Genomic DNA, 288,358 nt, shown 5'->3' on the forward strand with positions numbered 1-288,358 from the left:
TAAATTGAGTCTTAAATACTGTTCTAACTCTTGATTCACTCTCTCTGTTTGCCCATCGGTTTCAGGATGGTAACTGGTAGTGTAACGAGAATCAATTCCTAATCTTTTACTAAAGGCCTTCCAAAAGCGCTAAACAAATTGGGACCCCCTGTCTGAAACTAGAATTTTTGGGATACCATGGGCACGTACTATGTGTTGTGTAAACAACTGTGCAACCTGTGGGGCTCGAGGGATTTCTTTCAAAGGAATGAAATGCGCCATTTTAGTGAAAGTGTCTACAAAAACTAGGATAGTGTTAAAACGTTGGCTACTAGGGAGGTCCACTATAAGATCCATAGTAACAGTATGCCAGGCATGGGGTGCAGTGGGCAAAGGTCTTAACAGACCTTGTGAAGCTGTTCTATTTGATTTCCCTCTTTGACATTTGTCACAAGTTGACACATATTCTCTTATCTGAGTTTTCATTTTTGGCCACCAAAATTCTCGTTGTATTAGATTTTGAGTCTTTTGAATTCCTTTGTGTCCAGCCAATTGATCGTCATGATAAGCCTGAAGAATTTTTTCTTGCAGCTCCACAGTCGGAACATACAGTGCACCTTTAAAGTATGGCAAACCTTTTTTGATTTCTCTTCCTTGGCCTTCTTTGGACCACTTCAGCATTCCTTCGAATGTTAAGTTTTCTTGAATTTCTTTGGTTACATTTTCATACAATATGGCAGATATGAACTTCTCTTGTGGAATAATCACTTCTTTTTCTGGAGGCTCTTTAACTGCACCAGTATCAATTCGAGATAGAGCATCTGCCTTCCCATTTACTTTTCCTGGTCTGAAAGTGATAACAAAATCAAAGTCTGCAAAATATAGGGACCAACCCAGTTGTCTAGCTGTTAGAGTTCGAGCTGATTTTAAAAACTGTAAATTTCGGTGGTCCGTGTAAACGGTCACTTTATGCTTAGCTCCCAAAATGTAATGCCTCCACTCACGAAAAGTTTCTTTGACTGCCAATAGCTCCTTATCCGCAATTGAATAATTTATCTCTGGTGGTGTTAATTTTCGAGAGAAATAGACCACTGGATGTAATTGACCTGTATCTTTATGACGCTGGGAAAGGATACCTCCTATGGCAACATCTGAAGCATCTGCCTCCACATAATATGGCTCATCTGGATTGGGGTGCAGCAAGATTGGAGCTGAGACGAAGGAATTCTTCAAAAAATTTAAATCATTTTCAGCTTCTTTTGTCCACTCAAACTTCACTCCTTTCTTCAACAATTGAGTAATGGGTGTAACTGTTTGAGAAAAATTGGATATGAATCTTCGATAAAAATTAGCGAACCCCAAGAAACTCTGGATCTCTTTGACATTGCAAGGAGAAGGCCAATGTTGCACTGTCTTTATCTTGGCAGGATCCATACTAACTCCTTCTGGTGACAAAATGAATCCTAAGAACTCAACTCGTTCCACATGAAATGCACACTTCTCCAATTTTACATAGAGATGGTTTTCTTGCAACCTTGAGAGGATGGATCGAACATGGGAAATGTGCTCCTGTAGATTATCGGAAAAGATTAAAATGTCATCTATATAAACCACGGCAATCCGGTCGAGGAATTCTCGTAATATATTATTAACGAAATGCTGGAAGGCAGCGGGAGCATTGCATAACCCATAAGGCATCACTTGATATTCAAATAATCCGTATCGAGTCCGAGAAGCGGTTTTCCATTCATCCCCTGAAGCCACTCGAATCAAATGATATGCTCCTCGCAGGTCCAATTTGGTGTAGATTCTAGCATTCTTTACTTGATCTAATAAAACTGACACTAAAGGCAGTGGGTATCGATTCTTGATGGTAACCTGATTGAGGGCTCGATAATCAATGCAAGTTCGAAGACTCCCATCCTTCTTTGGTATGAAAAATAGTGGGGATGACACTGGAGATTCAGAAGGACGAATAAAACCATTAGCAAGATATTGATCCAAATACTCCTTTAAATGTTGATTCTCTGCTTCGGTCAATGCGTATATTCTGCTACATGGCAATATCGCACCTGGCTCCAGTTCAATTTTGCAGTCGTAGGGTCGATGTGGTGGCAATTTCTCAGCCTCCTTTTCATCAAAAACGGTGACTAAATCCTCATATTCTTTTGGGATTTCTGCTGTCTTTAGTGCACAGATCACTGAAGAGTGTGATGATAAACAGGCCGCTTGGGACTTGGTGGACACTTCCACTCCATCATGAAAGCAATTCTCTTTGCAGTAAGAGGAATTCATCTTGATCGTTCTTTTGCTCCAATCAATTTGTGGATTATGTTCTGTAAGCCAGGGCAGACCCAAAATGAGTTGAAATTGTGGAGCATCTATCAAATTAAAGATTATCTGCTCCTGATGTCCACCAAAACCTTGCATCTGAATTGGTTCGGTCTCATGGGAAATGGGTCCTGAAGAAAGATTTGTTCCATCCACAGCTCTTACTACTTCCAAAGTAGATTTCTTGATAAATCAAATACCCATTTTACGAGCGTATTTGATATCACAGAAGTTGCCCGTAGCTCCAGAGTCTATCATAACTGAGATCCCTTAAATTTCCTTCTCAAGGGTCTTAACTGATACTGTTTGTACCAAATGTGGCGCTGCGGTTTGTAAGGTATTCGCCACTCGTTGATCTAAAGGAGTTGTCTTGGGTTCTGCTTTCATCAGGGCAACTCCATCTACTGATGAAGCTGGCCTTTTCCCGACTGAAGAGCTTTGGGTTTCTTGGGACAGTTTTTAACAAAATGCCCAGATGCACCGCAATATAAACATAGTTGATTCACTCTTCTTTCTTTTTCTTCCTTAGATAAAGGACCTCGAATGGAACCAATTTGCATTGGTTCTTCTATCGTTATCCCTTCTCCGGCTCTCGTATGATCATTTCTTACACGATCAATTCTCAGGGGAAATGGTCGATACTCTCTTCTCTTTTCTGCTCTTCGTTCAGTTAACCGGTTGTCAATCTGTAACACAAGATCAATTAACTCCGAAATTTCGGTGGGTCTATTTGGAACTTGTGCTAAGGCATCTTTCAATTCATCTCTCAGTCCACGATAAAATATGGCGGCTCTTTTTGACTCCGGCCAGGCAGTCTCTACAATGAGTTTATTGAAATGAGCCAGATAGGCTACTAGATCTTTATTACCTTGCCTGATTTCCAGTAGTTCATTGTCAGTGGCTTGAGCTGCAGTTCGCCGATCAAATATTCTTAAGAACTCTTCCTTGAAATTTTGGAAATTATATAAAACAGGATCATTTCTGGAAATTATTGGCATGGACCATGCGGCCGCATCTCCTGTCAGATAAGACAATATAAATGCCACTTTGGACTGGTCTTCGGAAAAAATGACTGGTCTACATAAAAAATGCAATGAGCATTGGGTCAGAAAAATCTGCGCCTTATTTGGATCCCCACCGAAGCGCTCGGGTTGAGCCAAAGGAATAATAGGGGAAACTGCATGAATTACTTGAGTGGATATACCTGCAGACTGTGAAGGGCTAGGGATTTGTGAAAACACAGATTCATTTGATTTAGCGGTGTTCCCTAACTCATTTATTCGCTGTTTTATTTGGAGTGTTTCTTCTATAGTGTTATTTAATTGTTTCTGTAACCCTTCCAAAACGGTGGTTAATGCTTTTATATCAATTCCTTCTGCCATTCTGCTCAGGAGGAAATCTGTTTTTTCCCTAAAATTAGGGTGATGGCACTTCAAACTGTCAGGATACTTCAATTCGATTTCCTCAGAAGCAGAAGATAACTCCTCAGTCCCGACCCGAGCTACTCACAACGAATATTAATCCTTCGTGCTGAGTACCCCGGAGGGGGAAAGGGGAATGGGATGGTAGAGAGACTGCCACAGAGATGATGAACGCCAGTACTCAGTCTGCCTCTTCATATCTAAGATTGGATACAGCACCTGCAAGAGTCACAGTCACAATTACTAGGGACATACAACATCAGTTTTTCACTTTCTACTCTCAACACTTAATTCTCTTTAATTCTATTATTTCTTCACTCACCCTGAGTTCTCTGTAGCCTTGCTTCTCTCTATAAATGATAGCTCTTCTTAACAAAATGCTTATTACTGATTCTGGAAGAACTTCTCAACCTTTGTTAGAGATTGGTTTTATGTTGCTATATATATATATAGTTGGTGATAATACGTTCTTCAAATCAGCTGATGTTATTTAATTTCTCCTGTCTTATTGTGACTTCTGTCAATACTTGTATTTGTAAATGCTTGTTTATTAAAGTTTGTTTCTCCTTTCTTACTTCGACATTTGTTGATAACTTGTATTTGTAAATGCTTGTTTATTACAGTTAGTTTCTCCTTCCTTACTTCGACATCTGTCGATAACTTGTAATTGTAAATGCTTGTTTATTTAAGTTCGTTTCTCTTTTAAACTCTATTTTGGTTTATTACCATTGAATTTGTAAATGCTTATTTGTTAACAGTTCGTTTCTCCTTTAAACTTGGCCTTCGTTTATAACCTTGACATTTGTAGATACTTGCTTTTTTAAAGTTCGTTTTTTCTTTGACTTTAATATCTTAAACAAGAACCTTGTAAACATAAGGTTAATTCATACATTAACTCTGTAGCCTTGCTGACTTCCACGGGAACGGTCTACTATCAAACTCTTCGAATAAACCTTGACAATATTTATCAGTTTTCTGTAATATAATCTTCAAATGTAATTTTACCTCACAGGAGTTTCTGTTCTGAAGCGCGCTCTCTCTCCACACAGCTGATTCCTGTCAGACCTCAGTTGAAGTGCAAGGCTTCCAGCTGGAGAGCTCGTAACCTAGCAACCAACCGATTGCAAGACTAGAACTGTAACTAACCTTCAGGACTCACAGCAGCCATCTTGGATCTTCTCTTCTTGATTCTTCCTTTGAAATAAGCGCAAGATTACTCTGCAAACCTTCTTCCAGTTTGGGCTTTGCTGTCTCCACTGAGGATATCTCTTTGCTTTTCTCATGCACTTCTTTGATTTGACTTGGCAAGTTTGTGTGGTCATGACAATACCTTTCTCCTCTGGTTCTGGAGGGGGCTTGGTGCCCAGTGATGCAGCACATGGGGTGTGGCAGTTCACATTCCCTCACCTGGGTGTCTGAGGCATGAGATTTGCAGGGGACAGGTAGCAGGAAAGTCCATGGAGGCAGGGCCAGACTCTATCCTGCGGCGACTAAGGCTGCAAACTGGTGGTTGTTGCGGTGCTGGTGGGAGTGCTGCCAGTGGTGGTGGGAGGCTCCAGCCTGTCTCCTGCAGCCCGGACATACGCACACTGGGGCTGCTGCTGTTAGTGGTCCTACTGTCAGCGGTGCAGGTGGCGGGGATGCTGGCGGTGCTGGCCGTGGAGCAGGTGCCGGTGCTGCCAGTGGTGGAGGGAGGCACCAGCCCTTCTCCTGCAGCCTCGGACGGCTGGCCACTGGGGATGCTGCTGCTGACAGTAGTGATGGCAGCGGCGGTGCAGGTGGTGGTGCTTGCGGCGGGGATGCTGGCGGTGCTGCCCGCGGTGCAGGTGGCAGGGCTGTTGGTTCTGATGGTGGCCACCAGACCCCCACCTGCAGGCTCTGATGCCTGAGGTGCCTTGCCTTGGCTTTTCTGCCCCTTCTTCACCTTGACAGCTGCTGTTGGGACCTTGGCTTTGGCAGCTGCAGTTTTGGAGGAGGCCTTGCTGGGTGGGTCGTGCTCCTTGCCCTTGGTGCATGCTGGCCCCTTCTTCACCTTGGCAGGTGGAGGAATGGTATGGTCCTTTGCAGGGGTCGGTGGCACACTGGCTGGCCTGACGGGTGCCCCCTTGAAGCCTCTGGGAGTTGCAGGTACCACAGCGGACGCCGACTTGGTGGCTGAGGTGCTGGCCTGGGTTCTGGACATCCTTGCCCGAGAGGAAGGATGGCGGGGGAGGGGGAGGGAACAGGTCAATGTTTGCCAGGAAAAGTTTTTTAGACACACTGGAGCAGAAAGATGGAGAGGGTTTGGGAGTGGAGGAAGAGGGAGTGGTTGTAGGAGGTGTCTTTCTGCTGAGTTTGGGTGAAGGTGCATGGGCTGGATGTTGTTGTGAGGTGGATGGCTGTTGGGTGGGTGGGTGCTTGCGTTTGTGTACTTTGGGAGGAGAGGTCACAGACACACTGGGAGAGGACACAGGGGACGTGTGCATGGTTGTGGGTGTGGTGACTGCCAGTGAGGGGTGTGTTGTGATGGGTGTGCTGGCGATGGAGGTAGTGGATGAGGATGTAGTGCATGCAGGTGTGAGTGGAGACAATACTGGGAGGGAGGTGGATGACGAGGAGGAGGGGGACACAGTGGAGGCAGTGGATGTTGGTGTGTCTGCATGGGTATGGTGTTGGTGTGAGTGCCTGTGAGATGAAGTGTGGTTCTTATGTTTGCCTGAGCCACTTTTGTGTGTTGGTTTGGGTGAATGCTGGTCTGAAGGTGTGCCTGGGATAGGCTGGGGTTGAGGGGATTGGGTCTGGGTAGAGGAAGTTGGAGGGGGAGGCTAGACACAGGGACAAGGGCTGCCATCAGTGCTGAGGCCAGAGCCTGAAATGCTCTCTGTTGGGTTCCCACACCAGAGTGAATGCCCTCCATGTATGCATTTGTTTGTTGCAAATGCCCTGCTACACCCTGGATGGCATTCAGTATGGTTGACTGCCCAACAGAGAGGGATATCAGGAGGTCAATAGCCTCCTCACTGAGGGTAGCAGGGCTGACTGGGGCAGGGCCTGAGGTGCCTGGGGCAAAGGAGATGCCCACCCTCCTGGGTGAGCGGGCACGGGAAACACGCTGAGAGGATGCTGGGAGGGCGGTGCTGGTAGGAGGGGTGGTGGCTGTACCTGTTGTTGGGGTGGGCACAGAGGTCTCTGCCACCGCCAGGGAGCTTCCATCGGAGGAGGAGTTGCTGTCTGTGGTCTCCCCTCCTGTCCCCGTCGTGGTGCTCCCCTCGTCCTCCCTCCCACTGGTGCCCTCCAGGCCCATGTGGGATGCAGCTCCTTCCGTCGCTGGTGCCTCTGCTCCTCCGCCAGATGATGCTAATGCACACAAGGACAGGGTGACAAAACAAAAAGGGGGTGGGGACAGAGGAAACACTTGGTCAATGCCAACAACAACACTACCGTTGGTGTACACAATACACAGGGAGCAGCCCTATGCACTAGGCCATGCCCAACCATTTACTAAGACAGTCATTAGCCCATGGGGTTCAATGCCTAACGCCATTAGCTGCACACCTGAAACCCACAGGACCCTGCCCAGGAGTAGATGGCCGCCAACACTATTGGAGTGGGAGTGATTCTGAGCCTGCCCAACAAGGGACCTACCCTGTCATGTTCGCCCTGGCCTAGGGGCACCCACAGCCCACATCCCCCACCCACGTACCTCCTAACGTGAGCAAAGTCAGGTTTCAGATTCTGTACTCACCCCCTCATGGCTGCTGTGATGCCTTCAAGTGGCCATTCACCTCCGGATAGGCTACCGCCAGGATGCGGAACATCAGGGGGGTCATGGTGTGACGGGCACCCCTTCCTCGTTGGGAGGCAAGCCCCAGCTGGGCCTCCGCCGTCTTCTTTGCCCAGCGGCGTAGGTCCTCCCACCTCTTGTGGCAGTGGGTGCTCCGCCTGTCAAAGACCCCCCGGGTCCACACAAAGGCAAATTGCAGCAAGCTCATAGACAACGCACCTATCCCTGTAAGTACCTGATAATTCACAAAGACAGAGTATATATGTATTAGTTGGTCATCAGCATGGGCGTACAACTCAACCAAGGCTCCTGCTGCAAAAGAAGCCTCAAAGGCTAAACTAGCCCTTCTCAGAAAACACAAAAAGGCGGTGCACCGCCACACAAATGCACATGTAGTGTAAATTGAAAGAAAAGTCCAGTGCTCCAATGATGCAGGAGAATATTTCTTTCTTTTTAATACTTCTTTACAAGTTCAGTGCTTTATATTTTCAAATTCCGTAAATGAAGTGCGTAAGACAATGGATGGACAGCCAACGCGTTTCGCCCACTGTCAGGGCTTCTTTAGGGCGTAATGGAATCCAGTCAATCGCAAAGGCAAAGGTTAACAGTACGTTTAGTGCCAATGAGGCTATTAGCCACGGTGAACGCGTCTGAAATGTAGGATAACACGGTCCGAGCGACCGTTGTAGTGTGAGCGGGCCCAGCATGAGTATTGTGCTGGTCTTGAAAAGTAAAACCCCACGGGTCCACACTATCTTGGCGATGGCACGTCAAATACCCTTTTTCTGGTGGGCGCTGACCTGCAGGGAAAAGACAGCAGAAAAGGGAATTATTTACCCGTCCGGACCATCATACTCATTGCCGACCAGATCCCAAACATCCCCTGACGCACATACATTGACCACCTTACATGCTGCACTTTGGCCAGGGCCCCTCTGCCCCCACTACATGTGGCTTACACACACAGCAGTCCATACATTCATGGCCCGCACATCATGCTCACAGTGCACTCACCTGTTTGTCTGGAGGACCGTAGAGTAATGTGTACTGGGGTAGGACCCCATCCACCAGTTTCTCCAATGAAGTCTGGGGGCCTTTCCCCAGAAACATGAGCCATTGTCGCTTCCAGACACAGGTCACAGCAGCACTTGCAGTGTAGTTCCTCTCCTGTTGAAGGCCAGGTAGAAAGTGAGTGATTAGATAGAAAATGGCGGTGATGTCCACGGCGGGCGTACATCGCCATTGGCTCCTGGAACCCATAGGGCCCAATGATAACCAATGAGAATTTGCGAGGCGGTCATCGACCGCCTACCGCGACAGCGCACAACACCAGCGCAATTACCTCATTTCCACTTGTCCCTCCTTACAGGTCAGGCAGTCGCCCTTTCAGGGGGACACAGGGCATGGCATCTAACTGCATCACAGCAGACATTGTCACATCAATGGACTCTCGAGTTCACATACTGTTTCTGTAAAGTCAACAATTCATCATTAGTGCAATATAAGTGTGAATATGACCCTCTGCTCACCGTTCTCTTCCATAGGCTTCAACCGCTGAGGCAGATTATGCGATGGCGGCATCCTCTGGTGTACAGACCCCTGGTGGACTTAGCGACGATGGAGGACAGACACATTATCATTACCTACGGACTTGATTGTGCCACAATCCAAGAACTGTGTGCCCAATTGGAGCCAGACCTGATGTCAGCTATCCACCAGCCCACAGGTATCCTCCCTCTAGTGCAGGTCCTGTCAGTGCTCCATATACTGACAAGTGGTTCCTTCCAAACAACAGTGGCCATGGCATGAGGGATGTCTCAGCCAATGTTCTCGTGTTGACCAGAGTGTTGTCTGCCCTGCTGAAACACATGCGCAGCTACATCGTGTTCCCCCAGGTGGACATATCCGAACATCATTGGTGCCATTGATGGTACACATGTGGCATTTGTCCCCCCCCCGGAGAAATGAACAAGTTTACAGGAATAGAAAAAGCTATCACTCAATGAATGTCCAGATGGTGTGTTTGGCGGACCAGTACATCTCCCATGTGAATGCCAAATTTCCTGGCTCTGTGCATGACGCCTATATCTTGAGGAATAGCAGCATCCCATATGTGATGGGCCAACTCCAGAGGCACCGGGTGTGGCTAATAGGTGAGCCAAAGGTCCCCACACAGTATGAGTAGGTGTCTGGGTATGGGGTTGTCCCTAATGGTTAGTGTGTGTCTAACAGTTGTCCATCGATATTTGCAGGTGACTCTGGTTACCCCAACGTCTCATGGCTATTGACCCCAGTGAGGAATGCCAGGACAAGGGCAGAGGAACGTTACAGTGAGGCACATGGGCGTACAAGGAGGATTATAGAAAGAACCTTTGGCCTCCTGACGGGCCAGGTTCCGGTGCCTCCATCTGACAGGTAGATCCCTGTACTACTCACCCAAGAAAGTGTGCCAGATCATTGTTGCATGTTGCACAACCTGGCCTTGAGACGCCAGGTGCCTTTTATGCAGGAGGATGTGCCTGGAGATGGTCTTGTGGCAGCAGTGGAGCCTGTGGACAGTGAGGAAGAGGAGGCAGAGGAAGAAGATGTTGACAACAGAACCAATATTATTCGGCAGTACTTCCAGTGACACACAGGTAAGACACTATAACTTCACTTAACATTTCAGTTATCTGTTGGACATTGTACAAGGCAGCCTGTTTCCCTATGTCTATGGCCACTGACTGTACCCTTTGGCATCTCCATTTTCAGATCTCTGTGTCCCACTCTGGCTCCTGCTATGTGTACTGCTGCCCACCAGAGGTCATCCTAAAGTATATTTACCTGTACTTTTGAGTTGCAATGCTTTGATAATGTTGTACTAATACATATTTGAATCATTTGACAGACTCCTGATTGGTATTTGTTCCAAGGGTGTTTATTTAGGTGCTCATAAGTAGAGGGGGTGGTGCAAGGGGCTGGGCTGATGGTGGAAGGAAGTTCAGGGTATCACAGGTGCATTGTCCAATGGGGCATAGGAAGGGGAGTAATAGCAGTTCAAGGTGGACAGGGTGACAGTGTGGGACACAAAGGTGACAATCAGGCGAGTCTTATTTCCTGGTGGGGGTCTTGGCAATGTTCTCTGTCTTCTGCCCAGATCGCAGGGACCGTTTGCGGGGTGGTTCTCCTTCTGCAGGGGGTGGGGTGCTGGTGGCCTGTTGGTCCTGTGGCGGGGTCTCCTGTCCACTAGTGCCGGCGGAGGTGAAAGGCTGTTCCTCAGTTTGGCTAGTGTCAGGCGCCTGTTGTTGTGCCACTGCCTCCCTCATGGTCTTGCCTATGTTTCGGGCAGTGAAATGCGCGATGGGTGCTACTGCACCCGTTGCACATCAACATTGCCGCCGGCTCTATTACGAGCCGGCTGCAATGCTGATGTGACTTTTCCGCTGGGCCAGCGGGCGGAAACACTGTTACCGTCTGCTGGCCCAGCGGAAAAGTCATAATAGGGAGCCAGATATACCACCAGCACTGGCGGTATACTGGCACCCGCAGCTTCGGCGGTCTTTGTGAAAGACCGCCGAAGTTGTAATGAGGGCCATAGGTCTCATAAAAGGGGTTGGGCCACTCAAAATCACAGTGTAGCCAAATGCAACATATCTGAGGATACCATCTTTCAACATGAAACCTCAAATAGTTGCAAAAATAACACCCTTGATTGAGAGTCTGATTGTGCAAGCTGCTCTGAAGGAAATTTGGGGAAGCCCTTGTCATTCCCCTATTTTAGGATTGCGGAAGCCCAATGGAAAATACCACATAGTTCTGGATTTGATAAAAGTGAACAAGATTGTTGTTCCATGTTGTCCTGTAGTATCGACTCCAGCAGTGATTTTATTTCAGGTCCCGTGTGAAGCAGAGTGGTTTACAGTCATGGATTTGTGGCAAGCTTTCTTTTCAATTTGCATGCATGAGGGAAGCCAATTCCTCTTTGCCTTTAAATTTGGCAGTCGTATTTTAACATGGTGTCATACTCCTCAGGGGTATATAGAATCACCATCAAACTTTAATCAGAGTTTAAAGAAGATCTTGGAGTCCCTTAACTGCCCTATTATTCAGCCTTAGTGCAGTTTACTGACAACCTTTTGGTTGTGTAAAATACTCGAGAAGCCTGCGGAAGAGATCCCATAGCTTTCTTGAATTATTTAGGAGAAAATGGACATAAAGTTTCTCCAGCAACGTTGCAGTACTGTAAAAAGGAAGTCTGATACTTAGGTCACCACACCAAAAAAAGATGCAAGGAAGATGTCCAAAAAGAGAATTTCAACAATCATGCAGATGAATCCTTCGGTTACTCAGAGGGAAATCAGAATGGTCCTGGGAATGGTTGGCTATTGCCGCCAACAGATTCTGAATTTTTCCCTGTTGTCCAAGCCTTTACAGAGGTGACACACAAGAATGTGCATGATCCAGTACCATTTGATGACGAATGCATGAAAGCCTTCACTGAGCTGAAAGGAAACTTGTGCCGAGTCCTAGCTCTGTAAATGCCAGAATACAACAAATCTTTTTCTTTGTTTTGCTATGAGATGAATGGATGTGCTCTCTACTTTTACATACAGTTAAATGGAAATGCAAACAAGCCTGTGGCATATTTTTCAGCCACTATTGTTCCTGTAGCTGCAGCGTTGTGAGGTTGTCTAAGAGGAGTCGGAACGGTAAGAGTCAGCATCGAAGAGTACGAACAGTACGAAAGCGCTGTTATGGGCCACCTACTGAATGTTTTTATGCTCCATCTAGTAGAAATATTACTCACCCGTAAAAAGACATAGACCCTCATAATGAACATGGCGACAAAATCACCCCCGACCGCCGTGGCGACGGTGAACAGAAGACCGCCAGTGGCGCTGAACAGCAAACCGCCGTATAATGATTCCAAAAAGTCAAATCTTCAAAAATCCTGCAACCTCCACCCACTGCCAGGGCCTATGATGGTGGAAAGATTGTACACCTCACCCCGCCATGGCCATGCAGACAAATCCTCCGCCTACCAAATAATGATGCACAAATCAGCGTGGTGTATAGTGGACTTCCAACAACCATTGGCGGTACGGACTGCCACGGCCAGCAATGGGACCCAACAACAACAAATGCACACACTGGAAAGTTTGTAACCCACACACCTGACACACATCCACAACACTACAAAAGACTCACATACACACCCCAACAATCCTTTGCATCACCAATAGCACAAATGAGACTGACAACACAACACGCATACACTGGACACAACATAACAAAAGACACACACACAAATACATCACCAAAACCCATACATTCCCCAAACACCATCACAAGCCACAGACCCAACCACACAACAGCATCCTCACCAATGCATCCATAACACCACACCCACAACACACACCATGGCACCCCCTAAGCACCCCGCTTCACAGATAGGAGCTAAGGACCGTGGTGGACGAAATACTCAGCCACAACTATTTGGGGCACAGGTGCAGCAGACAACCATCACTAGGAAGATGGAGTTATGGCAGACAATTGTCAACAAGGTCAACGCAGTGGGAAACCATCCACGCACAATGGACGACATCACCAAGAGATGGACCGACCTGCGTGGAAAGGTGAGATCAATGGCATCCAGGCACAACATTGCGGTACAGAAGACTGGTGGAGGACCCCCACCTACACCCCGACTACACCGACTGAGAGGAGAAGGTACTGGCTATCCTGCACCCGGAGGGCCTCACTGGAGGACTAGTCTCGGGTAAGTCAACTAAAATTTCATCATATCCACCACACCTGTAATGCATGTACCACCCCACTCCTCCCACTACCACCAGGACCACATCCCCACCCATGCCACAACACCCACATCCAGTTACCATGTATGTCTACAATCCCACTAACAGGCCCCCATCCTGTCCCCTGTGCATAGTCACCTACCCCTGCCAGGATTCACATTGGCACTACAACACCCACAATGTACCTCCACCCCCCACACAAAATGAAAGGATAATTCCACGAAAGGACCCTGCATGGCATGACAGGGCAATAAAAGCACAAAATAGGGCAGAGCTGTGCATCCATTTCTGAATTAGTATATGAAACATACATGTCCATTCCCCCCCACAGGCACCACCACCCATGCCACCCGGACGGAAAGGCCAAGGAGTGCCAGCGCCTCACAAGGTGACAGAGGCCCCACTCAGGAGACTGGAGAGGGAAGTATGGAAAGTGATGAATATCCTGGCCCGTCACACAGTCCTGGACTGTCACCCTCCAGATGCGCCACCCAGGATACCACTGACAGCCCTACCGCCCAGCCACCACCATCAGCTCTGGACAAACGACCCCACACCAGTGTCTCCCGGTCACAGACTGGCGGCCCACATGTACAGAGGCCAAAGTCTCCACCCACCAACAGACAGAATGATGATGGCCCCAGGGCAAGTTGGACTGCCAGACCTATGCAGGGGACACAGGCACAGGGAGCAAGGGCCAGTGGGAGGGCATCAGTGGTCCGGGGGGAAGCCAAAGGATGGATGCTGCAGCCCAGGAGGTGATCTCTGAGGTCCTGGGAGCAGACCACCATACCCTGGACAGGATGGGCCAGATCTTGGCCACCCTTCAGCAGAATCAAAGGCTCAGATAGCACACCACCAAGAGGCCATGGAGCAATGGAAACAACTCAGTGCCACAGTGGCCACCATTGCAGAGGTGCTGCAGCATCACTACCCCAGTCAGCCTGAGACCTCTACCCACCTGCAAGCTCCTACCACTAGCCAGGACACTGCCCTACCATCTACATCTGCAGCAGCTACTGGACTGGTGGCACTGCCAGAGGACACTCAGGAGACCAGCACCCCTAGCCCTGCAGCCCAGCTCCAGTCACGCAAACGTGCCCTCAGTCCCAGACATGGCACTGGAACACCTGCCAAGACCAAGGCCCCCGCTAAGAAGTGACTCTGCCCTGAACTGAATGTGTGCCACTGTGCTACCTTGTTGGCCTGCCACTACCAAAACACCATCTACAAAGGGACAAATGGACCAATACCCACTGCCACAAACAGCTGAGCCCATGCACCTGAGTATAGATATGCACTATGAGCCCACTCCATATCACTGTACAGCGATATTCCAAATTTGTGACACTTAATAAAAACACATATGCACCAAATAGTGTGTCCCCCATCATTATGAGTTTAAAATTGTGAGTGTGTATGCATTAGCCAGTCAATTTCATATTCATACCTTTATTGCAGGAGGGGGTCCCACACACTGTAGTGTCTGAAGCAAGTCACAATGTACACAATATTGGGTTCCCTGGCACATGCCACTTCAGTACTCAGTTAACAGTGTCAATGACTACAGACACCACATCCCCAATCACATGAGCCAGACTGACACTATGCAGTGAAGACAACAGCATCATTGAGCAGTACCTCATAGTCACTGGAAGTATAGGCGGATCAGCTAGTTCCTGGACTTGATATCTTCCCCCTCATCTTCTTCACCACTACTCTCAACCCCTCTCTGAGGTTGCTGGTCTGGTTGGACAGCACCCTCCTCTTCTAGAAGGGGGATAGCTTTCCTCACAGCCAAGTTGTGCAGCATACAGCGGATCACCACTATCCTACACACCTTCTCACGGCCATAGCACAGGGATTCCCCAGAGAGATGGAGGCAACAAAATCTAGTCTTCAGGAAACCTATAGTGCTATCAATCACCCTCCTAGTACGTCCATGGGCCTCATTATAACTCCTCTCTGTATCTGTCCTGGGATTCCTCACAGGTGTAAGGAGCCATTGCAAGTTGGGGTAGCCAGAATCACCTGCAAACGTGGACGTAAACAGGACCATAATGAACTGTCTGCACGTACATATTGGCTGGCTGTCACCTATGTACAGAACCATTGTCATACACACTCACCTATGAGCCATCCTCTGTCCCCTTGTAGTTGTCCAATCAAGTGTGGTACACTGCTGTTTCTCAGGACAAAGGAATCATGGACTGATCCTGAGAACCTGGCATTGACATGTGATATGTACTGGTCAGCAGTACACACCAATTGTATAATCATGAAGTGGAAGTTCTTTCGATTCCTGTACACCTATTCATTCACTCTTGGGGGTCTGAGAAAAATGTGGGTTCCATCAATGACACCTATCACAACAGGATGTTAGCAAAGGCATAAAATCCAGACTTGATGGCAGGAAGTTCAGCCCTTTGGGGGAACTGGACATATGTCTGCAGGTGTTGGATTAATGCATCCAGGAATTTGGACAGGATGAGGCTAAACGCTGGCTGTGAGAACCCTGCACCCATGCCCACTGTCACCTGAAATGAGCCCGTAGCCAAAAAATGGAGTACAGATAGCACTTGCACTTCAGTAGGGATGGCATGCTGATTCAGATTAGCCGGTCTCAGTACAGGATCCAGTAAAGCACATAGGTAACGGATCGTTGCATGATTGAGTCTGTAGGTGACAATGATGTGATGTTCATCCATGGTTTCCAAATCAACAAGAGGTCTGTACACAGATGGGGCCCTCCCTCGCCATATGGGTCTGTACCTATGGGGAAGGAAAGAACACAAATGAGGGGCACACATACACCTGCAACACATGATGTTACTATATCAATGGATGTGCAACACGTAGGTTACACACACAGGCGCTATGTATTAAGTACAACATTAGGCACATGTGTGCAGAGTCAACTCTGATGTAATGGCATCACAGTGTGGACACATTTCCTAAGATGGGTGCATATGAGGATCAGACACTCATGTCAGCAAGCGACTAAGGTCGGAGACTTGGAAGGCCCTGAATGGGACACCTGGCCAGTATATGTTTACGTGGTGGTAGCAAGCTGGCAGCCTCCTGCCATCCAGGTCTGCGGGAGTGGAAGTGACATCATTCCGCTGGCGGTAGTCGTCATGGCGAAGGCACTGTTCACCGCCGTGCACCCAATCATTGGAGTACATGGTTGTCAATAGGGAACCTGGGCCTATCATGATCGCCGCCGGTGGTGACGGTGCATGCCGCTGTGGAACCTACACCATGTCGTCAGACACTTGCCACTTGACTCCTCATTTCCATGCAGGGCAGTGCTCCACTGCGTGTGCTGCTGTGTCCTGACTCTGGTCCCTGAGATGGAGTGAGTCACAAGGGAACGGGCCCTGGCCTTCACCACGGAGGAGCTCGAAAAGCTGGTGGACGGGGTCCTACCCTTGTATGCCAAGTTGTATGGGTGACCAGAGGAGCAGGTGAGTTGGCAGCTGTCTTCCTTGGATGTGTGTGATAGTGGCGGATACCTGTATGCATGTGTGTTTGATTTGTAACTGCACCGCCGTAGACTGTGTGGCATGTACTGTTTGTGAGTTGGTAACATGACTTTTTAATTGTCTGTTCCATAGGGGACGACATGTCATCTGTATTAGGAGCACACATACTGACATCTGTTTTTATGCTCTGTGTGTCCCATGCAGGTCAGCGCCCATCAGAAGAGAGGACTGTGGCAACCCATCGCCAAGGAAGTGCAGACCCTGGGGGTCTACAACTGGCAGAGCACTCACTGCATGAAGCGGTGGGAAGACGTGAGGCGCTGGGCCAGGAAGACAGGCGAGGCCTAGCTGGGGAAGGCCTCACAATGAGGAAGGGGTCCCCGTCGGACCCTAACTCCTTTAATGGCCTGCATTCTGGCAGTGGCCTATCCGGATTTGGATGGGCGCTTGAAGGCAGCACAGCAGCCACAAGAGGGGAGTACCAACACTGTTGTAATACTACTTTGATGGATGTGTTTGGGTGCTGTGGCATGTATGCTTTCTAGTGCCAAGCACTCAGACAGGTGTGTTCCTGCCATCCTGCCCCCTCATAGACCCGGGGATGGTGTGAGGGCATGTGTGGCCGGTCCCAATAGGCCCATGGGGGTTCACCTTTCTGTAATCCTGGATGCTTTGTGGGCTCCTTGACTAGTGGGTGCATTGGCAGGGCATGGTCCCCCATGTGTGTACTCCACACAGTTTATCAGGTCCGTGTTTCCTGTGGATAATGTGGTGTATTCTGGGGTAGTGGCCACTAGTCAGGGGCACATTCATAACTATTGTTGTAGGTGCTGCGTGTAGGTGTGTGACCTGGATGGGAGTGTGTATGAGCAAGGAATGTACATTCATTCAAGTATTTACAGATTTCTCCTATGTTGTGGGTTTTGTCTCTCCACCCCTGTGCTCTTGTGTCCTTTGTGTACATCAGCATCATCTGGCACAGGAGCAGTGGCACCGGCGAGTGGGGATGCAGAGGCCCATGGTTCCAAGGAGGCAGAGTCGGCGGACGCCAAGGGGACCAGTAGGATGGAGGGCGAGGGGAGTACCACGGGGAGGCAACTACCACTGTCGGTAGTGACTCTGATACCTCCTCCGATGGGAGCTCCCTGGTGGTGGCGGACTCTACTAGGCACACTCATTCTATGTCATCTTCTGCCACCCCCCATGCCATCTCCGACCTCCCAGTTGCTCGTGCCCGCTCACCCAGGGGGTTGCGCGTCTCCTTCACCCCAGGCACCTCATCTCCTGCCCCAGTCAGCCCTGCTGCCCTCACGGAGGAGGCTATTGACCTCCTGAGGACCATCTCTGTAGGACAGACAACCATTGTAAATGCCATCCAGGGGCTAGCATCCCAGAAGCAGCAATGCATTGCATACCTGGAAGGCATTCACAGTGCCGTGTCTGGCCTACAGAGACCTTTTTAGGCTCTGGCCTCCTCTTTCACGGCAGCCAGTGTCCCTGGTCTTTCTGTCCCCCCGCCCACCACCTCTACCCCTTCCAGCACCCCACTCCCTTCACTCATCCCAAGCACACGTACAGACAGCCATGTACACACATCAACACACAAGAAGCACTCAGACAAACACAAGCACCACACTTCCCACCACAGGCACACACACACCCAACATACAAAGGCACACACAACATCCACTGTGTCCACCTCTCCCGCCTCCCTGTCTGTCACCTCACCATGCACACCCACAAGCACTGCACCCTCAGTCACTGCTGCTGCCCCCATTCTTTCAGTCACCACAACATATGACATCCAGTCATCCGCCCCATACACCACACCTGCACTCACCACAACTACACTGACAGACACTTGCAGCACACTCACCAGAGCTGCAGACACCCAGACAACATCCATGTACACTGGCAGCCTGTCTTGTCCCACTGTGCCAACCCCCCTCCTCCCAAAACACTCAAACATTCGTAGACACCTACACTACACACATCCACCACACATCAGCATACTTTACAGGCACATGCATCCATGTCCGGCACACCTGGTACAAGCACTCCCTCAACCTCCAATCCCAGACCTTTCTCCAAATCTACCCCAACTGCCCCTTAGAAGCTTTTCCTGTCCCGTGTCGACCTGTTTGAACCCACTGGCCCACCCTGTCTCCTCCCTAAACGTGCCCATCTCCTTGCCCAGTCCACTCCTTCCACGTCCAAGTCCACCCCAGTCCGCCCTTCCCATTCCAGTGCCCCTTCCCCAGGGAGGAAGAAGCCCCGTGTTGCCCCAGGTCTCTATGCCACCCCCTGGCCCAAGCCAACTCCCCCACCTTCCAAGGGCAAGCCCAAGCCCCCTCCACCTCCTAAACCTAATCCCACGCACCTCCTTCGAGATGTAAGTCCCCACCCCGCCACCCTCTGCCTTGTTCCCTGAAGTGCCTGGCTGCCCCACTGATGTCTCTTTAGAGTGGAGTACCCTGTGCACATGTGGGAGTCAAGTCTGGCCTATTTAGGCCCTTCAGGGTATTTATCATAGACTGGCCAACGGCCTGATTTGGACAATACATTTTTCTCTTTTTATTAAACTTTGAGTGCCCAGAGGTGCTGTTGGCACAATATAGTGACGTGGTTCATCGTTTCATTGTGGGGGGGTGGTGTGCACGTGTGTACTTTGGTGGAGGTCTTTGTTGCCTTGTGTCGGGTAAGTACATCTTATTCTGGTGTGTATGGTGTGGGATGGTATGAGGGATTGGGAGTGTGTTGCAGGGTGGGTAGGGGTTGCATGTGTGAATGGACCGCTACTTGTTTCTCATGTGCTTCATTATTTGGCGGTCCGGACCGCCAGCTTGTTGGCGGTAGTTACCGCCACCGCCGGCGGGGCGGCATTTGCCGCCATGTTCATAATGACCACCATAGTATCTGACCAATGCCCGTTTGACCTGCTATGAGCAAATAATTTTAGGCTCTTCTAATACAAAGAGATAGCAGTTCTGGAATGTGGCTACTCTTTTGTCAGATCTTGTTAAAAATGATGGTAACTGCGGAGATGAGGATGAGCAAGCCTGTCTTGATGTGACTGAACGGTGCACCAAACCAAGACCCGATAGTCAAGATGTATCCCTGGATGAAAATGACTATGGTGGTCATTACAACCCTGGCGGACGGTGTTAAAGCGGCGGTATGACCGCCAATAGGCTGGCGGTCTTTTTTTCCGTATTATGACCATGGCGGTTACCGCCATGGTCATCCGCCGGTTTTCTGTTCCGCCTGCCAGGGCGGAGACGACCGCCGGGCTGGAGACCTGGGTCTCCAGCCCGGCGTCCGTCACTATACCGCCGGCGGTATTTGGACCCGGCTTACTGCCGCGGTTTACCAGCGGTCTGAACCGCCATGAAAACCATGGCGGTAAGCACTATCAGTGCCAGGGAATTCCTTCCCTGGCACTGATAGGGGTCTCCGCCACCCCCACCCGACTCCCTCCCCTACACCTCCCGCCACCCCCCAAAGGTGGCAGGGCCCCCCTCCCCACCCCGACCCCCAACATCACGGCACCCATACCCACACGACACGCACGCAGGCACCACCTACATACTTACACGCACACACGCGGACATACATGCCTACATCCACACACACAGTCATACATGCACACCCACATTCACACATACACGCATACATCCATACAGACATACCCGCAGGCATACACGCACTCACACACCCCCTCTACATACACAGACGCACACCTCCATGCACCCACACAACATACAACATCCCCCCACCCCCCTCCCCTCACGGACGATCGTCTTACCTGGTCCGACGATCCTCCGGGTGGGGACGGGAGCCATGGGGGCAGCTCCGCCGACACCCCACCGCCAACAGAACACCGCCACAGTGACTCACAGGTCGTGATTCGCTGGGCGGTGTTCTGTTGACGTGGCAGTGGAGGTGGAGCAACCTCCACTTCCCCACCTCCCGCCAGTATGGCTGTTGGCGGCTCTCCGTCGGAACAAGGACGGAGAGCAGCTAACGGTCATAATACGCCGAGCGGAAGACCGTCACCACTGGCGGTCTTCAGCACGGCGGTACCTCAGCGGTCTTGCAAAAAGACCGCCGAGGTCGTAATGACCCCCTATGTCATTTTTGTTGATGGCTCCTGTTTAAGAGATCTGGATGGTGCCCTAAGAGCTGGTCCAAAGTTTCAGGTGTGATAGAAACTTCTTGGCTTCGAGAAGTCTCTTCCACCTATGTAGCCACACTGATTGCTCATACTAGAGCTTCCTGTGTTTCTGAAGAGCTCAAAATGACCATATTCATTGACAGCCAATATGGGTTTGATGTCATTCACGAATTTAGACAGTTGTGATCCCAGAGAGGCTTCATGACCTCTTCTGGATCACCTATCAGAAACGGTGACAACATTTATCAATTGCTGATAGCATTACAGTTACTTGTGAAAATTGCAGTTATAAAATGTGCAGCTCACTAGAAATCAAATGATTACATATCCTGGGGCAATACTTATGCTGACGAAGTTGTGAGGTATTGTGCTTTGCATTGCACTTCCTTTAATGAAGAATTGAGTTATGGAAGTGACGATGAGACATGTCAAAATGTCTTTATGACAGCTATTGATACTTGGGAAGAAGTCAAAAGCTTGCAGGATGAAATGACAGAAGAAGGGAAACAGGGTTGGATTAGAGCAGGGTTTGTCCAGCAGAATGAAGATGATGTCTGGCTGTCGAGTGAGGGTAAACAATATTGCCAAATAGCTTATTGCCCCTGATGACGAGGTACTACCATGGACAAGCTCATATTGGTAGAGATACAATGATTAGACCATTCAGACAAACATGGCACAACCCCAGATTTAGATTGGTTATGTCACGGATGTGTAAAGTGTCAGCAGAGATCATAGGGAAATGCACAGTTGTTACACTGAGGCATATAGGCAGATCAGGGGGACCATTTCACAGAATGCAACTTGATTTCATTGAACTGCCAGTGTGCAATGGGCTGAGATATATTTTGGTGGTGGTGTGTGTGTTCTCCCATTGGGTAAAGGCTTACCCTACTTGAAGAAATGATAGCCTCACAGTTGCAAAACTGCTATCGATGGAGTTGATTCCTCCGTTTGGTTTTCCAACTTCTCTGGAATCGACCAAGGAACACATTTCCACTCCACGCACAAGTGGAATTCACTATGTGTGATTTGGTGATAGAGTGGTCTGATTTCAGACACATAAAAACCGCTGCCATCAGTACTATTATGGTGAGCTAGTGTGTGTGCAGGCAAGAGGTATATGCAATACAGTGAAATTACGTGTGCAATATCATAAGCAGGCCTTTTAATAAGCACCTGAATTCAGAGGGTGATAACCGTGCCACAAATGTACATCAGTTGTGGCAGTAACCTTTCAGGCCATGTTTTTATCTTTTCAGGTACTTCCAAGTAGGCAAATACCCCACAGTCACTGCATACAAATAAGGATGTATTCATGTTGAGCATGATCTGTATTAGACACAGCAGTGTGACATTGGGGGAACAGCAGTATATTCCCTCCCTGATGAATGCCCAGGACCTTTTTAGACAAGAAGTATAGGGCAGAAACATGTTGGCGTTTAATAGGGTCATAGGACCACAATATTCTGAATGCCCCTTATATAGTTTTTAATCTTTCCCATCCTTCCATTAATAAAGGGACACCTTGGGGTTGGAAGATGAATTTTAACCAGTAGTTTAAACCCCCCAGATTAATATTATTCAAAGATCTCCCTGAAATATGGTTGAGCCTACCATGACCTTTAGGAGTCAGGGTGAACCCAATGATAAAGCATGCCACTACCAGAGTGGGTGAGGGTTATTATTTAAAGAAAAGGGTGTTTCCTAGTTCTCATCACTAAGTGAGGTGGTGTCTAGATGTAGCTTATGTAGGAAAGAACCCTCTTTTTGGCAGGGTTACCCCAATTTTTTGCCTGCTGTCAGTGTGTTCTGACTGTGTTCAATGGGATCCTGCTAACCAGGTCCCCAGTGACGGTGCTCTCTCCCTCTAAATTTGGTTGTTCCTGACTTTACACACCCCACAATTGGCATACTGGTGCCCCCAAATGAGTCCCTAGTATATGGTACATAGGTACCCAGGGCATTGGGACAACAGTGGTTCCTCATGCAGCATGTATTATGTGACCCGTGGTAGCCCAGGCAAAATGTGTCTGCATGCCTGCCATTGCAGCCTGCGTGAAAAGGTACATGCACCCTTTCACTACAGGTCAGAGCACAAGGTCACTGTATGTCTACTCTATGGCAGGCCTTCCTAGCCCATAGGTCAGGGTGCAAGTGCCCATGTGTGAGGACACCCTTGCATGAGCAGAGGTGCCCCCATGAACTCCAGCTCCATTTTCCTAACCTTGGTGAGTGCGGGGAAGCCATTTTACCCGTGTACTGGACATAGGTCACTACCTATGTCCAGCTACATAATGGAAACTCAGAACCAAGGCATGTTTGGTATCAAACATGTCGGAATCATACCTCAATATTGTTGCCAGTATTGGTTGTATGATTCCATGTACTGTGGAGGCTCCTTCGAGGACCCCCCAGCTTTGCTCCTACCAGTTTGCAAGGTTTTCCCAGGCAGCCCGCGCTACTGCCATCCTACAGACTGTTTTCTGCCCTCCTGCTGCTTGAACAGCTCAAGCCCAGGAAAGCAGAACAAAGGATTTCCTTTGGGAGAGGGAGGCAATACCCTCTCCCTTTAGAAATAGGTGTTACATGGATTGGAGGGGTAGCCTCCCCAAGCCACTGGTATGCTTTGAAGGGCACATTTGGTGCCCTCCTCGCATAAACTGGTTTACACCAGTGCAGGGACCGCCGGCTCTGGCACGAAACTGGACAATGGAAAGGGGAGTTACCACTATCCTGTCCATCACCACCTCAGGGGTGGTTCCCAGAGCTCCTCCAGGTGGCCACTTGATTCTGCCATCTTGAATCCAAGATGGGCAGAGGCCTCTGGGAGCATCTGAGTGGCCAAGTTAGGCAGGTGACTTCACATCGCCCTATTGATATTTGGTCACCCTGCTAGGTGACCAATTCCTCTTTTTAGGGCTATATAGGGTCTTCCTCTTGGGTGGGTCCTCAGATTCGACATGCTAGATTTCAGCGTTACTCCTTTGCAATGTTTATTCGAGTTCTGGCCACTGGAACCGCAACTGGATGTCACAGGAACCTACAATCTGCAGCTCCAGCGATGACTTCACTTTGCAACATTGTTTCTCCAGCTCCTTCCAGCAACTGCAACTGCGACATTTCCTCGGCTGTGCATTCTCTGAGGGTGGCAAGTCTTCAGTTTGCGCCAAGAAGCAAGAAGGAATCTCCCTTGGATTGAAGGAGTCATTCCCCTGCATTCGCAGGCACCAACAGCATTGATGGCCGGCTGCGTGGATTCTCTCTCCTGCAACTCTGCGTGGATCCGGCAACACAGGTGGTGGTTTTGAGCGGTCCACTCAGTCCCCTCTACCAGCAATCCAACTTGGGAGGTGGTGAGTCTTTCCCTCTCCTTGCAGGACAGTAACCCTGTGCCCTGTGAATCTTGCAGCTACCACAGCTTGTTGGCTCTTCTTCCAAGGGATCTTCAGGCTTCGTGTAGCCCTGGCATCCAGCACTCTTCTCTGCAATGAGTAGTTTCCTGCCTGCTGCTCTAGCGATGCAGGACTCCTTTCCAGGTGTGCTGAGTGGGCCTCACTGCAACTCCTGTGCCTCCTGCCAGTGAGTTGCCTGTGGGGGCTGCATCCTCAACTTCTGGCTCTCCTCACTTCTGAGGGTCATCTGGGGCTCTCTCTGTCGGTTGAGTCCCGTTGGACCTTCCTGTCCCAAGCAGCTCTGCAACTCCTCTTCTGCAACTGTTGCCTTTGCCAAGGCTTGTTGGTGTTTTTTCTACACCAGCGACAGACTGCAACTCTTCTTCCAACATGGGACATCGACTGCATCATTTCTGGAACTCTTCCTCTGCTCCTGTGCTGCATAGCCGACTCCTGGTGTTCACCGTCGACCTGGTCCTGCATCTCCAGAAGGGTGGGTAGTGGCTCTTGCCCCAATAGGACACTCCAACTGGAACTGGACTTGATCCCCTTCATTTGCAGGTCCTCTTCTGTCAGGAGCCATCTTCTGTTTCTTCCAGTCTTGTTTGGGTCTTGCACAGTCCTTTTACAAAGTTTACCCGTGGGTTTGGGAAAAACCAGGTACTTACCTCTTCTCACCTTGTCGCTGGGGGGCATCCTGGTACTTACCTTTTGGGGTTCCTAGCTCCTCCAGCTCCCCTACACAAATTCCTCTTACCTGGGTGGGGGTCTATCTTTCGCATTCCATTTTTTTAGTATATGGTTTGGTCTCTCCTTAGGGCCTCTATTGTTAACTGTTATTTCACTGTTTTCTATTGCTTTCTATGCCCATTCGTGATCATTAAAGTGTATATTACAGTGTGTTTACTCACCTGCTAGTAGAGTATTATCTATACAGTACTGTAGTATTTGTGTTACTATAATAAAGTACCTTTATTTTTGTAACACTGTGTGGTTCTTTCATGTGTTTAAGTGCTGTATGACTATAAGTGGTATTGCAGAATGTTTGCATGTCTCCTAGATTAGTCTTGGCTGCTCATCCACAGCTACTTCTAGAGAGCCTGACTTCCTAGACACTGACTACACCTCACTAATAGGGGATACCTGGACCTGGTATAGGATGATAACACCAGAGGTGCTCACCACACACCAGGACAGCTTATTTCCCCTCTTCACGAAAGCTGCCACGTTTAGGAGAGGGATACTTTATAGGGTTCTGTTGCATTTGTTATTATAGGGAGTATGTATCTCCTCACCTGTCAGACACAAAAGGATCTCTCTACTCTTCCGGGTCCAGGCTTTTTTTTTTTATCTCCAGCACTATAATTTTCGAAACTGAATCAAGACAAGCCATGAATTCTGATCAAAGTAAGAGTACATATAAGTATGCGTATGTAGGTTTAGCAGTAGTGTGTGTGTTATTGCGATCCTTTTGATAATTATTAGATTGGGTTTGCCTGTTAAGAATGAGGTGAGAAAACTTCAGTCACTTGTGCTCCAAATTTAGAAGGTTCACTCACAGATCAAAGTCCCCTCTATGAAGATGGGAGAGTTTTACACACAGACAGTTCCTATGGGAGATTTGACATCAAATGTATATTACAAATTATTATATGAGTACATTGAAACCATGGAAGTAAAAAATTGCTACATTTGCATGAAAATCCCTTCATCAGTACAGGAAGGAATCACTTATCACAGTTTGCCACTAACATATGGAATTTCTTGTAGTCTCTAACATGGTTGTATAAGCATGAGTATTACCAATACTTCTATTTAAACTCAGATCTATTGTTTTCTTTCTTGCCTATTATGAAGCACTTGAGTAGTATTGCTAAAGCAAAAAACATTGACATTGTGGGAGGATTCTTTGAGCCTACTAGGTCAGTAGAAAAATAGTTTATTGGACAAGTTGATGAAAGAAGGAGCGCAATGAAAGTCAAAACAGAAAAGGGAGTAGTTTTGCAAAACTGGGAAAAGGATGCAACACATTCAGTCTATGGGAGTCTAGGATTCTTAGCTTTAGATTGGCAATATGTAGGAAAATTATGTGTATTTAGACCAAAGTCAAAGACAGACACACATTTTGTATGAACTAGTGAATGTAGACATGTTTTTGTTTTCAAAAGCACATGGACATTTATGTTAGATGGACAGGATCCTGCCATACCAGGTATTTATTTTATATGTGGAAAACAAAATATTACAAGCTTCTGAAAGGCAGATATGGAACTTGTTCACTGGGAGCATTTTTCTGAAAAGTTCCAGTTGTCCTGCTGGGAGGACTTCAACGCCCAGCATTGCACAGGGCCCTGGGAGGCAGTCCTGCAACGCTGCCCAGGTGCAGCTTGTTGGCGCTATGTAGCACATTACTTTCTCCCTCAGCGTGGGTTCCAGTTGTCCTGCTGGGGAGGACTTCACACCCAGCATTCCACAGGGCCCCAGGAGGCGGTCCTGGCACGTTGCCCTGTGTAGCCTGATGGTGCTATAAAGTAAGTGCCTTTCTCCTGCAGGCCGGGTTCCAGTTGTCCTGCTGGGGTGGACTTCAACGCTTAGCATTCCACAGAGCTCCAGGTGGTGGTCCTGCGATGTTGCCCAGCTGCAGCTTGTAGGCGCTACATAGAGCATGCGTTTCTCCTGTAGCCTGGGTTCCAGCTGTCCTGCTGGGGAGGACTTCAATGTCCAGCACTCCACAGGGTGACAGGCGGCGGTCCTGCGGCACTGCCCAGCTGCAGCTTGTTGGCACTATATAGCGTGCGCCTTTCTCCCCCAGCAAGGGTTCCAGTTGTCCTGCTGAGGAGGACTTCATTGCCCAGCATTCCACAGGGCCCCAGGAGGCAGTCCTGTGACGTTGCCCAGCTGCAGCTTGTCTCCTGCAGTGCGGGACGCATGCGAGCTGTGTCGGGCGAAGCCTGGGCCAAGGGCGTGGTGATTGCATTATCATTAATTTTAGATTCCCTGAGGTTGTACAGAGTTTACTCTTTGGCCCTTTCCCACGATCTACAAGAAAATCTAAGATTGGCCTATTCCCATTGGGGTATTTCTACAAATCACTCTCCCCTAGGGAAACAGTTACCTTTGTACACAAATCTCATGCTTGTACCTGTGCATTAAGGGATCCTACTGATTATGCAATGGGCTATGCTAGTTTTAAGATACCAGTCTCAAATCGTTTTGATGCCATGGACGGAGATGAGTGACTAGACCCAATGGGGAAAGACCCACCTAGAATGTGTTTCTTACTAGGGAAAGATATGGGAGCTATTGAAAATGACCGGGTGTATACAAATGAAAAGGGGAGAGGTAAGGGGCCCACCTTGGTGCAGGGCAGCAAATGTAAGATTGATGCCAATTAGGTCTATAGCATGTGACAAAAGCGAAGTCCCAGAAGTTCGAGTTAGTGGGGGGATTGTCCCCATAGACCATCAGGATTCCCAATGGATGGATAAATACTGTCACTTCAAACTTTTAGTCGGGCCCAAGGATATTTGTGCACAGCCGAATCTCCTGGCTCAGTTAGTTCCCATGGCTGGTTGTAGCAACAGCAACTATGTGGAATTGCCTAACCCTGTGGGTTCTTGTTTGAAACACCCAGATAATTTGTCAAAAATGTTATCTTGGAATGTTCCAGGGTTAAGCTCTAAGTTTAATATCCCTGAATGGGCTGAATTTATTGAACAACATATCATCTGCCTTTTCCAGGAAACATGGGTCCTCAGACCTTTGTATCAGGCTGGTTATATTAATTTTAGTAAAGAGGCTATTCCCAATGGCAGAGGTAGACCATCTGGACGGTTGACAACCTGGTTCAACGCTGGATTAACCAGTAAGGTTAAAGAGGTTTTGATACCCTCCCGGATATCTTATGACGTGTTTCTATACATAACATGCCTAGAACTGTTTATCTATATAATAATGTATATTTAAGGCCAGGTGGTTTATAACGAGTCGCCCACTGTTGGACTGTTAATTTCTCACATGATAGCTGTTCCTGGGGATGTAATGAAGGTGGTGGGCAACAATTTTAACTGACAGGAGAAAGAACACAGGGAAGTCTTAATTATAGGAGCAAGAGTCCTCACACACCCAAATGGGTGTCATGCTTCATCATCGGAGTTGCTCCTCGTCAGACCGGCGCTGCAATGTCTGACGGGCACCCCCCGTAGGGGGGCTCTTTGACGGAGATCTTTTCTTGATGACGCCAAGACCCCAAGAGTGAGTTTGGAAGGAAAAAGGGAGAAAAAAAAGAGAGTTACACAAAAGGCTAAAATTGGCTCAAGATCCGAACCTAAGGGTAACAATTTTATTAATCCATGGAGGGTGAAGGCTAAGGTTAAAAACGATTAGGAAAGTGAAATAGAGACAATGATCAATCACTCTCTATCACAATTATTGGGAGAAGGGAGGTAAGGGACTTCCAGACCATCCCTGGAAAAGGGTCAACATGTTTCGCATCTCTGTGGTCCAGCCGGATCCCGTGACGCTTCTTCAGGACCAAATGGATTACTTTTCCTCTTACAAACTGAAAAGACTCCTATAACCTGAAATGATCAGTTATAATGTCTCCAGTCACTTACATTAGTCCGGTATAACTCGAACGTGCTATTCCTAAATGTCGCCCTGTAATCAAATGAACACAGGTCACTTGGAGGTAATGAAGTCTACATGTACTTGTACTGGGATGATTTCATTAGTCATAATAAAAGGAAAAACGGTGTCAAACAGTGAAAAACACGGTGAAGGTGCAAGTAGTGGCACACTAATGCATGCAAGGGGAGTATCAGCTTACCCTCCCTGTTGAGGAACATGCTTCATGGGACAGCGTAGGCCTAAGGCCGGGCGCAAAATTTCTAAGAGTCAGGTGAACAGAAAACAACAAACAACAACAATGTCCATTATTGTAAAGAAGCACTATTCAAAACATGAAAGCTGTAGTAAAATAAAACAGCAATAACCGATCATAAGGCACATGTCATGGTGAGAGACAATGATGCAATGATCGGACAATGAAGAGATACTGAGCATACACCAGACTAGGCTGTAGAGTTCTCACAATACTTTGCAAGCAGTGTAATCAGGTCAAATGGAAAAGTTACTAAATACATTCCCTTGGTAGGGGCGGGACGATAAGTCAACACAATGTTAAACATCCTCAGACAGTGCTGCCCTAAAAGTGCAAATAATTAAGTTGAATGCAACTTTTTTATCAATCTGCGAGTATCATAATTACTCCTCTTTGCTAGGTTGGTTACAGGCACACAAACATTTGAACCCGATTCAGGAGAAAAGCTGCCACATGTGTTAATAAAAAACTAAGCGACCAAATAAGCGCAGCTGTCCTAAAACGGTTGCCAAAATAGTACACCCATAGGCAAGATCGGAGGCAGTCAATCACAGAAACTAGGTGTAAAACAAAACGGTCCAGTGTAACTTACTTCTGACGCTCCAGAACCGTAACGGGTAACCTACCTGGGGCAGCGCTCCCGAATCAATGGGGACGCCGCGGCTTACTCGGCAGAAGAACCCGCTACCCGGAAGTGAGCGAGTCACGCTGATGCTTGCGTTACCTAGTAACGGAGCCCAGAGTGTGTGAAGAGCTCCGATCGTGCTGGCAGGTAGTAGACATAAACAGAGGACTGTCGTTCAGCACCCACTGGAAAAAGAACCAGCAGTATCCAAAAAGATATCTGAGCCGGCCAGGATACGGAGTGAAGAGCTCATTGTAAAATATCCAAACAGTTATGCCAATTCAACAATGAAAGGTTAGGACTAAATACTAAATTGTATAAAAATGTCAGAGACATGAAGGGAGTATAGCGAGCCACAATACAACTCTGGGAAGAAACTGATCAGAATGTTCTGATCAAGAGATGTAGAAGAAGGGTATGATGTGATCCCAAAACAAGCATATAGTTATCTAATGCGACAGGCTGATCCAATGGATGTCAACATTCAACACCTTGACATGTGTGTTTAACTTAAACACCCAACGTTGTTCAAGTTCAAAAAGAGATCTCATGCCCTTTTGTGAGCTAGTCTGTAAAACAATCCACCACATGTCATCTGGGCTATGATTAACTTCCATATAGTGAATACTAAGTTTTGTCATGGTTCGACCGCATCTGATATTACTACGATGCTCGTTTATTCTCAGTTTCACTGCTCTAGTGGTCATGCCCACATAGCGTAAATTGCATGGGCATGTGATCAAATAAATGCAGTTGCGGGTATTGCAGATGGTATATTTTAATAGGCACCATGTACCTATTGGTTCAAGTTCAAGAGTGTCCAAACGTTTTGTTAATGTGCAGACATTGCAATTCCCACAAGGGAAATGACCTACGACTGGCGGAATGTCCCAAAGCGCCCTTTGTCTAGGAGGTAAAGAACCAGGTCGTGGTCGGGTATGAACGAACATGTCCTTAATGTTGGTAGTCCTTTTAAAGGCAAAGAGGGGTTTGGGAATCTTCTCTCCTCCACTGCAAAGGATGACCCATCTCTTATTAACCACTTTCTTTATGGTGTTTGACAAGGGGGTCAATGTGGACACCCAAGTTAATTTAGTGTCTGAGGGTCGGGGGCTGTCATTAATAGTACGTTCCTGTCACAATGTTTAGCTTGCTTGTAGGCTGTACTCACCACATGGTATGGGTAGTGGCGATCACTAAGTTTGTTAGAAAGGTCTTTGGCTTGAGAATCAAATGTCTGAATATTACTACAATTCCGGTGCAACCGAAGAAACTGACCGTAAGGTAAATTGTCTCGCAGTGCTCTCGGGTGGTGACTCTCATATAGCAACAAGCTGTTACGATCAGTGGTTTTATGATAAGTGCAAGTCTTAAGTTTACCACCATCTATGCTAATCAACAGATCCAAGAATGGGATCTGGGTACTTGATACCGAGGAGGTTTAATCTCAAAAAGGGGTCTAAGCTGTTAACCCATGTTGTAAATACATCACCTCAGAGAGCGCACCTTGCCACACAATCAAAATATCGTCTATGTACTGTCGCCACAGTTTTATATTGTCATAAAAAGGGTTGGTATTCAGCAATATGAATTGTTTTTCAAAGTCTTACATATAGAGGCAAGCCAGACTAGGGGCAAAGGTGCTACCCATCGAAGTGCCACGTATCTAATGAAAAAGGAGATCTTCAAATTGGAAAATAATCTCTGTCATGGCTAGAGTGGCACAGTGCATTATAAAATGAACAGGAGTCGCCGACTCCCATTTAGCGGACAGGAGAGCAGTCTCAACTGCCTTCAATGTAGCTTCTTGTGGTATGTTCGTGTACAATGCTTCTACATCTAAAGTAATGAGAGCATGGACATAGACAGTGGAATTGATAGTTTCTTAATCTGATAGTTTCTAACAGATTAAGGACATCTTTGGTGTACTTCAGGTAGGTGGCTGTCTCCTGTACAATGGGTTGTAAAAAGTGGTCACAGAAAGTGGATAAAGGTTCAAGAACCAAACCTATCCCTGCAACTATAGGGCGACCAGGGAGAGGAATCCTGCCTTTGTGAATCTTGGGGAGGCAATAGAAATAAGGAATGCGAGGATTCATGGTATCCAAGAATTCAGCTGGCCCCTGTAAATACAGACCTATCAGTTTTATTGATGGCTCTTAAAAATTATTTTGTACCATACTCCTTGACTGGCTTCATGCCTGGACGAATGAGTACAAACACCACTTCAAGCTGACCAGTGGACCAAGATTTTCGTTTCCAACTAATTTTCTGGAAAACAGTGGTCCTGTATGGTGGTGGCAGCCTTTACATCACATTAGTTGATTTATGTTTGGTGTTTGATATGGTTCCCCAATCAAAACTGTGGCAGGTCTTGGCTGATACGGGTGTCCCTGCCAATCGTCTGGCTATCCTTATCAGATTACACCCTGGTAACATTGCGCAAGTACGATGTGGATTGTGTGGGGGAATTGACGGATCCCTTTCCTTGAGGATCGTGGGGTCAGGCAAGGGTGTGTCCTCGCCCCTCCTCTTTTTACATTGTAAGTCAACGATTTGATCTCTTTTTTGGAGGACTGTGATGGAGATGTACCTAGGCTGGCAAACTTCAAGGTTTTGTCTTTGATGTTTGCAGATGACACACTCTTAATATCCAAATCCCCTATAGGCTTACAGAAAATCCTATGTCTCTTTGAGAGGTTCTGTGGCCAGAGGGGTCTCGAAATAAATGTTGAGAAAACAAAATTAATGATCTTAAATCCTGGTCACTTTATGTGACCTAACCCTAAGCTCTCTGGTGTCCCTCTAGAGCGGGTCAAGGTTTTTGATTACCTAGGGATGATCCTCATTGAGAATTGGTTTGGAGCTTTCATATAGAGAAACGGAGACTCAAACTTATGCAACATAGTGGGGGAGTTATTAGGAGCTCAGCAAAGTTTGTCTTATCACCCAATTTCACCTGCAATCCTAATATATAAAATACATGCTTTGGGGGCATCCATGTATGAGTCTGAACTCAGGGAACACAAAAACATGCCCAAATTACAAGTTGCAGAGAACAGCTTCCTACGCCAGCTATTAGGTATTCCCAGCAGTACACCGCTAATTCCACTTAGATTTGATCTGGGTTTGAGGCCTATCACTGAGGGAGTGGGGTTCAGGTCCATACTTTACTGAAGATGGATCTGGGCCACCTCGGAGTTATCTATCTACAAGCCGGTCTCTGAGAAGTGTAACTTTTGCTGGGATTGAGAAGTATCCCCTGGTTTAGTTATGTGAAACAAACTCTAACAACCAAGATAGGGTGCAAAGAACTGTGGAGGTTGCCCAGACAATCAGTAAAACTGTGGTTAAAAAATATATCTCCAGTTTAAATTAGATAAAATGCTGACAGGTTCTTCTCATGGTATGCTGACCAATTGTTTTTTCTAACTAAGGTAGCTTATAATTTTGAATAATTCCTTGATGAAATAGAGCCCCTGTTGGCTCAGAAATTGTATCTGCAGTTTAAACATTGAACATTGCCAATTGCCTTTTTCACCGATAAAAGGGCTTGAAATATGGGCACCAATGGGTGTATCTGTCCTTCCTGTGGATCAGAAAGGGAAATGGTAGAACATGTGTTTTTTCGTCCAGCTTATTTTTTGAGCAGGAAAAAGTAGATCATTCCAGTCTGTTGGCTTTTAGACATTAGAGAACATAAAAACGCCCTCTGTATTTTAAGGTTTCATGCTGGTCTAGTTTTTGCTGTATCCTACTTTTAGTAACTATGTGGAGGATAAGGCAAGCGGCATATTCACAACCTGCTACTTGTGATTTCTAGCATTTTTTACACGTTTTAGTAAAAAATCTGTATTTTTTTGGTATACCTGGCCTATATTGTGTCTGTATTTGGAATACGTTGCACTATGAACATTTTATATGTACATTCTCTTTTAATCTTTTTTGACATAGGTAATAATAATATAGTATCCAATTAAGATTTAGCTTTATTAATCAGACTGCCGTGGGACATCTAAAATGCTGTATTTGATCGTTAAGCTTATTTTTTCTTGGAGGGTTACTATATCGCTTTTATAGTTTTTATTACTCATTCCGTTTTATTGATTGTTATACATGACTCAATTGTATTAATTACGTATTAGATTTTTTATACAATTCTGTGACTATGTTATTGTTTTTATAAATTGAATGAATATTGTAATGTTTTTATTTGCTACTTTTATGGTCTTTTGACCAAAATAAAGTATTCATGTGGACAACATCAATGTACCAGCCTGGGATGAGAAATCAAACCCCAGAGTTAAGAGACAAGTGAATGCCTCAGAGATAGTGGGAGATATTTCTGGTGCCATAATTCCCTCAGTGGGAGTATCTACTGACCCTGCAGGCACTACGTTATTAATGGACACAGAGATGGCTGCTGTGATATCAATGGTTTTGCAGAATAGTCTGCAAAAAGTCTGTAAAAAGTTACATGTGCAACATTGTTACACTTACATACCTGAGAATAAGGAGATAAGAAAGTACATTGCAAACATGACTGGCTTGAAAGGAGACCTGAAAAGTCTGACAGCCACTGGTGCATGGGAAACTATTGGAACTGTTTTTTCAGCCATTGAAAAATGGTTTGAGAAAATGGGAAAGGAGATAGTAGGAACCATCTTGAGATCCCTGCTAATTGTGGCTTTGTGTGATATAGGTGCACTTGGATTCATACAAGATATTGAAGGAGAATAGAGCAAAGACTAGGCAGATGAAAGAGGAGATAGAAAAAAGACAAAAGGAGAAGCATTTATTATTGTAAACTCAAGAAAATAGAGGATTACAGCAGACCTTATCAAAACAAGACATCAAAATTCTGAACTGACTCATTGAAATGAGAATTTGGCCTTTTTGTGATGTGTATTTCACTATCAAAGGAAGGCCTGATAGAGCGTAAATTTAAGCTCTGTCCCTTGTGTCACTGAAGTCACCAGACTGTGACAAGCTTTACTTTATAAACGTGAAAAGTGGAAAAACTACCGTAGAAAGCTGCACTGACACGCATTTTAAATGTGCAATTTGCTTGTATTTCAAAGTGGAATATAGGTGCCCTTTTAATTAAATCACATGCTAGAAGATTAACGTTGATGTTAAATTGTAATTTAGACTCTAAACTAATAGCACATGTAGAAACAATATTAGCTCTCGTGATTTATGAAAGATTAATGACTTTGAAAATATGTGCAAGTAAGAGAAATGCAGTTCTCTGTTACAATCAGCGCCACTGGAATTATGCCGCATGAGAGGGTCAATTTATATGGCAAGGTTTAGTAAATTATGCAGCAGGAAAAGCCAAACTATGTGGCATAATGCAACACACTTTGTAATAATATTACTTCATTATTTCAACATTTTTAAACTTGATAACACTGTCTGGGCACTATTTGCACCTGTTAGTACCATTTTAATACCCAGACATAGCAAGAAGCAACAAAAAGGTGTCTAGTCCAGTTTTGCACAGGGCCTTTCACTGCGCAGTAACACATGTCACTGCACTTTTAGTACATTTTGAACCTAGAAAAAAATTGCTAAAAGAGTAACTAATGTAAAGTAATAACAAAGCTTTTTCAATTTAAATGACATGTTTTACTTATACTGATGAAATACTATTAATGATAAATGTATACGTTTTTATGTTATCTGTGTTTTACTAAAAAGTAATAAATTATAGGCATTTTATATATTTTTTGTGTTAGCATACTGTGGCCTACAGAGTTTACATTTTGCAGGCATGAAAAAGTGTTGAATTATTTTTTCATAATGTGAAGTCTTCTTTCAGATTTCTTTTCCATGAGGAGCAAAGTCCATTTGAAAAAAAATCTATTGTTTTGCTGCCTTAAAACCATACCCATTTGTCCTTAAGAACACTGTAGTACAGGAACATAGACTGAAATTCTATACATCTGTTTTGATCTTTTTGGAGTCACACAGAAAGAAGATGTTCCCATGACAGACTTGGGGAAATTGTCGAACTGATGCAACCTAGAGCCTGGTGATCAATTTTAATTGGATGATGCCCCTTCAACGTAACATGAACTGACACCTTTGAAAAAACTGAACACATTTTGTGCACCAATATACCATTGGATATTCAAACATTGCTCACAGCAGTCCAGTCTGAGAGTAAAAGCTGTCCCAGTCTTGTCTTGGTGAGAGAAAGATGCTCTCCTGATGCTTGCAGATGCCTTGCTGACCAGATGCTTTACTGATGAAGATTCTCTGAATGCTGTATCCCTTGGAGAGGTATCATCCTCTCTGCCATTCACCATTACTCCTTGAAATGCCCTTTTAGGTTAGAAACTGCACTATGCTGAAGCTTATTTTCTTTTCCTTTTATTTCAGTTAGTGATCTGTAGCCCGAGTTAATCCTTTTCCCAATTTTTTGGTCCTTTTAGTAGTTTTGTATTTTGCTGGCATGTGTTCCTCCTCACACATGTATTTCCCTAATTTGATTAGCTGTAGGGTTGATCTATGCCCAGCCAAAGACTATTGACAATGCTAAATTTGAATTGACTAATGACTGTGCAATCTGAGCACAGTGTGATTTCTGTGTCATGGACATTTCTATTGACTTTATGCATTATTCTTCTTGAATGCTTAGTTTTATTGATGTTAGTATGCCTGAGTTTATTTCAGCGCCTTGGGCAACCCTTGGTGATTATGTATCTCTATAATTTGGCTTTGAGCATTGTATGCATGACTTTGAGCTTGTGTTTGAAATAAATCTGTAAAGTTTATGTCTGATTGGAGTTTTCATTCCGTAACCACATTGGTCATGGTGTCTAAATTGTTGAGGTGGTGTTTATTACTGTTGATCGTGAACATTGCAATAGAGCTTTCCTGCCAGTCAGACCAGAAGGTTAACACTGCTACGAGATAGCATTCGGCTCCCTTAAAGGAGCCGATTGTTATCTTGCAGCACAAAGGGAGCCGACCAGCACCCTCGGAATGCACACTGTCTACAAAGCAGACAGTGTGCATTCTGACAGTACTGGGCAGGGGGACCCCTGTGGCCCCCAGCACACTCTCACTGCCAGACTTTCCATGGCGGTGAAACCGCCATGGAAAGGCTAGCAGTGAGGGGATTTGTAATCAGCCAGGCGGCGCTGAGTTCAGTGTGTCGCCCTGGCTGAGTACAACTCTCACTGGCGTTATGCGGTCCGGAACCACGTTTCCGGTGGGGACGGCAGTCCCGTGGCGGGTCCGCCTGCCAGGGTTGTAATTGGTCAGTCGGACCACCCAGAGTGTGGCGGACTGACCGTCAACATGAGTGTGGCAGTACTCGGACCACCACACTCATAATGAGGCCCTTTGTGTAGCTTTCTGTTTTGGTGAGTGAAATTAAAATGTATTCGCCCTGTTAGTCGGGCCTGTGATCAGTAACTCGTTGCATTTTCTGAATCAATTTATAGGCGAATGTAAAATTGTGAAAATCGATCCACTTCAATGCATGTTATTTAGTAGTATGTTTGTGGTCTAATGCTTATTGTTCTATGAAGCATCGTCTGATTTGACTTGGGATATGTAAAGTGAAAACATGTTATATATAGAGCTGCATCTTCTTTTCCCAACTGTGTACTGTTTATCACAGTGAAGGATACAACTTAGGTACTATCTGATTTGGGGTAAATACATTTCCAAAGCTTTAGATATTGAGTTCAATTTCTTCAGTTGCTTTCCCTAAGGACTGTTTAGTGCAGTGCAAAGTTCTTGAGAAGTACTGTACCTCCAGATGCTGTATGAGGTTAAGTGAACAATGCCCTAGTTATTACACAGTATTTTTTGTAATTGCAATTTGATTACCTTAAACAGAAATAATGCACTTTGGGGATTAGTCAGTCTCTAGCACTCTTGTAAATTTTATTCTGATCAGTATTTGGAGCAGACAAATATGTTTTTCGGGGGCAACTTAGAATCCATTTAAGGCTTAAACTGTTTTGTACTTGTGCATTCTTGTCAAGTGTTTTGAACAAGCGGAGAATACACTTTAGGGATTAACAAGTTTGTTTTAGGTTTGAAATAACTATTAGGAACCAGTCAGCCAGTATTTACGCTATTGTGCATTTATAATTTGTTCAGTGCCTTGACCTGTATAGTACGTATTTTGGATCAGATATATTGCCCCTAAAGCCCTTGTCTCAATGTTTTATTTTCCGGTAGAGTGGTTAGAATACCTAAGTAAGCTGTTGGGGAGAAGTTCTCTTATTGTTTGTTGAACATTACAATTTAGTAACACACACTATTATTGTGTAACATGAATGTTGTGTTGTATCGAATATGTTTTGAGGAATTAGATATTACAGTGTATTTTCACATTTGAGTGATGTAATGTAATTTAGGATTTCATTTTTTAATGATTTTTATTAAATGATCCCTGAAAGATATCTAGAACAGTGGATGATCTATGACGTAGAGGGTTAGCCCATCACCCTGGTTCACACAACCGCAAACTAGCCTCCCCAATTTGTCTGCATCCTAAATACCAATAATGATAGGTGATGTGCGTTGGTAGGTCAACATGCTCACTTTCTAAGCAAGAAATTAAATAATGGTGAGAGAAAGGGCAATTAGTGTCACCGATGCCTCATATCCCATGTGATAGTTTATGAGAAGCGGCATATATCTGACATGGCAGTAAAGATAAATGTACCGCAATGACCTGGTATATAGAGCAGCTGTGCTAATAAACACACATTCACACACGTATTACTAGAGGGCAAAGGCGAAATTTGAGTTTATTACCGCAGTAGAGCAAACAAGACATGAGAAAATCACTGTTTATTACCTAACAGATTACATATTACAATTGCTTTACACACAGAAGCAACTCTAGTAAAAATACCACAGGTGAAATGTCAGTTCTGGTTCTGACTCAAACGCATAAAATTTGCCAACTGTGGTTATCAACACCATAACTTGAGCTGCATGCCATGTTGTTCTCTTGATTGATAACTGTTCTTCTTTTTCTGTGCTGTTGAAAAAACTGGTGTTTTTAGCATGACCGATGTTGCAAGTTGTGGCATGTGGCGTGTGTATTGATATTCAGACTGGTGTTTTTTAACTTGTTTTAGGCAGAACTATAATTTACTTTCTGCCTGTGTTTTTTCAGTGAATTTAATTATTTGTTTATGATCTACATAGTTCCCAAACTCTGTTGTGCACTGCCTTTGCCCATGCACAACAGGGTTGGGAGCACAGCCTGCACCCAAACCCCCTCCCATCGACTATTTCCCGCTGTGCACAGCCTTTGGCTGCGTTCATCAGCGGTTTGGCACAGGGCCTTGTCAGACCTTGAGCCCAAATAACTGCTGGAAGCCAACCACTGCAACTCACGGCTAATCGCAAGACCCTGTACCCAACCTCCTGCCATCAGCCATAAACTGCTGCGCTCGGCCGGTGTTGGACTAGAGTACAGCCTGAGGACAGGCATTGCATCCAACCCCCTCAGACACTAATTACAGTGTTTGGTTATGCGTCACCCTTTTTATGGGCGAGTGCAAAGCGCTCCGTCCATAAAGTAATCTCTCTTTGGGCTTCAAACCACGCCCAGGTCACGTCAGTCTCTTTCATTGGTTCCTGGGCTTGCTCTTTAAAATCTGCTTGCTTTCATTTGTGAAAGGCATGCATATGTCTTGCCTTTTCCGGTGTTTAGCCCGCCTACACAGCACCGGTAAACTACTAGAAACATACTAGGCTCGATGTTTGGAGCCTGGTTTCTGGACTACTTTATCTGTTAATTTTCCCTGCAGCGCGATCGCGCTCCGTTTTTTCGTTTTCAATTTCAGCGCGATCGCACTGTGGTTTTTTTCCTTTAATTTGTGTGGCAAGAAAAGTTAGGTTAGGAGTTTACAATGCAAATAGCTCCAACTTGAGCAAATGCAAGCCCCGTTGCATTGAAAATGCTTGTTTTACAGTACTTGAAACTCTCATGTCATAATGATTTATAAGTCACTCACAAAATGGCAGTCAGTTCCAGCATCTAAAAAGGCCAGTTGTAATCTCCTTTCGACTCACATTTTGAGCATTGCCTTTGCCATTTTTTTCTCCTCTAGGCCTGGAGTTTTTCACACCTCTTGGTACTGCTGAACACTCACTGCCATTGGGTGGCCACCATGGTTGTGGAAACTTTTTTCCACAATGCGAAATTCAGTGCTGACACATGTTAGTAGAAAAAAAACATTTTTCAGAACCGTTATCGAGCTAATCACCTTGTTTAAAAAAATAAAAAATGCGATTGCCAGGATCCACTAGTGATGGCTCGCGAGTTAAAACAGTAGACATTTACTAAAGTGTTAACCCTTTAAAACCCACTTGGCAACTTTTAAAATGCTAACATCACAAAACTTGCTGAACAGATTTACACTAAGCCAACAACAGCACGCTTTCTGACTAAAGTTCTACTTTCATGCCTAATTTACTGAAAATCTGTTCCATGGTTAGAAATGTAGGCATGAGTACAATTTCCTACTGCAGCTAAAATGGGAAATTACTTCTTCTCTGACCGACCCTCCACTTTTTGACCTGCCCTTTCACTTTTTTTTTTTATCTCTGCACGGATTTTCACAAACTTGGTATGCCAAAGGTTAGCTGGCTAAAATAGTAGAACTCCAAATTCATCCAAGGGCTCAAAGGCTATAGTCAGTCAGTCAGAGTACTTTATTCGGCAATTGCCATAAAAGTGCATACAAAAGACACATATTACGAATCTATAAATATTATAAAACTTAATAAGGCTATAGGAAAATCAAAAAATACATTTTCAATGGAAAGTGCTTCTGAACCAGGACTACAGTGGCAACCACTGAGCGATATATATTATTTACACAGTGGTGGTCACCACTGTGTAGTTATAGTTAGGTCAATATTTTCATATGAAGAGCATTTTTTATCTTGCTAATAGCTTTGGCACCATTTGAGAAATCTGCCCGAAACATTCCCCCAAAAAACGTCATTCATCTCAGCTCTTTCCTACAACGTTTTGTGCATTTCGTGTCAAGCAGCAGCTAAGAAAAAGGAGGGGAAGGACCAAAATATTGCTTTCCAAGTTAATTTTCATAGGAATCTTTGCTGATACAGATACAGAAAAACAGTTACACCTCATTAGACGAAACAGTTAGAAATTTACTCGGAAAGCATGCTTTTATGTGATTTTGTGTGAAGCAGTTTTCAAGAAATTTGCATTTAAAGAGGTGCTTGGATTGGGCTTGAAGGGGGTTAAAAAATTAGGGATGGCTGAACGGTTGGTCCCACATTGCCACAGTGCCCTATATTAAAAAATACAGCCCACTGATCGGTCAAAAGAGATTTTTTTCCTGTCTAACATTTCGGTATGACGGGACTAAGACCATGCTAGGTACCATGGTACTGGTTGGCTGGGGCAACCCTACCCTGGGCACTTATGAAGGGGTTCCACAGGGACTACCTAGCTCTCAGGCTTAAATTAAAAAAAAAAAAAACTTTTTTGTGCCTTGAATACAGCGGTTCTACCGTGAAGCCCAGCGCGACCCTCTGTGAGGTTCTGCAGTAATCCCACAAGAGCAGCCACTCAAACTTCACCCTGATGGTAGCACTGTGCTGTGCAAGCTTCATCGAGGAAGCTTGCACTGGTCTGAGGTACCTCAGGGGTAAAGCTTATATATATATATATGTATATATATATATATATAATAAATCCAAAAAAGCACTGCACTCCTGGGAACTCCCTAAATCAACTTCATTTATTCGGGCAGACTCTTATCAGACCGACAACGCGTTTCGACATCTTGTCTTTTTCAAGTGGTATTGTCTGTTAATTTCTGCCATCACAATATTTATACTGAATTCTGATATTGGTAGTTGCATTTCCCACACCTGTAAAGCATTATAACATAATTGGTGTCAGCACGATTCCTTAATTCTGTTGTAAATCATCCATAATTTCAATTCAATATTAATCACACATATTGCTTGGAATACGTGCATAGATATTATACTCAGCATTTTTTAAACAGGGTTTCCATTATTGCCAATTTTCAATTCATTTCCTTTGTGGCATTATATCTGTCTAAATTTTGAAATTGTTCATCGCATTACCCAGACCCCAATTGTCCTTGAAGCAATCCTCAGCAGCAGGGCCGCATCGGCATCCTTGTCATCTTAAAGGCACACTCATCGTTATTTGCCAGTGAGACTGTCAAAAAAGTTTAGAGTTGCGTCAGGCGTGGTTTGAAGTTAATTTTAGTATATCCGTCTTCAAGTGCATCATGCACACACCGGAGATTAGTAGCTCCTCGCCCACTCCAAAATTTATCCAAACTGCACTGTGGATGCTGGCTCAGATCAGCTGGTTTGGAGATATATATACATATATATATACATATTAGCTAATAGTGGTCACCACTAGGTAGTTATAGTTAGGACCTGGTTTCTATAGAAAAAGTGATTTTTGTTTGCTAATAACTTTGGTGATGTTTGATAAATCCTCATGAAATTTTCCAAAAAAACAATGGTCACAGCTGTTGTTTTCAAAGTTTTGGGGTGATCCGTCAAGCAGGAGCCGAGAAATAAGTGGGGGTCCCCATTCATTTTTCTAGAGCAATTTTGAACAGCAATAGTGCCCAAACGACTGGACGGAATTACACCAAATTTGGCAGAGAGGTAGCTCTTGGTCTAGGAAGAGGACTTTTTGTTATTTGGTGTAAATCGGTTCAGTACTTTTAGAGAAATTAAAGAAAATCCAAATGTGTTCATTTAGGGACGTAAAGGCTCAGTGAACCCTCCAGCTCTCGTGCTGAGATCTGATTGGCTGTCAACACTTCAACAAGGTAGTGTTGGCAGCTATGTTGGGACTTGGCTTCAGCCAAGTCCCCGCAAAAAGTTTTAAAAAAAACAAAAGGGGCAGGGTATAGTCACCATGACCCCTTAGCTCTGGTACTAGGGTCCCAAAGGGACCCCCCTCCTGCTCCCCCGAGCTATAAAACATTTTTTTTTATTTTCACTATGGATCCGGCGAAAGTAAGGCTCCTGCGCTTGTTTTATATACAGCCCCTGGGCAGCCCAGATCCCGAGGGCATTGCCTTTTTAATGCAGGGGATGACCGTCCGCTGCTGTCCCGGGGACTGCCACCTCCCTCGGGCTACAAAAATCAGGTTTGCAGGGGCCAGGTTGACCAGTACCTCCCCTGAGCTTTCAAATAATATAATGTAGGGGTGTGTGCCCCTCTTGGTAGCCCCAGGGACTGCCACCTCTCTGGGGCTTTACGGTAATATGATGCTGCAGGGGGGCTGGGCCTCCCCCCCTCCGCTGCCCTGGGGACCACCACCCCCCCAGGGTTTTACAGAAACATAATGCGCGGGGGATGGATTAAAGAGAGAGTGAGATTGCATAGAGAAACCATTGCAATGACAATGACTTCAAAGTGTCATACTGGGACGATGTTTGGTATGAACGTTACAGTTACATTTGGATGCCAAGTAACTATAACTCGTGCCCTTGCCATGCACTGCTATTTACTGCACAAATTACCGCACTCATGACATCTTTGATAACATCATTGATAATAACAATGTCATATTTGCAGTAACATTTTTGACTAAAAAACTATGCATGATTGGCGGGGCGCAAGTTATTGTGGCCTTAAGGCACGAGTTATAGTTACTTCAGATATCCCTAACTATAACAGCTGAATTTCTATGGTTTGGTATGTTTAAAATATGAGCCTAACTATCACGTCCCTGTAACCTTTGTTTTTTTAACTGAATAAATATATATATGTATATAAAACATAAACTGGGTGGGTTTCCACGGATATGGGGAGGGTGTTGGCTGCGGAGCCTGGCCTAATGCCAGAATATGTGGCCAACTCACCAGTGTACATGGTCATAAGCTGTACAGGGAGAGGGGTTGGCCACTTGCAGTGGGATCAGGTGCAGGACATGACTGGAGGCCAGGCCCAATGGCCATCCTCCAGCTGCGCACAGGCGAAAGGGCTGGTGAGGGTTGGGTGCACAGACAGACCAGAGGCCAGGTCTTACAGCCAATCCCCAAACAAGTAGAAAGCAGGGGCCCCAAATCGAATAACGAGAGAGATGAGGAGTGACTTACCAGAGGTATAAAGACATCCCTCTCTATTAAGTTAACAAACACACAGACAGATAATCTAAGGATGAATTTTATCAAAAAAAGTCTAATTTATTTATGCTCTACAGAATGATATAACACTTTTAATGCAATAAGGAAATTCACAATAAATGCAAACTAGACGAACCAAACCCCTAATGAATCAATCACACAAATAAAACGAACATGAAGGAGAACACACAGTGCTAAAAGATAGAAAATAGAATAGATAACACACATAGACTCAGACACATCAAGAAAATCAGAAGACAAAACGTAAAAGACCAAGAAACAAATAAGCAATTTCACAAGAAAATGGAGCTTACAAAAACCTAAATATTTACGGATACTATCAAGACATACAATTGAAAACTATATAACCACAGTTTTTTTTGATAACTCAAAAGTCAGGAACCAAACTCCTAATAAGCTAAAATGTCCATATATTTCACAATATTGTTCCTCTTTTCTGTAAAATCCAGTCTGTACTACAGGAACAAATTCACCAAATTGGTTGCATCCAGTCTGGTATGTAGGAAAAGAATTCGCCGACGCGGGTTTCGGTTGATATACACCGCTAATATATTTGATTAAATAGAATCCACCTTCATCAGGGCTTTTAAGATTCCAAATCACATGGAGTCTCCTTCATACCAAGGAAATCAATGATGCAAATGTAAGCCAAATCTTCACTTAATGAATATCACTCCGCAATGGCCAGGATGGCTTCTTATTCATCTGTCATGCCATAGGAATCAAAGCTCGGAAATCTAGATATACGAATTCTCACAGGATGCTGCCGGGCTTGCAAAAATGTAGTCACATTACATCCAATCCCTCCACTGCACAATCCCTCCACTGCATTAGGCTGAAGATCTTTACCGAACCAGAGGCACTTGTGTAACAGCTCAGGCCTTATTATAAATCATATCATTCATTCACTGAATATATGTTTTCTTTTTCACTGAAAGAAAACCAAGGCTGAGGTGCTTGTATAGTGAGGTATGGTAATAAGATAATAAGTAACATTTATAAACGAAAAACAAATAACTGAAATTTACCAGTAATACTTTAGTGAGCTAACTATAACTTGTGGTCCCTCATGCACTGCTACTGATCTAATATATTACATCAAATAACTATAACCTCACTTTAAGCTTGTGTTTTTTACAGTGAAAAACATATATATAGTGAATTAATTATATGACTTATGCTGGTACCCCGCTAAATCATAGCAGCACCCGTGGTTTGAAAATGATAAAGATCAGAGTTCCTGGAGTGACATCTGCATAGGATATTATATGGTTAGCAATGAGTACAAGGGCCTAATTCCCAGTGTAATAAATGCACTGAAGAAGGGCATGCCCTGTAGATGGATGACAGAAATATCGAAGGTAGTTACTTTATTTATGTTTGTAGCATTTTGTTTGTAATTTTCCAAGTGGTTGGCGCCACTCAAGGAAAGATCTTGTGCCGCTCCTGCACTGCGAGGAAATCCTTCCACAAGATGCAGAGGAAATGACGCACAAGGATGAGGAGTGGGCAATGTCTGAGCTGCTCCGAAAATTGGCCTCATACACAAGTATAGCTCCAGTCTGCTTTGTGTCTGCCATTGGCTCTGTGAAGTCCTGCAGATCAGCCAGTCGGACAAACCCCAGGGCTATCCACTGAAGACACACAAAACACACTGTGGGAGCGATAAGGGTGTAGAGCTTGAGTTGATGTTCATAGCACGCTTAAGAAAGCACCGGGCAGTGGTATCAGTGGTCATGAAGTATGTGCAGTAGGCTTCTGTGCATCCACCCCGTACCTACAACAAAGGTGGTTGTGAAGATAAACTTCTCCTACAAGCCAAACAAATATGAGTTTTGTTGCTCAAAAGCATTCAGCTTGAGATATATCCTGTTACTCTCTGCTAGTAACATCCCACACTTATTGAAAATGTAACGCCTGCTGTATCAAACACCTAAATGCATTAAGTAAACTAAATGTCCTTAACAGTACAGTGCATGGCCTCACACGGAAAAACGGAAGCACTTTTGAGCTATCGGGTCCCCCCCCACCCCCTCACACCATATTGGATTCTTGAAGGAAAAAAACATGCAGAGATCAGTTAGTTTATGTTTTCTCCCCACACCCAGGTGGGGAATATGCAAAATATACAGCAGATTGAAGCCTTTACCTTGGCATCTGTTCTATTCAGGAAAACATGAGTTTCCCTCGACCACCACATAACTTCGGATGTGAAAGTGTCTGAAAAAACTTGCACTAACTCCTGCTTTATATGATTCTGACATTAATTCACAAGAATGAAAGAAGCAAAACAATGACAATGGAGAGACATCAGCAAGAGTACATACTGCTCAGATGTTCCAGTATCCAGCCTGTACCCTAATAGTATGATATCTAAAGCAAAGGAAACATAACTCATGGGTTCCACCAAAATATCACGGTTTTTATGTTGACCTGCACTTATATCGACTACCAACTTATTGCCAAGGTAAGCGTTTGTGGAGCTGGAAGAGCAAATCTGTAACTCCCCAATCTAAGTGTACCTTGACAATATGTTGGACTTAGATACTTTGCTGTGAATATAAGTACAAGTAAAGATTACAGACCTCGATGTTTTGACGCACAAATGCTAATCATACCTTGTAAGCAGAACAACATGTTTTTAAACGGCAGCCCCTTATTCATCATTTCTAATCCTAAATATACTGCCATTTCAACTATGTAATTAGGACTGGTACAGCCCTTAAAGCAAATATTGTTCTTACAAGATGCCATTCAGACAAGAGAGCAAAAATAGATGTGAACAGTAAAATGTCTGTGGAATGGAATGTAGATTTGGAATAGAAAGCTAACCCAATTTATGTGCAGGGAGCTTGACTTAGAATGCGTAGTGTACTTGAACCCGTGAATAGAGTAATATGGGTAAAGATGAAGAGCCTCCCATCGTGGAAGGTAGAATTTATATGTAGTTGAATTTGTTGTCTTTTAGTAGCAAGTTCCTCTTGATGCAAGAAGAGATGCAGAACCTCCGCAACAGAATGTTTTAGGAAGCAATGCAGGCCATCTGCTCAGAGGTGGAGCGAGAACTTTTGCACAAAGCTTGGAGTGATACTGTATTTCTTCAGAAAACACAGACTGTGGGTCTAGAAGTTATGTACTGGACTGTATGGCTAAAAGTTCATGGGAGAGCTGGGAGTGATGTGTCTCCTCTTCAGACTTGATTTAGAGTGGGCATGTTAACTCTCTTCAGAAAGGGCACAGAGTTCGGAAGCTCTTGAAAGAGAGGTAGAGCTAAAACTCTAGGAGATGTGGCGCTTACTTAAATGGGAGGCAGAGCTGCAAGACATATCTACCTCTTCATGTGAGCAGCAGAGTTTGAATTAGAAGTGCTGAAGTGCCCTGATTCATCGTTTTCCACCACATAGCAGTATGATGACCTCCTAATAAAGCTTGTTGAAGTTCAGACTGTCAGTCGTATCTTTGGAAACAAGGTCTGCGCAATGTCCATGGACAGAAAAGTCCAATGCACAGATTTGCTGTCCACAAATGGTTAGAAACTTCAAAGCGTTTGAGAGCTACTGCTCAGAACTGAAGTGCCTGATATTGTAGATGTGTCTCATACGTCCAGACTGAAGATGGTCTGAGGCCTAACAAGATGAGACTGTTTCCAGGGACTTCCTAATATATGTACAAATATTTAGGATACAGTCAGTGTACGGAACCAGGCACCTTCATGGGAATCAGTGTCGATGGTTACATTTGCAGTGGTGGGTCCCCTCATTCCACAGTTTGAGCAAGCTACAGGATCTGCTGCTTAACTCACTGGCCTTTGTGCCACTTGGCTATGTGCTCTGGGGCTGAAAGAAAAACAGGTTAAAGTTAGAAAATTAAACAGTAAGTTAAACAATAAGTCACAGGTGAAAATTAAAAGGAAAGAACATGTGACCTTACAGAGATTATGCCTTTTTAAGACCATTTAGATCAGTGGTTCCCAACCTGTGGTCCGGGGACCCCTGGGGGTCCGTGAAGCCTCCTCAGGGGGTCCGCGACTGCTTGGAAAATAAAATAATATTAACAGATTAGGTCCCCAGCTTTCAATAATGACTCAGTGGGGGGGGGGGGGCAGAATCCAATACAAATTCAGTGGGGGTCCCCAGGCTCAGGTAATGATAAAGTGGGGGTCCACAGAAGTCAAAAGGTTGGGAACCACTGATTTAGATGTTAGATGCTAGTCTCCAAGACAGTGTAAGTCTCTCCGCAAGCTGTTGTAATACAATTGCATTTTCGTTAAGAGCAATCCAATTAAATTTTGTAGTGTGTGAAAAGTAAACAGGCATTTTCTAAAAGCAAGGAATGTAGAAATATTTTATTTCTATTTGACGCTATGAGAGAAAGCGAATTGTATATCTATTTTAAATAGGAAAAGTTAATAACTACTAGCTGTATTCATTCGAATTACACTTTGCTTTATCTGAAAGTAACTGCACGTTTGGTGAGAAGAGAAACAACTAACATATTACTCAGTATTCCATTCAACTCCAGTCTTCCATTCAACTGTCCTTATAAGAAGGTACCCAGAAAACAACATAGTAGTACAAACACCTTCAAAGAAAATAATCAAGTTCTCCTTGAAAGGAAACGGCCATCTTAACTGTGAAGAATTCAGAATCTTGAAAAAAAAAACAGTTTTATGGTATTTATTCACTTCGTGGGCGGTCTGGGAATTTCATTGTTTCTGTGTGTTCCCTGCGGACTGTTGTGGAGATGGAAGGATTGTAGGGATAAAGGCATGTTGGGAAGTTAGGCATGAAACACTTGTTCCTGTTTAACTAATTTGAAACTTCTCCAGTTTTCACGTGTTCTTCTGTTTTGTGCATTTTGGAGTTCCAATTAAGGGCTGACATACTCATTATGTGGGTGCTCTCTCCTGGGATGGAAAACGTTTCTCCAATGGGTTTCTCTTTTTTCCTGTGATTAATGCTCTAAATTCATATTCACAGTTTGTCTAACAAGCAGAACAGCAATTTGTGTTTTTCCATGTTTAATACGTTTAATAATGTAAAACAAAACGGAAGTCGTGAGCTTTCAGGTGTCTAATCCAAGCTGAGGTGATTGGCACAATTCTTGACTTCTACCCACGTTAACTACTTCATTACATGTATGTACGAGGAGCAACTTAATTTTCAGATAAAGGATTCTAGATATGAAGATGTTACTTGCCTAGCAGTTTGCAAGACGATGCTTATTTCACGTGCAATGTGGCTGTGAAAATGAAGAAAGTTAGAAACAGAGTATTGGGCCCAAGCAGCAATCTGACCCCTGGGCTTCAATACTGATTCCATGGATTCCATCCAGGAACAATCCCAATCCAAGCACAAAACAGGCCTACGAATATATATTTCATAGGGTGTGCGAAATTTGCATATTTTGCTTTCGTGTAGTTACATGAAATTGCAGAAACGTTACGCATAATTACATGTAAATATATAAAAAGCAAAACCCGAATTTGGTGAAATATTTTAGTACAAAATGTGTCCTTGCACCCACTTTGGACATAAGGGCACATTTTTTTCAACACAAATAGTGCACAAACACGAGTGCCGCAAACAGCAGCTACAACACTGAGTAACCGTGTAATTTGGGGAATTCCGTGTAACTTTCGTAACACAACATTTTCGAAAATACAGCCAAATACTGCAATTTTTGCCTGGGCCAAATTTCAAGACTACTGAGCTCCAAAATAACCGTCTACTATTGTTCTATCACCCTAAGCTGATATTCGTTTCCAGTTCTTCCATTAAAGATTCTGTAGTATCCATGTGAGTTAAAGTGACGTTTGCAACCTTCATATTTATGTCGGGGATATTTGAAGTTGTTATCGGCATCAACGAGACTCTAGATCAGGCTGTCCCCCTGCGTGCTAAGGAGCAACAGAGGCCGGGTGAGAACTAACCAGTGACGTAACAAAGACCCCCGCAGCCGCCGTGGTGGTGGTGGTGGGGTGGCTTGGGGGAGAGGGCCCGGGCTCCAGGGGGCTCCCTGGCGGGGCCCTGACTGAGTCCAGGGGGATTTTGATACTGTGCTTAAATCACCATAATAGTGCTGTTATGTCCTGGTTCGCAGCGCTACACAATATGATGGAGGAGGATCGATGAGAATGCGCTCAGGTTACATTAGTGGGCTGTTATGTGTTATTCTGCAGGATCCATGTTGGGGTTATGGTGATTAACATAAACTGTTAATCCTGTGCTGGGTACATCAATTAGGACAACCACTTTGTGGTTCTTATGGGTCTAGAGAGGATACAGAGTGCAGAGATCTGCCTGGATGGCGTGTATTGAAGCCAACTCTTTAACTAGTTGTTCTTGTGCTCTAAGAACTGTAATACTTTCAGTGTCTATTTGGAAACTGCTGAGGGAAGGGAGGGTGACATGAAGGAGTGGACTGTATTAAAGTCCTACAAGATGCCCTGTGTGGTAGGACTCTTCGGGTATTGGTACCAGTTAATTTCAGAACGGAGAGGTTTAGATTGACGCTTGCAGCGTTACGATTGTAGATTAAGGCCCATATTTATACTTTTTGACGCTAAACTGCGCTAACGCAGTTTAGCGTAAAAAATTTTAGCGCCGTCTAACGCCATTCTGAAGCGCCATGCGGGCGCCGTATTTATGGAATGGCGTTAGCCGGCGCTAGCAGACCGGCGCTGCCTGGTGTGCGTGGAAAAAAACTACGTAGACCAGGCAGCGCCGGCGTAGGGGGAAAATGGCGTTAGGGCGTCTTAAAATGGGGCAAGTCAGGTTGAGGCAAAAAAATCGCCTCAACCCAATTTGCGCCATTATTTTCGACGCCCAGACGCCATTTAAATGACTCCTGTCTTAGTAAAGACAGGAGTCATGCCCCCTTGCCCAATGGCCATGCCCAGGGGACTTATGTCCCCTGGGCATGGTCATTGGGCATAGTGGCATGTAGGGGGGCACAAATAAGGCCGCCCTATGCCACCCAAAAAAAATTAAAAAATATAAAAAATTATACTTACCTGAACTTACCTGAATGTCCCTGGGGTGGGTCCCTCCATCCTTGGGTGTCCTCCTGGGTGGGCAGGGGTGGCAGGGGGGGTCCCTGGGGGCAGGGGAGGGCACCTGTGGGCTCATTTTGAGCCCACAGGCCCCTTAACGCCTACCCTGACCCAGGCGTTAAATAGTGGCGCAAATGCGGGTTTTTTTGACCCGCCACCTCCCGGGCGTGATTTTTGCCCGGGAGTATAAATACGACGCATTTGCGTCGCCGTCATTTTTTTAGACGGGAACGCCTTCCTTGCATCTCATTAACGCAAGGAAGGCGTTCACGCAAAAAAATGACGCTATTTGCCCATACTTTGGCGCTAGACGCGTCTAACGCCAAAGTATAAATATGGCGTTAGTTTTGCGCCGAATTTGCGTCGAAAAAAACGACGCTAATTCGGCGCAAACGGAGTATAAATACGGGCCTAAGTGTGTTGTGATGAAGTAGATGTCTTGTAAAAATTTGGAATGTCCAATGCGTGTTACCCAAAAGAAACACTGATATTCCTTGAGTTTCCTCCCACAAACATGGGCACTTTACCTCACATATTACAGCGATGCTATTGTAGGTCCAACATCTTCATGTTTAATGGCAATCCTAAATGGGGATTAGTTGCCATGTTCCCTTTTATAGGCTTGCCATAAACAAGCAGGTGAGACATGGAAAGTACTTTTCTAGGTAGTAAATTAAACCACGTTGTCTCACTGTACAAATCATAGTCTCACATCTCATAACTAGAAGTAACACATTTAATTAGCAATTATACTATATGCAAAAGTAAAGGTAAAATAAAATGTGTCTAGCTCCTTATTCTTAAAAGATGTACTTTCCTTTGATTAATAAAATAATCACATCAAATCAATCCTCAAAAATCCATCACTAGATCCAACCAATGTGGCCAATTACAAGTTCATCGGCGACACCCAGCAGCCAGCAAAACTTTTCCTCTTCTCATTAGCACACTCACAGTCCACTTTGAGACACACACATTCTTCTTGGGTCCAGCCCAACTAAGATCCAGTCAATGAGGGGAACCGGATCCTTACTGCTCCCCAGTCTACATTGCCCCCTACACTATATAACACATGCTTGGTACCATTAAATCCTTTCCTTGTTTCTGTACCACATCCAACCAGCTTGTCTGCCTCCACGAGGTCAATATCCGGATATCTAGAAGCCATAGAAACTCAACCAAGTCAAAACCGAACTCCTCATATGCAACAAACTAGAAGAAGCAACACTGACTCCAATCTCTACTCTGGCCAAATAGCACGTGACCTGCTCACTCCATGAAGTTAGTTAGGAGTGCAGGTGTAACCATGGGCCCTTATGTCACCAAAGAGCCACACGCCAACAAAGTGGCCCCAACATTCAACTTTCATTGTTGCACTCTCTGCTACATACTACCCTACTTTGCATAACCCTGGAGGTAAGAGGCAAAGATTAAGCTAATTTTCTCAAATCCCTATATCATGGTACACTACTACTTGATTTACTACCAAACCTTACAAATCACGAGAAGAATCCAAAGTGGCCAGAATGCTCATACCAGGGAGTACCAGTCAAGAACAGGAAACCAACACTGATACAAAAACTCAGGTTGACAGGCACCCGGCCAGTCAAGTTGAAAACCCTTTGGGGCAGATTTAAGGAAAGTGGGACTGCACCCAGTACCCAAATACCCGCTGACGACATATTCTCAAATTTAAAAAAAACAGTGCCCTAGGGAACAATGTCATCTCCAAAATGACAGGCTTCACAACATGCTGTGATTGCAGAAAATAGATGTTGGTCACAGACCCGCATAAGAATTTTCTCTGGTATCTGGGTTTGTCCCTTGTGTAAGTCCCACTCTTGCCCCAGGTCGAATGACCATTTGGAACCTGGCCTGGGTCCAATACAGAACAGACTCTGTCACAGATGCCTACTTCGATGCCTGGACATGCACCAAGTTATCAATCATTGATGTCGGTGCTGACATCATCGGAATAGGACCCGATTCTGATCCCAATGTCTGGCTCCAAACTGACTTCAGCCCGATCTTGACCAATGTTGCACTACAAAATCAATAAAGCTCAAATGGTCATAATACAGCCTGATTCTGCACTGATGCTTCCGCCACAGCAGTTGTGCCAAAGGAGGCTCCATTATCTTTTCAGCCCTAACTCTGAAGAGACCAGAGCGACATGATGATGGATGATGGTGGTGTAGGGGATGGTGATCGTCCCTATTATCATGATGTTGACAGTTTTTATATGGATTTACAAGATCCCAGTGGCCTTGATACTTCCCCCGATATGTGGCTGGACTCGTCCCTTTTTTTGGTGAATGAGAGAGTGTATCATTTTTGGTTGTGATCCTAAAGGCAGCTGAGGCCCAGGATTCGCAGTTGCTTTCTGCTGAGACCAAGACTAAAGTCCTGACAGAAATTCTACAGCCTGGGACGCGAGTGTGTGAGCCCTTGCTACCTTTCAAGGAGGTCCTCACTGATACACTAATGGGCACTTGTTCAAAGTTCTGTTCCTGCCTGCCAGTGAATAGGCAGGTGGTCCAGCATCACAGAGCGGCACCTGATTTGCTCACCCACATCCTATGTCAGAGAATCTGGCAGTGCAGGCTTCAATCAGTAAAGTTAAGCCTAATTCTTTCCCCAAAACTCGACAGGCTTTTCCTCCAAAATACTGTATTTATGTGACCCATAGAGCAATATAAATGGCCTTGCATGTTCCTTGTAAACACAAGTCAATTGTCTGTTTTCAATTTCCTATATGTAGCCAAGGTCACTGGAATCCTGTGATTCTGTAGTTACCGCATTTTCTACATAATTTCTGATTTATTACCCACGCCATTCAATTCATCATCTATTGCATTATTTTCAGGTTTAAAAAAAAAAATGTGCTTCTGGCTCAAATTGCTCAAAGTTTACTTGAGAAGCACGACAGTTGGTGTAGCACAGTGGCAGACCCTATCAAAGTTAAACTGGTTACCTTTCCACTTGCTGATTTATATATTCAGGTGTTAAACTCGTACTAATGGCATGAAACCATTGCCCAGCCAGTGTTAGCGTTTGTTAAAATTACAAAATAGAAAAATAATGCAGTCACAAAATGTGCTGCATAAGTCTATATAATTCCAGTGCACCTACATATAGTGCTTCCTCCAAAGTAATAAGTATAATGTCAGTACCTCAGATATCTATTTTCAGATGTGCATGCTGTTATCATTCAAAACACTATTATCTAATCACTTATTATATAGCCGTCCATGCTCATCCATTAAAGCTCACATCGCTGGATAACCATAAATGGCATACAGTGTCTGCCAACTGACATTCATGATCTACCACGCTCATCAGAGGCCATAGTGACAATATAATACATGGAATTCTGCAATCCTTTTATAAAAACACCTGTCTCTAATTTCTTTATATCTGGCCACTTGTGAAGCATCCAGTCACTGATTATAAAGAAACGACGTCAGAACTCAACTGTAATAAGTGATTACACTCCAGTTTTGATGTCACAATGTTTGCTGTCAGAGTCAGCAGCCGAGATGAAAGACAGGTCAGGTCACGGAGCAGCTGTTTAAAGCAACGAAAATGAAATGTATGGCCTTGTTCCTCTAAATGGTTATGGAACTTCTATGTGACTTGCAATATCCTTATAATGTACGGCAAGGGGCATTTTATCTCTTATGTCACAATCACTAGGTCACATCATGAGTGTTTACCATTCACTCTCTGTAATATTATATTATTTAGCCCCAGAGGAAACTATGGAATAAGTTTTGCTTCCTTCCATATAATATCCCAAAGCATTGTTTACTTTGCACCATATTTACCTTTTGGTGACCAGAGAACCTGACTAGACGTACTCTGCACAGCATCTTGCTTTGGAGAATTTGTATGTTACCAAGACTTTGCTGATGATGGCTGTTAGGGCCAAGGTTCTAGGTTCAGTCCCATTTATGTATAAGGGGAAGAAGTTTGTTACCACATCATTTGGTTCACATAGTTCATGGGAAGCTGAAAAGACATATTACGTTAATTATAGAGAAAGGATATGTGCTTGTAGAGTTTGCAGATAGAATTGTTTTTGTAGGAAATTCTATAATTATAGTATGGACAGCAACTCCCTGTTTGTCTTGAAGACAATTAATGGGACTGGAAAAGGTTTAGTTTAGTTTATGGGATTTAAAGAGCGCATGACTACCCGGAGGCCTCCCAGTGCTGATGGAGGATCACTAGGCAATAGAAACAAGACTATACGGGGAACAGTACAGTTTTCAGTTTTCTACAAAAGGAAAGTTCAGACATATCAGGGCGAAGCTCTACGGAGAGGGAGTTCCAGATTTTAGCTGCTCTGCAGGCGAAGGATCTACCCCTATCTAGGTTTCTTAGCACAAAAGGAGTTGATTAGAAGAGCTGATGAAGATCTGAGTGTTCTCCGAGGGGTATAGAGTGTAATCATTCACCTGAGAAAAACCAGGCCCTTATTTCAAAGGGCTCGGTGTACAAAACACATAGCTTTAAAGATGATGCGCTGTTCAACAGGAAACCAGTGGAAAGAAGCCAAGGCTGGGATGGCAGACAAATGTCTGGGGTGTCCGGAAGTAGGCGAGCCTCAGCATTCTGCACCACTTGTAGTCTCTTTAGGACATAAGAGAGGGAGCTCAGGAATAAAACATTCCCATAGTCAAGACGTGATAGTATCAGAGCCTTTGTGAGGAGTCTTTTGGCTGAGAATGGAAGAAGCTTAAAGATTTTCCTGATAGTTCTTAGGAAAGCAAAGCAGGTAGCTGCCAGTTTCTTGGAATGACATTCCATTGCAAGGTGAGGGTCTAAGCAGAACCCTGGCTCTTTATAGTTTCTTTTGGTGGGGGAAGTTCTTTAAACCAATCCACAACTAGAAAAGGCGACTTAAGTAAGGAAGAGTTCCCAACCATCATAACTTCTGTTTTCTCATTGTTGAGCTTGAGTTTGATATCTGCCATCCATTTGGCAACATCTGAAAGACAGGAGGATAAAGTGGCCTGTTCTAGGCTAGCCTTAGCAGAGAAGGAAAAGACCAACTGAGTATCATCTGCAAAGGATACCAAGGATAGTCCATACAGTTCAATAATTCTTGCCAGGAGAGACATATTGGGGGTCATTCTGACCCCGGCGGTAAAAACCGCTGGGGCCGGGGTCGGCGGTAGCACCGCCAACAGGCTGGCGGTGCTCCGCCGGGCATTCTGACCGCGGCGGTACAGCCGCGGCCAGAAGCGGAAAGCCGGCGGTGTACCGCCGACTTTCCGCTGCCCATGGGAATCCGCCATGGCGGCGCAGCTGCGCCGCCATGGGGATTCCGACCCCCTCACCGCCATCCTGTTCCTGGCGGTTCCGCCCGCCAGGAACAGGATGGCGGTGAGGGGTGTCGTGGGGCCCCCGTAAGAGGGCCCCACTTTGTATTTCAGTGTCTGCTTTGCAGACACTGAAATACGCGACGGGTGCCACTGCACCCGTCGCACATCCTCCACTCCGCCGGCTCCATTCGGAGCCGGCATCCTCATGGAGGGGTGTTTCCCACTGGGCTGGCGGGCGGCCTTTTGGCGGTCGCCCGCCAGCCCAGTGGGAAACCCAGAATACCCGCGGCGGTCTTTTGACCGCGCAGCGGTATTCTGGCGGTTCCCTCCAGGCGCGCGGCTCCCGCCGCCCGCCGGGGTCAGAATGACCCCCATAGATGTTAAAAAAGAGTAGGGCTCAAAGAGGAGCCCGGCGGCACCCCACAACTGAGGGGCAAAGAGTTGGAAAAAATGGATCGGTCTAGGACTTGAAAGGTCCTATCTTTCAAGAAGGCGGAAAGCCACTCAAAAGAGATCCCTACAAATTCCATCTGAGATATTCCGTGTAATAGTATATTGTGATCCACAGTATTTAATGCGGCACTCAGATCTAAAAGAATAATTGCTGCATAGCTGCCTGTGTCCAGGCTTTGACGAATGTCTTCTGTAACAGCCAAAAGGGCAGATTCTGTGCTATGTAGAGGTATACAGTCTATCTGGGTATGGTGTAGAAGATTGTAAAACTCGAGAAAGCCTGAGACTTGTTTGTTGACATGTTTTTCGATGGTTTTAGATTCTATTGGAAGAAGAGTAATTGGTCTATAATTGCTCAGTAAAATCGGATAGAGCGTAGGCTTTTTTAGTAGAGGTTTAATGATGGCATGTTTCCAACTTTGTGGAGGCTGACCAGAAACAAGAGAGTTATTAAGACCTTGGTTAGGACAGGCACTGTGACGTCCGAGCCTTGGACTAATATAGACAGTGGGGCAGGATCAAGAGGAGAGCCTGATTTTATAGTACCTAGAAGATTGACTACTAGGTCCTCCGTCAGGGGCTGAAAGACTGAGAAGGTGACTCTCGGAGGGTCTTGGATTGTCATTTTGGCCTCTTGGGAAGAGTTGTGGGAAAAGGTTAGTTTGATATTGAGTTTCCCTTGAAAAAAACCTGCTAGATTATTACTAAGCTCCAAAGAGGCTTGAGTTGAAATGCATGGAGAGGGGTCTTGGGTCAATTCTTTAAAAATTGAAAAGATCTCTTAAGGGGAATTAGCAGATTGTTCTATTCTAGAGGTCTAGTACGTTCCCTGTGCGGCTTTAATTTCCCCCTGATAGGATCGAATCGCTATCCTATATTCGCACTTGGAATCGTCGTCATAGGTTTTCCTCCATTTCATTTCTAGCTGCTTACATTTCTTTTTTCACTGCTGTAGCTTAGGGGAGAACCAAGATGGCTTCTTGGTGTGAACAATATTATGGACAGTGTTAGCCGGTAGTATGATATCAAGGGAGTTAGAGATCCATTTTTTGAATATCTCTGCTGACCAGGACTCATTAATGGAGAAGGATGGACTATGAAGTTCTAGCGTATCTATCCAGTCTTTACAACTTAACTTGGACCAATAGCACTGAGTTGTGGTGCTAGATAGAGGCTGTGTGGGCACAGAAGAAGGGGGAAGTAAAAGCGAAATTAAGAAATGATCGGACCATACCAGAAGAAGCGGGGGCAGGGCTGATAAATTTAAGAAGTGACTAAACACCAAATCAATGGTGTGTCCTTTAATATGCATGGGGCCAAGGATCAGCTGTACCCAATCTAAGGCCGCCAGATCCAGAAGCAGAGTTTTTGCCGAATTATTGTATTCATCATCTGCATGAATATTAAAATCACCCAAAATGGTGAAGTTAGAGTTCGTACAGGAACAAAATCTGCTATCACTTCTGGTAGGACCTGAAGGAATTTCCTCTCAGGACCAGGGGGACAATAAATCAGTATTCCAGAGAGGGTAAAAGTAGCATTGATTGCTAAAGAGGAACATAGACTTTCACTGTCAGGAATAGACAGGGTTTGAGTAGAACAGTTGATGGATTTTTTTATAAATGATTGCAACTCCTCCTCCCTTGGAGTGGAGTCTGTCTAATCGGTGTATAAAAGAATCCTGGGGTAGGGCCGTGGCTATATCAGGGGAAGAATCCTCGGATTGCCAGGTTTCTTTTAAAAATAAAGACTCAGGGGCAAGGTCAGTTAATAGAGAGTAAATGTGGAATTTGTGTGCAGACAAGGAACAACAGTTGACTAGCAGGATTTTACCACTTGCACCCAAATTATTCCTTTGCTGAAATGGAGAATGAAGCTGAGGAGTCCAGTGACACACATTGCAAGATATAATGGGAGTGTCCAAGTTTAAAGAATGTTTGCAGGGATATGGAGTATAATTCCTGAAGGCTAACAATTGAAGGGCTGAACAAACTAGCCTTTCAGGAGTACCCTGTTTAGCATTCCTGGTCCCTGGTCTTGGCAGGGCGCGGACGGGAACAGACGGGCTTGCCTTAGCAGCACCCGCTTCATCAAGCCCTTTATAGTGGACCAGAGCTGCAGCCTTAAAAGACTAGACCGCCTCCCAAAATGGTGGCGCTAGTTGGGGCAGGAAGAAGAGTAAAACATGGCTGTCTTAATGAGGAAGAGAAGCCTCGAAAAGCCACAGAGCACGGGCATAAGTTGTGGGAATAAAGGCTAAGAACAGTTTCAATAAAATTCTATATTAAAAAATAGGGCAACACCATATATTGCACTGTTGTAACAAGGTAAGGTCGAGTACCTTCAATCTAATGATCCGCTGCGAACCCGCTTCAACAAGCCCTTTATAGTGGGCCAGAGTTGCATCCTGAAAAAACTAGACCACCGCCCAAAATTGCAGCGCTAGTTGGGGCAGGAAGAAGAGTAAAAATAAATGACGGTCTTAATGAGGACGAAAAGCCTCGAAATGCCACTGGACACGGGCATAAGTTGTGGGAATAAAGTCTAAAAATAGTTTCAATAAAATTCTATATTAAAAAATAGAGCAACACCATAAGTTGCACTGTTGTAACAAGGTAAGGTCGAGTACCTTCAATCTAATGATCCACTGTACACTGTGTACTGAAGTTGGTTGGCAAAGAAGGAGTGGTTGAGGAAGCATGGTATATGTGCAGATTTGAGAAGTTTTGAAGAAACGGTCAACAGAGGTTGAAGATGTGTTGGAGATACTTTGAAAGGTTAGTCACTTTTAAGATCATTTGTTGGCTAAACCACGGGTATGAAGCAGAATAATAATCCATTCCACCACTGAGTTTGGGAGCTAGAATAAGTGGTTACCAATCCCCATGCATGTGAACGGTTGCAGTCAACTTGAAGTTACGAGAAAAGTCTTGAAAAACTTGCTTTATGCAATATGGAACTTTTTACCAAGCTGAGCAGCGGCATTTAGGTGGAAATTTACAAGGTGCTAGTGCCACCTTGCACTGCCCTAGCGTAATTTTTTTTACACTAAGGCGGTGTTAAGGAGGCCTTACTCCTGAGCCGTATATTCAAAGTAGTGCAATACCTGCATTGAACCACTTTATAAACCCTTGCGCCACATTATGCCTGCGCAAGGCATAATGTATGAAAGGGGGGGCGTTCTGACGCAGGGAGGCCCGTAAAAATGGCACAGTGAAATTTATAACATTTCACTGCACCATTTTTTACATCATTTTTAGTGCTTACTCAAACCAGGCGTTACAATGACACACCCATTTCAATCAATGGGCCTCCCTGTGCTTTGCTGCACTAGCGTCAAAACCTTTGAGGCTAGTGCAGCAAAGGGCCACAACAGTGTCAAAAATGCTGATGCTTGATAGATGCGGGGCGTGGCATTTTGCTTGCTAAGATGGCAGCACATTAAAGAGGCTTCCGTATTTTGATAGCGATTACCCCAATATCCGACATTAATCTGGGTGCATCCTGACACGGTCTCCCCCTGCAGGGTGAGGGGATCGTGCAGAGCGAAAAGGGGAGCGCAGAGTGAAGAAGTGAAGAAGAGGAAGAAGATGGAGTCAAGACGGAATGGTGTGGACCCTGAGCAGCCGGCTAAACGAAGCGTGGGTCGCGCACCAGAGACAGGAGCCGGGACCGAATCGAAAGAGGACCAGGCCGGAAAGGGTGGTGCGCTGCTTGTGCAGCCTGAAGAGGGAGCAGGAGGCACAGGAATTGAGAGTGTTGGACCAGCGGCCGACCAGCAGAAGAGCAGGAGAGCGCGAGGCCCGCCCGAGCTCCTGAGAAGAAGCGGCGGTGAGTGGCCTCACCTGAGGGGCCCTATTGCGGCGGCAGAGACGGCCAGAGAGAGTTGCAAGCGATTGAGGTCTCAGCGGAGGTGAGGTGGCAGCCGAGAGGTAAGTTTGATCGACGAGGTGGTGGGGGAGCGGCTGCAGCGAGGAAACGGGAAGGCCCAGCAGAGAGGCAGTGAGTGAGGGCTGATCCCATGAGTGTGCTCCCGGCCTGGGACTACAATCGGAGCAGGAGGTCCTGGGTTTGAGCGTGTAAGACCGTTGGCCGGCCAGCAGAACAGCAGGAGAGCGCAAGACTCGCCTGAGCTTCCGAGAAGAAGCAGCAGTGAGGGGCTTCACTTGAGGGGCCCTATTGCGGTGGCAGAGATGGCCAGAGAGAGTTGCAAGCGATCGAGGTCTCAGCAGAGGTGAAGTGGCAGCCGAGACGTCAGTTTGATCGACGAGGTGGTGGGGGAGTGGCTGCAGCGAGGAGACAGGGAGGCCCGGCAGAGGCAGTGAGTGAGGGCTGGTCCCATGAGTGTGCTCCAGGCCTGGGACTACAATCAGAGCAGGAGGTGCTTGGTTTGAGCATGTAAGACCGGCGGCCTGCAGGCAGAAGAGCAGACAAGCGCAAGGCCCGCCCATGCTCACAAGGAGAAGCAGCAGAGATTGGCCTCACCTGGTGAGGGGCCATATTGTGGTGGCAGGGACAGCCAGAGAGCGGTGTGAGAGATTGAGGCCTGAGTGGAGGTGAGGTGGCGGCCGAGAGGCCTGTGTGATCGATGAGATGGTGGGGGAGTAGCTGCAGCGAGGAAATAGGATGGCCCGGATGAGAAGCAGAGAGCGAGAGATGGTCCCATGAGTGTGATCCGGGCCTGGGACTACAGTTGAGAGTAAACAGAGACCCCCCCCTTCAAATGTCAAGGAGCGAAGCTCCGGAGTGACAATAGTGACAAACGGAGGGCCAGAACTTGTGAGTGTGCCTATAGGGGTGCTGGAAGATGCCGAATGAAGGCCCCCCTCCCCTGTAATCACTGCAGCAAGGTGGGATCCTCTTGATGAGGAGACTGGGAGGAGCGTCAACTGGGGGAGATTAAATCGGCAAGAATGGACTACAGAGAAATCCTGAGGGGTGAATAGAGATACCGCAAGCTTGCACAAGTAGTCAACTAGTGACAGCTGTAAACGCAGGAATAGTGATGAAACCAAAGGGAGGGGGGGGCATTTCAGTCAAATAAAACGGACAAGTACGCTACATCCAAGGTGCCTGGAGGGCAGATGGGGGGACAATGGATGATGCTGGGGGGGACAGAAACATCACTGGGGTTGATAATGATGGCGATTCAAGATCTGAAAACCTCCTTGGAACCTAAGCTGGACGCTGTCACAGTAGATGTGTCCCTGCTGCGCGCTGACTTTCAGAAAATGTCGGAGAAGGTCATCTTGGCGGAAACCCATATTAACCTGCTACAGTCAACATCAAAGAAGTTAGAGGAACATGTACAATCTCTTACCCGCCAACAGGAGATAATAGCTGCACGACTTGAAGACCAAGAGGGTCGAACACGGAGGAATAATCTCTGAGTAGTTGAGGTTGCAGAGGGGCCAAGCATTGATCTTTTTCTGGAAGAACTCGTTACTAACGCCCTACGCCCAAAGCGTTTATCAAAGTTCTTCTCCATCGAGCAGGTGCATAGGGCGCTGGGGCCAAAACAGTGGCCCGCCGAGAACTATCATTGCAAGAGTGTTCTACTATAGAGACAGAGATGCTATCCTTCAAACGGCCCGTTCATATGCTGACATTAAATATGAGAATGCAACAATCCGCTTTTTCCCACATTTTACGCTCCAGGTGCAATGGAAATGTCAAAGCTTTGATGAAGTCAAAAAGATCTTATGCTCAGAGGACATAAAATATATGATGATCTTCCCTGCCCGATTGTGGGTAGTGTCGGAAGATAGGTCCTGGTTCTTCAATACAACGGCTGAGACCTGGGAGTGGATGGAGGGTTGGCGCGATCCCAGGAGAAGAGCTTCAAAGGGACCCCAAAAAAGCCAAGGGGGAGGGGCAAAGGACACCAGAACACCGGAGCAGCAGCTGGAGGGGGGGGCTGGCCTGAGAAGGAGCACAACCTAGCCAGGAGACACTCAGCTAGGGGCAGCCTAGTTGACTGATGAGACTGCAGGGTAGATACAAGTCTTGACCAAAAATCTAAGGGCCTAACACTGCAAACGAGATGAACACATGAGGTTTGTAAGGGGGCACCGTTGCTGAGGGCTGGTGATAAAGTGAAGACTCCTCAGCACTACTTCAATTTAGATTGATAACTGATTATAACGGATGTGCACTATTATGCATTAAAAGTATGGGCGTAAGATGTATTTGGAAGTGTGTCATCTTGATTGGCGAAGCCAGTGAATCCTAATCTAGTTAGATGTTACAGAAAGGGTGACAGGTACTCTGCGAGTTGGGGGGTGGGCTATATTTTGCCTACTGTGCAGGGTAGCAGGGAGGAGGGTGGCAGGGGAGGGAAGGTTGTTTATGGAGTGGAGAAGTTGTTTATAAGCTCACGATGCATGTACTTGAGGGTACTGGAAGTCTTGGATCAGCACAGGAGATGGGTGCAGATGGGCATGACAGGGTGGCGACCCCACACTACATAGATGGTAACTAAGCGACTATGTCTAGACACAGCGCAGAGCTAAAGATAATGACCTGGAATGTAATTGGCTTGGGGAATAAGATTAAGCACACAATAGTCCTTCAATACATTCACAGGCACTCGCCTGACTTTATCCTTCTTCAGGAGATCCACCTAAACGGTAACAGGTACAGGGCACTTGACAGGTTGGGTTACTCCTTGTGGGCACAATCTGGCTTCACTGGCAGTTCAAGAGGGGTGGGGATCATGGTAAAGTCGACGGCCCACTACATCCCAGGAGAGACCTGGACGGATCCACTAGGGAGGTTTGTAGCACAGACAGGCACATTTGGAGTGCGAAAGATCAATCTGTGCTCTGTATATGTCCCCCCAAAACTGCATGTGGAAACCTTTAGGGAGCTGGCTGAGGTGTTGCTGGCATTCCCTATGGGAAAACTGGTGATGGGTGGGGACATGAATGATACAATGGGACAGGCTGCCTGGCGGCAGTGGAGGGTCTGGCAAAGGCCCACTAAGATCGTTTGCAGACGCAATGGGAATGGTTGACATATGGCGGGAGCATCATCCAATGGACAAACAATACACGTATTTCTCACACGCGCATAACAGCTATTCCCAGCTAGACTACAGCTTCACCCGAACTGCACAGGTGACGCAGTTCCATGGGGCAGACCATCTCCCACAGGGCATATCGGACCACTTCCCGGTGGTGGTTAGACCGACTGGCATGGGGGCGGGGTCAACTCTACCACACAGGATAGATACCTGGCACTTTAAGGATAGGTCCTTCCAGGACAGGATGAGGGAAAGGGCTGCGCAATACTTCCAAGAAAATGTAGGGACGGTAGACTCACAGAGCATCCTATGGGAAGCATTCAAGGCAGTCCTCTGAGGCCATGCATAGGCAATGATTGGGGGCATACAAAAGGAGAGAAACCTTCAATGTGCCACACTGGAAAAAGAAATTGCCAAGTGGGAGGCAGAAGTTTGGGGGGGGGGACACAGTTTGGAGCAGTCACCAGCTCCAAGTGAGGCAACAAGAGCTGCAAGATTTGACTGAAAATAAAGCTAGGGCGCACGCACTGGCAGTGCAGCACCGCCTTTATGACACTGGGGACAAGGCAAATAATTGAGCAGAGAGACTGAGAGAAAAGCTGGGTGATGACGTTGAGAGATCAAGAGGGGAGGAGGCATATAACTGGGGAGGCCATGACTGAGGTTTTCACTGCATACTACGAGTGCCTATATATGTCCCAGGCCTCATACACAGAGGAGGAATGCACAGACTTGTTAAAAGACGTCCCCCTCAGGGCACTCTCCAGTGAAGACGGAGAGGAACTAGTGCAGGGTCTGACAATAGAGGAGGTAGGAGACAGATTCAAGGCCCTTCAGAGTGGGAAGGCAACAGGCCCAAACGTTTTACCGGTAGAACTCTATAAATGTTTGACAAAGGAAGTCACGGAACATATGAGGGAAGTTTTAGGGAGAGTAGGAGGGAAGGGACTCTCCTGGAAGATCAGTGCAAGGCCACAATAGTGGTGATACTGAAACTGAGTAAGAATCCGGAGTCCTGCAGCTCCTACTGATCCATCTCTCTATTAAATGTAGAGGCCAAGGTGCTTCCAAAGGTCCTAGCCAACAGACTAAGAAAGGTCATTGTATCCCTGGTGCATCCGGACCAAACGGGTTTCATGCCACACAGAGGCACAAGGCTTAACTGAGGAGGCTATATGGCGTCCTGCACTTTACGGAAACATCAGACCATGAAGACACAGTCCTGATGACTCTAAATGCGCGCAGGGCATTCAACAGTATTGAATGGCCATACCTCTTTGCTGTCCTGGCCAGGATGGGGTTTGGACCCTCCTTCTGTGCATGGTTTAGGCTCCTGTATCGGGCCCCAATGGTGAGGATGCAGGTCAATGGAACACTCTCTCGCCCCTTTACATTGCGGAGGGGTATGAGACATGGGTGCCCCGTGCCCCTCTCCCCAATGCTTTTCCCTTTAGTGCTGGAGCCGCTGGCGACTTGGGTTAGGCACGATCCTCTAGTGATAGGCATAGAGAGTACGGGAGGAACGCATATTGCTTTATGCAGACGACATTATACTGTACGCTACCAGACCACGCACCATGATAGATAGATTACTACATATCTTCCAGATTTTTGGTTCATATTCAGGATATGAAATCAATTGGGAAAATCTCTGTTCTTTCCATTAGCGGAGACTGCCCCTTGACTCCCAGCGAGTAGTAAAGCTCTGGTCGAACGAGAGGGCTTCAAGTATTTAGGCATCTACATTACTAGAGTAGTCGATGCTTTCTTGCGGGAGAACTTGCACTGCCAGTTGGAACGCCTATGGACAGATGTGGAGCATTGGGGGGGGGGCTCCCAATCTCTCTGATGGGCCGGTCGGTCCTCTTTATGATGATGGCCCTCCCACGCCTACTATATATCCTACAAAATACACATTACCGGGTGCCGCCAGAGTTGTTCAAACAGGTAAATGGGGAGCTCCGTCGGCTCCTGTGGGATGGAGGGTGCACTCGTATATCTTTGCCTAAGCTCCAGCGCGGAGTGTATGAAGGGGGATTGGCGGTACCAGACATGCGCCTCTATTATTGGGCAGCTCACTTAATTATAAGAAACGAATGGGTCTTCGCAGAGCGAGAGGACCCGGCATGTCGGGTGGACAGAGAAACCATGGGGGATATTTGTTTCTCCTTTATGGGACGGGGTGAAGGGGCACACACTCAGACAGTGGTCCGAGTTTGGAGGGAGGCTAGCAAGCTTTTTGGCTGGAAAAAAAAGCTGACCAACAGCACTCCTCTTTGGAATAGCACAGAACTGCATGAGGTGGGGAAGTTACAGGCATTTAAGCAATGGAGCCTAATTGGAATCGAGTATCTGGGGGACGTATGGAGACGGGGGACGATGGTGTCTTTTACAGATCTGGTGGGGGAGTATGAACTGACTAGCTCTGAACAGTTCTGATATATGCAACTGAAACATGCTCTGAGAGGTCATGTCTTGGAGGGGGAGCAGCTCTTTTTGCTGTTTTATGCAATTCTGTAGATCATATGGTGCTAGGAAATAAGTATTATGGCTGTAATAAGCAAATCCGGCAAACTGCCATGGTGCACTGTATTGTAAGTACGACGCAACCATGGTGTCATTAGGTGGGGCAGGGGTGACGCTTGTAAATATGCCCCTAAGTATCTCTGGGTACTATACAGTGTTAAGTGGACAGAGTTATAGTTTGGTTACGAGATAACATCAACGGCAGAAACAGGTCTTCTTAGTTGGTGTGCTTGGTAGAAAGGCATTATTAAAACAAATTTTCAGTGATAAAGATGTAGCAAGAGAAAGTGTGTTTGGGGATAATAGAGTGAGTCAATATTTTTCCAAGGCTTTATATATCATCCGCAGTCTAACAGCTTAATGTGGCCTGTAAGCAGTATGGGAAAGGCCAGTTGACTGAGCATGATGTTGTGCCTTGAATAGTGAGTGGGTTTACGATGCCCCTCATATCTCTATTCAGTTGCAGTTTCTTCTGAAGCTTAGAAGTGTACCCATTGACACCATCGTCAATGGGACTAATAGGAAATATGATGTTTACATAAGTTAGCTGGAGAGATTAAAGCATGAGAGGCAGGTAAAATTATTAGGTTTATAACAAAAATGAGGTTTTAGTCCTCAAAATGTGAGCAGTGTATATGGAAAGAGTCAGGAACCCTCATTTGCTGTCCATTATCAGGAACCTAATGTTTGAAAAAGGACTGTTAGGAACCATCCCAGCTCACAGAGTAGCAGCAAGTGAAACAAATGCAGAGAATCCAAGGTGCAGTGTAGTTCTTGGGAAGTTCCTGAATTAGGTGTAGGTAGCTATGGTGAGGTAGCTAAGTGTGCTTGTGGCACTTGGAAGCAATGAACTGGGATACAGACGAGAGAGAGTCCAGACTCACGCACTGAAAAAGAGCGAGTCCAAGAAATGAAGATGATATAATACTATGATGGAAATGCAAACTGTAAAGCAATTCAATATGTCTTGGGGCAGTAAAACTATCAAACTAAACAGGGAATAAGACTGAGATCACACATTATGTGGACAGCATCAGTAGATCGGAAATAGGCAGCCAGAACAGACCTGGTGACCCAAATATGGCTGTCTTTCTTGTTGGGTCTGGAGTTAGGCAACATCTCTTGATTTTACTAAAATTATATGTATAATATACTTACAGGGGCTTTCAGTCAGCCATCTTCATCTATCGGTCTGTTATTATGTCATTCACATTTCTCTTTCCACCCACTACAGCATATAGCATAAGGCAATCGGTCAGTCCAACTCACCATTGGCTAACATTACAGTGAGTGATGGCATTCTTCCCTTTCACAGAAAGCACATAAATACTCGAAGTGGTTCCTTGCAGTGCCTGGGACAAGCATGGCAATGTGTGCTTTTTTAGAGTGACGAGGGCCTTGCAGCTTCCTGAAAACCATGTCAAAGCAAGCATTTGGCAAAAAATTGGCGGTTTTCGCCTTACGTACTGGGTGTGCCACTGATTGTTCATTGACAGAACAGTAGGGGCAGTACCCAGAAGCAGCCCCTGGGAGTCAGACCTAACCCACTCATGAAAGTATAGAACCCCTTGCCAATCGTCACTGATTTATCATGGTAAACATTCTACTTTATTTTAAACGTTTTATAGAGCGCTGAAGTCACCAACTGCGACACCAAAGTGCTCTACCAAGAACATGGACATACATGTCAACCTTTTTAATTACAATAAATTAAAGTCTGTGAATACTATTAATAACATCGATTAAGGCTGAAAACATAAATATATCTACATACATGTATAATAACCACCAAATAGATTAACCCGAAGAACGTAAATATTTATAAAAATTATATACATAAACAATGAGAATCTTTTCTAAAATACAAACCTAGATGGAGTAATATGATAGTATTAATTAGCGCTTAAGTGGGATGAAAAATGTGGGCGGCTCTCTAAAAGGGCCATGACCACCAAAGGATAAATAGGAATCATGTCCTAGAGGCCATGCCTGTGTAATTAAGAGAGAGCCTTCTGCTAACATTTCTTTTTTCAAATATATTTTTTATTAACTGTTTGCTGTTTTACATATGTAGGTCATTTTACAGTAACATTTTGTCATTGTTATACATTTCTTCTAACTTGTCCGCACCTCTGTTTTGCTTTGCTTGCATTGTGTTTCACAATTACTTGCTCATTTCAGTATTTTTATAAAAATTTTATAACATTGTTCTCAACTCTTAATCAATCCGATTTTATGGTGACAGTACTTTCAGTGCCCCTTGTTACTTTTTATATTGGTGACCTGATAACAGACTTAACTCCACTACAAACTGTATATAAACTTATTGGCTTATGTGGGTGTATCTGCTTAACTTCAAAGAGGGAAGGGTCGTCATGGAGTTTCATGCTATGTAGGAGTGGCCTATCTTCTGTTGCCCTCCCTCCTCTGTTCTTTTAGTTATTGCGTCCTATCCCCTGTACTCTCTCCCTCTGCGTCCGGGCCGGTGGGGCGTCTGGTGTTCCTCCCGTCATGTTTTCTGGAACCTTCCCCTACAAGCATATCTGGTGGCCCTCTCAGCTAGTTCATCCCACCCCCTCAGGTGCCATTGGTCCCTTCGTTAGGCCATCCCAGTTTGTCACTAGGTTTTCCCACTCCGAGGCGATGGGGGTCTGGCGGACTCCCCTGGCTTCCTCGGCCTTAAGGACCTGCAGCTCAGCTCTGGACCATCTTGTGACATCGCCTCTCCATTCTGTCAGTGAGGGGGGTGCGATAGACTTCCAACCCTTCGTAATCAGCCTTTTATAGAGGGCTAGGGACAGGTCAAGGAAACGACTCCCTACCCTGCTCCATTTGGCACTAGCTCTGAGGCCCAATAGACACATGTCGGGGTTGGCCGGAGCTCCGTCCCGAACAGCTCCGTGAGAGTCGCCATCAGCGCGTTCCAGCCCCTCTGGAGTGTCGTGCATCCCCACATCATATGATCAAAGTCGGGTTCACCATCTCCACATCTGGGGCAAGTCCTGGGCACCCCCCCATATATGCGGTACAGCCGTTGAGGAGTAAGGTATGTTCTGTGTAGATAGTTGTATTGGATGTATCTCAGCCTAGTGTTGCGTGAGATCACCCTAGGATAAGCAAGTGCTCTGGCCCACTCTGACTCGGTCAGATCCCGCCCAATTGTCTTCACCCATTTTTCTCATAGGGATCGCAGGGGGTCCACAGCTGCCTCTATTTGGGCCCGGTATATTTTTGCTATCAGGTGAGATTCCTCTCCCGCTGTCAGCAGGAGGTGCAACACCCCGTGGGAAGTGGGTTCTGCGTTGACCGTGGCCCAATGCTCCTTCAGGGTATGCACCAGCCTTCCGAAGAGTAAAAATTGTCCTATTGGCACTCCCCCCCCGCTACATCAGCAAAGCTCCTCAGCACCCCCTCCCTGAATAGCTCCCCCACTGTCTCTATCCCTGCTCTCGTCCAAGGTCCCAATCCCAGTCCCACTAGCCCCTCCGCTCTCGCGTCCAGAGCGACGGCCGCCAGCGGCAAAGCGGGAGAATACGGTGGCCCCACCCCAGTCCTCCTCTCGCACTGTTTCCAGCATCTCATCGCCACATTGTACATTATGTTGCTTCTAATAGGGGCAATCTTTCTACCCGCCATATTTGCTGTAATCTGAGCTATGTCAATTTCACCATGTGCGGTAGCCAGGTCCAGCCGCCCCCTACCCGCTAGCCAGCCGGCCACCCATTGTAACTGGGATGCCAGGTAATAACCCACGAAATCTGGGGCGCCCAGGCCCCCCAACCGTGTTGGCCTACAGATGGTCGAGAGCGCCGTTCTTCTGCGGCCCTCATCCCATATCAGTTCTCTGAGCAAGGCGTTCAACTCTCGGAACCATGCCGAGGGGATCTGTAGCGGTAAGTTAGCAAAATAGTAGAGGAGGCGTGGAAGCATGACCATTTTTGAGAGCGCCACTCTGGCCATGATTGTTAGTTTTAATGATCTCCAAAACCCCACCGAGGAGCGCAATGATCTGAGTGTCCTTCCAAGGTTACCGTCCCCAAGGTCGCTCAATTCGTGAAATATTTGTATGCCCAGGTATTTAAGTGTCCGCGCGGCCCAATTTACATCAGCTGGGCACGCATCATGTCTGACATCACGGGGAATACATACGTTTTCCTCCGATTAAGTCGGAGTCCAGATAGGCCCCCGAAGTCTTCCAATATCCCCAGTGCCCACGTGAGTCCTCTTGTCACGTCCCTCATGTAAATAAGTATATCATCTGCATACAGAGAAACTATATGTTCAGACGGACCCCAAATAATTCCCTTGCCCACGCCTTCACACCGCAGCTGTGATGCCAGGGGCTCAATTGCCAGGGCAAACAGTAGTGGGGACAAGGGGCAGCCCTGCCTAGTTCCCCTGTATACTGGGTATGCACTGGAGATCATCCTTCCGGTTTTGACTCTTGCTAACGGGGATGAGTACAGCAAATCCACCCATTTCACCCACTTCTCCCCCAGCCCCATTTTAAGCATCACAGTCCTTAAATAGTCCCACCTGATGGAGTCGAAGGCCTTCTCTAAATCCACCGCGAGTAAGGCCCCCTCTGGCGGCCTCCGGTCCCTGGGCATGTGCAAGATTGTAAACACCCGTCTCAGGGAGGTACTACGGCCGGGGACAAAGCCGTTCTGGTCAGCGTGCACTAACTTTGTCATAAGAGGGAGTAACCGAGCAGCCATTATCTTACTAAGAATTTTGAAGTCGCTGTTTAACATTGATAAGGGCCTAAAGTCCGTCACCGGAGCTTCCCTGTCTTTTGTCTTGCGGAGCGGTACCACTAAAGCCTCCCACATTGTGTGCGGTAGTTCTCCATATTGCAGTGCCTCCGCGTACATCCCTGTCAATTGGGGGGCCAGCAGCGATTTGTATTTTTTATAAAAATCCATGGGGAGACCGTCTGTCCCTGGGGTCTTTCCGGGTGCTAACTGCGCTATTGCTTCGTTTACTTCCTCCATCGATACTGGTCCCCCCAGGCTGTCTCTCTCCTCTGCACTCAGTGTTGGTAGTGGAGTTTGCTGTAAGTACCTATCGAAAGACTCCACCTGCAGTTCGCCGGGTTTCCCGTACAACTGCGAATAGTACTCCCTGAATGCATCGTTTATGGGGCCCGGCATGAGTCTGCGAGATCCCTCCCCGTCTAACACACATGTGATAGGCTCACCCTGCCCTCCCGGGCGGACCAGCCACGCCAACAGTCTCCCCGATCTACCCTCTTCCGCTTGTAGGGATGCTAAATATTTTTGCCTATCGTGACACCGGAGCTGCTCTTCAATGTGGGAGTGTTCCCTGCGAGCACGGTTATATTAAGAGAGAGCCTTAATATGTGGTTCACTCGGCCTACCACCTACACTATATGTGGTAAAACCTTCACACAGCAACAAATGCATATACCTAAAACAAGCCAAACCTACTGGCTTTGCTAGAGGTTGTTAGCTTATCAAATAAATGAATAGCAACAATGGTTTTGTGGTGAAAAATTGTAATTAAAAATGTTTCAATTCTGAAAATGCAAGACTATGAATTGAACATGACAAATATCTGTGGAAGTGGTAATTGACTTTGATGTGACTTAGGGCCAGAGATACGAAAGGAATTAGCATTTCTTAACGGACCGAATCGCAATTACGGTCCGTTAACAAATGCTAAACTGACTTTTCAGTTGTACAAAGGCCAATAGGGAATCGCCAAATTGGATTTCTACCAAGCAGAAATCGCATTTTGCGATTCACATGTAGGAAACAGCAAATAGGGATTCCCTATTTGCGATTTCCTAAGCACATGTACAAAGCATTTCTTAAATGCAAAATGGGCATTTAGGAAATGCTACTACCATCGATTCTTAGTCGATGGTAACCACGTGCAAGTTTAAAAATGCATTCTATATGCATTATTAAGGTGCCATGTAGCCTGCAAATGACCCTATGGCATTTGTGGCCTTTACATATGCACCACTTTTTTGGGGGTGTATCAAGGGGGATAGGCCGTAGGTATCCTTGGGTTTGCATTTCCTAATTTGCAATTACCTATTAGGAAATCGCAGATTTGGAAATACAAAACCATTTGTACCTATGGGCCTTTGGGCGGTAGTTTTAAGATCTTGTACCAGAAGAAATGCCAGCTTGTCACACAGTTCTTGGGACGCCCTGGACTTCCTCTCCTGGATAGTCTCTCGTGCTGCAGGCCAGGCAGACTCCTAACCCCTATCAGCAGAAAGGCAGGCTTTTAGGCACTCAGCTAGCCCCTTAGCTATTCCACCTGAAAATGCAGGCTTTAGGTAATGTCCTCCAACCTTTCAGAAGCTGGCTGAAGGTCAGGCACCAGCCCCGGTGACAGAGAAGTCCTCTGAATACTCAGAACCTACTGCAGCACGTCTAGGCACACACGCACATGTACACAACACACACACAGGATTCCAGTGCAAGGTTCTGGGCTTACATATAATAGCAGAAATGTATAAAAGAGGGGCCTGTAGGCCACACTCTCAATGACAGAGATAAAAAGGTCTGGTCACACTATCAATCTCAAAACACAGTATGCTTCCATCACTAGGACACCAAACGCTGTCCAATATGACAGGTATGCTTGTTACACCCTTCAAGGTCACAGGATGGATCCAGGACCTCATCTGGTAAGGGACAGTCCTCCCACACATGCTTAGATTAACATGATACTATAGCCAAAATAATAGTCGGGATACCAGATGTATACGCAGTTGGGCATTCAGGGCAGGGGAACATGCCTGATTACCATGCAGTGGGCATTACCGTCCCAGCATTATCCATCTATCCATTCAAGCACCCACCCAGATCCAACCTTCCACCAATCTACACCCCCTCCATTCATCCCCATACTCTCCACCCCTTCATCTTTACATTCACCCAACCACATATATTCATTTATTCAGTCATCCGCTGTCCAGTCATCCATCCACCTATTTACCCCCGAACACTATTAACAGAAATATCAAAATTATTTACCAACATGTTCATGATAATTGAAAACGGTGGAGACCCTTAAAGACTTAAAATTCTAACTTCCTGCTTAAACAAATTGATCTTGGAAAAATATTTAAATTCTTCAAGCCCCCTTTGTCTTCATTATCACACATGACAGCTCCATCAAATATGTGAGTTTAGGGCATGAGCCGTATAATAACCTTTCTTGTGTTTGATTTAATAAACTATATTGTTGCTCCACGTATATTAAGAATCTAGGCCACATATAGCATACACTTGACAACTGAATGGCCATTTACTGCACTAATGGTATTGTTCTCAGAGTGGGGACTTGAATGTTTCTAAGCATTTGTTTAAAAACTATCACTTTTAATGAATGCCTTTCAACATAGTGATACACTTGCATATGGTAAGAAAATACACCATTTAGAATTTTGGAGACACTATCATACTTTTGACTGAAGTATTACACGCCAAACATATTGTATTTGCATTTGTATTTGTATTTTGTATTTTGTATTTATAAAGAGCATTCTGGCCATAGCATCGAAGCGCTAAGCAACAGTGGGTAGAATGACAAAAAGAAAAGACAGGGATAAGAAAAGTAAGACTACTGAGGAAAGAGGCAAGTTTTTAGCTGCTTCCTAAAGGCCAAAAAAAGATGGTCCTTCCTGATCGTCAAGGGAAGCATATTCCAGTGTTTGGCAGCAGCCACTATGAATACTTTATCTCCCTATCTGACCTTACCAGTGCGAGGGACATGGACCAGGTGGGAACCAGTTGATCTGAGCTGACGGCTCTGGACATACCAGCGTAACTTTGACAACAGGTATTCAGATCCGCGCATATCCAGGGACTTGTGTGTCAAACATATTGTCTTAAAGATGATGCGCTTCTTAACAGGTAGCCAATGTAACTGTTTTAGACTTCCTCTGGGCGAGGCTGGGCGGGGAAGATCTAATATTAAACGGGCAGCTGTATTCTGAATTAAATGGAGTTCACTGAGCGAGGTTTTGTCAATGATGAGCATTAAGCATTACAATAGTCTATTTTGGAAATCGCCAGAGCAAGGGATACCGTAATTCTGATCTCCTTTTGTAGATATGGAAAAACTTTTTTCAAAATTTTGAGAGTCCAAAAGCAGGCTTTAGTGATGGAGTTAACTTGAGACTTAAAAGATAGGCAGTTATCAAACGTGACCTCCAAATTCCTGGTGAAAATAATGGGAGCAGGTAGATCTCCACACATTGATGGCCACCAGCATGAGCTCCACAGATCTCTACTAAAGCCAAAGAGCAAAATCTCTGCTTTGTCGCCATAGCATAGCAAGGCTATGTGTGGGCTCTTAAAGTCAAGACTCGTGCATGGGCTCTTAAAAGTCAAGCCAGACCCTTGGCTGCAATCTGGCTCAGTTCTCCTTGTTGACTTGATCCCACCTCTAACCAGTTTAGGCTTTAATTTTTGTGGTCATTTGAAGCACCATAGTGACAAAGGTTTATTCTTTTTGACAGGTATCCTAAGGATGTAACCAACTGAGTACTATAGGGCACCCTTTTAATGGACCTTATTATTGCACGTTACTGAAAATAAATATTTTGAAAGCACTAGCTTTTCTTAAACACTAAGGGTTTGATTAGGGACTCAGTGAACGGGTTACTCTGTCACAACGGCGGCGGATATCCCGTCTCCCGAAATCTAAATCCCATATAAAATAATGGGATTTAAATTTGGGCAGATGGTATATTCATCACCGTTGTGACGGAGTAACCCGTCCGATGAGTTCTAAATCAAGCCCTAAATCTTTTGGCACATTTTGCGGAATGCATCTCATACTGTGTGTAACTGTAATACAATTCTGAAAGACTGAGAGACTGTAAGGGAAAGCATTGTGAAGTGGTATTCAGGAGTAAATGAGACTCTCCAAAGACCTCTACCCCTTCCACAGACCTTAGTAATATTTTATTCACAGCCTCATCTTTGTAGAAATAAAACATTTTCAACTCTAATCATTCACGACAAAATCATTTATATTCATTAATTTAATCCTGTTAACAAGTATTGGCAAAGTCAGTAGGTAGTACTTGTTTTAAGAGTATGTCTGTTGTTGTGTTATATGCCTGTCTGCAATAATAGAAAACTCACAAAAGGGTACACAAATTCTGTTCAGATGCCAAACTATGGCCATCATTATGACCCTGGCAGTCTACAGGCTGCCAGGGTCGCGGAGGAGATCTGACCGCTTTGGTGGTAGTCAGACATCCAAATTATGACTGTGGCGGTTTGGCCACGGTCGGACAGCCAGCACCGCCAGCTTCCCTCCACTGGAGGGGCTGGCGTTGCTGGAAGTCCTAATACGGAATCTTGGAATTCAAGTATCATGTGTGCTCTGCCAATATATCAATCATTAAGCCGGTCACTGCTCTGCTGAGAGGCACAAGATCTGCCTCCATCTATATAGAGGTGTATGCTGTGTGAAAAGCAAGAACTCTGGTGAGCGCAAGAGGTCAAACCGAATTTGAGAGAGGCAGCGCATGATCTCTAAGACCACTGGTTGAAGGCATTCTGGATGGTATGTGGTGCAGAGTGACCACAGGAGATGGCCGATTCCTGCTAGCATCATAGTCAAGGCAATGGACAGAAACCTTGAGACAATACACAGCACCTGGCAAACGAGGGCGTGCCTCTTTAGCTCCAGTCAGTTGACGTAGGATCAAAAGGGTGTGGTGTTTTGGAGCACTGAAGCATAACTTGCTTGTGAGAGAGCCACATCAATTTCTTGGTTTCCAGACCCGGGTCCTGGGGCGGTGACGCCGGCTATGTAGATTTGAGATCATGAAAGAGGGTAGAAAGCTGATGTTTGATTAAGACAGGTCTGGAGATGTTGAAGACAGGCTACCTTAGGCCCCTTGGTTAATTTATAAAAGAGAAATAGGACTACCACCAAGGACACTGGAGATAGAAATGAGACTGTGAAGTTTGAGGGTGTACTGTGTCCTGAGACAAAGGAAATCGCAGCATCGCCTGCCTAGCTTTTGTCCATTTGTGATGTTAAAATACGTTATTCAGTTAATTAATCATCATGACTACTTCACATTCATTCTATGTGCTTCGATTAAGTGTTTCCCACTAGCTGTGAGATTCATTAGGTTGGGGAACAATTTGGTTGTAGATTCTTGTGTATTGACATGTGCTGTGTAATGTATGTGTCAGTTTGGTAAGTTTCCTTGTAAGCTGATTTCTGTTGTTAGGAATTTGATGCAGTGTGCTGAATTCTTAGTATTAGTAGATAGGTTAGGAAGTTTATAGTATTCTGTTGTGAGATGTTTCGTGGGGAAGTACCCCATAGAGTGAAAATATGTGAAGAGTAGTTTAACTGTTGCTGGAGGTTGTATTGAGAAGTAGCTTGTCATATCTATAACTGGAGAATATTGCCTTGTTCTGTGGGGAAGTATTCCATGGTATCCAAAATGGGGAAGAGTAGCACCCTTTTGTACAAAATAGCATGGGGAAGTACTCAGTAGAGTGAAAATATGAGTAGTAGATTGTTGTATGAAATAGCATGTGGGTGTACCCTATGGACCTAATGTAGGAAAAGAGAAGTACCATGATGTGAGTGGTTATGTGAGAAGAGTATCCTGTATAATCATTATGGGGAAAGGGTGTGGCGTAATGGCCTGAACTGCTGACTTCAGAGCTGGGGGAACCAGGTTTGAGTCTCAGCGTTGGCTCCACATCCTGTGATTCCGGGCAAATCACTTAGGGCCCTATTTAGATTTCAACAGAGGAGTTGCTTAATCACAATGGTGACAGATATCCTGCCCACTGAAACCTAAATCCCATTGTTTCCTATGGGATTTAGATTTTGGCAGACAAGATATCCATCACTGTTGTGACAGTGTAACCCTGTTGTGAGGTTATTTTAGTGAGCTTTTTATGGGCATGTTATTTTGGACATAGGCCTGCCGCTTGTGCCCTTTAGCCTAATAACAATTTATTTTATTCATTTTAGATTCTGAGCAGAAGCTTCATTCTGCAGTGATGTTTTATTTTTTTTATTTCATACACTTTTAACCTAGGAACTGTTTTAATTCTTCTTAGTAGGACATTCTTGTTCTGTACCCTGTTCAAGGATGCACTCGATATCGTTGTCAGTACAAAGTAGGAACACCACAATCTTTGCCACTTCCCAGGAAACATGTGTTCTTACATTAGGACCGTTATCTGAGAACATCAGCTGTTTTATTATAAAACATTCCTCTGACCCCTATACGTTAGAAGGTGAGTTGCAGCCAGAAACCTGCAACTGCATGCTGTTGCTTCAGTGCAGCTGTCTGCTGAGACTTGACTTATTTTTCACCTGCCCGGGAGAGGACTCTCAGTAGAAAAAACAGCCCCCTTCGCTTCTACCATATTCAGGTTTGGGGGATGGTGTCTTCCTAGGGATCCTGAAGGGCAGATTAGGGCTACCACTGCTGTGCTCTAGTAGTACCTTAGTGGCGTGAGGAAGGAATTCCAACCATTCTGATACTATGGTGGAACTTTTCTTTTGTTTCACTTTCCTTGTCACCGCATTGCTATTATTATGTTTTATCATCCTAATCATTGTAGTACATGCTATTTTATCTAGAAAGCAGTTGATTCAATAAAAAGTATTAAACCAATTCTTACTTCTGTTTGTCATGTGAGAGACAGATGTAACTGAGAGAAAAGGATGAGATCTGTTATACCACGATTTCCCTGAGAAATCAGAATGTCATGCACACGGCTGCCACAAATCACTGCTACTTTTGGATGCTAGTGAGGTACTGCTAGCTGTCTAGAAGGGTTAGGCTAACAGTTGTCACAAAGTGTGGAACTGGACTCAGTTCCCCACAACCTGGTAGTGTTGCCACCCAAATCCAGATGACTCATTAGTATCATGAGAGCCAACACAACATGGCACCCAATGTTTGGTCAGGCACTGAATTGTGGATCTCACTGAGTATCTCTATCTCACCAAGTGCTAAAGGCACCCCAATACTATATACAGAGATGTCTGTGGTTTTGAGGATTTCCTCCTCAGTTAGATAGGTAGCATCAACTTTAAACTGAAGGTTGTTCAAGCTTGAACTTTAAAAAGATTAATCCCAAATTGGTGTCCTTATTTCTGAACCACTACATTTACTATGGCAAACCCACAGCTTAGTACCCACAGGTAATTGCAATAACTATGAGGCCCCCCTCACTAGTCATTTATTAAATATTGGCCTTACATCCCAGAGGGGTGCTGTCACATTTGTGGTTGAGGCTCATTCAGCTTATAGAGCAGAAATGTTAGAATCTTGGGTCAATTCTCCAGCGGTTGATGGGAACACTAAAACATTTCATCATTATACACGTGCTAATCCACCTGCACAATACAGAGCATACACACACAGAGAGATACCTCTATCTTTTCAAGACCACCAGAACTGGCTTGACGACGCCCTCCCACATACAACACTACACGTTAGATTAGGTCCTCTGAGTAATGATAGTCCTAATTGGCCTCCATTGGCCACATACACACCGCATCACGATACAGGCACCTTGGCGGTTGCTGAGGTTCACCTCTTATACATTGAGCTTGTAGCAATACATAGACTATTAGCACAGTTTGTAATGCAAACATTAAATACAAATATAGCATGAGCTGCTCCAGCACAACCGCACGCAGTCACACCAGGCATACACCCTGCAACGGTGCATTAGATCTTGGGTAAAGTACCCACAAAAGGTGAAGAAAGTTCGTTTTGGCTAGATCAGAAATTAAACATGCTAGAAGTTGTGTTTTCCCATACGGGACCTCAAAATAAACACATAATTCTCACTATGTGCTTGCCATTCAGAATTGTTCTCACAGTGGATAACTGCAGCACTTGGGGCACTGTATTTGCCACCCTCTACACGACCACACACGGTACAACCACACTTGCCAATCTTCCAGAAGTGTTAAAACAAATCCCGGATAAAAGCAGGGCTGCCCCGGACCTGGATTTAGGGATGCCAATAATGGGCAATTTTGCTACAGCGGCCACTATAATATTAAGTAACCTTAAAGGGGAAGCAGTAGCACTAGCAGTGCGCATGTGGCTCCGGGATGTTCCTGCACAGGATCAAGAATGCGAGCTGACTAAAATGAGTGCCGAAACCTATTTGAGTATAGGTCGGGATAGTTTGGGAGCCAGATCTAGTAAACCACAATTACAAGGTAAATCCAATAAGGATCCTACCAAGCAAACAGCTGAGGGTTCTAAAAACAATAAACATTTGAGAGAGACAGAATCTCCACAATCTGAGACCCCTGAGAAACATTATAACTTTAGAAATAGGGATAATATTAAAACTCCTGATAGATATCAATATACTGATACACACCAACCTCGTTCCTTTTGAGTCACCAGATAAACGTAGTGAGAGAGGTGGGCGATCAGAACAATGAACAGGGTACGTGAAACCAAAAAAAGATCAACAATGCTCAGCAGAAGTTTCAGTTCAAAAAGAAGAGGAACTTTTACAACAAAAGCTCCAATTCAAAAATAAAAAGGTGGCAGCTATTTCTGCATGAAATGCCACACAAGATGAGAGTTTTATCTAAGAGCAGGAAGTGGGCACAGGCTCTGATAGACATCGCAGTAGAGGTCACAATAGTTTGCTGGAATCTTTTAGAGCATCTGGAGGTAAAAGCAACTGATGACTTCATAGAAGTCGAGACTGAGGACATGCACATCTTCCTTTGCCCCAATAGGGTGTATAAAATGAAAATGCAATTAGAAGGAGACACCTAGCGCACAGTTGATATAATATTCTGGAAACGACTGACTGGCATTTATGACATTTTACTGGCCAAAAAGGATTGGCCACCAGAAACTGTCTGTGAACTCCAGCGGGGGAAAGAGATCATTAAGCCCTCCTTCTCATCCCTAGTTCCTATAGAATTAATAGAGTCATACTCATTTGATTGGGAATTGGCAAAGGCTTCCACACTGTATTACAATCATGTTGGGTGGGATAAAGATTCTCCCTACCATATAATACCAATTTGGGTCCCAGCCACTGCCTCAACCTAAAAATTCTATTAAGCATGAGGCTAAAACACCTGTGAGAGAAATTCTCGCACAGAGTACCAGGGTGTAATTGAGCCCTGTATCTTGCCAATGAACAATCCTCTATTTCCCATTGCAATACCAGACCATTCTTATAGAATAGTCTTAGATTACAGACATTTAAACAGTCATACATGTACATTTGCTATTCAAAATGCATATAGCACAGCATTCATTGACAACATAGTGCACACAAATACACAACAACGTTGGATATTTCCAACAGCTTCTGCCAAAATATAGCACATGAAAGCAGGGATTTAACAGTATTTAATGCTTTAGGCTCATAGAAAAAATGGTAGGCTCCCACAGGTGTATTAAAACAGTCCTGGGCTGATTTTAAGCAAGTGTAACATCCATTTTACACAACATTAACCCAGAGGCGTTGTCCTATGCTGATGACATCTACCTAATGGATAATGATCTTATTCACCACCGTAAGCGGGTGGCCCACATTGTTGTAGGATTTGCCAAATTTGGCTACAAATTAAATTTTAGGAAGACAAAAATTGCCTTTCTCAGTGTCCTATTTTTGGGATACGAGTTATCAGATGAAGGCAAGAGCCTAGCACTCAACTTTCTAGAAAAGTACACACAATTGCAACCCCCAAATACCATAAAAACACTCCAGTCCTTATTGGGCTTTTTAAACTTTGGCAGAACTTACATTCCAGATTATGCACAATGCATTAAACCATTATATGATTTAATACGCCCAAACCTTCCAAGCAAATATTGGACAGTCATACACATGCATTCTCAGAGCATTACAACAAGACATGCTTGCAACAAAACATTTACACACAAGGGACAACAAAACACATTTGGTTATCAGAGTAATTCCTGGTGCTATCAGTTTAACCTATGTAACATTTAATGAGGGTGATACTGTCCCTATTGCATACACATCACACTTATACTCCACAGCTGAACAACGTTTTGCTCCCACAGAAAAGATTCTGACTGCTGTTCAGATGGCTGTCATTGAAGAGAGACCTATGGCTCAGGGGAAACGCATCATTGTTGTATCTCCAATCCCAGCCCTCGAGGCTACCACATAGGCCAGCATACTAAACGCTACGGCATTACATCCAAGTTGGATCCAATGGGCAACATCTCTGGCAGAAACTAATGTTGACTAAATTTTCGACCCAAAATTACAAACTCAAGAATTACTTCAATATGAAATGGAATATCCAATATCAGCAAACACATTGCCAAATGATCAGTATCAAACAATTATTTACACTGATGGATCAGCCCAACCAGCCATAGGCACAAACATCAATACTCCACCGCATGCACAGCTGTGAGTATCGACATGAAAGATGGTGAATTCCATCCACAAAACACTTACACATAGACCTTAGGAAAGTGCACTGCACAACTAGCATACCTTAAGGCTCTTGTCATGGCACTGGAACATACAGACCCAGAACAGCTAATGGTGGTAGTCTGTGATTCATATTAGTGTGTCCAGTCCTCCAATAAATATCTGCATTACTGGTGTCAGAATGGCTTCAGAGATTCAAGAGGCAACACCATCTAACACAGGTTACTGTGGGAGAAAGTAGCGGATTTGAAGGAAACGCTGCCCATTGCCCATGTAGTTTATACATTGGGATATCCATGTGTAGGAGTACACATTGCAGGCAATACCTTGGCTGAAGAAGTGGCCAAGTCAGCAGTAGCTACGTCTTCTGTTGGTGCAATAACTTGTTCATGAACGAGGTTGGAAGATGAAAGACTTGCTGCTAAGAAAGCTTCAGCTGACAGCAAGCCATTACCAAAGGCATATCTGGACAAATGTGCCTCAATACTCCCACGGTAACAATACCAGGGGTGGTTGATTGTGTGATCCCCAACCAAGATTAAAGATCTGAGTTGATAAAAGTGGCACATGAGGGAGTTACTTCTGCTCATGCAGGTGTGGGGGCTACTATTTCTTTACTTTAAAATGCTATTGGTGGCCAGGTCTATGCCAGCAAAACAATATGTTCTTTGCTGTGACATCTGTCAGCAAAGGTCCACTGTTAAACTACAGTGTAGTGGAGCAGAAGAATCACGACTTAAAGCAATCCTTAACAATGAGATAATTAGGCATGGTTCGTAGTTGGCTTGGTCACCTGTATGGAGTCCAGAGAATGCCTAATAATCTGACTAGAAGGTCCTTGGGAGGGGGCACCCCATATGAAGTGCTGTTTGGGGCACAAATGTATGTTCCAGATCTTAATGATGCTGGCGCGGAGGCGGCAGACACACCCTTTGACATAAATTAACACATCACTGTCTTGGAGGAAATACAACAGTTCCATGATGAAAATGCGTCTGCCTGTGCCGCCTCCTTGGGACTAAGGGATGCACCAATAACATCTACTGGATGGATTCCGAAACTTGGGGCTTTTAGTACGAGAAAAGATTGCTGTGAAAAAGTAGTTTGGTCCATCATGTCGTGCACTAGTTCCAGTTCTGGGAATACACTGTACCAGAACTGTTATTCTACCACACTCCCTGGATCAAAAGAAAATTGCTTTGTCTCCATTGGTAATGTAAAGCTACACTATATGGCGATCCCCCACAGTAGACTTAGTGGACATGTGGGTAGTTCCCAAATCCCTCTCTCTACAGACCAGGATGTTCCTCTACAGGTTTTGAACAGCAATTTTCACACTTCACCGAGCTTGGGGAGGGAGGAAAATGATCTTTCATTAGTACCACTATATTTATCAGCGACAAGAAATTATCAAAGGAATAAGCACTATTACTCAAATGCAACTCAAGCGGATGGCATCATTTACTACGAACCACCGAGGGACACTCTGTTAATTCTCCACTTCCTAACCTAGCTCCAGCTTTTTCACTAACTGCTTCTGGATAGTTTGCCAATCAAGATGATTCCTCTTTTGACTCATCCACTTCTTCTGCGAAACCATCATCAAGAGCATGTAAGTTGATAAACTGGCTTAGAGAAAATTACTTCATTCATCCATGGACTTATCTGTGGCTTTTCTTAACTGTAATTGGCTTTCTTCTTTGGATTGGGTTTCTCATCGTCTTTTTCTCACTGATACATAGTCATTACCTTCCTGAACGCTCTGCAGTCGAAATGGTGGCTAAGTTCCTAAAACCAAATTTTTCTTCACATAAGGTCCGTCAACACTTGTCCCTAGTGAACATTTCAGCTATACCAGTTCCCAATTGGATTGTTTGGGATAAAGTATCTCTTGAGACATTCCGTCCGACAGAGGTTTTGCAAATACCATATGTTTTTAAACTTTCTTTAAATTATGTAATAATACCTGGTGTTGTTTCTGGTGATACAGATGTAAAAACTGTTGATTCTATGTAATCTGAATTAAAGTACTTTACTGTATATAAAAGTGAAGACATTTACTAAACAAAATAAAATTATGGTGATATGTTCTGTTAAAACTATTATGAACATTATTTCATTCATAGTGCACGTACCTGAAAGACCATTTTTAATTATACACAATGGGAACATTATCCTACTCCGCCAGTGGGAAGTTCTAAAACATATATGGATACGTTTACGTATTTTCTGGGCATAACGCTCAAGATGCTGCGTCCTATTATTTCAAATTACCCGTAATGGAAATGCGCAATGTATTGCTGACTGATACAAAACAGATTTATTCCTATTGCTTTGTTTCCCGGTTGGCTATAGAAGGCTATGAATATTAGATGAAGTCGATGGACTTGAAGAGTGTTGGGGAACTACATATCGGCAAATATAGGGAAGGGACGCTTTATTTAGAGCACGTCTGATACCTTTGCAAATGATATTTTTAAATGAAACAGTGCAGCAGACTAGTTGCTTAGGCTTAGCAAAAATTTAAGAATTAACACCTTGTATGACAGCATATACCCCTTAGTAACATTATTTATTCTACAATTGACTTTTGCACATTGACATGTCATCTTTACAACATGGACAGTCACCTTAGGTCCATTATGCAGTTAAGTTGGACACTCCAGAGATTGAAAAATGGTTGTGTTCCATGGCATTACGTCAGGGCTAAGGACGTCAAATAATGGTTAAGAAAGAAGCTACTTATATTATGTTGAACATCGAAAAATAAGAAAGGTTGCCTTTTACTGAGGCAGAAATACCATCTGCTGTCTGGCTTATTCATGGGGATATTAAGATGTCTATTTTAACACTTCAATTCACATCCTGCTTGAAACATATTCCTGTAGGCTGATATGAAAGGCAGGGAGATAGTTACATTCATGAGATGTGGGAGTTACCATTTTAGTCCAAATGTTTCAATGGCGTGAAGGTGGTCTTTCTTAGCAGCAGCGAATGTGAGACCTCTGTGGGCCATTCATTTGTAAACTGCTTTCCTTGCACAGAGCTTATAATGCTTCTGCAGCGAATTTGGCCTGTTATCTGAAGGGAGTTCCTGTCTCCTTGATTCGACCAGCGTTCCAGGTGCTCTCAAATGGAAGTTATGTGCTTCTAAACAGCGAGAGCTGCTGAGGAATGCGAGCTGGAATTGCCTACGTAGTTTTGGTCTGCCGAATTGTAACTTGATGTGGTAACGTCCTTTTGACCCCATGCAACAGACAAAAGTAGCATACATCTGGCCCAATATTGCTACTTCCAATATAAATTTTGACAAGCTGAGCAGAGTAAAAACTCTATTGTTTCAGAAACATGTAGCGCTGACATCTGCACGCGAAACCTATGTGCTCCCATTAGCAAGGTCACCCACAGAAATACAGTCTCTTTTAAATTCAAACTTTCCAAGATACTTCGGTGAGCTCGTGGGAGAAATATTTAATGCGTCCAAAACTGCTGGGATTGTACACTTCATTAAGGCTGTTGGTTCTGGGTTTGTCAGCACCTTTTTATCTATATTTGGCATTATACCTTCAGCCATTTATTCAATATTTTGGGGCATTTTGGGGGGATTCCCAATTACTTTGGTTTTCATTGGTGGCATTTTGCTGTTGCTATTTTTCATTCACAATGGCTATCCCATCTCAACCAGGAGAACTGATGACACTTCAACCAGCACAACTGTGTGCATGAACGCATGATGTAGTATGTTGGAGCACCACTCCTTGAGGAACTGGAGTGCAACTGGTCTCTATCCTTTAGACCGATACTGGACTGTGTGCAGAATTGTGTTTCATTGCCTTTGGTGGCTCTTTGAATGTGCACTACAACTTTGTCTTTCTACGCGACACTTAGTTTCACTAGACGCTGATTTGTTGATGTTCTTGATGAGGGCTCATTAACAGACGTGTGTTGATGGTGCGTTTGCTACGGGAAGCCTCCTATGAGCTGCCAGTGGCTCTGGGCACTCCAACATGTGGCACTGCACAGAATTCTGCTGCCCCGGCTGGAGTTGAGGTCTTGGAACACGAGTGCTCTTGGCACCAATTTGGTTACATTGACATCTGCCAAAGTGCGATCTTTACTTGATTCTACTGTTCTGGATATAATTGACACTTTTCAAAATGACAATGACTTTTAAATATAACATTCAGCTTTTTGGTTCTGTTTTAAACTGATAATTTTAATCCAGCCTGCTTTAGTATGCTATGCTTGTCAACTTGGACATTTATATATTTGCTTACTTTTTCATGTAGTACTGATTGGATTTCCCTTTACATTTTGAACCGACAAGGGGAGGGTGTTGTGAGGTTATTTTAGTGAGCTTTTTATGGGCACGTTATTTTAGCCATAGGCCTGCTGCTTGTGTCCTTTAGCCTAATAACAATTTTATTCATTTAAATTTCTGAGCAGAAGCTTCATTCTGAGGTGATGTTTTATTTCTTTTATCTCATATACTTTCAGCCAAGGAACTGTTTCCATTCTTCTTAGTAGGACAATCTTGTTCTGTACCCTGCTGAAGGCTGTACTTATTATTGCTGCCAGTACAAAGTAGGAACACCATAATCTTTGCCATTTCACACGAAAGATACATGTTCTTACGTTAGAGAGGACTCTCAGTAGACCAACAGCCCTCTTCACTACTTCCATAGTCAGGTATGGGGGATGGTGTCTTCCTAGGGATCCTGAAGGGCAGATTAGGGCTAACACTGCTGTGCTCTGGTAGTAACTTAGTGGCGTAGGTAGGAATTCCAACCCATAGTATTCTGACACTAGGGTGGGAGTTTTCTTATGTTTGACTTTCCTTGTTGCTGTTATTACGTTTTATCATCCTAATCATTGCAGTACATGCTATTTTATGTAGAATGCAGTTGATTCAATAAATTGTATTTAACCAGTTCTTGCTTTTGTTTGTCTTCCCATGTGTGAGACGAAAGTAACGGAGAGAATAGGATGAGATCTGTTACACCACAATTTCCCTGAAAAATCTGAATGTCATGCGCACGGCTGCCACAAATCACAGCCACTTTTAGGTGTTGGTGACGTACTGCTAGTTGGCCGGAAGGGTTAGGCTGACAGTTGTCACAGGGTGTGGAATTGATTCAGTTCCCCACAACTTGGGGGTGCTGACCCCGAATCCAGCAGTCTCATTAGTATAATGAGAGCCAAAATGACAAGCCCTCCACTGAAATCTAAATCAGGCCCTAAATCTACCCAAGCCTACCAATCTTGATGATGTGTCTTAAGAAGAAAACTGGTGGTGGAGTGGTGGGTTGGCCTAACATGGCAGTGAAGCTTGCAAAAGCTGTGTTGCTTTGCATTATAGTATGAATACAGCCTCAGCCCCAAGGTGTGTTTCCTCAGTCTGCTGCCTCTGGTCAGTGAAGGATATCTCACCACCTACACATTACTGTGGTACAAAACAACGCAGCAGTAGCAAGTGGTGAAATGCTTACGTAATGAAGATGAAAAAGGCTCACAGCAGCGGGATGGGGGGCACTGTATGTAAATACAAAAAAAAAGCAGGGGTACAGGAGAACCCCCCAAAAAACCATAACTAGAAAAATAAACATCACAGGAGGGAAGCAGGCTACTGTAGAAAAAAAAGGAAATATGGATTGCAGTCCAGCTCCTCTCCCACAACACTATCCTGCTTGAGATGCTGATCTAGCCCTAAAACGAAGGAGAAGAGGAAGAGACAGACAAGTAACAAGAAAAAAACGTTTAAAAAAAAGTTAGACGTGGTACCACAAAACAAACACTGCCAAAAAAACAGGCAACAGTGACTGTTGCACAGTGAAATATCCTAGAACCCTGTTGGCTCAGGACTGATTCTTTCAAAAATGGTTTGGGAATAAAAAATGGAATCTTGTTTCCATTCTTAATTATTCAATTATTAGCTTGCTTTATAGTACAGTAATCAACATTGGTTCAGTCTTTGGTTACCAACAAACAACAATATTGAATCCCATGCAGTGCTTAATTTGCAAAATAATGAGCGCTGGTGCTCAAATACTGCTTAGAAGCCTGGCTGGCGCTATTAAATGTCAGTGTGCCATACACCAAGAATGCACTTCCTACCCTTTTATCTCAATCCTGTTCATTCCTGCTTTCTCCCTTGGGTACGTTTTTTCTGACTTTCTCTTGCTTCATCTTTCCCATTAGTGTGTTTGTACATCTCCTGCTCTTGGGAAATTAAAATAAGGGCTGGTGGCCCACACAGACAACCACTGGCTGAAATTAAGCACTGATCATATGACAAAAGAGATTTTATTATATACTGTTGTTATATTACATCAATCTCCCATCTTAGAACAAACTCATCCAAGATTGTAGTGGTGTTACCCTTATCTAGTTCTATGCACCTCCAGTGTTCAGACATATCTCATTCATTTATATATTAAAAACCTTGTTTTTCAGAAAAGACCTCTAATTTCTCCTAATTACATTATTTTGATGGAGGGTTACAACCAATGATTATACTTTTGCCTTTTCCCAGTGAAACTGCTACCCCTTTTTGCATTATTATCATACTGACCCCAAGAAAACAATGTTTCAGAGAATAGATAATTTGCTATCGTTCCACAGGAAATATGTTATTAGACCACCTAAAACCCCTTCTATTATATCATTACGGCCAAGTCAAAAGTATTTTATCTGCGGAACAAAAGAAAACATTTTGTTGATCTACTGCATTTAATTTGCAACTAAGTTAATGTGAGTTACATCAAAATCATACTATTTTATATTCTGTTCCCATATTACATTTTACATTACTTCTTTTATTTTCCATCAATCCCAATATAAATTAATGTGTTACTTATCCTGTAAGCATCTATTTGTAGCCTGTAGTGCTGCATTTGCTTAGCATACTCCTGCCCTTTAGTGTTGGCCTTGGATGTTTGCAACTTGTTTTTTCCAAAGAAGTCTTTTGAGTCACAAAGTGTTATGACTCCCCCTGTAGTCTGTATTGCACATCGTCATCGGCTCCTTTGTTAGATTGTTTTTGGCTCACTGTGTGATTTTTGAATAGGAACAATTCAGTGACTGAAAAAAAAAGTGAGCATGTGAAGAAAGATCAAGTAAGATAAGGAGTTTCAGTGAAGAAGTAAAATACGCCAGCCAGTATCTTCTGTGGAGGAGGGTGGGAGCATATGAACCTACGGCACTACACACTACGGACAGATGCTTACAGGGTAAGTAACATATTATATTTGGAGCATGTGACCGTAGATACATATGCTAAGCAATGAATGTAAAGCAGTGCTTCCAAAAAGTGGTGGTTAGCTAGTGGTTTATGCAGATGTTTGAAAACACGTTCGTAACACAGCTTGACCCACTCTAGCCTGTTGATTAACTAATACATCAGCACAATAGGGTTTTGTGAATATACGTGGGTTATTCCCTGTGGCTCTTTTACAAATATTATTTAGTAGAATGTTTCCAAAGAAGGTCTTTGCAGCTCCTTTCTCACGAGAGGAATGAGCTCTTGGAGTTGTGTGTACTGCTTGTCTTGCTTTGTAGAAGCCACCTTACTATTCCAACTTTGGATATGTGGGACCCTGTCTGGGGGTTTGAAAATGCAACAAAAATGCTGTTGCATTTTCTGAAAAGGTTTAATTCTCTTGATGTAATACATTAATGCTCTCTTAACATGGAGGGTTTGCAGAGTCCTTTCTGCTACTGAATCTGGTTTTGTGAAGAATACTGGTAGCTCTTTTGTTTCATTGACATGGAAAGTAGAGACTAGCAGGGACATTGTATTATTACGAAGTACTAATTTAGTTGGGTAGATTTGGAAGAAAGGTTCTTCCAAAGTGAGGGCCTGGAGTTCACTTATTGATCTGAGAGATGTGATATCTACTAAAATGGCTACCTTAAATGTAAGAAACTGTAATTCACAGGAATGTAGTGGTTCATAAGGTGTTCCCAAGAGCCTGGTGAGAACAATATTGAGGTTCCAGACTGGTGCTGGTGGGGTAGAAGATGGACTGACTCTTTTAATTGGGTCCTTCCATTAATGCCTTGATTACTGAAGCTTTAAAGAGTGACATATGTTGTCAGCTTCACATGTAAGCTGACAACCTGCTGTGTCATCTAATAGAGGTATATGCAAGGCCTGCTTGTTGCAAATGAAAAGATAACCAATAAGGTATTGCACCGTAGGTGAGAGTGGCTGGATTTGCTTGGCTAAATAGTAGAGTTGAAATATTTTCCATTTAGCTGCATAACAGGCTTGTGTAGATGGTCTGCATGCTTGTTTTAGAATGTCCATGCATTTCTGTGGGAGATTAAGGTGTCCAAAATCTAGGACCTCAGAAGCCAAATCATCAGATTGAGCCGTTTGGGATTTGGATGTAGTACCGCTCCCTGAGTTATAATATGTAGCCGTAGAGGTCGTTTCTTGTGCTGCACTAACAACAGATGTAGTAGGGTTGGGAACCATGCCTGTCGTGCCCATGTTGGGGCTATCAGGATTAGTGTGAGGGATGTTTGTGTAAATTTTTCAACTATGTAAGGAATTAATGGGAGGGGGAACATAAGCAAATTTCCCTGACCAGTTGATCAATAGAGCATTTCCTTTGGATTGTGGGTGCGAAAACCTGGAGGCGAAGCTTAGGCATTTTGCATTCTGCTGTGTTGCAAAGAGGTTTTCCCATCATAGAAATTATTAGTGGAGGAATGTTGTATTGATTTCCCCCTTGTGTACCTGCTGATGCATTCTGCTGAGCATATCTGCAAATTCCTTGTCCACCCCTTATAGTTATTCTGCCAGGAGGTGGATTTTGTGATGTATAGCCTAGTGCCATATCTGCTCTGCTATTTATAAGAGCTGTGTGGATTGTGTGCCCCTGTTTTTTAATATAATGCATTGCAATCATGTTGTTGGTACGAATGAGAACGACCTTGTTATAAAGATGTTGCTCAAAAGCTTTCAGAGCTAGTTGAATGGCAAGAAGCTCTAGATGATTGATTTGAAAGTGTTTTGGAGTTACTGTCCATAGGCCGTGGACTGTGAAGTCCTGTATATGTGCCCCCCAAACCTGTGCCACCCAAATCTGTCGTAATGGTGATCTCTGGAACTGGGGCTTTGAAGGGCCGACCATGCAAAAGATTGTTGCTTTTCCACAACTGCAGAGAGAGGTGGGTTGCGAGCTCTACCAACACTAGATCCTGTAGATGCTGCTCTGCTTGAGACTATTGTGCTTGAAGGGTGCACTGGAGGAGGTGCATATGTGGCACTATGGAGATACATGACAGCAACATGCCCAGAATGCTCATGACTGTTTTGACTGTGACTTGATGATGTGGTTCGAAAAGAGGTAATGCTAACAGAAACTTTTGCACTCTTTCTGGACTGGGATAGCCTTTGGCTGTCACCGAGTTTACTGTTGCGCCTACGAATGGCTGCACTCGGAGAGGTTGCAGATGAGATTTTGTTGTATTGAAGGTGAAGCCTAATTTGCGGAGGAATTTGATTACTCTTTGGGTGTCTTGTAAGCATTGATGTTTGGTGGCACTTTTGATTAGCCAACTATCTAGATGTGGGAACACATGTATGCCCTCCTTCTGAGATGAGCCGCTACCATTGTAAGGTATTTTGTGGATACCTGTGGTGCCGTAGTTACTCCGAATGGCAACACCTTGAACTGATAGTGCTGTCCATTCAATTGAAAACCAGAGATAATGACGATGAGCTGGGTGTTTATGGAATGTGGAAGCAGGCGTCTTTGAGGTCTATGGCTGTCATGAAATCTCCTTGCTGTAGCAATGGTAGTACCTCTTGTTGTGTCACCATATGAAAATGTTCTGATAGGATGTATCTGTTCAGTGGCCTGAGGTCTAGAATAGACCTTAAAGTCCCATCCTTTTTTTGGAATAAGGAAGTATATGGAGTAACACTCCATGTCCCTGGTTTTGTGTTGGGACGTGTTAGATAGCCCCTTTTTGAAGCAGAGCTTGGACTTCCTTTTGTAGGAGTATAAGGTGTTGTAGTGACATATTTTGTTTTTGTGGTGGTATTATTGGTGGGGTAGTGGTAAGTTCCAGGCAGTACTTGTCCTTTGCGATGGAAAGGACCCACTGATCATTTTCAATTTGTGCCCAGTGATTGTAATAATGTTGTAGCTGTCCCTCTACTGGTGTATGTTGAGGGGAGAGGCTTAGTGAGTCACTGTGTGTTGGAGGTAGTGGTTTTGAAGGAATTTCCACGACCTCTACCACTGTTATTTTTGTAGTGTGACCTATAGAACACCCCACTGTTGTACTGGGACTGGTAAGAACCTTCCTGCTTCTGAGCGCTGCATGTATTTGTAGAGGTGCCTGGTCTTGATGCATCTGTATACTGCCCTCTCTGAAAGGAGCTCTTATGTTGGGAAGTTTGTAGTGCACCCATGTCTTTGGCGGTGTCTGTGTCTTTTATTATTTTTCCCAACACTTCCTTCAAAAGGTAGATTAAGTAAAATGTTGGACATCAACTTCAAGCTAGAGACTCTAAGCCATGTGTGCACCTAATGATGATGCTTGTATTTACATCCCTTGCACTTGTATCAGCTGAGTCTGGTGAGCATTGTACAGTGGCATTAGAAATAATTTTCTCTTCCTCCACTAGTTGAGCCCCTCTTTGTCGGTGGGTACTGTTCCGGGAGATGCTGGAGTAGCCCTTGCTTCTCATCCCATTGGGCTCTATTAATACAGGAATGTAAGCCAACTGAATTGGCTATACAGAGGGAGGTTGGCTGCCTGTGTGGTGACACACTTGCCTGTTGCATCTTTCTTCTTGCTTTCTTTGCCTGTTGGGGGAGCGTCCCCCATGCCTTGGGAATTAGCTCTCTTCCAGGCAGTGTGAACCACTAAAGACTCAGGGGGAATCTGACCGTTGATGTAGGTAGGGTCAGAGGGACAGGGCTTGTATTTTTTGTCTATGCTTGGGGTGACTACTCTGAACATGACCGGTTGCTGAAAAATTTCCTCTGTGTGTTTAACCATTCCTTTGAGCATGGGCAAAAATTGCACTGTCCTAGGAGTCCAATGAGACCTACTTAGTGTTTCCACCAAGAAATCATTCTCATCCTGCACTGTATGAAGGTCTATCTTATGGTAATGTGAGGCCCTACTAGTGCCCTCCTTATAGATTGTTGTATCAACTGGTGGTGAGGGTTTGGAGGGGTATAGGTCAGGTCAAGTATTGTCCACAGTGTTTGTATCATATTGATCCCATAGGTCATGAACAGAATCTGGGTGATGTGTGTGGCTGTTCTGAAGGCACATATTCAGGTGACTGAGTATTACTTTGTGGAATTGCAGATGGTAATATAGGAAGTACATGTGGAGGAGGAGAAGCTATAGGTGTTGGGGTGGAAGGAAGAGGTGAAGTAGGAGGAAAAAATATAGAGCTAGTGTCCCTGTCTTTCCATTTTTCTTTGGAGCCTTGGCTGGATCGGGCCTCATGATTTCCTCCTCAAAAGTCATTTTCTGTTTAGGAAGTATGTCTGTTAGTGACACCACTCTGCACGGTTTTGTGCTTGTCATCCAGTTTTTCTTGGAGTCTCTTAAGCATAGGCACCACAGGCTGCTGTTTGGGCTCGGACTTAGGGGTTGGCGAGTTCAGCGCTGAGGGCTTTTTCAACACCAACAGAATCTTGGATGTCAATTGAAACTTTCTGAGGCTGAATTTGTTTTGGCGCTGAAGGCATTTTTGGAGCAGAGGATGGTATTTTTGGTTCTGATGTTTTGTAGTGCTTTCTAGCGTGGAAGCCAGTTGTTTTGGTGCCACACAGGGGCAGCTTTTGATGCCTTTGGTTTTTCAATGTCTGTAAAAAAAAGAGTCTGCTCCTTTGCCTTCTTACAGATACCACAATAGCCCAAGGGCAGTGGGGTTCCCTGTGCCATCTTGGATGATTTAGTTGGGGTATGTAAGGCTTTCGCTGGCATACTCATGTGCCCTTGCGATGCAGATATTTCAGGGTCAGAGTAAAGTAGGTTGCTATGGCTCCAATCCTAAGTACTCAAAATGTGGGATCCTTACCTTTTATCATTAGAATTCTCAGTAATGTCAAAGATGTCATTGTGACACTCCAATTTTAGCTACAATACAACTTTGAACTAGCAATTCTGTGTATATGTTGGTGCATGCTCACCTTGTTTTCAAATACTCAATCAATCAAAGAATATACTTTCACTTATGTTCTCCTTTCATATTTGCACAGGTCGCTCATGTTTTTTGCATCTCATACATTACTAACCTCCCAAACATGTGCAATCCCTAAAGTCATCATTCTCTCACATATGCACAATCCTAATTATCAGTTATTTTTTCATGTGCTGTAGCATAATTTCCCCTTTTCTCTTCATCACTCAGTATTTCTTAAATTTACCATAATAACGTAATTTAATATATGGGCATAGAATCTACAGTACCTGTTTATTTTGTGTAGAGTGGTAACAGTACTCTTCAGTGCATGTGTGTCTCTGAGATGTTAAACATTTATCTGAAACTTCATTATGTGTAGGGCACACTACTTCTTCATGCTTAAGAGTTTTTACATTCCTTCCTTTAGCTGGTATTAACTCTTAGAGGTACTGATGTTCTGTTAACATCATACATCACTCATGTGCGCAGTGGAGACCCTATTCTCACATGCATACCTGTCCTCAAAAGAGGACTGAAAGCAACGTTGGCACGCAATCTTAACACTTTTTTCTCATAGAGAAATTTCTAGTACTCTAACTTAACCCCTTTGGTGCATGTGTCGGCCACTGGCCAACACAAGCACACCCTCCCTGATGCATCTGTCGCCCCTTGGCTGACACCGAGGAGGGCATAAAAGGATCCTCTGCTGCAAAGTACTGGAGGAGACGTGGAATCGCTTCTGCGTCTCTCCCTGGAGATGTAGAATCACTTCGGCGTCTCTACCTGGACACCCTCCCACCCATCTGTGATGTCAATGCGCCATGATGGGGTGAAATGTTTAAAAATGTAAATAGAGGGTTAATATGCCTGCTGCAAAGATCAGATCTGTATTTCAAGTAGACAGCTGAGTGGATCAGTAAAGCCAGCCGTTACCAGTGCTTTAAAACAAATGAAATATATTTGAGAGTGGGGCTATAGAGAGATGATAAGCACTTTTGCTGGGTGGTAGTGAGGGAAACCAAGAAGGCGTGGTGCCAAAAATGACTGCCGCACTAAGCGCCACCAGCACTAAAGGCTGTGATGACAGGTATGTGGCAAGGTGAAGTAATATTGGTGGTCATTACAACCCTGGCGGACGGTGTTAAAGCGGCGGTAAGACCGCCAACAGGCCGGTGGTAAAAAATTGGAATTACGACAGTGGCGGAAACTGCCAACAAAGACAGCCACTATAACACTCCGACCGCCACGGCGGTACAGACAAACAGCTTGGCGGTCACCGCCAACAGACAGGCGGAAGACAAAGTACTGCCCACAGTATCACAACCTACCAATCCACCACCTTTTCCGGGGCGGATTCACCGCGGACAAAAACACGGCGGAAACAGAATCTCGAAAGGAAAACACTCACCTCTACACAACCCACGAGGAATCCGGACGCCATGGAAGCAGAGCTGCACATCCTGCCAGCCCTTATCTTCTTGCTCCTCTACCAGGAGCACAAACGCCGGCGGCGAAGACAACGGTTAGCACTGCACCTACGACACAGGGGAGGGAAAAAACAGGAACACACACACGCAACACCCCCACCCCCACCCTCACCCATGACAACACACACACCAATACCACATGATACATTACAGTTACACCCCCCAACCCTGCAGGGTCATCAGAGAGCAAGAAAATAGGCACCTCAGGGGGAGGGAAAGGGGGGGCACCTTAGCCGGTTGAGTGCACGACGCCAAATCCAAGAGAGGGCCACATGCCCACTGTTCAATTCTGGGGAGTGCAAAGCCACAGTTTCTCAAGTCTATACAGTGGGTGGGCTGCCCACTGTTCCATCCTGGGGAGTGCAAAGCCACAGTCTCTCAATTCTAAACAGTGGGTGGGTTGCCCACTGTTCAATCCTGGGGAGTGCAAAGCCACAGTCTCTCAAGTGGATAACAGTCTCCACTGATTCTGGAGGGGGCATGGTGCCTAGAGTGCTTCATCCTGCTAAGGACATAGGCAGTGGATGACAGTCTCCACTGGTTCTGGAGAGGGCATGGTGCCCAGAGTGCATCATCCTGCTAAGGACAGAGGTAGTGGATGACAGTCTCCACTGGTTCTGGAGGGGGCATGGTGCCCAGAGTGCTTCATGCTGCTAAGGACAGAGGTAGTGGATGACAGTCTCCACTGGTTCTGGAGGGGGCATGGTGCCCAGGGTGCTTCATCCTGTTAAGGACAGAGGTAGTGGATGACAGTCTCCACTGGTTCTGGAGGGGGCTCTGTGCCCAGAGTGCTTCATCCTGCTCGTGATGGACTCAGTAGCGTCAGTGCCCTTGACGCTCATGGGCCATCGGTGCTTGTGGCAGCGGAGCCCTGTTCAGCGGTGCTTGAGGCGGCGGTGCCCTGTTCAGCGGTGCTTGAGGCAGCGGTGCCCTGTTCAGCGGTGCTTGAGGCGGCGGTGCCCTGTCCAGCGCTGCTTAAGGCAGCGGTGCCCTGTTCGGCGGTGCCTTGTTCGGCGGTGCTATGTTCAGCAGTGCTTGTGGTGGTCGTGCCCTGTTCAGCGGTGCTTGAGGCGGCGGTGCCCTGTTCAGCGGTGCTTGTAGCGGTGGTGCCCTGTTCAGTGGTGCTTGTAGCGGCGGTGCCCTGTTCAGCGGTGCTTGAGACGGCGGGCTCCTTTGCAGTGACTCAGCTACTGGTGGTCCTCTCTAGCCCAGCGGAGCTTGTGCTGGAAGTCCTCTCTAGCCCAGCGGGGCTTGTGCTGGCGGTCCTCTCTAGCCCAGTGGGGCTTGTGCTGGCGGTCCTCTCTAGCCCAGCGGGGCTTGTGCTGGCAGTCCTCTCTAGCCCAGCGGAGCTTGTGCTGGTGGTCCTCTCTAGCTCAGTGGGGCTTGTGCTGGCGGTGTCCTCCTGGGCAGCGGGGATGATAGCGGTGGCCTCCTGGGCAGCGGGGATGATGGCGGTGGCCTCCTGGGCAGCAGGGATGATGGCGGTGGCCCCTTGGGCAGCAGGGCAGGTGCTGGCGGTGGCCTCCTGGGCAGCAGGGCAGGTGCTGGCGGTGGCCTCTTGGGCAGCAGGGCAGGTGCTTGCGGTGGCCTCCTGGGCAGGGGGGATGATGGCGGTTTTCTCCGCCGTGCTGCTCTTCCCAGACTTGTCGGGTTTCTTGTGGCCCTTCCCCACCTTGGAAGGTGTCTCAGCTGACTCCACACTCCCACCGGGACCCCTAGGAGTGGCTTTGGTGGCTGGAGTCTTCCCCCTCTCCCGCCGGGCACTGGCCAACTTTTGATGCTTGACAGGTGGGGGACTGTCTGTGCTGTGGCTCCGTGCCACACTGGCTGCCCTGGTGGCCGGGTGCACTCCAAATTCCGGTGACTACAGGCACCACTGGTCCCGGAGATGTTGTGGCTGAGGTGCTAGGTTGGGACCTGGAGAGTCGGGCCCTAGGAGACGGACGGGATGGGGGCGGTGTGGGAAAGAGGTCAAGGTTGGACAGGAAAAGTTTTTGGGAGACACTGGGACGGGTAGCTGGAGGGGGTTTGGGAGTGGAGGAAGAGGTTGTGGTTGTAGGAGGTGTTCGTTTGGTGAATTTGGGTGAAGGTGCATTGGCTGAAGGCTGTCGTGAGGTGGATGGCTGTTGGGTGGGTGTGTGCCTGCGTTTGTGCATCTTGGGAGGTGGCGTCACAGACACACTGGGAGAGGACACAGGGGACGTGTGAATGGTAGTGGGGGTGGTGACTGCACGTGAGCGGGGTGTGGTGGTGTGTGTGTGCTGGTGATGGCAGTAGTGGCTGTAGATGTTGTGCATGCAGGTGTGAGTGTAGACGAGACTGGGAGGGAGGAGGGAGACGAGGAGGAGGGGGACACAGTGGAGGCAGTGGATGTTGGTGTGTCTGCATGTGTGTGATGTTTGCGTGAGTGCCTGTGGGATGTGTGGTGCTTATGTTTGCCTGAGCTTCCCTTGTGTGTTGACATGTGTGCATGCTGGTCTGAAGGTGTGCTTGGGATAGGCTGGGGTACAGGGGATTGGGTCTGGGTGGAGGAAGTTGGAGGGGGAAACGGGGACAATGGCTGTCATCAGTGCTGAGGCCAGAGCCTGAAAAGCTCGCTGAAGGGCCGCCTGACCAGAATGAATGCCCTCCAGGGTGTTGCAACTGCCTTTCTACACCCTGGATGGCATTCAAAATGGTAGACTGCTCAACAGTGAGGGACCTGAGGAGGTCAATGGCCTCCTCACTGAGGGCAGCAGGTGTGACTGGGGCAGGGCCTGAGGTGCCTGGGGCGAAGGTGATGCCCACCCTCCTGGGTGAGCGGGCACGGGGCAAAGGCTGAGGGGCTGCTGGGAGGGCGATGCTGGTAGGGGGGTGGTGGCTGTACGTGTAGATGCGGGGGGCACAGATGTTGCCGCCACCACAAGGGAGCTCCCATCAGAGCTCCTGTCCCCGCCGTGGAGCTCCCCTCGTCCTCCGTCCCACTGGTGAACTCCGAGTCCGTAGTGCGGCCCTCCAGGGCCATGTGGGATGCAGCTCCCTCATGCTCTGGTGCCACTGCTCCTCCGCCTGATGATGCTAATGCACACAAGAACAGAGAGACCACAAAAGGGGGGGGGGGAGGTGACAGAAGAAGGACACGTTGAGTGCATGCATTACCGCTACCGTTGGTGGACACGACAGACACAGAAGCCCCCTGCACTACGCCGTGCTCTTGGGCTCCACTGTTCAATCCCTGGGAAATGGCCTACAAGGCTATGGACGACATCTACACACATGGATGACACAGGGGCATGACTAGGTGTACTTGGCACTCTACAGAGGTGGGGTGCCACATGGCCTGCCTTACGGAGGGACCTTGCCTACTAAACTCGCCCTGGCCTAGGGAAACCCACAGCCCACCTCCCCCACCCAGACACCTCCACTGCACGCAAAATCAGCAGGATGAGAGTGTACTCACCCCTTTGTGGCTGCTGTGATGCCCTCAATTGCCCATCCAACTCCGGGTACGCCACCGCCAGGATCCTGAACATCAGGGGGGTCATGGTGCGACGGGCACCCCTCCCACGTTGGGAAGCCATCCCCAGCTGAGCCTCCGCCGTCTTCTTGCTCCAGCGGCGAATGTCCCCCCATCATTTCCGGCAGTGGGTGCTCTGTCTGTGGTAGACCCCCAGGGTCCGGACGTCCTTGGCGATGGCACGCCAAATATCTTTTTTCTGGTGGGCGCTGACCTACATGAATTGTACAAGGGGAAAATAAACTTTATTACCAACTGCACCGTCACAGTCATTGGCCCCCATCCCTACCCTTGCCATGTGGCACATGCATTCATCGTCGTTTCATGCACGCCTCAATTCCCCCCCCCCATCTTTCATCCACCCCACTCCACTCAGGCATAGCCCATACAGCATGCTCCCAGAGTACTTACCTGTTTGTCTGGAGGACCGTAGAGTAGCGTCTACTGGGGGAGGACCCCATCCACGAGTTTCTCCAAGTCCTCCGATGTGAAGGCAGGGGCCATTTCCCCAGACACTCGAGCCATTGTCTCTTCCAGACCGGGGCCACAGCAGCACTTGCAGTGTAGGTCCTCTCCTGTCAAAGATCAGGTATCGAGTGATTGAACAGATAGAAAATGGCGCTCACGTCCGCGGCGGTGCGTATCGTCACCGCCGGCGTACATAGTCATTGGCTCCTGGGACCCATAGGGTCCAACGTTAACCAATGCAGCATTGTGCCGCGGTCTTCGACCGCCTACCACGACGGTGTACAACGCCAGCACAGTTACCTCACATCCCATTGTCCCACTTTAGAGGTCAGGCAGTCGCTATTTCAGGGGCCCACATGGCTTAATTTTTAACTGCGTCACACATACCTAGGCCTAGACTCAACACACATACAGGCCACTTTTCGGATTAGGACCTGTGTTCTGTGTAAGCTGTGGGTACGTACCTCTGAGTTGGTTGACTCTGTGCTCGCTTTTGTCCTTCATAGGCACCGTCTGCTGGGACATGTGAGGAGATGGCGGCATCCTCCGGTGTACAGACCGCTGGTGGACCTGTCGACAATGAAGGAAAGACATGTGATCATCATCTACAGGCTTGACCGTGCCACAATCCATGAACTGTGTACCCAGTTGGAGCCAGACCCGATGTCAGCTATCCGCCATCCCACAGGAATCCCCCCTCAAGTGCAGGTGCTGTCAGTGCTCCATTTCCTTGCAAGTGGGTCATTTCAAACAACAGTGGCCATAGCATCAGGGATGCCCCAGCCTATGTTTTCCAATGTGTTGTCCAGAGTGTTGTCTGCTCTGCTGAAACACATGCGGAGCTACATCGTTGTCCCTCAGGTGGAGGATTTGCCTACAGTGAAAGGTGATTTCTATGCCCTGGGATATATCCCCAACATCATAGGCGCCATTGATGGGACACATGTGGCTTTGATCCCCCCGCAGGAGTGAACAGGTGTACAGAAACCGGAAGAGTTATCATTCCATGAATGTGCAGATGGTGTGTTTGGCAGACCAGTATATCTCCCATGTGAATGCCAAGTTCTCTGGCTCAGTGCATGACGCCTACATCCTGCGGAATAGCAGCATCCCTTATGTGGTGGGGCACCTCCAGAGGCACTGTGTGTGGCTATTAGGTGAGCATCTGGAAGCAAGACAGTGGGAATGGTTGTCTGGGTCTGGGGATATCCCTACAAGTTAGTGTGTGTCTAACAGTTGTCCCTCGCCATTTGCAGGTGACTCTGGTTACCCCAACCTGTCATGGCTACTGACCCCAGTGAGGAATCCCAGGACAAAGGCAGAGGAATGCTACAATGAGGCCCATGGGCGAACTCGGCGGATTATCGAACGGACCTTCGGCCTCCTGAAGGCCAGGTTCAGGTGCCTCCACATTACAGGTGGATCCCTATTCTTCTCACCAAAGAAGGTGTGCCAGATCATCGTGGCCTGCTGTATGCTTCACAACTTAGCTTTGTGACAACAGGTGCCTTTTCTGCAGGAGGATGGTCCAGATGGCGGTGTTGTTGCAGCTGTGGAGCCTGTGGACAGTGAAGACGAGGAAGCAGAAGAAGAGGACATGGACAACAGGAACTCGGTGATCCTGCAATATTTCCAGTGAGACACAGGTAAGGGTACAGTCCTGCCTACTACATGTACTTTAACACTACTACCTCTCTACTGTCTGTCGTTTTCACCCAGTGTATGGTCACTGAGTTGTCACTTTCCCTTACGATTTCACAGATGTGGGTCCCACTGTGTGACATCTGCTTTGTTTCCTCATGGACTAGAGCTGTGTGACATAGGTATGCTGACATTACAATTGTAAGAGCATTTTGTCACTGTAATTGCTAATACACTATTTCGAAATCACAGACTGACTCCAGATTGTTTTGTGCTTCAAGGGTGTTTATTTAAGTGCAAAATATTGGAGGGGGTTGTAAAATGGTGAGGGGTGATGGTGGAGGAATGTTCATGGCAGAGTCCAGTCTATTAGTCTCTCACAGGTGCATTGCCCAAATGGGCATAGGAAGTGGAGCTGGGGCAGTTTGAGGATGGACAGGGTGACAAAGTGGGACAGAAAGATGACATTCAGGGTGGTCTCATTTCTTGGCGGGGGTCTTGGCATTGTTCTCTGTCTTTGTCCTGGATCTCAGGGACCGTTTGAGGGGTGATTCTCCCTCTGCAGGGGGTGGAGTGCTGGTGTGGTGGTCCTGTGGCGGGGCGTCCTGTCCACTAGCGCCGGCGGAGGTAGTGGGCAGTTCATCGTCCATGCTAGTGCCAGGGGCCCCTTGTTGTGCCACAGTGTTCCTCCTGCAGGCGCTGGGTCTCCTGAAACTTGGCCAGTACCGTTGACATTGTTTCCTGGGAGTGGTGGTAGGCTCCCATGATGGAGGAGAGGGCCTCGTGGAGAGTGGGTTCCCTTGGGCCTGTCCTCCCCCTGTCACACAGCAGCCCTCCCAGTTCCCCTGTGTTCCTGGGCCTCCGTCCCCTGGACCGTGTGCCCACTACCACTGCCCCCAGGTCCCTGTTGTTGTTGGGGTGGTGGGTTAGCCTGGGTTCCCTGTAGTGGTGGACACACTGCTGCTTGACATGTCCTATGGACAGAGGTATGGGCCCACTGGGTGGGTGCTGTGCTGGTGTTTCCAGAGGGTGGAAGCTCTGTAGTGGCCTGTAACTGTGTGATGGGAACCGACTGTCCCGAGGTCCCCAATTGGCCGGGCTGGTCATCTAGATCCAGTTGGACACAGCTGCTGTCATCACTGTGGGCCTCTTCTGTTGGTGGTGTGGACATGTGTTATTACATCTGTGTGTGCCACGGTGTGCAATGGGTGGGTGACCATGTACCCCAGTGCTTGCATTCCTGTGTGGGACCTTGTGTGATGATGGTTTAGGGGGGTGTATGGGTATGTACAGTGGGCATGCTTTGGTGATGGGTGTCCATGCTTTGGTGTTGCATGCAGGGGTTGGTGTTGGGATGGGTGGTTTGTCAAATTAGGACATTTGTGATGAGTTGGAGTGATGGGGGTGAGGGTGAGGGTGGGGGTATGTGATGGCATGCAGGTAGGGTGGGGGATGTAATAGTTAAGATTTGACTTACCAGAGTCCATTCCTCCATCTACTCCTGCGAGGCCCTCAGGATGCAGAATCGCCAAGACCTGCTCCTCCCATGTTGTTAGTTGTGGGGGAGGAGGTGAGGGTCCGCCGCAAGTCTGCTGAACCACAATGTGGTGTCTTGAAACCACGGAACGCATCTTCCCCCGTAGGTCGTTCCACCTCTTCCTGATGTCATCCTGATTTCTTGGGTGCTGTCCCACTGCGTTGACCCTGTCCACTATTCTTTGCCATAGCTCCATCTTCCTAGCTATGGAGGTGTGCTGCACCTGTGCTCCGAATAGCTGTGGCTTTACCCGGACGATTTCCTCCACCATGACCCTGAGCTCCTCCTCAGAAAACCTGGGGTGTCTTTGCCGTGCCATGGGGTGGTGTGGGTGATGTGTGGGGTGGTGTGTGTGGTGATAAGTGTGCTGATATTTAGTGGTGTGTTGTGTGAGGTGCGTGGAAGTTATGTGGGTGATGGTCTGGTGTGCCTGTGGATGCTTGGTAGTAGTTTGTAGTGTCTCTCTCTGGCCTTCTTTCGGTATTTTTGTCGTAGGGGCTTGTGGGTGATGTGGGTGTGTGTTTTATATTGTATTGGGTGTGTGGGAGTGGTGTGTGTATGTGTATCAGGTGTGTGTATTTTGAATTGTCCAATGTGGCTGTGTTTTGTAAACGTGTGTGTATTTTGAGTGCGGCGGTGTGTACCGCCAATGGAATACCACGGTTGAAAGACCGCCACGTGGATTCGTGTGTCGTGATAGTGTGGGCGTATTTCTGTTGGCGTGACGGTGGAGGATTTGTTTTCGCCAGTTTATCACTGACCTTTGGTGTGGCGGACTTGTGTGGGTGTCTGAATTTTGGAGGATTCCGTGCTGTGGGTCATAATAGCTGTGGCGGATTTCCGCGGCCGTGGCGGTGTGTTGGCGGTCTTCTGCACGGCGGTAAGCGGCTTTTACCACCAATGTTGTAATGAGGGCCATTGTGTCTTTTTTAGTGTCTATGGCGAACCTGAAGATTTAGGAAAGAAGATAAGGTAAGGTGACTTGGTCGTTATTTACTGTTACACACATAACCCATGCACACACCCACCAACTGTTTTAGAACAACAAATCTGCCTTCTACGTAAGATAGTGTTTTAGAAGGACGGTTTTAGCCAGTAACAGAGATGGCATGTTGGTGGATGAATGCTGCTCAAGCCCTAACTCAGGTTATGAGGACAGCTCTGGAACACGATTGGAGTCCGAGACAGCATCCAAGGGAGAGGAAAATAGAGGAGAAACTGGAAATTATTTTTCAATCTTTGGAGTTCCATCTGACGACACACCTTCCAGCAACTTAGAGGGGCACGATGATGACAGTTGTGCTGCCCCTTCGCAAACACAATCTGTGCAGCTGGACGACAGAAGCAGGTTAGGCCAACCCGGAGAGCAGGCAACTGTGGTGGCAAGCACAGATGGAGTGCTTTCTTGGCAGCCCCCCAATTTAGTTCAGCCCCAAATTCCGCCTTTCACTGGCGATGCTTGATGTAAAGTCGAAACTGCCAACTTTATGTTAAATGAGCTTGTGTAGCCACTCCTTCACAAAGGTTATAACCTTTATGTGGAAAATTTCTGTATGGGAGTAGAGCTGTTCAGTAAGCTGTAGAAAGCTGGCACTGTGGCCTTAGGAACACTTTGTTGTTACCACAAAGGATTTCTGCAAGAGCTTATTTGTAAGAACCTTCAGAACTCCTAGAGCTGTGTGTTCCGTTCCAAAGAACTGTCGCAGTCAAGTTCCTGGATAGGCGAGATTTGTATGTGTTCACTACAATTCATGATGAGAGCACTTCTGCCATCATGGTTTGGGGGTCAGATGGTCGAAGTTCACAAGCCCACATGTATACTTGATTATAACAAGAACATGGGCGAATTGGATAAGAATGACCAGGGTTCTCAGCCATAGAATGCAAGTCGTAAAACTTGCCCTTGGTATTAGAAAATGTTTAACCACCTAATCCAGAAGGCAAAATACAATACGTATGTTATTTAGTGTCACAATTATCTGACAACCACAGAAAGACTCATGTCTTTCCTAGACTTTCAGTTGTCTGTCACTTGAAGTCTTACTGCTACTGAAGTATCAGCCCCCACTTCATATCTTCTGGAGGACATGGCAAAGCTGTAGGAGCGACACTTTGCTGATCATATCCCTGAAACACCTAAAAAGGCTTGTCCATGTGGTCCTTGTAAATTCTGCTCTAAGCAGGGAAAGAGCCAGAGTTTACTGTCCACATTGCCCTTCTCAGCCAGCCCTGGTTTTTTCTACTTGCTTTATGTTGCATTGTACAAAGGTGAAGTGCTGGGAAACTGACTGAGGTGGAGCTGCCCTTAAGTAAACCTTTCAATGGCTGTGCATGGATACCTACTGTAGACAGACCACTACTTACTTCGCAAGGCAAACAGCTGCAGAATTTTAGTTCCTCTACTTGAGGAAATCATGAACTTGCTCAACACCTTTATCCACCGTCAAAACGTGGTAAGTGTTCTGTGTGCCTATTGACAAGTGCATTATAGTCCCCACACTGCACATACTGGTGAATAGAACATTTGCCACATTGTGATGGAGTACCCTGTGTGGCAATTTGTTAAAGGCTTGACTAGATTTTGAAGTTCTTGTTAGGGAATTGATATATGCTACACAAGAACCACCCTGATTGCCCATGCAAACCAGAGTAGGTGTAATAAGTTAAACAAATGTCCTGTGGGACTTATTGACCAACATTTCTACTTGCTTTGAAAGTGTGCAAATTCAATTAATAACTTGTAGCATAACCACCTACTAAAAAGGGGTACAGGACACAATATCTTGTAAAAATATTGTTTTCACTTCTTTAGTATAAGATGTGAACACAATCACCATACAAGATATTGGGGGTCATTCTGACCCTGGCGGTCATGGACCGCCAGGGCCAACGACCGCGGGAGCACCGCCAACAGGCTGGCGGTGCTCCCATGGGCATTCTGACCGCGGCGGTGCAGCCGCGGTCAGAAACGGAAAACCGCCGGTTTTCCGCTGCCCTGGGGAATCCTCCATGGCGGCGCTGCAGGCAGCGCCGCCATGGGGATTCCGACCCCCTTACCGCCAGCCTGGTTCTGGCGGTTTTGACCGCCAGAACCTGGCTGGCGGTAACGGGTGTCGTGGGGCCCCTGGGGGCCCCTGCAGTGCCCATGCCAATGGCATGGGCACTGCAGGGGCCCCCTAACAGGGCCCCACTAAGATTTTCAGTGTCTGCTTAGCAGACACTGAAAATCGCGACGGGTGCAACTGCACCCGTCGCACCCTTCCCACTTCGCCGGCTCCATTCGGAGCCGGCTTCCTCGTGGGAAGGGGTTTCCCGCTGGGCGGGCGGGCGGGCGGCCTTCTGGCGGTCGCCCGCCCTCCCGCCCAGCGGGAAACTCAGAATAACCGCGGCGGTCTTTTGACCACGCAGCGGTATTCTGGCGGTTCCCGTTTGGCTGGCGGCGCCCGCCGCCAGCCAAACTCAGAATGACCCCCATTGTGTCCTGTGCCCTTTTTCAATAACATTGGGTATGATACCAGTTAGCAATTGAGTTTTTAACTTTTAAAGCAAAAGGAGAAGTGCTGGTGAATGAGTTCCCACAGGACATTTGCTTGGCTTATTACTTTAGGGAACTTAGGAAGTATTCCCCAGCATGTTTGCCATAGTTTCAACGGTAGATATGCTTGCTCAGTTTGAGGAATAGGCCTTGGAAGGGTAACTAGGACAACCCCAACTTGCATCCACAAACTGGAAGGCAAGGGATTTAGTGCATTAAGTATGCTGATGGCACATGAAAGGCACATTTTCTTGAGCTTCAAGTAGCTAGGGATGGGATTTGGCAATTATACACGATTAGGCAGGACTCTGAAGAAGACAGAGACATGAACGGGTAAGAAAAGCTTACAGTAGGTGTGCTTTCACAGGGATATTGCATTGGTAGAAGGCAGATAGTAACGGTAGCACAGATACACATGCCATGACTTCATCTTCACCTATGGATTCAAACCCATTGGTGCCACACTCGCAGAGTATTCTGAATTGCTATGGCACGTATGCGTAAATGCCTGACCTGCTTGCCATGTTCATTCTCCTTCAGAACTTAGTAGAAAGCTCAGTTTGCTGCATGATTAGTGCCAGCACTGAACATAACAGTCAATACATTTGCTACATTCTCAGGGACTATCCTGTGTGCCAAAAACCTACTGTTCTTCATATGACATGCTCTTTAGGGAACTTTGACAGTATACCCTATCATGTTTGCCTCTGTTCCAAAGGTAGATATGCTTGCTCAGTTCGAGGAATGAGGGCCTCAGAAGGCATACTTGGACACCCCCAACTTGCGTCCACAAACTGGAAGGAGCTGGATTTAGCACAATGAGTGCACTAAAGGAGCATGAAAGACATGTCTTCCTGTGTCTCATCTGGCTGTCAGGGGTGCAATTAGTAAAGGTTCACTAAGCATATGTTCAGTAATGTTCAGAAAGAAGAAGGCAGTTACTAGACAGGTGGTAAAATGTAGTCAAACTGATTCTGTCCTGTGGCATATGAATGTGATGGGCCCTTGCATGGCAGTGGTTTGTTGATGTGAGTGCACTGATCCGGTGGACTGGACCCGTGGCCGGCGGTATGAAAGTCTTGTGTGTGGTGCATGAATGGCATTGACTGTAAAGTGGTTGGTGCCTTGACATGGCTTTATGGCTCTCCTTCAAAAGACTTGGTTTAAATATTTAGATACTTTGATAAGTATTTGTACTTTGAAGCCATCATTTCTGGAGGCGCTAAAAACAACCAGTGTAAGTGGGGTTACACAATGAGTACCAGATTTATATCTGTGGCAGTAAGATGGCTTGTGCTCCTTTTTTTCTCATTATGGATAGCTGTGGATTTTGGGCCCAAGCTCAGCCAGCACCTAGGCAAACCTGCAATTGTTTGAAAACAAGACATTCAGGGGAGTCCATGGATGCATGATTTGCATGGCTCCCACCAGGTAATATTACCTTGAAGTCCTAGCAAATGTCAAACTTGGTAAGAAGCATATATTTTCATCACATTTCTGTGATGGAATCTGCATGGTGCCATAGGTTTCCTACCACCCTTAGTTCCCATAAGTCTCCAGATAAGAACGGTATCCCGCTTGTGTGCATGGCCTAAGAGAAAAGGACATAAAAGGCCCTAAATCGTTATGTTGGGACATAAGCAATAGGGGTAGGTGCGGTATTTGGGGCCATGCTGTGAGACATTTTTGAACACTAGACAACCAAGGGAGTCCGGAATGGTGTGCCTTGTGTGGATCCCACATGGTTTTCTTACCCACAATGCTTTACAAACCTCAAACTCAGACTGAAATCGCACATTTACCTTCAATTTCAATCATGAAAAGTTCCGGAATACGCAGGAATCCACAAAATTCCTGCCACTCAGCATTACTCCACTTGTGCCGATATAAATGCTGCCCCACTTGTGTCGCTGGGCCTAGTGCCCGCAACAGGAACAGCTTAAACCAAAGTCAATGAAAGCCCTCGCCAGGGGACTCCCGTTGACCTTGGTTTGATCCATTTGTCACGGGCACTGGATCTACCCTAACAAGTGAGGTACCAATTTTATCAGGAGACTTGGGGAAATGCTGGGTGGAAGGAAGGCTGTGGCTTCCTGCAGATTCCAGAACTTTCCACCACAGAAATGTGAGGAAAATGTGTCTTTTAGTCACAGTTTGAGGTTTGCAAGAGATCCTGGGTAAAGAACTTTGGTGAAAGCCATGCAAGTCAGCCCAACCTGGATACCCCTAGTCTGGTTTTCAAAAATGTACAAGTTGGCTAGGTTTCCCTAGGTGACAGATGAGCTAAGGTCCAAAATCCAGATCCACCCACACAGTAAAGAAGGGTCAGTTTTCAGTGGAAAAATGTGACACGTTCATGTTGCGTTTTGGCAGTTTTCTGTCACACGCCCTCTGACTAGCCACACAAGTGAGGTACCTTTTTTTATCAGGAGACTTGGGGAAATGCCGGGTGGAAGATAGTCTGTAGCTCTCCGCAGATTCCAGAACTTTCCATCACAGAAATGTGAGGAAAATGTGTTTTTTTAGTCAGAGTTTGAGGTTCGCAAAGGATTCAGGGTACAAAAACGTGGTGTGACCCACGAAAGTCAGCCCACCCTGGACACCCCTAAGTGCCTAGTTTTCAAAAATGTACATACTGGCTAGGTTTACCTGGGTGCCAGCTGATTTAAGGTCCAAAATCTAGAGCTATCCACACTGGTGAAAAAGGATTCGTTTTTGGAGGAAAAATAGATGTGCCCAAGTTGCGTTTTGGACCGTTTCCTGTCTTGGGCACTAGGCCTACCCCAACAAGTGAGGTACCATTTTTATCAGGAGACTCTTGAGGAATGCCAGGTGGATGGATGTGTGTGGCTCCCTGAAGACTTCAGAACTTTCCACCATAGGAATGAGGGGAAAATTTGTTTTTTAGTCAGTTTGAGGTTTTCAAGGTATCCTGGGTACAAAAAATGGGGTGAGATACATGCAAGTTAGCACACCCTAAATACTCCTAGGTGTGTAGTTTTAAAACAGGAACAAGTTGGCTAGCTTTCCCTTTGGACCGGTTGGGCTAGAGTCCAAAATCTAGAGCAACCCACACAGGAAAAAAAAGAGTCGGTTTTCGATGGAAAAATGTCATGCATCCATGTTGCGTTTTAGACTGTTTCTTGTCGGGGCACTAGGTCTACCTGCACAAGTGAGGTGCCATTTTTATCAGGTGACTTGAGGGAATGCTGGATAGAAGGACATTTGTGGCACCCCTCAGATTCCAGATCTTTCCATCACAGAAAATTGAGGAAAAAGTGTTTTTAGTCAAAGTTTGAGGTTTGCAAGGGATCCTGGGTAAAAAAAACTTGGTAAGACCTATGCAAGTCAGCCCATCCTGTATACCCCTAGGTGTCTAGTTTTTGAAAATGTACAGATTGGCTAGGTTTCCCTAGATGCTGACTGAGCTATGGTCTAAAATCTAGAACTACCCACACTGGAAAATAAGGGTCAGTTTTCAGTGGAAAAATGTGATGTGTCTATGTTACGTTTTTGGCCTTTTCCTGCCGCCACCACTAAGCCTACCTACACAAGTAAGGTATCTTTTTTATTGGAAGGCTTGTGGGAGTATAGAATAGTACACCATTTGTCATTACCAATTGGATTTTGCTGCATTTGTGCCTTTCAAATGTAAGCCAGCGTATGAAAAAGATGACATTTAGAAAAATACTCTCTAAATAATACACTAATATGCCTACCCATAGAGTCAAAGATGTAAAACTAACCACTGCTCCCTAAACTCCATATCTTCTGTCCATTTCAGAAATACATAGGTTTCCTTGATACCCCATTTTACACTCTGCCTATTTCGCTATATGAATTGGTATATACTCAGTACTCAATGAAAAGCCATTGTACAGGGCAGCTCAGTTGCTGGCTCTGGGTACCTTGGTTTCTTTGAGAAGCTACAAACCCTGCATATCCCTGCAACTAGAATGGTCTAGCGGACATAATGGTATATTGCTTTTGTAAATTGGCCATCATAGCAAGAAGTTACAAATAAAAATGTCACAAATTCCAGTTTCTTCCTACTCGTTTTCAATATTTCTTCATTTCAACAGTTATTTTCCTTGGGAAAACCTTGAGGGAGCTACACATATGACCCCTTGGCATTTGGGAATGTTGTCTACTTTTCAGAAATCTATAGCATTTCTGGATCACCCATGGGTTTCACACTAGCTTCCACCACAAACTTGAAGTAGGTTGAGTGCACAACAAATAGGGAAAATATGCTACCTCTTAGAAAAATGCCAAAACTGTGGTACAAAAGGAGAAGTTACTTTACCTTCAGTAAGCAATATCTGGTAGGGACTCTATCCAGCTTCAGATTCCTTACCTTTGATTTTCCCCATGTGTCAGACTGGATCTGGAAAGTTTTGCTGAACAATATCCCTTGCAAGCACCGTTAGGTGGCTTCAGTTGGCTCCTCGTGGTGTTGTTGACCAGATGTGACATCACACATAAGGTAAGTGAGAACCAGGTTAGGATCCCACTGAGGCATGATAAAAGGTGTAGGGAGAACATATGTACAAGCCCTTTACGAAATCCCTGTTGGGCACGAGAAAGAAATTAAAAGAAGAATATCAGATGGAGAAGCAGAGAGGATCTATATAGTCCTCTGTACAATATCTTACAAATCTTTGCCAACGAAAGGCGTATACAGTTTTTGTGGAGGAACGCTTGGCTACCAAGATAACGTTACAGACTTCGGGCAGAAGGTCAAAAGCTGTCAACTGTCGCCATTCAATCGCCATGCATGAAGGCACAGAGTTGACAGGTTCAGGAAGAGGACCCTCCTCTGCTGCTGAGACTGAAGATGCTCCTGAAGGAGCAGCCTGATCAGACGATCGATGTTGACTTTCAGAAGTTTGGGATACCAGACTCTCTGTGCGCAGTCCGGAGCCACAAGGATTACTTGGACCTGGTTGTTCTTGATCTTCTTGAGAACTCTGGGCAGGAGTGGTATGGGCAGAAAGGCATACAGGAGGCCTGAGCTCCATTTGCGACTAAAAGCATTGCCAATCGATTGCCGCCTTAGAAACTCCAACGCGCATTACTGCTGACATTGTGAGTTCTCTTTGGAGGTGACTAGATCTAACCAAGGCTCTCCCCACTGCTGAAAGAAACCTTGCAACACCTCCGAATGGAGACCCCACTTGTGATCTGCTAGACATCGATTGCGAGTTAATCCACCCTGGAGTTTAGAGAACCTGCCAAGTGTTGAACCATCAGGGTTATGCCCTGCTGTTCCAGCCATGTCCAGAGAAGCAGGGCCTCTTGACAAAGGGTCCACAACCCCACTCCACTCTGCTTGTTGCAGTACCACACAGCGGTAGTGTTGTCCGTGAACACCTGCACTAACTTCACCTTGACAGGGTGAAGAAATGCTTTCAACACTAGTCAGATCACCCTGAGCTCTAAGATGTTTATGTGGAGTCTGCATTCCGCCAGAGACCTCTGATCTCCACCTCTCCCAGATGGCCACCCCATCCCAGGGGTGATGCATCTGTCACTACCGTAAGATCAGATTGGGGAAGGGAGAAGAGCCCGCCTCTGACCCAACCACGGTTTACAATCCATCACTGCAGGCCTTTTGCAGTTTCCTCAGAAATCTGGGTCATGTCGGAGAGATTTCACCGATGCGGCGCCCACTGGAAGTTCAGGTCCCCCTACAGAGCCTGCATGTGCTATCTGGCATGTTTTACCAGCAGGATGCAGGAGGCAATGAGGCCCAGCAGCCTCAGAGTCATTCTCACTGAAACCAGGATAGAGGCTGAAACATTGGTATCTTAGCCTGAATATCCTGGACTCACTGCTCGGGAGGATAAGCCCAAAAGTGCACTGTGTTCAGAACAGCTGATATGAAAGAAAGCGTCTGAAGGTTCGCCGTAGTCTGGAGGTGGGAGACAACAGCCTGGGGTGTGCCTGCCTTCAACAGCCAGTCGTCAAGGTAGGGGGAAGACTGGAACCCCTAACATGCACAGATGAGCTGTGAACACTACCATCACCTTGGTGAACACCCGAGGGGCAAAGGGAAGGCCAAATGGTAGCAGTGGAAGAGATGATGGTGTATTCTCCCTCCAACTTGGCCAACATAGTCGTACAGATCCAAATTATGAAGGCTTTGAGGCTAAATGTGCCGGGAGCTGGGTGGTGGACCACGTCTGGCCTGCAGACCTTGTAGGTCTGAAGGCACTGCAACCACGTCCTCTTGGAACCTGAGTTGGTTGCGTAGAATGGTGGCTGGCAGAGGGCTGTTGTGGGGCTATGCCCCTTCCGTGGCCACTGTGGGCGAGGGGTCACCGAGAGGCCCAAGGACTTGGACGTAGCCCGGGACTCCAGCGCTAAGTCTGCCTTCTCATCACACAGCGAGTGCCATCGAAGGGCATGTCCATAAGGTTTGCCTAGACATCCCCAGAAAAACCAGATGTTCTCAGCCAGGCGTGGTGCTGTAAGGCCACTGTCGAAGCAACCACTCTGCCTAGCGAGTCAGTCGTATCTAAGCCACACCGAATGGTGAAATTCACTGCATCCCTCCTGTCTTTCACTGCTTGGGAGAGTATGGCTTGGGCCTCCTCCGGGACCTGAGGCAGCACTTGTGCAACTATATCCCAAATGGTGTGCGAGAACCGGCCCAATAAGCACAAGGTGTTCACCAACGTCATTGTCAGGCTGTTGGAAGAAAACATCTTCTTCCTGAGATCGTCCAGCTTCTTGCATTCCCTGCCCAGGGAGAAAAAGGGAATGTGCCCTTGGAAGTGGAGGCTTGGACTACCAAGCTCTCAAGGGTGGGGTGTTGGCTGAGGAAGCTAGGGTTGCCCGGTGCTGGGCGATGGGGGTGGACAATCGTTCTATTTACAGAAGCCCCTGTGCTAGGCTTAGACCAAGTTCCAAGCAGAACATCTATAAGTGCTTTGTTAAAGGGCAGAAGAGATTTCAATGTAAAAGCCCCAGGCTGAAGCACTTCTGTCAAGATGTTTGCCTTGATAGCCACTGGGGGCAGTTCGAGGTTGAGGACCTCTGCTGCTCTTCGCAACACCATAGCACAGGAGAGGGGGGAGAGTGAACCAGTATCTGGAGAGGTGTCCAGACCACTAAACTCTCCTAGCTCCTCATCCAGCCGAAAGTACTTTCCAACTGGTGTTCTAAAGGGTCCAGTGACCCCACCCACTCCTCTCCCATGCAGGGCTGTGTAAAATAAGGCTCAGCCAATGATCTGACACCTGCTGGCGCTGTCAGCACTGGAATCGGTACAACACCATTCTGACTCCGGATCATCAGGAATCAGAATGGGCCTGGCACTGCCAGTGGCCACTGGCAGCGACAGGGGTATCGGGTCTGGCACTGGAGAAGGTCACCTGGGCACAACCGGTGCAGGTTCAGATCTGGAATCAGATCCATGAGATTCTCCTGGAGCGAAGGCCCAAGCCTCCGGTGTGGAACCGGTTGGGGCCTCCCATGACCCTGCAGGTCCAGAAGGCTCGCCAGGGGGGTCGGCCTGCTCAAATATTCTGCGCATGGCCTCATAAAACTCCTTGATCTGAGCGAGTGTTGAACCGATTCCTGGAAAAGGAGGGAGACCCCGATTCAAACTAGGCAACCGCTCTGCAGAACCAAACCAGGGAAACTGATGTTCCCCAACTGTCTCGTAGGCCAATGGTCAAGGTGAAGCTGGATTCCTCTTAGACTTCTTCTTTTTATGCTTCTTTCACAAGTGTCCGAGGACCTTAAATGGGAAAAAGAGGACTTGAGGTTAGGGGAGAGGTCCTGCGACCTCCTTCTCAACTGAGACCGAGACCTCCTCGGAGTTGCGGGTGCTGGTGTTGCCGACTGTTGGGCCACAAGCAGCTTTAGGGATTGCTACCTCAAAGTCTTTGGTGCCATGGCCTGGCAGTCCGAGCACGTCTTGGAGTCGTGATTGCGCTCGAGGCACCAAAGGCAAATGAGATGGTGGTCCATAGCCAAAATGGCAAGGTGACAGGCACCATACAGTTTGAACACTGCCTTTCTCTATGACATCCCTCGACAGACACTAAGAAAAACTCAACAAAAAGTTGAAAAAAGGTATGTCAAAAAGTGACAGAGGGATAGCTATCTCTGGATCTGTGATAATTGGCGAAAAAAGAAAAGAACTGACGCCTGCGTGCCTGGGGGGTGCCTATATAGGTGATTGCATGACACATTCTGGTGTCAACGTTGCCATGCATAGCCGAATGGAGCCACGTGACGGCGCGCTCAAGGGGTAAAATTAAAGGTAAGGAATCTGCAGCTAGAAGTCTCTATCAGATTTAGGTTTTTTGATTCAGCTCTGCATGTTCCTGAAACCTGGAAAGACGGTGACTTTAGTACAGCAAACCATTCATGGATGCCATTTTTAGGGAAAAAACAGACACTTTTATCTGGAGCACTTTTTCCCTATCTTTCTCAAAGAACTAAAACGTTTGCTATTTTTTGGCTATTTTCTCGGTCCTCTCCAGGGGAATACACAAACCCTGGATACCTTTAGAATCCCCAGGATGTTGAAAAAAAAGGATGAAAATTTGGTGTTGATTCCTTATGTGGAAAATAAGATCCCTAAGCACAAACTACCCCAAATAACCCAAAAAAGGGCTCAGCAATGAAGGAGGATGGGGTGGAGGGGGGGAGCCCCAGCAGCTAAGGGATGAAACCCTCTTCTAACAATATCTATTGCATATTATGTAGTAAAGATATTAATCTTGAAGTCCTTTGACGCAGAAGGTAGTACTGCATTCATTCCTATATCGTTGTTCATTTAATAAATTGGCCACAATATCATCATATATTTTTGCTGTAGTCATCTAAGTTAAATCTTATAGTATAATTTCTTAGTCATTTAGCTCTTAGATAGCCTTGTTTGATGTATTCTGTTTTTTTAACACTAACAGTAAACTCCACGGTACTCAAAGAGTGGTCAATATAATCTGATCAATTCCCTCATTTAACTTAATTTATAGGTCTCTGATAAAATCCATTTTTTTCATTTACTGTCAGTAGTATATCATTTTTTTTGTTCCCATTTATCTTATAAATTATAAATCATCTAATCTTCAATGTATTTTACATTCATATTATCTAATGTTATGAAACGAAATTTGAGATAAATTACATTTAATCTACTATGTCACATAGCTAATCTATGTTCTACTATTCTAGTTCTCACTTCCCCCATGGTCTGCACTATATGCATTTTTATTGCACTGATAAACACTGTGTGCACTAGTTTTTTTCTTCTACAATATGTGTATTATCATAGTATTTATCAAACTTATTTTTTACTTAATCTGCCTATGTACAATTAATAAATTACCTGCCAGCAGCTCTGATGTTCTTGTCATGGCAACAGTCTTCATACTTGTGTCATCTGCTCTCCTCACGAGTGTGAATGTACTTTGAGCTTCCATTCTTGTTGTACCAACATTCAAAATCTCTCATTTCTTACTGATCAAGGTATTAACACCATTTCTCATATAATTATAACTACATTCTGCTACTATTTTATCATCTTTTTTCCTTTTTTGGAGTGTTCTCTATTGCATGGGTTCTGACGATATGCTCATTTGAAGGTCCTCCTTATTATTCTTTTGGAATATCCTCTTAACAATAGCCATTCCTTCAATGTGTGTGGAATGTATATCACATTTTTCCCTTAATGAATCCTTTATTCTCGGACAGAAAATTGCCCCTTTGGTATATTCTCCTTACTGCTCCTCATGCGTCACTTGTATAAGGTAAGAATGTGTTACAGTCTGCTGGTCTGCTGATTTAATAACCAACACAGTTCTTAATTTTCCTTCTTTCTCAAAGGTTGGCAAATCTAAAAGCTGAGGGCCAAACTACACTTTTTAGTCTGTAAAGTAGTACTACAGTAGTACTACTTACTTATTTCAAAATACAATTCATAAACCCAGGGGTGGCAATCTCTACCTTAAATCTTTTCTATGTGGGGAGCTTCACATATATATGTTTCCTACTTAGTAGTAAATGTGGAAGGGTTGGGGTGTGGCTGGAAAATGGGGACTATTTTCAACTAAATAGTAGGGGTTGGAGTTTAGGGAGGAGTAGGGAAGGGTTTGGGGAGGGTTAAAGAGGAATTCAGGGAGAGACAGACACCCACCCACAAAGGTGTAGCCCACTGCTTTTCATAAACTGCATACCAAAAAGGACACATGGCCAACTATTGGTATTACAATGCTCTCCCACCGAATATAATGGAGGCAGGGACTTAAAAAGGAACCCCCCATGAAATAATGTTCAAATAAATTAATTATTTTTAGTTTTTAAATATATATACATTTAATGTAATGGTAAAAATATAAATAAATAAAAATAAATATTATTTTATGATAAATATTTTAATAGCTTTTTTAATTTAAACTGTAATGTGACATTTTAAAGTACTTAATGTATTAAATAAATTCTACACATTTTTATTTTTAAAACATAATAAATAAATGTAAATATTTTACTTTAAGTGTTTTTTATATAATTTACAAAAATATTTAATTAAAGACAATTCAAAATTAACTTAACAGTGCTAAAGCATTTTTTATTTTGTTTTACATTTAAAATACATAAATATAACACATTTACAATAATATTTAAAATAAAAATATGTGTACTATTTTTTTAAAGTTTAATAAACTTTTAACATTTTCGCAATACTTTACCACTGTGAGAACTCTGTCCCAGTGGCAGAGAACTCAACCTACTTGTAAAAGGATACAAGTATTAACTCTACTGTTGTAAATGTGGCTCCATTCCATGTGGTGGAGGCATATAAGTCTACACTTTGGAGTGAATTCATAATCAGAAATGGTTACTAGCAGGTACGTTTGCCTTGAAGTGGAAGTGTAAATGTACATGTTTAGATTTACTCACATGTAAACTTACCTTTGTGAATAGGTACCACAATATTTTCATCATCAATTGTATACATGGATTTTACATTCTCCTATTGACCATTCCTATATGTCATGAACATTTTTCACTTACTTACTCCTTTCCAAATAAAGAAAGTATCAGCTGGATAATACTTCCAATCCATCAAACAAACTTTGTGTGGATTTGAGTTGCCATATATACATTTTCTTCAAATCTAAGACAAATATAAATTTGCTATGTTGGCGGGGGTAATTGTGCCCCATTCTAGTCCCTTTCTTTTGTTTATAACCATAGAAATAATTCTCCATCAGTGATAATCTTAAAAATTTGACTATACATCTGTTTTGACGTGGCATGGAATTATCCTACTAACAGAATTCTTCTCACCACTTCCATGGAAGGTACCTGAGGGATACTGATGTATAAAGCAAACTGTTTCTAGAGCAAGGTAGTAGCATGAGGACGGCTGTTATGACCCATCCTTATTAACAATGCACTGCAAAATTGAAAATTGAGATGTGCTGCCTACCACCGGCCTCCAATACAAGGTTGCCCAGCATTGACATGCATATTGTGCAGTTTTCCATTTGTGAAGGTGAAACCATACAAAGTGTAGTGTGAACATTGTGTGGCTCATACATACTTTACGAATTATTACATCAACCCAAAAGTTGTCCTTTTCTGTTCTTCAAATATCAGTTAAGGAGAACAATTCTCTAGAATTCAAGGGAAGGTCTTCTAAGGTTTATTGTCCATGACCTAAAGTGTCATACCCAGAGAGCTAGACAGTGAGCTTATTCTCAAACAAATGTCAGTGAGGGGCACGAATGAGCTACTTAAGAGGATGCCATAAGATATAGTCACTCTTCCTCCAGTGAGGTATGGCTAAATAGCCTGTATTAAAACACGTTCATGAGCAGAAAAGATCAGAAGGCATCACTCACCAAATTGGCAGATGAATCGGTTACGAGTCTTGCAGCGCTGGTCATTCCAGTTGAAGGCTGTGAATGCTTGCATCTCCACACAGTTCCCAAAACTGAACAAGTAAGAAAGGACCACAGTCAAATTTGGACATGAGTGCAGCCCTCTTTGCAAAGAGTATCTTTTGACAATTCCAATAGGGTCTTCTCTGGTACCTGGAAATAATGTTATTTCTACAATGATCTGTCACATAAAATGTATTCTCCACAATATCAGTATTACCCTCATCTGATGAAAATAGTATTTTATAAGAATATTTGTCATTATGTTGCACCATGTAGGTATATAAGACTGCAGTTCCTTGAAGTATGATGATAGTCACATGCAAATAACCAAGCCATGGATCCTGCTACAGTGCTAGACAGCAGGGTGACTGAATAAAAGGATGGTCTCTCGCAACAGTATACACACAGAATGTGACCTTAGACTGTATGTTTGTCTTTGTCTATCACATTGGTGCCTAACTCATCCCCCAAGGGGCAAACAACATTACAAATTGTGATGAATTGTGGTATATGGACCCATTGCCCACTGGTCCCATTCTGACCCTTTCACATTACGCCAAACAAACCATTCTGTGCCTTTATGCCTTTTACAGAGCCGGTCAGCTATTTTTGATGCCTTATAAGAGAATGGTATAGTTGTAAGGTTCTCTCTGCTCCTCTACTTCATTAGTATCATATTCACAAGCTCCATTTCACAATATGGCACAAAGGTGCTGAAGATGACAACAATGGGTAAGTGGAAACCTGCAATGGACATTTAACCCTTAGCTAGATGCTATGAATGAGTGGCAGAGGGTTGGGGAATGCCTCTCAAAAAACAAACAAGGATGAGTAATGCAATGCTCCATTCAACTGGAAAGAGGCAATGGTATTACCTCTGCCTAAAAAGCCTTTTGCAGATGTCATAGTCCTTAACAAAGATTCCCCTATCTCTTTGCTTCCTCTCCCAATCAGGTTTCTTAAAAAGGAAACAAATGCACACATCCCCTGTTTCCTAGGACCTAATGCCACTCTTGATCCTGCACAGTCAAGATTGACATAAACTGCAGGGACAGTGATCTCTGCTTAACTTCACGAACATCATCATGTGTGATGCCTTGGACAGATGATCGTGTTCTACCATTTAGTTGGACTGTTGAAAAAACAAGCACTAGACAATTAAAAAAGCAACTGTTCTCTTAGTTCATAAATAGAATAAACTGGCTTGGAAATTGTAATCAGGAGTACTGGTCAATACTTTTAGGGCAAACCCCAACGATCTGCTAGGCAAATATAATCAGCAACTCTCAATAGCTATAGAGTAAATGGCCCTCTGGCAGGGAAAACACAGTCACTTCGACGGGAAACAAAATGAATGGTTTACTGAGGGGCTGACCACAATAAAACGTTGCTTGTGTCAATAAGAATGTTCCTGGCATTTGATCTACTCCCATAGTGTTAAGAATTAATAGCTTTCTTTAACAACTCATACAAGAAGGCAATAAATGCTACTATGTTAACATAGTATTCACAGAAAATGGTTTCTGCACCTAATGTTAGAAAAGCAGTGTTTGCCATGAGTAAAGATCTTAGAAGATATTTTGCACAAATGCACTGAACAAGGTTCATCTGCTTCAGTAGATAAGTAAAACATTTTTGCCAAGATTTTAGAGAAAAATAAATTACTGCTTAAATTGTAAATTAAATACTCCTTAGTTTTAAACCCTGCTCACACTTACGCACTAGACCAAAAAAACAGGCCCCCATCACCCCCCCTCAGAAACGTCCACTGGTTCCCCATCCAGAAGAGATGCCAGTTCAAGACCCGCATGCATGTCTACAAGGCCTTACATGATCAAGGACCTGCCTACATCAACCATCGACTGAACATCCATCAAGCCGCCAGACACCTGCGCTTCTCCTCTCTAGCCCTCGCACACACACACGGAATCTGTTGCAGCCACAGCAGTGGTTGTTCCATCTCCTACATCCCCGCCAAGACCTGGAACAGTCTGCCCCGCCACCTTCGAACAGCACCCTTTCTTGTGGACTTCAGAAAGAAACTAAAGACATGGCTTTTCGACACAGACCTTGCACCCCAGCTCCCAGATACCCAGAATATTTTCCCACGGTAAAAAACAGCCTTAGTCATTTTACTCTGTTAAACAACGAGTAATGCACTGCAGTGATAAAAATGAGTAAAGCTTCTGGCTTGGATGCTGACATTATCCCAGTCAACTTGATTAAAGATCTATTGCCTGAAACTTAGGTGGTCATTCTGACCTCGGCGGTAAAAGGCGCCTACCGCCGGTCAGAAATCCTCCATAATTCCGCCGCGGTCACGGTAACCCGCCACGGTCATTCTGACCCGCAGCAGCCAAACCTCCGAAAATCCGACAGCCACAACAGACCGCGAGACCAGCGGTCTGCGGAAAAGTGGAGGTGACCAAACCTCCACCGTCACGCCAACAGAAATACGCCCATGCCATTACGACCCACGAATCCACGCGGCGGTCAGAATACACACAAACGAACAAAACTCAGCCACATTGGCCGATTTGAATTCCACACACCTGATACACATACACACACCACTCCCACACACACAATACAATATAAAACACACACCCACATCACCCACAAACCCCTACGACAAAAAATTCAGAAAGAAGCACTGAGAGACACATCAGCGATCACAGAATACCATCACACAGAGGCACACTACACCATCACCCACACAATATCCACACACTAAACAACACACACCACCACACTCAACACACTTAACTACACATACTCCACCCCACACATCATACACACCACTCCATGGCACCCCAAAGACACCCCCGCTTCTCAGACGAAGAACTCAGGGTCATGGTGGAGGAAATCGTTCGGGTAGAGCCCCAGCTCTTCGGCACACAGGTCCAATACACCAGCATTGCCCGGAGGACGGAGCTATGGCAGAGGATTGTCGACAGGGTCAACGCTGTGGGACAGCACCCCAGAAATCGGGAAGACATCAGGAAGCGATGGAACGACCTACGGGGGAAGGTGCGTTCCATGGTATCCAGGCACAACATCGCCGTGCAGAAGACTGGCGGAGGACCCCCACCTCAACCCCCACAATTTACAACATGGGAGGAGGAAGTCTTGAACATCCTGCATCCTGACGGCCTCGCAGGAGTCGGCGGAGGAATGGACACTGGTAAGTTGAAGCTTCACTACTGCTTCCCCCCCACCTGCATGCCAAATCATACCCCAACCCTCACCCCCATCCTCGAACCCCACCCTCACCCCCACCCCCATCCTCACCCCCACCCTCACCCTCACCCCCACCACCATCCTCACCCCCACCCCCATCCTCACCCCCACCACCATCCTCACCCCCACCCCCAGCACACCTATTCCCTGCCAATGTCTCACCATCACAACCCACACATCCCAAAACCTAGGCCTGCATGCGTCCACTAAGCATGGACACCCATCACCAAAGCATGCCCAATGCATATACACATCCCCCCCACAAGCCACCCTCACCAAAGCCCCCACACACGAATGCCAGCACTTGGGGACACGGGAACCCACAGATACACCCATATGCCACACATTGAAACTATAACCATACCTCTATACCCCTGCAGGACCCGACCGTCAACACACCGCCACGGAGGGCCCAGAATTCTCCACCCACCCCCCACCCAAGAGGCCGTCAGCGATGACAGCAGCTCTGTCGACCTGGACACCGATGACCAGCCCGGACCATCGGGGACCTCTGGACAGTCGGTTCCCCTCACACAGGCACAGGCCACTACAGACCCAAACCCCTCTGGGAACACCAGCACGGCTCCCACCCAGCGGGCCCATGCCTCTGTCTCCAGGGCGCGTCAATCTGCGGTGTGTCTACCACTACAGGGCACCCAGGATAACCCACCACCCCAACAACAGCAGGGACCTTGGGGCAGTGGTAGTGGGCACACCGGCCAGGGGGCAGAGGCCCAGGGAAACAGGGCAACTCGGAGGGCAGCTGTGCGACAGGGGGGGGGACGGGCCCAGGGAACCCACTCTCCACGAGGCCCTCACCACCATCATGGGAGCATACAACCGCTCCCAGGAGACGATGGCGACGGTACTGGCCCGGTTCCAGGAGATCCAGGTACTGCAGGAGGAACACTATCGGGGGTACAGGGAGGACATCAGAGCCCTCACCTCCACCCTGGTTACCATGTTAGGGCTGCTGCAGGACCTCATCAACACCAGGACGGACACTCAACAACAACAAAGGGCCCCTGCCACTAGCCTGGACCAAGAACAGCCAACCACCTCCGCCGGCGCTAGTGGACAGGAGGCCCCCGCACAACAGCAGCCCACCAGACCCCCACCTCCTGCAGGAGAAGAACCACCCCGCAAGAGGGCCCTGAGATCTCGCAAGAAGACAGAGTAGGATGTCAAGACCCCCGCCAGCAAAGGATACCACCTGATGTCATCCCACTGTCCCACATTGTCACCCTGTCCATCCTTGAACTGCCCATGCTCCATCTCTCCACAGGCCTATGGACAATGCACCTGTGTGACTGTTACTCTGGACTCTGCCATGGACATTCCTTCACCATAGCCCCCACCCACTTGAAACCACCCATCCCATTTTGAGCACTGAAATAAACACCTATTTTGCACAAAACTATCTGGAGTCTGGCTGTGATTTCAAAATATTGTAATTGACATGACAGTGCAAATATGTCCTTGTACATAGTGAAGTCAACAAACAGCTGCCACAAAGCTGTAGTCCATGGGGAAACGAAGCACAGGACTCGTAGTGGGGACCCCAGATCTGAAATAGGGAGGGAAAAGCCACAACTCAGTCATCATACACTGGGGCAAATAGACAGGCAGCAGAGATGCAGGAGAGTAGTTCACATTTACTAAATTATGTTTGAATTGTTACCTGTGTCCTATTGGAAGTACTGTTCAATGATTCTGTCCCTGTTGTCTGTTTCAGCCCCGTCGTCTTCCTCCTCGTCACTCTCCACAGGTTCCACAGCTGCCACAACACCACCGTCTCGACCATCCTCCTGCAGGAAAGGCACCTGGCGGCGCAAAGCCAGGTTGTGAAGCATGCAGCAGGCCACGATTATGTGACACACCTTCTTAGGTGAGTACATTAGGGATCCACCTGTCATATGCAGGCACCGAAACCTGGCCTTTAGGAGGCCAAAGGTGCGTTCGATCACCCTCCTAGTACGCCCATGGGCCTCATTGTACCGTTCCTCCGCCCTGGTCCGGGGATTCCTTACTGGGGTCAGTAGCCACGACAGGTTGGGGTACCCAGAGTCCCCCAATAGCCATACACGGTGTCTCTCTAGCTGTTCCATCACGTAAGGGATGCTGCTATTCCTCAGGATGTAGGCGTCATTCACTGACCCTGGGAATTTGGCATTTACATGCGAGATGTACTGGTCAGCCAAACACACCACCTGGATGTTCATGGAATGGTAACTTTTTCTGTTCCTGTACACCTGCTCCCTGTCTCTTGGGGGAACCAAAGCCACATGGGTCCCATCAATGGCACCAATGACGTTGGGAATATGTCCAAGGGCGTAGAAATCACCCTTCACTGTAGCCAATTCGCCCACCTCAGGGAAAATGATGTAGCTCCTCACGTATTTCATCAGGGCAGACAACACTCTGGATAACACCTTCGAAAACATGGGCTGAGACATCCCAGAAGCAATTCCCACTGTTGTCTGAAATGACCCACTTGCCAGGAAATGGAGTACTGACAGGACCTGCACCAGAGGGGGAATCCCTGTGGGTTGGCGGATGGGGGACATCAGGTCGGGCTCCAGCTGGGCACACAGTTCATGTATAGTGGCACGGTCAAGCCGGTAGGTCAGGATAATGTGGCGTTCTTCCATTGTCGACAGGTCCACCAGCGGTCGGTACACGCGAGGATTCATCCGTCTCCTCGCCAAACCCAGCGGACGGTGCCTAGGAAGGACAACATGGAGCACAGAGTCAAGCAACCCACAGGTACGTACTCACAGCTTGCACAGTAAAAGATTCTCTATGCAGTGAATGGCGTGTCTGAGTGGCTATGCAAGGCCTAGGCCTGTGTGACGCAGTTGAAATTGAGCCATGTGGACCCTCGAAATGGCGGCTGCCTGACCTGTGAAGTGTGACAATGGGATGTGAGGTCAATGCGCTGGCGTGACACACCGCGGCGGTCGGCGGTCGAAGACCGCGGCGCGAAGCCGCATTGGTTAACATTGAAGCCTATGGGTTTCAGGAGCCAATGGCGAAGGGCGCCGGCGGTGGCAGTACGCACCGCCGCGGTACGCACTGCCGCGGACGTGACCGCCATTTCCTATCTACTTATCCACTTGCGACTTGAACTTTCACAGGAGAGGACCTATACTGCAAGTGTTGCTGTGACCTCGGTCTGGAAGGGACAATGGCTGCTGCGACTGGGGAAAGGGCCCCTGCCTTCACTGGAGAGGAGTTGGAGAAACTTGTGGATGGGGTCCTCCCCCAGTATGCGCTACTCTACGGTCCTCCAGACCAACAAGTGAGTTTAATTCAATATGGATTTGGGGCCACTGGCTGGCTTGGGGGCCTGGCGGGGATGGGGGGCATGTTGGGGCTGGCGGGGGGCCTGGCGGGGGGCCTGGCGGGGATGGGGGGCATGTTGGGCCTGGCGGGGGGCCTGGCGGGGATGGGGGGCATGTTGGGGCTGGCGGGGGGCCTGGCAGGGGGCCTGGCGGGGATGGGGGGCATGTTGGGCCTGGCGGGGGGCCTGGCGGGGATGGGGGGCATGTTGGGCCTGGCGGGGGGCCTGGCGGGGGGCCTGGCGGGGATGGGGGGCATGTTGGGCCTGGCGGGGGGCCTGGCGGGGATGGGGGGCATGTTGGGCCTGGCGGGGGGCCTGGCGGGGATGGGGGGCCTGTTGGGCCTGGCGGGGGGCCTGGCGGGGATGGGGGGCATGTTGGGCCTGGCGGGGGGCCTGGCGGGGGGCCTGGCCGGGATGGGGGGCATGTTGGGCCTGGCGGGGGGCCTGGCGGGGATGGGGGGCATGTTGGGCCTGGCGGGGGGCCTGGCGGGGATGGGGGGCCTGGCCGGGATGGGGGGCATGTTGGGCCTGGCGGGGGGCCTGGCGGGGATGGGGGGCATGTTGGGCCTGGCGGGGGGCCTGGCGGGGGGCCTGGCGGGGATGGGGGGCGTTGGGCCACTGGCAACGAAAATGCAGACAAACTTGAACGTGGTATTTCTCCCTCCCTGTACGTGTCACATAGGTCCGCGCCCATGAGAAGATCGGGATTTGGCGTGCCATCGCCAAGGAAGTCCGGACCCTGGGGGTCCACCATCGACGGGGCACCCACTGCCGCAAGAGGTGGGAGGACATCCGCCGCGGGACCAAGAAGACCGCCGAGTCTCTGCTGGGGATGGCCTCCCAACGTAGGCGGGGTGCCTGCCGTCAACTGACCCCCCTGATGTTCCGGATCCTGGCGGTGGCCTACCCTGATTTGGATGGGCGCGTGAGGGCAGCACAGCAGACACAAGGGGGTGAGTACAAGCATTATCTACTCTGTTGTCGCGCAGTGGAGGTGTCTGGGTGGGGGAGGAGGGCTGTGGGTCCCCCTAGGCCAGGGCGATATCTGTAGGCTGGGCACCCCCGTAAGCCCCTGTGTCCCCAGCCACCACCCTCAGTAGTGTGTCAGTACAGCCATCCCTGGGCCGTGTCATCCATGGGTGCAGTTGTCAACTCTAGGCGTGTAGGGCATGTTCCACGGAATGCGTAGGGGACCCCAAGTGCGCAACTTAGTGCAGGGGGCATCTGTGTCTGTCATGTCCGCTAACTGTACTGGTGATCCATGTACTCAAAATCTCTTTATTTCTCTCTCCCCCCCCCTTTTTGTTTGTCTTTCTGTGCTTGTGTGCATCAGCATCATCAGGCGGAGGAGAAGTGGCATCGGGGCAGGAGGGAGCTGCATCTCACATGGCCCAGGAGGGCCATGCCACAGAGTCTGACTGGACCAGTGAGACGGAGGGCGAGGGGAGCTCCACAACGGGGACGACTGGACCCTGCAGCGACACGGACACGTCCTCGGAAGGGAGCTCCCTTGCAGGGGTGGCACCATCCGTGCCCCCCGCCATTACAGGTACAGCCGCCACCCAGCGCACCATCTCAGCCCTCCCAGCAGCCCCTCAGCGTTCGCCCCGTGCCCGCTCTGCCAGGAAGCCGGGCATCTCCTTCGCCCCAGGCACCTCAGGCCCTGCCCCTGTTACCCCCGCTGCCCTCAGTGAGGAGGTCATTGACCTCCTCCGAACGCTCATTGTTGGGCAGACTACCCTTTTGAATGCCATCCAGGGGGTGGAGAGGGAGGTTCATCGCAGCAATGCGTACCTGGAGGGCATTCATTCGGGTCAGGCTGCCCATCAGCGACCGTTCCAGGCTCTGGCCTCAGCACTGACGGCAGCCATTGTCCCTGTCTCCTGCCTCCCTCTACTAACTCCCTCCTCCCAGTCTCCTGTTCCTCTGCCTGTCCCACCCACACCATCAGACCAGCCTGCACACACCTCAACACCCAAGAGCAGCTCATCCAAACATAAGCACCACAGATCACGCAGACATTCACACAAGCAACATTCCGATGCAGACATGCCAACAGTCACTACCACCTCTGTGACCCCCACCTCCTCGTCTCCCTCCTCCCTCCCTGTGACGTCTACACTCACACCTTCATTCACCTCACCATCAGCCAGTGTTTCCATCACCAGCATACCCTCCACTCCAGTCCGCACACGTGCAGTCACCACCCCCACTGCCATTTACACGTCCCCTGTGTCCTCTCCCACTGTGTCTGTCACCCCCTCTTCCACACCACACAAACGCAGCCACCCACCCACCCAACAGCCATCCACCTCACGACAGCCTCCCGCTCCTGCACCTGCACCCAAAGACAGCAAACTTGTCTCGCCTACAACCACATCCTCTCCCTCCACTCCCATACCCACTGTACCTACCACTCTCCATTGTCCCAAGAAAATCTATCTCTCTACTGCTACCTTCTTTCCTGACCCTGAGCCCCCCCCTCCTTCTCGTCGGGGTAAAAAGAGCACCTCAGCCACCACCAGCCCTGCAGCCCCCTTGACAAGGGTGCAGGGGTATTGGAGCCCACCAGCCCGCAGGTCTGGATCTTCGCCCAGCAGCAAGGGGACAGCCAGCCCACCCCCTGGGAAGAGGAGCAGAAGGCGGAAGGGCCGCCGCCGGAGCCCGGATTCGATATCCCCCCAGGACACTAGCCAGCCACCGTCAACAGCCACAGCTCCAAAGGGAGGAAAGGGCCACAGACTCCCGACTAAGGAGGGCAAGGGCAGCAAGGCGGAGAAGTCAGGCAGCAGGCCTGCTGCCCATGGAGGACCCGTCACAGCTGCCCAGGAGGAGCCCGCAACCCCCATAGGCGCTGCCCCGGGAGGAACCGGCACAGCTGCCCCGGGAGAGCCCACCACCCCCATAGCCGCTGCCCAGGGAGGACCCAGCCCAGCTGGCCAGGAGGGCCCCACCACCCACAGCCCAGGTGGGCATTGAAGGAGCACCATCCCCGCTGCCCAGGAGGGCACCACCAGGCAATGAGCAGTTGGCCATAGAATGGCCGCCGTCTCCAGCACCGCTCCGCTGGGGACCGCCGTCTCAAGAACCGCTGAACTGGGCCCTTCAAGGCAAGAACCGCTGAACTGGGCCCCGCCGTCTCCAGCACCGCTCCGCTGGGGACCGCCGTCTCAAGAACCGCTGAACTGGGCCCTTCAAGGCAAGAACCGCTGAACTGGGCCCTTCAAGGCAAGAACCGCTGAACTGGGCCCCGCCGTCTCCAGCACCGCTCCGCTGGGGACCGCCGTCTCAAGAACCGCTGAACTGGGCCCTTCAAGGCAAGAACCGCTGAACTGGGCCCTTCAAGGCAAGAACCGCTGAACTGGGCCCTTCAAGGCAAGAACCGCTGAACTGGGCCCCGCCGTCTCCAGCACCGCTCCGCTGGGGACCGCCGTCTCAAGAACCGCTGAACTGGGCCCTTCAAGGCAAGAACCGCTGAACTGGGCCCCGCCGTCTCCAGCACCGCTCCGCTGGGGACCGCCGTCTCAAGAACCACTGAACTGGGCCACGCCGTCTCCAGCACCGCTCCGCTGGGGACCGCCGTCTCAAGAACCGCTGAACTGGGCCCCGCCGTCTCCAGCACCGCTCCGCTGGGGACCGCCGTCTCAAGAACCGCTGAACTGGGCCCTTCAAGGCAAGAACCGCTGAACTGGGCCCCGCCGTCTCCAGCACCGCTCCGCTGGGGACCGCCGTCTCAAGAACCGCTGAACTGGGCCCTTCAAGGCAAGAACCGCTGAACTGGGCCCTTCCAGGCAGGAACCGCTGGCCCTTTGGCAGACGTGGCAGGGCAGGATCTGTCTCGGGCAGGGCTGCAGGATGTCCTCTGGCCAACATGCCTCCTCCAGTGGCAGTGGAGTCTGTTATGGACTGTATGGACTGTGGCTTTGCTCTCCCCAGGATGGCCCAGTGGGCAGGCCACCCACTGTATGGACTGTTTGGACTGTGGCTTTGCTCTCCCCAGGATGGCCCAATGGGCAGGCCACCCACTGTATGGACTGTATGGACTGTGGCTTTGCTCTCCCCAGGATGGCCCAGTGGGCAGGCCACCCACTGTATGGACTGTTTGGACTGTGGCTTTGCTCTCCCCAGGATGGCCCAGTGGGCAGGCCACCCACTGTATGGACTGTTTGGACTGTGGCTTTGCTCTCCCCAGGATGGGCCAGTGGTCATGGAGTCCCCTCGTGGATCTGGCGTCGTGTACTCAAGTGGCTGAGGTGCCCCCCCTTCCCTTCCCCCTGAGGTGCCTGTCCTTTTTTCTTTCTGATGCCCCTGCAGTGTTCTCTCCGTGGAGTTCTTGTCGTGGGACTGGGCCTTGCCCCTTTGCTCAGGACCCCTGTGGTCCACGGACAGTGGTTGGACTACATTTAGTAGCTGTATATATTTTGTACATAGTTTATTTATTTATTTGGATTACTGCTGTCCATTTTTCAATATATCTGCCCGTTTGAGATCTCTTCTTTTGGTCTTTGCATTATTTCGGAAGGGGGGGGTTTGTGGGTTGTGACAGTGATCTGTGGGAATGCATTGATGTGTGTGTTGTAGTGGGTGTGGGTGGGTGGGTGTGTGCCGGTAATCTTTTCCCTCCCCTGTGTCGTAGGTGCAGTACTCACCGATGTCTTCCGCGCCGCCGGGCGTGCTCCTGGTACAGGAGCAGGTATAGGAGTGCGGGGATGACCTGCAACTCGGGTTCCATACTGCCGGAATCTCGCGTGGTGTATGTGGAGGTGAGCGTTTTCCCGTTCGTAGTCTGTTTCCGCCGTGTTTTTATCGGCGGTGCTCCCGCCCCGGAAAAGGTGGCGGATTGGTGGGTCGTGATAGGGTGGGCGGTACATTGTCTGCCGCCTGGCTGTTGGCGGGGACCGCCGCGCTGTTTGTTTGTTCCGCCGTGGCGGGCGGAGTGTTAATGCGGCGGGCTGTGTTGGCGGTTCCTGCCAGGGTCAGAACTGCATATTTTGGACCGCTGGCCTGTTGGCGGGTTGGCCGCCGCTTTATCACCGACCGCCAGGGTCAGAATGAGGGCCTTAGTCCTTTGTGCAGACTATTATTAAGGTGTCTTTAAACTATAGCTCTATGCCGGAAGAAAAAGCACAAGTTGTATCACTATTTAAAAAACACTTTGTATCCAGATTGTCTTAAGAATTACAGGTCAATTTCACAACTTCCTTACTTGTCAAATTCCTTTTAGTGTGCAGTCTTTAACCAGTTGTCTCAATCTTTAAAATGACAAAATGTGCTACACCCAATGCAGGCAGATATCCATGCTGGCTGCAGCACAGAGGTGTTGTTACAGAAGTATAAGATGATCTGGCAGACAAAGATGTGCCAACAGCACTGATTTTACTATAGCCTTATAGCCATAGCGGGCCATAACGACCATTAAAGGCCCACTCCAGCGCTAAAGGCCCAAGCTGAAGACGAGGGCCTTTAACAAGGGAGCGGGACTTTAACGGCAGTATAACCCAGTTACGGAGGCCTATAAGGCTATAAGAACATTCTACCACAGAATGTTCTAATAAATAAAACAGAGGCCTCAGGGAGCCACAGGGGATTAAAATCCCCTCGGACTCCGGAAGGCCTTTGTTCACTGTAACATCTGTGACCAACTTTGGAATATTGGAACTCCGGGCTTCTACCGGCTATTAGAAACCCGGAGCACTCCACTGTTTTCAATGGAGCTCCCAACATTCCAATGTTCTAATATAGCCTTAGAACCCGCCATAGCGGGCTCTACCGGCTATTAAAGGCCCGCTCCTGCGTTAAAGGCCCGAGTCTACTGGCTATTAAAGGCCCGCTCCTGCGTTAGGCCTGAGCCGAAGGCGAGGGCCTTTAACAAGGGAGAGGGCCTTTAATAGCTGGTAGAGCCCGCTACGGCGGGTTCTAAGGCTATTAGAACATTCTGCCATTAGAGGACAGAATGTTCTCCTAAATAAAATAAAGGCTTCACGGAACCGGAGGGGATTAAAATCCCCTCAGGCTCCGTGAGGCTTTGTTCACAGCTGCTGCTGTGAACAAAGAAGATTGGAATGTTGGCGCTGCGGGCTTTTACCGGCCAGTAAAAGCCCGGAGCACTCCATTGTTTTCAATGGAGCTGCCAACATTTCAATGTTCTAATAGACCTTTTGACAGCCTTTGATGCTATAGACCACAGGGTGTTATAAAAAGGCCTGGCATGCTATTGTATCTGTGGCACTATTCTGTCCTCATGTTAAAATGTGAGTGCACTATGCAAGTCAAGATGGGCTCCCATGTGTCTGAATCAGAACTTGGGGTCCTCAGAGGGGCTGTGCTTTCTCTCACAATCAGAGACAGCTCTTTCGCTATGGCGAAGGAGGGTCGGCCCTCTGGCTGTTACAGAGGCAGAAAAACAAAAGGATAGTTATCTATCATTTTATTTTTAAGCTTCTGGCACAGCAGTGCAGGAAGGGGCAAGCTGGGCTACGGAAGGTGGGAGGAGGGGAGAGTGCACTAAGTGCACGTTTGTTTGGCCGGCCGGCTGAGGCCGACCAAACACACATGCACACCTAGATTTCTCCAACCTGGCTGCATACACAGCTAGGCTGGAGAAACTGTGCAGGCCCCAGGCTTCTGTCTGAACAGCAGTGACTGATGCTCAGACCAATCCTGTCGCTGCTTACATGCTATGTATAGCATGTAAGCAGTGCCAGGATTGCTCGGGAGCCTGTTCTTATGTCCCAGTGAATGCTGGGACACAATAACAGGCAAGGAAGATGAGCAAGGTGGCGGGAGAAGCCTGCGGCAGTGACGGAAAGAGGTCTTTTTTAAAAATTATTTGTTATTCCCGCCCAGTCCCCTCCATCCCACTGCCGCCCCTCCGAGATTTGCAGGGTGGCGGACACTGCTCACACTTTTTAAAGTACATATGGTCCCGTTGGCTTACTTGATACAATCTTTTGGATCAGCTCCATTTATATATACTGATGATACCCAGATCATTTTCTCGGTCAATGGGGCTTCCGGTATAAAGACTGAAAACCTATACAACTGTATGAAAAATTTCCAATTAAGGATGCCACAAAATCACCTCAAATTAAACAATGGAAAACTGAAATCCTGGGCATTTACACAAGTATGGAATATTTATTTCTGGCCTCCCTCGCTTGGTCACAGGCCTAGGCCAGTGCATCTAGTCAAACATCTGGGAGTAACATCTGGCCTGCCAACTACCATGGAACATCAAGTCAAATCTGTAGTCAAGTCTTGTTTCCTTCTGCCATGAATAATGAGGACACTTATCTGCCTTTGTACTTGTTAGACTTTTCATCCTTGGCATGGTCTCCCTTAACTTTTTGCCTCTGTTCCCCAGGTTGTTGATGTGTGCTGGTCTCTGATTTTACTGTTTTTGTTACTCTGGGCACTTTACAACTGCTAACCAGTGCTAAAGTGCAAGTACACCTTTATAAAATGTGTATGTAATTGGCTTATCCATGATTGACTTATTTGATTTATTAGTAAGTCCCTAGTACAGTGCACTTGAGGTGTCCAGGGCCTGTAAATCAAATGCTACTAGCGGGCCTGCAGCACTGATTGTGCCACCCACATAAGTAGCTCTGTAATCATGTCTCAGACCTGCCATTGCAGTGTCTGTGTGTGCAGTTTTAACTGTAAATTCAACTTGGCAAGTGTACCCACTTGCCAGGCCTAAACCTTCCCTTTTCTTACATGTCAAACACCCCTAAGGTAGGCCCTAGGTAGCCCCAAGGGTAGGGTGCAATGTACAGGGAGTGCAGAATTATTAGGCAAATGAGTATTTTGACCACATCATCCTCCTTATGCATGTTGTCTTACTCCAAGCTGTATAGGCTTGAAAGCCTACTACCAATTAAGCATATTAGGTGATGTGCATCTCTGTAATGAGAAGGGGTGTGGTCTAATGACATCAACACCCTATATCAGGTGTGCATAATTATTAGGCAACTTCCTTTCCTTTGGCAAAATGGGTCAAAAGAAGGACTTGACAGGCTCAGAAAAGTCAAAAATAGTGAGATATCTTGCAGAGGGATGCAGCACTCTTAAAATTGCAAAGCTTCTGAAGCGTGATCATCGAACAATCAAGCGTTTCATTCAAAATAGTCAACAGGGTCGCAAGAAGCGTGTCGAAAAACCAAGGCGCAAAATAACTGCCCATGAACTGAGAAAAGTCAAGCGTGCAGCTGCCACGATGCCACTTGCCACCAGTTTGGCCATATTTCAGAGCTGCAACATCACTGGAGTGCCCAAAAGCACAAGGTGTGCAATACTCAGAGACATGGCCAAGGTAAGAAAGGCTGAAAGACGACCACCACTGAACAAGACACACAAGCTGAAACGTCAAGACTGGGCCAAGAAATATCTCAAGACTGATTTTTCTAAGGTTTTATGGACTGATGAAATGAGAGTGAGTCTTGATGGGCCAGATGGATGGGCCCGTGGCTGGATTGGTAAAGGGCAGAGAGCTCCAGTCCGACTCAGACGCCAGCAAGGTGGAGGTGGAGTACTGGTTTGGGCTGGTATCATCAAAGATGAGCTTGTGGGGCCTTTTCGGGTTGAGGATGGAGTCAAGCTCAACTCCCAGTCCTACTGCCAGTTCCTGGAAGACACCTTCTTCAAGCAGTGGTACAGGAAGAAGTCTGCATCCTTCAAGAAAAACATGATTTTCATGCAGGACAATGCTCCATCACACGCGTCCAAGTACTCCACAGCGTGGCTGGCAAGAAAGGGTATAAAAGAAGGAAATCTAATGACATGGCCTCCTTGTTCACCTGATCTGAACCCCATTGAGAACCTGTGGTCCATCATCAAATGTGAGATTTACAAGGAGGGAAAACAGTACACCTCTCTGAACAGTGTCTGGGAGGCTGTGGTTGCTGCTGCACGCAATGTTGATGGTGAACAGATCAAAACACTGACAGAATCCATGGATGGCAGGCTTTTGAGTGTCCTTGCAAAGAAAGGTGGCTATATTGGTCACTGATTTGTTTTTGTTTTGTTTTTGAATGTCAGAAATGTATATTTTTGAATGTTGAGATGTTATATTGGTTTCACTGGTAATAATAAAGAATTGAAATGGGTATATATTTGTTTTTTGTTAAGTTGCCTAATAATTATGCACAGTAATAGTCACCTGCACACACAGATATCCCCCTAACATAGCTAAAACTAAAAACAAACTACAAACTACTTCCAAAAATATTCAGCTTTGATATTAATGAGTTTTTTGGGTTCATTGAGAACATGGTTGTTGTTCAATAATAAAATTAATCCTCAAAAATACAACTTGCCTAATAATTCTGCACTCCCTGTATGGTTAAGGTAGTAATGTGTTTTATATGTCCTGACAGTGAAATATTGCTAAATTAGTTTTTCACTGTTGCAAGGCCTGTCCCTCTCATAGGTTAACATGGGGGCTACCTTTAAATCTGATTAAAGTGCAGATTCCATTTGGGAGCGGGTGGACATGTGGAGTTTGGGGTCTCTGAGCTCACAATTTAAAAATACATCTTTTAGTAAAGTTGATTTTAAGATTGTGTGTTTGAAAATGCCACTTTTAGAAAGCAAGCATTTTCTTCCTTATACCATTTCTGTGACTCTGCTTGTACGTGGATTCCCTGTCTGGGTCTGTTTGACAGTTGGGCTGGTTGCACCTCACACTAGACAGTGACACAAAGGGAGCTGGGGTGTAGTCTGCATTTCCTGATGAGCCATCTGTGCTAGGAGGGAGGGGAGGAGTGGTCAGTCACACCTGAAAGGTCTGTGCCTGCCCTCACACAATGCAGTCTCCAACCCCCTGGTGAGTGTCTAGGCTTGGCCTGGGCAAGGCAGGATTTCACATTCAAAAGAGACTTTACTTTGAAGTAGGCCTCCTTCAAAGGAGAAATTGGGTATAAGAAGGGCACCCAAAATCACAGACTAGAGAAACCCTTATGGAAACAAGAGGAACCTCTGCCTGGAGAAGAGCTGAAGAGCTGAGGAAGAAGAGCTGCCCTGCCTGTGACTGTGCTTTGTGGAGCTATCCTGCGATTGCTGCTTCTGCCAGAGTAAGAGGGCAAAGACTGGACTTTGTGTGCCTTCCATCTTGAGAAGAAATCTCCAAGGGCTTGATCTAGAGCTTGCCTCCTGTTGTTTGAAGTCTCAGGGACAGCAAAGACTTCTCTCTGCTGCTAACAGCGTTAGTGTGTGTTTGAAACTACTTAAAGACTCTTTGCATTTTTATTGATAACTTGACTTGTGTATTGTGGATTTTTGTCACTTTGGTCTTGTTTTGTCTAGATAATTATTTCCTATTTTTCTATACTGGTTTTGTGCAATTTTGTAGTGTTGTCATTGAGTTACTGTGTGTGTTGGTACGAATACTTTACACCTAGCACCCTGAAGTTAAGCCTACTGCTCTGCAAAGCTACCAAGTGGGTAAGCAGGGGTTAGCTGAGGGTAATTCTCTTTTAACCTGACTAGAGTAAGGGTCCTTGCTTGAACAGGGGGTAACCTGACTGTCCACCAAAGACCCCATTTCTAACATTGGTGATCAGCGGTTGGGATTTGGACTTGTATTTGGACTTGACATACAGTGATTAAGTGTATAGTACTATTTTGAGTGCAGACCATACGTGACCACATACTACTTGTTTGGTGATCTTTTGATTTTTTTTCTCTTTGGGACTGTTTTTGTTCTACTTCCATTTTTTTTGCTGATTCCTTGATTGACTTCCTTTGAAATTTAATTTGGGAACTTTGCACTTGCTTTTGAATCTTCATCATGTCCCAAGCTGGAGATGTATCAGTTGGAGCTGACTTTGACCTTAAGAAATTGGAGAGTTATACCAAGACTCAGTTGAAGCAGTTCTGTAAAACTTTTGACTGTCCCATTAAGAGCTCATCCAGGAAGGAGGAGCTGCAAAAGGCACTGAGGGCCTGGGTGACAGCCAAGAACACTGAAGGGCACACAGAGGATGAGGAAGATGAGGAGGAGGAGGAAGAGTGTTCCGTACACAATACTATTGTGGGTCGGCCTGTTATGTCCAGGGAGAAGGTCTCCAGGGCAGGTAGCAGTGTCTCATCTAAGGGTCTGACACCTGAGGAGTTACATCAGACAGGCAGAAAGGGGGTACCAATTGGAGCAGAGAAGGCTAGCCCTTGAGGAGAGGAAGTTAGCGATGGCTCATGAGCTTAGCTTGAGAGAGATGGATCATAGAAGCCAGTCCAGTAGAGATGGGGGCAGCAATCCTACAGTGCAGCCTGAGAGGAGGGTGCACATTCCTAAAGACCTTGTGAAAGATTACAAGAGAGAGAATGACATACACCTGTGGTTCAAGGGGTATGAGTCTGTTCTCCACATGAATCTGGCCCCTAAAGCTCATTGGGGGGGTGGGTCTGTGGCAGCACTTTGAGGTAGAGGGGAGGGATACACTGACAGCCTTAGGGGATGCTCAGAATCTCACCTACTCTAGCATGAAGGATGCCTTGCTTACAAGGTATGGTCTTACCTCTGAGCAGCACAAGGATAGGTTTAGGTCCTACAAGAAGAAGGAATCCCAAACATGGTTGAAATGTGTTGATTCTAATTGCAGGTCACTGGATGGTTGGGTGAAGGACAGTAAGGTAACTATGTATGAGGGGCTTTACAATCTGATTGCTTGGGAGCACTTGAACAGTTTATGTTTTCCAGAGCTGCGCCAGCACCTGATTGACAGCAAGCTGACTGACCCCAGGAAGCTTGCGCACGAAGCGGAACGCTGGGAGAGCACCAGGGTCCAGAAGAGGTATGGGGGAGACCACGCCAAGGGTGGGCAGGGTCCCTCTCAGAAGAAAGGGGGGGTAAAGGTAAACAGAGGGAGTTCTCTAAAGGCCTCCAAACTGATTCCCAGGGTAAGAATTCCCAACCCCCATTGAAAAGAAGCCACGGTTCTACAAAGGGAAGCCAGTGGCAGGTGGTCCCCCATGTATATGCTATGCATGTGACCAGGTGGGTTATGTGAGGGGGGACCCCCAAATGCCCCAAATGTACACCGGCACCCACTGGTGCGACGTCCCAGGGTTTCGCCAGTGTAGCGCTAGGGGAGGAGGTGGTTTCAGGTGGGTGGGAACCAGCTGAGATGACCCTTGTCTCACTAGGGGACAGTAAGATGGGGCAGAGAACCCTACTGCCTGAAAACACTAAGAAGTACAGGCAGTGGGTGACCATCAATGGACAGAGGGTGGAGGCTCTGAGAGACACAGGAGCCAGTGTGACTACAGTGAGGAGTCAGCTGGTGTCTGAAGAGCAGATTGATCCTCCGTACTTCACCAAGTAGTTGCAGTGGACAACTCAGAGCGCCTGTGCAGAGTGGCGCAGGTTCCCTTTGAATGGGGGGAGGTCTCAGGTTCCTTGAGGGTAGCTGTGAGTCCAACCATGCCTGTTGATTGTCTGCTAGGCAATGACCTGGAGGATTCCCCTTGGAAGGAGCTGAACACAGGTCTCACTTGGAGATGTTGGGTTTGCCTGGGTGGGTATGCGTATCCACCCGGTGAATGGCAGCCCGTCAGGGTAAGCAAGAGCCCCTGGAGCCTGAAACAGTAGCCCAGGGGACCATCAAGAAGAGGAAGGGCAGGGGGCGCGGGAAACAGGCCCCAGAAGGTCCCACGGTCCGGGAGGAGGCGGAGCCTGAGGGTGACGCCCCAGAGTCTACAGGGGAACAGGTGGCTGAACTGGGGGAGGACCCTGAGCTGTCGCAGTGGCAGCAGGAAGGGGGTACCACCAGGGAAGCATTCTGTGCAGCACAGAAGACATGCCCTACTTTGGATGGTTTGCGGCAGCCGGCTGCAGACCAGGTGGCTGGCAAGGAGCCAGGATCCCACCTATCTATTGGGAGGATGACCTCCTGTATAGCGAACCTAAGGTTCCTGAGCCTGGGTCAGCCCGTGTGCTGGTGGTATACCAGTGCTTCAGGGCCTTCCTACTGGGGTTGGCTCATGATGTGCTTTTAGCTGGACATTTGGGGCAGGAAAAGACCTCTGAGAGGCTTGTCACCCACTATTACTGGCCCCTAATGCGCAGGCACTCAGATACACATTGGAGGTCTTGTCAGACTTGTCAGGCAAGTGGCAAGAGTGGGAGGAAATGTAAGGCTCCCCTCCAGCCTTTGCCTGTTGTCAGTACTTCCTTTGAGAGGGTAGGCATTGACATTGTGGGGCCCCTGGATCCCAAGACAGCCATGGGCAACAGGTTTATCCTGGTCTTGGTGGACCATGTCACCCGGTACCCAGAAGCCATTCCGTTGAGATCAATCACTTCCCCTGTGGTGGGTCGTGCGTTGATGGGGGTTTTTACCCGCATGGGGTTCCCCAAGGAAGTGGTATCTGATAGGGGTACCAACTTCATATCCCGTATATGAAGTCTCTGTGGAAGGAGTGTGGGGTAACCTACAAGTTCACCACCCTTTACCACCCCCAAAGTAATGGTCTGGCTGAGAGATTCAACCGCACCTTAAAAGGCATGATCATGGGCCTGTCAGAGCCCTTGAGGCGGAAGTGGGACGTCCTCTTGCCATGCCTTCTGTTCGCCTACAGGGAGGTGCCTCAGAAGGGACTTGGGTTTAGCCCCTTTGAGCTGATCTATGGCCACCCTGTGAGGGGACCTTTGAGTCTGGTTAAGGACGTTTTGGAGAAAGCTCCTAGTAAACCCCCCCAGGATGTATTCAGTTACATGCTGGCTCTAAGAAACCAGACTGCCCGCTTCGGGAGTCTCGCTCAGGAGAACCTGGAAGCAGGCCAGGAGGACATGAAACGCTGGTATGACCAGAATGCCACTCTGGTCGAGTTTCAACGTGGACAAAAAGTGTGGGTGATGGCACCAGTAGAGCCTAGGGCGCTCCGGGATAAGTGGACTGGGCCATTTGAGGTGGTGGAGCGCAAGAGTGAAGTCACCTACCTGGTGGTCTTGCACTCTTCAAGGAACCCTTTAAGGGTCCTGCATGTCAACCGCCTCAAGCCACACTTTGAGCGGACTGAGTTGTCAATGCTCCTTGCGACAGATGATGGGGTAGAGGAGGAGAGCGAACCTCTTCCTGACCTCCTGTCTGGAGGAGAAAAAGATGGGTCAGTGGAGGGAGTGATCCTCTCCCCCTCCCTGACTGAGGAGCAGCAAGGTGACTGTCGCCACGTGTTAGGACAGTTTTCCTCACTGTTTTCCGTGATCCAAGGAGTCACACACTTGTGCACACATGATGTGGACACTGGGGACAGTACACCTATTAAACAAAAGGTTTACAGGGTGACTGACAAGGTCAGGGCATGCATTAAGGATGAGGTATCCAAAATGCTTACCCTAGGGGTTATTGAGCACTCCAGCAGTCCCTGGGCCAGCCCAGTGGTATTGGTCCCAAAGGCTGCTGCACCTTGTGCCACTCTAGAACTCAGGTTATGTGTGGACTACCAGGGACTCAATGCGGTCAGCAAGACTGACGCACACCCCATTCCCCGAGCTGATGAGCTCATTGACGGGTTAGGGGCTGCCAAGTACCTCAGTATGTTTGACTTAACATCTGGGTACTGGCAGATTGCCTTAACTGAGGGGGCCAAGGACAGGTCAGCATTGTCTACCCCAGATGGACACTTTCAATTTAAAGTGATGCCATTTGGGATGAAGAATGCCCCTGCCACCTTTCAGGGGTTAGTCAGCCCAGTGTTGGCTGGGCTGGAAGAGTTCAGTGCCGCCTACCTGGATGACATTGCTGTGTTTAGTTCCACATGGGAGGAACACCTACAACACCTCTGGAGAGTGTTAGAGGCCCTGCAGAAAGCAGGCCTCACTATTAAGGTGAGCAAGTGCCAAATAGGGCAGGGTTCTGTGGTGTACTAAGGACACCAGGTGGGGAGTGGCCAGGTGGCATCCCTACAGCCTAAGATTGATAGAATTCTGGTTTGGGAGCCTCCCAAAACCCAGACTGAAGTGAGAGCCTTTTTTAGGTTTCACAGGATACTACAGGAGGTATGTTAAGGGGTATGGTACCATTGTTACCTGTAGGAAGTTGGCTCTGTATATACTATTTTAAAGTAAGAAATAGTGTGCACAGAGTCCAAGGGTTCCCCTTAGAGGTAAGATAGTGGCAAAAGTAGATAATTCTAATGCTCTATTTTGTGATAGTGGGGTCGAGCAGTAGGCTTATCAGAGGGTAGTGTTAAGCATTTGTTGTACACACACAGGCAATAAATGAGGAACACACACTCAAAGACTTACTCCAGGCCAATAGGTTTTTATATAGAAAAATATATTTTCTTAATTTATTTTAAGAACAACAGGTTCAAGATTTGCAGTAAACACTTTAAATGCAAGGTACTTCACTTAGATACTTTAGGAACTTTGAATAAAAGCAATATCATATACAGTCTTTGTATAAATGGCAATACGCTATTTTCAAAGTGGACACAGTGCAAAAATCAACAGTTCCTGGGGGAGGTAAGTATAAGTTAGATTAGGAGGTAAGTAAAACACTCACAAGTCTCAGTCCTGGTGCATAGGCAGCCCACCGTTGGGGGTTCAAGGCAACCCCAAAGTTACCACACCAGCAGCTCAGGGCCGGTCAGGTGCAGAGGTCAAAGTGGTGCCCAAAACACATAGGCACCTATGGAGAACAGGGGTGCTCTGGTTCCAGTCTGCCAGCAGGTAAGTACCTGCGTCCTCGGGGGGCAGACCAGGGTTTTTTTATAGAGCACCGGGGAGATATAAGTAGGCACACAAAACACACCCTCAGCGGCACATGGGCGGCCAGATGCAGTGTGCAAAACAGGCGCCGGGTTTCAGGTAGGAAACAATGGAGGTATCTGGGGGTCACTCTAGCCGTGCAGGCAGGCACAGGGGGACTTCTCGGGACAGCCACCGCCTGGGCAAGGCAGAGGGTTGCCTGGGGGTCACTGCTGCACTGAGGTTCGGTTCCTTCAGGTCCTGGGGGCTGCGGGTGCAGTGTTGGTTCCAGGCGTCAGGTCCCTTGTTACAGGCAGTCGCGGTCAGGGGGAGCCTCTGGATTCTCTCTGCAGGAGTCGCTGTGGGGGCTCAGGGGGGTCATCTCTGGTTACTCACAGGCTCGCAGTCACCGGGGAGTCCTCCCTGAGGTGTTGGTTCTCTGAATCTCGAGCCGGGGGCATCGGGTGCAGAGTGAGAAGTCTCACACTTCCAGTGGGAAACGTGCAGTCTTTGGAAGTTGCTTCTTTGTTGCAAAGAAGTAGCTGGTTTTGAGCAGGGCCGCTGCTCACTGGAGTTTTCTTGGTCCTTTAGTCCAGGGCAGTCCTCTGAGGCTTCAGAGGTCTCTGGTCCTTGTCGGATGCGTCGCTGGTTGCAGGTTTTCAAAGTTGGAGACAGGCCGGTAGGGCTGGGGCCAAAGCAGTTGTCGTCTTCCTCCTTCTCTGCAGGCTTGTAGGTCAGCAGACCTTCTTGTTTCTTCAGGTTGCAGGAATCTGATTTCTGGGTTCTCGGGTGTCCCTGAAAACTGAATTTAGGGGTGTGTTTAGGTCTGGGAGGGCAGTAGCCAATGGCTACTGTCCTTTAGTGTGGCTACACCCTCTTTGTGCCTCCTCCCTGTGGGGAGGGGGGCACATCCATCCTCCTATTGGGGGAATCCTCCAAAACCAAGATGGAGGATTTCTAAAGGCAGGGGTCACCTCAGCTCAGGGCACCTTAGGGGCTGTCCTGACTGGTGGGGGACTCCTCCTTGTTTTTCTCATTATCTCCCATGGACTTGCCGCCAAAAGTGGGGGCTGTGTCCAGGGGGCGGGCATCTCCACTAGCTGGAGTGCTGTGGGGCATTGTAACACGAAGCCCGAGCCTTTGAGGCTCACAGCTAGGTGTTACAGTTCCTGCAGGGGGGAGGTGTGAAGCACCTCCACCCAAAGCAGGCTTTGTTTCTGGCCTCAGAGGGCACAAAGGCCCTCACCCCAGGGGGGTCAGAAACTCTTCTCTCAGCAGCAGGCTGGCACAGACCAGTCAGTCCTGCACTGAAGGATTGGGTAAAATACAGGGGGCATCTCTAAGATGCCCTCTGTGTGCATTTTTTTTTAATAAATCCAACACTGGCACAAAATGCCAATTGAACCGTCCTCTTCCAATTTCAAGAAAACGTCTGAAGACCTGGCTATTTTACACTTCGTAGCTCCTGCACTACTTACTAATAGATCAATATTATGTGAGTCTTTTCTCTGACCGTGGTATTTTCAGCGCCAAGGTAACTTCGGGTGAATTATTACTGATTTCAGGGCCTGTCTCTTTACTGATGCTCTGTATAATATTGCAAAAGTCTCTCCCTCTATAGTTCCCATATTTACATAAATGGTAAACTTATAGTGCTATGAAGCTGCATCTTTAGAAATGACGTGGCACATTGATGGCTCATACTATGGATGGAGCCACATGCCCCTTTCTTACTTACCCCTGGTTGTCAGGTTGTCCAAAAGCAAAGCTGGAGAAGGAGTGCTGCTCCCCAGTGTCCCAGCGGAATGAGTCCTTTGAGGTTTTGTAGGTGAGACCTGAAGGAAGACAGCAAGAACAAGTCACAGGGGTCTTCTTAGACTGGTTGGAGCTCAGTTTCCAGAAATCTCTGGATCCAAATGATATGCTCAGACCCTGATTTAATGTAGATTCTACTTTTGAAGGTCGAAATGACACTATTTAAATGCACTTCAAGCCTGTACAGCAACCACCGTCGTACATTCATAACTGAGACACACGGGACTGTCAATAAAAATGAAACCCGACTTCCATCCTCCTTGTTTACTCCAGTATCCAGACCCCACACATTGCTATGTTGGTGCTCTGCAATGGTGACCCATCTCAGCCACTTAACTCCACAGGCTTGGCTCTGCCAGCGCAACCCAGTCATGACCAGCGATAACCATATAAATCAGTATTTGGACACAAGAAGAAGCTCCACCAGTGCACCCCTATCCAGGCCTCCATCAGCCTCTGTGTATTCTAGTGCCGAGTTACTCACAGCCTTGGAAATGAACCTCATGTCTCAACTGCTGCACATCAATTCCAACAGCAAAACCCTCTGCACAGCTCTGTGAGTACACCTTGGGCCAGATGTCAAGCACCCCCTCTAGCACATCACTTCATTCAACATGCAGTTCTGCAGCACGCTGCAGTCTTTAGCAGCAGGACCCTATGTATGAGTACCACCCCCGGGCCACCGCTCAAGCCAGCGCTGAATGCTGATACTTGGGTGCAACAGGCACTGCAGTTTTATTATTGAAAACACTGCATAACTGTGTTCCTGCACCCCAATCCTGACTCCAGGTCCTGGAATAGCAATACTAAAGTACTGGAACTGCGCAAACAACTCACTCAAAACCATCCAATGACAGCCTGTAACCCTAACCCCCACGCTGTTCACTCACAGTCTTCCCCTTCACACACAGTTTGACCAGTGCTTTAAATTGGCAGGTATTTCCGGTACTGAGTACCTACACTTCTTTAATTTGGAAGGGATAGTACCTGCACTTCTTAGCACTGGTGCAATACGTTTAACGGGAGAGTACCCGCACTTCTAAGTAGCAAAGAGGTACTTTTGTTGGTGAGTACGTGAACTTCTATGTTTCCACTTAAAGCACTGAGTTGGATTAATCCACTTTACCCCAGGCCTTAAGCTCCTTCCAGCAGTAGAATAGAGGAGGTGCCCTGGGCTTGAATGATCTCACAGGTGGTTAGCTGGGTAGTTAAAGAGATAGCCTTGGTGGGATTGAAGTCGGCCCTCGTGTCATGACCAGGCCCTGAGCTTTATGCTACTGCACCTGCTGCTCCAATGAGGTCTCCTCTCCTGCTTTCCAATATATAACCTCGGCCTCTGACTGACCTGCGCCCTTTCAGAGCTTTACCTGATCCTGACCTGGAACACTGTTGCTGTTTGCGGAGCCAGCCTGGGAAGCAGAAACAGCCCTTGCGATGCCCGGCTACAAGCTGCACACTGCTCGGTGGGCTTGCCTCTCTCCAAATGGGTTGTACTACCCCTAAAGGGCTGGCAAACAAAAAAGCCACCACGACATTTTCTGGCACGTGTTTTTTACTATTATGGCTGTATTCTCCATAGGCCAGACTAACAGTTCTAAAGGGGAGCAAGCGGCATAGTGCAATACTTCAGGTTCTGTCATAGTACCTAGGTGCTAAAAAAATTTCCGTAGCAGAGCGATTTACTTTTACTGTTGCACCCCCTTTCTTGCCGTGCTCTCTCCAGCTTCACCTTTCATAAGTTGTGATGTAAACACTGAACCCCCCTTTCTATGGTGAATTTCAGTAGGTTTCACCTGCCAAAGTTAACCGAATGAAAAGATTTATTAAAATCCATTAGTGGCAGAATTAGTCATGAAACCTCCAAATTGCGCAGGTAATTGCTCATATTAGTGAGCAAAACTCCGAACTGGAGGTGGTTGCTTTACCCGACAAATATCGCACTTTGTTGTGCATCCTACTCGGCTTAGAATATCTCACCACAAACACAAATATGAACATAAAATTTAGAAGTTATTTTACTAGTATTTTCAATACATAATGTTAATGGAGTTTAGGAATGAGTAAAGTCTCAAACATTTTAAAACAAGCACCTCGCATTTTAGAGAGCTGAGCTCATGCAGTAAACAAAACCTGCAGTTGCGACCCCTGGCTTGCCCTTTGTGACCCCTGCCTTTACAACCCCTGGCCTCAGAGGTGGCAAAAGCAATGCCAGGAACACAGGGGCAGCTCGGTTGGAGCTCCATTCTCCTTGTTTCCCGGCATTTTTTTTATTACACTAATTTACTTTTTTCACTATCAGTTTAATAAAAAATGAAGTACAATTGGCTGGAATATGACTTTCCATACTAGCTGAGGTAAGTAAAAATTGCTTTTAAACGTATGTTGCGTGCGTGCTTGCCGGTGAGAAGTTTTTTTTGTGTTAGAGAGATTGTGTGTATGTGGGAATGTGTGTAAGCATATGTGTGCCCGAGTGAAAGGGAAAGTTAAAGGGTGTGCTGTCACTTTCTGCTACACCTGGCATTTTGGTGAATTGACGTCCATGAACAAAACGCGCCAAGTACCTCGCTGCACGATAAGGCTTGACTATTAGGTTGCTTTGCTCGCTCGGCCAAGTTCACTCACCAATCCAAAAGTTTCTCGTCTCGAAGTCCATATCTGTAACCTCATTGGTGGCTTCCAAGCGCCCAAGATAAAAGGCCAAGATATCCTGAACCTTTTGATTCTTTATCTGGGCTAGCACGCCCCCCTTTTCCTGGGAAAGTGGAAACAAGAAGGCGGAAGCAATGACCACAAAATGATGCAGAGGTTTGATTCTCGTGCTACGTGCGTTGTAGGCAGAAGAACCTTGGGGAAACACAAAGGCATGTCCAATCTGCTATAAAAAGAACCCGGGGCACTAGTAGGTATCAGACAACAACGGTTCACTATAGACCTATTTGCAAAATAATATTCAAACAACTAGAGGATGCAGCTACTATCCAAATACGAGACATTAATCATGCAATAAAGAATAAGGAGCACAATTCAGAGATGTTAAGACCAACTACTGCAATAGGATACCTAATACAGTGTATTCACAAGATTGATAATAGTCGAGAAAAAACTGTTTGGTTGTGTAAATAAAATGCTCAAATAGTGAAAAAGTACAGAGTGAATAGAAGGTGGCAAGTCCACACAAACAAAAGGAAAAGGACGTATGACTCGACTCCTGAGTTACCTTTATAGAAGTTGGGTCAATCAGAGTCTATATTGCATCTGTAGTTGACGGCGTTTTGACCTCTACTTAGTCTAAGGCCATTATCAGGACATGAGTGAATTCATGGGAACAATTATCTAGGTCGATTAGGAGAGACTAAAGTAAACAGGCATGCAACCTAAATCTGAAACTGCTCAAAATCTTTCACAAAGTAGTCCTGCTATCCCGATGCGCGACCCTTTGGGCTCAGTCTTCTGGCATTCTTCGGGATGAAAATTGTAAAGATTTGGTACACAACTTGTAACAACACAGAAGAGTCACCGTTCTCTCTCACAAATCATCCATATCTGCATCCCTCCATTTGCTTTGAGCTACGACCCATCCAAGGCAATAGAGCCAGTTCCCGGGATCAATGTATCTAAGGTACGGCCAAACTTTACGTGTGAGAGAGGATGAAAAAAATCTGAAAAGCTCTAGCACCAGACTTATCTGCCGTCTTGACGGTCTCCCTCATTCAAAGCAATGTTCCCAGGTGTTCCCAGAACTTAACTGCTCAGTCATTGGTTGCCCAACTTCCAACCTAGGATTTCCAAGAAAGATCTTGGTCAGCTGGCAACTCCAAGACAATGGGCCATTACCACACATCCTGTACTACACAATGCCTTTACCAGTGCTTAATTTGTAAATAAAAACATGCCGGTGCTCAAAGCCCTCCTCTTAAACAAGTGGCTGCTGCAATTAAGTATGGGAGCACGGAATACTGAGGCGGAGTAATCCTTAAGCCATACCGAGCCTCTTCAATCTATTTACACTCACTCCCTGCCCCTCCATCTCACTCTTGCACCTGTCTTCTTTCTCCCATTGTGACACTTTTTAGTTTTTCCTCCTCCTCCGTCTTTCCCATATGTGCCTTTTGCTCACAGCAAGTGCTGGGGCAGAAGAATAAGCCCAAGGCCCTCAAAAATAAGTGCCGGTGCTCAGCACCGGAAACATCAAGCACAATTTAAACACTGCCTTTACCATGCATGCCTTTTCCGCAAATATGCCTTTACCACACATATCTTTACAAAAAAAGGTAAGTATCTTTAAGGTAAATGTGAGTGTGTGGTTGTTTATTTGTATACGTATATATATATTTTTTTTCACTGAAAAAAATTACAAAGGTTACTGGGACGATATAGTAAGGTTCACATTTTACACACCCAAAACCAGAGAAATTTAGCAGTTATAATCATAGTTATACTTATGTTAAGACTCGCAGCCTAAAGTTACTTTCTGGCACAAGTTACAGTTTCTTCAGATATGTATAACTATAAGTATAACTATAACTGCTGAATGTCTATGGTTTTGTGTGTGTAAAACGTGATCCTAACTATAATGTGCCTGTAACCTTTTTTTCAGTGAATCTCTATGTTTTTTAATGTAAAGTACTATATAATTACCATACTTTAATACAACCACCGCCATGCAAAGCCAACTTTGTGCATGCCCCCAACCCCACACTACACACAGCCTTTGGCATGCTCTGCAGGGGTTTGGTGTGTGAGAGGGTGTATTTATTTTATTTGGTTTGGGATCAACAGATCCATTGTGGATTTACACTAGAGGTTGTGGATCTGCAGATCTGCCAAAGAAAAAAACTGGCAATTTTTTGCCCACGACGGTGCCCTCAGCGACCCCTCCATTTGTCCTCCAGATACCTCTATCCTGACCCCTTATGTCAGTTTTCATGTTTTTATCCCCACCCAGCCGAACCGATAAACAAAATAGAGGCTTCAACCTTTCTCTCAGGTTGTGGCCAACCAATCAAGACCTTGCTTTTGCCTCTGGATTCACAGAATCCCTAAGGGTGGATTCGCAAAGGATCCACGTCCTCATATATCCAAATTTTATTTCTTTAATAACTCTAAAACTACTGAACAGATTTGACCCAAATAACCAAAAGAGATTTTTCTGGGCCAAGATCTAGCTTTCTGCCATATTTGGTGTAAATCAGTTCAGCGGTTCGGGCTGTAGTCGGGTTTAAAAAAAAAAGCAAAATTCCTGTAGACACCTCATGCACAGTTGTCTCATCAATAATTTTATTACAAATGTTGCTGTGAGAATATGAAAGATGGCATAGAAGATGTCATCAATGATATAATATTTGGAGTAATTAGCTGTGCATGGCGAAGGTGCGAGGTATAGTTACCTTAGGACGCAAGTTATAGTTACTTAAAAGAACTCTAACTATAACTGCTGAATTGTTATGGTTTTGTACAAGTAAATTCAGAACCTATAAGGTCCCTGTAACCTTTGTTTTTTTCCGTGAATTTCAATGTTTTTTTTTTAACGTATAGTCATTTTCATGACTATACGTTAATCCAACCATCTGTGGACAGGCTCTGAGGCCAACCCCCTAAGAGCATTCAACCTTGCACCGTGCACGGCCTCCGCCCACGCACAGTAGGGGTTGCCTGCAAGGGCTAGCTTGCAGCCAGTCCCTGCGGCCAACCCCCATTAATCACCCAACCCCATGCTGTGCATGGCCCTTTGGGCGTGCACTGTGGAAGTTGGCTGCAGCCTCTCTCGGTTTGAGAACAGGTGTCAGAAGCTGTATCTGGGAGTGAGAGTGACAGTCAGAGTGTCTGTCTGGGTGTGAGAGTGCATACATAAGTGTTTTAGTAGGTGCATCAGGATCCCCCCTCCCCCCAGAGCTAAGGGGTCAGGGTGTCCTAACCCTGGCCCTTTTTTTTGTTTTTTTACAGTTTTATTGTGGGACTTGGCTGAAGCTGGGTCCCAAGATGGCTGCCAACACTTCCTGGTTTAAAGTATTGGTAGCCAATCAGAGCTGTGCATTTCCCTGCACAAGCTCGTCATTGTTTGCAAAGTCTTTGAGATCACAGATATACAAAATTGGATTTCCGTTAATTTCTCAATATCTACTGAACAGATTTACACCAAATAAGTCAATTGCGTACCAAAAGCTAGCTTCATGCCAAATTTGGTGCAATTCCGTCCAGTAATTCAGGCTGTAGTCGTGTCCAATGGTCCCATGGGAATTAACATGGGAAACACAACTTTTTTGACCCCTCCCCCTTTTTCACAGCCCCGCTTGACAGATCACCCCAAAAGGTTCTTTGGGCAACAATAATCACTGGGGCACTTTTTTGGGAACATTTTGTAAAGATTTGTCAAACGATGCCAAAGATTTAGGCAGGTCAAAAAACACTTTTTCTATGGAAATATGGTCCAAACTATAACTCTATAACTACCTACTGGTGACTGCCAATATATATATATATACATATATATATATATATATATATACCTATACATATATATATATATATATATATATATATATATATATATATATATGTCACAAAAATTCTTTGTTGATTCCAAAGAGGGCCAGGACACCTCTGTATACTGTTCAAATATTTATTCACATCACGCGAATTAAATCCTTTAATTTGAGTGCTGTGAATAAATATTTGAATAGTATACAGAGGTGTCCTGGCCCTCTTTGGAATCAACAAAGAATTTTTGTGACGAATATTTGGGCGTTCCCTGCGCCTGACCAGGACCGCTGTGCTGAGCTGACGCATTGAGGGGATTAACTTTTGTGAATATTATATATATATATATATATATATATATATATATATATATATATATATACACATTTGGGGTTTAGAGGTTGGTAAGGGTGTTTTTCAGGTTTAGGGGTGGGTAGGGGTATGGGGTGGTAAGGATATTATTAGTGTTTATGAGTGGGTAAGGGCGGTAAGCATGTTTTTAGGGTTATGGGTTGGGTAATGGTATAGGGTGGTAAGGGTGTTTTTTAGGATTTAGGAGTGGGTAGGGTACAGGGTGGTAAGGGTGTTTAGGGTTTAGGGATAAGTAAGGGCATGGGGTGGTAAGGGTGTGTTTAGAGTTTAAGGTGGATACAGGTGGTCAGGGTGTTTTAGGGATTCAGGGTGGGAAAGGGCATAGGGTGATGATAGTATTTTTAGAATGTAGGGGTGGGTAAGGGCATTCGGTGGTAAGGGTATTTCTAGTGTTTAGCTGTGGGTAAGTTACATCAGGGTGTTTTTAGTGTTTAAGGGTGGGTAAGGGTACAGGGTGATAAGGGTGTGTTTTAGATTTTAGGGATGGATAAGGGTATTGGGTGGCAATGGTGGTGTTGGGGTTTAGGGGTGGGTAAGGGTATAGGGTGGTGAGAGTGATTTTACGGTTTAAGGGTGGGTAATGGAATAGGCTGGTAGGGTTTTCAGGATCCCCAAATTATAAAAATGTGTGTATATATATATATATATATATATATATATATATATATACACATATACACGCACACACATATAGACGTACATAAAAGTAGGTGTTTCACTTACCTTATTTATACTTAATATGTGTTGTAAAGGTATATGTGGTAAAGATATATGCATGTTAAAGTCTTGTGTGGTAAAGGTACTGCCTGGTAAAGATGTGTAAAGGGATGTTGTTGTACAAAGGGTGTAAAGGCTGTCTCCACGGCTAGATGATTACAGGAAATATTTTAAGAGTGCATTTTTGTTGTAATTGGCAGTCGCTATGGACATGTACAAAGGACCTACTGTTTATGCTAGACGAGAACTATCCCTTTGAACTTCTCTACTGCTGCTGCCCACCAACCTAAAGGAAGATATGGGGATCTCTTGAGATTGCATTTCAATGGGTTCTATCAATGAGAAACACCGCTTTTACAGACGCGCTAACACACCTTTGTCTAGAAGGCACATCTGAATACCAACCTAACATTTCTCTGTGTGGCTTCAATCTCTCTGTTTTTGGAGGTTGGAGATCTTTTTGCTCCTGAAATGGCCTAAAAAAAGGCAGTGGTACACTTCAGGGGCATGTGGTTCGAAGCACAGCCATTGGCAGGGCCAAGATCCCAGGAAAAAACCTGAGTGCCAATACATAAGGAGACAGGACCAACCAGCCTTCAGAAGCTCTCATCCAGATACAACAGCCACAAAACCTAAAATCAAAGCACAAAACACAGCTTGACCCATGCCTTGCTTCTTGGCTATGTCATCTCCATAAAGGGATAGAAGAGACTGTGTATTGTAGTGATTACCATTTGAAATGTACAATCTTTACTCAATATACCATCAAAAAAGCAACCCACTATCCCAACAATTAGTACTGGCAGGTCATCACTGAGGATGTTGCTGAGACGTCGTGCCTGGAGTTTAAGGCAGAGTGAAACATTTCCAAAAATGCCCATTAATTGGGGAATTAGATGGGATTGCACTGCACCATTTCCAAGCTGATGTCATTGGGACATTTCAAAGCTGACTTAACTGTGGAGAAGCTAAGCCGATTCCACTGTTGTATTTCCAGGCTGATTGCACAGCAGAACTTAAGAGATAATATCAGTGGTGCACTTTGAAGCTGATGGCCCGTGCCTTTTTACTATGAAGGATCTGGGAAGTTCATGGGCTGAATGCAAGTGGGCAATTCTGACAGGACAATATTGTCATAGTTCTAATGTAAATGCAATGGAGCATTGCAGAGTTTTTTTCATCAAAATGTATTGACATATTAGGGCATAATCAAGATGTTGACAATGGGGCTTTGTAGACTGATGACAATGGAGCACTTTTGTGTTGCTGATCTGGGTAGCTATCAGCTGCTTTTTTTGTCCTGTTCAGTGTTAAGAGCATTGAGGCACCACAGGCAGGTAACTTCAAAACTCATGAGCTGATGGCACTCTGTCACTGAGTCATTTCAGAGATAATGGCACTGCTTTTCTGAATGAATAATACTGTGTCACTTCTGGTACTGGCCAGTTCTGAGCTAAGACCACTGTGGCATATTTTGTCTGTGGCCAATTGGTGACGTCTGACTGAATGTTACCAGCACATTTCTAAGAATGAAGGCTCTTGTGGAGCTTCTAAATGGAAACAAATTAGGTTTTTCTGACCTTGTAGTACATGGGATATTTCTGGACTCATGGAACTCTGGTATGTCTGACCTAGGGCTTTTAATGCAACTAGGGAATTTCTGAAACCTTGCACCTGTTTTGTCTTTGTGTTGATTAAAACAGCCATATTTCAGCTGAAGACACTCAGACATTTTCCAGCTAATGGCACTGAGGTAATTATGGGCTGAAGGTCCAAGACTTTAATGATCGTCTGACACTTGGATTCTTCTGAACTGCCTGCAGAGTATCCATTGTGTCTTCTAACTTCTAAATCAGGCCCTTACTTTTCTAACTGTGGTCGAAGAAACCTGGGCACTAGAGAACAGTCAAAGTAATGGTCATACTGATGTGGTAATCAGTTGATGTGGTCTGTTAAGGTAATGGGGTTGCACCTCTCATTTTTCAGCTCTTGGACAATTATAGCCTGAAGGCATCAAAGGTCAACTCAGCTATTTGCTCTGGGAAACTCTGGGTTGATGGCACTGGGCTTATATTAACTGACTGCACTAGGGATTTTCTGCGATGGCAGAGGAGCTTTATGGTACCTATGTAAGGGGGGCATTTTGAATTTGATAACATAAGAACATTCTCTATCATGACAAGCATCATGTTTCTGAGCAGAGGACTCTGCAGCATTTCTGAACTTATGACATCTTGGTATCATTTTTAGATACATGGTTGATGAAAGTGCAAGGACGCTTTTTGTTTTATTTCAGATGTGCTTTGAACATGTATTGGGTTATAACGCTTAAAGACTCAGCACTTTATACATATCACAGGATTTGTTCCTGGTATTTCAGGCTTTTGATTCTCAGATGTGCCATAGTATGGCCATATTCCTCATACCAAAATGCTGATCCCTTTCACATTCCCACAAACAATTACAAGTCAAAGAGATCACTGGATGGTTGTAACATCTAGAAATTGTCTGACCTATTGCGCTAGAGTTCCAATTTTATAACTTCTCAACCCTGTTTATGTAATTTAACTGACATTGTGTCAAATATGGCCTGTTTTCTATAAATGAAAAGGCTCCCAAGGTTACCTCTGTATGTCTATATTTTCTGCACTGGGGGCACAACCAAAAGCAATTATCTTACAAGGGGCATTTGCACTTCCAGATCCACACCGACCCAAACACCACCCTCCGAGGGACCCTCGTCTACAGGCCCCCCTGCTCCCGACAGCAGTTCAGCAAGTCCATCACCGACGTCATCAGCAAGCATGCTCTCGCATCCACTGACTACATACTCCTCGGGGACTTAAACTTCCACCTTGAGAACACTGACAACAACACTACCACCCTGCTCAACAACCTCTCCAACCTCGGCCTCAAACAGCTGATCACGACACCGACCCACTACGCAGGACACACACTCAACCCTATCTTCTCTGCCAGCAAACACGTCTCCTTCAGCCACACCACCGAACTCCACTGGACAGATCACCGCTGCATCCACTTCTCCTTCAAGAAACCCACAACACACCATCACCCACAACGGATTCCTCACTGCAGATGGAACAAGGTGAACGAAGACCAACTAATCACTACCCTCTCCCGGTACCCACCCATTGACACCACTGACACTGACACAGCTGTCCTCAACTTCAGGCAATGGATCGACATTTGTGCCAACACTCTTGCCCGGATCAAAAATCCCTCCAACAGACGCACCGACAGAAAGGCCTTCTGGTTTACCGCTGACCTCCTCGAATCTAAGCAGATATGCCGAAGGGTCAAAAAGAAGTGGCGCCAAGATCAGACACTGGATAACTACACAGCCTTCAAAAACACCATCCGCAGACACCACCAACTCATCCAAACCGGCATGAGAACTGCCTTCAAAGAACGCATCAACAACAACGCACACAGCCACAAGGAACTCTTCAACATCGTGAAGGAACTCTCCAACCCCAGCTCCAACGACATCCCGCCTTCACAAGACCTCTGCGACTCCCTAGCCTCCTACTTCCACCGCAAGATCGCAGACATCCACAACAGCTTCAGCACTCAGCCCCCCCCCACCCCCCCCGGGCAACCACCAACATCTCAGTCTCAAAACCGACCAGCCTCCTGCTCTCCTGGACCCACGTCAACGACACCATCGAAATCATGAACACCATCCACTCCGGCACACCATCCGACCCCTGCCCTCACCACATCCTCAACAAAGCACGCTCCGACATCGCACCCCAGCTCCGGAACATCATCAACAGCTCCTTTGAGTCCGCCACCTTCCCGGAGAGCTGGAAACATGCAGAGATCAAGGCCCTCCTCAAAAAACACAAGGCAGACCCAAAGGACCTCAGCCTCAAGAACTGCCGGCCTATCTCCCTGCTCCCCTTCCCAGCAAGAGTAATTGAGAAAGCTGTCAAAAGACAAATGACCCGCTCCCTCAAGGAGAACAGCACTCTTGCCCCTTCCCAATCCAGATTCCGCAGCAACCACAGCACCAAGACTGCCCCCATCGCCACCACCGACGACATCAGAACCATACTGGACAACGGCGAAACCGCAGCACTCATCCTCCTGGACCTCTCAGCCGCATTCGACACCGTCTGCCACCATACCCTACGCACACACCTCAGCAAAGCAGGAATCCGCGACAGAGCCCTGGATTGGGTCACCTCCTTTCTCACCGGCAGAACTCAGAGAGACCACCTACCTCCAATCCACTCTGAAGCCACCAAAATCATCTGTGGAGTACCCTAGAGTTCGTCCCTCAGCCCAACCCTCTTCAACATCTACATGGCTCCGCCTGCTAACATCGCCCGATCTCACAATCTCAGCATCATCTCATACACCGATGACACCCAGCTGATCCTCTCCCTCACCAAGAACTCTGCCAAGACCAACCTCCATGAAGGAATGAAGGCCATCGCCGAATGGATGAAGAACATCTGTCTGAAACTCAACTCTGACAAGACGGAGGTCCTCATCTTCGGCTCCACCCCCTCTGCATGGGACGACTTCTGGTGGCCTGACACTCTCAGATCCACTCCGTCCCCCACCAACCATGCACGCAACCTAGGATTCAACCTGGAATCCTCACTAGCCATGACCCAGCAAGTCAACGTCATCTCCTCCTCCTGTTTCAACACCCTCTGCATGCTCCAAAAGATCTACAAATGGATCCCCACGGAAACCAGAAGAACAGTCACCCAAGACCTCGTAAGCAGCGGACTGGACTACAGCAATGCCCTCTACGCAGGGACCACGGCCAAACTCCATAAAAGGCTGCAACGCATCCAGAACGCCTCTGCACACCTCATCCTGAACATCCCCTGCCACTGCCACTTCACAGGCCATCTGAGAGACCTGCACTTGCTTCCCGTCAACAAAAGAATCACATTCAAACTCCTCACCCAGCTCACAGAGCTCTCTCTGCTCAACACCGGACCAGAATACCTCACCAGACGGCTCTCCTTCTACACCCCGACCCAACAGCTCCACTCCACGGACCTCACCCTCGCAACCATCCCACGCATCTGCAGAACTACAACCGGTGGCAGATCATTCTTGCACCTCGCCGCCAAGACGTGGAGCACTCTTCCAACCCACCTGCATCAGACCAAGGAGACTACTCAAGACCTGGCTGTTCGAGCAGTAGCAGCCCCCCTCCACCCCACATCCCCAAGACCTGGCTGTTCGAGCAGTAGCAGCGTCCCACCTCAGCGCCTTGAGACCCTCACGGTTGAGTAGAGCGTTTTACAAATTCCTTGATTGATTGATTGACTGCTAAGAGGTTTTATGTGTCTTCCAGCAGTTTTACCGCCAACTGAAATTGCACCTGGTTCTACCTGGCACTTGATTTTCGCTCCGTAGTAGTTGTCCGCCTCAGAGGAGACCTGGAAGCAGTCCCCGTCTATCTGAACATCACAGGTGTGAAAGGGGAACTCCTCCTTAGCTGTACAAGAAAAGCAGATAGGGACATCCTGTATCAGATTGGCTACTACTAAGGTCAACAATCAACAATCTCTCTCAAAATACTTGCAGTGGTTAAACAAAGAGAGTTACTTCCTGTGAAACCGATTTTGCCCTTGGTAAACACCCAAAAAAATCACTTCAGAATAGAAATGGAGGCATGTGTGAAAATTAATCTCGGCAGTCTGACCTGCTCGTCTATTCCGTATTTGTCCAAAGTATATTTAGCATGCGGCATGGCACTTTACAGCTGCACTCACAGACTTGCTGATTCTGAGAGGCAGAGCCTTGCGCTACTCTGTGACTGTGTCCCACAGTGAGCGTTGATGATTCACCTCAATCTGAGCCTCCAGCACAGCGCCTACTGCTATTCCAAAACAGAATCAACGTGCAATTCTGTTAGCCCCAACTCCTAAACTGCCTCCGCTATACCAGGACTTTCGAGAAGACCTCTTCAAAAGAATGTTATTTAAAAGATGAACTTTCCATTCCTCAATTTTTCCCAAGTCTCCTCAAGGAGAACCAATAGCTTTAACTGCTGTCCACTTCACTTTAAGAGTACAAACTGACAGCCTTAAATCAAAACCATCGCGTAAGAACTGTAAAACCCATTTTGGATTACTTGTACCAGGGTCCAAGTTAGACTAAGTTACAAAAGAAAGCCGCCCAATGATGGTCATAGGTCTTACTAGTAGAACTCCCCCCGGATTCTTGTATGGATAACGACAAGGAGTTAGGTATTTCTAGGCTCTACTGAACCATGCTTGAACCTCCATAGCGAGAGATGAAGTATCTTCAGAGACAGCAGTGATAACTGATTGTGCTTCCATGGACAAGGCTGAATTTGAAGAATCCATCCTGGACTCAAGGCTATTAGTGTCAACAGCAACGTGATGAATGGGGGAGGGACGGCATATCTCAAATGTATGCACTGGGACAAGGAAGGATATTCAAGGTAATGAAGATTTTGGGAAATAATCAAGACATTATTCTCCTTTTTTCCCCCAAACCTTGGCTCTACCAGCTCCTGTTGGCTGAGACCGTAGCTCTAATTTTTAAGTGGGATATGGAGGGGACTTAAAAAAATCTATTTTTGAACACAATTTAAGGTCCCTGTTCGACCTTCTTTCTAAGTACAAAAGCAATGTGATGTATAATGCATTCAGGTGTGTTCAGGGGTGTAGCTTGGTCAGTAGGAATGGAAGGAGTAAGCTTCAGATTTTAGGACAATTAGACTGGCATATAATGTTCAATTACATTATACAACAAGCAGGGTGCATGAGAGGAGACAAAGGGGCAGTGGAACGGGAGATGAATGTGGATTCATTGGAGCACTAACAGAAAAAATCAATATTTTGTAAATTAACCAATATTTTTTAGGACTTTCAAAGCAGAGAGTGAGACACTGTGTGTGTGTTTTTGTCTGTGTGTATGTAAAAACTCCTGCTGAAATCTGACTGACATCTCACAATACTCGACTGAAAGCACCTGTACCCAACTATTCATCAGAAAATGCATTTATTAGGGGGTGTAACATTCTGAATACCCTCCCTGTTGCTACGCCCCTGCGTGTGTTCCTGTGTGTGCATTTTATTAAGACAAGACGACTCCTGTGCAAGTCTGTGCGGATGCATCACCCACCTTAGGTTTATCCAAAAGTGCACAAAGGCATGCCACATTTTAGTAAAAGAGCATAGAGAGTAGCAATATTAATGCATGACAGAAGCAGCAAACTCACTGGCACACTGGGGGCCTCCATAGCCAACGTCACACAGGCAGGAGCACTCGTCGGCCTTAAACTTGCCGTGCACACACTCCACGCTGCATTTCACTGGAAAGAAACGAGAGAGTAAATACAAATGAGATTATGTTACAGACGTTACTTACTAGAAAAGAGTAGTACAGTGCCCTCTGCCCCTTCCAACAGATGAATTCAGCTCCCGCACCACCAGTCCCACCACTGTCTCTCTCAACAGTGTGCGCCTCTGTCATGGCTGACAATTGTTACATTATGGAGGCCCAGAATCAACGTTGCGGTGTCAGTCAGCGGTCCATCTGATAGACATACACGCATACTGTTGAGTATGGGAAATCACAGTGACTGCTCACCAATGGTTCCAATCCTTCCTTAAGTGAAAGCACCCAAGGGTAAGTACCCAAGCCCTTTTTTACATAATTAATCTGCAAACTAACAGGGCTCTCTTCTTCATCACGCCATTTCTATGTCTAGCTCAGTTGGCCAATCTAATTTGCTCGGTTAGGACTCCATTTTACATGCATTCAGGTGGCAGCCAAATCCCCCGGAAGCTTCAGGGAGGCTGGTGTCGGTGGCAGCTTTAAAATAATGCATACGGAGAAATGAGTGGAGAGCAACTGCCCAAAACACAACTACAGTGCGTCAGCAAACTCGTTTGCTGGGCGGATAACAGTCTACAAGACATCTAAAATAATGCAGGTAGACAGCGTTTGATTCAGCCAGGCCTCACCTATACGGAACAATCACAATTGGCTTCCGATTTCTGCAGGTGTTTCCTTTAAGATTCAGAGCTTGGTGTACAAAACGATGTACGGATATCACCAAATTCCTTGGTAAAAGACTACTGTGGTATAAATCTTTAAGTTCATTGTACTCCTCACACTCTCTACTGCCGAACATTTCGACGCTTCAAAAGATGTACATTTGGAGGAAGAACCTTTAATGTTTGGCTTTCACACTGCGAAACACATTTCCAACAGCACACCTTAAAAGGTATTATGTGTGCTTATCGCATAAAAATCTCTGGAAACAAAAATCTTAAAATAAGTACACCAGATATACAAAAACAATACAGACAAGAAAAATAAACAACTGAATGTAGACGTAAGTAAAAAGGGATATGGACAAGGGTCAATTTGAGCACTGGGTACAGCAAAAGGAAAAGATAAAGGCAAAAATCAACCGGAAAGAGCAAGGTTAAGAAAAGTGAGGGCTTCCCCCTTAAATAAAAAAATAAAATAAACAAAAAATAATAACAATACACATAAAGGTAATATATAATAATGCATTATAATTAAAACATTATATACATCCGAAAAATCTGAAATTAACAATTTGAAATTAAAGTAAAAATAATAATAAAATCAGGGTCCCTGTATCACCACGAAATTAACGGCCAGAAATTAATTTTGAAATGATAAACGCACCCAAAAAATTAAATTGAACCTCTAACACGTCGTTATTACATTTAAACTTCACTTAGTTACTGTCCCCTAGTGTCGAAATTCCTTATGAAGCAACGAGTGCTTTAAAAAATATAAAATGACATAACACACCATAACACCAAGCACTAAGGACGTGATGTGTGTCTAGAAATGAATAGAATGGGATTCCCTGGGCCCAGCTATGTAAGAAACCTTTCTCCGTCGATGTATTAAATAAATAGTATACGCAAACGACTTCTAGCACAAGTTCATTCTCATACTTCATTTAACTTTAGCAGCAGCGAAATTGAGCAAACTACAGCTTGAACGGAGTTATATCTTACAAAGCGGCTCTCCAACTCTCCCTCAAACACGTACACACAAATGAATGCCTTTTGGTGTGCTTGATTCTTAAAGGACTGCGCACCGAATTAAAGTTAGGTGTAGAAATACAAGCACTTAAAATGTCAAGATCCTTCAGAGAAGCAGGAATGATGGGATTTTTCCCTTGTTAACCAAGCGAGTACTCCTGGCAACATGGGACAGTCACAGCTACCCAGGACCACTTAGGAATTATTTGGAATTTTTCCTAAGTACGACTTACTCCAGACAGAAGGTCAAGCCTTACCGGTATACACTTTCAACTCTTCCTGGCTCCATTAAAAATCCAACTCTGTGACAGAAGATGCTTGAAGCAAACATGCAGTCCTCTGTCGAATACCTAAGCACTTTACATCTCTCCCCCGCACAAAGCCTAACCTTTTCACAATGTGATGGCGCTGGTTCCAACGATGACCTATATAAAAAGTCACCTGTGGCTTGAGGTATGCCAGATGTTAGCATTTGAACGATGTACATTGACAGAGATTACTAACCCTCACTCACCTTGGCAGTACCGGCCGGTGTCCCCTGGTTGGCATTCGCAGTGACAGCTGCTTATGTTCAGGTGTCCATTGCGCCCGCAGCTAATGCGACAGGGGTTCTTTGGGACTTCTAATAGTAAAGAGATGGAATATTTAGCATACAAATGAGAACCAATGATTTGATCAATTTTGTGCAAGTTAGCACTTTCAAATGGATGAGGCCAGCCTACAGCTGTGTAAGATAAAGGGCATCATGCTACTGAGATAACTAAACTAACACCAATTTAACCATTAGGGCACTTTGCTAAGAAGGTGGAACAAGATGTCAGTTACAGCTAAGCTCAAACCCCTGAGTGAAAAAAAAACATTTATAGAAAATGAAAATTTACCCTTAGGACTCGGCAGGGAAAGCACCCGAGAAGGAGCAATTCACGGATACATTTTATAAAGCGACAAGAGAAATACAATTGATAGTGTGCAAGTCAACGAAAGGCCAACATGAACTACAACAATGCCTACATGATAAGCTATTACTCAAGCATTTATTTTTGGGCTCTAGATTACTGGTGTCATTCACACCAGGAGTTATGAGGGTTCAAAGTCATTTTGCTCCAGAAGCAGTTCAAGGCTAGTATGACACAGATCAATAATCTCAGACAGTTTCTGCAAACAATACACGCTTATAAGACCAACACAGCCAACCATGGAATACAAGAAGGCTCAATGAACCAGGTTAAGTAGCCTCATGAGAAAAGTGGGAAAGAGGAGTGAAATTTTATTCTTTCTTAAACTGTATCCACCACCTTGAGGTTCTGCCATTTCTACCCAGGCCAAGGTGGTGGGGTGTGGGATTGGCAGGGGTGGTCACTATTTTCAACCTTGTTGTGTCTGACATTCTCTGCCTCTTTCTTCATCATATTATCATATTGAGGGCTGGATTATGATTCAGACATAGTGGCAACTCTGGGTGGGATACTTTTCTGCCTGATTAATATTCCCCAGTGCCCCCACGCCTGTTTTTCCAAGGTGTGGGAACACTGGGTCTTCTTCTACCAGAGGTAAAATCAGACTGGCAAAATCAAGTGCAGTTCTGGCTGAAAGTGCAGTTTTACCCCAGCCCGCCCAACCCACTTCCACAGCATGGGGAACATGTAACGCTCCTCCCGGCCAGCCCACAGCCACACCTGCTATCCCTAGCACCACACCAGCCTGCCCGCTCCATTTTACCACATGCTCAGAGCAATAACCCACACTGAATTGAGAGTCCTGTGATTAATTTGATCCTGGAAAACTGGAGTCCTCGTAGATGTTCCTTATTCCGTGGGGTTTAATTTATAGTTACATGGTACTGTTGGGGTGTATGCACAGAGTACCAGTATTTATGGGTGCAAAGTTTGCATCCCGCCACTATGGTGCAACCCATAATTGGCCCCTTAGTAATAACTGGTCCCTTAGTAATAGTTTCATCAGTGGTTCCCAACCTTTTGACTTCTGTGGACCCCCACTTTATCATTACTGGAACCTGGGGGCGCCCAGTGAATCATTATTGGAAACTGGAGACTCCCCTCACTGAGTCATTACTGAACGCTGGGGACCAAATCTGTTAATATTATTTAATTTTCTTAGCAGTCACAGACCCCCTGAGGACGCTTCGTGGACCCCCAGGAGTCCCCGGACCACAGGTTGGGATCCACTGGTTTAATTGATCTCTCAGTGAGCTTGACCAAAACAAAAAGTGCTACATACTGATAGGAAGAGACATCAAGTCCAGACGTCTCATAGCTACCTCCATTTTCATCTTTTCAGACAAGTCTGATTCATAGGCCGATCATCAAAACATGTACGAAATCAGCTATCACTGCTCATTTCTTGTAAAGAGCACATTATGCATTTACCCCATAACAGCACAGACACTCACCGCACAGTCCCCCGATGTGGTCCCATGACTTAAAGCAGCCAGCTCTGCCTGCAGTGCAAAGCGTACACCAGGCACCTTTCTTGTAAGGGACAATGGTTTTCCCCTCAATTTCCCAGTTTCCGCTTAGGAAAAATAATGAACATAGTCAACAAATCACCTTCAGACACAACGAAAGCAACACCTGAGGGTCACTGCCCATGTACCGGGAGAAGGTCGATCCAATAAGAAGTCAAATTTTTACCTTTATTTGCACGCAAACATCACACAAATATTATTAAATACCACTACACATCACAATAAAAGGTAATTTAACAACAATAAAACAGAACACATTTTGAAAGCCAAGAAATATATTATGAAGATTGGAATAAAATGGCTTTACAGTCTGTTAACTGATTACATGGTAAGAAATTGAGTAAACTGATTTAGTCACACCACACCTAGTCCAACTTTCAATACATTAAAGATGTGGCCAAATCAGGTTGCTCCCTTTCATGTTACAATACCACATAAAGCAGTGCACAGTTTGCTCCACTGCCTGTGCCAGTGCAAATCTTCATCTAATATGGAAGAAAATACCTTGTTTCAAAACTTGTTTGCTCCTTCTCTTATACATGCCGTAAAAATGGTGGACACATGAATACACTTGACATGCCTTTCCATATATCCGGTTCCCCTAATCCTTAATGTTCAAATCAATTCTGGCAGGTTGGTTTGGTAGACACGTAGGGCCAGATGTAGCAAAGGATTTTGCCCATTCTGTGTATATGGGAAAATGCTTTAGTACATATGGCCCGTTACATACAATTTGAGAACATTTGGACAGATGGCAAGGGAAGTGGATGTGCAAAGGGTAGGTTGGCTAGATCAAGAGATGTGAGATCTGATCGTTGGGTAGCTATATGAAAAGGACAGAGAGAGGTAGATAAAACGTGGAGAGAAAGGGACAGATAAGTTCATGCCTAGAAATATAGGCAGCCTAATGGAAGTAAGGCTAGAGAGGTATGTGTGCTAATGGCTGTGTATAATTAAAACTCAAATGATTGACTACAGTACCTCATAACAGCCATGTTTTTCTGCTCATGCTAACTCTGCCCACCGGATCTGTCCATCGAGCAGAGACACACCTTAGCACCCATGGCATAAGTTAGAAAATTCTGACTACTGCAGAAGAAAGCAAGTACATTGTTGTCACTTATGAAGGACGTCTATTCACTTCTCTTATTTACTCACCTGCATGTGATCTCGGTAAGTCATGTCACTGGTACTAGGGCTGTTGGAAAAGGGTATATATGCATCTTGCCTTCACTTGGAGTTCGTCTCTATTACTGGCGCACAAGAACCCCTTTGTCGGTTCACTCTAATAATTCTTGCAACAAATAGTTTTCAGACTTTATCTAAAAGTGAGGCAAATCTATTTCTGACCAATGGCTAAATATATGGATGGATCGATAAACAGTTATCTATACAGAAAGATGTGTGTACCGAAGGATGGATGCTAGAAAAAGAAGTGAGTGGACTGGGGCTTGTATGGCTAACTAGAAAGATGGATGTACTGAGGGAAAGATGGCTAGATAGGTAGATGAGTGGATTGAGTGGTGATTGGCTAGGTAACGATCAATACCTGATTACTTCTGATTTCTCACTTTTTTTGCTTCTATTTCTTTTATTTTTTTTATTTTTATTTTTTATCTTCACCCGTCTGTATTTACCTTGTTCCATCACCCTCTTTTGTCTCTTTTTCACCCTTCCACAACATTTTTCCGTTTGGGGGTATCCCTTGTACCATCTTATTTCTCATATTCTCTTTTTTTACCCTTAACCCTCTCTCTTTCAAATTGTTTGTTATTTTCCTTTTCTGCATTTCCTTGGTTTTTTCCCTTCATGGCAGGAACCCAATATATCCCACTAGTCTTCTTCTCCCTCACTTTTTTCCTTCATGTACTTTTTTCATATATCTCCTGATTTCCGATTTTTTAAGAAGTTTTCAATACTTGGTAATGTTTTCAGAAGTAATACTTTAGTAGTGTTAAACTGCGAACTGTTACTTTAGAAGTGTTGTGCTAATACATAGGGATGTTGTGGCCGAGGGATGGATGGTTAGACAGAGAGATGGGTAAATTGATAGATGAAGAACTAGATAAGGAGATGTGTCTACCCAGGGGTGGATGGTCAGACAGGTTAGTGGACTGATGGGTGGTTGGATTGATAAGGAATGTATGTACCAAGAGATGCATTGCTAGCTAGATAGATAGGGGTGGATACCTAGACCAGGAATGTGTGGGTCGCATGAATACATAGATATATGTATAGACTGAGGGCTAGAAGTACGTCTAGACTGAGAAGCTGATGACTAAAAAGAGAGATGGGTGGACTGAGGTAGATGTGAGAGGAAAAGAAAATCATTCAGATGAGATAATAGCAAGATGGACATATGGATGGTCCGATGTATATTTGGCTAGAAATCGAAGGATGGAATAATGCTGACTGAAGCAGATGCATAGAGTCTCAACACGTCAGCTGATTCTCGGTGCTGGACTAATGGTCGTCGAGTAAAAGACAAGAATCTAGCAGGTGCGTGTTTGAAACCCTGTTCAGAAAGTCAAAGGATTTGGTTTATGGCCAGGGGCCAGTGGTCAAATGCATCTGAGGATTAACACGAGCAGTCTTCCATTCGTCGTTTTGGGCTTTCTCTTTATTTGGAGAATCTGAACTGGTGTCCCAGATCCTGAAAAGGGATCATAACTTTAGGTACACGAGGGCCTCCTCTGTTGAATCTTCTACAAAGGGGTGCAGTCGACAAGGAGAGGCCTTGGTGGGTGTGCTCATATGTGTTGAGCTCATAGTTACAAGCAGAGACCAGCTTTCTGGACAGCACGATCTGTGATCTGGAACACCTTAAAGCAGGGAATAGATATAGGCATGTCAGTGCGATGGGAGAGACATTGAGATAAAGTGTGAGGAAAAATGAAGAGAATATCTACAGGAAAATAATAAAGGAAACATTCATTTTCCTAGGTTGTATCTGAAAACAGGACCTTTTTGCTGACAATAAATAGACGGCTGAACGCACAGAGAGAGCCAAGCAATTTCATCCTCTCCATTTAACATCCGTCTTAGTGGCTCAAATCCTAAATCTCTTACATTTTACGCTCACTACCTGGTGACAGCAGACACTCACCCAGGGGAATACGCGCAGACAAATGCCTCCATCTTCTTCTGGTGGCCTGCGCATGTGTGCCTCCCACAGCCTAACTTGCCGGAGGTCGCCCACACCAGCTAGGATGCAACACAAAAGCAGGACACAGAGAAATTAAAACAGAAACTCAAACCTTCGTCTTACAGGTTCGACTCAGCGGTTCTCTCATGGGATGTGGAAACAACATGCGAGTGTGTCCAAATGAACTGGAGAGATACTTTATGAAATAATATCTTATGCTTTTATTTAAAAAAAAAATTTTTTTAGCTTTCCCCCTACAATCGCAGTGCACTCTCAGTCCCTTCTTATAGAAGAAAACCTGGAAACCTGGAAATCCTGCAGTGTAGCTCCCTGATGTGCACTAAGAGGTTTTGCCTGGTTCCTCACAGGTGTTTCCAACATTGATCTGAGGATATCGACATGCAATACATTAATCTAAATGGGAATCGTTTACATAGACAGTGGTGACCCTGAAAACCTGACATGGCTTCGGCCCACAGGGCCACAGGGGTCCTGTTGAACTGAGACACCCCAGTCCTACGGAGTGATATCAGCTGCAAATAAAGTACTAATTATCGCGGTAAAGTGAAGTCCATAGTCCACAACAAAGTTCCTCATTCCAGTTCAAGCTATGAAACTGTTACTGGATTGACTGAGGCATAATACCATGGCTTCGATTACAAAGTCTGTGGGCAATTTTACCATAAGTGGTGCATCGCATATGGTAAATCCCCGTGCAGGAATACCAGCACTGCGTGCAAGTATCTTTTCTTGTAATCCCATTACAGCTAACTGGATTCACCACACGGTATTACTATTTACCGAATAACTCATAAGGAGGGCCTTTTGTCACCAAAGCCGGGTTTTTTCTGCATAGTTACCAAATATAGCTTCATTACTGGGATCATATATTCATCAGTTGATTTAAATTCATGATAAATAATGTGCTCATTCTGGTCTCTACCTTTCCTTTATATGAAACTGAGGTGTCATACTCAAGTTCCTTAAGCATTCCTTTGACCTGCTTCATCTAATATGCCCTGACTGAGGACAGGACACCTACACAATACAGACTGGAGACCGTGGATGATAGTATTTTCCCAAAAGGGAAGGAACCATTTCAAACTTTCCCACAAATGGAACTGTGACTATACTCTGGTAAAACAGCTCCTAATATCCACCCAAGCAACACAAGAAAACGTGCCTGAGAAACAGAGAAGGGGTACAGTAGTGAGAGTGGTGTATTGTTTTCTGAGGCTGGGCTAATAAGTGGGACCAGCACTTGGCATAAAGCAAGCTGAGCACTGCCTGCTGACGTCCCCTGCTGTAGTTTCAAAGGGCCGGGTCACGGGGGATTCTCAGTCCATCATCTTGTGCTCTGGATTATTTCTAGTCACATCTGTCCATAGTTAGACACTTGTCCTATCAAATAGGTTGTAAAAACCTTGGTGTTCTACTGACCCTTCCTCGGCTTAGCATGTACTGATATCATGTACTGAAGACTTATTCGCTCAGCTCCTTTCATGTGCTTGTCCGCTGTGTTAAAGGGCGAAGCAGTTTATGGTGTGTGAAGTACAACTGGAATAGAAGAAGAATCAAGTTTGTGTTGGTTCACTGTATCATAATGGGCCGATCCAGAGCTTTGAAGAAACCTTCGCCTCAAGGAATTCTTGCTGACTCAGCTTTTACGCCTGCCAAAAAGCGAGCAGTTTGTGGTTTGTGCAGTGCAACTGAAATAACAGCAAATCAAGTCTGTGTTGAAGCTTTGATGTCAAGCTGTATTAAAGCTTTGAAGCCTATGTCTGAGCCCGGCTCAGGAGACAGAAGGTGGAAGACTGCAAAGACAAAGCATAAAATAATCTTTGAGCAAGTCCTGGGCACGTAATCCACCCTTGAAACCACGGAGGCAAATGTTGATGGGGTGGTCATCGATGAAGGCTTTCTGAGAGAAAGCACCAGCGGAAATTGTCTGACAGAGTATGGAACACTGAGTCAGTGCTCCAGGAGCTTTAGGCACAAATACTGGATTTGCAGAAACCGATGCAGAAGTTGACCAATCAGGTAGGCTTCCTTGAACGAGCGAGCTGAGAACATTAAGGGAAAAGCCCAGAGGAACAATATTTGAATAATTGGCCTACCGAGGGAGTGGAAGCCAACAACCCTACTTGCTTTATCGAAAATTGGTTCTCTGATATAGTGGGTCTGATAGAACTCTCTGCTCTGATCCCAGTCGAGTGGTCCCACTGCGTCCCTGCAAGACTTCCCTCTCCTGGAGCCCGACCTCATCTTGTGGTGGTGAGAATCCTCAACTACAGGGACTGAGTCATTATAATCTAGCTGGCCTGAAGAAAGAGATATTTTGGTGTTGATTCAGGAAAGGTTATGATTTTCCTTAGTTACACGCTGTCAGTCCAGCACTTCAGAGCCAGCTTCACAGAAGTCAAACAGAAGCTCTGGTAATTAGGCCTGAGATTTTCTTGTTTGCAGCCAGGTTGCGGAAAGTGGAAAACCAGTTGTCTCTTTTGTTCACTGACCTGTATGAGGCATGGGAATGGGTCAAGGGCAACTGGGCGTCTAATGCTGTGGGATCTGGTGGCGCAGACCCACCCATCACAGTGCAAGTCGGATCCCCACACAAAAAGACTCATCTACCAGACTTCCCCCTCCTTCACAGGCTCAAATAAACCAGTAAAATGACATCGCCACAGCAGCATCCTTTTGGCAGAGATCGGCATCCTACACATCTGATATTAGCACCCACCTCTCCACTAATAAAAGTGACATTGACTCTGGCCGCAAAACTTCCACAAGTCTACCTATTATGACACCACAAACTACCAATGAGATCCTATGGCTCTCATCTTTGTGGTATGGGGTCACCAGCCAGCTGTATCCTCTTCCATTAACTCCAACCCTTCTAAGTATGGTCTAATCTTAACTATTGTGTGACTCCCCAGGAGAATTCCCTCAATGATACTTCCACTCACTTGTTTCCTGGCCAGGCCGGCAGTGAATACTCTCTCTGGAATCTTGCAGTCAGCCGCCTACAAAGCAACCAGCCACACTGCATTGAACCCATATTGTGGGTCACAGCGCGTCTTACCCTGTGTTTAAGGAACAGAGCATGGCGTATACATCTCATAGAATGTTCTGTTACAATATCAGTTACTTCAAGAAAGGGTGGGAAATTGGGATTCAGGCCTTGTGGGGAAGGAAGGATTACTTTTCTAAGGAGAAGTATTACATGGATTGTTTACATTGGGGGCTTTGACTTGGTCTAAGGCTCTCTTGGAGGTTTTGCGAGAGGTGGACATTTCTTACTATGTTAAATGACGGGGGTGACCACATACAAATTCAGATCCTGTAATGTCAGGGAGTGTCTATCACTACTAATTATTACTAAGTGCATTCATATCTACGTCACAGAGGGATCCATATAGCTATGCTGCAAGAAACCCATCCGGCACCCAGGGAAGACCACAGGCTTCAGGCTAGGTGGTGAGGGTGAGAGATGACCACAGGGTATGTTAGGGAGGTGGCACTCTGGCTAGGTCTGGGAGTCCCATTTGAAATGCTTAATCGGATTGTTGACACAGAGGGATGCTATGTCTTTGTAGAAGGAAAACTGGGTGGTTAACACTTACTACTGGGTAGTATGTACACACCCAATGTAGGTCAACTGACTTTTTATGTATCCCTTTCCACTTTGTTAGAGAACTGGCCGTGCCAACCAATGCTAATGGGGGGACTTTAGAGGGGTTCTAGATACACACTTAGACAGATTCCGCCCTGCCCACCCCACCTAACTCTCCAGCCTACTCCACAGTGAGGGACCTTAGGGACTGGTTGCTACATTGGTTATTCTGCAATGCCTAGCGACATATATCACCCTCACACTTAAGAAATATTCAAACTACTCAGGGATACATGATGTACTTGTCCAATTAGACTAGCTTGTGGTCCATTTCAGTCTATTACCAGAAGCAAGATTAACAAAATACCGAAGCCTAACCCTTTCTGACCGTAATATATATCCTGGGGAAGGGGCATCACACCCATACCCACATGGTGTCTTTAACGAGACAGACTGGAATACCTTGTTTTTTGTGCCTTGCTGTGTGACACACTTGTTGTACCTCACTGCGTAGGGAACTTCTTTGAGGAGATTGAGGACTCTACCAATACTCATTCCACCACTTGGAAGGTATTCAAAGTTACACTCAGGAGCCATTGTGTTCAGACAGCAGTGAGGGTCAGGAGGCTCACTGACTAATAGGTTGCTGCCCCCGATGAACAGCACTGCAAACTGGAGACAAAGTCACTTGCCATTAATATGCACCTGACACCCTTACAGGCAGCTAGAGAGGAACATTCCGCCTTTGTTGAACAACAATGTTATTTAGACTATGCAGCCTACTTGGCTCAACAAAACACAGATGGAGATGAGTCTGGCAGACTTCTTGACTGGCTAGCAATCCCTGAAAGTTAGGGGAGTCCTTTGATGGGCACTATGGCACTCGTCAGCAGATCCAGAAAGACATCAAATGAACTTTCCTGGACTAATACAAGCAATTAAATGACACCTGCAATAGTGGCCTTAGCTGTAGGATAGACAATTACCTTACCTAAAAGACATACAGCTGCCTAGATTGACCTGTCAGGAGGTAGAGGAATTGGGATGACTTATCACCCACATGAGATAAAGAACATCTTTGCTATAAAGTTCCTGGGGGCTAATGGCCTCCCATTGGAATTTTATGGAACCTTTGTGAACCAACTAGTGTCCAAGCTAGTTTAGCTTTATAACGAGGGGTTTGAGAACAAGATCCTCCCCACCCATGACTCGAGAAGCGCTGATTAAGGCTCTCCTAAAATCTAGGGAACCCTTGAACAAATTACCATCATATCGTCCTCTCTCCATCTAAAATACAGATTAAAAAATACTTGGGAAGACACTTGTGAACAGGTTGCTGTCCCACATGCCACACCTCATTCACGCTGATCAGAGCGGCTTTACTCCTGGCTGTAGTACCACACAAAATATCCAACTGTTGTTTAGGATACCACATTCAGTCAGATGCAGTAGTTCCATCAATAGATAAGGAGAAGGCCTCGTCTCCCTTAGCTGGGGATATCTACAGCGTACCCTTAAAAATGTGACCTTGGGGCTGACTTTTATAGGTGAATTAAATTCCTCTACAAACTACAGTAGAATTGAGTTGCCACTGGCCAAGTGATCTTGGAACAGTACCAGGTTGGCTGCAGAACCTGTCAAATGTGTCCTATCTCTCCTCTTCTGTTCCCCTTTGTGTTCCAGCCATTCGCAGAACAACTTTGATCAATAAGTGGCAACTGGGGAATTCAAAAGGGCAATTCATATGACACTGTCCCATTACACGCCAAGGACTTGCTGATCTACATGAGGGCTGCTGAGACAAATAAGCAAGAGATCATGAGGGAATTGGATAGCTTTGGTGAGGTGTTCAATTTAAGGGGGAACTGGAACAAAACTAGCATATACCCTCTGAGAATTTGAGCACCCCAGGGACGGGAGGACTCTACAGTAATAATCCCATTAATACTCTCCAAGTGGGAGGCCTCCACTTTTAAATATCTTACCAGATTTCTCACACCACCAATAGCGCGATTTATGACAATACAGGTAGGGCAAAGCAGTTGTTCAAGTCCTAAGTGACCTTCTGGCACTCCTTACCACTAGTGGCTACAGGTTGAATAGAACAGACTAAGAGGAAGCATTACCCCACTTACTTTATAACTATGCTTATTTACCTTTAATCATACCCACAAAGCATTTTAAGGAGCTCGACGGGTTGCTGCTGGACCTGATGTATAATGGGGGTCAACCGAGAGTGGCATTAGCCACCTTAAAGTGGCAGACAGACTGTATCAATTTTTTTTACAATGGAGATGGGCCACAAACTCGTTACCTGGTTATACTGCTCCTTCCTGACCTTATTCACCCTCCCTTTGACCACCTTGAGGATCAGCTGGGAGAAAGACCCGGACCACCCTCTCAGTGATACGGATTAGGTTGCATCAGCAGACATTTTTCATATGGTATGGTTCTGTCCAGTAGTATCTCTGTTTTAACAGGAGAGCCACAGCACCTTGAAAACGGTGACAGGTAGGAATAGTTACATTACCCCCAAAGCTTGTCTGATATGCCTTGCTCCATGCCCTCTGCAGTGCAATGTGGGACTACATTTGTGGATTTATTACTGTAGTGGCACAGCAGACCATCATTATGCATGAATTCAAAGTCTGCATCAGGCCTATGATGTACTCAATGGGAGGCAGCAGAGAAAGTGTAGCGTTCATCAGAGAAGAAGCTATGGGCCTCCACAAATTCATGAGAGCTAGGCTGTGGGATGATCTGTAGGAGGCTCCAACACAATCTAGGAAAGATGACATTAAACTCCCTGTGAAGGCCCAGGAATAGTTCACCTTAACTATAAACTATACTCAATTATTACACCACATTGTATCTCTAACAATACAGATCTGTGAAACACTCAACAAATTAGATGTACTGCACAATGCTATGCCTCTCCTCCATGACCTTTGTGCTTAATTGTACTATCTAGAAATACTTAGGCCCGTATTTATACTTTTTTTAGCGCTGCATTTGCGCCGCTTTTTGACGCAAAACGGCGCAAACCTACAAAATCCAATGGTATTTTGCAAGTTTGCGCAGTTTTTGTGTCAAAAAACGACGCAAATGCGGCGCAAAAAAAGTATAAATACGGGCCTTAAGGTTTCTGACCAAGCCATCTACTCTGACAAAATTTCGCATATAGGATTAACTATGAGATTGCTGCCCCCACAAACCAAATCCTTTGGGTCTGCATTATTGTTATTGTTTAGTTACATTATATTTCATTTTTGATGTTCAGTATCTCTCAGTTCTATACATAACAAGCATTTGCAATGCAACGGGTCTCGTATTTCTCTGAGTTAGAGCTATTAGAAGTTGTAAACTCCCAACCGGACTTTTCTTGCCTCATTAAATGGGAAAAAAGAGTGCGATCGCGCTGCTACAGTTCACTCGTAGTGAAACCTTTCGGCAAAAGTGCAATTATCTACATAACCAGCAAAAGTGCAATTAACTATGTAACAGGGTCGATGTCATGCAAAGCGCTCGACTTCTGCCCAGCGAGATCGCACTGTGAGAAAAGAGAAAAAGTAGTCCACAAACCGGACCGAAAACAGTGAGACTCGTATGTTTTCAGTACTTGGTCGATGCGCTCGAGGAGGGCTAACCACCAGAAAAGGCATGACGTATGAATGCCTTCCATTAGTTAAAGCAAGCAGATTTTAAATGGCAAGTCCACGAACCAATGAAAGACACTGACCTGACATGGACGGGGCTCCGAGCCCTTTTCTAACTACTACAGCGTCTCACAAGTGATACGCATGCGCAAGCGCATGCTAGTGCAGGCTCGACCGTAAAAATGGCACACCTCGAGACTGATTCAATAAGCTCTTACATATCAAAAATGTGTCATGGACAATGTTATCCTAAAAATGTACCTCTGAGAATTTGCCAATAAAAATATACTTTAAAAAATGTAGAGGTAACTTTATAACACAGGCAGCCTATCTTATTATGAAATGATAGGAGGATGCTCCAAGGGGAAAGGGTCCCTGGGCTCAAAGATCCCAGTTCTGGGGAAGTATCAACGTAACAAGCCTCAGCCATGCCTTGAAACACCTGTAGAAGCTCTTGAGGATGTTCCTCCTCGGAACATGTGTCAAACAAATCATACCAACAGGGCAGCTCTCGACCATCTTTTTCCTCCCACAAACATTGTGCCTCCTCCCTGGATCTATGCAGAGATGCCAGTGGTTGAGAGCCAGCAAAGGACTGCTCTGGAGCCAGTGTCCTTGCCGGTAGTGGCAGGGCTACAATCAGGTTAGCTTTGGCGGTACCAGAGGAGGAGAAGGTCATAGTGGAATCAGCGTCAGAACCAACCATAATGTCAACAGCACCACCTGGAAAGTCAAACAGAGGGCAAAAGGAGCGGAGGTAAAACTCAATAATGTGAATCCAAACAGCATCCCCAGAGGCCCCACGCAGCCCAATTCTACTCCAGAGGGGATCACAGCACATTAGAAGACCTCAAACATGGCGTGGGGGGTATGACAACGGATTACAGCCAGAAATCCTGGTACAGCTGTGGTGCTGGAGCCAAAGGCAGCAACCCCGGAATCTTTGCTGGTATTGACGGCCCAGATCCTGCAGCAAGGGATCCTCATCCAACTTCAGCTCCTCTAAGGAGTCTAAAAGTGATCTTGGTGACTAACCTCTCTTATGCTTGATGCCTCTTCTTATTTTGTGTTTCCTGTGGGGAGACCTCGACTTTGATGATGCTGAAGAATATGAATGGGGTCTAAACGTATGCTTAGATCTGTGCCTGCTTATGGCTTTTGGGGTGCATACTCTGACATGACTTGCAGGATGTTACGTTGTGACCCGAACCTAGGAATCACAGACACATGAGGTTTAAACCCTGACCACTTAGCAGGGGCATAGTTGCACTTGGTAATGAATAAAATTTATTGAGAAGAATTGAGCCAGAGAACACGTCAAAAGGTGTGGATAAAACAGAACTGATGTCAGCATAATCATGGGAGTGGTTTATGGAGTCTGTGATGTCGCAGGGACATCACTTCTGATGTCGCATGGACATCAGAACCCTACCATCAGCGAAGTCGTATGGAAAAAGTTTTCCAGACCAGTCTGGTGACTGGGGGAAAATTCAAGAGGTGGGAAATCTGCAGGCAGAAGTAGCTATCAGAAGTGGTATGGTATAGACTAGTCAATCAATCAATCAATGTGTTTATTCAGGTAACTTCATCCATAACACAGTAATGTCAAAAATCATACACTGGCAAGTTATATCAAAACACTTAACACTACAATTTTTTTTTTTTTTTTTAAAGAAGCACGTTAAACATTTAAATTCCAATGTGTTTTAGCAGTGAAGGATAAATAGCCAAAACAACATAACATATGGTGTATTTTGAACATATGTTGTCGAAAAAACTCAGGCAAAAAAAAAATCAAGGTTAGTAGCCTATTCAAAATCTCAGGTATCTCCTAACGTACTAGACACAATGAATACATTTAGCAACTGCAAAACCTAAGGCCTTATCTGGAGTTTGGTGGATGAGATACTCTGTTTAAATATGGTAGATATCCAGTTTGCCATATTACAAGTGCCGTAGACTATGGTGCACCTGTAAAATGCAGATGGTCTATATGCCTCGTTTCTGACAGAGTATGATGTCAGTCAAACTCTTGGTATGCCCGCCCTACTGAAAACTGGGCAGACCGCAGCAGTGCCCTTATTGGCTCCTTCAAAGGAAAGCTTACTGCAAAGGCCTGGCAGAGTGCTAGCAATAGTAGTAAGGGTGTCACATCACCTGCCCTACTTAAGAAGGAAGTTCTGATTTTCCTTTTTTACTGTTTGTCAAATACCCCCCTAGATCCCCCCCACTGCCCCCTTTTTAACAGCTAGGGGAAAACTCACTGGACGTAGGGAATTATTAGTAATTTGTTTTTCAAGAACAAATCCCACATTTGGAAAACAGATGATAAATGTTCACCAAACCTTTAGTACCTTTAGAGAAAACACTGTGAAGGTGGTGGCTCTGAAGGTACAGCGGTCACTGCTGGGTCTGCAGTGATCTCGAAATATGACTGCTTTCTGTCCATTGGGGTAGCGGATATAATGTCCTCCACCGCCATGACAGACAGAGTAAATCTCACCAAATCCTAAATCATGCCCTTAGATTTAAAATTGATAGTCTGAGGAAACAATTGGTGATCACATCTCCCTCAGAACACCGTTTTGGAACCAGAGTTTGAATACACTCATAAGCACATGATAATATATATGATAGTTATGTGCAATTGTCTATAATGCTTAGCATCAAAATACATAACAATATATCTTCTTACTCCCCAATGTTTACCCAGTAGCTCAATTACTCATTGCCTGTATAGAATGGGGAAGCTCACTATTAATTTAAAACTGTTGAAGCTGGCTAAAACTAATGAATAATCCGACAATATGATGTAAGTGCCAAACATGTGCTTATTCAAAATGTGACTACTGTTTTAGGTTGCATTAAAAACCCAATAAAGTTGATTTAAAAAGTTTGTATTATCTATGATATGTCAAAAGTGATTGCACTAAAAACGGTTACTTTTGCCATATTGTGCACTTGATGCCCAGTCTTAAAGCAGAGGGTGCACAGTGAAACACAACTGGGCCTCCATTTAAAAAATAAGAAATTGCAAAGAAATTATATTCTGAGGTTCTCCACTAACTGTCACCACAATAATATACATATAACAACTACCCTACTACCCTAATGTTGCTTATGTAAGAGGTGAACAACCATTGAAGATCAATCTGCTACAGTGTGCACCCATAACACTGTCTCTAGCAGGAATTCATGCCTAACTAGTGGCATCCTAACTACAATTCTGTGTATTAAGTTGACAAAGTAAAACAACCTACAGTACCCCCCTCCCTGACAATCACTGTACATTACTGCCTCAATACATAAACTTCACACACAACTGCAGAATCCCCTGTAGCACCCCTCACCATCCTCTAGTCACTACAATCTTTTACTTTGTTTCAGGCAAATGCATCAGACCTTTCTACTCTCTATCCAGCAGAAACCGTGCTTGGTAGTTACACCAATCTCCTGCAATTAACATTTGGCCTACTGTACTTAAGTACAACACATCCAGGACACTAGGAACAAAATGTCATATTACTTATTTAAAAACATATGAGTTACTTGTTCTTGCCTGTCCTGTGACAAACGTTCCCGATCAAGGGGCCAACTGTGAGCATAAGCAGCAGAAGTTGGTTTAAGCCCTGCACTTTGAAAAAAAAGCCTCGTTGTTAACACATGCATTGAATGTAACTGTATGTTAACCTAAAAGAAGAATGTGTAAAATTGTCTCTCCTAAACATAGCTGCTCTGTGAGTGGACAGCACCTATAAGCTCCACTTGTCCAGTAGTTTCTAGATATCTCAGTAACCTCTATTTTACAAGTTTGAGTTAATTTGATACTTGTGCCATCAAGTATAGTTTTGCCCAAAATACAATAGCAAGGAGACCGTTTTTTTCTTAAAGTTGTCATTAAAGTAGTGCCTTCGAGTGTTTCCTCTCTCTCTTGCTATTTTAAATCAGAGATACGAATTACAATATAGGCTTAAAGTTTCACAATAAAAAGATTCTGCTCTGATCTGAACAGATGGTTCATGCAAAAAAATCCTATTCCTTTTTCTTAGCATTTGAAGTACCCTTCCAAGAATTGTTTATCTTCCTATAAAACAAAATATTTCCTGAGAGATCGAATCTTCGCCTGAGTATATATATATATATCTCATCAATTCTTGTGGATGTCCTTATTGGGATTTTATTAATTCTTCGCTACAGGAATCCACCAGAAAGCCTCCAGGTTTGTCAGATCAATCAGTGCATCAAGAGAGTCAAAGCTTTCCCAGTGCACCTCTCTGGAACAACAAGAAACTGGATCTTTCTAAGGACGTTGCCCAGAAATATCATTTGTAGTCTGGTCTAGCTATTCATGCCTCTTCTGTTCCAAGAGCGGGTAAGTTTCAAGGTTGACTCCATTCATTTTAACTCCTCAGACACATTTCACAATCCTACAATCAAGTCTTTCAAAGACGACTTAGCCATGTTCAACCAAGAAGTAAAACTTGTAAGTATTAAACACGAACAAGAGGGAACGTACATGGTCCATATCAGGAGTTTGCTTGCTTGGTACAATAAAACATATTAGTCCCATAATGGTAAAGAACTGGATCCCTAAATACCTAATTTTGTAATGTTTATCTCTTGGAAATTGGGTAATTGATTCTGAATTAGTGTCTCTCCTGCCTCCCTGTATTGGTAACCAGATTCCTCACTGCTGGTAACCAGATCCTCACTGTACTGGTATCCAGAATCCTCACTTATTAGTCACCCTAGCCAAGTCAGATGTTATCAACAGACAGAACATAATACCAATTTCCTTATTCAACTATTTGCTCTTACAGCCCAAACTTGTTATCCTTGCACAGCTTGGCTGCAATCTTTATGGAGACCTCAGAAACTGCAAAGGTGGAGGGGGGGAGGGGGCTGATATATGCTAATGTCAATGCCACTATCATGTCAGATTTCCACTAATATATACCCTTGAGCCAGGGATGATGAATAACGATTGTACTTTTAATAGAGGCAACTGGAAATTGTATTGTGTCTATGCTTTGCTAAAGGAATCTCCAATGAACTTGGTTAGTTGTTTTTCAGCAGGCAATAGCACATACAACCACTGGTGGAGGGATTCTGTCAGGCGTTTCATTCTAAATGGATTCAGAGAGTGTTTGGTCCTGCTTCTAGTCAGTATAGAACTTGCTCGTCTTCATGAATAAGTGTGTGAATCACTCAACTGAGACACACTTGTTGTCATATTCTCCACTTACCTGAGTGTAGTGGCTACAGGTGGCGTTATCGATGCACTGGGCAGTCTGGAAGTTGTACTGCTCCCTTTCCCTGAACCACAGCTCAATGACTTCAGAGAAGCTCATCGCTCCCTGAGGAAGGAGGTGGATATTCCAGCCGAGGTGCTGAGCTTGGGGCCTGCTCAGGTGCTGACCATCCATATGGCAGGCCCCTGCACGCTCCAGTGCCAGGAGGGTGAGCTTTTCACTCCACTCCTATGAGAGAGAAAGTGTCAGCACAAGACTCTTATGTCTAAGACACACTTGCACAGTATTTGATGGGGTAATGGTGAAACGCAGTACAAACCCGAAATACAGGTAACAAGGCAAAACAATCTTTAGATATCACGATTTCTACATTTTATGTCACTTTTCAAGATTTCTGAACATGGTTTGGGTTGCCATCTGAGCATTTCAGCTGCTAACCTCGATTTTTTTGGGTGAAGCCCGGTAAAAAATATAGAAACGTAGGCAAAATCCAGTATTTCTCCACTTTGAAAGAAAAACTTAAAGCAGCAAAAATTAGTTCAAAAGTATTTTAGAATTACTTTCCAATTCCTTAAATTTTAAAGCACAACGAGGCAGAACTGCTGTGTTAAAAGGGAATAAATATGATTTTGCAGAAGTTCACGTGTAAAGTACCAGCTCCTAGCCTTTCCAGATTCTCAGAACATGAGCGTATGCCTGGTACTTTTCTCTGTTACATCCCTAATAAGGATGGATGTGTACTGACATAGATGGTGTGTGGGCGCCAGGTTCCAGAGTAGCAGGCAACGCTACAGATCCGACTCGAGGTGTGTTGGCGGCCAAGTGTTCTTCCCAGTACAAGGGTACCCGCAGTCAGTATTTCACAGAACTGTGGACTGTAGAAGACACATTTCTGCATTGGATTCTGCTAATCACATTTGAGGTGTAGTTTCACAACTAAGTTGACAATAAGTACATAAATCAAAAATGCTGCACTGGGTGAAGATTAAAGACATTGGCGGCTGATCTCCCTGTAATGCCCAAGAAACCTGGTTTCAGGTAAGTATTGGCTAAACATTTATTGAAGGGTCGGGTCTGGTACTAAAATACTGTGGCCTAAATCATAATTAACAAAACATCTTGTCCTAAATATCATCTACAAAAATATTTCAACTCGTGATGCATATTTACTCAGCTTTTGCCTGCTATTCATGAAAGGCAGCTTGAAAAGTCTCTGACAAGAAGGACTATTTCAGTATTTTTCCACTTTTAAAATGTAAAAGAAAATACAGACAGGAAACACATTGTTTTCTGTCTTTATTTATCTGTAAAAATCAGTAAAAACGGAAAACCGGAAGCCTAAATTATAACCTTGCTACATTTGTCAAAGGTCTTCTCCTGCAGCTCAGGCCATGAGCCTGATTTAAAAGTTAGCAGAAAGGGTGCTCCATCACAACGGTGACGCAGTACCATTTACGCCAACCTAAGGGTCCTTATTTAGAGTCGTACAGATCTTCAGTATATAGATGCTGGAGACTACTTAATCTCCCCAGCCTATACAAACACACAGACCTGTGACAGCCTGATGGAGTAAGGGCTGTTGGAGTTTTGGCCATGTGTCTGCCCACTTTATTTAGATTGAGAGGACACATGGTCAGCTTTCACCGCCCGTCACTGCTGTGAAAAACATGGCAATATGGGGTAGTGAAAACGTTTAAATGACTCTACACCTTGGGAGAATGCTCCCATGGCAATGGAGTCACTGTTCTCTTTAGTTTCAAAAAGAAGATCCTGGTTTGGTTTGCTTTTTGAAAATAAAAAAAAGCTGTAAGTAGGATTCACAGCTGTTTGTTCATGAAGCCGCCAGTCAAATTTACAATGCATTTCTAGGACCTGGTGTGACGGCGGTTCCTGGAAATGCTAGCGATGTCTGGAGGGGCAGCAGACATCTCTAAATACAGAGGGCTCTGTACCATCGCCATGACTGGGGTAAGTATTCATCCATGGACATGGTAATTACTCTATCTGCCAATAATTAAATCAGACACAATATCTCTTGGACATTGTAACCTAGAGGTTGACAATGTTCTAAAAGCATTATTATCATTATGTCTCAGCTATACTTGTGGTTGAATGTCCTCTCCTTGTTGTAGGCCCTCCTCTGAGGTTTGCAAATATAAATCGGGGACTGAAACTTTACCAATGTGTTTAGCCCTTAGTAGTAAGCAATTACACTGCATTAGATTATCTGAAAAATCTATATTTTCAAATGATTTTGGATTGCTCAGTGGGGAATATGGCAGGAGGGAAATTGGAAAAAGTCAAATTTTAACACTTTTTCGCAGCTATTACTCAGAAAACAATGGATCATTTGAGGACTCAATGCTACCTCTTGTACTCACGAACCACATTTAGCATGGAGCATTTGGTTCCTTCAAGGCTGAATAACGGATCTGCAGAAGATTAGGTTTTATAACTAATATGGCAGACAAACGAAAAGTACATTATCGCAGAAATGAAAAGATGTTCACACTGTGCCGAAGCAACTTGTAAACTTGGACATTGGTGATGAGCAGGGCATGTGAAGGATAAGCTCCAGTATCATGTGGATAAACGGGGTCTGCCTTACCCGGGCTTGTGATGAGACTGGGGGATAAGAAGAAGGATGGCACGCGGGATGGCATGGGATGCGGGCGGATTGTCATACATCAAGGTAGCAGAATTTAAAAGTGGCGCCAAAGCCTGTAGACGCCACTGTGATCCATCAGCTGTCCACAGTGAATCGGCTGCCAGCAGATTTAGATAGGCCACTCTGGCATTTCCCTGGCGGGGTGAGGGATGCCCCAGAGCAGGACCCCGCATGCCCCCACAAACTCATTCTACTCAGGATCACCTGCGGTGTAGGCCTGCTTGGAAGATTTTTTCCAGGGTACACTTTGGTTTCCAGACCGGCCCTGGGTACAAGCGGTGTATGCATGAATTAAAGTAGCCAGACTAGTATGCCTCAACATTACACACTGTACATCAATCCTGGCCTGCAGTGCCCTCCTGAGCCTCAAGCCAGGACAAGACGCCAGAATGCCTGCACCTGTCAAAGGTGAAGAGTAAAACGTGTTTTAAATAACTTCCCCAGGGAACAAACAGGATTAAATGTCGGAACATTCTGTTTCCCACGAATAGTTTAGATAGTGTACAGAGCAGGTGCGAGGGGAGGGGTGCCAGCCGCTCCTCCTCTCCTTAGCAAGGGTCTCTGCCAAGATAATATTCCCTGGCAAAGGTCCGTACAGCCATCTCTGTCGCCGCCTCGCTGGCCTCGAGCGGTTTAAGAGTCTCGCTCGCGCCCAGTATAATGATTATTTCTCGTCTCCCTTATAAGCGCGAGAACGCCAGTCGTACTCACCATTTTCTGCATGTTTGCAGCCGGCGGGTGCACTCTGCTCCTCAGTCTGTTGTGCAAAGACAGCAGCAGGAAGCTCTCCTTGGCGCTTAGAGCTGGGGGGAGAGAGACACAGTTTTTTGGTGGGCGACAGACAGGACATGGTCTCCTCATGCTGAGCAGGCAAGACACAAGCAGAAATTTATCTTTGCATGGGTTTATAATGTCAATATTCATTTTTTCAAAGTTGTCTAATAGTTTGGCCACAATCTCACTGCTGACGGCACAAAAGTCGTGAAGTTGCAAAGATGTTCCTCTGCAAACTTGGTAGTCTTTATTCCCAAAACTTTGCAAGCTTTAAATTACTTGAAAAATAATCCCATATTTACAGGCTTTGATTAAAAATGTTTAAGCAAGAGCTACACTTGAATGAGATAATTCTCTTGCAAAATCATTTGCAGGGAAATTCTTTAGCAAAAATATTTTGCAAGACTTTCAACTGTAGAGAACGTTTTGCAATGATTAAATAAATTTGCAACCACAGAAAGTGGGAGGTCTTTAAGCCATACTTAACTGTGTAAATTTACATTTCATCCGACCCAGGCCCACAAACAGCTCTCTGTGTTCAATACCTAAGACAAAACTGTGGACCATGAAGCCCCCTCATAAAATTCAGAACTTGGGGAAAGCGTCATATGAAACATTCTAAAAAATGTTAGTAACATCATAAGCCAGTCCTAGCCTTTAATCCAGCACCACTGTGCATGCAAATAATTGGAGTAATGAACTATAACAAGGTGAACAAACCGCAATGTGCTTTTGGCAAAAGAAGCCAGAGATAAAATGTTATCATAGCTACACATCATCTACTTTCTCCCGCCAAGACAGTGCTTTAAATGGAGAAAAATAGGTGCAGGCATGCACCAGAAGTAGTGGTGGACTGTGGTGGAGTTTGGGGTGGGCATAAGTGTGGTGCAAAGGGCGAAGCAAGGGGTGGGGCAGGGTTTTTGGACTTTCTAAGCATTGTATGCCAGAAATCTGCATGTACTTTCAATTCATTTTTTTCAAACTGCCTTTTTGGACCCACTTTGGTCCCCCCTCACTTTCGACATGTTTTTTGGCTCTTCCCTGTCACAGGCACTTGGCCCACCTACACAAGTGAGGTATCATTTTTACCAGTAGACTAAGGGGAACGTTGGGTGGTAGTTTGTCCCCGTGCGGTGATCTCACACAGGAATGTGGGAAATTTTGATTTATTTAGCTAAATTTGAGGTTTGCTGAGGATTCTGGGTAAGAAAACACTGGGGGATCCACGCAAGTCACACCTCCCTGGACTCGCTGAGGTGTCTAGTTTTCAGAAATGTCTGGGTTTGGTAGGTTTCCCTAGATGGGTGCTGAGCCCAGAACCAAAAACGCAGGTGCCCTCCCAGCAAAAACGGGTAGTTTTGTATTTGATCATTTTGATCTGTCCAGATAGTGTTTTGGGGCATTTCCTTTTGTGGGCACTAGGCCTAGCCACACAAGTGAGGTACCATTTGTATCGAGAGACTTGGGGGAACGCTGGGTGGAAAGAAATTTGTGGCTCCTCTCAGATTCCAGAACTTTCTATCACCAAAATGTGATGAAAAAGTGTTTTTTTGGGCCAAATTTTGAGGTTTGCAAAGGATTCTGGGTAACAGAACCTGGTGAGAGCCCCACAAGTCACCCCATCCTGGATTCCCCTAGGTGTCTAGTTTTAAAAAATGTACAGGCTTGCCAGGTTTCCCTAGGTGCCGGCTGTGTTACAGGCCAAAATTCACAGCTTGGCACTGCAAAAAACAGCTCTGTTTTCTTTGGGGAAATTTGATGTGTCCATGTTGTGTTTTGGGGCGTTTCCTGTCGCGAGCACTAGGCCTACCCACACAAGTGAGGTACCATTTTTATCGGGAGACTTGGAGGAATGCTGGGAGGAAGGAAATTTGTGGCTCATCTGAGATTCCAGAACTTTCTGTCACCAAAATGTGAGGAAAAAGTGTTTTTTGGGCCAAATGTTGATGTCTGGAAAGGATTCTGAGTAACAGAACCTGGTGAGAGCCCCACAAGTCACCCCATCTTGGATTCCCCTAGTTGTCTAGTTTTCAAAAATGCACACGTTTGGTAGGTTTCCCTAGGTGCCGGCTGAGCTAGAGGCAAAAATCTACAGCTAGGCACTTTGCAAAAAACACGTCCGATTTCAATGTAAAAATGTGATGTGTCCATGTTGCGTTTTCTGTCGCGAGCATTAGGCCAACCCACGCAAGTGAGGTACCATTGTTATCAGGAGACTTGGGGGAACACAGAATAGCAAAAAAAGTGTTATAGCCCCTTGCCTTTCTCTACATTTTTTTCTTCCAAATGTAAGACAGTGTGTGCAAAAGACATCTATTTGAGAAATGCCCTGTAATTCACATGCTAGTATGGGCACCCCAGAATTCAGAGATGTGCAAATAACCAGTGCTTCTCAATGCCTTATCTGGTGCCCATTTTGGAAATACAAAGGTTTTCTTGATACCAATTTTTCACTCTTTATATTTCAGCAAATGAATTGCTGTATACCTGGTATAAAATGAAAACCCATTGCAAGGTGCAGATCATTTATTGGCTCTGGGTACCTACGGTTCTTGATGAACCTACAAGCCCTATATATCCCCACAACCAAAGGAGTCCAGCAGACGTAATGGTATATTGTTTGCAAAAATCTGACATCACAGGAAAAAGTTACAGAGTAAAACATGGAGAAAAATAACAGTTTTTTTCACCTCAATTTCAATATTCTTTTATTTCAGCTGTTATGTTCTGTAGGAAAACCTTGTAGGATCTACTAAAATTACCCCTTGCTGAATTCAGAAGTTTGGCTACTTTTCAGAAATGTTTAGGTTTCTGGGATCCAGCATTGGTTTCACACCCATTTCTGTCACTAACTGGAAGGAGGCTGAAAGCACAAAAAATAGTAAAAATAGGGTATGTCCCAGTAAAATGCCAAAATTGGGTTGAAAACTGTGGTTTTATGATTCAAGTCTGCATGTTCCTGAAAGCTGGGAAGATGGTGATTTTAGCACCGCAAACCCTTTGTTGATACCATCAAGCTGAAGCATGACAATCTCATGTTTGATTATGTTAATGTGCGACACTTCCCAACCAAACACCTGCAAACAGAGGGGAAGTGGTCTTGAAAACAGATCTCCTTCATGTTCCTCCACACAGATTTACTTTCAACTACACTGCAAGCCCTGCACCTAAATTCCACCTTACGATTTTTCAGCCAATTACAAGATCATGACATCAAACTATATAATATGGGATCAATATGCCACGTTTACACCATGTTCAAGGCCAGCAGAATTATCTACAGAGAAGTCAATGTGCCATGCTCACATCATCTTCAAGAACAGCTGCATTACCTACAGAAAAGTCAAACAGTGCCAGAATAAAGTCCCTCAATACTAGATAGTACCGAAGCGCACAAGCTAATCCAGACTATGGTAGCATTAGGGCCACCTTTAGCTGGAGGGCACTTTCGTCTAATAGTAATAATGTTATTAATTTGGAGTTCAGCTGAGGATCAGATGGATTAAGGCTCGCTATTGGAGTTTCTCTGCATGTGCAAATACCTCTGGCATTAGAACTGTGTTTTAGCAGAGTGGCGTGAGATTTGTACAGATGGGGACATGTACAAACCAGGTGCATAAAGTCCTCCTTTTCCGCACCACAAAGTCTGCATGTGGTTGGTCCACTGTATTTCCAAAGAAGTTGGTTAGTTACCTCAGGTAATAGGCCAAAACGTAAGGCCACTCGTCTTCGCTTTGCATGTGCTGGAAAGGTGATACTTAAATATGGAGATGGTTTCAAACTGTCATAATATTTGATCACTTTCCAAGAGTGAGATCAACAACTGAAGTTATTTTTATCTTCTAGATGCAAATGCCTCTTTACTGCCTTATTCACCTCTCTCTTGAAAGTCAGAAAAGGCAATTCCTTGTCCCAGAGTTCTACTAAGTGTGTCATCTTCGAGGAGCTATACAAATACTTGCAGTAAGCAGATGGTGGGTCTTTTTCTAAGGGGGCCCATACTCACCTATTTAATGAGCTTTTCTGACCCATCCTTATTTTATGCCAGCAGTCTATTGAAGCAGACAATCTAACTATTTCTTGCTTTACAAGCCCAAACTCCAACCAAATTTGTGCGGGGAACAATGTTGAGGAAGGGAGAATACCCACCTGGAAGCACTAACATGCAGTCTGTCCAGAAAGACTGCGTCCTGGCCTTGCATGGCAATACTCGTGTAAGCCACAGTTAATAGCAGTTCGTGGATATTACTTCCAGTAATGGGCCGAAGAAAAAAGGGCCATCCAACTTCTTCACAAGAGTGCTGAAGGCGTGTATTAGGGCACTCCCTTTCTTTAACATGTACTGCTTTTGATGGGAAAAGTTACCTCTGTTATCCAGGTACATGCCCAGATATTTGAGCTGCTGACCTCAAAGGTTGTGTCATCTAGGAGGATCTTACCTGGCCGCCCAGGTCGATTGCTAATTGTGGGAAAGGCATCTTTTTTTGCCCTGATCACCCCCCCCAAACCTTTTGACTGATACTGGTGGTTACTGACTCTGACTGTGCCCTGGGCACTGTTAACCAGTCCCAGGGCCAGTGCTCTGTGTAAAATGGTGCATGCAAATTAGACCTAATTATAATTGTCTCTGATAACCTACCTGTATGTCCCTCGAAAATGGTAGGCCATGAAGGTTTAGGGACCCCAGTATAGACAGTGCATCCACAGGTGCACTGATGTGGTGTCCAGTGACATTGTTGGCTGCTTAAGGTTAAAAGTAACCCCAAATTCGACTTTAGAATTAAAAGTATTCCCATAGTCTCAAACAACCTTATTTTTGCATATGTCACCCATAAGGTCTGCCCTAGGTGCCCCCAAGCTTGGGTGCAGTGTAAATATAAGCAGGGGCTTTATAAAATATGTTTTATAAGCCCTTGTGAGGGAAAAACAGCCACATTTGTGTTTTCCCAATGCAGTCAATGTGCTCCATAGGTAACATTGGGAGACTTTATGTTAAAATAATAAAGTCCTATTTTCAATAGAGATGAGCTAAATATAGCATGTTTGGTACCATATTAAATGTTATAATAAATCCAACAACTTGACAATGTTGAATTCAATATAACTTGCAAAGGGGAAAGAGTTTTAGAACTCTTTCTGAAAGTTACCAAATTCAGCCCTGTAGTGAACTTTCTGATTGGTCAGTCTGAGTCAGGCTACATTAATGAGGTGTGAAGTGGCCTGGGCTGACACAAAGGAAGCATCTGGTGGGTGGAGAACTTCTACAGCAGATGGCAGAGCGGATGGGGGAAGAGTAGCCAAATTGGTCTTCAAAGGAGGGAAAGCCACTTGGGACAGAAACTGGACTTCCCCCATTTCCTGAAGCCCCAGACAGAGGGGAGCCCTACTGATCAGATTAGGACAGGGGAAGGAAGGACTGTGTTAAGAGAAACGTAGGCACACCAGTGGGTGGACACAGCCAGATCTAAACTCTAAGGATGAATTTTTGCAATCTTGGATTTTTTAGAGAATGTTGGTCCCTGGGATTGATATTTGCCACACTTCCTAGGAAGTGGTCACCCCAGAGGGTGGCGGCCTGCACTTCATTGGACAGGAGCACCCCTGCTTCTTGACCCCGGAGCAACGATAAATATAGCAATGCTGCCCCACAATTCAGATCCCTGCTGACAGAAGATACTGTAGAAGGACTGCTCTACTGAACCCCTGGTCTGCACCTTGAGATTGTTACATTTAGCATAGGACCTCAATGTTTTAACTAGCCTTTGCAGCCCAACTTTTCTAATGCTGAACAGTAGGATGTTATCCTCATTAATGGGGGTCAAACAAAGTGGCCCAGTCATGGTGGATGGGAGTTTACTTGGTCCAACTCTGGTGTCAGATCTGACATAAACAGATTAAGGAGATGGGGCACCAGCACACACCCCTTTTTATGCCTTGATGGGTGGCAATCCTCCTTGAAACTCTACTGCCACAGCCAATTTTAACGTGGAGCCAGGTTTTCAAATATAGTTGTTTGATGGCTCGTAGCAGCTTTTGAGGGATTCTCCATTAACCTAACATTTTTCCAGAGCATCCCATGATCGATGCAGTTGAATGCTGCTTTGAAATCTATAAAGCAGATATGTAATTTCTTTCTCATTTGCTTGTCCCTGTCGACTATGAAGGAAGTTGCTAAGATGTTTGTTGTGGTTCCAAGTCCTCTCCTGAATCCTGTCTGATTTACAGGTACCACGTTGTTCGTATTTGACCTATTTGAGAAACTCAATGAGGCCAGTCAATATTAGAGAGGCATAATATTTGGCCTCAAAATCCAGGACAGCTATAAGCCTGTACTTGGCCAGATTAGACCTATCCCCCTTTAAAGGCTTAGTTAATGACTGATCCACATCAACTCTCCAGGAAGTAACCTGTTAGATGGATCTAACTATATAATGCTGATAGCATATTCGCAAATAAATGTGGGTCTTCTTTGATAATGGCCTAAAGAATAGTGTTCTGAATATCTGATGTCATGTAGGGCTGCAATTTCATTATATGTGGACATGACAGCTTTGGTTTTATTCTACGGCCATGACAACTGGGGGAGGTTTGTTAGCTGCATATGTCTGAGCAAGATAAACTACTCATGATACATCTGATATGTTTGAATTATTTATTACCTTTACTGGTCTGTCAAGCCCATTGATTGTCACCCAGAACTTCTTGGTGCTTGTCTGCTTGGCGATATATCTCAGCTTTGTCCAGAACGCCTCTGTGTGGACTTCCTATCCTCCCAGAGTTGTTTTTTTGTATTTTTTTCTTAGTATGTAAGTCTTTACCAGGGAAAGGATTGCCGATTTGTTTTCCTCAAAAGTCTATTGGTCTTTCGTAATTCCTTTTTTAGGCCTGTCCATTTAGATGAGAGTCTTTTTGACCTCTCTGCGTAAGTGGCAATCCTCTTTTGACTGGGGTGGCGTGAGTTAACAGGTTGGCACAAAAATTCATCCATACAGCAACCTGATTGCTTATAGTGTTGGTGCTGGCAATCAGTAGTTTCCTAGCTAAGCAAGGTCTGCTATGGTGTTATTACTCCAACTCAGGCACTTTAGGTTAGTCAAGTTTATAGTGCCGATGTCTGCTGATGCCAGCATGTGAACTGGAGGGCATATTCCAAATTTAAGCATCTGGTAGGAGTGGTCACTGTCCGTAGTATATTGGTGTGTGTGTTGCTGTGGAATTAGTGGAATTAGTGGTAGTAAAATGATTGTATAGTCAATGATGGGCTAGGAGTCTGGGCCATGATAGGTGAATTTGGTGGGCTATCATCTGATGGGCTTCAATTTAGTGCCCTCATGTTCAAGAATTCCAGGGCCATCAATAGCTTTTCTCCTTTTGTATCACAACATCTTACCGTAGGGCTCGGTTGTGGTTGTAAGTTTCAGTATAGATTCTCAGCTGCCAGCATATTGTCTTCTTCAGGGGTTGTGAATTAAATTTGCATTGAAATCCCCAATCAAAATTATATACCAGGATGGGTTGGTTTGCTGAAATCAGTTGTTCTGAAGATTATAATTCCCTGAAGTGCTTGCTTTTTAATCAGGTGAGGGTGGGCATTAACATTGAAAAACAGAATTGTTTTTGCACCATTTGCTGAATTTAATTATTTGAAATCCTGGGTCCACAGAGGGTAGTTTTTTAGAAGTGATGTCCAAGGTAAGTGACACGTAAACGGCGAGCACCCCTTTGGGTCTCCCGTAGTGCTGTGTTTTTGCAGCAATAACTTAGTAGCTTTCCACAAGGAAAGGTGCAGTTGACCAAGTCTTTTGCAGGGCAATGATTTCAAACTTTTTCCAGTCTTTTGGTGGAATACCGTCATGCAACAGGGTTTTGGCCCCTGCAGTGTTCCATGAGAGGCGGTGTAATGCCTCCTCCAATGCCCCTGTTGTTTGTGGGTGGAAGATTCATGTTTTCCTACGGCCATTTAGCACATATATAATTCAGTCCCACCGATGCTCGCTAAGATATTAGTCAGCTTTGTTTGTTTTGGCGCCGCTCATATGCGGGGTAAATGACCCCAGGCACCCTGCAGGACTGAATAGACAGGAGTTATTTCTGGGGAATCTGAGTTTCTTGTGCTCTGCAGAAGGGCAATGGGGCACTGAGGCTCAATGTATTTCATAAGTGTTACTCCCCACATTTCAAATGTACTGGCAAACTTTAAGACCAAGGTCGCCAATTCTTCTGTGCCCCATGTTGTTAAGGTGAGTTCAAGTTGTTTGGGACCTTCATTTGTTAGGAATTCAATGGATAATAGATCCTATGAAGTTATGTTTTTCAGGTTAGGGATTTCTGCAAGGAGCCTCAAGATGATTCCTCTATTGAGGATATCTTGGGGCCCCTGCGTGGCATATTTGGGTTGGGTAGAAGTTGGTAGCACCCTCTCTGCCGGTGTTGAGGAACGTTCCTATCATAGGAGAGCTTTGGGGGGGGGGGGGTGCTACTTTGGCGAGGGTAGCTGATTAATTTAATGTCCGATTGCTTCTACCGAATGGGTTGTGCAGCCATGTCCATTGATATTGACTGTTATTTCTCGTATATGAACAGAAGAGAGTTCTGCCTGCAGGACACAGTATGGGGCTATTGATGATTTCCGTACCTGTTGAATATATACTGTTTTGACCGTTCAATAGTGACCAATGCTGTTAGAAGATCTGATTTGGGGCTTCATATTTTTTAACAACCCTGTTCTCATATGCCTGTTTATTGATTGTGTCACTAAGGTGGAGTGGTCCTTTGTCTTGATCGGCTTTTGTGCGGGAGGTCCTTGTTCAGGACTGGTGGTATGGCTCAGACTTGTTCTTTTTGTGTGAGTGTCATGATGTTTTGCCACACCCAATCGAGAAGTAACAGAATTTGGATCAGCGCACTCGTTCCTTTTACTTGACTTTTGTTGATGAGCTCTAGCAAGATCCGTTGGTTGCCTTTTGTTACCCTATGCTAACAGTGTTGTTAATGGGTTCTTTCTATAAAGATCTTGTATCCACTATATCAGGTGATGTAAAATCCATAGCTGATACCTCGCCAGTGAAAGAGTCTATTGAGCTGTTTGTAATATTACCATCACCTCTGCTATGTTTTAGACCTCATATAGGATAGACTCTGGTTTGCTTGACGTTTTTGGTTTGATCGATTTTATTCCTGGCCATTCTGGCACGTTTTCTTTGCCCTTTTGTTTGTTTGGGGACTACAGCCCTTTGAATGCCTGCAGCACTTGATTGTAACAATTGAGAGGCCTGGTGTTGTACTCCCATCAACTCTTGCTCAGTAGTAGCTTTTGGGACTTCATTGTATCAGTGCTTAATTTGTGCTAGTTGTTTCCAGTGCTGAGCACCGGCACTTATTGTTGAGGGCCGGCGATTATTCTTCAACCCCAAGCATTTGCTGCGAGCAAAAGACACATATGGGAAAGACGGAGGAAGAGAAAAACGAAAAAGCGTCACAATCAGAGAAAGCAGAAAGCTGCAAAAGTGTGCTAAAGTGGCAGGGAGCGGCTTTAAATGGAATGAAGTGGCCCGAGATGGCTTCAGGATTACGCTACCTCTATATTCCGTGTTCCCACATTTAATTGCAGCAGCCACGTATTTAAGAGGAGAGCTTTGAGCACCAGCACCTTGTTATTTACAAATTAAGCAGTGCATTGTATGTGTTACGTTTTGTACATGGACTCTTCCATGTTTTGTATTAGTGGGGGGGGGATGTCTTTAATTCCCCCTATTCTAATGTCGAGCAATGGTAGGGTCAGTGACGTAACTGATTGCCTAATTATTCGATTTGTAAATAAAAGGCCTTGGGAAGTTTTCCCAGGTGTGTGGAGCAACTGAACATTTCGGTGTGGAGTGATTCTGTTTCCGGTCGTTTGTTCTTCCTGCTGCTGGGCGCTCCCGCAGCCCCTCGGACATAACAGATTGGCGACGAGGGTGGTTTCGGCCCCTTTGTGTGTTTGCCCGGCTTCGCTGGCTTCATTTCATCTCTTTGGCTGGTGCTGCCTGGAGGAGCTGCGGTGGTTGTCGGGGCAACCTGTTCGTGTTTGTTTTTCTGTCCCGAGGCGTTCCGGAGCCTTTCTTCACTCCGAGGCGTTTTGAAGCCTTTCAGAGTTTGTCCTGGAGCACCTCAGACCTGCCCTTCACGCTCCGGGTGGGGTGAGTTTGTCCTTTGGGGTGCGTGAGTGCCCTGGATTTTTGGCATGATTCGTCTCGCTTTGAAGTGGTGTTTCAAGCGCTGCATGTATAATGCTGGCTGGAGACCACCTGCGGCTTACCAACGACCTCTGGACGGACAATTTGACTATGATTGCTGTTGCTGATTTCCAGACCTCTGTTTTCACTTACATTTTGTTGGATCCTTGTGCCTCCAAGTGATTGTATTTCTTGGGGTGTTGCAGGACAGTGGCTTCTGCATAATGGAATTTGGATTTTGTTTGGCTTTCATTGCATTGGGAGTATGCCTCTGTGATGTTGCACCTGCAGTGACTTTTGATTTGTGTAATTATGGCCTCTATCCCTGTATTGGAACATTTTGTTATTGATGGCCCTCCGTCTGCCCTCGCTGCCCGGTGGAAGAAATGGGTGGACCGTTTGGAAACCTATTTTGTTGCAACTGCTTTGGAGAATGATCGACGCCGTCCCATGCTGTTAAATCTCGGGGGTGCAGCTATTCATAAGTTGGGTCGGTCAGTGGTTGAGGAGGGTCCGCCATATACTTACCAATCATTGAAACAAGCGCTTATAGCCCATTTTGAGCCTTTGGCGAATCCTGATTATGAACGGTTTCTTCTTAGACAAGCAAGGCAATTTCCGCACGAGTCAGTTGATGCCTTTTATGCTAGTCTTAAGGACCTAGCTTGCACCTGCACCTTGGTGGATGTGGAGGATGAAGTACGTGCGCAATTTATACAAGGGTGCACCTCTGTGAAATTGAGGGAACATATATTGCAAGTGCCTGGCATGTCCATGGTGAACATTCTCACGTTGGGGCGATCCAAAGAGCTCTCTAAGGTACGTGCAGCCCATATGGAAGCGGCGCTGCAGACACAGGTCAAAGTGGAGCCTGTGAATGCTGTTACTGCAGTAACTGTGGAGAGGAAGAAGTTTAAGTCCAAGACCCCGACGTAGCCACGTTTTTGTTATTCTTCTGGGGGCCCATTTCCTCATCAAGGGGTGTGTCCGGCGCAAGGCAAGACATGTTCCAATTGCAATAAACGTAATCATTTTGCTAAGGTCTGCAAGTCCTTGCCCCGTCCTTGGTCACAGAGGTTCAAGGCTGTCCATTCGGTTCAGCCGGCTGCTGCCATGGATGATGATGATTTGGACGATGATGAGGGCAGTGAAGGTACAGTTCATATGATACATCCCTTGCAGCCCAGTGGACATCCTCGGAAGCGAGTACCAAGATGTCCAGTTTTGTTGGCGGGCCATAAAGTTGGCACACTGATTGATACTGGTGCTTCCATTAATGTCATAGCAACATCTGTTTTGCGGCGTCTTCCTCTTCAGCCCCATCTACGGCCTACGACGACTCAGGTTTATGCGTTTGGAACTTCAAAGCTGTTGCAATTGGCAGGGGTGTTTACCACGATATTGTCTAATGAAAAACAGTTGATACAAGCCAAGGTATCTGTTACCACCACTGGGTCGGACATGCTATTAAGTTGCCGGACGGCAGAGCGGCTTAATCTTATATCCTTTGCCTTTAGTGTTCACTTGGGGACTGTGGAGAGTTTGATAACCAAGTTTCAATCACTGTTTGAAGGCATAGGTTGTCTTAAGGATCGCATGGTGTGCTTACATATTGATAAATCCATACAACCCGTGGCTTTGAAGCATCGTAGGGTTGCATTCCATCTGAGGCCTAAGGTGGAGGAGGAGTTGAGGAAATTGGAACAAGCTGATATTATTGAGAAGGTCGATGGGCCTACGCCTTGGGTGTCGCCCATTGTGATTGCCAGGAAACCCCGTCAACCTGGGGAGGTGAGGATTTGTGTTGATATGTGCCTGCCCAACGTTGCCATTAAGCGTGAACGGCATCTGACACCTACTGTTGATGACCTTGTCGCTGAGGTGGCAGGGTCAAAATGGTTCTCGAAGATGGATTTACGGGCAGGATACCATCAGCTATTGTTACATCCTGATTCTAGGGACATTACCACGTGTTCTACTCATGTGGGCCTCAGGCGCTATAAACGTTTGAGCTTTGGGATTTCTAGGGCTGCTGAGGTTTTTCAGGACACTATTTGTGGGGTGCTTGCTGGTCTAACAGGAGTCATCAATGTCAGGGATGATATCTTGGTGCATGCACCAAATAAGGTGTAACATCTTACACGACTTAGAGCCACATTCCAGAGGCTTTATGACAATGGTTTGACGCTTCACAAGGACAAGTGTTCGTTTTTGCAATCGGAAGTGGCTTTCTTTGGGTAACGGTTCTCTGGAGATGGGGTGTTGCCTGACCCGGACAAAGTAAAAGATATTCAAACTGCCATGGCTCCCATCAATGTATCTGGTGTCCGCAGTTATCTGGGTATGCTAAATTACTGTGGGCGATTCATTAAGAGTCTGACAGCTTTGACGGCTCCTCTTAGAGATCTTATTAAGGCTAATGCCGTTTGGGAGTGGGGGCCTGATCAAGAAGCGGCTTTTCAGGCCACTAAGTCAGCACTCTCTGAGCATACCACCTTAGTCTACTTTGATCCTACTAAGGAATCGGAACTGTCGGTAGATGCTAGTCCTACAGGGTTGGGGTCAGTGCTGGCACAAAAACAGATGGACGGGGAATGGGCTCCTGTGGCATATGCCAGCAGAGCTTTAACAGAGACTGAGCAACGCTATTCCCAGATTGAAAAAGAAGCAATTGCAGTACACTGGGGCTGTAGACATTTTCATTTGTATTTATATGGTCAGCCATTTGTTGTATATACTGATCATAAGCCTTTGATTCCATTGTTTAATGGGTCCTCATCCAAGCCTCCACCACAAATTGAGAAGTGGATTTTGCAACTGCAAGATTATCATTTTTTTGTGGTATTTCGTCCTGGCAGTTTGAATCCTGCTGATTATCTGTCACAACATGCCAGGCCTGCTACTTCTCGTGAGGTTGCAGATGCAGAGGAGGTTGAGGAGTACGTAAGGCTGATTGTGGAACGGTCTCGCCCGCTGCCTATGTCTCTTGATGAAATTAGGTCAGCTACGACTGATGATGAGTGTCTGCAGTTGGTGATATCAGCCGTGGTATCAGGAAAATGGCATCCCCTTCTTAGGAACTTAACTCTTCGGACGGCGGCAGCACGTACCATGTTATCATCGCTACATAAAGTACGACAAGAACTGGCTGTGTCACCTGATGGATGCTTGTTGAGAGGACATAGGCTTGTTATTCCTATGGCACTGTATTGCAACACTCGGTCGTGGAGCTTGCCCATGCTTCTCATCAAGGCATGGTGAGGACTAAGTCCAGACTGAGGAGTAAGGTGTGGTTTCCGGGACTTGATGACCATGTTGAACGGGTTGTACGTCAGTGCATGATGTGCCAAGCTGTCGGCCCAGTTGAACCTCCTCCACCAATTATTACAGAGATTATCCATCCTGTCCCCTGGTTTCGGGCAAGTGCTGATTTTGGCAGTCTTCCAGATGGTCGTCACACTTTTGTTGTGATAGATGACTTTTCAAAATATCCTGAGGTGGAAATTATAGACTCTGTTACTGCGGCACAGGTTATACCACGGTTGGAAAAGGTCATGGCTACTCATGGTTTGTTACAGGAAATTCATACTGACAATGGCCCTCCATTTTCAAGCCGAAAATTTGCTGATTATTTGTTGTCGAGGGGAATTGTGCACAAAAAAATTACTCCTCGTTGGCCTCAAGCAAACGGAGAGGTAGAACGGTTTATGAGAACTTTAAACAAAGTGCTGCGCATTGCCATTGCTGAGGGCCATAATGTGGATTGTGCTATATATTCTTTTTTGAGAGAATATCGTTTGACTCCACATGTTGTCACTGGAGAAACGCCTAGTTCTATCTGTATTAATAGACAGGTGCGGGATACTATTCCTCATGTTCAGGAATTGACTGACTTGCACCATCAGGTAGGGGAGGCACTGTCACGGAGAAAGGACAGGAATGACAAAATGTCACGGAAGAGGGGAGCCAAAGAACGTGACATTCGTGTTGGCCATATGGTTCTTGTGAAATGTAGAAAAGGGGGAAGTAAATTTTGGTTACCTTTTGAGAAGGATCCCTGGATGGTGAGTGATGTTAAAGGTACCATGATCACTGCCAAAAGGGGTTCGGAGTCGATTACACGAAATGTTTTGTTCTATAAAAAGGTACATGCCCCGGACTTCCAAGAGCCGATAGACATTTCCTCATGTGACATTATTGATCAAGATTATGATGATGCTGCGTTGCAAGGTCCATGTTTGGAGACTGATGATGCATTTTCTGGTAGTGTAATGTGTTCAGATGTGCAAAGCCCTGATGATCGTGTGGTTCTGGATCATGGCACATGGCACATGTCAATCTGTGCCCATGGGCTCTGATGTGCAGAATTCTGACAATTATTTTGTTGTGGAACCTATTACATCTAGATCCGGGCTGGCAGGTCCGGTTGTATCAAGCCGTGGGGATGGTCCATACAATCTACGTCCTCGCCCACAATGTTCTACCAGCCTTCGGGGTTTTGTACTGAACTGATTGTGCTTATGTGCTCAATGTATGTTATATGATTTGGTGCATTTGTTTTTCAGATGCTGTATGAGACGAACTGATGTTTGGTTATATATATATGTTTGTCATGGGTAAAGGAGGAATGTTACGTTTTGTACTTGGACTCCTCCATGTTTTGTATTAGTGGGGGGGGATGTCTTTAATTCCCCCTATTCTAATGTCGAGCAATGGTAGGGTCAGTGACGTAACTGATTGCCTAATTATTTGATTTGTAAATAAAAGGCCTTGGGAAGTTTTCCCAGGTGTGTGGAGCAACGGAACATTTCGGTGTGGAGCGATTCTGTTTCCGGTCATTTGTTCTTCCTGCTGCTGGGCGCTCCCGCAGAGCTGTTCCCGGCAATCCTGCTGTTGTCTTTTGATCCTACTCATTTGGCTCCCTTTTGAGAGTGCAGGTGGCACGTCTGTGTATGTTATATGTTAAGGGTATATTTGTAAAAGTGCATACCTACCAAAAGGTTCCTTGGCGCTAGAAAAACAGAACCTGCCAGTACAACGTCCTCAGCCTAATCACTTGCATGTTTAATCAGCCAGGTTTTCAGAAAGTGTCTGAATCTGGTGTAACAAGGAGTCAACCTGATTTCTAGTGGCAAGGAATTCCATATGCGAGGGGCCAAAACGGAAAATCTGGAACCATCGAGTCTTTGTTTTTTAAGATAGGGAATAGAAAGAAGATTCAAGTGATAAGATAAAGTTGCGAGTTGGTAAGTATTTTTGAAAGTGGACCGAAATGAATTCAGGACTGTTACTGTATAGAACTTTAAAAATGAAGCAGAATTACCAGGAGTGGTTGGTTCATTTCCAGGATTCTTGTCGGGATTACAGGGAGGCTACTTAACTTGTCGATTATTGTGCCACATGAGCAGTTTGTTGGTGATGGCAAGTGGATGGCGTGAACCTTTGTTACAATGGTGTAACAAAGGCCCCCACATCCCTGTGTTGTGGTGGGCCCCCTGAGCCCCAGGGGGCACCCTCAGCACACTACACTGTACACAGGCAGCAGGCCCCTGACTTGGTCCAGGGGAGAGGGCCCCCCCTCCAGGGACTTTCCAGGCCCCCCCCCCTCAAGTTTCGTTATCCCACTGCAATATTAAGCCAGTTAAGTTTTCCAGCTCTGTATGTATGCAGGAAATGTATGACAGCTTTAGGTTCATGAGGTCGATCTGAATGTCCAGCTTGTCAGACTGCAGACTGAGAGCATCCTTGTTTGAGGCTTGAAGAGTTGCTAAAAGGGATTCTCAAAGACCACGTGTGTTATCAGCTTGTGGGCTTGGGTTCTCACAGAAAACACGCTCTTCACGGCAGCCAATGTTGAAGCTGCTAACCTACTGCTGCTCCTTCTAGTGTAGGTAAAAGGTGCTTTTGTTGTACCCTCCGGAAGCTCCAAAGATGAAAATATGGATGTCCTTGATTTAGAGGCTGCTTTTTTGATGGTTTTTGGCAAATCATTTGAAATGTATCATAGGTTATAATAGTTGTGTTGCGCTCCAGATCCTTGGTGTTGTTGGCCATATTTATTGTCCTCATTTCCATTGCCTGTGCTAAATCCATGTTACTGGAATTTGAAATCGAGCACAGCCAAGAACTGTCCTCCTCACCGTCTGTGCAGTCCATGGTGATGCAAGGAATTTTATGTTGACTTTTCTGGTATGAAATGGTTTCACATACAGTTCGAGGGGTGGAGTGTGATTGATTAGGTGCTTGAACCTGGGATTTTACAATGATGGAGTGTATTACAGATATAGAAGAGGTGGTAGAAGGACTGAAGTTTGTTAAGTGTTGTGTATCATAAGTTTTGTTCAGATTGCCTACTATATTTTTGCTTTCCTGCGTCAGCTGGGTGCAGGTGCAGGTGTTCTTTTGTACTGGACATACAGGTGGAGCTACCGCTGATAATGGGACACTCAGCTACTTTGTGGGTTACTTTTTTAGGGTAAATGGATTTGGTAGGCCTGGTAAATACTCTGCTGTTTAATAAATTGCCTATATCGTGTCTTTAAGGAAGGTGAATTTGTGGTTTAAGTTAGCTTTGCCAAAGTATTTCACAATTGTGGATGCCAGCGAGCTGTTTCTTTGAAATACACTAGGTTTGGATAACTTAATAGATTTACCAGCTTGATAAATTCTCTTCCTGGTTGATCGTTTCTGAACTGGTGATTGCCTGAAATTCCCTGATCTCCTTTTGACTACAGTTTGTTTACCTCAGAAGCGGTGGAGCATCAGCCTGTAAAGAAGATGACGAAGGTCGGAACTTCGAGTGGGGGTGAACACTTTGTGGCTGCTCTGGCTGCTTGCACTCGCTGCGGTATGCTTTTTGTAATGCGCAGTGTGTGGACTCTGTGAAGTGCCAGCTGCACCGGCCGAACGTCGGCCGCCTCCGCACCAATCACAAGAGGCCCACGGCCCTGGGGCATTATCTGCGGCTTACCTGCTCCATTGCACCGGCACTTTGGTCTATCCAGCTCCTGCTTTTGCCCACCGGGCACCCACTGAGGTTTTCAGCCAAGCCTATGCCCACTCTCCGCATTTTTTCCTACTCCTGCCCTGAGCACTGATGGCTGCTTTGGGCCCAAGGAAGCCAGGACAACGCTAGTAAGTGCAGCTCCCACACGTCCACCTTTGCCTCGTCTGAAGCCACACCCACACTCAATACCCAGACAATAGTTTTTTCCTAGCGATGCTAAAACACTGCTATACAAACTCTTCATATTGTAATTCCTATTCCAAATCACTACTCCCCCATGGGGTGCTGGGGCTTAGACCCCAGAAATATTTCAAATCTGGTCACGTGGAACAGGCACAGATTACACCATCCAGTGGCCTTTCTCTTTATACGCCATGGCCTGACATGTCAGCAATGCCTTTTGAAGAACTAAATACCACTAAAGACCGGGTGCACTAAGGATGGGTGTGCTTATTTATTCAGACACGAACAATGCCCTTTTGGCGCGTCATCAGCCAATTCTGATGTAACAGTAGCCCTCACAGCATTACATCATAATACTCGAAGCAAAAATTCAGTCAAGGGGTTTACCAGATTTGCTTTTTCAGAATTCTCCTTCGCTGAATAAGGTCAGAAAGAATAAACTGTCTGTCAAGAAAGCTACAGACAACTTAAGTCGCAGATATGAGATAATACCATTTAAGCAAATATGTATTTATCCTAATTATTAACAAATAAAGCACTTCGCGATCCAGGGGTAAACATTAACTTCATTAACTGTTCTTTCACAGAGAAAGCACATAAATAAAAATAAACACCTAAATAAATAATCCTGTTTTGTGAAGATTTAGTGCTGAGATATACTGTAACTCTCCAAAGCAGTACTATGCACATGGAAGTGTTAGCTTTATAAAAAGATATTGCTATAACTGCAGAAACGTGTTTGTGGAAAATGTGTTCATCTGCAGTCGTGGAATTACAGTGGTTTACACAAAGTAGTTACCAGCAAAGAAAGACTTGCACCTAAAAAAGGAATAGAATATTTAGCGTTTGTAGTATTGTTTCCACAAACGTAGAAAAGGTTTACAGCTGGTGCACTGAACAGCGAAGGCCGTGATTCAGAGCGACTCTTTGAGAGGGTAACGGGGGTAAGGAGGCATTAGGGGGAACCGATGTAACATAGTAGCTAAACTGCAGCTCTCAGAAGTGAAAGGCCAAGGTTTCAATTCCAGATCATTAAATCGTTTGCTCCTTGGCAAAGCACTCGATGTCCTTATGCCTCCGTTTGCTTTCCAACGTGGTCTTTGCAAACAAAAAAAAAAAAAGTTATTTTATTTTTCGGAGATAATGAAAGGAGAGGGAAATGAACAAGCACGAGAGATAAAATAAAGCAGAGAAAGGGGACACACAGGAGAGGGAGGGAGGTAGCAGATGCAAGAAGGATGAAACAAGAATGAGAAAAAATAGGGCAGAAGTGAAAATACGAAACGATAAGGTAAAAGGATGCCCAAAGAAAAGGTAACATTACCTCCACATCCTCTTGTCCTTGTCCCACTTCACAATCCCGGCCCCCTTATATACCCACTGTAAAAAAATGTTGTCGAGAGATTTTCATTTTGGATTTCTGTTTTTGGATCATCGGGGAAGTAATTTAGCTTGGGTAAACATTGCTGATCCGAGCTGACTTTTTCTGGAAAACATTTAAAAAAATGGCGAATGTTTGCAGTGATGATGTAATATTTCAGGAACCATGCAACCTATATACATCATTTTGGTGTCAAAACATAGGTGTTGGGGGGGTCAAGTGGTCTTATAGAGACAGAAAATAACTCCTCAGAGCAACCCTTCCGCCATTTTCCAAAATGGCGGCTATATTAGAGGAAGAAGAGACATGTATAGAAATGAAACAAATAATAATGTTTTTTAATCCTTTGATGTATACATCAAACAATGTTCATGATCTATATATGAAAAAAATAGTGTTTATCACTCCTGTTTTAGACACTTTTTCATAGCTCACTTTATTTCTTTCGGAAAACACTTGTGGTACATTTGCAGAATGTTGCACATTTGAGAAGAGCATATCAACAGGGACATCTTTTTATAGCACAGGTTTTGCAAGTACATGTAGGTGTCAGTTCTGTGGGTAGGGGCTTTAGAAATTTTGTAGGTTTTAGCACCCAATCAATATCTTCCCAACCAAATGCACATAGATCTTTCCCTACATATGTATGATCCAAAACAATTACACATCTTCTGATCAAGCAGAATGCTCTTTTAATGTGTCCTTGCACAGAATATGGCATTGTGGAAGGTCACTTAGCGGGACTAAACTCACTGTACCGAAGATTGTCAAATGTTTGACGGTCAGAACTCGTTTTTCACACAAGCATAAGGTATTTTCTTACGTCTTTAAAGTCACATTCTTTTTCTGTCTCGGCAAATCCTTTTAGAAACTTCACAGGTTCGGCAGTTAAAGCTCCAAGCTTTGCTCCAATTTTGCTCATACTGTCATCATCCATAAGAATATGTGCCTTGATAAGAACACTGGGCATCTCTGGGTCAAGTTTCTTGTACAGAATATGACGTGGGATTAAGGCCCAGATTTATGTTAAAGTGGCGCAGCGCGGTGCTACGCCAAATATAGCAGCACTGCGCTGCGCCACTTTAGAAATGCAGAGGTGCGCTATATTTAGAGGAATACAGGGCACCCCTGCATTTCCCCCTGCGCTGGCGCTGAATTAAGCTGCCTAGTACCAACAGCATCCTTGCACCAGAGTGCAAGGGTGTCTGCGTTGAGGGGATAGATTATGTGCACAAAGGTGTCCCTTCCTGCACATAAACAATCTATAATGGCGATTTGGCACTTCTATGTGTGCTACAAAATGCAGCGCACATAGGAAAAGCAAAAACTGAGGAGGATTAAAAGCATTCATCCTCGTTTTGCCATGCTAGCAACACCCCTGGGGTGGCATTTGTTTTTGGCGCTGCCTCAGGTTTACAACAACTCGTAAATTTGAGGCAGCTTCAAAAGCAATGGATGTTGCGATGGAACGCCCACAGCAACACCCATTGGACATCTCTATGACCCAAAAAATTGTGTCTGAGGGGCCCATATTTACAAGGAGGCGTAATGTCACCAAAAAGTGGCTTTACACCTCCTTGTAAATATGGAGCAGTGCTTAGCGCCACCAGAGTGTCACAAAAAATGATGCTCCAGTGGCGCTAGGGGCTCCTAAATATGACCTGAAGTGTCTTTTCTTGCCTGTTCCATACCTCTGACAATCCTTGACTTATGAACATTGCAACAAATCTAAGTAGCACAATAATAACATCTGTGTCATTTGACAGTACAACAACTCCATTAGAACCATTTCGAACAGCCCACTCAACATGCGGCACAACACGAAGGCCAACTTCCTCCAATTTGCTGTTAAGTGCTTGAACAATATGGCCCATAACTTTTGAATATATCTCTGCAGGCACCAACTCCTCATTGACAATCATTCCACTTGCAATAGTTGGAAATTCAATGATCACTGAAGCATCAGCAATGTTTTGGCAAGTTAACATCTCCAAGTTCATCCTGTTCGATGATGATGACCAGAATTTATCAAGTTGCACAGGTATAGGTGCCAAATTTTTGATGCAGGCAAGGTCAATTGTTCCACTTGTAGATATTTGTCTGATTCTCTCATATTCTTTGACCGATAGTTCAAGATAACGTTCAAAGACAATGTGCAGTTTTTGCAATGTGTGCACTGAATTTGATATCTGTAGAACAGTCTGAACGACCTCGCTGAAGTTTTGCATAGATGCAATCTTGACCATTCGCAATTGTGACATATAGTCCACAACAACAGCAGTTTTCAATGAGGACACCTTTTCAGATTAAAATTCTTCAGGTGAAAGTTTTTTTTTAGCTCTTGTACGAGCTTGTTCTTCACTTGTTTGGTTGCAGCATCTGCATCAAATAATGAGGTTGTTGGCAGAAGATCATGGTACAGACTGTCCTTGATAAAGTCCCCCCTTTCTTTTGCTACATCCATCTCTCTATGTGCTCGTGAGAGTTGTTTTGTTTTGTATCCTGTTTGTAGTGGTTGGCTGGACAAAACTCTTACTATGGCAACTAAAGCATGGAAGTTTAGTTTTAGTGATTATGTCAAACAGCTTTTTCTCTTTCAACAACGCGTAGCGACCTTAGAGGCCGAAATCGTGTAGGCAATTCCCAGTCGCATACTGCAAAATCTTTGAACGCTCAGCACCACATAACTGCCATTGGAAAGTACATGAAAAGCATGTCGAATCAAAGAGTACCCTTCAGGAAACAGGCCAAGTTCGTGACCCCCACATTGCAATGGCCGTGAAGGGACACCTGCTTTCAGATCACTGAATGACTAACAGTAGTCTCACATTCGCTTCCGCTAAGAAAGACCTCTGTTTCGCCGTTCAGACATTTATAATCAAACAGCAACTCCCACTCTTCCTTAATATAGCTATCGCCCAAACGGCAAGATGTTTCAGGCATTTCTAAAAACAAAAGGTGGATATGGGCAGATTAATAATGCCATGTAGAAGCCAGACAGTCGAAGGACTCTCTGCTATCATAAAAGGCAACTTTTCTAACCTCTCTATATGAAGCATGGTGAAACTTGCTTCCCTTTTAGCCATTGTCTGCTGTTTACCAGATAAATTAAAAGCAGCAAACAATTCACTACAGTTAATGTATCGCCATGGAATATGCCAATTTTTCAATGTTTGTAACGTCCAACCAAGCTGCATAATAGAATGCAGCTGACTTTGTCCATGGTATAAACGGTTCATGTCTGTTTGAATGATATCTGTCGTAGACGACACTAAGGGGGTTATTCTAACTTTGGAGGAGGTGTGAATCCGTCCCAAAAGTGACAGATTTACCACCAGCCGTATTACGAGTCCATTATATCCTATGGAACTCGTAATACGGCTGGTGGTATATCCGTCACTTTACCGTCACTTTTGGGACGGATTAACACTCCTCCAAAGTTAGAATAACCCCCTATGTTTGTTAGTGAATAAATCCTGCTGGACATGCCATTATCGACAACCACCAAAGCCTTCTCTACGTTTTCTTTATCTATTTGCCTTAAACGTGCAGCAGCTTCTATCTGAGAAAGTTTCCATATCTCATTATACATAGCATAGATAAATCTTTTAGAGCACTGTTTCCTAGGACCTAACAAGAAGTCCTGCAAGTCTATATTTTCAGAAAGTGTGTTAAGGTGTTCTTTAACTGCGGCTAACATGTTGGACTGTATCCATTGTTGACACAGTTTACCCACACTGTATGTAGTAACTATCCCCATGTGTTGACCTGATATAAAGCGAGGATCTGGCCATCTAATCTTAAAACCCCCTGAGGAATTTAAAAAACGCACCTGACATCCATTGGTGTCTATTGGCCAAACTAACCACCCGCAGGGACTGGAAAGTGAAGAATTATAGATACCAGCTTGAATTTTTGCATCTAGTTCTTCTTCAGTGTTATTCAGGAAGTATTGCCAATCATTAAACTTAGCTGGTGTGGGCATGTCTTTTATTTTTGCTAACCCGGGGCAGGTCGTCTGTTGAACAGTGTCATTCAAAAAAATAATTTGTACAGGAATCAGGCATGCTCTAAACAAGGCTTCCCTGTCCTGTATTTGCCAATCTTGTGTTCCCCATACACTCTTTAAATCAACAGTGTTCTTCCAGTGATCGTAACTTTGAACGGCAAGACAGGAAACAAAGGAATCTGAATATAGCAGTTTTGTATCTGTTAGCAAAATGTTCCTAATTTTTGAAGGAGGCAATTTGAAAAAATATGACTCTGAATTTCTTGTGTCATGCCCAGAAAAATAAGTGAATTTCTGTAAATAACTTTTCGGGCTCCCCACTGGTGGTGTCGAACAATGTTTCCACTGTGTGTAATTAAGTAACGGTCTATGTCTAGTTGCACGGTGCAGGTATTAAGGTCCCCAATTATTGTAGCAGAACAGTTCCCCGTAATTCATTGTATTTACATACACATCATCACTTTCAAATACTGAACAGTCCATCATTTCAGTTAACATGGAATCAACTGTCTGGATATCCAAATCATCAGATATAACACTGGGTGTAATAACATCTGTCATAGATATTTTGAATACATATGGGATTTGAATGACCTCAGTAGGCCTGTATATTTCAAATGGAAGTTTGTCCCACACAATCCCATCAGAAATGGGTACAGCTGAAATGTTCACCGGGAACAAGTCTCTGCGGACCTTGTGTGAGGAATAGGAATGATGTGGAATTAAGACTTCATCCACTGGTGCAACAGGGGTGCGTTCAGGAATGTAATGACCATTTATAAGCAAGAGGCAAACAGTCACAAAACCAATCTATAGAAATAAGGTAGAAAATATTAGTCAGAACCATAAATAGTTCCAGGGGTATATTAAGTAATTCTTTTTGAGCCATAGATATTGTTTGCGTGTCTTTGAAACATTTTCAATCACTGGAGTGGATGAGTCTGAAGAAAAGTAATCAGAGGCAGTCTCTGCAAATACAGGAGCAAGTGCAGTACTTGTAGATGGGTCCACTTCATGTGGAGACTCATAGTAGATAGTGCCATCAGTCTGTGTTGTATTGGTGTATTAGACGACCAACTCTGGAACAGGTGTCATCGTTGAAGTGGTAACTGGAACCAGCAAGAGCTTATTTTCCGCCATCCCCATGGTCGAGGAGGAATCAATAGCATTGTTAGATATTGTTGCATATCCCACAATAGTGTTGGTCGCTCTATTCTGAAGTGGTATGTCCTGTTGGGTAGTGAGAGGGGATCAGGAACTACCCAAGGGACCTCTGGGTCTACTGTGCAGGATCGGCCACATGGTGTAGTTTGACATTGTCAATCGAAACAAATCTGTTTCCTCGGACCAGGCAACAGTGGCAAGATAACAGTTCTGGTACCTTTTATTCCCAGGACTGTGACTGGTGCTCTGTAGGATGGACCAAATTCCTTCTTCACAGCAATCTTTTCACAAACCAGATCCCCAACTTTAGGAATCCAGCCAGTGGAAGTTGTTGGTATATCCTTTATTCCCAAGGTGGCAGCACTTGTGGATGATTTATCATCTCGAAATTGCTGAAGCTCCTGTAAGACAGTGAGATGTTCATTTATGTCAAAAGGTGTTTCTGCTGCCACCATACCAGAACCATCAAGATCTGAGACATACATAGGTATACCTAAGAGAACCTCATAGGGAGTTCGTCCCCCCAAGGACCGTCTTGGCAGATTATTCAGTGCTCTCTGGACCCCATATAGGTGATGAAGCCAGCTGCGGCCAGAACCTTATACTCTACCAGTCAAGGACTGCTATAGATCAAGGTTCCGCCTCTCCACAACCGAATTTCCCTCGGGATGGTATGGTGAGGAGTAATGGAGTTCAATACCCATAGTTCCCATGGTGTCCCTGAATGCCTTAGAGGCAAATGCAGGATCCTGGTCCGAGTGGAATGCTGCAACCGCATATGTACCGATAAAGATCAGCAAACATTTTATAACAGTTCAAGCGTCAGCCGACCGCTGCGGCCATACCCACAGGAATCTAGAATAAGAATCTACAGTGACTAGGATGTATTTGTATGCACCATCAGGTTGGAGTGGACCACAATGGTCCAGGTACACACATTGTAATGGCCTGCTGGACACTACGAGGGATGTCTGTGGTGGGCGTTTGATATTAGAGCCCTTTATTTGCTGGCAAATGTCACAACAAAGGACGTATTGCTTTGTCTGTTTGTATAGACTTGGCCACCAGAATCTTTTCTGTAAGAGTGTTACTGTGGCTGAAATACCAGCATGAGCAGAAGCAACACCCTCATGCGCTTCTTTTACTAGATCTAATCTCTGGTCTTCATTGGGGATTACTCGATATCCAATCCGAGGAAGTGTTGCATAAGCAACATTCTGTGCACTGATGTGATAAGAACATTTTGTAGGGTACCCTTTCGAGAGAGACTTGCCTTCAGCCGAAGCTTTCACAGCAGTCACTATTTCATTATCCAACCTCGTATGGGAACGAGTCACTGCAGCCACAGAAGCCGTAGCTAATGCAGATTTGGCTGCTTTGTCAGCCAAAGTATTACCGATAATGTGTACTCCTACATGTTGGTGGCCCAATGTATGTACTACATGGACGCACGGTAACTTATCCTTAAGATCAGTCACTCTCCCCCACAATGTCTTGTGTTTTATGGTGCTCCCTTTCGAATCTCTAAACCCGTTCAGTTTCCAATGATTAAGATAATCATTGTAAGACTGAACACAGTAATATTAATCACAGACTATCAAAGTTAGTCTTCTTGCCTCTGTTTTTTCTAGTGCTAACATAAGGGCTTTGAGTTCGGCTAACTGAGCTGTGCAGTCCCCTAGGGTCTGTGTGTAGGTATTATGAGGATGGAAGACTCCATCCTTCATCACGCCACACACGGCTGCGCAAGCGGCTGAGTATTGATGTTTGGTACCTACAACTGGTTGAGCTGACCCATCAGTATAAATGACAGTATGGTAGTTGTGCAAAGGCAAAAGATGTAGAGGCGCAGGGCACTCCTGTTCGTATTGGAGAAATTCTTGTGTCTGGAGTTTCTGATCAAAAATGTAATCAACATCAGTAGCGGGCAGAGAAGTCGCCCAATGAATTCAGCGTGGATGTAACGACAATGAAGCGTTTCCCTTGGACAAGTGGCCTCTCTTTTATGACAGCCAACTGAACCACAGTTAGAATTGTTTCTGTGGGTGCCAAGTGTTGCTCTGCATTTAAGTATAAATGTGATTTATATGCTATGGGCACTGTGTCATCCTCATTGAAGATGACATAAGTAAACACAATGACACCAGCAATTATTATGATGACCAAATTTGTTTTATTGTCACGTGTGTGCAAGTGTTTAGCTTCCAGCATGTCCTGTTGTAACTCCCTAAGAATGCGTGTATGTTCAACTGTCCAGTGTCTGCTAGAAAAATCTGGATGGATTAAGTCATATAGTGGCTTGATACGTTGTACATAATCAGGAATGTATGTTCTGCTAAAATTGAAGAAACCAAGTAGAGACAGTAGTTTCTTCAGAGTGTTTGGTGGGTGCAGCTGTGCACACTTCTCTAGGAAGTGCGGGCCAGGCTCTTTCCTTCATTCGATAGCTCGTATCCCAGGAACAATACACTGAGAAAGGCAATCCTACTTTTCTTAAAGTTAAATTTATAACCGACTTCTACAAACCCCAAAATTATTTGATCAACCCTTACAAGGTGAATGTTCAGGACGTCGTCTGTGAGATAAATGTCGTCCACATAGGATAACGCCTCAGGATCAATATCATGTAATATTGATGTTACTCAGGCCGAGAATAGCCCTGGACTATTCTTGCAGCCCTGGGGTAAATGTCAAAAGCGTTTTTGTGAGTCAAATGAGAATGCACTCAGATCCCGACTTTCTTCTTCTAAATTCCGGCAGAAGAACCCGTTGGAAATATCCAAAGTTGTTTTATATTTTTTGCACACTATATTGTTTATTAATGCCGTGCTATGTGAATTTTGTATAGCATATGTACGTGTATGGCTGTTTAAATGTCTGTAATCTAAGACTATGCTATAGGAGTGGTCTGGCTTTGCAACCGGGAATAATAGGTTATTCATTGCAGAGGCGCAGGGCTCTACTACCCCCTGTGAGAAAGTAGCCTCTTTCTAGCCTTGTTACCCCCACTTTTGGCCTGTTTGTGAGTGTATGTCAGGGTGTTTTCACTGTCTCACTGGGATCCTGCTAGCCAGGGCCCAGTGCTCATAGTGAAAACCCTATGTTTTCAGTATGTTTGTTATGTGTCACTGGGACCCTGCTAGTCAGGAGCCCAGTGCTCATAAATTTGTGGCCTATATGTATGTGTTCCCTGTGTGGTGCCTAACTGTCTCACTGAGGCTCTGCTAACCAGAACCTCAGTGGTTATGCTCTCTCATTTCTTTCAAATTGTCACTGACAGGCTAGTGACCAATTTTACCAATTTACATTGGCTTACTGGAACACCCTTATAATTCCCTAGTATATGGTACTGAGGTACCCAGGGTATTGGGGTTCCAGGAGATCCCTATGGGCTGCAGCATTTCTTTTGCCACCCATAGGGAGCTCTCACAATTCTTACACAGGCCTGCCACTGCAGCCTGAGTGAAATAACGTCCACGTTATTTCACAGCCATTTTACACTGCACCTAAGTAACTTATAAGTCACCTATATGTCTAACCTTTACTTGGTAAAGGTTAGGTGCAAAGTTACTTAGTGTGAGGGCACCCTGGCACTAGCCAAGGTGCCCCCACATTGTTCAGAGCCAATTCCCTGAACTTTGTGAGTGCGGGGACACCATTACACGCGTGCACTACATATAGGTCACTACCTATATGTAGCTTCACAATGGTAACTCCGAATATGGCCATGTAACATGTCTATGATCATGGAATTGCCCCCTCTATGCCATCCTGGCATAGTTGGCACAATCCCATGATCCCAGTGGTCTGTAGCACAGACCCTGGTACTGCCAAACTGCCCTTCCTGGGGTTTCACTGCAGCTGCTGCCAACCCCTCAGACAGGCATCTGCCCTCCTGGGGTCCAGCCAGGCCTGGCCCAGGATGGCAGAACAAAGAACTTCCTCTGAGAGAGGGTGTGACACCCTCTCCCTTTGGAAAATGGTGTGAAGGCAGGGGAGGAGTAGCCTCCCCCAGCCTCTGGAAATGCTTTGTTGGGCACAGATGTGCCCAATTCTGCATAAGCCAGTCTACACCGGTTCAGGGGACCCCTTAGCCCTGCTCTGGCGCGAAACTGGACAAAGGAAAGGGGAGTGACCACTCCCCTGACCTGCACCTCCCCTGGGAGGTGCCCAGAGCTCCTCCAGTGTGCTCCAGACCTCTGCCATCTTGGAAACAGAGGTGCTGTAGGCACACTGGACTGCTCTGAGTGGCTAGTGCCACCAGGTGACGTCAGAGACTCCTTGTGGTAGGCTCCTTCAGGTGTTGCTAGCCTATCCTCTCTCCTAAGTAGCCAAACCCTCTTTTCTGGCTATTTAGGGTCTCTGTCTCTGGGGAAACTTTAGATAACGAATGCAAGAGCTCAGCCGAGTTCCTCTGCATCTCTCTCTTCACCTTCTGATAAGGAATCGACTGCTGACCGCGCTGGAAGCCTGCAAAACTGCAACAAAGTAGCTAAGACGACTACTGCAACTCTGTAACGCTGATCCTGCCGCCTTCTCGACTGTTTTCCTGTTTGTGCATGCTGTGGGGGTAGTCTGCCTCCTCTCTGCACCAGAAGCTCCGAAGAAATCTCCCATGGGTCGACGGAATCTTCCCCCTGCAACCGCAGGCACCAAAAAGCTGCATTACCGGTCCCTTGGGTCTCCTCTCAGCACGACGAGCGAGGCCCCTCGAATCCAGCAACTCTGTCCAAGTGGCCCCCACAGTCCAGTGACTCTTCAGTCCAAGTTTGGTGGAGGTAAGTCCTTGCCTCACCTCGCTAGACTGCATTGCTGGGAACCGCGACTTTTGCAGCTACTCCGGCCTCCGTGCACTTCCGGCGGAAATCCTTTGTGCACAGTCCAGCCTGGGTCCACGGCACTCTAACCTGCATTGCACGACCTCCTAAGTTGTTCTCCGGCGACGTGGGACTTCTTTGTGCGACTTCGGGTGAGCACCGTTTCACGCATCCTCGTAGTGCCTGTTTTTGGCACTTCTCCGGGTGCTACCTGCTGCTGAGAGGGCTCCTTGTCTTGCTCGACGTCCCCTCTCTCTCCTGGTCCAATTTGCGACCTCCTGGTCCCTCCCGGGCCACAGCAGCATCCAAAAACGCTAACCGCACGATTTGCAGCTAGCAAGGCTTGTTGGCGTTCTTTCGGCGGGAAAACACTTCTGCACGACTCTACAAAGCGAGAGCGATCCGTCCTCCAAAGGGGAAGTCTCTAGCCCTTTGCGTTCCTGCAGAAACCGCCACTTCTTCTGTCCAGTAGAAGCTTCTTTGCACCCGCAGCTGGCATTTCCTGGGCATCTGCCCATCTCCGACTTGCTTGTGACTTTTGGACTTGGTCCCCTTGTTCCACAGGTACCCTAGATTGGAAATCCACAGTTGTTGCATTGTTGGTTTGTGTCTTTCCTGCATTATTCCTCTAACACGACTTCTTTGTCCTTAGGGGAACTTCAGTGCACTTTGCACTCACTTTTCAGGGTCTTGGGGAGGGTTATTTTTCTAACTCTCACTATTTTCTAATAGTCCCAGCGACCCTCTACAAGGCCACATAGGTTTGGGGTCCATTCGTGGTTCGCATTCCACTTTTGGAGTATATGGTTTGTGTTGCCCCTATCCCTATGTTTCCCCATTGCATCCTATTGTAACTATACATGGTTTGCACTGTTTTCTAAGACTATACTGCATATTTTTGCTATTGTGTATATATATCTTGTGTATATTTCCTATCCTCTCACTGAGGGTACACTCTAAGATACTTTGGCATATTGTCATAAAAATAAAGTACCTTTATTTTTAGTATAACTGTGTATTGTGTTTTCTTATGATATTGTGCATATGACACTAAGTGGTACTGTAGTAGCTTCACACGTCTCCTAGTTCAGCCTAAGCTGCTCTGCTAAGCTACCATTATCTATCAGCCTAAGCTGCTAGACACCCTATACACTAATAAGGGATAACTGGGCCTGGTGCAAGGTGCAAGTACCCCTTGGTACTCACTACAAGCCAGTCCAGCCTCCTACACCCCCTGATACTCTAAGTGAGTGAGGATCTCCCTCACTGGAGCTTTAGCCTCGTGTTTAACTGGATATTGTGCCTGAGACTGGGGTGTAGATCTGATAGGAATTACATGACACAGAGAATCCCTGTCCCAACCTACATGACTGCGGTATTATGCAGGTGCCTGCGCTAGAGCACATCTGACAGCGTAGGCTTCCTTTTCTGCCTCTGGAACAAGATTAGAGAAAGAAGTCAAAAGTGCATTTTCCCCGTGTGGGAGCTTACAGACGTGTTCGGGCAGCCAATCTCTTTTGGCCAATAGGATGTCACAATTAAGTTCGTCCCAACAGATCACAACAACGGTGCGTTCCATGTCTCCCTCAATTTGGATTTTCAGATCATAAAGCCTATCAAGTGGGAATACGCGTCCGTCTGCTGTTTCAACTGCAATAAAATCGTTAGTTGCTGTCGCATCCAGATGATCTTTCAGACTCTGGCGACATATCATGACCTCTGCTGCGCTGTGTAGCAGTGTCACTGCCCACGTCTTGTTCTTCAGCAACGTTCTCAAGTGTATTGGCATTTTTCACTGATAGTGCTGTCACCTTTTTCTTTTTAAACTGTGGCTTTTGTTGTGTAGACTTCTCTTCTTTTTTGACTGTAGATTGTATGCAGTCTTTCTTTTGTTTCACATATTCAGGACGTCAGTCAGGACGGCCCCCTCTCTTGCTACGCCTATCCTGAGCGTCCTGAAAGGAGTGAGAGGGACGTGAATCAGTATATATATCAAGAGTTCCAATATTCTCCCTATTTCTGAGAGTCTTTAAATTGTCCTGGCTTCTCCCATCGCTTTTTTGAACCCTCATGTGTCTGTTTCGTACCTTCCTTAGGGGCGGTACTCTGTACTTCCAGCTTCTTTGGCTTGGCTCCCAGACTATCCCGTCCTATACTCGTATAGGTATCGGAAATAATTTTTGGTAGCTGTCTCTCTTGATCCAAATGTGGAGTTTCTCGGAGATGCTGGCGTATAGCCAGTGTTACCGCTTCCCCTTTAATGTTGCTGAGTATTCTCGAGGATACAGAGTCAAAATTATGCATTAATTTCATCCCCAAATCTAGGGCAGGTGCTGCCCCATGGTCATTCTGTATTTGTTTTAACACTTCCGGTAAACTGGCAAGTGTCGGGGTACCATGTGTGATAGTATATATTGCAGCGAAGACTGTACCCCATGTGGCACAGTCATCCACCGAGGGAACCATCTCAAAGGGCAAGCACATTGTTAGAATTCTATGTTTCTCCTGGGGTCCCGTATGGGGAAACACAGCTTTCAGCTGATTTGTTTTCTTGGCTATCCAGTAAGTTATTTTCTTCCGCTCTGTGGGTACTTTACCCATAATAGTATTAACTGTTTGTGGATTAATCCCAGTAGCCAATTGGTATCCAGCAGGTGCTGGTGGTGCTGGACGCGCCGGTGTTGTGTTCAAGGTCCGCATTACGAACTGAACAAGCCTTCTATATAATGTTACTATTTCATTATATAAGTTTTGCATATCTGCTGCTTGCAAATTTTTTGTACCCGGGTGAGGTGTGTATGTGGCAAACAAAGCCATGTAGGTCCATCATTACTTAAAGGACCTAATCTCACGTGTTGTATTACATGTGGTAGAGCGCCTTCAAACCAGTTCTGATGCTCCTGATAAGTGAGCAGTATTTCATGATACTGGTATACTTGGTACCGTTGTGGTACATTAGCAATTGTATATGTGTGAAATGTAACTGTTCTGCGGTCTTCCTCTGGAAAGGTGACCCAAGAGTAAAATGTTTCTGTTTAGTAAGCTTCATTAGCTTCTACTATGAAAGTGACGCCCCGCCCTCTTCTGTAATCCCATGCGCTACTAGGTGTAATGTTAGTGCTTGTCTAGCATTCTCAGGAATGTCTATGACGTTAGCCATATTGTAAAATGGGTAAAGAATGGAACACCAAGTGGGGAGTAAAGTCCTTTTTAAGAGTTCGAGCTCGAACAACCTACAGCCTAATTAGGTGTTCCCCGTTCAGCTGAGGAGGATTTTCCCAAAGACCACAGACATCTCTGTATAATGGTACTTAGGATACCTGTTGTCTGTGAGACAGTGATAGTCGGGGTATCCGTAAATTAGTGCCTAAACACAATTGCTGGTGGTGCCATGTCATAGTTGGACTCTTGCTCTAGGCAAGACTGCTGGTTTAAGGATGACAGTACTAATGTTTGTAAGTGACTATGCCTATCCTACAACACATCACAACTGTAGTCCCAACCCTTCCGGCTCACTAGCAGTACCTCACCAAAAACCCAAACAGTTAAAGGTGATTTGTGGCAGCCTTTACGCATGGACTCAGAAGTATGACATTTCAGGGAGTGTCGTAGTTAAATGGAGATTACCCCTTTCTCACAGATACATCATGTCGCAACCAAACACAGGCAATAACGAAGATGCAGTAATATTTCAATAGTTTTTACTTAATACAATCTGCGGTAAATTGCATGGGCTGCAATGATTAGGATAATGACCAGTGCAAGAGATAGAATTGTAAAGACAAGAGTCATGATTATGAAGACCCCACCATCTTGCAATAACATGGAAAGACATAGAGTGTATGATAAGTCCTAATACCCTATCATAATAGGCCTAACCTTCTACTTAGAGGAGAGCTGGGTATGTTAAACCTGATCTGCCAATGCCATGTCCCTGGAAGGAGCCCCCAACCCTTGTTACCTTGGAATGAGGTCTCGAGCGCAGACTCCGGAGGAACATGAAGTCCGGGTCAACATCAAGGCGACGTGCAGCATCAATAACAGCAATGGTATCTGGTCGGAATCCCTCTGATTATCTGTCTAAAGTGTGATGTATTTATACAGATCTACTTGGACCCCTGACGTAGATTGTTGCCAAACAATAGATAACACAGCATGCTTGGGACGGTAATGAATATAAACAATTCCCTCAAAAGCGTGAAGAGGGAAAGTACCTAATGTGAACACCTACAGTTTGTTTGTCTTTGTCGCTTGATTTGATGCCTTAGCGCAGTGGCAATGATAACATAAAGCTAAACAAAATGGCCTAACTAGAAACAAGGCAGCCATCCCAGAAGAATTAATTAAATAAATGGGCTAAGACAGAGCAAGCTAAGTAGGTTAAAAGTCACTAGGTGACGGGGGCATGGGTCTGCAAGCCGAAGGCTAAGCTAACTCCTGTTATCCCATTAAAACAAACTAGGATTCTCTACACTATGTCACAACCACTGAGATAGGTTCCTGCACACCGCAAGGAAACTTTTGTCATGTGGAAACACCCATAATTGGATAAAGATCATCAAATTCTACTGACTGCTCATAAGAATGTCATCTACAATACAGAAAACACCTACATCATAGAAAATTGGCAAGACAGGCTTGTCTTCAAGCTAAGCATGCACAGTTTGGAAATTTTTTAGAGCTGTGTATACTGTTGCGCAGTTTGTGACTAGAGATGTTATTACTGGTAAAAACCCAACCTTCTTCAATGGGACAGTATTCTGGCAGATCACAGCATTAATTCCAGCCCACGGAGGAACTGGCTTTTCTTCATCCTTCAGTCCGCACCGAAAAAACTAAATTCAGTTAAATCAGCGGACCGTAGTTTCAGGTAGAAAAAGATCCGTATCCTCAGACACTTTGAAACTTTCTGGTAGACTAGGACGTGTTGATGGCTTGTAGTAATTTTGCACATGTTGGCAAGGCAGTTAAGTTATAGGTTTGCAGCTTCGTTTGTTTATTCTTACAGCTGACACAGCTTGTTTTCCAGCAGCTGCTTCATAGATGCATTCTCGAAAAGCGCCATGGCAGTATCATGTGTGTTGTATGTTCCAGACAAAGAAAAGCTATCTTCAAAATCCAAATTATCAAAAGCAGCAATTGCAATCCTTTCCTGATAAAGCAGCTTGGAAGTGGGGTGCTTTTGGATTCACAAGATTTTACAGCATGAGCTGATAACAAGTTCCAGCTCCATACTACGTCATCATTACTTTTTGATACACCAATCCTCTTCATTGAAGTGATTAGCCCTCTACTTTTGTACTTGTCATACATTTGCGTGGGCAGTCATGAAGTATAGCAGAGTTTTCTTTTTACCAAGATGTAATTTATAAAACATGATTTGGAAAAGACAGTACATTTGCACAGCATAAGTCTGTCTGTTCATGGGATTGTCTTCCACTTCTTCGTGTATATTCTCAAAGTTATCATCAATGTTGTCAGCTTCTGTTAAAAACTCAAGAACTTTCGTTTGTAACAGTTTTGCTGAGATGATATTAAACAGTGATGCTAAAAAAATATTAAGATAACATCAAGCATTCTTGTTGACTCCCATGATCTGCAGAGCACAGGGGCATCACAAAATTTGTCATTAAGTCCAAAATCTAAATCATTCACAACATTTCTTAAAATGGTTCCTGCTGATTTTGCTGCATCCTGTGATCTTAATTTGGCAACAAGAACTGCAGTAGTCAAATCAGTTGAGAACATCATAAGTGGCTCATTCATTTTGTTAGACTGACAAAATGAATTCTGTCATTGTACATTCTCACCAGAAAAATCTTAATTACATTGTAATGGATCAATACAGTTTCGTCAGTTTTGACCATTATATCTCGGATCTCACTGAGAGTGACCTTGTAGCCAGAACTCAAGAGTGGCTTTGAAACTTAATTTGCTTTTTCAAAGAGTGCAAACTGAACTGAAGGCTGGCGGTTACATTGCTCCTGGGAGATCATTGTACATTCATATTTTCGAATGTATGCACACATGCAGTTCGGGTGGGTATACAAATCTGCAGCAAATGCATTCATATCACTGTTTAGATCAGCTACTCGGCGGAAAACGTCTTGGAAGAACATCTTGGAAGAAACTAGCTGCAGATAAGAAAATGTTTGCCCTTTTGCGACTCACATACTCTGTAGTTTGTTCTTTCATTAATCCCTCTGGCCCTTGTTCTGGTTAAACTACAGATAAAGCTTTGAAGATCCTCTGCTTTTTGATCAGTTGGAGGTGGGCAAGGGGTAGCCATCGATCTTCTAAGTCAACTGACATTGAGTTTGGTTGTCACTTTCACAGAAGATTCAGATTCTTGTTGTGATTCACTGGTTTCTGCTATTTTTTTAGAAATGTTTCCAGGCTTTTTTCCAATTTATGTGACTTGTACCACTTGTAATTATTTATAATATTGATAACATATTTGATCCTCTTCACCCATCAGTTAACATTTTTGGGGAACTTCGTCTTGCTGCATTTCTGCAGCATCTTGAACTCTCTTCTGTTCAGCCACAGTTGATATTAGCTTTTCTTTCAGATTAGTTTGGTATATGACACATTTTTCCTTGTTGAAGGAGTCTTAAGATTTTGTAGTTAGCAACACTCTGTCAGGAGGAAAAAATCCTCTGCTACCACCTGCTTCGCTCATATTTACGAATTTGAATCAATGGAAAACCTAAAACAAAAACAATGTTAAAAAATAAATGATCAATATGATGGCTAAAACACATCATTATAGAGCTGCCATTTTGGAAAAAGGTGGAAGAGTTGCTCCGAGGAGTTATTTTCTGTCCCTATAATACGGCTTGACCCCCAAAACCTATGTTTTGACACCAAAATGAAATATATAAGTCTCATGGTTCCTGATCATTTACATCATCACTACAACACATTTGCCATTTTAAAAAATGTGCCCAGTATCGGCCCGAATTAGCAATGTCTACCGAAGCTAAAATTACTTTTCTAATTATAGAAAAACACAAATCAAAAATGAAAATCTCTGGACAACTATTTTTTAACGGGCCAGGATTATCATTACAAATAAGATGATCGCCACCTGACAGAAAAAAGAACAGGAAATGCTTTTTATAGTGTTGCACCCCCTAGGAACTAGCCTATAAGGGTACAATTAATCCAGCATTCCTCCTGGTTTTATTATCACACCTGAGACAGAAAGGGGTACGCTCTGCCCTGCAGGGCTTGGGCTGTCAGAATGTGTACCTGAGCTCTGACATTCCTTCGTGGATTGAGCACTCATGTCCTGGGCTGTTGCACAATGTGGATGGCGTTCCAGTGGGCACATGGTCCATGCTGGTTGTGGGTTGTGTCGCCAGCATATGTCCTGCCTTCCTGGGCTTGTCTGCAGGTTTCAAGAGGCTAATCGATGGCACCCTGGTGCCAGGGAGGAGCTTGGCTTGCTTCCTGGTATGGCTCATCCTGGTCAGTATTTGTGCATGCGCAGTAACCTTGGAGGGTCAACACAAATGTAGTTTTGCTCATTGCTCTCCGGGATGAAATGTGGAGATCAGGAGAGTATTTAGTGCTCTGCAGGGGAAACTGTAAATCTGCATAGCTGATGCTGATTATTGATGTTCTTGGCTTGCATTTTTGTGACTACATTATGGAAGAAGCATTCTCGGAAGAGGAGGCATGTGGGGTCCTTCTATTTTTCATTTGATTCATCTTCCTCTCCTCCTCCCAAGATTGCTGCTAAGGAGAGGGAGGATGAAAGACTTCAACAACATATTAGGTTGACCTTGCTGGAGCTCAACGCTGTGAAAGCTCCTAGCATGTCCGTGCATGGGGAATTGTCTTCTAGGGTGTCTTCCCCATCAAAGGAGGATCAGGGTCTGGCAAGTGATGATCAAAAGGGCAAATATATAAAAAAGGATTTGCGTCCTGTACTGTTGTCACATGTGAAAGAGAACATGGGTTTTGAGATGGACGAGACCTCCTTAGCCTTTTTCCTCTTCTGTCGGTGATTTGCTGAGACAATTATAGAGATCCTTGCAAATGGATTTCTTAGTTCATACTAATACTCTGGAGGTCCTGAAGAGGGAATGGAAGGACCCGTGATAAGATTAGTATGCCTTGTTCATGGCAAGATTGTGCCCCTTGACGGAGATGCAGAAAAAACTGCCTGGTAACATTCCTATTGACTCCTTTGTGGCCGGTCTTGTCAGGAGAACGTCTCTTACGAGGGATTCAGTGATTCAAGATCAAGCTGATAAAAAAACAGATTTGGCCTTAAAGAATGTTAATTAGGGTCCCACCTGGTTTTCGGGGCTGGTATTTATGGGACATATGTCACACAGTCCTTGATTTTGGATTTTAAGCAGTTGTTCAAGGCTACAGAGGATGGTACTGAATTTTCTTCAATTTTGTAAGGTACGAAGAGACAAACTGAATATTTTTTTTAAAACAAAGCTTATTGAATTTCTTTTTTTCCAGTAAAGGCAAGGGCAAGTACAGTCAACAGAGGGTCAAGACAATAGATCGTACAAAAAGTAATAACAGAGCAATGGATTTTCATGGTACAATTAAAGTGTGCATCACTGTATAATTTGTCATAATATGTCATCATATATTTCAGGAGAATCATTGTCCGACAACCATCCGAGGAAAAGAAAAGAGAAAACAACAGTTAATTAAGTAACCTCCACCCTAACCCATCTTATCTTCATCCCCAGATAATATAATAGCAGTCAAGATTATATGAGAATATCGAGAAGGGAAGAGGAATAATGGAGCAGTCATACTAATAATTTTAACTTGGAGTACACATCTGTACAAGGGATTCAGGCTGAGCAAGTGTACTGTGTGGCATTTCAATGGTCTGTGATTGGTGAGGGGCATTGCAGGGATATACTATTTGGTCCTGACTCTTGGTCACTTTTGTCAGCAGTCTAGGATTTAAAGGGTTCCTGAAAAGAATCCCAAATCATGGCACTGGCTGACTTCTGAAGACCTTTGCACTCCTCCCTGCATAATGCAAGGCCCTCTGCAGTTCCCCAATGTATAACCTCCCTCCGCCAGATATCAACAGAAGGAGGTGTTGGGGATTTCCAGTCTCTCATTATCTTTCTCTTAGCCATTAGGAGGGCCAGATCTATGACTAAAGAAAGGGCTTTGGGGTTCTTAGGAAAAGGATATAGACCCAATAGGCAATGCTTGAGTGTGTTCCAATTGGGGACACCCATGAGGTCCGACGAGGCTGAGTGAATTTTGGCCCAATAATTCCATAAAGAGGGGCAGGAGCAAAGCATATGGAGGAGATCTGCAGGACCAGTATGACATCTGGGACAGTCAAGTGATACTGCAGGAAATATGTTATGTAGTGTCTGTGGTGTAAAATAGGCTCTGTGAAGTAAGGAGAAGTGAATGAATTTAAAATTAGAGTTACGGGATATCTTGTTGGGATACTCAAGTAAGACATGCCATTCTTTACCATGCAGTGTGTAGCATATATCTTCCTCCCAGTGAGTCCTGAGGGGTGTCAAGGACACACATGATTGTACCCACAGTCCCTTATATAGCCACTTGATTAGATACCTGCCCATCCCCGTTTCATGCACTGTCTTTACAAGTGAGTTCGGGTCAACCTCAGCAGGTGTCAAATGCTTTCCGACATAACTAGAGATATTAGCATGTAAAAGAAAGAGGGAATCCAGGAATGTGGAATACCTATCACCTGACACATATTGTGTGGGATCAAAGGCAACAAGTTTTCATGTTTATTTTGTCTTTGGGACAAGTAGGCCCACCCCCCTGCAGCACAAACCCTTTAGCTGCAGGTTTAGAGAGAAGGGAATTGTCTGCAGTTGAGGTAATATGTGTGTCCATGTTAATGCTGTTCGAACTTGTATTTATGGTTCATTAATAAAAAAAGACTTAATTATCAGGGTGAGCACTGCAAATAATGTTTTACGGTCACACTGCACTACTGACAGTGGTTCCAGTAAAAAGAAAAGTGTACACACGTTTGAAAAGTTTAACAATATGAGGCTAGGTATAATGCTCCCAGAATACTCTCTGGTTAGATGCAAATGTTGGCAGAAGCTTGTAAGAGTGATGATTCTTTGCTTTCAAAATAAAATGTTCAGAAAAAAATGCAAGTAGGAAAAAACTGTTTCACTACTATGAAATTTTAGGTGCTATTTTTTTGAAGCGTCATTTAGTAAAATGTGTTGATGCATGCTACTATTTCCAAAAATATTCCTAATGGAAAATCAGTGTAACCGTTTCTCAACAAGATTATGGGAAGCATGAAAAAAAAACAAGCACTGGCAAAGCCAACGATCCATCATTTTTTGTGAGTCTTTTGGTTTCGTCAATATGTGTCTTCTTTTCATATGGCTTTTCTAACACTTTATTGTTGTGAGAGCTGCCAGGCCCTCCCCATTGTAACAAACACTGGCAAAAAGAAAAACTATTTTTGGGTCTCAAAAAGGACACATTGCCCTCAGTGGTGTAACAAAGGCCTACAGTCCCCCTCCAGGGGCCCACTCTCAGCAGAGCACCTGCCCTGAGTCAGTCTGCAGCGGGAGTGGGTCTCCATGCTCTTTGCAAGGGGGCGCCCTCCAGTTTCGTTATGCCACTGATTGCCACTGTAGTTCCTGGCACTAAAGAAAACTACTTTGTGTGCCAATATGCTCCTTGTGGAAGAGCAGAATGTGATCACTCACAGTAAAGCCAGCCAACAGAGAGATAAATAGAAGTTTAATAAAAACAAAATGTCTTTGTTAACGCCAGACATAATTAGGGACCCAATTCTTAAATAAAGTCACAAAAGTGCACCCATGGTATATGTCTTTGAATTAGTGGCGTTCATGAATTCACAAGAACTTACAGACGTGGACCAGGAAATCATACTCCTAGAAAATATTTGTGAACAGTATTTTAGCATGAGCAAATATGCATGCATAGATTTGCTTATGTAAAAATCTATTGAGCATTTACAAGTTCACTTTCCCCCTAACCATTTTTTTCCCAACCCTGGAAGAACTTCTACTTCTGCCATTGTCAGGAGTAAATGTCCAACCTTTCTCACTATGGGAAAAGATTAGAGAAGAGCCAGTGGAAATCCTTAAAGCATGCAAGGTAGTGGGTTTGCAGACTCAAAGGCATTCCAGCCCTGGAACTATTGCTTACTGCTTCCTCCATCAAAATTATGTAGATCTGCTGAAAGGTGGCAAAATAAGAAAATTTCTATAGTAGGGATTGAAACTGCAAGTATTCAAGAACTACTATAATAGGAGCCCTGGCATAATCAGAGAGCCTATTATCAGAGCACTTAAATAATGAGATTGCAGCCATAACTTGTCACCGCACTACACGGCACCAAAGAGACACACAGATTTTTTTACAGGACAAGTGGATTTAAGAAGCAACCTGTCCCATGGACAAGTAGATATTTTATTAAATTTGAAACCCATGGGGATCCAAGCAGCCCATGGGCTTGAATGAAGTCCTGATGGGACATAAACTCACCATTCGGAAACAGATCCCCCAATGTGTCTACACCTGCATCCTCCCAGAGTCATATAGTAAGGAATATGAGTATTCCTAGTCAGGTTGGTATCCCTTTCAGGGTTGGGAGCGTAGTGTAAAGGAATTGGAGTGTATTAAGTGCCTGTCTCCAGTATATAAATGCATTATTGAAGAGTAATGGTAAACCGGAAGGACGAAGCATTCCAGACAGCAGCAATGTGTGTAGTGTGGTGCACCGCAAATCTCACTGGGTATCATTTTTTGCTGTTAGGTGGAAGCCCACCAACCAATATGAAAGCCATTGCACTTACCACATGTAGCAGTACCCCCTAAAATCTGGGACGCCCATTCCACCTTCATCCAGTGGGAGCTGTTGTTTAGCTAGGCTTGCTCTACGCCTACCGGTACCCCAATTGAGGTCAAGAAGTAGAGTATTTAGCTGTCAGTAGTAAGCTTTAGGAACAAAAAAGTATAACAAACAGGGCACATCACCATTTTTGAAAGGGCCAGTTGTCCAGCCACGGAAAGAGGTAGGGTAATTTAAAATCGGACCTGTGAACGGAAAGAGGCAATGGCTTTGTTCAGATTACCCTCCAACAGATCTGAAGGAGACCTATAGATTTGTATACCATGATAATGGAAAGTGTGTGGGGCTACTGGGATGGTATGTGTCCCCCAACTGTATCTTGTGATTAACTTGCAAGCCTGAGAGGTCAGCAAATTGAGTAAGCAGAGTATTGAGTACTGTAGTGTCATATTCATTGTAAGGTCATGCACGTATATTATAAGGTTGTCTACATATAAGGGGACTGCATGTTGTTATTCTTGCCATGTACCCAAATCACCCGACCCCCTGTCTAACACTTTGTGCTAATAGTTTAATTGCCAGCACAAAGAGGAGTGCGGACAGAGGGCACCCCTGCCTTATGCCACACAACATTGGGTAGGTGGATGATATATGGGTCCGTTCGTGTACAAACTGTAGGGTTAGTATATACAGGTTTTATCCATTTGATATAAATGGAGGGGAGACCCAATTTTGTTAGTGTTTGCAAACATTTCATCCCAACCAAGGGTATCAAATGCTTGCTGAAGATCAAGGGAAAAGCAACCAGCAGTCTGGTATGTTGTTTTAGCAATTTTCATCACCTGATATAGCCGCCTAACATTTAGGGAAGTGCTGCGTTGTGGCACAAACCCATTCTGGTCAGTGTGAACTACGTCTGGAAAAAGCGGAAGCAACCTGTTCGCCAGGGCTTTACTCAATATCTTATACTCTGTTGAAAGCAGGGACAATGGCCTTTATGAAGACATGTTGATTGGTTTGTGGCCAGACTTGAGCAGAGGCATAACTAGTGCCAGAGAGTTAGAAGGAACCAGTGTTAAGTGAGGTGCTATATAATGTTTCTAGATGTGGTAATAAGTGATTAATGTAGGTAGTGTAGAATTCAACTGGCAGGCCATCCGGCCAAGATGTCCTGTTACATGGCAGCTCAATTATGGCTAGATGGATTTTAACCTGTGATGGGGGGCTTCTAGTTCTGTACAGCTGTGCCTCTGTACATGCGGCAGATGAAGGCCATTGAGGAAGGCGTCCAGAGCAGCGGAGGATGGGGACCAAAGGGGGGCATATAGGTGCACGTAATAGTTCCTGAATGATGTGTTGATGGATTCCTGTGTCTGATATGTTATACCCTTAGGTATGCATACTGAAAGGCTGAGGGTTCAAGATAGTTGTGGGTTAATAAAGCTCCGGATTTATTACCCTCTGTATGTATTTTGTGTGGGCAAGGGTTATAGTCTAACACTCGCAAATGTTCAATAATGTTCTGCAAACTCGGTGCGGCATTGCTGTAAATTATTAGAATGGGTATCATAATTGGCTGCCTCACGTTCTAATGTTCCCAGCTGCGTCTCCACCTACTTTATATCATGAAGGACTGCATGTCATGCCCCAAAGGAAGTTGATATAGATGTTCCATGTGTTATCACCTTAAATGCTTCCCATTCCATTAGAGGTGATGAGGCGGTGCCCGCGTTTTCAGCAAAATAAGCAGTGATAGTGCTGGCCGGCGTGTCTTTAAAAACTATGGGGGTTATTCTAACTTTGGAGGAGGTGTTAATCCGTCCCAAAAGTGACGGAAAAGTGACGGATTTACCACCAGCCGTATTACGAGTCCATTATATCCTATGGAACTCGTAATACGGCTGGTGGTATATCCGTCACTTTACCGTCACTTTTGGGACGGATTAACACTCCTCCAAAGTTAGAATAACCCCCTATGTCTTCTAGCTGACGTGGATATAAGTGCCAAGTGGGCACCAGTGTGGGAGTTTGTCACAATTGAGTGGGTTATAGTCGGACAGGGTTTTACCCAGGTATATGGAATGTAATACATGCCCAGTGAGGCATGAGGCTCAAAAAATGCAGTCCAAGCAGGAGTGCAATTTATGTGGAGCAGAATAGAACAAGTAGTTCTTTATTTCGGTCTTCAATTCCCACAATGCGTCCATCAGTGACCATCCCTTTGCCCAATGTCTTAACACTTAGGCCTGTCTGACTGATGGGTCGCTGGAGAGGAGAAGGTGTGAACAATCAAGATCCATGACTGCATTCAAATCTCCACTGATCAACCAGAGTAGATGGGACCAATCAGCTAGCACAGAGAAGAAGTGCGAGAAAAACTGATCCTGTTTTATGTTTGGGGTATATGCACTTCCCAATACTATTGGGCTGCCATCTATGTTCCCCTGCATGAATACATAGCGACCATATGTAACTATCTTAGAGGCGATCGCCTCAAATGGCATCCCGACCCGTATCCAGATGGCTGCTCCCCGTGCATAGGCCGAGGAGTTTGTAGCGAACAACTGTCCTCTCCATCTTAAACGTAGTTTTGATGCCTCGTCAGAGGACAGATAACTTCCTGTACATAAACTATTTGGCCCCCCTTCGACATCCCAAATGGGCAAGTATTCAATGTATTTTGTGCACTGTGCCCATATCCCTGACATTCCATGTCATTATGTTATAAGAAGTTGTGATTGTCAGCGTTAGTATTACATGTATAAGATTTGCAACATGTAGCCTATCTGTCTCCCTTCAACTCTCTCTGGAAGTATGTATACATAATGGGACAGAAGATTAAGACCCCATATACACACATAATAACAAATCCTGAATACTCAGTCCAGCGAGAAACTGTTGTTCGTCCAGGAAGACAAACTTATTAACACAAAACACAGTCTGTAGCAACTGCGATGAGGGCTGCTAGCACAGCCAGAAGCTCCATGAATCTAGCGCACAATATAGTGGGCAGAGTGGAGGCGTTTGGAGAGGGTAATCCCTCAGGGCACCTCAGGAGAACAACACATATAAGTGACAATGCAGCAATACAAGGCACATCTGTAATTCAAAGATAAAAATAGACAATTATGATACAGCCATTACAAGTAGGTCAAAGGGCATTAGTGTCTATCAAATATGCTACAAAAGGATACTGAGTCACATAGATGTGGCAGGTAATGTATAAAAATTTAGATGACAGTATCTGAGGTTTGAGGCATCACCATGGGGAACAGCGCCATACTTGCATTTAAGTCTGAATCCAATGGCACGTTGCTGGAGGAACTGGATATAGGTTGTGGAGAACGTTGGTGACTGGTGGAAGTCACAGTAGCCAACACTACACGTCATTCCTGCTGTGCTTGTTGAGGGGATGGGGCAGTTCTGGACGAGAATCTCCAAATGCCTACTGTGGCATCGAGTGCGCCGCAGGGAACCGGGTGCAGCTTCCGAAACAGGGGGTTGACGGGAATTGGGGTAGTGAGTTTCCAGCCAGTCTCATGCTGATTTAGGGGTGCAGAAAAACAATGTTTTCTGGACATGTATCACTCATAGGCATGCTCGGAACATCAATGCAAAGTTTAAGCCTTCTGCACAGAGTTGTCATTTCAAAGCTAAAAAGGACGATCTTTTGCGCTGAACTGCCAATGTGCAACCTGGGAAGAGAGGCTGTTGTGTTTTTAACGACTGGGGCATTTTCTCTAGCCTTCTGCAGAACTGCATCCCTATCTTTAAATTTTAGGATACGCGCTACTATGAGTCTTGGGGGGGGGGCCTGGGGCCAGCCTAGGTGCAGGCACGCTATGCACCCTCTACACCATGAACAAACACATTGGCCCTCAGCCAATCTACGATGAACACGGTTGGGTCGGGTCCCTCTGCACTTCGGGCATTTCGATGATGTGCACGTTGTTGCGCCTTGCCTTGCCCTCCACATCCTCAGCTCTGTCCTGTAAAAGACAAACTTGGGAGCATAGGTCCTCTATTTCCACTGTGTGAGCAGCCTGTTGTGGGACCAGGGTGACTAGGTCCATCTCTGTTGTTTTGACCCTACGTACCAGATTGCGATGATCATCACAGAGCAGGTCCTGTCCAACACCAAGTCGCTAATGAGATGTTCCAAAGTGCCTCTGGAGTCTCGGATTCCCTGTCTTATAAGGTCCAATTTTTCCTGGACTTGGTTGTGCACCGTGGGGTGTATAAAGTCTATTACCGTACGATCTGGCGAGCCGTCAGAGTGGTTATAGCCTGATTGAGAATTGTACTGGAATCAGAGCCTGTTTCGTGCCCTTGGTGCGAGCAATGTCAGCCTATGTATTAGGTTGAGACACTGTAACAGGCTTCAAACATGGGCCTTGTTTCAATTAATGAATGTGGCGGTGTGGACCACAGTCAACGCAGAAGGCTATTTTCATGTTGAGTTGTTCATTATGTGAAAAAAGGAGGAATCTCATGGACAATTGTTGGCATAGGCGATACAAAATCAGATGATGGATCAGACCATAACATCAGGAGAGGGTAGCAAACCAGGCATGTAGGGTTACTTGAGGCAGTGTAAGTAAGGGACAAGCAAATAATCCAGCAATTAAGCAAAGTCTGATGCAGTTGCTACTTATAATTTATAAATCCCAAAAATACATTCTCATCCAGGGGGGCATAAGTGCCATCCCCAATCAGGTATGCACAGGCAACAGATCATACAGGCCAAAAGAGTTGAAGTTCCTTAGGGTAGATATGGCTGAGATGCCTGATATATAGGAGAACACCACGAGTGGTTAAGCACTGCCAGTTCCTATTGGGTCATCCTTGTAGTAGGAGATAAGCAAGGAGTGGGTGGGAGGGGGGCTATCAGGAACATAGCAGTTGTAATATCAAACAGTAAGCCCCAGTTTGATGGGCCCCAAGGTAGAATCATAAACAAACAAAAAGAGAAAGTCTATTAGTGACCAGTCTCTGCTGCTAAACCCATAGAAAGGAGTGTCACAATTTAAAGACCATCCAAAGGACTGCAGGAGTATCAGCATAAAAATGGCAGTTTATGCAGGGTATTACACCCACCTCTATGCCCCGGTCAGGCAGGATTCAAGTGCCTCCGTTGTATTGAAAAGGCTGCTGGAGTAAAGCAGCCCCTCGCAGCATTCAGGCATACTTGAGCTGGGCCAGAGCTCCACATTAAGGCCTTCAGAGCAGTGGCACAGCCCCCAGCCTCGGTGGACGGAGAAAGGCAGAGGACTCCTCGATCTCACCAGGCCAGCTGCCAGCCTCACAAGGTCGGTGGATGCAGTTGTAGATAAAGATGTTGGGCACGGTCAGGCCCCAGTCACTTCATTCATGCAGACTCCCCCCCAGCCCACATGTAGCTCATCTTGGCATTCTGCTCATCGGGGCTCCGCTCCACCGGACCGTCGGTGCAGCTGAAATTGAGGTCTCCTGCACAGCCACAAGCAAGGTCATTTATGCCAGATGGTGGAGGTTTTGGAAATCTCCCAGGGGCCCTCCATGAGCCTGACAAAAGTCTGCCTGCCATCTTAGGCAGCTAGCCACGCCCCCCAAGAGACAAACTGAAATGTTTCTGACATATCTTTTGATGTTGTGAAAACTACTTCCCTGTCTAAGGGAGCATCTAATGCTGCATGCCGTAATTTGCTCCTCAAAGACTGGAAAACAGATTCTGCCCAGAAGTCATCAGCATTACATTTGCCTTTTGACAGTACACATCTGTTTGGGACATAGCTTGAGGATAAGCTTCATATGCTTTATAAAGAAAAGAAGCATTCCTCTTCTTTTATGCAGAGTTCTTTTCCTCACCATGTTAAGAAGTCTCCTTTTTGTTAGGCTTCTCACAGGCAGCAACAAGGTCACCAGGGAGATTTAGACCATGGAATAAGCCTGAGAAAATCCCCCAAGAAATAGTGCTCCTGACTATCTCAAGGATGGTCAAGCCCTTGTGGTAGGACACAGGATTCAGCATTTCCTGGGCATTTGGCTTCAATCTACTTTAGAGTGTTGGGTGCTTCAGATTGCCAGGGTTGGTCGGCAGATCATGTTTGTTTCTCTCCCTAAGGATGCGGGATTGAGATCAACTCCAGTAGCCGGCAAACAACGGCAAGCAATTAGCCACCCAACAGGGACTAAATGCCCTACTACTTAAGGAGGCGATTTTGGAGGTTCCACAAGCATCTAGGTGTCTGGGTTCTAATCCATCATTTTCTTGGTCTTAGGTGATTTTGAGGATTTCAGATGGTGCTGGATCGCAAACGTCTGGACAAGTTTTTCCAGACTCTTCTTTCCAAGATGTAGACCCTGTAGAGGATCATTCCTTTGGTGTACAGGTCACTTTATGGTCAGGCTGGATCTACAGGATGCTTACATCCATGTGCATATTTATCCACCTCATCAGAAGTTTCTGCACTTCTGTTTCAAAGGTCGACACTTTCAATTCAATGTGTTTCCATTAGGTCTGAAAACGGCTTCTTGGATGTTCACCACAGTGGTGGCCCATTTCTTGCCTTCCTTCATGTTGAAGGGATTCCTCTTTATACCTACCTGGACACTTGGCTTCTTCATGCCACCTAAGAACAGCAGCTGCTCAGGGAGTTGGCTGTAGTACTGCACAGGGTTCAGTCTCATGGGTTCTTTCCGAATTGGGAGAAATGCAAGCACAACTTTCTTAGGAAGCTGTTAAGGCCTTTAGAGATCAATGAGGGGGAATCAGAAGGACTTGGGTAATTTTGTTTTTCGTCTTTAGAGGAGTTTTTCTCTTTCAATACAGTGGTGAAGCCATTGTATCCTCTGTGGATTTACCACTGATTTTGAAATCTCTCACTGATCTTATTTTCCCTGCTGAGCCCCTGGAGCAGGCTAACATTACATTTGTGACCTTTAAGGATGTATTTTTAGTGGCAGTCACCTTAGTCAGAAGATTAGCACCTGTGGCTAAATAGCCTTTTCTCACTTTCTTTGAGGATAGTTTTATCCTTAGACCAGATTCTTCTTTTTTTCACAGAGCTCAAGAGGTGGCTCTCCTGGCGCTTTTTAATGTAGCTGATTCCCCTCAGGCGTTTGGTTGGCAGCGTCTGGATATGAAAATGGCTTTACAGACTTACTTGGAGAGAACCAAGCCTTTTAGGAAGTCTGAGTCCCTCTTTGTTACGTTTGGGTCCTCTAACATGGGTGAGAGGGCTTCCTTGGTTTCTATCAGTCAATGGATCAAACAGGCTATTTCCCTGGCTTATTCCTTGTCTGGCCCTTCTCCCACAGTGGGGATTCAGCGTTATCTATGCAGCGGATTGCCGCTTCCAGGGCTAGGACAAAGTGAGTGTTCATATCTGCAATTTGTCGGACAGTCACATGGGATGCTCATAATATGTTTGTAAAGCATTATCATCTTCAGAATGTGTTACAGGATCATAAGAATCTTTATCTTGGGGTTTTGGATTATGTTTTGCCCTAAGCTTTGTCTTTTTTGTTTTTCAATAAAGTTTTGGATACTTGCAGCATTTATGGTTGGTGTAGAGTGTCTTTGTTTCATGCCTGATATGAAGGTCTTCTAGACTGCTTTGGTACTCCTCATTAGTGGGACGAGGACAACAGGATGTGGAGGTAAGGTTTCAATTATTTATTGTAATCTTCATTACTCCTAGTCCTGTTTGTCCTTTTCCCATTCATTACGTCCTTCCCTCCCTCCTGGAATCAAGACCTTCATATCTGGCTTGGAGAACTTGATATTCCAGGAGGAAAGCTGGGTAAAGTGTACCCATACGGGCTAGTTCGTAAGGGGGGAGCCTATTACAAGCATTTCATGCTCGTTTTTCTGTCTTGTGAGGTGGCGAGCACCTCATTAGTAACAAAGTGGGATGAGGCCAAGCAGGACAGGAGTAATAAAGATTACTGGTAACTAATTGAAACATTACAGAAAGAGGGACAGAAAGAACAAAAGCGCTTGGAATGAGAGTGGTGGAGCAGGAGAGGGTGAGAATGGTGGCATTTAATAAAGGAAAGAGAGGGTAAGAATAAAAGATGAGATAGGAATGTGGATCAACTGTAAGAATGGAGGTTAATATAAGTGGAGAGTCAAAAGGGGGATGGAATAAGTTGGACGCATCCACGCGGAGGAAGCTAGCTAGAGGGCTAGCCATGGAATATGAAGACAAAAGGCAAAGATGCATGAGAGGGAAGTGGGAGAAGGAGATGACAGATGGGAGTGAACCAGGACCATCTTTAAAGGGGGTGTACAGCCTTTTTAGATCGAGTGTGCAAGCGCTCTGACCTGTTGTAATCTATCTGTGGGCTTTTAGCCACGCCCACCACTATCACTCGTTTGTGACTTGCCTTTCAAAAATCTTTGGTTATCATTGGTAAATCCTTTATGTTTGTCCCTCCTTGGGGCGGTTTGGTTACCGCCTTGGAAATCGACCCTGTTACATGGATATTTGCACGTTTGCCGATATGTTTGACTGCGAGCAAGCTTCTTTTTCCTTTTGTCTCTCCTGCGTGCTCATGGTGGCCGTGGCGCTTTGAATCGGCTACCTTATTTCAACTGTTTTACTTTTCATTTTCAATGTAAGTGGCAAGAAAATTCCAGTAGGAATTTACAACGTTAACAGCTCTAACTTGAGCAAACGCGAGAGCCATTGCATTGCAAATGATTGTTTCTTATAGAGGCAGAGCCATGGGAAAAATTGAGTCAAGCCTATCACATAAGACCTAACAAATGTTGTGAAGATTGTTCCCCCTTCTGACGGGAACACGCATGTCTACTTTTTAGGAACTCGTTGAAAAAACATCGCTTCAAAGATAAATAGAAAGCGGAAAACCGTGTCACGAATCCCCTCCCAACCCAGAAGCCCAAAAATCAAATGAATGCTTTAATACGCCAGGGTGCTGTGTAAAGGGAAGTCTTTGACAGCTCCGCGTTGCCTCGGCAGTGGAATGCTTTGAAACCCTCCCACGGAGCATCAAACAAAGCGGCTATCGCTCGGGGCCCCCAATCCTGATTGTGTGGCGATGCGGACGCAGACTTTGCACATTCTGCTTCGAGAGCACAGCACCCACCACCGGCGCGAGTCCTTTGAAGCGCGCTTATTCTGGTGCCAACCAACTGTGAAGAACAGTCCTTTTATGGCTGAGAGACCTGCGCTGCAGAGGCCTTACTGCGTCACATGCGCCGCCTCGTGGAACACCGATTTTAAGTGAATTAAGCAACTGCTAAAACATACCATTTCCAGCTACTCTCTCTCTAGTCTGCTATCATTATTATTGATGATGATAATAATTAATAACAATAATCCACCATAATAATAATAAGTCAATATTACCATTTTATTGGTAGTCATTGTAGCATGTTTTGTTATTTTACGTTGCTCAATTATATAAAAAAAAACTCAGTTCAGGGCATCATTATAAAAAAAAGATTCCCACCAAAGTTATATAGTTCATGTAATGGAGAAAGTATTGATTGTTTTTCTTTTTTCATGGAACATTTTGGCTAGTATTAGTAATCTCACGGCAATGAGAAGTAACTACATTATTTTTAGGGGTGGATGTGATAATATCAATGTCAGTTAGATGTAGAGTCAATCTCCGCAAAGGCAGACTGCAGATATTTCAGGCTGTACCATGTCTGGGACGCTTAGCTCGCCCAGCACTGTATTTGTTTTAGTTATGTGTATTCTAATTCGTGGAGTTCTCCATTGGACTGCAGGCACGCAAATGTAATAACAAACAAGACCAGATGAGCCCCACCACACACCCAACACTGGGAAGCCTGGCACCTTTGACATTGGTAATCCTGAACGAGACCCCCTCCTCAAACTTCAGATCTGTGAGGCTTGTGATGATTCTGAAGCTTGTTCTGGCAAAATCTGACCTGAACCTCTGGTTCATCCAAGGTTATTCCATATCCGGCACTGCAGAATATTGTGTCTGTGGACATTTGAAAGCTGTATGAATACTTCTCCAGGAGACATTACAACTCTACCAGGGAATCCCTTTTAACTATAAAAGCCACTGAAAACTATATCATATATCACTTTCCTGTGTTATGATAAAGGTTCCCTGGCGCCTGAATTCCAAGCACCCTTTTTTATCTTTATTGCACTTTATATCATAACACAATCTGTAACTTCACAGTAAATCAATTAGCAACAAAAATTATGATAATGGCCGGTAGCATCACATATTTAGGTTGAGCGCGCAAGCCCTTGACCTGTTGTAATCTATCTGTGGGCTTTTAACCACACCTACCATAAGCCCATCACTATCACTCGTTCGTAGGCTTGCCTTTCAAAAATCCTTTGTTATCATTGGCAAATGCTTTAGGTTTGTCCATCCTTGGGGCGGTTTTGTTACCGCCTTGGACACCAACCCACTTACATGAATAATTGTACTTGTGCTGATAAATTTGTCTGCGAGCGAACTTTTTTTCCCTTTTGTGTCCCTCCTTCAGGCTCATGCTCATGGTGGCCATATCACTTTGAATCTGCTCACTTATGTGAACTGTTTTACTTTTCACTTTCAATTTATGTGGCAAGAAAAGTCCAGTTTGGAATTTAGGGCCAGATGCAGGAAACAAATAGCGAGTCTCAAACGGCAAAAATTGCCGTTTGCGACTCGCTATTCGCGTTTCCCAATGCAGAAATGCATTTTGCGAGTCGGTACCGACTCGCAATATGCATTTCAGAATCGCAAATAGGAAGGGGTGTTCCTTTCCTATTTGCGATTCTGAATGACATGCAATACCATTTGCGACCGCATATGCGGTCGCAAATGGTGTCGCAGTTACCATCCACTTCAAGTGGATGGTAACCCACTCGCAAATTGGAAGGGGTCCCCACGGGACCCCTTCCAGTTTGTGAATGGACCCAAAACAATATTTTCAGGGCAGGCACTGCCTGCCCTGAAAAAATACTGAAACTAAAGGTTTCGGGTTTTTTTTTAAGTGCAGCTCGTTTTCCTTTAAGGAAAACAGGCTACACTTAAAAAAAAAAAACTGCTTTATTTACAATCAGTCACGAACATGGAGGTCTGCTGACTACAGCAGGCCTCCATGTTTGCGAGTGCCTAGACTCGCTATGGGGCCGCAATTTGCGACCCACCTCATGAATATTAATGAGGTGGGTCATTGCGACCCCATAGCGAGTCGCAGACGGTGTCTGGGACACCGTTCTGCATTGCAAATTGCGACTTGCAATTTGCGAGTCGGAAGGACTTGCAAATTGCAAGTCGCAATTTGCAATTTTGCTACATCTGGCCCTTACTACGATAATAGCTCTAACTCGAGCACATGTGAGTCCCATTGCATTGCAAATGCTTGTTTGGAGATGAAGGAGATCTGAACAAAACCTTAACTAGTTCCTCACATACATACAACTTTCGAACTCCATCTATCTGCACCTTATCCAGTATGCTGTACACAGTTAGGTGTTAGGAGCATCTGATGTTTCAGGTCCAGACAGCAGGTACTGCCTAAAGCAGATGTGTTTAGGCTCAGAAGTCACAGGAAAGAGGTCGTCATAAAGTTCCAATTGTTCACGGCAGTAAGTCATTTCAGCCATCCACGTTTCAATAGAAGGGCAGAACCCACAACTCGAACGCTTGGCAACTAGATGTTTCGCTAATAACGGCGCAATAGCGGTAAATTTCCATTTTAGGTATGGAACCTGCCTCACCCAGCCCAAAAGCGCAACAATGGCTGAGACCTGTAGGGAGAAATCAAGATTATCTTGCAACATGAATAGGACCCATGCCCAACACCTAAATATGCCTGGACAAGCCCACACCAGGTGAATGAACACCTCATCCTCCTCCCCACACCATTCACAGAATGATTTGTCCCTCAGGGTCCATTTATATATCGACAGCTGGTTGTAGTTAACCCTGTGTAGGAATCTGAAATGCTTCAGGCGCAGCTTGGTACTTGGGAGTAGTTCTCCAGTCTGAGAGCAGTAGTACTGCCACAATTCTTTCGAGCGGGAGCTCTCAGTTCTACATTCCATCCAGTTCGCTCCTGGATAGTAAGCTGCGGGAGCCCATTTTGGGAATCCCAATATATGGATGTAATAAGTTGTCTGGACGAGGTGGCATAAAAATTCTCTCTTGTGGGCTAAACTGTGTGGTTCGTAAGGAATGCACTCTGAAATGTGTTTACATCTGCCTCTAATCCTATAGAAGAGAAAGCAATCAAGCAGAGTAAGAGCACTGCATGTTCCCAGAAATTCCAGTGTAATGACTCTGCCCTCCTCCTTAAGGTCTCCCCAGGTGTTCAGGTTTAATCTATGTAATTGTGAAATTGCTTTGTGTTCACTCAGCATCTGGACTAGTCGGTGCTGAGGCAGAGGTGCTTGGGGAGTAAACAACAAGTTCCATTTGGTTGTGTTCCTAAGTTTCTCTCTTGCCACAGTTGTAGTACGGATGCTATTTAGTTCTTCGGTGTCACCAGGCATCGGGATCAAAGGGCATGGGAAAGAGGGATGGGATCAGCTACATCTTTTTCAACAGCGAGGTGTATCATTTAATGTTGGAGCTTTAGCCAGTAGTAGGCACAATGGGCTTCTGCACATAGATAGTATAACTCCATGTTGGAGACTGTGAATCCTCAACAGCTATATGTTAACGTTAGGGTTTCTCAAGCGATCCTAGGTTTTTCATTCGCCTAGACTAACTTGGTAACCGTTGAGGTAAGAGACAGAAAAGATGATTTGGTGAGTATTGTAGGTATATCTTGACTTCAAGATCAGTGATCTCACAGCCATAGTTTAACTAGATTATTTCCTCTTTATCTTGGTTCAACCAAACCCTCCAAGAATTTAATTCAGCCCATGTTCCACTCCAGCGGGAAATCTAATTCTACCTGCCAAGTCCCATCTGTCAGAGAGAAGATGGCTGATTGATCCCAGTTGATAGTGAGCCCTGAGATGCTTGACGCTCGTCTAAACTCCTGTAGAATGAGATCAAGGTTATCTCCATTCGATCTAATCAATTCAAAGGACTCTGAATTAATGCCACTAGGACTCCAATCCCTCAAGTTTGAACCTCCCTTTAACAAAGTCTAGAACCCTAGTGCTTTGTTCAATGATGAAAATCCCAGGACTCGAGTCAAGGTGTTTTGGCAAAATGGAATCACCATAACCCCTCAACTCCTTCTCCTTCTCAACTCCCCGACCATAGCTCGATCTGTTTTGGAACACAAGTGCATAACACCTACACCAAGCATACCATCATAGCCCTCAATCTAGAGCACCCAGCTAAAATAAATGAAGAGCTCTGCATATTAAAAGACATTCATGCAATGCAATTATTTGTTGAAATCCATCTACTATAATTAGTGTGGGCCCATCACACAGACATGCACGCAAGACACTGCATCTCATAACTACAGAGACAGTCACTGGGCGCTAACCGATTAAAGGTCAATTCGTTCAGGAGCAAGGAGATAATTTTTCTAACACAAGATCACACATAATGGCGATGAGAACTAAATATTTAAACCAGGGATTTACTCAGTCAACATCCATGGCATTAACCTCCAGACATGAAAAGGCGCAGTGAACTGACACAAACACTCACAATAATGGCCAAAGCGATTGGGCATTAATTAGTTTAATGAACCACAATCAGCCCTGACACTGGTGGTGCAGCCACGCATGCATTCCTTTCTTCTACCATATTTCTTCCAGACAAGGTGACCACATTAGTTGATGTCACTAGGAGCACCGTTTTCCAGTCCTGGACTTTACTTTCACAAACTCTTTGCCTCTGGGACTTAAGACCAATTGTTGAAGTGAGCCAAGACTATAACTCCCAGAAGCCGTGAAGATGTTGGATTACAGCCAAAGACAGAAGGTACATATAATTATCAACAGGCCGGTGCATTTGCAAATGTGACATGGTTATGGTGAAAATCTATCACACAGGACTCTGAATTGTATGTGACTGTCTCTAACTCAGCCTCTTAGAGACCTGTCCTGCAATGCAACATCAGTTCATGAAGAAATATTTCACCCAACCCAGTTATTGCTGAACCGCCTTACCAGTGAAATGTTTTACTTTCTGTACAGCTGCTCCTGGGAACAAATTAAGAATCTGCATGCACTAAATCTACACTGGGATATTTTCCTAGAAGGGAAAATAAACTAGACCTAATTTTCTTATTGCAAACATGTTCTGCTGAGCAGTGCAGTGGCACACACCTATTTGCTTTTAAATAGAGCTCAAGCAACGAAAAGAAGCTACAGAGCACTGGACAGGTGGGGAGGGAGGGCAGGGAGTAGGGGAGAAGTCATTTAGGCGTGCATGATTGGATGGAGAGGTAAGTATTCACTTGTTTGCAGAAAGAAAGTGATGTTGGTTTTAGGAAGGAGGTGCAGGGGAACAGAGTTTCAGACAGAATTACAGACTGGGACAGGTGTGAATTGAAGTATTCCCCCGTGACCTGTTGTGGGCAGGCCGCTGCATAGAGCCACATAGAGAATTGTAGACCGATAACTATAAAGAGAGAACGTTTGAATTGAAACAGAGGATGTACCGAACGACATCACAGAAAAGAAGAGCCAAGCGATATCACAGAAAAGAAGAGCTAAGGTGAGATAAACACTCCATTCGTCACACATACCCATACAAGATGGATTACCATGTTTAAGACATTTTATAAGTGTATTTTCTAGTGTTTGAAGTTTTAAATCACTACTCTCTTCTAAAGAAAAAAAATGTTTTCCTTCAAAGGGTTGATAGTATTTATTATAGACAAGGCGAGGCCTACTTTGCTTTTAAGACACCATGTCCTGTTACAGGTTCTTTTCCTTCAGTTGTGTCAGAGCAATGGATTACTGGATTTTAAATACTGTGCTTTAAAGCATGTGTACAGGACCCAAGCACAGCAACAGTGCAGTATTTGAATAGACCGAATGGGAGACAGAGTAACACTGTAAACATAATTACTTATAATTCTGGAGTTCAGACGACAGAGAGGAAAATACAAGAGCCTGCAAGACAAACCGCAGCTGCGCTTCGTAGTGGCGCTGAAACGGGTGACTTACCTCTGTTAAGGGGCGAGGAGCCCAGCACTTTCTCAGGCTGTGGAGCTTCCCAGTGGCCGGCGCAGAGCGCGCTGAACAGAAGGACCACGAGTAAGGGCCACGGAGTCTGCAATGGAAGGAATGAGCGCGGAGCCGCCATCTTCAAGGGTCCAAGGAGGAGCCACTGAGGTGTTACCAGTGTCCAGGAGGAGTCGCTGCGGTGCTCCCGCGTGGACGTCTGAACACCGGGCTTCTAAAGCTTCTCTCTCTTTCCAAGCCTACGCCAGATGACTACCTCCTAAGGCCCAAGCCCAGTCACTGCTCAGATATGTGTGGCACCAGGCAGAGTAGAGAACTGATGGGCGTCCCGTGAGCAACAGCGCTGTCAAAACAGTTTTCCAACCAAGTGCCCACTCAGGCCCAAAGGACGATGACCCATTCTCTGCCACGGGCGGGAGGAGGCGGCAGACATGCAGATATTTCCCGCAGAATCCCTGAAATGCCTTCCCCCACACTCATTTGCAGGGAACAGCGCGGCCTTGGTTTCTGGGAATGAATACAATGGGAGAATGGCGGGGTGCCGTTCAGACCGGCCCCTTGCAGAATTCCAGAGGGACGGGACAGGAGCGGATTAATCGCTCTTCTGGAACCTAAATCTGCTACTCTGATCATCAATCTGCCACCCCCGGTCCTCATCCTATGTTACTTCTACACAGTTTATGCCTGATCCACCCATCACGAAATCAGCCTTGATGCATCTCTGGCTGTAGTTTGGAGAAAAGTTAGGAAATATGCGTCCTCCAGCCATGTTTTTCCAGCCTGTAGCCCATGAGATGCTAACAGCCTGTATGTATATTGGCTTCCTGTCGGTCGTGTGGGTGCCCCTTTCTACCTGGGCCATGAGTTCCCAAGGCCTTTGATAGAGCTCAAGTAATGAGATACCCTGGCAAGGAGCCACGCGAGTGAACACAAATAGACCGAATACTGTGCACGCCCTCTCTGCAGAAAGGGCATCTGATCGGCCTTTGAACGTCTGTATGAAAGGAGATGGATGGCAGATAAAAGCACTGCTTTGTGAGGAATCTGTGTTTGCGTGTGTGTTGCCTCTGTTGGGCCCAATATTTGCTGGCCTTTCCTGCGCTTACGGAGACGCCAGGCCAGATCAAAAGTGCTGCTCCCTCCTATACCACTGGGCTGGGGCAGCTCAGTCCCAGGACGTGCCTTATAAGTATGAACTACAAGTATAAACCGCGGACAGGGGCGTAGGAGACAATACATTTCTGGGGGGGGACAGGGACAGCCTTGGGGACTTTCAATCAACCCTATACAAATCGCTCGTTGTTTACGAACTGCAGGCTCCGATAAATATACACAATCATATATATTGGAAGTGAAATAGGGAGAAAGGAAGGCATGTTTACACAGTCTGAAATGTTATTGTTATTTATATTCACAAAGTAATTAGCTCAAATGTGAAAATAACATGTCGATTAACCTTGCATCTTCATGCACCAAGCAAATCAAGGTAGGAGGGTAAAAAGGAAGAACATACCCTTTGCGCCCCTCACCCATCATGCCCTTCGCCTCATGCCAATTGGAACCGCACTGGAGAGATCAAAAGCGATTAGGTACAATAGTTGTAAACTGTGCTCGGAAACCATAGTTCTAATAACACTTCTACTCCTGTGTGTGATCTTGGGAAGCTCAGCTCCACATCAGTCATAACTAGAAGCATTTCAACTGAAGAAACTCTTGGAGTTACAGTCTATATAAACATGGATTCTCTAATCTCTGTATAAACTGCAGTCACTAATTTCTTTAGAAATGGCTGTTTGTGATGCACCAAGTCACAGCGTGTAAAGAAAAGACATTCACTGATTATAAAGAAAAGACATCAGAAAATGACTATGATAGGGTTATTACAGTCGAGTTCTGACATGACAATGCCTTCTGCCAGAGCTAGCAGCCAAGGTAAAAGGCAGATCAGGTCAAGGAGCATAATTAATAAAGCTGTTTAAAGCAAAAAAATTGAATGTTGCTTTTCTTTCTTCTGCTCTACATTAATAGCTTGGAATGACAGAACCCATGCACTAAGGTTTTAAGTGGTTTGTGGGAAAGTTGGTGGTGTGACCATGTATTATATGGGGTAAAATACCCACTGTGTACATAAGGATTTTGCAAGTCACCTTAAAGTTCATACCTTATAAACAAGCAGTGGCAAAGCCAATAGGTCTCGCCTATGTAAGTTCTATTGCCTTTGCCAACTTGTTTTAGCCATGCTGTACACTAGTGAGACTACTATTCAGCATGGCTCAAAGTTAATGGCATAAAGGCGAATGATGTGTCATCGACTGGTGTGGCATAGTATCATGGAGTAAGTAGAGTGTCCTAGAATGGAGCAGTAAACTTAACTTTGAAGGTACAGGGGTCCCTGGAAAAAAATGCAACACCACTCCCATAGACAATGATATTAAAGTAGTATGCAAATGGAATGTGTTATGCATTTATTCAATCAAAATATAAAAGATCAAATGTATTGGGAAAACATCAACAGGGGAAATCAAGAAAGACTGGTATTCGGGCATTACACAAGTTATCTGGATGACCCAATGTCGCCAATTACAAGAAAAATTAAAAAAATAACCTATATAGTACAGTGGTTTGGAGGAGGCTGGCCTGGTTTGTAGTGGGTACCTATGGTACTTACACCTTATACCACATCCAGTTATCCCTTATTAGTGAAATGTAGGCAGTGCCTAGACGCCAGGCTCTCTAGGGATGGCTGTAGCCAAGGCTCATCTAGGAGACATGCAAAGCTAATGCAATACCACTTTAGTCACACAGTACTCACACACATGAAAGAAAATACTCAGTGTTACAAATATAAAGGTACTTTATTTTAGTGACACAAATGCCAAAAATACCATAGAGACTATACTCCCTTAGGAGGTAAGTAATACACCAATTATATACACTAGTATGCAGCAGTAGCAATAGAAACAGAAAACAGTGCAATTAGTGAAAATCACAATGGTTAGAAATGGGCCTAGGGGAAACACAAACTATGTACTAAGAAAGTGGAATGCGAATGTCGGTTTCCCACCTAGGCAAGTGTGGTGTGTAGAGGGGCGCCGGGAGTATTAGAAAATACCAAAGGTAAGTAATAGAACCCACCTCAGAGCCCAGGAAAGCAGGAGTAAATCAGTAACTTTCCCAGAACTCACAAGAACACGAGAAAGAAGATAATGCAAGAACCAGAAGATACTTCAAGACACAAAGGATGGATTCCTGGACCTAAGGACCTGTGGAAGAATGGGACTAAGTCCAAGAAGCACAGAAGAGTCCAGGGAGGACAGGAGCCCCGCTAACCCGAATCAAGGTGCAAAAGAAGAACCACTGGTGAAGAACAACAGTCAGTACTGCACCCAAGAAGATGGATGCGGGTTGGTGCAGATGATATCCCACACCGGATGGATGATTGCCATCTGGTTTGCATCGCTGGATCCACCAACAAGCCTTGGCATCAGGCAAAGCTCATGGTTAGTGGAAAATGGCACTGCCCGGGACCAGGAGGGACCTGGTGGACTCTACCCAGGAGGAGGAGTCAGAGAGCCCACAGAATCCCAGCCAGCGCACACAGGAGTCCACGAGCACGGGGACAAAGGATTTGCAAAAGGAGGCCCACGCAGCACAAAAACAAAGGATCCCACGCCGCCAGAGAACCACTCAGGAAGCTGTGCATCTCAGGAAGGAGTGCTGGGGGCCGGAGCTACATTGTGCACAAAGATTTTCATAGAAGGATGCCACACGCCTTGGCAACTGAAAAACACGTGGTGCATGGGGTACTGTCTTGCGTGAGAAGGCAAGCTAGTACCTCCACCAAAGTTGGACAGTAGGACGTCAGGACCATCGAACCACTTCAGTCTACCACCCGTGATGCAGGATCCATGCAACTCGTCAGGAGAGGGGACCCATGCAGATGGTCATCATTGCACAGAGGTGCCTGCTGAAGCAGGGGAGTGACTCCTTCACTCCAAGGGAGATTCGTTCATTCTTCTGGTGCAGACTGAAGACAGGCTGTCCTCTGAGGATGCACGACCGTGAAACAGCTGCAGTTGCTGGCAGGAGCTGAAGTTACAATGTTGCAGAAGTCGTCTTTGCTTCGTTGTTGCAGTTTAGTTCCTGGAGGGTCCAGATGCAGTTTCTTCGGTGAGAAGGTGAAGTAAAGGATGCAGAGGATTCCTGCTGGAGTCTTGCAATCTGAATTTGAAGATCCTCCAAAAGGAGAGACCCTAAATAGCCCTGACAGGGGGATTGGTCAGCTAAACAGGTAAGCACCTATCAGGGGACGGCTCTGACACCACCTGCTGGCACTGGCCACTCAGATGTTCCCAGAGTTCGCTGCCAACTTGGAATCCAAGATGGCAAAAGCCAGGGACCTTCTGGAGGAGCTCTGAGCACCACACCTGGGGTGGTGATGGACAGGGGAGTGGTCACTCCCCTTTCCTTTGTCCATCTTCGTGCCAGAGCAGGGACTGGGGGTACCTGAACTGGTGTAGACTGGATTATGTAAGGAGGGCAAAAAATGTGCCCTTCAAAGCATTTCCAGTGGCCTGGGGAAGGAAGCTACCCCTTCCAAACCTATTTCCAAAGGGAGAGGGTGTAACACCCCTCCCCCAAAGGAAATCCTTTGTTCTACCTTCCTGGGCTTGAGCTTCTCAAGCAACAGGAGGGCAGAAACCTGTCTGAGAGGTGGCAGCAGCTGGGGCTGCCTGGAAAACCTCAGAAAGCTGGAATGGCAATACTGGGTGTCCTATAAGGAGCCCTCAGAGTGCATGAAATCATAGAACCAATGCTTGCAAAAGCCTTGGGGTATGATTCCAACATGTTTGATACCAAACATACCTATGTTCGGAGTTACCATTATGTAGCTGGGAATAGGGAGTGACCTATTTCCAGTACACGTGTAAAATGGCATCCTGCACTCCTGAAGTCTGGGAAAATGGTCCTGGAGGTCGTGGGGGCACCTCTGCTAGTGCAGGGGTGCCCTCACACACAGGTACTCTGCAGCCTACCCTCAGGGCTGGAGGGCCTGCTATAGGGGTGACTTATAAGTGACCTGGTGCAGTGTAACTGGCAGTGAAAGGGTGCATGCACCTTTTCACGCAGGCTACAATGGCAGTCCTGCAGAAGCCTCTGCATGGGCACCCTATGGCAAAAGAAATACTGCAGTATTGCATAGCTGCAGCTCATAGGGATCTCCTGGAACCCCAATGCTCTGGGTACCCAAGTACCATATAATAGGGACTTATAAGGGGGCACCAGTATGCCATTCTTGGGTGAAATACTGAGTTACCAGTATGCAACAACCATAATTTAAGGGAGAGAGCATAACTGTTGGAGTCCTGATTAGCAGGATCCCAGTAGACACACTCAAACACACTGGCAAACAGGCCAAATGTGGGGGTAACCAAGCTAGAAAGAGGCTACTTTCCTACAAGGTTAGCATCCACAATAATGATTTACAAGCTTTTATACACCCACTTTTACAAGAATGACTCAAATAGTGAATCAAGAAGTCATTAGCTCATAGTACCTATGCTTATGCCAACTTATGTACAATATCACAAATTCAAGTCAAGGTACTTTGGCCGATGATATTTCGATCCCCTAGACAAGTATCAGGATCATCCTAAGCCTTCGTTAAGCTTGAGTTAAAAGGGTTACAGAGTGCTTGTAACCAAAACGGCCAAGATAAATCTGACTCACGTCTCATATGGGTGACAAGGCAATCAATGGAGATCTGAATCTCTAATCAAGCGCCAATGCCATAAAGTAGTAGTAGAGTGGAGAAGTGTCACAGTGTAATAGAGTGTCATAGATTGGAGTGGCAGAGTGTCGTAGAGTGGAAAGGCATAAATATGAGTGAACTGGAGTAGAGTGAAGTAAAGCAACGTGAACTTGCATAGAGAAAGTTGGGTAGAGTGCTGTTGAGCATAGTACATTGTTGTATAGTGGAGTGGCATAGAGGGTTGTGCAGTGGCGTTGAGTAGAGTATCGTAGATTGAAGTGGCATAGAGTGGTGTGGAGTGGCATAGAGTGGAGTAAAAGTGGAATGGAGTGGCGTATAGGGAGTTGTGTAGGGAGTTACAGAGTGGAGAAAGTGTTAGAGTTTAATGAAATAGAGTGTCAGAGTCTAGTATCATGGAGTGTAATGTCAGAGTGAAGTGTCATAGAGTGGAGTTGGGTGGTCTAGAGTGAAGTGGCATAGAGTACAGTGGTGCAAAGTAGATTGGTGTAGAGTGTGGTGGTATAGAGTGCGTTGGTTTTGAGTAAAGTGGTGTAGAGTGCATTGACGAAGACTGCACTGGTTTAGCGTACAGCGCAGTAGCGTAGAGTGGTGAAGAGTAGAGGGGAACAGAGTGGAGTGGCACAGCATAGATTGCAGTGGTTCAGAGTGATGTGTCATAGAGTGATGCAGTGCATGGTAGAGTGGAGTGGTGCAAGGTAGAGTAGACTGGTGCAGAGTGCAGTGATGCAGAGTCGAGTGGCATAGAGTGGAGTGGCATATAGTACATTGGTGTAGAGTGCAGTAGAGTGGCATATAGTTGAGCGTTGCAGAGTAGAGTGCAGTGGTGCAGAGTAGAGAGGAGTATAGTTCAGTGGCAGAGTGCAGTGTTGCAGAGCAGAGTGTCATAAAGGGCAGTGGTGTAGAGTAGAGTGGCATAGAATGCATTGGTGTAGAGTGCAGTGATGTAGAGTAATGCAGAGTAGGGAAGAGTGGCTTAGAGTACAGTGGTGCAGAGTAGAATAGAGTTGCATAGAGTGCCGTGGCATAGAGTAGATTGCTGCAGAGTACAGTATAGTGGTGAAGAGTAGATTGTTGCAGAGTGGAGCATAGTGATGTAGAGTGCAGTAGCATAGAGTAGTGCAGAGCAGATTGGAGTGGCACAGGGTACATTGTAGTGGTGCAGGGTAGATTAGACTGGCATAGCAAAGAGTGGAATTGCGTAGATTGCAGTGGCATAGAGGAGATGATTTCAAAATAGAGTGAAGTGCCTACAGTGGAGTGGTGTAGAGTAGAGTAGATTAGAGTGCCGTGGTGCAGAAAAGAGTGCATTGGGACAGAGTACAGTGGCATTGAATGCAGTGGTGCAGAGTAGAGTGGCGTGGAGTTCAGTGGCAGAGTGTAATGTTGCAGATTAGAGGGTCGCAGAGTACAGTGGTGTATTGTAGAGTGGCATAGAGTGCAGTCGCCTAGAGCGCTGTGGCGCAGAGTACAGTGGCATTGAAAGCAGTGGAATAGAGTGCTGTGGTGCAGAGTAGATTGGCATAGAGTGCATTGGTTTTGAGTAAAGTGGTGAAGAGTGCACTGGCAGAGTGCAGGGGTGTAGTGTACAATGGTTAGAGTAGAATAGCATAGATTGCAGTGGCGTAGTGTAAAGTGCTGCAGAGTAGAGTGGAGTTGTACAGCATAGATTGCAGTGGCGTAGAGTAGCACAGAGTGGAGAAAAGTGGTATAGGGTGCAGTGGCATAGGGTAGATTGTTTCAGAGTAGAGTGAAGAAAAGATAAAGAAAAGGTAATATACTTCAATATGCTTAAGTATGTAACGATAACAACAACATAAATAATAACGCTAGGCATAACTGCCCAAAATGAAATATGGCTTCTCCCTGTTAGCCACGCTATAATCAAGCCCTTCATTACCTAGATAAAAAAGCATTAAGCATAAATCTTAGAAAAATATACCCTTCTAAAACCTAAATTGTTGTGGGAAAGGGTAAAATCTGGGCCCAATTTCGACTTCACTGTTTCGCCAACTGGTGTGATCTTAGGCAAATACAAATACTGTGTTCCACAGTCTCCTTTCTAGCCTACAGGCACCAGGCTGAGTGGGACTCTGTTTCCTCTTTAGATCTTTCTCATTGTTCTGCAGCTCCTCTTAAAGGCCTCCTGCAGTGCTCCTGTTCAAGGCGGCAACAGGTGACGCAGACAGTAATCATCCAAAACTCTTCTCCTCCTCATGCCCTTTGTTCTTATGAGCACCCTTAATGCCCACAGCTGTGAACAGGACAAACAAAACGGCAGAGGGCCTCCTGACTCACCTTCATTCTGTTACCATCAGATTGGAGGATGGTCCCTACAGGGCTATTATAAGTAGCGCTTTTGTGCGCTAATGGCCCTCTGAATAATAGATGTAAAAGGGGAAATTATTTTGTCCCCTTGTCCCCCCCACCTTCGTCCCCCACCCTCCAAAATGTGGGGGGGATACGTCCCCCGCATCCCCCACACTTCCTACTACGTCCATGACCGCGGAGGAAGAGGTGGCTTTCTCATGATATGCTTGTCATTTTGCACGTTAAGTAAAAAATGACATAACATAGATTGAATTAGGCCCCCGTTGAGGGAATTGTAGGGCACGTGAAAAGAGTGGATCCGCCACCACAGTGAACACCACTAGTCCAGTTCTTTATATGTTGGAAATCTGAAGATTTATTAAGTAGTGGTTCAGCCTAAATTTTCGCAAAATCGTGAGTAGATAATAAAAGGAAAGTGTGCACAGGATGGTGCTAGGTTGCATAAATGAATGCATTAGCATACAGTTTGAAACGAACAGATTCAGCCTTGTATCTACATTGATCTTTGTAGATAGCGGGGACGAGTCATCCAGCAAGGGCGCCTTTCGAAAGCAGGAGACAAGTTTAACTGGCTATTACTAGTTTTGTAAAGGGCAGACTAGCAACAACAAAATTAGCTTCTTTAGCCAAATGATAACTCAAAAGAAGACAGTGAAGGCTGGGAAGGAGGGAGGGACTTCGGTAAAGTGAGTGCAAGGGTGAGGTTTTCGGGTGACTCACATTGCAAAGATGTTATATAGCCGCTCAGTGACTTTGTCGTGGGTTGTGGATGACATGTTTTCTACCAGAGGAACCCAGGAATGCTCATCAATGGTCATCATAAGGTGCTGTCCTTTGGTCAGAGGCCCAAAGAAATCAACAGCAATTATTTTCCACACATGAACAGGGAGCTCAGCCATTGTTAGGGGATGCTGGGTCATCTTGGGAGACAGGCAGCTGCATAAATGACACTTTTAGTACCTTCTCCACTTTTTCATCCAGACTACGGAAACCACATGCAATTCCTCATTGTCCTTTTGGGGGCCACAATGGCCTTTATGAGCGAGTTCAATAACTTGCCTGTCTTAAACTCGCAGGTATGACAATCCGGGATCCACTTAGCACAATCCCTTCTTTAGTGACGGACAGTTCACCTTGGACACTGCAATATTTCAGAAATTCAGCATCGTCAGTTAAAGGTCGAACACTCAGTTTCCCGGACTGGGCTGCAACAATGTCTCTAAGGGCTTACATGTCTTTGACAGCATTGGTAATAGTAGTGATTTGCCCAATGAACAGAGCTGCAGGCGTGCAGGACTTCACGCTGAAGTTGATGTACTCCTTGGCAGTTTTCAACATTGATCTGTGCTGCTGTAAGGGTACTCATGGGAAATAATCAGCAGGGTTTTGATTCTTGCCTGGCCTATACACAATTGTATAGTTATATTTTTGTAGATGTCACCTCAACCTCTCAATGCGAGGGGGCATCTTGGCTTTTTGAATGCTGAAAATGGTGAGTAATGCGTGGTTGTCAGTGACGATCGTGAAATGCTTTCCATACAGAAACACATGAACATTTTCACTGGCCCGTACCACAGCCAGATTCTCCTTTTCCTGCTGGTAATAGGAACATTCTGTGTCAGACAAACTTTGACTGGCATATGCCACAATGTGTCTCTGAGCATTTGGATGGTCACTGTGCGGAGCAGGGATCGCATCTAACCACCCTATGCTCGCAAATTGCATGTTTTTTGTTTTTGAAACTGGTCACATTCAGGGGACCTTCAGAACCTGACATTTTGTTTTATCAGGTCTCGCAAAGGAGCACTCACTGCAGCAAAGTCCCAAATGTACCTTGAATAAAGCTGACCATGCCCAAGAAAGACCGTACCATGGTGACATCTTGTGGAGGACTGGTGGCTGACAGTGCACAGGCTTTGTCAGGATCCGAAGTCATCTCTCCATCAGAAAATACATGTCCAAAGAACTTGAACTTTGTTTAATGAAATTCACATTTTTCAACATTTAAGGTGAGGCCTGCATCTGCAAGTAACTGACATACATGTTTGAGCGCTTTATCATGCTCCTTTTGTGTTGCACCAAATGCCCATATGTAATCACTGTAATTGAAGGCATGTGTCACAGGCTGAATAATCCTACGTATAATATCTTGGAAAATTTCTGCGGCACAAGACACTTCAAAGCTTAGGGACATATTTAAGAGCCCCTAGCATGTCCTTGCGCCATATTAGCGCCATTTTTTGTGTGTACGCTAATGAGGCCCGAGGCCAAAATCGCCATGCGATATTTACAAAGTGGCACAATGCATGCATTGTGCCACTTTGTAACCCTTTTCGCAACATTATGCCTCCGCCAAGCATAAGGTATGCAAAGGGGGCGTTCCCCTGTTAGGGGGGCCGAAATAATGGCACAAAGAAATATAACAGATTTCTTTGTGTCATTTTTTTGGCACTTTTAACACTTGCTCGGAGCAGGTGTTAAAAGGAGGCACACTATTGATTACAATGGGCCTCAATGAGCTTTGCAGGATTTGTCAAAAATAATGATGCTAGTTCCCTAACCACCGCCATGGTGCGCCATATCTTGAATACAGTGCACACATGGTGGCGTTAGGGGTCGCTACAGTGCGCAAGAAAAGTGGCGCTGCACACAGTGCAGCGCCACTTTTCTTAAAATGAAATATGCCCCTTCATTTTTTGTATCTGGAAAAAAAATAACATGAGTCAAAAAAGTTGTAATGTACCTGCAGGGCACTTCCAGTTCTAGCTGATGGTAGCCTTTGTTCAGGTCAAGACAGGAGAACATTTTGGCTCCATTCAACTGCAAGAGCATATCTGCATTGTGCGGACCAGGATGTCTCTCTGTGTCGATTGTGTTGTTGGCTTGGGGCCTAATTCCCAAATATGTGTGCTGCACCTCCACTGCCCTTGTTCAGCACTACCACAATGAGCAACAACCATAGTTTAGGACCAGTAGAGCGCTCAATAATGTCAGGTTTCAACAGAGCTTCTTGCCCCTTCTTGGCTGCTTCTTGTAGGTGAAATTATATACTGCGGTGATGCTGTGCAACAGGTTTGACATCTTAATTAATGTGAAGGTGTACCTCCATCGTTTTGCACCTTCCTAGACCATGAAACAGGGACGGAACTGACCCACAATTTCAAGTTTTATACTTAGGTTGTACTTGATGGATATCAGTCCCGTGCCAACAGCAGTTATGAAACTAACTAGGCATGCACTAGATGGAGTACCTTGAAGAACATGAATTGGGGCCTGCACAGACATCTTCTTATGCCACAGGGTCGCTATGAATGATCCTTGACTCCGCAACGGCTTGGAAGCAGCCCATGTGTACCTCTTTGTAGTTAATGCTTTGAGTTGTGACATAGTGGAACTGTTCAACTGGCATGATGTTGATCGATGCACTGCTATTGATTACAAAAGTTACTGAGCAACGGTTGACTCTTTGATTTTGGGGCAATGTCCATATGAGTCTTTCTGCTTTCTCAGCTCACTTGTTTCTGCTCTTTTCCCATTTTCCACAAAAGCGCTATGTGTATGTTGTAACCTCTTATCTATGATCATTGCACATACACCCTCTTTACTATCGCTCAATGGTAATGCCAAGGAACACTTGCAGGATGAACTTGATGGCGATCAACTTCATTCAGTTTCGACCCGTCGCAGTTGAGGTAGTTTTTTTGTCTTTGTGGGTGTGGAGAGAATGCTTCTGGAACCTTCTGGCTTCCATCTTCTCCTCCTGCTGTGACACAGTTGTTTTTTCTTCACTTTACAAACGGTTGTAAAGTGGTTCTCCTTTCTGCACCCGTTACGCTTTTTTTGTCCAAGGGCTGGGTATTTATTCTCATGTGGAAATGAAAATCCACATCAGAATTACAGTCTTTCTTTTTCTGAGGATGTCGTCTTATAGGCATCTGCTTGGTGCTGGTGTATAGTTTTCATGATTAATGCCTATTGACCTTTTGCTGTTCCCGCTTCCATGTCAGAGACTTACCAATTGGGTCCTTCCTCAGCTCTGGTAGACATTTATACCTTTTCTAGATTGGTTTTCGCACCATGCATCTTCTGAGCAAGTCCGACAAACAACCATCAATGATTCTTAGGTGCATGGCTTCTTCATCACTAAATTCACTGAATATGCAATGTTTGATGAGCAGATCAAGCCTTGCAACAAACTCACCAACTCCTTGTCTCGCTTGATTGAAAATATACCTTTCATAGTCATTATTTGGTCTCAGGTTTGTGAGAAAGTAGCCTCTTTCTAGCATGGTTACCCCCACTTTTAGCCTATTTGTGAGTGTGTGTCAGTGTGTTTTTACTGTGCCACTGGGATCTTCCTAGCCAGGACCCCAGTGCTTATACATAAAAACCTACATGTCAGTGTGTTTTGCCTGTCTCACTGGGATCCTGCTAGCCAATACCCCAGTGCTCATAGTTTGTGGCCTAATGTGTGTGTTGCCAATAGTGCTTGACTGTGTCACTGAAGCTCTGCTAACCAGAACCTCAGTGCTTATGCTCTCTCTCTGCTTTTAAATTTGTCAGTGCAAGCTAGTGACTTCATTTACCAATTTCACTTGGCACACTGGACCCCCCCCATATAAGTCCCTAGTATATGGTACCCAGGGCATTGGGGTTCCAAGATATCCTTATGGGCTGCAGCATTTCTTTTGCCACCCATAAGGAGCTCAGACAAACCCTTCCACAGACCTGCCATTGCAGCCTGCGTGAAATAGTGCACACACTATTTCACAGCCATTTTCACTGCAGTTAAGTAACTTATAAGTCACCTATATGTCATACCTTCACTTATTGAAGGTTAGGTGCAAAGTTACTAAGTTTGAGGATACCCTTGCACTAACAAAGGTGCCCCCACATAGTTCAGGGCCATTTCCCGGGACTTTGTGAGTGCGGGGACGCCATTACACGTGTGCACTACATATATAGGTCAATGCCTATATGTAGCTTCACAATGGTAACTCCGAATATGGCCATGTAACATGTCTAAGATCATGGAATTGTCCCCCCATTCCAAATCTGGTATTTAGGAGTCAATTCCATGCATCCTGGGGGCTCCACCATGGACCCCCAGTACTGCCAAACCAGCTATCTGAAGCTTGCACTGCAGCTGCAGCTGCTGCCACCTTACAGACAGGGTTCTGCCCTCCTGGGGTCTGAGTAGCTCAGTCCCAAGAAGGCAGAACAAAGCATTTCCTCTGAGAGCAGGGTGTTACACCCTCTCCCTTTGGAAATAGGTGTTAGAGGGGGGGTAGCCCCCCCAGCCTCTGGAAATGCTTTGAAGGGCACAGATGGTGCCCTCCTTGCATAAGCCAGTCTACACCGGTTCAGGGACCCCTTGTCCCCTCTTCTGGCGCGCAACTGGACAAAGGAAAGGGGAGTAACCACTCCCCTGTCCATCACCACCCTTGGGGTGGTGCCTAGAGCACCTCCAGTGTGTCCCAGACTTCAGCCATCTTGCTTTGCAAGGTGTGGGGGCACTCTGGAGGGCTCTGAGTGGCCAGTGCCAGCAGGTGACTTCAGAGACCCCTCCTGATAGGTCCATACCTGATAAGTAGCCAATCCCCCTCTCAGAGCTATTTAGGGTCTCTCCTGTGGGTTCTCTTCAGATTCTGCTTGCAAGTTTCCTTCAGGAATCCTCTGCAACTACTTCATCATCCTCTGACCCCGGATCAAACGCAGCCTGCTCCAGGAACGGGTGTAACAGCAACAAAGTATCCACAAGGGATACTTTTCCTCTGCAGCTTCATCTCCAGCCATCAACTGCAACAGTTTCCAAGGTGTGCACGCCCTGAGGACTCCCTGTCTTCATCCTGCACCAGAAGGACCGAATAAATCTCCTGTGGGGTGACGGAGTCACTCCCCTGCTCCAGCAGGCACCTTCTAAGACAACGACCGGTATCCTTGGACTCCTCTCAGAGCGACGAGCATGCTCCTAAGGACACAGAGGTTGGACCCTATCGACATAGACTGTCCTGAGGTCCTGCTGATGCAATCTGGAGGCAGTAAGACCTTGCCTTCGAGAGTAACAGTACCCCTGTGTACTGCGTCTTCTTCACCTCCTGAGGCCTCTGTGCACTATTTGCAAAATTGCTTCATGCACAGCCTGGCCTAGGTCCCCAGCACTCCATCCTGCGACGCTCAACTCGCTGAGTTGTTCTCCGGCGGCGTGGGACCTTCCTTTGTGGTGCTGCACCAACTGTGTTTTGTACCTCCTTTCTCCCCATGTCCAGGGACTTCCGTGGGTTCTGTTTGGCATCCTGAGGGCTCTCTAAAGTGCTGAGAGCCCCCTCTTCCTCCTCACACAGAGTTGAGGCCCCCAGGTCCCTCCTGGGTCCAGCCAGCGCCATTTTGAGGCAAAACGCACTTTTGTCTTATCCAAGGCTTATTGGCGACTTCCAACACGAAATCACGTCTGCATCCATCTTCACGTTGTGTGACATCCTTTGCATCACGCAGGAACCCGCTGGCGTATTCCTAGGGTGCATTCCTGCAGTCTTCGACTAACCGGGGACTCTTCTTTTGCACCCTCTTCTGGGTTGGCAGGGGCCCCTGTCCTTCCTGGAACTTCCTTCGACTTCTGGACTTGGTCCCCTTCTTTTGCAGGTCTTCAGATCCAGGAATCCAGCAGTTGTTGTTTCCAGATTTGGTTGGTTACTGCAAAATCCCAATCACGAGGTGTAGTGTGTCCTAAGGAAACTTGCAGTACTTAACTCCTGCTTTTCTGAGCTCTGGGGTGGGGTGATTTACTTACCTTTACTGTATTCTTACTCTCCCAGCAATTCTGCTCACACTACGCTTGTCTAGGGGGGAATTCGTGATTCGCATTCCACTTTCTTAGTGTATGGTTTGTGTTGCCCCTAGACCTATTTTCACACATTGCATTCTATAGCATTTTATATTGTTTACATTGTTCTATCACTATTTACATGTCTAATTTTGGTGTCTAGTGTATATATTGTGTATAATACTTACCTCCAGAAGGAGTCTTGTCTCTAAGATATTTTTGATACTGTGTGATTCAAATAAATACCTTTATTTTTGGTGACACTGAGTATTGTCTTTACTTGTGTATAAGTACTGTGTAACTATAAGTGGTATTGCATGAGCTTTGCATGTCTCCTAGTTCAGCCTAAGCTGCTCTGCTATAGCTACCTCTATCAGCCTAAGCTGCTAGAATACTACTACTTCACTAATAGGGGATAACTGGACCTGGTATAAGGTGTGAGTACCCAAGGTACCCACTAAAAACCAGGCCAGCCTCCTACAGGATTGAACTTGGTTCGTAATGCTTCTCTAATTTGACAGTAAGGTATTGTTTCAGTCTGTGTGAGCTTCTTTATCACTTCTTTTGCTCTGTTACCTGCACATTTCTTTAAGTATTTTATGATTTTTTCCTCATTTATTTCTTCCAGAGCATCTATGAAATCATCGAAAGTCTCAATTTATGTGTTGCATCTGGCGCCAACATTCTGTTTTTTGTGATATTGAATGGTGATGGAGGTTTTAAGAATGCAGCAGCACTGTATTCCATGTCTCTTGTGGCAGCTGCAGGAAATATTCACTATCTTGAAGAGCTTATGAGTTGTGCTGAAGGCCCCCAACTGCGGCATTCCCTGTCCCTGGTAGCTTCTTCAGGGATCAACATCTTGTTGAGCACAACTTTTGTGTTTGCTCTCAAGTTACATTGCTCAATTCTGAGGTCATATGGCTGGTGAGTCATCTCACTTCTCGTACATGGTTGTCAATGCCCATTAGCGTTATATCTGATTGTTGCTGCCTTTTATGTTTGTACATGGTTGCCATTGCCTTTAGCGTCTTCTTTGTATGACCGATGGCACTGTGTTGTGGCGCAGCACTTTCTTTTTTCCTTAGCCTTGCCGTTAAGTCTTGGTGGCCTTTTCCAACTGTGCTCCCTTGTTGGGATTCCACCTTCTCCGCTAAGCTTTGTACGGGCTGGAGCGGTGCTTGCACTTCACATACGTCATGTGCAGGATTCTTCCTTTCATCGTGGGTGCATGTGGGATGAACGAGCAGTTTGCTAGTTCTTGCAAACTTGTAGGGAGAGCACTTCGGTTTCTTTGCGGCATGTATCCCTTATTAATCGCCAGTTGTTGCGTCTTCCTCAACCCGGTAGCAGGCGCAAGAATACACCACACACGGAGCTCGTAGTTAACGTCTTTAATCATCCGCATACAATATGTAACTAACTCTTAAAATTCCAGTAACTGTTAAAGACCACACCCTGACGCCTCCCAGATTAATAACGTAATATTCCTCACAAGTCCACCCCTAGTCACAGGGTCTAAGGACTACAGTGTGGAGACCCCGGTTTCGAGCAGAGAAATCTTGGTATCCTGGCTGCAATTTTCTGTACCATTTTCATACTACAGTTTCACAATGTAGTTGTGTTTACCAACAGTTGACTCTGAGACCTGTTCTAACCACTCCTGCCATTTTGTTTATTCCAGTCAGACCGGTTCAGCCAAGATCTTTGTTACAAGGTGCAAGCAGGTACGTTTTGGTGGGGGTTGGGACTCTCCAGGCAGGAGGAATCCTAAAAATGGGTACAAAAGCAAGGGAGGCATTACCACTTAACTACCTGTTAATCTGTCCTAGGTAGCCCTTCCAGAAAGCAAGGACCAGGAAAGAGCATGGAGAAAATCATTAGCTTCAAAGGGGTCCTCTATCCTTTGTCCTCCTCATGCAAGTGTGACTGCCTACCAAGGATCTCTCGAAGGTCCCGGAGGTGCCCAGCAATTCACATTTGCTGTCAGGGCTTTTTTCAACTGTCCATCGCAGGTACCACTTAGATGTAGCAAATACAAAGCAAATTCTAGTGACAGTGGCCCCATTTATCACATACTGTCCTTATAAGCATCCTCTATACATCCAAAAGGCGCATACAAAAGGCAAAATTTACTAATCAAACTACAGTCCCAAACACAGTGAAGAAAGTGCATATGGACCTCTCTCCATCCCAACAAGAATTTTATGAGTGCACCTTCTTGTACCTGTAACAAGCACGTTAAGGAGAGGAGTTGGAGGGGAAGGAAGAAGCTTCTGCTATCATCGGTGCATGGGATGGCAATAATTGTTTTCCAGATAATTGGGATAGCTAGTGCCAGATACATAACTCAAAGACTCACCTTATAGAGAAGATCTATTTGCAGGAAGAGTGCCTCACTCATGAGGTAATGTATTGAGGGGGGCGTGGCTTGGCTGGCCAAGGCGGTGGGCGCAAGTTAATGGAGCTCTGTGGTGGGGCCCCGATACAGTGATCCGACCAGCCATCAGGAGGTGGACGGATCGCTGTGGCGTGCAGATGGAAGGAGCAGTGCTTGCTCAGCACCGGCCGCGCTGCTTGTGGGGCGGGCCGGTGCATCAGGAGCCGAGCCAGAGCTGGTGTGGCCCGTGGGCTGAAGAGCCGCATGGTGGCTGCGGCCGAGGAACTGTGTCCGTGGTAAATGCGGGCAGGCGGCACGCCCTAAGTGTACCCGCCCTATTCTGGAGGCAGATTTGGAATGGACCACAGGGATTGGTGACTGCCTGAGGAGAGGTGTGGTGCAGATGGAGAGCTGTGGGGTGTGGAGGATCGTGCGTAGGCCGAGCGTGGTAATTCCTCCCCCAGTGGCCTCCGCCGGTGGTGGAAAGGTGCGGATCACTGCGGGAGAGGTGTTGGAAGAGGAGGGGACCTGCCCCTGCCTGATTGCTCCCTGCCCCCTGTCTCACTGACTGCTATGCTGCTAGGGAGGCAGGGGCCCTAGGACTAAGCTGTGCCACTGCTCCATGCTCCCCAGCCCTGCTGGGTCCTTATTGTTCTGCAGCTACGCTGGTGTTATCTGACCCTTCGCCAATCCAGCTAATACACAGTGTAATTGCCTCTGATACAGCAACTTGCCCTGAGCACCTACAAAGGAGAACCCATGCTCAATTATCGACTGTGGAGATGCCACTCGTGCTGCTGAGTGCCGGGAACTGCTCACTGCGCATGATAGTGGGCCCCTCTGCGCAACGGACAGTCGGCCCCACATTTCAGTGATCACCGGGGCATACAGCGTCCCAATGAGTTTAGAGCACAAAGACCCTGGATCAGTTGATATGGGCCGTCTGCGTTCTGGCATGAGGGCCAAGCAGCTGGCACTCAAGGGCAAACCTCTTGACGCTGACGGTAACAAGTCGGACGTGGTTCTGGCGGCGGTAGAGCCCATCAGGACTTTGCTGGTCCAGGCCCAAACCTCTGTGGAGGGTAAGATTGACAAGGTGGCCAGTGATCTTACCCTGCTCTGAACCGACCACCGCCCGCTGGCGGACAAAGCCCGCTCTCTAAAGAGACACCTCCACGCAATTGCCCTTTAGACGTCTCAATTAGAGACTTCCATGCAGGATGTGCTGAGCAGACTGACAACATTGGAACGCCGTGCGGCGGACACTGAAGGGCGCCCCAGAAGGAACAAGCTCCGAGTGGTGGGTCTTCTGGAGGGTGTGGAAGGTGCGGATGCTGTTGCCTATGCTACGAACTGGCTTCAGGCACTGGTCCCTGAGGCCTCACTGACATCCTTCTTTTCAGTGGAGCGCATCCACCGGGTCCTGGTGCGAGCTGGGCAGCCAGGCATGGGGCCCCACCCATTCCTTATCCGACTGCTGCACTTCACAGAGACAGCATTTTGCACGAAGTGAGATCGCTCCCGGCCCTCCACGTGGACAATATGTACGTCATGATGTTCCCTGACTCTACTGTTGCTGTACAAAAGCAGCAAGCATCCTTCTTAGTGGTGAAACGCAAACTCTGCACCCTCCATCTAATATACTCCTTGCTCTTCGCTGCTAAGCCGCAGGTAGTGCACCATGGAAAAACGCACTTCTTCAGCACACCGGATGACCCCTGGGAGTGGCTGGAATCGACAAATCTTAGTAGCCAACAAGAACCAGTTGAGGAAAGAGATACACAAGAAAATTCTCAAACGCGAAGAAACCGTAAACGGCGCAAAACCGTCCTCCTGGATGCCTGCCACGCTCCAGATTTGGAGCAGATTATACGGGAATGCTGGCAGGCGCTACAGAATGTGGCAGCTATCAGTGAGCCATCGACCACACCTGACCTGGATCTGGAGCTGGCGGACTCAGACGTTGAAAACGGCTCCCTGGCCGACACTCTCTCTGGCAATGGCACACCGGCTCCCCCTGTGGTGACACCACAAACTGCGGACAACATTATTTGAACTGTCATGCCTAATGTGTTTGAACGATTCAGTTTATGGTCAGATACGTAGTAATGCTGTGTAGCGCGCTCTGGGTAGTGCGCGGTGCCACAAGTACTATTTTACCACATAACAGTAAGTCCCCATGTGGACTGTCTAGTGCTCTGCCCAATGCTGCGCAACGCATTCCCCGCCTCCCACAACTGCAATATGACTGGGGCCCCTACCTCTTTGGGCTCACGGGCTGAATTCCCACCACCTCCCCCTTACATTCTACCGGTTGTTAGTGGGTCCTTCCTGCTTACACTGGTTGAAGCCAACAGGCAAGTTATGAGGTTTGGGTGGATACCGAGTGTCCCTCCACTCTGACGGTATTTTACAATTTTATTGTTATGACAGCAGTCGGTTCTACACTGCGCAAGTTCGGTTTTGTTTGAAGCCTGGGTCCTCCTCGCTTTTGACCCCCACTCCTGTGCCATATTCGGCAGATGCACAGGTCTGCCCCCCCCGGTCCCTAGTGCCTAGGACGCTACTCACCCACTACACAGCATGGCCTCTACCAACATCCTGACATGGAATGTGCCCGGCATACACAAGCCAGTGTGCAGATATTCCATATACTCATACCTTAGAAGACACTTAATTCAAATAGCTCTCTTACAGGAAACCCACCCGGTACATTCGGAGGCTGCGCAGTTGCGAAGGCGCTAGCGAGGGCATTTGTTTGCGACCAGTTATTCCTCTTACGCCAGAGGGGCCTTGATCTGGATTCGCCCGGATACTCCGTTTGTGGCTGATGCCAGTGAGGTTGATACCGAGGGGCGTTATGTGTTGGTGCGGGGGCGGCCTGCGGGACACGATGGTATTACTGGAGTCCATTTATGCACCAAATGTGGATCAGATCTCCTTTTCCCACAAGCTATCTGGCCCTCTCTCTTGATCGAGTGACCTCCCCTGGCTGTTGGGGGGAGATTTTAACAGTGTGCTGGACCTCCGGATGGACCGCTCCTTCAACTCGCTGTCTGCTGCACCAGCGGTGGACGCAGCGCACGCTCTCTGAGAATGGATCAGACACTGGAGGCTCCTGGATGTCTGGCGCCAGCGTAATCCAGACGCCAGAGTCTATTCATTCTTTTCGGCCCCACACCAACTTCATGTGACACTTGACAGATTTCTTCCACGCCCAACCTGAACTCTGCGGTCTCGGAGATGGACTACTTAGGCCACACCCACTCTGATCTTAACACACAACTCTTGCAACTGGGTTGGGACGTATCTGCCCCGTGATTCCTACGTGGCGACTGCGGCCGGAGTTGCTAGAGGACACCACATTCAGGGTATTGCTGGACAAAGTGATCTCTAAATATTTTGAACTCAATGCCGGCTCCGTCTCATTGAGTCTCGCTGAGTGGGAAGCATTCAAGGTATTTATACGAGAGCATTGTTTAGGCACACAGTGGAACTTGCGCAAATCCATTGAACGTGACCTGATCCGGGTAGTAAAGTCCCTGTTATTGCATCAACAGTATGTCGTGCGGTGCCCCGCGGCTGCCTCAGAGTTGGCAAAAGTCCAGGTGAAGCATGTGTCCCTGCTGGAGAGGTTGAGGTGCCTTAATTATGCAGCACATTCGGCCCACACACACGCTGTAGCTGGTCGGTCGGGCAGGCTACTGGCCTGGCTGTTCTGCCAGGAACAGAATCATGGTCCTGTGGTGGAGCTACATTTGGCAAAGAGCGTGACGCTTCATGCCCCAGGTGAGATACATGCCGAGTTCACCCAATACTACACGACTTATATCGCTCATCTATGGTAGCTACCTCCACTAATTATGATGAATTATTTTCCCGGAACACTCTTCCCTGTCCGACGGATGAGCAGCCTTAGGAGCTGGATGCACCTCTAGCACTCCTTGAGATAAAAGACAGCGTCCGTGAGTTGACCTCAGGCAAAACCCCGGGCCCTGACTGTCTTACGTCAGAATTCTATAATGCTTTCTCCACTGCTATTGCCCGTCGCCTTCTTGGTGTATATGAGGAGGCATTGAGAACCTCGACCCTACCTACATCTCAATGGGCGGTGCTGCTGGTATCGCTTCCTAAACCTGGTAAGGACCTGCTGGCTCTTGGCTCTTACAGGCCCCTTGCAATGCTAAATACAGACTACCAAATTCTGGCTAAAATTCTGGCAACTCCATTGCCGCCCCTAGTGCCCCAGTTGGTGCACCCGGACCAAAATGGATTTGTGAAGACCGCGGCACGTCCCTGAATATTAGACGCCTGTTCAGGGTCATGAGGCACTTGCTACCGGACTGGCCCCGGGCGGGTTGTCTAGTGCTTGAGCTCGAGAAGGCCTTTGACTCCCTGGAATGGCCCTCACTTTTTGCGCCTGATGAGACTGTTGTATATTTGCCTGCAGCGCAGAGTTAAGATTGGTGTAAACAACTCCGACCCCATTGAGGTGGGTAGGGGGGCCCGTCAGGGTTGCCCCCTCTCTCGGTTATTATTCTCCTTTGCCTTGGAACCTTTGGCGGTTGAGCTCTGCCGGAGAGGGGTAGTCTGGGGCATCCTGCTGGGAGATGGCTCCCACATTGTGTGGATCTCCTTTTTATATTTAAATTTTTAATATTTTTATTTAATAATTTTTATATTTTATATTTTAAAGATATTGAGAACATCCCAGCTGACATAACGGATATTCTACAAAACTCTGCTGCACATTCTGAACTGCGAATCAACTGGGCGAAGTCATGCCTTTTTCCTTTTGCCCCTGACGCGCCTGACCCAGGCCTTTGTTTGTCTGGTATACTTACCCCCTGGCAGCCTCAAACATTCTGTTATCTCGGCGCCAACATATTTCCCACAGAGGATGACCTACATGATGGCAACCTTAAGCGGGTGGTGACCTCCATTAGCAATCAGATGACGTTCTGGCAAACCCTGCCCCTCTTGGTGATGGGTAGAATTGCCCTCCTGAAAATGATAGTTCTCCCCCAGCTGCTCTATTATTTCACTAATGTACCCTACTATGTTCCGGCTAAGTTTTTTTGGGAGCTAGAGACTAGACTCAGAGTATTTCTTTGGGGGAAGAGCTGCTTTAGTGTAGCACTGAATAAGATGTACCTGCCCCTGGACAGAGGAGGCCTGGAGGTCCCAAACATGGAGCAGTATTATCTGGCCTCCCAGCTTCAATGGATGGCGTGGTGGCTAGGTGGTGACCAACGGACAGAGACGGCAACTAAAGCACCACCCTAGACAATGCCCAAAATTCTGCACCTCTTGCACCCCCTTACAAAATCAAAGCAACCTGGGGCACCCTTGCCGGGCACCGTGCATCGATGTTTCCTGCAGAAGCTTTTACCTCACGCGCTTAAGCACTCCTTATGCACCAGCTATGGCATTGCTAGGCACGCCGCGTGGCCTGCAATACATTAGCAATGCAGAGTTGAGACTCTAGCATGCAGCAGAGATCCATACAATAGGCGATCAATATGAGGAGGGCGCGCACATCACCTTTGCCACGCTGGCGGCAGAAACAGGTGTACCCACAGGGCAATTCTTGTTGCATAGCTCTCTGATAGCGACATTGAAGAGACATTGGTGGGACTTAACAGTTGAACCGCCAACACACCTACTACTACAGTATTTGCACGTCATGGGGTGCTGTAGACACCTAGTGAGATGGCTCACTGATGCTCTCCGCACACTCGGCTCATAATTGCATTCTGCTGCGTTCCAGGTAGGTAGCAGATATGAATGGGCCTTGCTCTGACACAACATGGGTTTGCTATGCTGTCTAGCCACACTCACATCCCCCATAATTCTAGGTTCCGTCTCATCCAGATTTACATTATTCACAGGGCCTATCTTACGCCAGCTGCTCTAAACAAATACTATCAGCACTTAAATGCTGCATGCCCCGTTGGGCGCTGGTGAGTGCGGACTTGCTCCACAAGCTCTGGTCTTGTCCCTCCCTCAGTGCCTACTAGTGTGGCGTTACGGCACGACTGTCGGAATGTATGTTGCCCCCGCTTCTGTCGACATGGGAGGCTAGCCTCCTGGGGTTATACCCCAGGGCCAAAAAGCATAAGACCTCATTGAGGTTCCTAGACCTTGGACTACTGACCGCTAAGTGTCTTATCATCAGGGGCTGGAAAGCCACGGTCCCACCCACATTGGTGTCGTGGAGGAACTAATTTGTGGTGTGGGCGGAGGCAGACGGAGTGGCGCTTCATAAGGGAGGATAGCCTGGGTCTCCCTAAACATCCCTTGGCCATTAACTGGGATGCAATGCTTGATAAACTACGGGAGGTGGGGCAGCCGGCAAGCCCGGGTGTCGATGCGACTATTGACACGCCACCGTTCGCTGCCTGTCACGCGACACATAGGGGCCGACTATAACACCTGCTGAACCGCGTGTCAACAGCCTTCGTTTCAGCTTGTGGGGACCAGCCTGGTTTGGGGGGACAAGGGGGGGTTGAGCCTCACATAGTATTGTGGAGTCGCTATTGGACACGTGAGCTGCACTGGGGCTGGGGGGGGACTGGGGCGGGAATGTTCGAAACGGACTCCAAGTTGTTAGTTGTTGTTGTAAATGCATTGTTATTGCACCCTGGTTATGCTGAATTTACAACCTCAAATGTGGTTATATGATGAGGATGCTATAATGCATATGTCCTTTAGGTCATTATGGCCCTCATTACAACCCTGACGGTCCAAGACTGCCAGGGCTGTTGTGGCTGAAGCACCACCAACAAGCTGGCGGTTTCCCGCCACATTTTCCCCGGCGGTGATAATCCGCCAGGGCAACGCTGCTTGCAGCGCTGCCCAGGGGATTACGAGTCCCCCTACCACCAGCCTTTTCCTGGCGGTTTGAACCGCCAGGAAAAGGCTGGCGGTACGGGGAGTCGTGGGGCCCCTGGGGGCCCCGTGCAGCTTAGTGAAAAGCACGACGGGTGCAACTGCACCCGTCGCACGGCTGCAACACCGCCGGCTCCATTTGGAGCCGGCTCCCATGTTGCGGCCCACATCCCCGCTGGCCCAGCGGGGATGTCATTATGGGGACCACAGGAGTGCGGTCGCATTGGCGGCCGCACAGCGGTTACAAGTTGGCGGGCGGCGGTTGCCGCCCGCCAGTGTTGTAATGACCCCCTATGTGTTTTACTGCAACCCTGAATTTAAAGCTGAAATAATAAAAAGATTCAAGCAAAATAAAAATGAGGTAATGTATTGAAACAGTGGTGTGTGTATGGGTGTAGCCGTACAGAGGAGCCCTAAATTAGAAGCCAGGATTAAAAACTCAGATTAGGATGTAATAGGGAGAGATGGGCATGTAACTGGGATAGTGGTTGACAGCACACATTACAGTTGTTTTTTATATTACACATTTTTACAACTGACAATGAAAGGAGATAAAGTCACTTGATCACAATCAGATGTAATGGTAATATGCCAAATCTAGGATTAGAAACCAGGTTATTGGATTCCAAAATCAATACCGTAGCCACCAAGATGTGTTGGGAACAGTAAGGGTTTTTTCTTATCATCCAGATTGAAGAGAGCCCCTTGGAGAGGGGACCGCCGCAGAGCTGGCAGTATACTCCTGGGGCCCCTTACGAGGTTTCCACTGGGCTGATCGGCAGAAACCTCAGAAATCTGAGGTTTTCACTGGTCAGCCCAGTGGAAACTGTGCAATGGCATTGGCCTCGGCTCCTCATGAAGCTGAGGCCAATGTTGCAGAATGGCCGCTGCCTGGCATAGCAGACAGTGTGCATTCTGAGGGTGCTGGGTAGGGGGGCCCCTGCACTGCACATGAAGTAGGGGCACCCTGTAGCCCCTTGCACTGTGTTTCCGCTAGCCTTTTCATGGTGGGATCCCCTCCATGAAAAGGCTGACAGAAACTGGACTCATGATCAGTGCAGCGGTGATCGCTGTCAGCCTGTCGGGAATCATCTTCATGGTGGGAATGGAGGTACCCAGGCGGTCCGAACACCAGGGTCGCAATGTGGCGGTCGGATCTCCTGGAGTGTGGCGGGCGGACCGCCACAGGGGCATTGCCACTCCTATGACCACTAATGTTGCAATTAGGCCCATAACCTGGATGTAATATCAATTCAGTGTCAGGATTGGAGGAACATTTTAGGCAAATTTCAGATAGAAACATTACATCTACCTCGGAGACAAACAATACATGAAAAATGTGTAGGGCATGTTTAGGAAGTGAGCGGGAATTCACCAACTATGCCCTATGTGGGGGTCCTTGATCCGGTTCTAACGGTCGATAGTGTCTCTTGTTATGAGGTTGACTACCTCTGATCTCTGTCACCATGACTAGTCTAATTTAAACAGTAGCCAGGTATGACATGTGAGACAAGAGAAGTAGCCACGGCGGTCGACCACTCAATGTTTAGTGCAGTTGTAGCCTAAAGGTTTAGGTGTCAATAGCTCTTCCACACGTACCAGATTCTGCTTCTTCGATTTGGCTCTGAATGGGCAGCATGGCTGGTGGCGAATGCAAAACGGCTACAGAGGGGCACAGACGGACATGGCTTTGGTGTGACTTTGGTGCGCCAGCAGCACACTCACTGCGTGTGTCCACACCATGGCCTGCCCTAAGTAGTGCATTGGGATCTGATATCCTGGCCACTAGAGCACATAGCTATCCAAAAAGGTGCCTCCAATGGTCCCTAGGAGTAAAATTGGCCGTCTGAAAAACACTCTCTTTCTACAAAACGAGCTGTGGACCAGAGCGCTAAAATGCCTGATGCAGCAGGTGATTAGAATTCAGTTCATATATAAAGTGCCAAGTGCAACTAATAATGGAGCCTTGTGATCAAAACGTCTTACTTCCAAAAATAAACAACAGTTTTAAAACAGCATTATTATGGACAGCACAGATACCTTAATCTATTTTACCATAATATTGTAGATAAAATATTGAGTTTAGAAAAATATCAAGAGAGCAAGTATTGCATGTAAGCGTATCATTTTAAAAAAGATCAATGTTTTAAACATTCTTTTCTTAAATGTAATTGTATTTAGTATTGTGTTAATGTACTCAATTGTTGATATTATTGTTATATGTTCATTTGTAAATATAAAGTATTGTTTTATAATAATCTTTTTTATGTATGTTATTTTTTGGGGATCTGTGTTTGTTAGGGAATTTCATGGGGAGTATTTTTTTTAAAGATATATTAATGAATATTTATTTTTTATAATGTTAATTATTTTACTGCTTATATTTCAAATATACTTTAAAACATTTTACATTATTTTATAAACATGTTTTAATATGTTTTGATGGGTATGGGTTTAATTGGGGTGTTCAGTAGATAGTGCTTTATTGAAATCACATATTTATATGTATTTCTATTATAAATAATGAAAAATAATATAATTATAAATAATGATAATTGTTTTGTAATTGTTTCTTTAAATGTTTATTTTTTATTTAGTTGTAACTTTTTTTGGGGAGTGGCATTTAATAGAGGTTTGTCTAAAGGGAGTTTTTTCATTTATAAGATGTTTTTAGGGTCGAGCCTGCGTCGCATGCGCTTGCGCATGCGTATCGCTAGCGAAACACTTTAGGAATTAGAAAAGGGCTCAGAGCCCCGTCCACGTCACATCAGTGTCTTTCATTGGTTTGTGGGCTTGCCGGTTACAATCTGCTTGCTTTGATTAGTGGAAGGCACGCATACGTCATGCCTTTTCTGGTGATTAGCCCTTCTCGAGCGCAGCGACCAAGTATAGAAAACATGCGAGGCTCGCTGTTTCCCGTCAGGTTCGCGGACTACTTTTTAGGGTCGAGCCTGCGTTGCATGCGCTTGGCCGTGCATTTCACTTGCGAGACAATTTAGGAGTTAGAAAAGGGCTCTGAGCCCTGTTCACATTACGTCACTTGTCTTTCATTGGTTCAAGGGCTTGCCTGTTGAAATCTGCTTGCTTTCATTAGTTGAAGGCACGCACACATCATGCCTTTTCTGGTGGTTAGCCCTCCTCGAGCGTAGCGACCAAGTACAGAAAACATGCGAGGCTCGCTGTTTTCCGTCCGGTTTGGGGACTATTTTTTATCTTAACTTCGCAGGCGAACTCGCTTGTTTTAATTGCAGTAAGGTGGCCTTCTTTCGGCCAGCTTGAGGCCCTTGGTGTACAACGTAGTATAGTGTCAAAGGGGGCTGTGTCCGACCTGTCTTATAGTTTTGCAAAAGGTTTACTGTTTAGTTACAATCTAGAATTTAAACTAGGGGGGTGTTCAAAATCGCATAATTTTTCCCCAAAAAATCTACAAACATTTCACAAATTACGTTTCCAGACTGAAAGGTTTGCTGGTATGGAGCCTAATTTTTATGCGAGCCTTGCACATGGCATAAAAAGCCTTACAAGATACTGGTTAGAGATTGGTTCAAGCAGGAGATCTCTCTTTTGTGATATATGTTCTGCACAAACTGGTCTTTCTCGGGACAAACATAACATGAAAAGGTGTAATATGAAAATCAGGAATTTCGCTAGAGGAATTGAAATTACGCCCAGGCCTAGTTTTGGCCCAAAAAAATGTTTAACAACATTATAAAATCAGGGCGGTCTGTGTGAAACTGCAATGATGACATGGTCACAATCTCATAAAATATTTTTTAAACTATGTGAGCTTCCCAAAGCAAAAACACAAAATAAAAGAACAAAAATGGCGACTAAAATGGGGCTCTGGCTAGGCCAAGAACTTCCCCTTTGCCTTGCAGGACTGGCAACATCAGCCACCCTCGTCGCCAGCCTCACTCTCTGTCGCCCGTTCCCTGTGTTGGACACTCTGTCTAGGACGAAACTTCTGAAATCAGGAAAAGGAGATGGCAGGGTCGAGTAACAACCGTCATGTTTCCCAACTGTCACTCCTGTGAGAAAGGAAAAATAAACCTGTGTAAAATTATGACCATGGCCTCTGAATTCTGCAGCAGGAAAGCCTCAACCTATGCTGCAGGGCTGAATAAATTGTGTGGCAAGAAAGGTAAATGATGAGACATAATGTGGCACATTCCCCTGACAGGCATCTAGAATTATGTGGCAGAAAATGACCAAATAATGCCGCAGGGATGAATCATCTATGTTTGCAAGAAAAGGCAAATAATGCAACATTTTGTCTTATCGTGTCACTTATATATTTTGTCACTTTTACACATATTACACTACCTTGGCAAGGGTTCCACATTATTAGTATCAGTTTAATACCAACAACATCAATAAACAACAGAAAGTCTGTAGATATATGAACAGGATGTATGGGAAGTGCTGAATGGTGAATTATTTATGCCCGACTACCCGAAGGCATATCAATGTATCTGGCGTGGTACACTGTAATATCGGGTACAAAAGAACCCCAACACTCAACTCCAATGATCTAGTCCAATTGCAAAAAGAGAGTTCATAGAGGTTAAAATTTGATTCAAGCTCTTTTATTGACAGATAAGTATCTGTTTGTTCCATATTTAATATCATCATCAACCAACACATGTTTCATCACAACCTGTGACTTTTTCAAGGCTCCAAAGTTAAAATTTGGTAAACAGGACATCCACAGGGAATGACATCATAGCCTATTTCCAAGAGGTGGGTTGAGCATAAATTCTCAAAAGTCCTGAAAAGAGGACATAATCTCACAAAAGGTGGGTGAAGTTGATAGTTGTGGCCACATAAATGACAAAGTTGGAAGCCACAAATTTGTGAGAAGATGAATACAAATTAGGACAGCACCTACACTTGTGCTCAGAATGGAAACTTCAAATGAACTAGTGACACTCCGTAGGTAAGGTGTAGAAGTGCGTGAAAAACGTACCAATGCAAAGCAGTCAGGTAAAGTCGGTGAGTAAGACCTGTTTCCCAAGATTTGCTAGACCTCACTTACAAGGACAAGTAGGGCAGTGGGCATCAGCTCCTGCCCTCGGAACTACAGAACTGCTGCCACTGGCTGAGCCAATTGTAGGGTGATCAAGAAGTTTATTGTTCGTGACTGCAGTGTTAAGAAACCAGTTTACGATTGACCTATTAATAGGACACACCAAGGATGCCGATAGGGAGCACTAGATTTACAGTTTTAGAGGAGGCCTTTTGCAGTGACCCACCCCAACATCAGCCTCAGCATAGGTGACAGAATACAAGGGAAATTTAGGAACAAAGTGAAAGATGATGGAACACTGACCTAAGCAGTTGGAAGCTTTCTTCCATATGGTTGGACTTTGCCATGGCTCACCGAAGTTCCCAGGCAACATATTATGTGTCTCACTGCACATACTCTAGACTCATGGTCAAGCATGCTTTATTCATACCATATATGTCTGCTTTTAATCTTGGCTGGTCAGGAGACAATTTTTTAGGGTCAAGCCTGCATAGAATGCGCTTACACATGAGTATCGCTTGCGAGACGCTGTAGTAGTTAGAAAAGGGCCCCACCCATATCACGTCAGTGTCTTTCATTGGTTAGCGGGCTTGACTTTTAAAATATGCTTGCTTTCATTAGTGGAAGGCATACATGTGTCATGCCTATTCCAGTGGTTAGTCCTCCTAGAGCGCAACAACCAAGTACTGAAAACATACGAGTCTCACTGTTTTCAATCCGGTTTGTGGACTACTTTTCTCTTTTTTCACAGCGCGATCTCACTTGTTTAAAAGCGAGATCGTGCAATTTTTTTCCCATTTAATGAGGCAAGAAAAGTCCGGTTGGGAGTTTACAACTGCTAATAGCTCTAACTCGGAGCAATGCGAGACCCATTGCATTGCAAATGCTTGTTATCTTTTGTTAGCAGCGCGATCTCGCTTGGCAGAAGTCGAGTGCTTTGCATATCATCGACCCTGTTACACAGTTAAGTGCACTTTTGTTGGCTACATATATAATTGCACTTTTACCGATATTTGTTAGCAGCGCGATCTCGCTTGGCAGAAGTCGAGCACTTTGCATATTATCAACCCTGTTACACAGTTAAGTGCACTTTTGCCGGTTACGTATATAATTGCACTTTTACCGATATTTGTTAGCAGCGCGATCGAGCGCTTTGCATATTATCAACCCTGTTACACAGTTAAGTGCACTTTTGCGGTTACGTATATAATTGCACTTTTACCGATATTTGCTAGCAGCGCAATCTCGTTTTTTTTTTAGAGCATTCCATACAAGGTGCTAACAAACGATGTGGAGCACTAAAATATTTCCTGTAGTCTATATGACATTGTGGCACTGGTAACTATAACCTCCTATGTGTGAAGGAGTGCATTGATTGAGTGATTACATTTTTATATGCTTGTTCTCAGTCTATGGGACCAGGCCTAAACATGGGCCTACAATAATGTGCTATTGGTCCTTGGACTGAAAAGACTATGTTAACGAAAAAGAAAATCAACTTTTGCAAAAATAGACATCCATTGCATTATGTGTTTCTTTATTTATGTAAAACAAATTACTAAAATCCCATACAAGCATATCTTTAAAAATGTATTTTAACTTTAATGCACGTATAGTATTGTTAAAGAATGTTCCAGTAAGGTGGTGCAGCACTTATACCCTAGAAATCCATATTTATTGACTGAACCGACTAATATTTTATAGCAGGCAGTGCCTTTAAATTTCCTTTGTACTTCACTGCAACAACTTAGTTCACTCATTTGTTGTCTTTCTATTCTTTGTGATCATGCAGGTCACCAAGAAGTATGTAAAAGTTGTACATCTTATTCTATTATTGTTGTCACTATTAACCCCTTCGCTGTCAGGCCTTTTCCCCCTCCTGTGCCAGGCCTTTTTTTGCCTATTTGGAATAGTTCTCGCTTAGGCCCTCATAACTTTTTGTCCACATAAGCTACCCATGCCAAATTTGCGTCCTTTTTTCCCACATCCTAGGGATTCTAGAGGTACCCAGACTTTGTGGGTTCCCCTGAAGGAGGCCAAGAAATTAGCCAAAATACAGTGAACATTTCGTTTTTTTAAAACAAATGGGAAAAAGGGGCTGCAGAAGAAGGCTTGAGGTTTTTACCCTGAAAATGTCATCAACAAAGGGTTTGCGGTGCTAAATTCACCAGCTTCCCAGCTTTCAGGAACAGGCAGACTTGAATCAGAAAACCACCCAATCTTTCAACACAATTTTGGCATTTTACTGGGACATACCTCATTTTTATGATTTTTTGTGCTTTCAGCGTCCTTCCAGTCAGTGACAGAAATGGGTGTGAAACCAATGCTGGATCCCAGTAACCTAAACATTTCTGAAAAGTAGACAAAATTCTGAATTCAGCAAGGGGTAATTTGTGTAGATCCTACAAGGGTTTCCTACAGAAAATAACAACTGAAAAAAATAATATTGAAATTGAGGTGAAAAAAACAGCAATTTTTCTCTACGTTTAACTCTGTAACTTTTTCCTGCAATGTCAGATTTTTGAAAGCAATATACGGTTACGTCTGCTGGACTCTTCTGGGATATATAGGGCTTGTAGGTTCATCAACAACCGTAAGTACCCAGAGCCAATAAATGAGCTGCACCCTGCAGTGGGTTTTCATTCTACACCGGGTATACAGCAATTCATTTGCTGAAATATAAAGAGTGAAAAATAGCTATAAAGAAAACCTTTTTATTTCCAAAATGGCACAAGATAAGGTGTTGAGGAGCAGTGGTTATTTGCACATCTCTGAATTCCTGGGTGCCCATACTAGCATGTGAACTACAGGGCATTTCTCAAATAGACGTCTTTTTTACACACTCTCTTATATTTGGAAGGAAAAAATGTAGAGAAAGACAAGGGGCAATATCACTTGTTTTGCTATTCTATGTTCCCCCAAGTCTCCCGATAAAAATGATACCGTACTTGTGTGGGTAGGTCTAGCGCCCGAGACAGGAAATGCCCCAAAACACAACATGGACACATCCCATTTTTGACAGAAAACAGAGGTGTTTTTTGCAAAGTGCCTACCTGTAGATTTTGGCCTCTAGCTCAGCCGGCACCTAGGGAAACCTACCAAACCTGTGCATTTTTGAAAACTAGAGACCTAGGGGAATCCAGGATGGGGTGACTTGTGGAGCTCTGACCAGGTTCTGTTACCCAGAATCCTTTGCAAACCTCAACATTTGGCAAAAAAAACAGGTTTTCCTCACGTTTCGGTGACAGAAAATTCTGGAATCTGAGAGGAGCCACAAATTTCCTTCCACCCAGCGTTCCCCTAAGTCTCCTGATAAAAATGATACCTCACTTGTGTGGGTAGGCCTAGCGCCCGCAACAGTAAATGCCCCAAAACACAACTTGACACATCCCATTTTTTGACAGAAAACAGAGGTGTTTTTTGCAAAGTGCCTACCTGTAGATTTTGGCCTCTAGCTCAGCCGGCACCTAGGGAAACCTACCAAACCTGTGCATTTGTGAAAACTAGAGACCTAGGGGACTCCAAGATGGGGTGACTTGTGGGGCTCTGACCAGGTACTGTTAACCAGAATCCTTTGCAAACCTCAAAATTCGGCTAAAAAAACAGGTTTTCCTCACATTTCGGTGACAGAAAGTTCTGGAATCTGAGAGGAGCCACAAATTTCCTTCCACACAGCGTTCCCCTAAGTCTCTCAATAAAAATGATACCTCACTTGTGTGGGTGGGCCAGGTGCCTGCAACAGAAAAAGGCCACAGCCTTGTAGAGATTATGGGGATAGCACAGGGAGTTGATAAGCACATATTCTTCTTTTATACATCTTTAGGCTGACTCTGCTTTGGGGACCCACACAAGTGAGGTGTCATTGTACCTGGGAAACTGAGGGGAACACTGGGGAGTAGGAATTTTGTGCTGGAGCGGTGATCGTACAAACGAAAGTCAGGAAAATATGCTTTTGTAAGCAAATTTTGAGGTTTGCAGAGGAGTCTGGGTAAGAAAATGTTGGGGGATCCACGCAAGCCACACCTCCCTCGACTCCTTGGGGTGTCTAGTTTAAAAAAATGTCTGGGTTTGGTAGGTTTCCCTAGATGAAGGCCGCACCCAGGACCAAAAACATAGGTGCCCCCTACCCCCCAAACACAGGTAGTTTTGTAATATAACATTTTGATGTGTCCACATACGTCTGTGATGTGCCAAACACTAAAATTGTGAAAAGAAACGCACTTAGGTTATGTGAAAAAGACCCCTCACCCACCAACCAAGTTGGTGGCATGCTTCATCATCGGGGTCCCACCTGAGACACCTAGCGTGTGACAAGTGTGCTGCGACACCTGATTACAGCGGAGCAGGTTTTGTCATTTGTACCTCACATACTGATTGGATTTGGCACGAGGGTGAGTGATGGTTCAGTAGATCAAATTTTATTAACAAGAGATTTCACAAAAGTGAAATGCACTGGTAATAACTGAAAGGCCAAAAAACTGAACCAATGACTCACAGCTCGTGAGCTGTAAAGCCACGGCAAGGCACCAACCGCTTTACAGTCCATTCACACACCTTTCATACATGACATGCACAAGACCATTCACGCCGCCAGCCACGGGCCCAGCACATTACAACACTCGCATCGACAGACAGTGCCAGTCAAGGGTCCATCACTTTCATACGCCCACATGCCTGATACAGCAATCACACCAGCTGATGAGTGTGTGGACTGGCGTTTGGCTGGCACCGCTAGCCGAGCGCCACCCCAAGCACACCACCAGCCAAGCGTCACCCCAAGCACACCGCCAGCCAAGCGTCACCCCAAGCACACCGCCAGCCAAGCGCCACCCCACCCATACCGCCAGCCAAGCGTCACCCCAAGCACACCGCCAGCCAAGCGCCACCCCACCCATACCGCCAGCCAAGCGCCACCCCAAGCACACCACCAGCCAAGCGCCACCTCACCCATATTGCTAGCCAAGCGCCACCCCAAGCACACCGCCAACCAAGCGTCACCCCACCCATACCGCCAGCCAAGCGCCACCCCAAGCACAACGCCAGCCAAGCGCCACCCCAAGCACACCGCCAGCCAAGCGCCACCCCACCCATACCGCCAGCCAAGCGCCACCCCACGCACACCGCCAGCCAAGCGCCCCCCCACGCACACTGCCATCACTTTTTGTTGTTGTTTATAAACAACAAAGAAACCACTAACTAATTATAAAATAAGTACAAAATTACAAACACAAAAGCTCTAACTAAATACATGACAGTAATGCCAACCGTGAAACTGAACATATGAAAATATAAAACAGGCAGTTTACTCTCACGGTATTTCCCAAAATGTTTTCCTTGTGTGGTAACTTCTAAAACGGCCGGGCACACACAGCCCAGGCTTTGAAGGGCATTCGAGGCAGTACATCCGGCTCTCCCTCCGGATTGATCTCAAGGCACATACTCTACATTTCTTTGTGGGCAAGTCTTTTTTAGGAGTGGGAGGAATGTGATCTGGAAAGTGGCGATCTTTCAATCTATCCACTTCCTCCACCACTTCTACTCTAGGAACTCTTGCCCGTTCCACCACAATAAGGCTCTCTATCACTGACTCCTGAAATTTAACAAATGTCATCCTTGACTCAGGTGAACAATCCTTGAACACAATAAAAGCATTAAAAGTTGCCAAATTAAATAAATGTAGGGCCAACTTTTTATACCACACGTAAGACTTACGAAGAGCAGTGTAAGGTTCCAACCTCTGATCTACTCTATCAACGCCACCCATGTGCCAATTGTAGTCCAAAATGCATGCAGGTTTGCGCACTTCCGCAGCCTGACCCCAAACAGTTTCAGGGGAAGTACTCTCATTATGGATGGTAGATAGCATCTACACATCCCTCCTGTCTGATAATTTCAGAGCTAGCAGCTCATTATTCTGCAAGGCACTGCACTGTCCCCTCTCAAGTTTTTTACAGACAAGCTCCCTTGGATAGCCTTTCCGGTTAGAACGGATTGTGCCACAAGCAACAGTGTCCACTCTAAACAACTCCTTGAACAACTGCACCCAGTGTAGAAATTATCTACGTACAAATGGTGACCTTTGTTAAACAGTCGTCTACCAAGTTCCCACACAATTTTTTCACTAACTCCAAAAGTGGCCGGACAACCAGGAGGGTCAATACTGCAATCCCTACCAGTGTAGACCCGGAAATTATACACATATCCTGTACTGCTTTCTGACAGCATATACAATTTAATCCCATACCGTGCCCTCTTACGAGGAATGTACTGCTTAAAAACTAAACGCCCCTTGAAAAGGACCAAAGACTCGTCTACACTTATCTCTTTGCCTGGAACATAGACCTCTGAAAATCGATCTACAAAATGATCAAGGACAGGCCTAATCTTAAAAAGACGGTCACAATCAGGGTGATCTTGTGGCAAGGCTAAAGCATTGTCTACAAAATGCAGCATACGAAGAGGAAGCAAATAGCGATTACGTGTGATAGTTGCAGGAAATATAGCTGTTGCCATCAAGGGACTAGTAGACCAATAAGAAGCCAGTGACGGCTTCCTGATAGTCAAATCTAAAAACTTTTTCATCTCTTCCAGATATGTGGGAACCCACTGAGTAGCTCTAGACTGAGGCCTAAGTCTGGCAGCGTTGTCCCTCAAATATTGCTCTGCATACAAATTAGTCTGCTCCACAATCTCTTCCAAAAATACATCGTCCATCAACAAGTGAAAGAAATGGACAGGCAAAAAGTTTTCCGTATTGACTCTACACCTTGGGAGACCAGTAAATGCAGGTAACTGTGGCTGCTCCATGTTTGGGGAAATCCAGGTGTCAGGTCTTCTACTGGGAAACCCTTCAGCCCCAGGTTGCTGCACTCTTGGCACATCAATGTCCTCCTCTACAACAGGTCCTTCATCTGCACTGAGAGTAGCTTCCTCATCAGAAGAATACTCTCGGACAGAAAACTCACTGCCAGAATCTCTCACTTCCTCCTCTGCCTCAGATGCAGAGTCAGTCTCGTAATCATGGTCTGAAGACGACTCAAAGAGCATGCCAACAACCTGCTGAGCGGTCGCTCTGCGCTAGCCATGATCTTCACTAACAACAAATGGATTGCCAACAACAACTAGCACTAAAATAAGTAATAAACAAAGTGTAGCTTTATCACAAAGAGTTATGTACTAAAAAACTATACCACTCACTTGCCTGAAAAAGCTACTCACCAGCAACTACTCTGCACAGACACAGCAATCACCAAGGATATCCCACTAAAAAGAAAAAAGAAAAAAGCAAATTAGACATATGACAACACAAATATCATTGTGCTCAAATCTAAGGACAATTTCACACACAATACTGCATTTAGTACACCACCTACAAACATGTCATTCATGCATGTCAACAATACTCCTTTGGAGTAAATTGCTTTCACTTACCTAAAACATGCAACTATGCAAACCACAGGACAACTGCTGCCAAAACCGCAAGGATTCACAGCAAAGGAAGCAAAAGCTTTGAACTAGAGCAAAAAGAAGAAATAAACTGTTATAATCACAAATACAAATACTTCGCCAGTTGACAAACACCCCGCCACCAAGAACTTAAAAATTGTCCCTGGTGCCTAAGTGGCTTCTGCCAACTCTAGGAGGCAGATGGGCCTAAAAAAAATAGGCTGATATGCCCCCAAGTGGGGCAGAAATTGCCAACAGCTCTGTACTCTGTTTGGGGGGGGAAGCCCTTGCCAAAGGGGGCGATTGGGGTTGCCCCCAGCACAATAAAAACAAAGGGAACCAAAAAAAATAATCTCTGACATCTTGGTGCCTTCTGGCCCCTTGGGGGCAGATGGGCCTAACAAAAATAGGCTGATCTGCCTCCAAAGTGGGCAGAAATGGCCGTTACTAATGTGCCCCCTTTGGGGGGGCGACCCTTGCCAAAGGTGCCGCCCCCTCCCCCCCCCACACACACACACAAAACACACACGATCCCTGGTGCCTAAGTGGATTCTGCCCCCCTTGGTGGGCAGATGGGCGTAAAAAAAATTGGCCAATCTGCCCCGGGGGGGGGGGGCAGAAATGGGCAACAGCTCTGTGCCCCCTTTAGGGGGCAACCCTTGCCAAAGGGGGCACCCCTAGCACAAAACAAAAAAAGGGGAAGAAAAAAAAAAATCCTGGCGTATTGGTGGTTTCTGCCCTCCTAGGGGGCAGATGGGCCTACAAAAATAGACCCATCTGCCCCCAAGGGGGGCAGAGATAGCCAATACGAAATTTCCCCACTTTGAGGGGGCGACCCTTGCCCAAGGGGTGCCCCCAAACACACAAAACACACACCACACAATCCCTGGCGCCTAGTGTGTTTCGACCCCCCGGGGGCCAGATCGTCCAAAAACATGGCCGATCTGCCCTCAGGGGGGGCCGAAATAGGATCTCGCTGGGGAGTAGTGGAGCGCTTTGCATGACATTGACCATGTTACATGGATAATTGCAAAACTGTCAATCTGTTTGACTGCGAGCGAACTTCTGTTTCCTTTTGTGTGCTCCTTCACACTCATGATGTGGTGCTTTGAATCTGCTAGCTTATGTATGTAAAACTGTATTGCTTTTCATTCTCAATTTATGTGGCAAGAAAAGTCCGGTTAGGACTTTACAACGCTAATAGCTCTAAGTCGAACAAATGCGAGACCCATTGAATTATAAATGCTTGTTAATAATTATGTCTCCCCAGCAACTATTGATATTTAATAATATTGTTTAATATTTGGTAATAATGCATTTAATGATAAGAGAAAATAAAATAAAAGAACTACATTTTAGGATTAATTTACTATTTATTATTTGTTTTTTTAATTAAGTATTATGTTTGAATATTTAAAAAGAATGTTGTGTATTTTTTGTGGAGTTAGTTTGGAGGATTGTTGTGATTTATTAAAACATTTGTCAGTTTCTTAATTTAAAGAAACATCAATTAAATATTTAATTACCATTATCTATTTTCATAAATACAATAATATTACATTGGGGTTCAGAATAATTGTATTTTCTTTTTGTTAGTGTGACCTAGTGAATTAGTTACACTTACTCAAGCTTTATGTTTGAATGGAAATGTCACCACTCCAAAACATATACATTTTCCCCCGTGTTTCAGGGACTGGGCAAAGAATATTTAATCTGAGCTCCCAAACAAATACACTGGACTGGAGTTAATTACAGTCCATCTCAAACTCCCACCCCAAAATATGTGCACTTTCTCCAATGTTTGTGGGACTGGAGTTTTAATAATTGAATATGGCCTTCTGAAATATAAGCACTTTCCCCACTGCTTTCCGGACTGAAGTTAGAACATTGAAGCTGACATTCCCACCCCCCCTAAAATATATGCACTTTACAAGATGTTTAGGGGACCGAAGTAGGCATACTAAACATGACCCCCAGTTCCCCAAATATATGCACTTTCCACAATGTTTCTGAGACTGGAGTTAGAATATTTAATATGATCCCCTCCCTCATATATACACTTTTGCAAGGTTAGTGGGCCTTGATTTCAAATAGTAAATGTAACCCCACACTCCAAATGTAAATACTTTCCCCAATGTTGGTTGCACATGAGTTTGAATATTTAGGCCTAGATTTATACCCTGTTTGCTCTGAATTATCATCGTTTTTCTTTATGCTAATTCAGTGCAAACATAACTCCATATTTATATGTTGACGCTAGACTAGTGTAACGTCAAAATATTGGAGTTAAAAGTCATTTTTTTTATGTGTGAACCCAGCTTGGGTCAATGAGATGCAGGGTGGGTGTTCCAATCCAAAAAATGACTCTAAGGCCCTAGTGCTTTATTTATCCTCCTGTGCCAAAATGGTGCACGGGAAGGAGGCAGGCCTAAATAATGGCGCTAAGCCTGCTTAGCGCCATTATTTTTTAACGCTTGGGTCAGACCAGGAGTTAGGGGACTTGTGGACCCATTTCCATGGTCAAACACCATGGAAAGAGCCCACAGGTGCCCTCCCCAAGCTCCAGGAACACCCCCACCCCCACCAGAGGGACACTGGAGGATAGGGGACCCTATCGCAGGTAAGTAGAGGTAAGTATTTTAATTTTATTTTTCAAAGTGCCATGTTAGGGGCTCTGAAGTGGGCCCCCAACATTGCACCAGGTGCAATGGCCATGCCCAGCGGACCCTTGTCCCCTGTGCTGGCCATTAGGGTGGTGGGTATGACTCCTGTCTTGTCTAAGACAGGAGTCATGTGGTACGGATGGTTTTGCGTCAAGAAATGACGCTAGGCTGGTTACAGTCATTTTTGTTTACTCTAACCAGCCTAAAATCTTTTTTTGGTGCAAAACACCCTTCTCCCACACTGCCACCCCATTTGGCTAACGTAATTTTCCATGACGTTAGCCCACCCTTTGCGCCGGATTGCACCATTCCATAAATTTGCCGCCCGGTTGGCGTCCTGGAATGGGGCAAGCCAGCGCTATACCTTTTGACACAAAACTGCACAAATGCAGTTTTGCATCAAAAAATATAAATATGGGCCTTAATCTACCCCCTCCAAATATATGTACCTTACGCAATGGTCAATTTAATTAAATTTAGTTCCGTTTATTTAGGTTACCAAATGCAACCATAAATATAATTAAAACATACATGCATTTAATATCAATAAAAACCTTTTTAAAATCAATAAATTCTCAAAGCTATCAAAACAATCAATTACATTATCCCAAATTGTGATAGCAAGGGGTAGACAATGGGCCACAGAACAACAAATCAAGGGCCTTGATAACACCTTTAAATAGAAAAAGACAGGTCTGCAGCCTGTAAAGCCAACGTCTATATGCAAAAGACATACAGATTTAAAGATACTGCAGAGTACAGTAAAGTGCAACGATGGTCGATGGCCTCAGCAGCAGAAATATAGGAATTCAAGTGGGGTCCAGCCTTTTGGAAATGCCAGCAACTTGTAGACAGCACCCATGCTGAATGTGAATAGTAAGCCTTATTTATATGTGTCGGAGTTCATACGTAAATAAGGCTCCATGCCGTTTTCCGAGCTAGGAAAAGTTCTGATTGGCGGCTTGGATAATTCACTACAGTGAAAAATTTCCTAGCTATTGTAACAAAAAGGTTTCCGTTCTATTAAGGACACGGAGGCGACGATTGGGCTGTACTTTCGTCACTTTTGTTCTCTAGCAGCCATCATAAAACGGTATAACAAGAAGCCAAACAGTTCAGCCAATCAGCTTCCTCGAATGCTAGTATAAGCACCTCTGGAGACAGTCCCTTCTGCTCTTCCTTACTGCGCATACTCAGCTGATTCCTCAGATTAGTCTTCTTTGTCCAAATCGGTTCCTAGGAAAGAAGAACCTCGTAAGAGTCGAACTCAAATAAAAAAATCAAAAATCAAATCAGTCTCATATAACCGTACTACAAGAAGACAACTTTATTGAAATGTAGGCATTCAATGTGCCATCACATTACAGGAAAATCAAAATACTTACATACCATTATGAAGCAGCACAAATATGCAAGAAACTGATAAAGACAGCCCACCATATAGGATGGGAACAGTAGGTTAACAGCTTAGGGAGGGCTAATCCTCGCCTCAGTGTCCTTAATAGAACTGAAACTTTCCGTTACAATAGCTAGGACATTTTTCATTCTATGTCAGGACCGAAGGTGAGGATTAGGTTGATTTAGAGCTTGTCCACCACTGATGTCCTCCAGACATGCTTCTAGAGAAAAAGCCTTAGAGGCCATGGCTCCACTGACTTAATGCACACCAAACTTCTTCGTATCTATGCCAGCTTCCAGTATGGCCCACCTGACCCAGCTTCCTAATTGGCCCACCTGACCCATCTGGCAATGGTGAGGGGGTCTTTGTAAGTGCAATGTGAAGATATCGTCCCCAGCTAGGTGAAGCCTTGATGGCTCTTACCACACATAGGGGCAGAGTTAATAAAAGTGATGCTGCACCTAGTGCAGCGCCACTTTTCTTGCACCCCTTAGCGCCCTCCTACTGCCACCATGTGTGCGCCGTATTTAAAATGCATCACACCATGGCGCAGGGTAGGGGGCAATAGCATCATTTGTTTGAAGCTATTGATGTACTCTGCAAGAGGCTCTACTCCTGCAGAGTACATAGGGGCCCATTATAAATAATGGAAGCCATCTTTTAATGCCTGCTCTGAGCAGGCGTTAAAAGTGCTGAGCAAAATGGCGCAAGGAAATATATTAGATTCCCTTGCACCACTTATTTGGCCTCCCTAACAGGTGAACGCCCCCCCTGCATATAGTATGCCTGGCGTAGGCATAATGTGGTGCAAGGATTTACAAAGTGGCGAAATGCATTCATTGCGTCACTTTGTAAATATGGCACGGGGAAATGCCACTTTAGCACCGCCTAAGCGTCATTAAAAGATGCTATGGCAGTGCTAAGGTGGTGCTAGGGCCTCTTAAATCCGCCCGTAGTTTTGGGGCCCCTGAAAACATGGGATATGAAACCTCTCAGGAGTTATATTTTATTCTCCTAGAGACATGGAAAGTAACCCCATCTGGAGTAAATACTCTTAACTGTTATATTTAGGACCCTGACAACCAAAACTCTATGACAGTAGACCATTCATAGTGGCGTTGCCACTTTCGCTAACATCTGTTTTTGAGACAAATACTTGCTAGAGGGCCAGGATTTGAACAGGGAGAGGACTTTGTTCACGTCCCACAAGGTAGAATACCTTGGTTCCAGACAAAGGGAGATTTGTATACCCCAGTGCAGTTTACAAACCAGAGAGTGCTCTCCCACTGAATGACCATCCACCGGAGAAGGACCAGCTGAGATAGCCAAGTGGAAGCTGTTAATAGATCTATAAGCCCGACCTCCGAGGCCAAGAATCAAGAAAAATTTTGAATATTCGCAACATCGGTCCCCACGAGGACCCACCCGAGCTTTGGAGAGTAACATGGCTGATGCTGGGACTTTCTAGAGATCTCAGTAATCCTCCAGGCCATGAGTTTTAGAGAACTTTCCAGGAGCAGATGATAAGGGCTCCCCAGAAGATCCTTGAGGAGATCCGGAAGCAGGGGTAGACGGATTGGAAAATCCCAGGAAAGTTCCATCAGAACTAGAAACCAGACTTGAGATCTCCAAACTGGGGTGATGATCACTAGGTCTGCCTGCTGCCTCCAAACCTGAGTGTATACTCTCAAGATCATGGCAAAAGGGGGAAATGCATACTCTCTCTCCGTTCTCCAGTCTTGCAGGACGGCGTCCGTCACCACTGCATTGGGATCTAGCCTCCAACTGTAGTAGCTGCTCAGTTGGTGGTCCAGATGGGAGGCAAAAAGGTTGATTGAGAAAGGGCCCCACGTGGTCTGCAGACTGGAACACAGAAGGATCTTTTTTAGGGCCAGATGTAGGTAGGAAAAATTTAGCAAGTTGGAAAATGCGAGTCGTTGCGACTCGCAATTTCCGACTTGCTAAATGGTATCCAAGAAGAAAAAGCGACTTCAATTTGCGACTCGCAAATGAAGTCGCACCGCAGTTTGCGAGTCCGCTGTTTGCGAGGTCGCTTTTTGCGACCGCGCTAAAAACGAATACGCAAAATGCGAGTGGGTGTCGCAAATTGCGACTGTGCTGGAAATTGAATGCAGGTGCAGCAGAACACTCTGGAAAACACTTCCTGGCTCCTGATGATGACATCACAGCCAGGAAGTTTACAAATACACCTGGGAGGAGGGAGGACCACACCCATTTTAAACTGCTGAACTGTAAACAGAGAGAACAGCAGCTACCATGGCTGAGACACCTAGGAAGCACAAATTGAAATTTGCAGAAAAAGAGCTGGAGGTGCTGACAGAGGAATGCTGCCAGCACCATGAACAACTATTTGGGAGGGCAGCCCTCAGTGTGCCAGAGGTGGAGAAGAAAATAATCTGGATGGAAATTCAAGACAAAGTGAACTCCATGGGTGTCAGCCACTGGAGTATAGAAGAGTTAAAGAAACAGTGGTATGACCTGCGCTCCCGGACCAAGGAGAGGGTAGCAGAGCGGCTCCGGGAGATGAGGGGCACTGGAGGGGGACCGTCCACTATACCAGCACCCACACCCCTGGAGGAAAGAGTTGAGGAGGCCTTGGAGCCAGAGGCAGTGTGCGGGATGGGAGAGCTGGATACTTCAGAGCCAGGACCATCAACCGGTGAGTACCATGAGACATGCATGTACACCCATATATGCCATACCCCCACCCACCTTGTACACAGCAGCATGCACAACCAAAATAGCTCCATTTCAGAGTAGCAACCACCTGCATAGTGCATTATGGGCAATGTAGTCAAGTAGGCAGTTGATAGGCAACAGTTTATTAGGAAGTTGCTAACAGATGGTAGATACTGACAGTGTGTTCCCTATGTCCCACAGGTCTCCCACACGACACCACCGCCAGCCAAAGCATCCAGGGACCACAGGTCAGCCACCAGCCTGCAGAGGAGTCTGGACCAGCCACCCCTGAGACCCGCACCACCCACACACAGTCCCCTCATGATGCACCAGTTGCCATACTGGTGAGTGAGCCAGCACCTGGTCCCAGCCACAGTGCCACTGTAGATGACACGCAGCCTCCACTGCGTCGCAGGCGACGTGTAAATGTACCACCAGAGCCGCAGGCTGAGTCAGGGGATGCCTCCATGTCGCCCGCCGAGGCCGCACTCCCGCAGGGTCAGCGCCTGCAGACACGGGAGATAAGGAGAATATCAGGTGCAATGCGGCGCATGGAGCAAAACCAAAACAGTGGTATGCAGCTGGTACACATAGAGCTGCAATAAGTCAACACACATGTCGGCGACCTTGCACTCTCAATGAGACAACTGGTGGCAGAACTCATAACTGAGAGAGAGGGTGCAAGGCGTTGTGACAGGCAGCTACTGCACCGGCTGGACCGCATGTCTACCTCCATCGTCAGGCTGGCAGTGAACACTACAGGCCTTTCAAGGCGCACGGTCAGCCTCCAGGTAGACATGGGCCACTTTGCCAGTGATGTGGCACGTGGACTGGGACGTCTCAGCCATGCCGTGGATATCATGGAGGTGGCTAGGGGCGCGGCTGACACGCCGCAGGACAGTGAGGAGGGCTCCACCATCAGCAGTGTCTCAGCCAGTGACACCAGGGTGTTGCGCAGTGGTAGCGCAAAGCAGGGCAATGCTGACACACCAGGTACCAGCCATGCTGGCCGAGGCCGGCGTAGAATCTGAGCTCCGCACTGTCCTGGGGTAGAGGCACATGAGGTCAATGTGTCCTCATGCCAGGTGGACTTTTACAGGCCCTGAACTGTTGTAAATGTATTTAGGTTTTTTTGATGCACATAATTAAATCACTTGTTTGTTCCACTTCACACCTGGACTCTTTGTGTGTGACATTAGTGAGTGTGGTGACAGTTAGCACATACCTTCCAAAGTATTGGTTTGCAATGTGGTCCCGTCTCAGTCTGCCTTGATTTGCAATGCTTCTATCCCCATGATGGCGATGTGGTAGCTCTTGCTCTTCATCCTCCAAATCTGGGTCTTCTGGGGTGAGAGGTAGCCTACGTCTGGTGGCAATGTTGTGCAGGATAGCACATGCGCCAACAATGTTGAAAGCTGTTATTGGGGTATACTGGAGGGCACCTCCACTTCTGTGGAGGCATCTGAATCGTGCCTTCAGCATTCCAAAGCTCCTCTCTATGATATTTCGGGTCCTCCTATGTGCACTGTTGTATCGCCTCTCTTTCTCATTGCTGGGTGTTAAGTACGGGGTAAGTATCCATGGTCGTAGTGCATATGCACTGTCACCTGTGTGGCACAAAATGTACAATGTTAGCTGGGCATAGATAGTTTCCACATTGACCTGTGTGTATGGCTTCAGGGTGTCTGCAGCAATACCTAATAGATATCCGTCTCCAAACTCCCCACGTTCTAGGCGTTGGTGTATCCCACTGTGCCTGAAAATGTAGGAGTCATGTGTGCTCCCTGGAAATTTGGCAACCATGTCAGTGATAACATAATGTGCGTCACATACCACCTGGATGTTCAGTGAGTGGGTACACTTCCTGTTGCGGAATAGATATTCCAGATTTGCAGGAGGGCATATTTGTATATGTGTCCTGTCTACACACCCTATTAAATAGGGGAAGTTGGCAATCCTGTAGAATTCCAAATTGGTGCTGTTGATTTCTGCCTCATTCCTGGGTAGGTATATGTATCTGGACATGTGTGTGAGTAAGGCATCTAGGAATGCTCTGCAGAACCGTGAGAGTGCACTTTGGGATACCCCACCTGCCACAGCAATGACCCCCTGATAGCTACCCAAGGCCAAGAGGTGCAGTGAGCATAGCACTTGCACATGCGTAGGGATGGCGCAGCCGCGCACAGTCAGGCGTTGAAGCTGCGGATTGAGTAATTCTATTAAATCTAGTATTGCTGCACTGCTAAGTCTGTATTTATCATAAATCTACTCCTCAGTTTGTTGGAAAAGTGTCTGCCTGGTTCTGTATATCTTCGCCTGTCTCTGGCTCCTCCTCCTCCTCTGCTGTGCGGGGTGGGCTCTCCTCCTCATTGCTATCACATATATCTCTGCCATCTTGAGTAACCCAGGTGCCTTCTGGGTCTCCATTTATACTTTGGTTCTGGTTACCACCTGCTCTGAGTTAGTGGTAAATGGGAAGTGCAAAATGGGCTTTTTGCGACTAGTCGCAATTTGCGAGTGGCTATTGCATTTGGTTTGCGACTCGCAAATAGCGACTTCCTATTTGCGGGTCGCAAAATGGGGTCGCTATTTGTGAGTCGGTAATGGCTCGCTTCGCATTTTGCGAGTCGGAAATGGGATTTTTGCATCCCGTTTCCGATTTTGCGGGGTCACAAATTGCGATTCGGGCCATTTGGACTCGCAAAAGTTTGCTACATCTGGCCCTAAATTCCAAAGACTTGCATTGTACAGATGACAAGAATGCCATTTGGCCATCTGTTTGGATGTCCCCAGCAGATGTTCTGCCATCACCGATTTCTGGTGCTCCAGACAATACTTCCAGAAGCTCTTGATCAGATCGGGCAGAGTTTTCAAGCAGCTTCCCCCAAATGATTGATGTAGTGGACCGCTGCCACGGTATCCATTTTGAGTAGGACACAACAATGGGCTTTTTCCTTGGTCCAGCAGTGGACTGCAAACTACTCTGCCATCAATTTCAAGCAATTGATATGAAGGGAGTGCACTGCCGAGGACCATTTTCTGCCTGTATACTGTTTTTCACAACATTACTTTGTGTAATAATCCTTCAAATATTCCGGTCTTATGACTTCCCTTTTTCCCAGACTCCTTCTTTGTAACAATGTCTTATTCACTGTTTCTGACTGCTCATGCTGCGTCCTCATCCATTCTCTAACTTCTTGATCACCGTACTTAACAACACTTGCCATATTCCATCTCCTGCCATCATCCAAATCCACACTGTATCTTCTTACTGCCACCACACATTTAGGTTCTGACCATTTGGACAAACCTTTCCTTGTATTGTGCACTAACCTGGTACGCACCCAATCTCCAACCACCAACTTGCAGACCCTTATTTTACCTTTCAATCTTCTGTCATACTTTCCTTGCATCCTTTCCACTCTACGTAGCAAACCTTTACCATCCACACTTTTCCTACCCGCTCTATCCATCCAACCTGGTACAGCTTTAGTACATGGTTTCCTGCCTTTCAATAACATAAAAGGGTTTTCCAACATCAGGGAATGAGGTGTCGTACGATAATTCCACAACAATTTTTTTTATTCAGTCTTCCAATCTAATCCATTTTGAAGTGACAATTGAATATTTTCTCCCAACACTCTGTTGAATCTTTCCACCAAACCATTTTCTATAGGATGAGCAACTGCAGATTTAACATGCTTAACCCCACAGCCGATTAAATGCTCCTCAAATTCACATGAGGTGAATTGAGGACCATTATCCATCACCAGCTCTACAGGATAACCTTCCCTTCTCCAAACTTCCTCACAAAAAGCGATAATCATAGCCGATCTAATATCCTTTACCACACTAACCTCCTGCCACTTGGAATGATAGTCCATCATAACGATCACATAATCCCTTCCACTACCGCCCAGATCAAATGGCCCATAAACATCCATTCCTACCTTCTGCCATGGGGCAGACGGAAAAGGAACAAGAATAACCGGTGTCATCTCACTCACGTGCGTCTTGTCACTACGTGCACAACACAAACAATTTCTTACATACCTTTCAACTTCTTTATCCATGCCTGGCCACCAGAAGTCTTCTCTCGCTTTCCTTTTCATGCCAGACATTCCTCCATGTCAATCATGCAGAATCTCCAAAACATCCTGTCCCAATTTATATGGTACAACCAATTTGTCTCCTCTTCTCAACACACCATCCTGCACCGATATTTCTGCCTATACGTTCTTATAATTCGCTACCAATCTGGTTTCTTCTCCCACCTCCGACCATCTCTTGCTCAAATTATTTATAAAAATTTGCATCTCATTATCTTCTTGCAACGCCATTCTCCACACATCTTCACTTACAGCCTTAGCACTTCTGTATTGCAAACTTGCTACCAACCATTCCTCATCCTCCTCCACAGACATCATGTCGACCGGCAACCTCGATAAGCAATCAGCATTTACATTTGCAACACCAGGTACATACTTCACACTAAATGTGTATTCTTGCAATCTGTACAACCACTTTGCAATCCTTGACGATGCATGGCCAGCACCCTTCGTAGTGAATAAATCCACTAAAGGTTTATGATCCGTGCGCAACTCAAATTTTCTTCCCCATAAATAGTTTCTAAAATATTGTATTCCCCACCAACAAGCCAGAGCTTCTTTTTCAATCATCGAATATGACATCTCTGCACCCTTCAAAGTTTGTGATGCAAATGCACTCACATGCTCCTTTCCATTGTGAATTTGCATCAACACTGCTCCCAATCCATACATGCTAGCATCAGTTGAAACTATAGTATGGTCCTGTGTCACAAATGGTTTCAATTCAACCGCATCAATAATGCATTTCTTGAGTCTGAGAAAAGCTTGTTGACACTCACTCGACCAAACATACTGCTGATTTTTCTTCAATAACATGCGCAACGGTTGTGCCAAATCTGCACACACTTTTTTTTAACAAATTTGGCATAATACTCTGCCAAACCCAAAAAAGACCTTAACTGATCCCTATTCACTGGACTAGTTGCCTGTTCAATGGCCTCCATCAAATTCCTCTTAGGTTTTACGTCTTCCCAAGATATTGTATGACCCAAATATTCCACACTTTGACGTGCAAACTTGCACTTGTTCACTTCGACCGTTAAGCCCGCACCCTCCAATATTTGGCACACCCTTCTCAAAACACTATCATGTTCCTTCACACTTTCACCCCACACCAGCACATCATCCTGGAAACATCTCACATGCTCCAGATGACCTAATAGACTCTGCATAACTCTCTGGAAAACCGCCGATGCCGATGCTAAACCGAATGGCATACGGAGAAACCTAAACGCTCCTTCTGGTGTGATAAAAGACGTTAAATGTTTAGATTCTGGATGCAGTAAAATCTGGTGGTATGCACTTGACAAATCTAAGGTCGAATATATCTTACCACCCGGAACTCCAACTAGCAACTCATTTATATTGGGGATAGGGTGCCTATCCACCCATATGGTGTTGTTCAAATCCCTCAAGTCTACACACATTCTAATATTGCCATTTGGTTTGCGAGCCAACACCACCGGACTTAACCATTCCGAAGCCTCAATTGTTTCTATCACATGTAAATCTAGTAGACATGCCAGTTCTTCTTTCAAAGCATCTTTCAGCACCACTGGCACACTCCTTACTTTATGCACTCTTGGTACCGCCCTCCTCCTTCAACACAATCCTGTGCTGGAACTTTTTCAAACAGCCCAGTTTATTATTGAATAAACCAGGAAACTCCACCTTCCATTTTTCTGCTTCTTCTTGCTCCACAGTCAAAACCTGTTCTTCATTATTGGGATCTAACAATATTTTCAACACTTTTTGTTCCTTCCAGCCTAGCAAACAACGACCACTTTCCACTATGTACACCCAACATTTGGTTTCCCTTTGCTTGAAAACCACTTTCCCCCAAAAACAACCCATGATGGAAATCCTGTTGCCACCATATCCCACTATTTCTACATCAGAAATGGATAGATCACATTGATCTAACTTGAGCCATGACATTTTATCAATTAGTGTATAAGAGGAACATGAATCTGCCCACATATTCACCACAATCCCATTTACATAGATTTCACACCTCGGAGGACTATAGTGATCTTGCTCAATTTTACAGATGTTGTATTCTTGTTCCTGCACATATGTGGAAACGTCATTAATCATAAGCACCTCTATACGATTGTTAATATCCTCCTCCGCTTCTGAGAGATCTTGTTCCTGACCTTTATCACGTAAACAATTCTTTTGATTACATACTTTTGAAAAATTACCCACTGTGTTACACAGAAAACACTTGGCTTCTTTCGCAGGACAACTAGTTGCAAAAGCCAAATGCTTCGTACTTCCACATCTAAAACATTTCTTCCCTCCATCCACATTACTGTTTATCTTGTGTTTCACAACATTAACCGATTGTCCTAACATATCATCTGCACTATTGTTACTCAATTCCTTAACATAGCTTGAAGTATCTTCTACACGTTTTGCTATCGCTATAACCTCGTCTAAAGATGGATCCTTCAAACCTAATAATTTCTCCTAAATACGTAGACTTTTGGTATGATTTATCAATTGATCCCTAATTATCTCCTCATGCAAGTCTTTAAACTTGCACGTATTTGCTAGCATCCTTAACGCACTAACAAACTGATCAATTGATTCATGCAGTGCTTGCGCCCTCGAAAAAAACGTATGACGTTCCACCACAATACTTAACTTGCGTCCAAAATGATTTTCCAATTCCAACATTGCTTTTGCGTACATATCTTCTTCATCCCCTTCTTCATCCGTTCCTCCATCCTGATTCACAACTACATTCACACAAGGAAGTGTTTTCAAAACTTTCCTCCCTTCCACCCCTAGATTATGTTTCAATAATGCCAACTTCCTTTTTGCTGTAAAAATAGCTCCACCCAAAGCTTCTAAATATGTTTTGAAAGCCTCTTGTCAATCCCCCCAGGACATACATGGTTCACCTGGAGAAGACAGAAATGTGGGTGGTAGTGCTATTGCCTGCATAGTATAATTTAAAACACACAGTTCTTAAAATTATACACCTTGTACTTAAAGTTATCTAAATTCCAACAAAACAACAAACACAATAAAAGTAGTCACCGTCGTCCAAATACTTCCGAGTTGAGGAAACAAAAAAAAAACAATTTGACAAACAATATCCAAAAACAAAGAACTGTCAGAGTAAATCTGCTGTGCTTTAAGTTATTTTGTTTCTTCATTCTCCTTTGTTTTACCTGTGGACTCCAAAAAAACTTGTTCCGATGATACAAAAAGAAACATGCAGTCGTGTTGCACTTGCGTCGCACTCAGTGTCCTTTATTCACTGACAACGCCTGATCATTTTCGACAGGCAAACCCCCCCGCTTACATTTCAGACGTAACCATAGAGATGACGTCTATCTTCATTGCGACGTCCTCGTTGCTATGATGCTGACATATTGCTGCCGTGAATGTCCGTACCGTTGCAACGTCCTTGTTGCCACGGCACTGACGCATTAGCATCCTCGTTGCTATGACGCTGACGCGTTGCTACCGTGAATGTTCGTACCGTTGCGATGTCCTTGTTGCCACAGCACTGACGTGTTGTGCCATGCACGTCCGAACGTGCGAATGATAAGCACAACACCCCTCGTGCTATCCCAACTCCTCATGCCCGCTTCAAACAACAACAAGGATCATAAACGGTATGCCATCAACACGCGCTACTGATTACAGTTGCTATTTATTTTACTTATTTAAAATGATATTAACAACGAAAGTAATTTCTTGCCTTAAGCCATGTCCAACGCGTGGTCATTCGTCGTTAATCCTAGTACACACGAAGGTCCTTAAATGCCGATTCACCTGCCTAGCAGAAACAGGTTCACGATATCAACGCACTGCTCAGCTACTCAATAAATACCATATACTTCACAATTGAAGTGCTGGTGTTAAAATCCAGCCTAATCTTTCTTCACAGGCATACTGCTACTGTGGCTGATATTTCCTTTCCGCATTTCGCCTCTTACAGTTTATGGGCATCATTTGAATTCTGCCAGGGTTGTCCACAGTCTTCAGATCCCACCCTCGTCACCACTAAAGAAAGCAAGGTTCTCCTTTTTCTTTATTTTCTTGGTTTATTGCTCTTGAAAGATGTAAGCATCCAAACCCTGGAAGATCACAGCAGCAACTGAGTCTGCCTTACAGTCTATTCACATAGTTCTCAATTCCATCCCTAGTTACCAAGCAACCTCCCAACCTTCTTCTAAATCCACATTCTAAATACAACATACAGCTTGCAGGATGGAAGGCTCAAGGTAGCTTGCACCAAATCCCCCATAAACCATAGGAAATGTAGGGACTGAGACGGAGCAGTGACCGATTTCTGTTCATTGATGATGAAGCCAAGAGACTACAGAAGTGTGACGGTCAATTGGAGTTGCGATATAAACTTCTTGGGGCATTGACACATGAGGAGAATGTTGTCCAGATAGACAATAAGGGCCATATTTATACTTTTTGACGCAAAACTGCACAGATGCAGTTTTGCGTCAAATATTTTACCGCCGGCTAACACCATTTCTTTGCGCCGCTCTGGCATCAAATGTATACTTTGACGCATGGCGGCGCACACTACTGGTGTGAGTCATTTTTTATTTTTTTTATTCAAAGCAATGGGTCACATCGTAAAGAAAAACTGCATTAACGTGGCGAAAATGACTGTGAGCTGGCTTACGACATCACAAACCGTATATGTGCCTTTTTTTGACGCGATTGTGCCAAAAAGCAC

General features: G+C 45.6%; 1 protein-coding gene across 3 annotated transcripts; it reads right to left on the minus strand.

Moving 5' to 3' along the window:
* Positions 1-44,030: 44,030 nt before the first annotated feature.
* LOC138268133 (C-type lectin domain family 18 member A-like) lies at positions 44,031-236,577 on the minus strand. Of its 3 annotated transcripts, XM_069217542.1 has the most exons (12): positions 236,086-236,577; positions 180,345-180,436; positions 176,960-177,193; positions 164,406-164,503; positions 161,225-161,346; positions 159,329-159,436; positions 157,002-157,094; positions 155,140-155,246; positions 144,815-144,944; positions 142,116-142,212; positions 118,062-118,153; positions 44,031-47,861 (listed from the first exon to the last, which is right to left on the minus strand). In XM_069217542.1, the coding sequence occupies exons 1-12, from the start codon at positions 236,222-236,224 to the stop codon at positions 47,824-47,826; spliced, it is 1,350 nt and encodes a 449-aa protein (XP_069073643.1). In that variant the 5' UTR covers positions 236,225-236,577; the 3' UTR covers positions 44,031-47,823. The 3 variants fall into 3 exon arrangements, with proteins under 3 accessions (XP_069073643.1, XP_069073645.1, XP_069073644.1); XM_069217544.1 differs by lacking the exon at positions 144,815-144,944 and having other exon boundaries at positions 236,086-236,462; XM_069217543.1 differs by lacking the exon at positions 144,815-144,944 and having other exon boundaries at positions 47,680-47,861; positions 155,130-155,246; positions 236,086-236,361.
* Between the last annotated feature and the right edge of the window lie 51,781 nt (positions 236,578-288,358).

This window comes from Pleurodeles waltl, chromosome 12 (genome assembly GCF_031143425.1).
Source record: "Pleurodeles waltl isolate 20211129_DDA chromosome 12, aPleWal1.hap1.20221129, whole genome shotgun sequence".
Classification (NCBI taxonomy): Eukaryota; Metazoa; Chordata; class Amphibia; order Caudata; family Salamandridae; genus Pleurodeles; species Pleurodeles waltl.

What these genes read in the sequence shown, in the direction of transcription:
- LOC138268133 (XM_069217542.1), bottom strand. Translation starts at nt 236,224, where the DNA reads ATGGCGGCTCCGCGCTCATTCCTTCCATTGCAGACTCCGTGGCCCTTA. An exon ending in GTCTGCGCGTATTCCCCTGG is followed by an intron (nt 161,347 to 164,405) that starts GTGAGTGTCTGC and finishes ATTTTTCCTAAG; the next exon opens with CGGAAACTGGGAAATTGAGG. An exon ending in CCACATCGGGGGACTGTGCG is followed by an intron (nt 159,437 to 161,224) that starts GTGAGTGTCTGT and finishes CTTTACTATTAG; the next exon opens with AAGTCCCAAAGAACCCCTGT.